This window comes from Halictus rubicundus, unplaced genomic scaffold (assembly GCF_050948215.1).
Source record: "Halictus rubicundus isolate RS-2024b unplaced genomic scaffold, iyHalRubi1_principal scaffold0110, whole genome shotgun sequence".
NCBI lineage: Eukaryota > Metazoa > Arthropoda > Insecta > Hymenoptera > Halictidae > Halictus > Halictus rubicundus.
Window position 1 is genome coordinate 324,692 of NW_027488651.1, and position 288,358 is coordinate 613,049.

Sequence of the window (288,358 nt, forward strand, 5' to 3'; positions counted from 1 at the left end):
AGGATAGGATAGGATAGAGGATAGGATAGGATAGAGGGTAGGATAGTATAGAGGATAGGATAGGACAGAGGATAGGGTAGGGGATTTGATAGGATAGAGGATAGGATAGGATAGAAGATAGGATAGGATAGAGGATAGGATAGGATAGAGGATAGGATAGGATAGAGGATTGGATAGAGGATAGGATAGGATAGAGGATAGGATAGGATAGAGGATAGGATAGGATAGAAGATAGGATAGGATAGAGGATAGGATAGGATAGAGGATAGATGATAGGATAGGATAGAGGATAGGATAGGGGATTTGATAGGATAGAGGATAGGATAGGATAGAAGATAGGATATGATAGAGGAAAGATGATAGGATAAGATAGAGGATCGGATAGGTGATAGGATAGGATAGAGGATAGGATAGGATAGAGGATAGGATAGGATAGAGGATAGGATAGGATAGAGGATAGGATAGGATAGAGGATAGGATAGGGCATTTGATAGGATAGAGGATAGGATAGGATAGAAGATAGGATATGATAGAGGAAAGATGATAGGATAAGATAGAGTATCGGATAGGGGATAGGATAGGATAGAGGATATGATAGGATAGAAGATAGGATAGGATAGAGGATAGGATAGGATAGAGGATAGGATAGGATAGAGGATTGGATAGAGGATAGGATAGGATAGAGGATAGGATAGGATAGAGGATAGGATAGGATAGAAGATAGGATAGGATAGAGGAAAGGATAGGATAGAGGATTGGATAGAATAGAGGATAGATGATAGGATAGGATACAGGATAGGATAGGGGATTTGATAGGATAGAGGATAGGATAGGATAGAAGATAGGATATGATAGAGGAAAGATGATAGGATAAGATAGAGGATCGGATAGGGGATAGGATAGGATAGAGGATATGATAGGATAGAAGATAGGATAGGATAGAGGATAGGATAGGATAGAGGATAGGATAGGATAGAGGATAGGATAGGATAGAGGATTGGATAGAATAGAGGATAGATGATAGGATAGGATAGAGGATAGGATAGGGGATTTGATATAATAGAGGATAGGATAGGATAGAAGATAGGATATGATAGAGGAAATATGATAGGATAAGGTAGAGGATCGGATAGGGGATAGGATAGGATAGAGGATAGGATAGGATAGAGGATAGGATAGGATAGAGGATAGGATAGGAAAGAGGATAGGATAGGATAGAGGATAGGAAAGGATAGAGGATAGGATAGGACAGAGGATAGGATAGGGGATTTGATAGGATAGGATAGAGGATAGGATAGGATAGAGGATAGGATAGGATAGAGGATAGGATAGGATAGAGGATAGGATAGGATAGAGGATAGGATAGGATAGAGGATAGGATAGGATAGAGGATAGGATAGGATAGAGGATAGGATAGGATAGAGGATAGGATAGGATAGAGGATAGGATAGGATAGAGGATAGGATAGGGCATTTGATAGGATAGAGGATAGGATAGGATAGAAGATAGGATAGGATAGAGGATTGGATAGAGGATAGGATAGGATAGAGGATAGGATAGGATAGAGGATAGGATAGGATAGGATAGAGGATAGGATAGGATAGAGGATAGAGGATAGGATAGGATAGAGGATAGGATAGGATAGAGGATAGGATAGGATAGAGGATAGGATAGGACAGAGGATAGGATAGGGGATTTGATAGGGTAGAGGATAGGATAGGATAGAGGATAGGATAGGATAGAGGATAGCATAGGACAGAGGATAGGATAGGGGATTGATAGGATAGAGGATAGGATAGGATAGAGGATTGGATAGGATAGAGGATAGATGATAGGATAGGATAGAGGATAGGGTAGGATAGAAGATAGGATAGGATAGAGGACAGGATAGGATACAGGATTGGATAGGATACAGGGAAGGATAGGATTGAGGATAGGATAGGATGGAGGATAGGATAGGATAGAGGATAGGATAGGATAGAGGTTAGGATAGAGGATAGGATAGGATAGAGGATAGGATAGGAAAGAGGATAGGGTAGGATAGAGGATAGGGAAGGATAGAGGATAGGATAGGACAGAGGATAGGATAGGGGATTTGATAGGATAGGATAGAGGATAGGATAGACGATAGGATAGGATAGAGCATAGGATAGGATAGAGGATAGGATAGGATAGAGGACAGGATAGGATAGAGGGTAGGATAGAGTAGAGGACAGGATAGGATACAGGATTGGATAGGATACAGGAAAGGATAGGATTGAGGATAGGATAGGATGGAGGATAGGATAGGATAGAGTATAGGATAGGATAGAGGATAGGATAGACGATAGGATAGTATAGAGGGTAGATAGGATAGAGGATAGGATAGGATAGAGGATAGAGGATAGAGGATAGAGGATAGGATAGGATAGAGGATAGGATAGGATAGAGGATTGGATAGAGGATAGGATAGGATAGAGGATATTATAGGATAGAGGATATGATAGGATAGAGGATAGGATAGGATAGAGGATTGGATAGGATAGAGGACAGGATAGACGATAGGATAGGATAGAGGATACGATAGGATAGAGGATAGGATAGGATAGAGGATAGGATAGGATAGAGGATAGGATAGGATAGAGGATAGGATAGGATAGAGGATAGGATAGGGAATTTGATAGGATACAGGATAGGATAGGATAGAAGATAGGATACGATAGGATAGAGGATAGGATAGGATAGAGGATTGGATAGAGGATAGGATAGGATAGAGGATATTATAGGATAGAGGATATGATAGGATAGAGGATAGGATAGGATAGAGGATAGGATAGGAAAGAGGATAGGATAGGATAGAGGATAGGAAAGGATAGAGGATAGGATAGGATAGAGGATAGGATAGGATAGAGGACAGGATAGGATACAGGATTGGATAGGATACAGGAAAGGATAGGATTGAGGATAGGATAGGATGGAGGATAGGATAGGATAGAGGATAGGATAGGATAGAGGATAGGATAGACGATAGGATAGGATAGAGGATAGGATAGGATAGAGGATAGGATAGGATAGAGGGTAGGATAGTATAGAGGATAGGATAGGACAGAGGATAGGGTAGGGGATTTGATAGGATAGAGGATAGGATAGGATAGAAGATAGGATAGGATAGAGGATAGGATAGGATAGAGGATAGGATAGGATAGAGGATTGGATAGAGGATAGGATAGGATAGAGGATAGGATAGGATAGAGGATAGGATAGGATAGAAGATAGGATAGGATAGAGGATAGGATAGGATAGAGGATAGATGATAGGATAGGATAGAGGATAGGATAGGGGATTTGATAGGATAGAGGATAGGATAGGATAGAAGATAGGATATGATAGAGGAAAGATGATAGGATAAGATAGAGGATCGGATAGGGGATAGGATAGGATAGAGGATAGGATAGGATAGAGGATAGGATAGGATAGAGGATAGGATAGGAAAGAGGATAGGGTAGGATAGAGGATAGATGATAGGATACGATAGAGGATAGGATAGGGGATTTGATAGGATAGAGGATAGGATAGGATAGAAGATAGGATATGATAGAGGAAAGATGATAGGATAAGATAGAGGATCGGATAGGGGATAGGATAGGATAGAGGATATGATAGGATAGAAGATAGGATAGGATAGAGGATAGGATAGGATAGAGGATAGGATAGGATAGAGGATAGGATAGGATAGAGGATTGGATAGAGGATAGGATAGGATAGAGGATAGGATAGGATAGAGGATTGGATAGAGGATAGGATAGGATAGAGGATAGGATAGGATAGAGGATAGGATAGGATAGAAGATAGGATAGGATAGAGGATAGGATAGGATAGAGGATTGGATAGAATAGAGGATAGATGATAGGATAGGATAGAGGATAGGATAGGGGATTTGATATAATAGAGGATAGGATAGGATAGAAGATAGGATATGATAGAGGAAATATGATAGGATAAGGTAGAGGATCGGATAGGGGATAGGATAGGATAGAGGATAGGATAGGATAGAGGATAGGATAGGATAGAGGATAGGATAGGAAAGAGGATAGGATAGGATAGAGGATAGGAAAGGATAGAGGATAGGATAGGACAGAGGATAGGATAGGGGATTTGATAGGATAGGATAGAGGATAGGATAGGATAGAGGATAGGATAGGATAGAGGATAGGATAGGATAGAGGATAGGATAGGATAGAGGATAGGATAGGATAGAGGATAGGATAGGATAGAGGATAGGATAGGATAGAGGATAGGATAGGATAGAGGATAGGATAGGATAGAGGATAGGATAGGATAGAGGATAGGATAGGATAGAGGATAGGATAGGATAGAGGATAGGATAGGGCATTTGATAGGATAGAGGATAGGATAGGATAGAAGATAGGATATGATAGAGGAAAGATGATAGGATAAGATAGAGTATCGGATAGGGGATAGGATAGGATAGAGGATATGATAGGATAGAAGATAGGATATGATAGAGGAAAGATGATAGGATAAGATAGAGGATCGGATAGGGGATAGGATAGGATAGAGGATAGGATAGGATAGAGGATAGGATAGGATAGAGGATAGGATAGGAAAGAGGATAGGGTAGGATAGAGGATAGATGATAGGATAGGATAGAGGATAGGATAGGGGATTTGATAGGATAGAGGATAGGATAGGATAGAAGATAGGATATGATAGAGGAAAGATGATAGGATAAGATAGAGGATCGGATAGGGGATAGGATAGGATAGAGGATATGATAGGATAGAAGATAGGATAGGATAGAGGATAGGATAGGATAGAGGATAGGATAGGATAGAGGATAGGATAGGATAGAGGATTGGATAGAATAGAGGATAGATGATAGGATAGGATAGAGGATAGGATAGGGGATTTGATATAATAGAGGATAGGATAGGATAGAAGATAGGATATGATAGAGGAAATATGATAGGATAAGGTAGAGGATCGGATAGGGGATAGGATAGGATAGAGGATAGGATAGGATAGAGGATAGGATAGGATAGAGGATAGGATAGGAAAGAGGATAGGATAGGATAGAGGATAGGAAAGGATAGAGGATAGGATAGGACAGAGGATAGGATAGGGGATTTGATAGGATAGGATAGAGGATAGGATAGGATAGAGGATAGGATAGGATAGAGGATAGGATAGGATAGAGGATAGGATAGGATAGAGGATAGGATAGGATAGAGGATAGGATAGGATAGAGGATAGGATAGGATAGAGGATAGGATAGGATAGAGGATAGGATAGGGCATTTGATAGGATAGAGGATAGGATAGGATAGAAGATAGGATATGATAGAGGAAAGATGATAGGATAAGATAGAGTATCGGATAGGGGATAGGATAGGATAGAGGATATGATAGGATAGAAGATAGGATAGGATAGAGGATAGGATAGGATAGAGGATAGGATAGGATAGAGGATTGGATAGAGGATAGGATAGGATAGAGGATAGGATAGGATAGAGGATAGGATGGGATAGGATAGAGGATAGGATAGGATAGAGGATAGAGGATAGGATAGGATAGAGGATAGGATAGGATAGAGGATAGGATAGGATAGAGGATAGGATAGGACAGAGGATAGGATAGGGGATTTGATAGGGTAGAGGATAGGATAGGATAGAGGATAGGATAGGATAGAGGATAGCATAGGACAGAGGATAGGATAGGGGATTGATAGGATAGAGGATAGGATAGGATAGAGGATTGGATAGGATAGAGGATAGATGATAGGATAGGATAGAGGATAGGATAGTGGATTTGATAGGATAGAGGATAGGGTAGGATAGAAGATAGGATAGGATAGAGGACAGGATAGGATACAGGATTGGATAGGATACAGGGAAGGATAGGATTGAGGATAGGATAGGATGGAGGATAGGATAGGATAGAGGATAGGATAGGATAGAGGTTTAGGGTCTCCTACCGTGTGACGCAGGTGATGAGCGGGCACGGGTGCTTCGGCGACTACCTGTGTCGCATCGGGAGGGAGACCGAGGAGGCGTGTCACCACTGCGGCGAGCCGCGGGACACGGCGCAACACACTCTGGAGGAGTGTCCGGCATGGGGGGGAGAGCGCCGTGCCCTGCGGCGCGCGGTGGGCCACGACCTCTCGCTCCCGGCTGTCGTCGCTGCGGCAGCCGGTGGCGAGGAGGCGTGGAGGGGGTTCGCTTCCTTCTGCGAGAGGGTTATGCTGCGGAAGGAGGCTGCGGAACGGGATCGGGAGCGTAATCACGATCCCGGCCGAAGGGGGGGGAGGCGGCGCAGGGTACGCCCCGGGGGCGTACCCCCGTTGCGACGCCTCTGACGCGAGCGGGGACGCCCTTGATGATCTCGAGGCGGGGGATCGGATATCCCCTTACACTCGGTCACCAACGGCGTCCCCGGAGGCCGCCGGGCATCTCGAGCGGGGGCTCGGATGCTCATCGGGCGGCCTAACAGGGGGGAAGGCGCCACGTCGTCCGTTGCGTGGTGCCTTCGGATAGAGTAGGTACGGGAGGGGGCCGCGTCCCCCCCTGGGTGGTATGCTAAGGCGGGGGCACACCGGATTGACATGCGCGCGCAGAGCACGGGTGCCCCCAGGAGTCTAGGGACGGACGGGGAGGAGTTAGTGGGTATACTCGGCGTTGCACCAACCAGCCGAGGAGTCCCACATAACCCGGACCACCCCCCCCCCCGGGGGGGTTCGGGTATCCGTAACGAGATTACCTCCTCGGAAAAAAAAAAAAAAAAAAACTAGGATAGGATAGAGGTTAGGATAGAGGATAGGATAGGATAGAGGATAGGATAGGAAAGAGGATAGGGTAGGATAGAGGATAGGGAAGGATAGAGGATAGGATAGGACAGAGGATAGGATAGGGGATTTGATAGGATAGGATAGAGGATAGGATAGACGATAGGATAGGATAGAGCATAGGATAGGATAGAGGATAGGATAGGATAGAGGACAGGATAGGATAGAGGGTAGGATAGAGTAGAGGACAGGATAGGATACAGGATTGGATAGGATACAGGAAAGGATAGGATTGAGGATAGGATAGGATGGAGGATAGGATAGGATAGAGTATAGGATAGGATAGAGGATAGGATAGACGATAGGATAGTATAGAGGGTAGATAGGATAGAGGATAGGATAGGATAGAGGATAGAGGATAGAGGATAGAGGATAGGATAGGATAGAGGATAGGATAGGATAGAGGATTGGATAGAGGATAGGATAGGATAGAGGATATTATAGGATAGAGGATATGATAGGATAGAGGATAGGATAGGATAGAGGATTGGATAGGATAGAGGACAGGATAGACGATATTATATGATAGAGGAAAGATGATAGGATAAGATAGAGGATCGGATAGGGGATAGGATAGGATAGAGGATAGGATAGGATAGAGGATAGGATAGGATAGAGGATAGGATAGGAAAGAGGATAGGGTAGGATAGAGGATAGATGATAGGATAGGATAGAGGATAGGATAGGGGATTTGATAGGATAGAGGATAGGATAGGATAGAAGATAGGATATGATAGAGGAAAGATGATAGGATAAGATAGAGGATCGGATAGGGGATAGGATAGGATAGAGGATATGATAGGATAGAAGATAGGATAGGATAGAGGATAGGATAGGATAGAGGATAGGATAGGATAGAGGATAGGATAGGATAGAGGATTGGATAGAGGATAGGATAGGATAGAGGATAGATGATAGGATAGGATAGAGGATAGGATAGGGGATTTGATAGGATAGAGGATAGGATAGGATAGAAGATAGGATATGATAGAGGAAAGATGATAGGATAAGATAGAGGATCGGATAGGGGATAGGATAGGATAGAGGATATGATAGGATAGAAGATAGGATAGGATAGAGGATAGGATAGGATAGAGGATAGGATAGGATAGAGGATAGGATAGGATAGAGGATTGGATAGAATAGAGGATAGATGATAGGATAGGATAGAGGATAGGATAGGGGATTTGATATAATAGAGGATAGGATAGGATAGAAGATAGGATATGATAGAGGAAATATGATAGGATAAGGTAGAGGATCGGATAGGGGATAGGATAGGATAGAGGATAGGATAGGATAGAGGATAGGATAGGATAGAGGATAGGATAGGAAAGAGGATAGGATAGGATAGAGGATAGGAAAGGATGGAGGATAGGATAGGACAGAGGATAGGATAGGGGATTTGATAGGATAGGATAGAGGATAGGATAGGATAGAGGATAGGATAGGATAGAGGATAGGATAGGATAGAGGATAGGATAGGATAGAGGATAGGATAGGATAGAGGATAGGATAGGATAGAGGATAGGATAGGATAGAGGATAGGATAGGATAGAGGATAGGATAGGATAGAGGATAGGATAGGATAGAGGATAGGATAGGGCATTTGATAGGATAGAGGATAGGATAGGATAGAAGATAGGATATGATAGAGGAAAGATGATAGGATAAGATAGAGTATCGGATAGGGGATAGGATAGGATAGAGGATATGATAGGATAGAAGATAGGATAGGATAGAGGATAGGATAGGATAGAGGATAGGATAGGATAGAGGATTGGATAGAGGATAGGATAGGATAGAGGATAGGATAGGATAGAGGATAGGATGGGATAGGATAGAGGATAGGATAGGATAGAGGATAGAGGATAGGATAGGATAGAGGATAGGATAGGATAGAGGATAGGATAGGATAGAGGATAGGATAGGACAGAGGATAGGATAGGGGATTTGATAGGGTAGAGGATAGGATAGGATAGAGGATAGGATAGGATAGAGGATAGCATAGGACAGAGGATAGGATAGGGGATTGATAGGATAGAGGATAGGATAGGATAGAGGATTGGATAGGATAGAGGATAGATGATAGGATAGGATAGAGGATAGGATAGTGGATTTGATAGGATAGAGGATAGGGTAGGATAGAAGATAGGATAGGATAGAGGACAGGATAGGATACAGGATTGGATAGGATACAGGGAAGGATAGGATTGAGGATAGGATAGGATGGAGGATAGGATAGGATAGAGGATAGGATAGGATAGAGGTTTAGGGTCTCCTACCGTGTGACGCAGGTGATGAGCGGGCACGGGTGCTTCGGCGACTACCTGTGTCGCATCGGGAGGGAGACCGAGGAGGCGTGTCACCACTGCGGCGAGCCGCGGGACACGGCGCAACACACTCTGGAGGAGTGTCCGGCATGGGGGGGAGAGCGCCGTGCCCTGCGGCGCGCGGTGGGCCACGACCTCTCGCTCCCGGCTGTCGTCGCTGCGGCAGCCGGTGGCGAGGAGGCGTGGAGGGGGTTCGCTTCCTTCTGCGAGAGGGTTATGCTGCGGAAGGAGGCTGCGGAACGGGATCGGGAGCGTAATCACGATCCCGGCCGAAGTGGGGGGAGGCGGCGCAGGGTACGCCCCGGGGGCGTACCCCCGTTGCGACGCCTCTGACGCGAGCGGGGACGCCCTTGATGATCTCGAGGCGGGGGATCGGATATCCCCTTACACTCGGTCACCAACGGCGTCCCCGGAGGCCGCCGGGCATCTCGAGCGGGGGCTCGGATGCTCATCGGGCGGCCTAACAGGGGGGAAGGCGCCACGTCGTCCGTTGCGTGGTGCCTTCGGATAGAGTAGGTACGGGAGGGGGCCGCGTCCCCCCCTGGGTGGTATGCTAAGGCGGGGGCACACCGGATTGACATGCGCGCGCAGAGCACGGGTGCCCCCAGGAGTCTAGGGACGGACGGGGAGGAGTTAGTGGGTATACTCGGCGTTGCACCAACCAGCCGAGGAGTCCCACATAACCCGGACCACCCCCCCCCCCGGGGGGGTTCGGGTATCCGTAACGAGATTACCTCCTCGGAAAAAAAAAAAAAAAACTAGGATAGGATAGAGGTTAGGATAGAGGATAGGATAGGATAGAGGATAGGATAGGAAAGAGGATAGGGTAGGATAGAGGATAGGGAAGGATAGAGGATAGGATAGGACAGAGGATAGGATAGGGGATTTGATAGGATAGGATAGAGGATAGGATAGACGATAGGATAGGATAGAGCATAGGATAGGATAGAGGATAGGATAGGATAGAGGACAGGATAGGATAGAGGGTAGGATAGAGTAGAGGACAGGATAGGATACAGGATTGGATAGGATACAGGAAAGGATAGGATTGAGGATAGGATAGGATGGAGGATAGGATAGGATAGAGTATAGGATAGGATAGAGGATAGGATAGACGATAGGATAGTATAGAGGGTAGATAGGATAGAGGATAGGATAGGATAGAGGATAGAGGATAGAGGATAGAGGATAGGATAGGATAGAGGATAGGATAGGATAGAGGATTGGATAGAGGATAGGATAGGATAGAGGATATTATAGGATAGAGGATATGATAGGATAGAGGATAGGATAGGATAGAGGATTGGATAGGATAGAGGACAGGATAGACGATATTATATGATAGAGGAAAGATGATAGGATAAGATAGAGGATCGGATAGGGGATAGGATAGGATAGAGGATAGGATAGGATAGAGGATAGGATAGGATAGAGGATAGGATAGGAAAGAGGATAGGGTAGGATAGAGGATAGATGATAGGATAGGATAGAGGATAGGATAGGGGATTTGATAGGATAGAGGATAGGATAGGATAGAAGATAGGATATGATAGAGGAAAGATGATAGGATAAGATAGAGGATCGGATAGGGGATAGGATAGGATAGAGGATATGATAGGATAGAAGATAGGATAGGATAGAGGATAGGATAGGATAGAGGATAGGATAGGATAGAGGATAGGATAGGATAGAGGATTGGATAGAGGATAGGATAGGATAGAGGATAGGATAGGATAGAGGATAGGATAGGATAGAAGATAGGATAGGATAGAGGATAGGATAGGATAGAGGATTGGATAGAATAGAGGATAGATGATAGGATAGGATAGAGGATAGGATAGGGGATTTGATATAATAGAGGATAGGATAGGATAGAAGATAGGATATGATAGAGGAAATATGATAGGATAAGGTAGAGGATCGGATAGGGGATAGGATAGGATAGAGGATAGGATAGGATAGAGGATAGGATAGGATAGAGGATAGGATAGGAAAGAGGATAGGATAGGATAGAGGATAGGAAAGGATAGAGGATAGGATAGGACAGAGGATAGGATAGGGGATTTGATAGGATAGGATAGAGGATAGGATAGGATAGAGGATAGGATAGGATAGAGGATAGGATAGGATAGAGGATAGGATAGGATAGAGGATAGGATAGGATAGAGGATAGGATAGGATAGAGGATAGGATAGGATAGAGGATAGGATAGGATAGAGGATAGGATAGGATAGAGGATAGGATAGGATAGAGGATAGGATAGGATAGAGGATAGGATAGGGCATTTGATAGGATAGAGGATAGGATAGGATAGAAGATAGGATATGATAGAGGAAAGATGATAGGATAAGATAGAGTATCGGATAGGGGATAGGATAGGATAGAGGATATGATAGGATAGAAGATAGGATAGGATAGAGGATAGGATAGGATAGAGGATAGGATAGGATAGAGGATTGGATAGAGGATAGGATAGGATAGAGGATAGGATAGGATAGAGGATAGGATAGGATAGAAGATAGGATAGGATAGAGGAAAGGATAGGATAGAGGATTGGATAGAATAGAGGATAGATGATAGGATAGGATACAGGATAGGATAGGGGATTTGATAGGATAGAGGATAGGATAGGATAGAAGATAGGATATGATAGAGGAAAGATGATAGGATAAGGTAGAGGATCGGATAGGGGATAGGATAGGATAGAGGATAGGATAGGATAGAGGATAGGATAGGATAGAGGATAGGATAGGAAAGAGGATAGGATAGGATAGAGGATAGGATAGGATACAGGATTGGATAGGATACAGGAAAGGATAGGATTGAGGATAGGATAGGATGGAGGATAGGATAGGATAGAGGATAGGATAGGATAGAGGATAGGATAGAGGATAGGATAGAGGATAGGATAGAGGATAGGATAGGATAGAGGATAGGATAGGATAGAGGATAGGATAGGATAGAGGATAGGATAGGATAGAGGATAGGATAGGATAGAGGATAGAGGATAGGATAGGATAGAGGATAGGATAGGATAGAGGATAGGATAGGACAGAGGATAGGGTTGGGGTTTTGATAGGATAGAGGATAGGATAGGATAGAGGATAGGATAGGATAGAAGATAGGATAGGATAGAGGATAGGATAGGATAGAGGATAGGATAGAGGATAGGATAGAGGATAGGATAGAAAGATAGGATAGAGGATAGGATAGAGGATAGGATAGAGGATAGGATAGAGGATAGGATAGAGGATAGGATAGGATAGAGGATAGGATAGAGGATAGGATAGGATAGAGGATAGGATAGGATAGAGGATAGGATAGGATAGAGGATAGGATAGGATAGAGGATAGGATAGGATAGAGGATAGGATAGGATAGAGGATAGAGGATAGGATAGGATAGAGGATAGGATAGGATAGAGGATAGGATAGGATAGAGGATAGGATAGGACAGAGGATAGGATAGGGGATTTGATAGGGTAGAGGATAGGATAGGATAGAGGATAGGATAGGATAGAGGATAGGATAGGACAGAGGATAGGATAGGGGATTGATAGGATAGAGGATAGGATAGGATAGAGGATTGGATAGGATAGAGGATAGATGATAGGATAGGATAGAGGATAGGATAGTGGACTTGATAGGATAGAGGATAGGATAGGATAGAAGATAGGATAGGATATAGGATAGGATAGGATAGAGGATAGGATAGGATAGAGGACAGGATAGGATACAGGATTGGATAGGATACAGGGAAGGATAGGATTGAGGATAGGATAGGATGGAGGATAGGATAGGATAGAGGATAGGATAGGATAGAGGTTAGGATAGAGGATAGGATAGGATAGAGGATAGGATAGGATAGAGGATAGGATAGGATAGAGGATAGAGGATAGGATAGGATAGAGGATAGGATAGGACAGAGGATAGGATAGGGGATTTGATAGGGTAGAGGATAGGATAGGATAGAGGATAGGATAGGATAGAGGATAGGATAGGACAGAGGATAGGATAGGGGATTGATAGGATAGAGGATAGGATAGGATAGAGGATTGGATAGGATAGAGGATAGGATAGGATAGAGGATTGGATAGAGGATAGGATAGGATAGAGGATAGGATAGGATAAAGGATAGGATAGGATAGAGGATAGGATAGGATAGAAGATAGGATAGGATAGAGGATAGAGGATAGGATAGGATAGAAGATAGGATAGGATAGAGGATAGGATAGGATAGAGGATAGGATAGGATAGAGGATAGGATAGACGATAGGATAGGATAGAGCATAGGATAGGATAGAGGATAGGATAGGATAGAGGACAGGATAGGATACAGGATTGGATAGGATGCAGGAAAGGATAGGATTGAGGATAGGATAGGATGGAGGATAGGATAGGATAGAGGATAGGATAGAGGATAGGATAGAGGATAGGATAGGATAGGATAGAGGATAGAGGATAGGATAGGATAGAGGATAGGATAGGATAGAGGATAGGATAGGACAGAGGATAGGGTTGGGGTTTTGATAGGATAGAGGATAGGATAGGATAGAGGATAGGATAGGATAGAAGATAGGATAGGATAGAGGATAGGATAGGATAGAGGATAGGATAGAGGATAGGATAGGATAGAGGATAGGATAGAGGATAGGATAGAGGATAGGATAGAGGATAGGATAGAGGATAGGATAGAGGATAGGATAGAGGATAGGATAGAGGATAGGATAGAGGATAGGATAGAGGATAGGATAGATGATAGGATAGAGGATAGGATAGGATAGAGGATAGGATAGGATAGAGGATAGGATAGGATAGAGGATAGGATAGGATAGAGGATAGGATAGGATAGAGGATAGGATAGGATAGAGGATAGGATAGGATAGAGGATAGGATAGGATAGAGGATAGGATAGGATAGAGGATAGGATAGGATAGAGGATAGGATAGGATAGAGGATAGGATAGGATAGAGGATAGAGGATAGGATAGGATAGAGGATAGGATAGGATAGAGGATAGAATAGGATAGAGGATAGGATAGGACAGAGGATAGGATAGGGGATTTGATAGGGTAGAGGATAGGATAGGATAGAGGATAGGATAGGATAGAGGATAGGATAGGACAGAGGATAGGATAGGGGATTGATAGGATAGAGGATAGGATAGGATAGAGGATTGGATAGGATAGAGGATAGATGATAGGATAGGATAGAGGATAGGATAGTGGATTTGATAGGATAGAGGATAGGGTAGGATAGAAGATAGGATAGGATAGAGGACAGGATAGGATACAGGATTGGATAGGATACAGGGAAGGATAGGATTGAGGATAGGATAGGATGGAGGATAGGATAGGATAGAGGATAGGATAGGATAGAGGTTAGGATAGAGGATAGGATAGGATAGAGGATAGGATAGGATAGAGGATAGGATAGGATAGAGGATAGGATAGGATAGAGGATAGAGGATAGGATAGGATAGAGGATAGGATAGGATAGAGGATAGGATATGACAGAGGATAGGGTAGGGGTTTTGATAGGATAGAGGATAGGATAGGATAGAGGATAGGATAGGATAGAAGATAGGATAGGATAGAGGATAGAGGATAGGATAGGATAGAGGATAGGATAGGATAGAGGATAGGATAGGACAGAGGATAGGGTAGGGGTTTTGATAGGATAGAGGATAGGATAGACGATAGGATAGGATACAGGATTGGATAGGATACAGGAAAGGATAGGATAGAGGATAGGATAGGATAGAGGATAGGATAGGATAGAGGATAGGATAGGATAGGATAGAGGATAGGATAGGATAGAGGATAGGATAGGATAGAGGATAGGATAGGACAGAGGATAGGGTAGGATAGAAGATAGGTTAGGATAGAGGATAGGATAGGATAGAGGATTGGATAGAATAGAGGATAGGATAGACGATAGGATAGGATAGAGGATAGGATAGGATAGAGGATAGGATAGGAAAGAGGATAGGATAGGATAGAGGATAGGAAAGGATAGAGGATAGGATAGGACAGAGGATAGGATAGGGGATTTGATAGGATAGGATAGAGGATAGGATAGGATAGAGGATAGGATAGGATAGAGGATAGGATAGGATAGAGGATAGGATAGGATAGAGGATAGGATAGGATAGAGGATAGGATAGACGATAGGATAGGATAGATGATAGGATAGGATAGGACAGAGGATAGGATAGGATAGAGGATAGGATAGGATAGAGGATGGGATAGGATAGAGGATTGGATAGAGGATAGGATAGGATAGAGGATAGGATAGGATAGAGGATAGGATAGGATAGAAGATAGGATAGGATAGAGGATAGGATAGGATAGAGGATAGATGATAGGATAGGATAGAGGATAGGATAGGGGATTTGATAGGATAGAGGATAGGATAGGATAGAAGATAGGATATGATAGAGGAAAGATGATAGGATAAGATAGAGGATCGGATAGGGGGTAGGATAGGATAGAGGATAGGATAGGATAGACGATAGGATAGGATAGAGCATAGGATAGGATAGAGGATAGGATAGGATAGAGGACAGGATAGGATAGAGGGTAGGATAGAGTAGAGGACAGGATAGGATACAGGATTGGATAGGATACAGGAAAGGATAGGATTGAGGATAGGATAGGATGGAGGATAGGATAGGATAGAGTATAGGATAGGATAGAGGATAGGATAGACGATAGGATAGTATAGAGGGTAGATAGGATAGAGGATAGGATAGGATAGAGGATAGAGGATAGAGGATAGAGGATAGAGGATAGAGGATAGAGGATAGAGGATAGAGGATAGAGGATAGAGGATAGGATAGAGGATAGGATAGGATAGAGGATTGGATAGAGGATAGGATAGGATAGAGGATATTATAGGATAGAGGTTATGATAGGATAGAGGATAGGATAGGATAGAGGATTGGATAGGATAGAGGACAGGATAGACGATAGGATAGGATAGAGGATACGATAGGATAGAGGATAGGATAGGATAGAGGACAGGATAGGATACAGGATTGGATAGGATACAGGAAAGGATAGGATTGAGGATAGGATAGGATGGAGGTTAGGATAGGATAGAGGACAGGATAGGATAGAGGATAGGATAGGATAGAGGATGGGATAGGATAGAGGATTGGATAGAGGATAGGATAGGATAGAGGATATAATAGGATAGAGGATAGGATAGGATAGAAGATAGGATAGGATAGAGGATAGGATAGGATAGAGGATAGATGATAGGATAGGATAGAGGATAGGATAGGGGATTTGATAGGATAGAGGATAGGATAGGATAGAAGATAGGATATGATAGAGGAAAGATGATAGGATAAGATAGAGGATCGGATAGGGGGTAGGATAGGATAGAGGATAGGATAGGATAGAGGATAGGACGGGATAGAGGATAGGATAGGAAAGAGGATAGGGTAGGATAGAGGATAGGAAAGGATAGAGGATAGGATAGGACAGAGGATAGGATAGGGGATTTGATAGGATAGGATAGAGGATAGGATAGACTATAGGATAGGATAGAGCATAGGATAGGATAGAGGATAGGATAGGATAGAGGACAGGATAGGATAGAGGGTAGGATAGAGTAGAGGACAGGATAGGATAGAGGATAGGATAGACGATAGGATAGGATAGAGGATAGGATAGGATAGAGGATAGGATAGGACAGAGGATAGGATAGGATAGAGGATAGGATAGGATAGAGGATGGGATAGGATAGAGGATTGGATAGAGGATAGGATAGGATAGAGGATAGGATAGGATAGAGGATAGGATAGGATAGAAGATAGGATAGGATAGAGGATAGGATAGGATAGAGGATAGATGATAGGATAGGATAGAGGATAGGATAGGGGATTTGATAGGATAGAGGATAGGATAGGATAGAAGATAGGATATGATAGAGGAAAGATGATAGGATAAGATAGAGGATCGGATAGGGGGTAGGATAGGATAGAGGATAGGATAGGATAGAGGATAGGACAGGATAGAGGATAGGATAGGAAAGAGGATAGGGTAGGATAGAGGATAGGAAAGGATAGAGGATAGGATAGGACAGAGGATAGGATAGGGGATTTGATAGGATAGGATAGAGGATAGGATAGACGATAGGATAGGATAGAGCATAGGATAGGATAGAGGATAGGATAGGATAGAGGACAGGATAGGATAGAGGGTAGGATAGAGTAGAGGACAGGATAGGATACAGGATTGGATAGGATACAGGAAAGGATAGGATTGAGGATAGGATAGGATGGAGGATAGGATAGGATAGAGTATAGGATAGGATAGAGGATAGGATAGACGATAGGATAGTATAGAGGGTAGATAGGATAGAGGATAGGATAGGATAGAGGATAGAGGATAGAGGATAGAGGATAGAGGATAGAGGATAGAGGATAGGATAGAGGATAGGATAGGATAGAGGATTGGATAGAGGATAGGATAGGATAGAGGATATTATAGGATAGAGGATATGATAGGATAGAGGATAGGATAGGATAGAGGATTGGATAGGATAGAGGACAGGATAGACGATAGGATAGGATAGAGGATACGATAGGATAGAGGATAGGATAGGATAGAGGACAGGATAGGATACAGGATTGGATAGGATACAGGAAAGGATAGGATTGAGGATAGGATAGGATGGAGGTTAGGATAGGATAGAGGATAGGATAGGATAGAGGATAGGATAGGAAAGAGGATAGGATAGGATAGAGGATAGGAAAGGATAGAGGATAGGATAGGACAGAGGATAGGATTGGGGATTTGATAGGATAGGATAGAGGATAGGATAGGATAGAGGATAGGATAGGATAGAGGACAGGATAGGATAGAGGATAGGATAGGATAGAGGATAGGATAAACGATAGGATAGGATAGAGGATAGGATAGGATAGAGGATAGGATAGGACAGAGGATAGGATAGGATAGAGGATAGGATAGGACAGAGGATAGGATAAGATAGAGGATAGGATAGGATAGAGGATGGGATAGGATAGAGGATTGGATAGAGGATAGGATAGGATAGAGGATATAATAGGATAGAGGATAGGATAGGATAGAAGATAGGATAGGATAGATGATAGGATAGGATAGAGGATAGATGATAGGATAGGATAGAGGATAGGATAGGGGATTTGATAGGATAGAGGATAGGATAGGATAGAAGATAGGATATGATAGAGGAAAGATGATAGGATAAGATAGAGGATCGGATAGGGGGTAGGATAGGATAGAGGCTAGGATAGGATAGAGGATAGGACAGGATAGAGGATAGGATAGGAAAGAGGATAGGGTAGGATAGAGGATAGGAAAGGATAGAGGATAGGATAGGACAGAGGATAGGATAGGGGATTTGATAGGATAGGATAGAGGATAGGATAGGCGATAGGATAGGATAGAGCATAGGATAGGATAGAGGATAGGATGGGATAGAGGACAGGATAGGATAGAGGGTAGGATAGAGTAGAGGACAGGATAGGATACAGGATTGGATAGGATACAGGAAAGGATAGGATTGAGGATAGGATAGGATGGAGGATAGGATAGGATAGAGTATAGGATAGGATAGAGGATAGGATAGACGATAGGATAGTATAGAGGGTAGATAGGATAGAGGATAGGATAGGATAGAGGATAGAGGATAGAGGATAGAGGATAGAGGATAGAGGATAGAGGATAGAGGATAGGATAGAGGATAGGATAGGATAGAGGATTGGATAGAGGATAGGATAGGATAGAGGATATTATAGGATAGAGGATATGATAGGATAGAGGATAGGATAGGATAGAGGATTGGATAGGATAGAGGACAGGATAGACGATAGGATAGGATAGAGGATACGATAGGATAGAGGATAGGATATTATAGAGGACAGGATAGGATACAGGATTGGATAGGATACAGGAAAGGATAGGATAGGATGGAGGTTAGGATAGGATAGAGGATAGGATAGGATAGAGGATAGGATAGGATGGAGGTTAGGATAGGATAGAGGATAGGATAGGATAGAGGATAGGATAGAGGATAGGATAGGATAGAGGATAGGATAGGATAGAGGATAGGATAGGATACAGGATAGGATAGGGAATTTGATAGGATACAGGATAGGATAGGATAGAAGACAGGATAGGATAGAGGATAGGATAGGATAGAGGATAGGATAGGATAGAGGATTGGATAGATGATAGTATAGGATAGAGGATATTATAGGATAGAGGATATGATAGGATAGAGGATAGGATAGGATAGAGGATTGGATAGGATAGAGGACAGGATAGACGATAGGATAGGATAGAGGATACGATAGGATAGAGGATAGGATAGGATAGAGGACAGGATAGGATACAGGATTGGATAGGATACAGGAAAGGATAGGATTGAGGATAGGATAGGATGGAGGATAGGATAGGATAGAGGATAGGATAGACGATAGGATAGGATAGAGGATAGGATAGGATAGAGGATAGGATAGGATAGAGGGTAGGATAGTATAGAGGATAGGATAGGATAGAGGATAGGATAGGATAGAGGATAGGATAGGATAGAGGATAGGATAGACGATAGGATAGGATAGAGGATAGGATAGGATAGAGGATAGGATAGGAAAGAGGATAGGATAGGATAGAGGATAGGAAAGGATAGAGGATAGGATAGGATAGAGGATTGGATAGGATAGAGGATAGATGATAGGATAGGATAGAGGATAGGATAGGGGATTTGATAGGATAGAGGATAGGATAGGATAGAAGATAGGATAGGATAGAGGATAGGATAGGAAAGAGGATAGGATAGGATAGAGGATAGGAAAGGATAGAGGATAGGATAGGACAGAGGATAGGATAGGGGATTTGATAGGATAGGATAGAGGATAGGATAGGATAGAGGATAGGATAGGATAGAGGATAGGATAGGATAGAGGATAGGATAGGATAGAGGATAGGATAGGATAGAGGATAGGATAGGATAGAGGATAGGATAGGATAGAGGATAGGATAGACGATAGGATAGGATAGAGGATAGGATAGGATAGAGGATAGGATAGGAAAGAGGATAGGATAGGATAGAGTATAGGAAAGGATAGAGGATAGGATAGGATAGAGGATAGGATAGGATAGAGGACAGGATAGGATACAGGATTGGATAGGATACAGGGAAGGATAGGATTGAGGATAGGATAGGATGGAGGATAGGATAGGATAGAGGATAGGATAGGATAGAGGTTAGGATAGAGGATAGGATAGGATAGAGGATAGGATAGGATAAAGGATAGGATAGGATAGGATAGAGGATAGGATAGGATAGACCATAGGATAGGACAGAGGATAGGGTAGGGGTTTTGATAGGATAGAGGATAGGATAGGATAGAGGATAGGATAGACGATAGGATAGGATAGAGGAAAGGATAGGATAGAGGATAGGATAGGATAGAGGATAGGATAGGACAGGGGATAGGATAGGGGATTTGATAGGATAGAAGATAGGATAGGAAAGAGGATAGGATAGGATAGAGGATAGGAAAGGATAGAGGATAGGATAGGATAGAGGATTGGATAGGATAGAGGATAGATGATAGGATAGGATAGAGGATAGGATAGGGGATTTGATAGGATAGAGGATAGGATAGGATAGAAGATAGGATATGATAGAGGAAAGATGATAGGATAAGATAGAGGATCGGATAGGGGATATGATAGGACAGAAGATAGGATAGGATAGAGGATAGGATAGGATAGAGGATAGGATAGGATAGAGGATTGGATAGAGGATAGGATAGGATAGAGGATAGGATAGGATAGAGGATAAGATAGGATAGAAGATAGGATAGGATAGAGGATAGGATAGGATAGAGGATTGGATAGAATAGAGGATAGGATAGGATAGAGGATAGGATAGGGGATTTGATAGGATAGAGGATAGGATAGGAAAGAGGATAGGATAGGATAGAGGATAGGAAAGGATAGAGGATAGGATAGGACAGAGGATAGGATAGGGGATTTGATAGGATAGGATAGAGGATAGGATAGGATAGAGGATAGGATAGGATAGAGGATAGGATAGGATAGAGGATAGGATAGGATAGAGGATAGGATAGGATAGAGGATAGGATAGGATAGAGGATAGGATAGGATAGAGGATAGGATAGGATAGAGGATAGGATAGACGATAGGATAGGATAGAGGATAGGATAGGATAGAGGATAGGATAGGACAGAGGATAGGATAGTATAGAGGATGGGATAGGATAGAGGATAGGATAGGATAGAGGATAGGATAGGATAGAGGATAGGATAGACGATAGGATAGGATAGAGGATAGGATAGGATAGAGGATAGGATAGGAAAGAGGATAGGATAGGATACAGGATAGGAAAGGATAGAGGATAGGATAGGATAGAGGATAGGATAGGATAGAGGACAGGATAGGATACAGGATTGGATAGGATACAGGGAAGGATAGTATTGAGGATAGGATAGGATGGAGGATAGGATAGGATAGAGTATAGGATAGGATAGAGGATAGGATAGACGATAGGATAGTATAGAGGGTAGGATAGGATAGAGGATAGGATAGGATAGAGGATAGAGGATAGAGGATAGGATAGGATAGAGTATAGGATAGGATAGAGGATAGGATAGGACAGAGGATAGGATAGGGGATTTGATAGGATAGAGGATAGGATAGGATAGGATAGAGGATAGGATAGGATAGAGGATAGGATAGGATAGAGGTTACGATAGGATAGAGGATAGGATAGGACAGAGGATAGGATAGGGGATTTGATAGGATAGAGGATAGGATAGGATAGAGGATTGGATAGGATAGAGGATAGATGATAGGATAAGATAGAGGATCGGATAGGGGATAGGATAGGATAGAGGATAGGATAGGATAGAAGATAGGATAGGATAGAGGATAGGATAGGATAGAGGATAGGATAGGATAGAGGATAGAGGATAGGATAGGATAGAGGATAGGATAGGATAGAGGATAGGATAGGATAGAGGATAGGATAGGATAGAGGATAGGATAGGACAGAGGATAGGGTAGGGGATTTGATAGGATAGAGGATAGGATAGGATAGAAGATAGGATAGGATAGAGGATAGGATAGGATAGAGGATAGGATAGGATAGAGGATAGGATAGGATAGAGGATTGGATAGAGGATAGGATAGGATAGAGGATAGGATAGGATAGAGGATAGGATAGGATAGAAGATAGGATAGGATAGAGGATAGGATAGGATAGAGGATTGGATAGAATAGAGGATAGGATAGACGATAGGATAGGATAGAGGATAGGATAGGATAGAGGATAGGATAGGAAAGAGGATAGGATAGGATAGAGGATAGGAAAGGATAGAGGATAGGATAGGATAGAGGATAGGATAGGATAGAGGACAGGATAGGATACAGGATTGGATAGGATACAGGGAAGGATAGGATTGAGGATAGGATAGGATGGAGGATAGGATAGGATAGAGGATAGGATAGGATAGAGGTTAGGATAGAGGATAGGATAGGATAGAGGATAGGATAGGATAGAGGATAGAGGATAGGATAGGAAAGAGGATAGGATAGGATAGAGGATAGGAAAGGATAGAGGATAGGATAGGACAGAGGATAGGATAGGGGATTTGATAGCATAGGATAGAGGATAGGATAGACGATAGGATAGGATAGAGCATAGGATAGGATAGAGGATAGGATAGGATAGAGGACAGGATAGGATCGAGGATAGGATAGAATAGAGGACAGGATAGGATAGAGGGTAGGATAGAATAGAGGACAGGATAGGATACAGGATTGGATAGGATACAGGAAAGGATAGGATAGAGGATAGGATAGGATAGAGGATAGGATAGGATAGAGGATAGGATAGGATAGAGGATAGGATAGGATAGAAGATAGGTTAGGATAGAGGATAGGATAGGATAGAGGATTGGATAGAATAGAGGATAGGATAGACGATAGGATAGGATAGAGGATAGGATAGGATAGAGGATAGGATAGGATAGAGGATAGGATTGGACAGAGGATAGGATAGGGGATTTGATAGGATAGAGGATAGGATAGGATAGAAGATAGGATATGATAGAGGAAAGATGATAGGATAAGATAGAGGATCGGATAGGGGATAGGATAGGATAGAGGATAGGATAGGATAGAGGATAGGATAGGATAGAGGATAGGATAGGAAAGAGGATAGGATAGGATAGAGGATAGGAAAGGATAGAGGATAGGATAGGACAGAGGATAGGATAGGGGATTTGATAGGATAGGATAGAGGATAGGATAGGATAGAGGATAGGATAGGATAGAGGACAGGATAGGATAGAGGGTAGGATAGAATAGAGGACAGGATAGGATACAGGATTGGATAGGATACACGAAAGGATAGGATTGAGGATAGGATAGGATGGAGGATAGGATAGGAAAGAGGATAGGATAGGATAGAGGATAGGAAAGGATAGAGGATAGGATAGGACAGAGGATAGGCTAGGGGATTTGATAGCATAGGATAGAGGATAGGATAGACGATACGATAGGATAGAGCATAGGATAGGATAGAGGATAGGATAGGATAGAGGACAGGATATTATAGAGGGTAGGATAGAATAGAGGACAGGATAGGATAGAGGGTAGGATAGAATAGAGGTCAGGATAGGATACAGGATTGGATAGGATACAGGAAAGGATAGGATAGAGGATAGGATAGGATAGAGGATAGGATAGGATAGAGGATAGGATAGGATAGAGGATAGGATAGGATAGAGGATAGGATAGGATAGAGGATAGGATAGGATAGAAGATAGGTTTGGATAGAGGATAGGATAGGATAGAGGATTGGATAGAATAGAGGATAGATGATAGCATAGGATAGAGGATAGGATAGGGGATTTGATAGGATAGAGGATAGGATAGGATAGGGGATTTGATAGGATAGAGGATAGGATAGGATAGAAGATAGGATATGATAGAGGAAAGATGATAGGATAAGATAGAGGATCGGATAGGGGATAGGATGGGATAGAGGATAGGATAGGATAGAAGATAGGATAGGATAGAGGATAGGATAGGATAGAGGATAGGTTAGGATAGAGGATAGAGGATAGGATAGGACAGAGCATAGGATAGGATAGAGGATAGGATAGGATAGAGGATAGGATAGGAAAGAGGATAGGGTAGGACAGAGGATAGGATAGGGGATTTGATAGGATAGGATAGAGGATAGGATAGACGATAGGATAGGATAGAGCATAGGATAGGATAGAGGATAGGATAGGATAGAGGATAGGAAAGGATAGAGGATAGGATAGGATAGAGGATAGGATAGGATAGAGGACAGGATAGGATACAGGATTGGATAGGATACAGGGAAGGATAGGATTGAGGATAGGATAGGATGGAGGATAGGATAGGATAGAGGATAGGATAGGATAGAGGTTAGGATAGAGGATAGGATAGGATAGAGGATAGGATAGGATAGAGGATAGAGGATAGGATAGGAAAGAGGATAGGATAGGATAGAGGATAGGAAAGGATAGAGGATAGGATAGGACAGAGGATAGGATAGGGGATTTGATAGCATAGGATAGAGGATAGGATAGACGATAGGATAGGATAGAGCATAGGATAGGATAGAGGATAGGATAGGATAGAGGACAGGATAGGATCGAGGATAGGATAGAATAGAGGACAGGATAGGATAGAGGGTAGGATAGAATAGAGGACAGGATAGGATACAGGATTGGATAGGATACAGGAAAGGATAGGATAGAGGATAGGATAGGATAGAGGATAGGATAGGATAGAGGATAGGATAGGATAGAGGATAGGATAGGATAGAAGATAGGTTAGGATAGAGGATAGGATAGGATAGAGGATTGGATAGAATAGAGGATAGGATAGACGATAGGATAGGATAGAGGATAGGATAGGATAGAGGATTGGATAGAATAGAGGATAGGATAGACGATAGGATAGGATAGAGGATAGGATAGGATAGAGGATAGGATAGGATAGAGGATAGGATAGGACAGAGGATAGGATAGGGGATTTGATAGGATAGAGGATAGGATAGGATAGAAGATAGGATATGATAGAGGAAAGATGATAGGATAAGATAGAGGATCGGATAGGGGATAGGATAGGATAGAGGATAGGATAGGATAGAGGATAGGATAGGATAGAGGATAGGATAGGAAAGAGGATAGGATAGGATAGAGGATAGGAAAGGATAGAGGATAGGATAGGACAGAGGATAGGATAGGGGATTTGATAGGATAGGATAGAGGATAGGATAGACGATAGGATAGGATAGAGCATAGGATAGGATAGAGGATAGGATAGGATAGAGGACAGGATAGGATAGAGGGTAGGATAGAATAGAGGACAGGATAGGATACAGGATTGGATAGGATACACGAAAGGATAGGATTGAGGATAGGATAGGATGGAGGATAGGATAGGAAAGAGGATAGGATAGGATAGAGGATAGGAAAGGATAGAGGATAGGATAGGACAGAGGATAGGCTAGGGGATTTGATAGCATAGGATAGAGGATAGGATAGACGATACGATAGGATAGAGCATAGGATAGGATAGAGGATAGGTTAGGATAGAGGATAGAGGATAGGATAGGACAGAGCATAGGATAGGATAGAGGATAGGATAGGATAGAGGATAGGATAGGAAAGAGGATAGGGTAGGACAGAGGATAGGATAGGGGATTTGATAGGATAGGATAGAGGATAGGATAGACGATAGGATAGGATAGAGCATAGGATAGGATAGAGGATAGGATAGGATAGAGGACAGGATAGGATAGAGGTAGGATAGAATAGAGGACAGGATAGGATAGAGGGTAGGATAGAATAGAGGACAGGATAGGATACAGGATTGGATAGGATACAGGAAAGGATAGGATAGAGGATAGGATAGGATAGAGGATAGGATAGGATAGAGGATAGGATAGGATAGAGGATAGGATAGGATAGAGGATAGGATAGGATAGGATAGAGGATTGGATAGAGGATAGGATAGGATAGAGGATAGGATAGGATAGAGGATAGGATAGGATAGAAGATAGGATAGGATAGAGGATAGGATAGGATAGAGGATAGATGATAGGATAGGATAGAGGATAGGATAGGATAGAGGATACGATAGGATAGAGGATACGATAGGATAGAGGACAGGATAGGATACAGGATTGGATAGGATACAGGAAAGGATAGGATTGAGGATAGGATAGGATGGAGGATAGGATAGGATAGAGGATAGGATAGGATAGAGGATAGGATAGACGATAGGATAGGAAAGAGGATAGGGTAGGACAGAGGATAGGATAGGGGATTTGATAGGATAGGATAGAGGATAGGATAGGATGGAGGATAGGATAGGATAGAGGATAGGATAGGATAGAGGTTAGGATAGAGGATAGGATAGGATAGAGGATAGGATAGGATAGAGGATAGAGGATAGGATAGGAAAGAGGATAGGATAGGATAGAGGATAGGAAAGGATAGAGGATAGGATAGGACAGAGGATAGGATAGGGGATTTGATAGCATAGGATAGAGGATAGGATAGACGATAGGATAGGATAGAGCATAGGATAGGATAGAGGATAGGATAGGATAGAGGACAGGATAGGATCGAGGATAGGATAGAATAGAGGACAGGATAGGATAGAGGGTAGGATAGAATAGAGGACAGGATAGGATACAGGATTGGATAGGATACAGGAAAGGATAGGATAGAGGATAGGATAGGATAGAGGATAGGATAGGATAGAGGATAGGATAGGATAGAGGATAGGATAGGATAGAAGATAGGTTAGGATAGAGGATAGGATAGGATAGAGGATTGGATAGAATAGAGGATAGGATAGACGAAAGGATAGGATAGAGGATAGGATAGGATAGAGGATAGGATAGGATAGAGGATAGGATAGGACAGAGGATAGGATAGGGGATTTGATAGGATAGAGGATAGGATAGGATAGAAGATAGGATATGATAGAGGAAAGATGATAGGATAAGATAGAGGATCGGATAGGGGATAGGATGGGATAGAGGATAGGATAGGATAGAAGATAGGATAGGATAGAGGATAGGATAGGATAGAGGATAGGTTAGGATAGAGGATAGAGGATAGGATAGGATAGAGGATAGGATAGGATAGAGGATAGTATAGGATAGAGGATAGGATAGGATAGAGGATAGGATAGAGGATAGGATAGGATAGAGGATAGGATAGGATAGAAGATAGGTTAGGATAGAGGATAGGATAGGATAGAGGATTGGATAGAATAGAGGATAGATGATAGGATAGGATAGAGGATAGGATAGGATAGAGGATAGGATAGGATAGAGGATAGGATAGGATAGAGGATAGGATAGGACAGAGGATAGGGTAGGGGATTTGATAGGATAGAGGATAGGATAGGATAGAAGATAGGATAGGATAGAGGATAGGATAGGATAGGATAGAGGATTGGATAGAGGATAGGATAGGATAGAGGATAGGATAGGATAGAGGATAGGATAGGATAGAAGATAGGATAGGATAGAGGATAGGATAGGATAGAGGATAGATGATAGGATAGGATAGAGGATAGGATAGGATAGAGGATACGATAGGATAGAGGATAGGATAGGATAGAGGACAGGATAGGATACAGGATTGGATAGGATACAGGAAAGGATAGGATTGAGGATAGGATAGGATGGAGGATAGGATAGGATAGAGGATAGGATAGGATAGAGGATAGGATAGACGATAGGATAGGATAGAGGATAGGATAGGGTAGAGGATAGGATAGGATAGAGGGTAGGATAGGATACAGGACAGGATAGGACAGAGGATAGGATAGGGGATTTGATAGGATAGAGGATAGGATAGGATAGAGGATTGGATAGAATAGAGGATAGAGGATAGGATAGGATAGAGGATAGGATAGGATAGAGGATAGGATAGGATAGAGGATAGGATAGGACAGAGGATAGGATAGGGGATTTGATAGGATAGAGGATGGGATAGGATAGAAGATAGGATAGGATAGAGGATAGGATAGGATAGAGGATAGGATAGCATAGAGGATAGGATAGGATAGAGGATAGGATAGCATAGAGGATAGGATAGGACAGAGGATAGGATAGGGGATTTGATAGGATAGAGGATAGGATAGAAGATAGGATAGGATAGAGGATAGGATAGGATAGAGGATAGGATAGGACAGAGGATAGGATAGGATAGAGGATAGGATAGGATAGAGGATAGGATAGGATAGAGGATAGGATAGGATAGAGGATAGGATAGACGATAGGATAGGATAGAGGATAGGATAGGAAAGAGGATAGGATAGGATAGAGGATAGGAAAGGATTGACGATAGGATAGGATAGAGGATTGGATAGGATATAGGATAGATGATAGGATAGGAAAGAGGATAGGATAGGGGATTTGATAGGATAGAGGATAGGATAGGATAGAAGATAGGATATGATAGAGGAAAGATGATAGGATAAGATAGAGGATCGGATAGGGGATAGGATAGGATAGAGCATATGATAGGATAGAAGATAGGATAGGATAGAGGATAGGATAGGATAGAGGATAGGATAGGATAGAGGACAGGATAGGATAGAGGGTAGGATAGAATAGAGGACAGGATAGGATACAGGATTGGATAGGATACACGAAAGGATAGGATTGAGGATAGGATAGGATGGAGGATAGGATAGGAAAGAGGATAGGATAGGATAGAGGATAGGAAAGGATAGAGGATAGGATAGGACAGAGGATAGGCTAGGGGATTTGATAGCATAGGATAGAGGATAGGATAGACGATACGATAGGATAGAGCATAGGATAGGATAGAGGATAGGATAGGATAGAGGACAGGATATTATAGAGGGTAGGATAGAATAGAGGACAGGATAGGATAGAGGGTAGGATAGAATAGAGGTCAGGATAGGATACAGGATTGGATAGGATACAGGAAAGGATAGGATAGAGGATAGGATAGGATAGAGGATAGGATAGGATAGAGGATAGGATAGGATAGAGGATAGGATAGGATAGAGGATAGGATAGGATAGAGGATAGGATAGGATAGAAGATAGGTTTGGATAGAGGATAGGATAGGATAGAGGATTGGATAGAATAGAGGATAGATGATAGCATAGGATAGAGGATAGGATAGGGGATTTGATAGGATAGAGGATAGGATAGGATAGGGGATTTGATAGGATAGAGGATAGGATAGGATAGAAGATAGGATATGATAGAGGAAAGATGATAGGATAAGATAGAGGATCGGATAGGGGATAGGATGGGATAGAGGATAGGATAGGATAGAAGATAGGATAGGATAGAGGATAGGATAGGATAGAGGATAGGTTAGGATAGAGGATAGAGGATAGGATAGGACAGAGCATAGGATAGGATAGAGGATAGGATAGGATAGAGGATAGGATAGGAAAGAGGATAGGGTAGGACAGAGGATAGGATAGGGGATTTGATAGGATAGGATAGAGGATAGGATAGACGATAGGATAGGATAGAGCATAGGATAGGATAGAGGATAGGATAGGATAGAGGACAGGATAGGATAGAGGTAGGATAGAATAGAGGACAGGATAGGATAGAGGGTAGGATAGAATAGAGGACAGGATAGGATACAGGATTGGATAGGATACAGGAAAGGATAGGATAGAGGATAGGATAGGATAGAGGATAGGATAGGATAGAGGATAGGATAGGATAGAGGATAGGATAGGATAGAGGATAGGATAGGATAGGATAGAGGATTGGATAGAGGATAGGATAGGATAGAGGATAGGATAGGATAGAGGATAGGATAGGATAGAAGATAGGATAGGATAGAGGATAGGATAGGATAGAGGATAGATGATAGGATAGGATAGAGGATAGGATAGGATAGAGGATACGATAGGATAGAGGATACGATAGGATAGAGGACAGGATAGGATACAGGATTGGATAGGATACAGGAAAGGATAGGATTGAGGATAGGATAGGATGGAGGATAGGATAGGATAGAGGATAGGATAGGATAGAGGATAGGATAGACGATAGGATAGGAAAGAGGATAGGGTAGGACAGAGGATAGGATAGGGGATTTGATAGGATAGGATAGAGGATAGGATAGACGATAGGATAGGATAGAGCATAGGATAGGATAGAGGATAGGATAGGATAGAGGACAGGATAGGATAGAGGGTAGGATAGAATAGAGGACAGGATAGGATAGAGGGTAGGATAGAATAGAGGACAGGATAGGATACAGGATTGGATAGGATACAGGAAAGGATAGGATAGAGGATAGGATAGGATAGAGGATAGGATAGGATAGAGGATAGGATAGGATAGAGGATATTATAGGGGATTTGATAGGATAGAGGATAGGATAGGATAGAAGATAGGATAGGATAGAGGATAGGATAGGATAGAGGATAGGATAGGATAGAGGATACGATAGGATAGAGGATAGGATAGGATAGAGGACAGGATAGGATACAGGATTGGATAGGATACAGGGAAGGATAGTATTGAGGATAGGATAGGATGGAGGATAGGATAGGATAGAGTATAGGATAGGATAGAGGATAGGATAGACGATAGGATAGTATAGAGGGTAGGATAGGATAGAGGATAGGATAGGATAGAGGATAGAGGATAGAGGATAGGATAGGATAGAGTATAGGATAGGATAGAGGATAGGATAGGACAGAGGATAGGATAGGGGATTTGATAGGATAGAGGATAGGATAGGATAGGATAGAGGATAGGATAGGATAGAGGATAGGATAGGATAGAGGTTACGATAGGATAGAGGATAGGATAGGACAGAGGATAGGATAGGGGATTTGATAGGATAGAGGATAGGATAGGATAGAGGATTGGATAGGATAGAGGATAGAGGATAGGATAGGATAGAGGATAGGATAGGATAGAGGATAGGATAGGATAGAGGATAGGATAGGATAGAGGATAGGATAGGACAGAGGATAGGGTAGGGGATTTGATAGGATAGAGGATAGGATAGGATAGAAGATAGGATAGGATAGAGGATAGGATAGGATAGAGGATAGGATAGGATAGAGGATAGGATAGGATAGAGGATTGGATAGAGGATAGGATAGGATAGAGGATAGGATAGGATAGAGGATAGGATAGGATAGAAGATAGGATAGGATAGAGGATAGGATAGGATAGAGGATTGGATAGAATAGAGGATAGGATAGACGATAGGATAGGATAGAGAATAGGATAGAATAGAGGATAGGATAGGAAAGAGGATAGGATAGGATAGAGGATAGGAAAGGATAGAGGATAGGATAGGATAGAGGATAGGATAGGATAGAGGACAGGATAGGATACAGGATTGGATAGGATACAGGGAAGGATAGGATTGAGGATAGGATAGGATGGAGGATAGGATAGGATAGAGGATAGGATAGGATAGAGGTTAGGATAGAGGATAGGATAGGATAGAGGATAGGATAGGATAGAGGATAGAGGATAGGATAGGAAAGAGGATAGGATAGGATAGAGGATAGGAAAGGATAGAGGATAGGATAGGACAGAGGATAGGATAGGGGATTTGATAGCATAGGATAGAGGATAGGATAGACGATAGGATAGGATAGAGCATAGGATAGGATAGAGGATAGGATAGGATAGAGGACAGGATAGGATCGAGGATAGGATAGAATAGAGGACAGGATAGGATAGAGGGTAGGATAGAATAGAGGACAGGATAGGATACAGGATTGGATAGGATACAGGAAAGGATAGGATAGAGGATAGGATAGGATAGAGGATAGGATAGGATAGAGGATAGGATAGGATAGAGGATAGGATAGGATAGAAGATAGGTTAGGATAGAGGATAGGATAGGATAGAGGATTGGATAGAATAGAGGATAGGATAGACGAAAGGATAGGATAGAGGATAGGATAGGATAGAGGATAGGATAGGATAGAGGATAGGATAGGACAGAGGATAGGATAGGGGATTTGATAGGATAGAGGATAGGATAGGATAGAAGATAGGATATGATAGAGGAAAGATGATAGGATAAGATAGAGGATCGGATAGGGGATAGGATGGGATAGAGGATAGGATAGGATAGAAGATAGGATAGGATAGAGGATAGGATAGGATAGAGGATAGGTTAGGATAGAGGATAGAGGATAGGATAGGATAGAGGATAGGATAGGATAGAGGATAGTATAGGATAGAGGATAGGATAGGATAGAGGATAGGATAGAGGATAGGATAGGATAGAGGATAGGATAGGATAGAAGATAGGTTAGGATAGAGGATAGGATAGGATAGAGGATTGGATAGAATAGAGGATAGATGATAGGATAGGATAGAGGATAGGATAGGATAGAGGATAGGATAGGATAGAGGATAGGATAGGATAGAGGATAGGATAGGACAGAGGATAGGGTAGGGGATTTGATAGGATAGAGGATAGGATAGGATAGAAGATAGGATAGGATAGAGGATAGGATAGGATAGGATAGAGGATTGGATAGAGGATAGGATAGGATAGAGGATAGGATAGGATAGAGGATAGGATAGGATAGAAGATAGGATAGGATAGAGGATAGGATAGGATAGAGGATAGATGATAGGATAGGATAGAGGATAGGATAGGATAGAGGATACGATAGGATAGAGGATAGGATAGGATAGAGGACAGGATAGGATACAGGATTGGATAGGATACAGGAAAGGATAGGATTGAGGATAGGATAGGATGGAGGATAGGATAGGATAGAGGATAGGATAGGATAGAGGATAGGATAGACGATAGGATAGGATAGAGGATAGGATAGGGTAGAGGATAGGATAGGATAGAGGGTAGGATAGGATACAGGACAGGATAGGACAGAGGATAGGATAGGGGATTTGATAGGATAGAGGATAGGATAGGATAGAGGATTGGATAGAATAGAGGATAGAGGATAGGATAGGATAGAGGATAGGATAGGATAGAGGATAGGATAGGATAGAGGATAGGATAGGACAGAGGATAGGATAGGGGATTTGATAGGATAGAGGATGGGATAGGATAGAAGATAGGATAGGATAGAGGATAGGATAGGATAGAGGATAGGATAGCATAGAGGATAGGATAGGATAGAGGATAGGATAGCATAGAGGATAGGATAGGACAGAGGATAGGATAGGGGATTTGATAGGATAGAGGATAGGATAGAAGATAGGATAGGATAGAGGATAGGATAGGATAGAGGATAGGATAGGACAGAGGATAGGATAGGATAGAGGATAGGATAGGATAGAGGATAGGATAGGATAGAGGATAGGATAGGATAGAGGATAGGATAGACGATAGGATAGGATAGAGGATAGGATAGGAAAGAGGATAGGATAGGATAGAGGATAGGAAAGGATTGACGATAGGATAGGATAGAGGATTGGATAGGATATAGGATAGATGATAGGATAGGAAAGAGGATAGGATAGGGGATTTGATAGGATAGAGGATAGGATAGGATAGAAGATAGGATATGATAGAGGAAAGATGATAGGATAAGATAGAGGATCGGATAGGGGATAGGATAGGATAGAGCATATGATAGGATAGAAGATAGGATAGGATAGAGGATAGGATAGGATAGAGGATAGGATAGGATAGAGGATAGGATAGGATAGAGGATTGGATAGAGGATAGGATAGGATAGAGGATAGGATAGGATAGAAGATAGGATAGGATAGAGGATAGGATAGGATAGAGGATTGGATAGAATAGAGGATAGATGATAGGATAGGATAGAGGATAGGATAGGGGATTTGATATAATAGAGGATAGGATAGGATAGAGGATAGGTTAGGATAGAGGATAGAGGATAGGATAGGATAGAGGATAGGATAGGATAGAGGATAGGATAGGATAGAGGATAGGATAGGAAAGAGGATAGGGTAGGACAGAGGATAGGATAGGGGATTTGATAGGATAGGATAGAGGATAGGATAGACGATAGGATAGGATAGAGCATAGGATAGGATAGAGGATAGGATAGGATAGAGGACAGGATAGGATAGAGGGTAGGATAGAATAGAGGACAGGATAGGATAGAGGGTAGGATAGAATAGAGGACAGGATAGGATACAGGATTGGATAGGATACAGGAAAGGATAGGATAGAGGATAGGATAGGATAGAGGATAGGATAGGATAGAGGATAGGATAGGATAGAGGATATTATAGGGGATTTGATAGGATAGAGGATAGGATAGGATAGAAGATAGGATAGGATAGAGGATAGGATAGGATAGAGGATAGGATAGGATAGAGGATACGATAGGATAGAGGATAGGATAGGATAGAGGACAGGATAGGATACAGGATTGGATAGGATACAGGAAAGGATAGGATTGAGGATAGGATAGGATGGAGGATAGGATAGGATAGAGGTTAGGATAGGATAGAGGATAGGATAGACGATAGGATAGGATAGAGGATAGGATAGGGTAGAGGATAGGATAGGATAGAGGGTAGGATAGGATACAGGACAGGATAGGACAGAGGATAGGATAGGGGATTTGATAGGATAGAGGATAGGATAGAAGATAGGATAGGATAGAGGATAGGATAGGATAGAGGATAGGATAGGACAGAGGATAGGATAGGATAGAGGATAGGATAGGATAGAGGATAGGATAGGATAGAGGATAGGGTAGGATAGAGGATAGGATAGACGATAGGATAGGATAGAGGATAGGATAGGATAGAGGATAGGATAGGATAGAAGATAGGATAGGATAGAGGATAGGATAGGATAGAGGATAGATGATAGGATAGGATAGAGGATAGGATAGGATAGAGGATACGATAGGATAGAGGATAGGATAGGATAGAGGACAGGATAGGATACAGGATTGGATAGGATACAGGAAAGGATAGGATTGAGGATAGGATAGGATGGAGGATAGGATAGGATAGAGGATAGGATAGGATAGAGGATAGGATAGACGATAGGATAGGATAGAGGATAGGATAGGGTAGAGGATAGGATAGGATAGAGGGTAGGATAGGATACAGGACAGGATAGGACAGAGGATAAGATAGGGGATTTGATAGGATAGAGGATAGGATAGGATAGAGGATAGGATAGGATAGAGGATAGGATAGGATAGAGGATAGGATAGGATAGAGGATAGGATAGGATAGAGGATAGGATAGGATAGAGGATAGGATAGGACAGAGGATAGGATAGGGGATTTGATAGGATAGAGGATGGGATAGGATAGAAGATAGGATAGGATAGAGGATAGGATAGGATAGAGGATAGGATAGCATAGAGGATAGGATAGGATAGAGGATAGGATAGCATAGAGGATAGGATAGGACAGAGGATAGGATAGGGGATTTGATAGGATAGAGGATAGGATAGGATAGAGGATAGGATAGGATAGGATAGAGGATAGGATAGGATAGAGGATAGGATAGGATAGAGGATAGGATAGGAAAGAGGATAGGGTAGGACAGAGGATAGGATAGGGGATTTGATAGGATAGGATAGAGGATAGGATAGACGATAGGATAGGATAGAGCATAGGATAGGATAGAGGATAGGATAGGATAGAGGACAGGATAGGATAGAGGGTAGGATAGAATAGAGGACAGGATAGGATAGAGGGTAGGATAGAATAGAGGACAGGATAGGATACAGGATGGGATAGGATACAGGAAAGGATAGGATAGAGGATAGGATAGGATATAGGATAGGATAGGATAGAGGATAGGATAGGATAGAGGATATTATAGGGGATTTGATAGGATAGAGGATAGGATAGGATAGAAGATAGGATAGGATAGAGGATAGGATAGGATAGAGGATAGGATAGGATAGAGGATACGATAGGATAGAGGATAGGATAGGATAGAGGACAGGATAGGATACAGGATTGGATAGGATACAGGAAAGGATAGGATTGAGGATAGGATAGGATGGAGGATAGGATAGGATAGAGGTTAGGATAGGATAGAGGATAGGATAGACGATAGGATAGGATAGAGGATAGGATAGGGTAGAGGATAGGATAGGATAGAGGGTAGGATAGGATACAGGACAGGATAGGACAGAGGATGGGATAGGGGATTTGATAGGATAGAGGATAGGATAGAAGATAGGATAGGATAGAGGATAGGATAGGATAGAGGATAGGATAGGACAGAGGATAGGATAGGGGGTTTGATAGGATAGGATAGAGGATAGGATAGACGATAGGATAGTATAGAGGGTAGATAGGATAGAGGATAGAGGATAGAGGATAGAGGATAGAGGATAGGATAGGATAGAGGATAGGATAGGATAGAGGATAGGATAGGACAGAGGATAGGAAAGGATAGAGGATAGGATAGGATAGAGGATTGGATAGGATAGAGGATAGATGATAGGATAGGATAGAGGATAGGATAGGGGATTTGATAGGATAGAGGATAGGATAGGATAGAAGATAGGATATGATAGAGGAAAGATGATAGGATAAGATAGAGGATCGGATAGGGGATAGGATAGGATAGAGGATATGATAGGATAGAAGATAGGATAGGATAGAGGATAGGATAGGATAGAGGATAGGATACGATAGAGGATAGGATAGGATAGAGGATTGGATAGAGGATAGGATAGGATAGAGGATAGGATAGGATAGAGGATAGGATAGGATAGAAGATAGGATAGGATAGAGGATAGGATAGGGGATTTGATATAATAGAGGATAGGATAGGATAGAAGATAGGATATGATAGAGGAAATATGATAGGATAAGGTAGAGGATCGGATAGGGGATAGGATAGGATAGAGGATAGGATAGGATAGAGGATAGGATAGGATAGAGGATAGGATAGGAAAGAGGATAGGATAGGATAGAGGATAGGAAAGGATAGAGGATAGGATAGGACAGAGGATAGGATAGGGGATTTGATAGGATAGGATAGAGGATAGGATAGGATAGAGGATAGGATAGGATAGAGGATAGGATAGGATAGAGGATAGGATAGGATAGAGGATAGGATAGGATAGAGGATAGGATAGGACAGAGGATAGGATAGGGGATTTGATAGGATAGAGGATAGGATAGAAGATAGGATAGGATAGAGGATAGGATAGGATAGAGGATAGGATAGGACAGAGGATAGGATAGGATAGAGGATAGGATAGGATAGAGGATAGGATAGGATAGAGGATAGGATAGGATAGAGGATAGGATAGACGATAGGATAGGATAGAGGATAGGATAGGACAGAGGATAGGATAGGATAGAGGATAGGATAGGATAGAGGATACCATAGGATAGAGGATAAGATAGGATAGAAGATAGGATAGGATAGAGGATTGGATAGGATAGAGGATAGATGATAGGATAAGATAGAGGAACGGATAGGGTATAGGATAGGATAGAGGATAGGATAGGATAGAAGATAGGATAGGATAGAGGATAGGATAGGATAGAGGATAGGATAGGATAGAGGATAGAGGATAGGATAGGATAGAGGATAGGATAGGATAGAGGATAGGATAGGATAGAGGATAGGATAGGACAGAGGATTGGATAGAATAGAGGATAGATGATAGCATAGGATAGAGGATAGGATAGGGGATTTGCTAGGATAGAGGATAGGATAGGATAGAAGATAGGATATGATAGAGGAAAGATGATAGGATAAGATAGAGGATCGGATAGGGGATAGGATGGGATAGAGGATAGGATAGGACAGAAGATAGGCTAGGATAGAGGATAGGATAGGATAGAGGATAGGTTAGGATAGAGGATAGAGGATAGGATAGGATAGAGGATAGGACAGGATAGACGATAGGATAGGATAGAGGATACGATAGGATAGAGGATAGGATAGGATAGAGGACAGGATAGGATACAGGATTGGATAGGATACAGGAAAGGATAGGATTGAGGATAGGATAGGATGGAGGATAGGATAGGATAGAGGATAGGATAGGATAGAGGATAGGATAGACGATAGGATAGGATAGAGGATAGGATAGGATAGAGTATAGGATAGGATAGAGGGTAGGATAGGATACAGGACAGGATAGGACAGAGGATAGGATAGGGGATTTGATAGGATAGAGGATAGGATAGGATAGAGGATTGGATAGAATAGAGGATAGAGGATAGGATAGGATAGAGGATAGGATAGGATAGAGGATAGGATAGGACAGAGGATAGGATAGGATGGAGGATAGGATAGGATAGAGGATAGGATAGGATAGAGGATAGGATAGACGATAGGATAGGATAGAGGATGGGATAGGATAGAAGATAGGATAGGATAGAGGATAGGATAGGATAGAGGACAGGATAGGATAGAGGATAGGATAGGACAGAGGATAGGATAGGGGATTTGATAGGATAGAGGATAGGATAGAAGATAGGATAGGATAGAGGATAGGATAGGATAGAGGATAGGATAGGACAGAGGATAGGATAGGATAGAGGATAGGATAGGATAGAGGATAGGATAGAATAGAGGACAGGATAGGATACAGGATTGGATAGGATACAGGAAAGGATAGGATTGAGGATAGGATAGGATGGAGGATAGGATAGGATAGAGTATAGGATAGGATAGAGGATAGGATAGACGATAGGATAGTATAGAGGGTAGGATAGGATAGAGGATAGGATAGGATAGAGGATAGAGGATAGAGGATAGAGGATAGGATAGGATAGAGTATAGGATAGGATAGAGGATAGGATAGGACAGAGGATAGGATAGGGGATTTGATAGGATACAGGATAGGATAGGATAGGATAGAGGATAGGATAGGATAGAGGATAGGATAGGATAGAGGTTACGATAGGATAGAGGATAGGATAGGACAGAGGATAGGATAGGGGATTTGATAGGATAGAGGATAGGATAGGATAGAGGATTGGATAGGATAGAGGATAGATGATAGGATAAGATAGAGGATCGGATAGGGTATAGTATAGGATAGAGGATAGGATAGGATAGAAGATAGGATAGGATAGGATAGAGGATAGGATAGGATATTGGATAGAGGATAGGATAGGATAGAGGATAGGATAGGATAGAGGATAGGATAGGATAGAGGATAGGATAGGATAGAGGATAGGATAGGACAGAGGATAGGATAGGATGGAGGATAGGATAGGATAGAGGATAGGATAGGATAGAGGATAGGATAGACGATAGGATAGGATAGAGGATGGGATAGGATAGAAGATAGGATAGGATAGAGGATAGGATAGGATAGAGGACAGGATAGGATAGAGGATAGGATAGGACAGAGGATAGGATAGGGGATTTGATAGGATAGAGGATAGGATAGAAGATAGGATAGGATAGAGGATAGGATAGGATAGAGGATAGGATAGGACAGAGGATAGGATAGGATAGAGGATAGGATAGGATAGAGGATAGGATAGAATAGAGGACAGGATAGGATACAGGATTGGATAGGATACAGGAAAGGATAGGATTGAGGATAGGATAGGATGGAGGATAGGATAGGATAGAGTATAGGATAGGATAGAGGATAGGATAGACGATAGGATAGTATAGAGGGTAGGATAGGATAGAGGATAGGATAGGATAGAGGATAGAGGATAGAGGATAGAGGATAGGATAGGATAGAGTATAGGATAGGATAGAGGATAGGATAGGACAGAGGATAGGATAGGGGATTTGATAGGATACAGGATAGGATAGGATAGGATAGAGGATAGGATAGGATAGAGGATAGGATAGGATAGAGGATAGGTTAGGATAGAGGATAGAGGATAGGATAGGATAGAGGATAGGACAGGATAGACGATAGGATAGGATAGAGGATACGATAGGATAGAGGATAGGTTAGGATAGAGGATAGGATAGGATAGAGGGTAGGATAGGATACAGGACAGGATAGGACAGAGGATAGGATAGGGGATTTGATAGGATAGAGGATAGGATAGGATAGAGGATTGGATAGAATAGAGGATAGAGGATAGGATAGGATAGAGGATAGGATAGGATAGAGGATAGGATAGGATAGAGGATAGGATAGGACAGAGGATAGGATAGGGGATTTGATAGGATAGAGGATGGGATAGGATAGAAGATAGGATAGGATAGAGGATAGGATAGGATAGAGGATAGGATAGGATAGAGGATAGGATAGGACAGAGGATAGGATAGGATAGAGGATAGGATAGGATAGAGGATAGGATAGGACAGAGGATAGGATAGGGGATTTGATAGGATAGAGGATAGGATAGAAGATAGGATAGGATAGAGGATAGGATAGGATAGAGGATAGGATAGGACAGAGGATAGGATAGGATAGAGGATAGGATAGGATAGAGGATAGGATAGGATAGAGGATAGGATAGGACAGAGGATAGGATAGGGGATTTGATAGGATAGGATAGAGGATAGGATAGACGATAGGATAGGATAGAGCATAGGATAGGATAGAGGATAGGATAGGATAGAGGACAGGATAGGATAGAGGATAGGATAGAATAGAGGACAGGATAGGATACAGGATTGGATAGGATACAGGAAAGGATAGGATTGAGGATAGGATAGGATGGAGGATAGGATAGGATAGAGTATAGGATAGGATAGAGGATAGGATAGACGATAGGATAGTATAGAGGGTAGGATAGGATAGAGGATAGGATAGGATAGAAGATAGAGGATAGAGGATAGGATAGGATAGAGTATAGGATAGGATAGAGGATAGGATAGGACAGAGGATAGGATAGGGGATTTGATAGGATAGAGGATAGGATAGGATAGGATAGAGGATAGGATAGGATAGAGGATAGGATAGGATAGGACAGAGGATAGGATAGGGGATTTGATAGGATAGGACAGAGGATAGGATAGGGGATTTGATAGGATAGAGGATAGGATAGGATAGAGGATTGGATAGGATAGAGGATAGATGATAGGATAAGATAGAGGATCGGATAGGGTATAGTATAGGATAGAGGATAGGATAGGATAGAAGATAGGATAGGATAGAGGATAGGATAGGATAGAGGATAGGATAGGATAGAGGATAGAGGATAGGATAGGATAGAGGATAGGATAGGATAGAGGATAGGATAGGATAGAGGATAGGATAGGATAGAGGATAGGATAGGATAGATTATAGGATAGGACAGAGGATAGGGTAGGGGATTTGATAGGATAGAGGATAGGATAGGATAGAAGATAGGATAGGATAGAGGATAGGATAGGATAGAGGATAGGACAGGATAGAGGATAGGATAGGATAGAGGATAGGATAGGATAGAGGATAGGATAGGATAGAAGATAGGATATGATAGAGGAAAGGTGATAGTATAAGATAGAGGATCGGATAGGGGATAGGATGGGATAGAGGATAGGATAGGATAGAAGATAGGATAGGATAGAGGATAGGATAGGATAGAGGATAGGTTAGGATAGAGGATAGAGGATAGGATAGGATAGAGGATAGGACAGGATAGACGATAGGATAGGATAGAGGATACGATAGGATAGAGGATAGGATAGGATAGAGGACAGGATAGGATACAGGATTGGATAGGATACAGGAAAGGATAGGATTGAGGATAGGATAGGATGGAGGATAGGATAGGATAGAGGATAGGATAGGATAGAGGATATGATAGACGATAGGATAGGATAGAGGATAGGATGGGATAGAGGATAGGATAGGATAGAGGGTAGGATAGGATACAGGACAGGATAGGACAGAGGATAGGATAGGGGATTTGATAGGATAGAGGATAGGATAGGATAGAGGATTGGATAGAATAGAGGATAGAGGATAGGATAGGATAGAGGATAGGATAGGATAGAGGATAGGATAGGATAGAGGATAGGATAGGACAGAGGATAGGATAGGGGATTTGATAGGATAGAGAATGGGATAGGATAGAAGATAGGATAGGATAGAGGATAGGATAGGATAGAGGATAGGATAGGATAGAGGATAGGATAGGACAGAGGATAGGATAGGGGATTTGATAGGATAGAGGATAGGATAGAAGATAGGATAGGATAGAGGATAGGATAGCATAGAGGATAGGATAGGACAGAGGATAGGATAGGATAGAGGATGGGATAGGATAGAGGATAGGATAGGATAGAGGACAGGATAGGATAGAGGATAGGATAAACGATAGGATAGGATAGAGGATAGGATAGGATAGAGGATAGGATAGGAAAGATGATAGGATAGGATGGAGAATAGGATGGGGGATTTGATAGGATAGAGGATAGGATAGGAGATAGGATAGGATAGAGGATAGGATAGGACAGAGGATAGGATAGGATAGAGGATAGGATAGGATAGAGGATAGGATAGGATAGAGGATAAGATAGGATAGAGGATAGGATAGACGATAGGATAGGATAGAGGATAGGATAGGATAGAGGATAGGATAGGAAAGAGGATAGGATAGGATAGAGGATAGGAAAGGATAGAGGATAGGATAGGATAGAGGATTGGATAGGATAGAGGATAGATGATAGGATAGGATAGAGGATAGGATAGCGGATTTGATAGGATAGAGGATAGGATAGGATAGAAGATAGGATATGATAGAGGAAAGATGATAGGATAAGATAGATTATCGGATAGGGGATAGGATAGGATAGAGGATATGATAGGATAGAAGATAGGATAGGATAGAGGATAGGATAGGATAGAGGATAGGATAGACGATAGGATAGGATAGAGGATAGGATAGGATAGAGGATAGGATAGGAAAGAGGATAGGATAGGATAGAGGATAGGATAGGATAGAGGATAGGATAGGATAGAGGATAGGATAGGATAGAGGATAAGATAGGATAGAGGATAGGATAGACGATAGGATAGGATAGAGGATAGGATAGGATAGAGGATAGGATAGGAAAGAGGATAGGATAGGATAGAGGATAGGAAAGGATAGAGGATAGGATAGGATAGAGGATTGGATAGGATAGAGGATAGATGATAGGATAGGATAGAGGATAGGACAGCGGATTTGATAGGATAGAGGATAGGATAGGATAGAAGATAGGATATGATAGAGGAAAGATGATAGGATAAGATAGAGGATCGGATAGGGGATAGGATAGGATAGAGGATATGATAGGATAGAAGATAGGATAGGATAGAGGATAGGATAGGATAGAGGATAGGATAGAGGATAGGATAGGATAGAGGATAGGATAGAATAGAGGACAGGATAGGATACAGGATTGGATAGGATACAGGAAAGGATAGGATTGAGGATAGGATAGGATGGAGGATAGGATAGGATAGAGTATAGGATAGGATAGAGGATAGGATAGACGATAGGATAGTATAGAGGGTAGGATAGGATAGAGGATAGGATAGGATAGAGGATAGAGGATAGAGGATAGAGGATAGGATAGGATAGAGTATAGGATAGGATAGAGGATAGGATAGGACAGAGGATAGGATAGGGGATTTGATAGGATACAGGATAGGATAGGATAGGATAGAGGATAGGATAGGATAGGGGATTTGATAGGATAGAGGATAGGATAGGATAGAGGATTGGATAGGATAGAGGATAGATGATAGGATAAGATAGAGGATCGGATAGGGTATAGTATAGGATAGAGGATAGGATAGGATAGAAGATAGGATAGGATAGGATAGAGGATAGGATAGGATATTGGATAGAGGATAGGATAGGATAGAGGATAGGATAGGATAGAGGATAGGATAGGATAGAGGATAGGATAGGACAGAGGATAGGGTAGGGGATTTGATAGGATAGAGGATAGGATAGGATAGAAGATAGGATAGGATAGAGGATAGGATAGGATAGAGGATAGGATAGGATAGAGGATAGGATAGGATAGAGGATAGGATAGGATAGAGGATAGGATAGGATAGAAGATAGGATATGATAGAGGAAAGATGATAGTATAAGATAGAGGATCGGATAGGGGATAGGATGGGATAGAGGATAGGATAGGATAGAAGATAGGATAGGATAGAGGATAGGATAGGATAGAGGATAGGTTAGGATAGAGGATAGAGGATAGGATAGGATAGAGGATAGGACAGGATAGACGATAGGATAGGATAGAGGATACGATAGGATAGAGGATAGGATAGGATAGAGGACAGGATAGGAAACAGGATTGGATAGGATACAGGAAAGGATAGGATTGAGGATAGGATAGGATGGAGGATAGGATAGGATAGAGGATAGGATAGGATAGAGGATATGATAGAGGATAGGATAGGATAGAGGATAGGATAGGATAGAGGATAGGATAGGATAGAGGATAGGATAGGACAGAGGATAGGATAGGGGATTTGATAGGATAGAGGATGGGATAGGATAGAAGATAGGATAGGATAGAGGATAGGATAGGATAGAGGATAGGATAGGATAGAGGATAGGATAGGACAGAGGATAGGATAGGATAGAGGATAGGATAGGATAGAGGATAGGATAGGACAGAGGATAGGATAGGGGATTTGATAGGATAGAGGATAGGATAGAAGATAGGATAGGATAGAGGATAGGATAGGATAGAGGATAGGATAGGACAGAGGATAGGATAGGATAGAGGATAGGATAGGATAGAGGATAGGATAGGATAGAGGATAGGATAGGACAGAGGATAGGATAGGGGATTTGATAGGATAGGATAGAGGATAGGATAGACGATAGGATAGGATAGAGCATAGGATAGGATAGAGGATAGGATAGGATAGAGGACAGGATAGGATAGAGGATAGGATAGAATAGAGGACAGGATAGGATACAGGATTGGATAGGATACAGGAAAGGATAGGATTGAGGATAGGATAGGATGGAGGATAGGATAGGATAGAGTATAGGATAGGATAGAGGATAGGATAGACGATAGGATAGTATAGAGGGTAGGATAGGATAGAGGATAGGATAGGATAGAAGATAGAGGATAGAGGATAGGATAGGATAGAGTATAGGATAGGATAGAGGATAGGATAGGACAGAGGATAGGATAGGGGATTTGATAGGATAGAGGATAGGATAGGATAGGATAGAGGATAGGATAGGATAGAGGATAGGATAGGATAGAGGTTACGATAGGATAGAGGATAGGATAGGACAGAGGATAGGATAGGGGATTTGATAGGATAGAGGATAGGATAGGATAGAGGATTGGATAGGATAGAGGATAGATGATAGGATAAGATAGAGGATCGGATAGGGTATAGTATAGGATAGAGGATAGGATAGGATAGAAGATAGGATAGGATAGAGGATAGGATAGGATAGAGGATAGGATAGGATAGAGGATAGAGGATAGGATAGGATAGAGGATAGGATAGGATAGAGGATAGGATAGGACAGAGGATAGGATAGGATAGAGGATAGGATAGGATAGAGCATAGGATAGGATAGAGGATAGGATAGGATAGAGGACAGGATAGGATAGAGGATAGGATAGAATAGAGGACAGGATAGGATACAGGATTGGATAGGATACAGGAAAGGATAGGATTGAGGATAGGATAGGATGGAGGATAGGATAGGATAGAGTATAGGATAGGATAGAGGATAGGATAGACGATAGGATAGTATAGAGGGTAGGATAGGATAGAGGATAGGATAGGATAGAAGATAGAGGATAGAGGATAGGATAGGATAGAGTATAGGATAGGATAGAGGATAGGATAGGACAGAGGATAGGATAGGGGATTTGATAGGATAGAGGATAGGATAGGATAGAGGATAGGATAGGATAGAGGATAGGATAGGATAGAGGTTACGATAGGATAGAGGATAGGATAGGACAGAGGATAGGATAGGGGATTTGATAGGATAGAGGATAGGATAGGATAGAGGATTGGATAGGATAGAGGATAGATGATAGGATAAGATAGAGGATCGGATAGGGTATAGTATAGGATAGAGGATAGGATAGGATAGAAGATAGGATAGGATAGAGGATAGGATAGGATAGAGGATAGGATAGGATAGAGGATAGAGGATAGGATAGGATAGAGGATAGGATAGGATAGAGGATAGGATAGGATAGAGGATAGGATAGGATAGAGGATAGGATAGGATAGATTATAGGATAGGACAGAGGATAGGGTAGGGGATTTGATAGGATAGAGGATAGGATAGGATAGAAGATAGGATAGGATAGAGGATAGGATAGGATAGAGGATAGGACAGGATAGAGGATAGGATAGGATAGAGGATAGGATAGGATAGAGGATAGGATAGGATAGAAGATAGGATATGATAGAGGAAAGGTGATAGTATAAGATAGAGGATCGGATAGGGGATAGGATGGGATAGAGGATAGGATAGGATAGAAGATAGGATAGGATAGAGGATAGGATAGGATAGAGGATAGGTTAGGATAGAGGATAGAGGATAGGATAGGATAGAGGATAGGACAGGATAGACGATAGGATAGGATAGAGGATACGATAGGATAGAGGATAGGATAGGATAGAGGACAGGATAGGATACAGGATTGGATAGGATACAGGAAAGGATAGGATTGAGGATAGGATAGGATGGAGGATAGGATAGGATAGAGGATAGGATAGGATAGAGGATATGATAGACGATAGGATAGGATAGAGGATAGGATGGGATAGAGGATAGGATAGGATAGAGGGTAGGATAGGATACAGGACAGGATAGGACAGAGGATAGGATAGGGGATTTGATAGGATAGAGGATAGGATAGGATAGAGGATTGGATAGAATAGAGGATAGAGGATAGGATAGGATAGAGGATAGGATAGGATAGAGGATAGGATAGGATAGAGGATAGGATAGGACAGAGGATAGGATAGGGGATTTGATAGGATAGAGAATGGGATAGGATAGAAGATAGGATAGGATAGAGGATAGGATAGGATAGAGGATAGGATAGGATAGAGGATAGGATAGGACAGAGGATAGGATAGGGGATTTGATAGGATAGAGGATAGGATAGAAGATAGGATAGGATAGAGGATAGGATAGCATAGAGGATAGGATAGGACAGAGGATAGGATAGGATAGAGGATGGGATAGGATAGAGGATAGGATAGGATAGAGGACAGGATAGGATAGAGGATAGGATAAACGATAGGATAGGATAGAGGATAGGATAGGATAGAGGATAGGATAGGAAAGATGATAGGATAGGATGGAGAATAGGATGGGGGATTTGATAGGATAGAGGATAGGATAGGAGATAGGATAGGATAGAGGATAGGATAGGACAGAGGATAGGATAGGATAGAGGATAGGATAGGATAGAGGATAGGATAGGATAGAGGATAAGATAGGATAGAGGATAGGATAGACGATAGGATAGGATAGAGGATAGGATAGGATAGAGGATAGGATAGGAAAGAGGATAGGATAGGATAGAGGATAGGAAAGGATAGAGGATAGGATAGGATAGAGGATTGGATAGGATAGAGGATAGATGATAGGATAGGATAGAGGATAGGATAGCGGATTTGATAGGATAGAGGATAGGATAGGATAGAAGATAGGATATGATAGAGGAAAGATGATAGGATAAGATAGAGGATCGGATAGGGGATAGGATAGGATAGAGGATAGGATAGGATAGAGGATAGGATAGGATAGAGGATAGGATAGGAAAGAGGATAGGATAGGATAGAGGATAGGAAATGATAGAGGATAGGATAGGAGAGAGGATAGGATAGGGGATTTGATAGGATAGGATAGAGCATAGGATAGGATAGAGGATAGGATAGGATAGAGGACAGGATAGGATAGAGGGTAGGATAGAATAGAGGACAGGATAGGATACAGGATTGGATAGGATACAGGAAAGGATAGGATTGAGGATAGGATAGGATGGAGGATAGGATAGGATAGAGTATAGGATAGGATAGAGGATAGGATAGACGATAGGATAGTATAGAGGGTAGATAGGATAGAGGATAGGATAGGATAGAGGATAGAGGATAGAGGATAGAGGATAGGATAGGATAGAGGATAGGATAGGATAGAGGATAGGATAGGACAGAGGATAGTATAGGGGATTTGATAGGATAGAGGATAGGATAGGATAGAAGATAGGATAGGATAGAGGATAGGATAGGATAGAGGATAGGATAGGATAGAGGATAGGATAGGATAGAGGATTGGATAGGATAGAGGATTGGATAGAGGATAGGATAGGATAGAGGATATTATAGGATAGAGGATATGATAGGATAGAGGATAGTATAGGATAGAGGATTGGATAGGATAGAGGACAGGATAGACGATAGGATAGGATAGAGGATACGATAGGATAGAGGATAGGATCGGATAGAGGACAGGATAGGATACAGGATTGGATAGGATACAGGAAAGGATAGGATTGAGGATAGGATAGGATGGAGGATAGGATAGGATAGAGGATAGGATAGGATAGAGGATAGGATAGACGATAGGATAGGATAGAGGATAGGATAGGATAGAGGATAGGATAGGATAGAGGGTAGGATAGGATACAGGACAGGATAGGACAGAGGATAGGATAGGGGATTTGATAGGATAGAGGATAGGATAGGATAGAGGATTGGATAGAATAGACGATAGATGATAGCATAGGATAGAGGATAGGATAGGGGATTTGATAGGATAGAGGATAGGATAGGATAGAAGATAGGATAGGATAGAGGAAAGATGATAGGATAAGATAGAGGATCGGATAGGGGATAGATAGGATAGAGGATAGGATAGGATAGAGGATAGGATAGGATAGAGGATAGGATACGATAGAGGATAGGATAGGAAAGAGGATAGGATAGGATAGAGGATAGGAAAGGATAGAGGATAGGATAGGACAGAGGATAGGATAGGGGATTTGATAGGATAGGATAGAGGATAGGATAGACGATAGGATAGGATAGAGCATAGGATAGGATAGAGGATAGGATAGGATAGAGGACAGGATAGGATAGAGGGTAGGATAGAATAGAGGACAGGATAGGATACAGGATTGGATAGGATACAGGAAAGGATAGGATTGAGGATAGGATAGGTTGGAGGATAGGATAGGAAAGAGGATAGGATAGGGGATTTGATAGGATAGGATAGAGGATAGGATAGACGATAGGATAGGATAGAGCATAGGATAGGATAGAGGATAGGATAGGATAGAGGATAGGATAGGATAGAGGATTGGATAGAATAGAGGATAGATGATAGCATAGGATAGAGGATTGGATAGGGGATTTGATAGGATAGAGGATAGGATAGGATAGAAGTTTCGATAGGATAGAGGATAGGATAGGATAGAGGATAGGATAGGGGATTTGATAGGATAGAGGATAGGATAGGATAGAGGATAGGATAGGATAGAGGATAGGATAGGATAGAGGATAGGATAGGATAGAGGATAGAGGATAGGATAGGATAGAGGATAGGATAGGATAGAGGATAGGATAGGATAGAGGATTGGATAGAGGATAGGATAGGATAGAGGATAGGATAGGATAGAAGATAGGATAGGATAGAGGATAGGATAGGATAGAGGATTGGATAGGATAGAGGACAGGATAGGATAGAGGGTAGGATAGAATAGAGGACAGGATAGGATACAGGATTGGATAGGATACAGGACAGGATAGGATACAGGATTGGATAGGATACAGGAAAGGATAGGATTGAGGATAGGATAGGATGGAGGATAGGATAGGATAGAGTATAGGATAGGATAGAGGATAGGATAGACGATAGGATAGTATAGAGGGTAGGATAGGATAGAGGAAAGGATAGGATAGAGGATAGAGGATAGAGGATAGAGGATAGGATAGGATAGAGGATAGGATAGGATAGGATAGAGGATAGGATAGGATAGAGGATAGGATAGGATAGAGGATAGGATAGGATAGAGGATAGGATAGGACAGAGGATAGGGTAGGGGATTTGATAGGATAGAGGATAGGATAGGATAGAAGATAGGATAGGATAGAGGATAGGATAGGATAGAGGATAGGATAGGATAGATGATTGGATAGAGGATAGGATAGGATAGAGGATAGGATAGGATAGAGGATAGGATAGGATAGAAGATAGGATAGGATAGAGGATAGGATAGGATAGAGGATAGGATAGGATATAGGACAGGATAGGATAGAGGGTAGGATAGAATAGAGGACAGGATAGGATACAGGATTGGATAGGATACAGGAAAGGATAGGATTGAGGATAGGATAGGATGGAGGATAGGATAGGATAGAGTATAGGATAAGATAGAGGATCGGATAGGGGATAGGATAGGATAGAGGATAGGATAGGATAGAGGATAGGATAGGATAGAGGATAGGATAGGAAAGAGGATAGGATAGGATAGAGGATAGGAAATGATAGAGGATAGGATAGGACAGAGGATAGGATAGGGGATTTGATAGGATAGGATAGAGGATAGGATAGACGATAGGATAGGATAGAGCATAGGATAGGATAGAGGATAGGATAGGATAGAGGGTAGGATAGAATAGAGGACAGGATAGGATACAGGATTGGATAGGATACAGGAAAGGATAGGATTGAGGATAGGATAGGATGGAGGATAGGATAGGATAGAGTATAGGATAGGATAGAGGATAGGATAGACGATAGGATAGTATAGAGGATAGGATAGGATAGAGGATAGGATAGGATAGAGGATAGAGGATAGGATAGGATAGAGGATAGAGGATAGGAAAGGATAGAGGATAGGATAGGACAGAGGATAGGATAGGGGAATTGATAGGATAGGATAGAGGATAGGATAGACGATAGGATTGGATAGAGCATAGGATAGGATAGAGGATAGGATAGGATAGAGGATCGGATAGGATAGAGGGTAGGATAGAATAGAGGACAGGATAGGATACAGGATTGGATAGGATACAGGAAAGGATAGGATTGAGGATAGGATAGGATGGAGGATAGGATAGGATAGAGTATAGGATAGGATAGAGGATAGGATAGACGATAGGATAGTATAGAGGATAGGATAGGATAGAGGATAGAGGATAGGATAGGATAGAGGATAGGATAGGACAGAGGATAGGGTAGGGGATTTGATAGAATAGAGGATAGGATAGGATAGAAGATAGGATAGGATAGAGGATAGGATAGGATAGAGGATTGGATAGAATAGAGGATAGATGATAGGATAGGATAGAGGATAGGATAGGGGATTTGATAGGATAGAGGATAGGATAGGATAGAGGATAGGATAGGATAGAGGATAGGATAGGACAGAGGATAGGGTAGGGGATTTGATAGGATAGAGGATAGGATAGGATAGAAGATAGGATAGGATAGAGGATAGGATAGGATAGAGGATAGGATAGGATAGAGGATAGGATAGACGATAGGATAGGATAGAGGATAGGATAGGATAGAGGGTAGGATGGGAAAGAGGATAGGATAGGATAGAGGATAGGAAAGGATAGAGGATAGGATAGGACAGAGGATAGGATAGGGGATTTGAGAGGATAGTATAGAGGATAGGATAGACGATAGGAAAGGATAGAGCATAGGATAGGATAGAGGATAGGATAGGATAGAGGATCGGATAGGATAGAGGGTAGGATAGAATAGAGGACAGGATAGGATACAGGATTGGATAGGATACAGGAAAGGATAGGATTGAGGATAGGATAGGATGGAGGATAGGATAGGATAGAGTATAGGATAGGATAGAGGATAGGATAGACGATAGGATAGTATAGAGGATAGGATAGGATAGAGGATAGGATAGGATAGAGGATAGAGGATAGGATAGGATAGAAGATTGGGTGAGATACAGGATATGATAGGATAGAGGATAGGATAGGATAGGATAGAGGATAGAGGATAGGATAGGATAGAGGATAGGATAGGATAGAGGATAGGATAGGATAGAGGATAGGATAGGGCAGAGGATAGGGTAGGGGATTTGATAGGATAGAGGATAGGATAGGATAGAGGATAGGATAGGGCAGAGGATAGGGTAGGGGATTTGATAGGATAGAGGATAGGATAGGATAGAAGATAGGATAGGATAGAGGATAGGATAAGATAGAGGATAGGATAGGATAGAGGATAGGATAGGATAGAGGATAGGATAGGATAGAGGATAGGATAGGATAGAGGACAGGGATAGGATACAGGATTGGATAGGATACAGGAAAGGATAGGATTGAGGATAGGATAGGATGGAGCATAGGATAGGATAGAGGATAGGATAGGATAGAGGATAGGATAGACGATAGGATAGGATAGAGGATTGGATAGGATAGAGGATAGATGATAGGATAGGATAGAGGATTGGGTGAGATACAGGATATGATAGGATAGAGGATAGGATAGGATAGAGGATAGAGGATAGGATAGGATAGAGGATAGGATAGGATAGAGGATAGGATAGGGCAGAGGATAGGGTAGGGGATTTGATAGGATAGAGGATAGGATAGGATAGAAGATAGGATAGGATAGAGGATAGGATAGGATAGAGGATAGGATAGGATAGAGGATAGGATAGGATAGAGGATAGGATAGGATAGAGGATAGGATAGGACAGAGGATAGGATGGGATAGAGGATTGGATAGAGGATAGGATAGGATAGAGGATATTATAGGATAGAGGATATGATAGGATAGAGGACAGGGATAGGATACAGGACTGGATAGGATACAGGAAAGGATAGGATTGAGGATAGGATAGGATGGAGGATAGGATAGGATAGAGGATAGGATAGGATAGAGGATAGGATAGGATAGAGGATAGGATAGGATAGAGGATAGGATAGGATAGAGGATAGGATAGGATATAGGATAGGATAGGATAGAGGATAGGATAGGATAGAGGAATAGGATAGGATAGAGGATAGGATAGACGATAGGATAGGATAGAGCATAGGATAGGATAGAGGATAGGATAGGATAGAAGATAGGATAGAATAGAGGATAGGATAGGATAGAGGATAGGATAGGATAGAGGATAGAGGATAGGATTGGATAGTGGATAGGATAGGATAGAGGATAGGATAGGATAGAGGATAGGATAGACGATAGGATAGGATAGAGGATTGGATAGGATAGAGGATAGATGATAGGATAGGATAGAGGATAGGATAGGGGATTTGATAGGATAGAGGATAGGATAGGATAGAGGATAGGATAGGATACAGGATAGGATAGGATACAGGAAAGGATAGGATTGAGGATAGGATAGGATGGAGGATAGGATAGGATAGAGGATAGGATAGGATAGAGGATAGAGGATAGGATAGGATAGAGGATAGGATAGGACAGAGGATAGGGTAGGGGATTTGATAGGGTAGAGGATAGGATAGGATAGAAGATAGGATAGGATAGAGGATAGGATAGGATAGAGGATAGGATAGGATAGAGGATAGGATAGGACAGAGGATAGGATAGGGGATTTGATAGGATAGAGGATAGGATAGGATAGAAGATAGGATAGGATAGAGGATAGGATAGGATAGAGGATAGGATAGGATAGAGGATAGGATAGGACACAGAATAGGATGGGATAGAGGATAGGATAGGGTAGAGGATAGGATAGAATAGAGGATAGGATAGGATATAGGATAGGATAGGATAGAGGATAGGATAGGATAGAGGAATAGGATAGGATAGAGGATAGGATAGACGATAGGGATAGGATAGAGCATAGGATAGGATAGAGGATAGGATAGGATAGAGGACAGGATAGGATACAGGATTGGATAGGATACAGGAAAGGGTAGGATTGAGGATAGGATAGGATGGAGGATAGGATAGGATAGAGGATAGGATAGGATAGAGGATAGGATAGGATATAGGATAGGATAGGATAGAGGATAGGATAGGATAGAGGATAGGATAGGATAGAGGATAGGATAGGATACAGGACAGGATAGGATAGAGGATAGGATAGGAAAGAGGATAGGGTAGGATAGAGGATAGGAAAGGATAGAGGATAGGATAGGACAGAGGATAGGATAGGGGATTTGATAGGATAGGATAGAGGATAGGATAGACGATAGGATAGGATAGAGCATAGGATAGGATAGAGGATAGGATAGGATAGAGGACAGGATGGGATAGAGGGTAGGATAGAGTAGAGGACAGGATAGGATACAGGATTGGATAGGATACAGGAAAGGATAGGATTGGGGATAGGATAGGATGGAGGATAGGATAGGGTAGAGGATAGGATAGGATAGAGGATAGGATAGAGGATTGGATAGGATACCGGGTAGGATAGAATAGAGGATAGGATAGGGGATTTGATAGGATAGAGGATAGGATAGGATAGAGGATAGGATAGGATAGAGGATAGGATAGGATAGAGGATAGGATAGGATAGAGGATAGGATAGGATAGAGGATAGGATAGGATAGGATAGAGGATAGGATAGGATAGAGGATAGGATAGGATAGAGGATAGGATAGGATAGAGGATAGGATAGGATAGAGGATAGGATAGGATAGAGGATAGGATAGGATAGAGGATAGGATAGAGGATTGGATAGGATACAGGATAGGATAGGATAGAGGATAGGATAGGGGATTTGATAGGATAGAGGATAGGATAGGATAGAGGATAGGATAGGATAGAGGATAGGATAGGATAGAGGATAGGATAGGATAGAGGACAGGATAGGATACAGGATTGGATAGGATGCAGGAAAGGATAGGATTGAGGATAGGATAGGATGGAGGATAGGATAGGATAGAGGATAGGATAGGATACAGGATAGGATAGGATAGAGGATAGGATAGGGTAGAGGATAGGATAGAATAGAGGATAGGATAGGATATAGGATAGGATAGGATAGAGGATAGGATAGGATAGAGGAATAGGATAGGATAGAGGATAGGATAGACGATAGGGATAGGATAGAGCATAGGATAGGATAGAGGATAGGATAGGATAGAGGACAGGATAGGATACAGGATTGGATAGGATACAGGAAAGGGTAGGATTGAGGATAGGATAGGATGGAGGATAGGATAGGATAGAGGATAGGATAGGATAGAGGATAGGATAGGATATAGGATAGGATAGGATAGAGGATAGGATAGGATAGAGGATAGGATAGGATAGAGGATAGGATAGGATAGAGGACAGGATAGGATACAGGATTGGATAGGATGCAGGAAAGGATAGGATTGAGGATAGGATAGGATGGAGGATAGGATAGAATAGAGGATAGGATAGGATACAGGATAGGATAGGATAGAGGATAGGATAGGGTAGAGGATAGGATAGAATAGAGGATAGGATAGGATAGAGGATAGGATAGGATAGAGGATAGAGGATAGGATAGGATACGATAGAGGATAGGATAGGATAGTAGATAGGATAGGATAGAGGATAGGATAGGATAGAGGATAGGATAGGATACAGGATAGGATAGGATGGAGGATAGGATAGGATAGAGGATAGGATAGGATAGAGGATAGGATAGAGGATTGGATAGGATACAGGATAGGATAGAATAGAGGATAGGATAGGGGATTTGATAGGATAGAGGATAGGATAGGATAGAGGATAGGATAGGATAGAGGATAGGATAGGATAGAGGATAGGATAGGATAGAGGATAGGATAGGATAGAGGATAGGATAGGATAGAGGATAGGATAGGATAGGATAGAGGATAGGATAGGATAGAGGATAGGATAGGATAGAGGATAGGATAGGATAGAGGATAGGATAGGATAGAGGATAGGATAGGATAGAGGATAGGATAGGATAGAGGATAGGATAGGATAGAGGATAGGATAGGATAGGATAGAGGATAGGATAGGATACAGGATAGGATAGGATAGAGGATAGGATAGGATAGAGGATACGATAGGACAGAGGATAGGATAGGGGATTTGATAGGATAGAGGATAGGATAGGATAGAAGATAGGATAGGATTGAGGATAGGATAGGATAGGATAAAAGGATAGGATCGAATAGAGGATACTATAGGATAGAGGACAGGAGAGGATACAGGATTGGATAGGATACAGGAAAGGATAGGATTGAGGATAGGATAGGATGGAGGATAGGATAGGATAGAGGATAGGATAGGTTAGAGGATAGGATAGGACAGAGGATAGGATAGGATAGAGGATAGGATAGGATAGGATAGAGGATAGGATAGGATACAGGATAGGATAGGATGGAGGATATAATAGGATAGAGGATAGGATAGGATAGAGGATAGGATAGAGGATTGGATAGGATACAGGATAGGATAGGATAGAGGATAGGATAGGGGATTTGATAGGATAGAGGATAGGATAGGATAGAGCATAGGATAGGATACAGGATAGGATAGGATAGAGGATAGGATAGGATAGAGGATAGGATAGGATAGAGGATAGGATAGGATACAGGATAGGATAGGATAGAGGATAGGATAGGATAGAGGATAGGATAGGATAGAGGATAGGATAGGATAGAGGATAGGATAGGATAGAGGATAGGATAGGATATAGGATAGGATAGGATAGAGGATAGGATAGGATAGAGGAATAGGATAGGATAGAGGATAGGATAGACGATAGGATAGGATAGAGCATAGGATAGGATAGAGGATAGGATAGGATAGAAGATAGGATAGAATAGAGGATATGATAGGATAGAGGATAGGATAGGATAGAGGATAGAGGATAGGATTGGATAGTGGATAGGATAGGATAGAGGATAGGATAGGATAGAGGATAGGATAGACGATAGGATAGGATAGAGGATTGGATAGGATAGAGGATAGATGATAGGATAGGATAGAGGATAGGATAGGGGATTTGATAGGATAGAGGATAGGATAGGATAGAGGATAGGATAGGATACAGGATAGGATAGGATACAGGAAAGGATAGGATTGAGGATAGGATAGGATGGAGGATAGGATAGGATAGAGGATAGGATAGGATAGAGGATAGAGGATAGGATAGGATAGAGGATAGGATAGGACAGAGGATATGGTAGGGGATTTGATAGGGTAGAGGATAGGATAGGATAGAAGATAGGATAGGATAGAGGATAGGATAGGATAGAGGATAGGATAGGATAGAGGATAGGATAGGACAGAGGATAGGATAGGGGATTTAATAGGATAGAGGATAGGATAGGATAGAAGATAGGATAGGATAGAGGATAGGATAGTATAGAGGATAGGATAGAGGATAGGATAGGATAGAGGATAGGATAGGATAGAGGATAGGATAGGATAGAGGATAGGATAGGATAGAGGATAGCATAGGATAGAGGATAGGTTAGGATAGAGGATAGGATAGGATAGAGGATAGAGGATAGAGGATAGGATAGGATAGGATAGAGGATAGAGGATGGGATAGGATAGAGGATAGGATAGGATAGAGGATAGCATAGGATAGAGGATAGGGTAGGGGATTTGATATGGTAGAGGATAGGATAGGATAGAAGATAGGATAGGATAGAGGATAGGATAGGATAGAGGATAGGATAGGATAGAGGATAGGATAGGACAGAGGATAGGATGGGATAGAGGATTGGATAGAGGATAGGATAGGATGGAGGATAGGATAGGATAGAGGATAGGATAGGATACAGGATAGGATGGGATAGAGGATAGGATAGGGTAGAGGATAGGATAGAATAGAGGATAGGATAGGATATAGGATAGGATAGGATAGAGGATAGGATAGGATAGAGGAATAGGATAGGATAGAGGATAGGATAGACGATAGGGATAGGATAGAGCATAGGATAGGATAGAGGATAGGATAGGATAGAGGACAGGATAGGATACAGGATTGGATAGGATACAGGAAAGGGTAGGATAGAGGATAGGATAGGATAGAGGATAGGATAGGATACAGGATAGGATAGGATGGAGGATAGGATAGGATAGAGGATAGGATAGGATAGAGGATAGGATAGAGGATTGGATAGGATACAGGATAGGATAGAATAGAGGATAGGATAGGGGATTTGATAGGATAGAGGATAGGATAGGATAGAGGATAGGATAGGATAGAGGATAGGATAGGATAGAGGATAGGATAGGATAGGATAGAGGATAGGATAGGATAGAGGATAGGATAGGATAGAGGATAGGATAGGATAGAGGATAGGATAGGATAGAGGATAGGATAGGATAGAGGATAGGATAGGATAGGATAGAGGATAGGATAGGGTAGAGGATAGGATAGGATAGAGGATAGGATAGGATAGAGGATAGGATAGGATAGAGGATAGGATAGGACAGAGGATAGGATAGGGGATTTGATAGGATAGAGGATAGGATAGGATAGAAGATAGGATAGGATAGAGGATAGGATAGGATAGGATAAAAGGATAGGATCGAATAGAGGATACTATAGGATAGAGGACAGGAGAGGATACAGGATTGGATAGGATACAGGAAAGGATAGGATTGAGGATAGGATAGGATGGAGGATAGGATAGGATAGAGGATAGGATAGGATAGAGGATAGGATAGACGATAGGATAGGATAGAGGATAGCATAGAGGATAGGATAGAGGATAGGATAGGTCAGAGGATAGGATAGGACAGAGGATAGGATAGGATAGAGGATAGGATAGGATAGGATAGAGGAGAGGATAGGATACAGGATAGGATAGGATGGAGGATAGGATAGGATAGAGGATAGGATAGGATAGAGGATAGGATACAGGATAGGATAGGATACAGGATAGGATAGGATAGAGGATAGGATAGGGGATTTGATAGGATAGAGGATAGGATAGGATAGAGGATAGGATAGGATACAGGATAGGATAGGATAGAGGATAGGATAGGATAGAGGATAGGATAGGATAGAGGATAGGATAGGATACAGGATAGGATAGGATAGAGGATAGGATAGGATAGAGGATAGGATAGGATAGAGGATAGGATAGGATAGAGGATAGGATAGGATATAGGATAGGATAGGATAGAGGATAGGATAGGATAGAGGAATAGGATAGGATAGAGGATAGGATAGACGATAGGATAGGATAGAGCATAGGATAGGATAGAGGATAGGATAGGATAGAAGATAGGATAGAATAGAGGATAGGATAGGATAGAGGATTGGATAGGATAGAGGATAGATGATAGGATAGGATAGAGGATAGGATAGGGGATTTGATAGGATAGAGGATAGGATAGGATAGAGGATAGGATAGGATACAGGATAGGATAGGATAGAGGATAGGATAGGATAGAGGATAGGATAGGATAGAGGATAGGATAGGATACAGGATAGGATAGGATAGAGGATAGGATAGGATAGAGGATAGGATAGGATAGAGGATAGGATAGGATAGAGGATAGGATAGGATAGAGGATAGGATAGGATATAGGATAGGATAGGATAGAGGATAGGATAGGATAGAGGAATAGGATAGGATAGAGGATAGGATAGACGATAGGATAGGATAGAGCATAGGATAGGATAGAGGATGGGATAGGATAGAGGACAGGATAGGATACAGGATTGGATAGGATACAGGAAAGGATAGGATTGAGGATAGGATAGGATGGAGGATAGGATAGGATAGAGGATAGGATAGGATAGAGGATAGGATAGACGATAGGATAGGATAGCGGATAGGATAGGATAGAGGATAGAGGATAGGATAGGATAGAGGATAGAGGATAGGATAGGATAGAGGATAGGATACGATAGAGGATAGGATAGGATGGAGGATAGGATAGGACAGAGGATAGGGTTGGGGATTTGATAGGATAGAGGATAGGATAGGATAGAAGATGGGATAGGATAGAGGATACGATAGGATAGAGGATAGGATAGGATAGAGGATAGGATAGGGGATTTGATAGGATAGAGGATAGGATAGGATAGAGTATAGGATAGGATAAGATAAAAGGATAGGATCGAATAGAGGATAGGATAGGATAGAGGACAGGAGAGGATACAGGATTGGATAGGATACAGGAAAGGATAGGATTGAGGATAGGATAGGATGGAGGATAGGATAGGATAGAGGATAGGATAGGATAGAGGATAGGATAGACGATAGGATAGGATAGAGCATAGGATAGGATAGAGGATAGGATAGGATAGAGGACAGGATAGGATACAGGATTGGATAGGATACAGGAAAGGATAGGATTGAGGATAGGATAGGATGGAGGATAGGATAGGATAGAGGATAGGATAGGATAGAGGATAGGATAGACGATAGGATAGGATAGAGGATAGGATAGGATAGAGGATAGAGGATAGGATAGGATAGAGGATAGAGGATAGGATAGGATAGAGGATAGGATAGGATAGAGGATAGGATAGGATAGAGGATAGGATAGGACAGAGGATAGGGTAGGATAGAGGATAGGATAGGGGATTTAATAGGATAGGATAGAGGATAGATGATAGGATAGGATAGAGGATAGGATAGACGATAGGATAGGATAGAGGATAGGATAGGATACAGGATAGGATAGGATAGGATAGAGGATAGGATAGGGGATTTGATAGGATAGAGGATAGGATAGGATAGAGGATAGGATAGGATACAGGATAGGATAGGATAGAGGATAGGATAGGATAGAGGATAGGATAGGATAGAGGATAGGATAGGATAGAGGATAGGATAGGATACAGGATAGGATAGGATAGAGGATAGGATAGGATAGAGGATAGGATAGGATAGAGGATAGGATAGGATAGAGGATAGGATAGGATAGAGGATAGGATAGGATATAGGATAGGATAGGATAGAGGATAGGATAGGATAGAGGAATAGGATAGGATAGAGGATAGGATAGGTTAGAGGATAGGATAGGACAGAGGATAGGATAGGATAGAGGATAGGATAGGATAGGATAGAGGATAGGATAGGATACAGGATAGGATAGGATGGAGGATATAATAGGATAGAGGATAGGATAGGATAGAGGATAGGATAGAGGATTGGATAGGATACAGGATAGGATAGGATAGAGGATAGGATAGGGGATTTGATAGGATAGAGGATAGGATAGGATAGAGCATAGGATAGGATACAGGATAGGATAGGATAGAGGATAGGATAGGATAGAGGATAGGATAGGATAGAGGATAGGATAGGATACAGGATAGGATAGGATAGAGGATAGGATAGGATAGAGGATAGGATAGGATAGAGGATAGGATAGGATAGAGGATAGGATAGGATAGAGGATAGGATAGGATATAGGATAGGATAGGATAGAGGATAGGATAGGATAGAGGAATAGGATAGGATAGAGGATAGGATAGACGATAGGATAGGATAGAGCATAGGATAGGATAGAGGATAGGATAGGATAGAAGATAGGATAGAATAGAGGATAGGATAGGATAGAGGATAGGATAGGATAGAGGATAGAGGATAGGATTGGATAGTGGATAGGATAGGATAGAGGATAGGATAGGATAGAGGATAGGATAGACGATAGGATAGGATAGAGGATTGGATAGGATAGAGGATAGATGATAGGATAGGATAGAGGATAGGATAGGGGATTTGATAGGATAGAGGATAGGATAGGATAGAGGATAGGATAGGATACAGGATAGGATAGGATACAGGAAAGGATAGGATTGAGGATAGGATAGGATGGAGGATAGGATAGGATAGAGGATAGGATAGGATAGAGGATAGAGGATAGGATAGGATAGAGGATAGGATAGGACAGAGGATAGGGTAGGGGATTTGATAGGGTAGAGGATAGGATAGGATAGAAGATAGGATAGGATAGAGGATAGGATAGGATAGAGGATAGGATAGGATAGAGGATAGGATAGGACAGAGGATAGGATAGGGGATTTGATAGGATAGAGGATAGGATAGGATAGAAGATAGGATAGGATAGAGGATAGGATAGTATAGAGGATAGGATAGAGGATAGGATAGGATAGAGGATAGGATAGGATAGAGGATAGGATAGGATAGAGGATAGGATAGGATAGAGGATAGCATAGGATAGAGGATAGGTTAGGATAGAGGATAGGATAGGATAGAGGATAGAGGATAGAGGATAGGATAGGATAGGATAGAGGATAGAGGATGGGATAGGATAGAGGATAGGATAGGATAGAGGATAGCATAGGATAGAGGATAGGGTAGGGGATTTGATATGGTAGAGGATAGGATAGGATAGAAGATAGGATAGGATAGAGGATAGGATAGGATAGAGGATAGGATAGGATAGAGGATAGGATAGGACAGAGGATAGGATGGGATAGAGGATTGGATAGAGGATAGGATAGGATTGAGGATATTATAGGATAGAGGATATGATAGGATAGAGGACAGGGATAGGATACAGGACTGGATAGGATACAGGAAAGGATAGGATTGAGGATAGGATAGGATGGAGGATAGGATAGGATAGAGGATAGGATAGGATACAGGATAGGATGGGATAGAGGATAGGATAGGGTAGAGGATAGGATAGAATAGAGGATAGGACAGGATATAGGATAGGATAGGATAGAGGATAGGATAGGATAGAGGAATAGGATAGGATAGAGGATAGGATAGACGATAGGGATAGGATAGAGCATAGGATAGGATAGAGGATAGGATAGGATAGAGGACAGGATAGGATACAGGATTGGATAGGATACAGGAAAGGGTAGGATAGAGGATAGGATAGGATAGAGGATAGGATAGGATACAGGATAGGATAGGATGGAGGATAGGATAGGATAGAGGATAGGATAGGATAGAGGATAGGATAGAGGATTGGATAGGATACAGGATAGGATAGAATAGAGGATAGGATAGGGGATTTGATAGGATAGAGGATAGGATAGGATAGAGGATAGGATAGGATAGAGGATAGGATAGGATAGAGGATAGGATAGGATAGGATAGAGGATAGGATAGGATAGAGGATAGGATAGGATAGAGGATAGGATAGGATAGAGGATAGGATAGGATAGAGGATAGGATAGGATAGAGGATAGGATAGGATAGAGGATAGGATAGGATAGGATAGAGGATAGGATAGGGTAGAGGATAGGATAGGATAGAGGATAGGATAGGATAGAGGATAGGATAGGATAGAGGATAGGATAGGACAGAGGATAGGATAGGGGATTTGATAGGATAGAGGATAGGATAGGATAGAAGATAGGATAGGATAGAGGATAGGATAGGATAGGATAAAAGGATAGGATCGAATAGAGGATACTATAGGATAGAGGACAGGAGAGGATACAGGATTGGATAGGATACAGGAAAGGATAGGATTGAGGATAGGATAGGATGGAGGATAGGATAGGATAGAGGATAGGATAGGATAGAGGATAGGATAGACGATAGGATAGGATAGAGGATAGCATAGAGGATAGGATAGAGGATAGGATAGGTCAGAGGATAGGATAGGACAGAGGATAGGATAGGATAGAGGATAGGATAGGATAGGATAGAGGAGAGGATAGGATACAGGATAGGATAGGATGGAGGATAGGATAGGATAGAGGATAGGATAGGATAGAGGATAGGATAGAGGATTGGATAGGATACAGGATAGGATAGGATAGAGGATAGGATAGGGGATTTGATAGGATAGAGGGTAGGATAGGATAGAGGATAGGATAGGATACAGGATAGGATAGGATAGAGGATAGGATAGGATAGAGGATAGGATAGGATAGAGGATAGGATAGGATACAGGATAGGATAGGATAGAGGATAGGATAGGATAGAGGATAGGATAGGATAGAGGATAGGATAGGATAGAGGATAGGATAGGATATAGGATAGGATAGGATAGAGGATAGGATAGGATAGAGGAATAGGATAGGATAGAGGATAGGATAGACGATAGGATAGGATAGAGCATAGGATAGGATAGAGGATAGGATAGGATAGAAGATAGGATAGAATAGAGGATAGGATAGGATAGAGGATTGGATAGGATAGAGGATAGATGATAGGATAGGATAGAGGATAGGATAGGGGATTTGATAGGATAGAGGATAGGATAGGATAGAGGATAGGATAGGATACAGGATAGGATAGGATAGAGGATAGGATAGGATAGAGGATAGGATAGGATAGAGGATAGGATAGGATACAGGATAGGATAGGATAGAGGATAGGATAGGATAGAGGATAGGATAGGATAGAGGATAGGATAGGATAGAGGATAGGATAGGATAGAGGATAGGATAGGATATAGGATAGGATAGGATAGAGGATAGGATAGGATAGAGGAATAGGATAGGATAGAGGATAGGATAGACGATAGGATAGGATAGAGCATAGGATAGGATAGAGGATGGGATAGGATAGAGGACAGGATAGGATACAGGATTGGATAGGATACAGGAAAGGATAGGATTGAGGATAGGATAGGATGGAGGATAGGATAGGATAGAGGATAGGATAGGATAGAGGATAGGATAGACGATAGGATAGGATAGCGGATAGGATAGGATAGAGGATAGAGGATAGGATAGGATAGAGGATAGAGGATAGGATAGGATAGAGGATAGGATACGATAGAGGATAGGATAGGATGGAGGATAGGATAGGACAGAGGATAGGGTTGGGGATTTGATAGGATAGAGGATAGGATAGGATAGAAGATGGGATAGGATAGAGGATACGATAGGATAGAGGATAGGATAGGATAGAGGATAGGATAGGGGATTTGATAGGATAGAGGATAGGATAGGATAGAGTATAGGATAGGATAAGATAAAAGGATAGGATCGAATAGAGGATAGGATAGGATAGAGGACAGGAGAGGATACAGGATTGGATAGGATACAGGAAAGGATAGGATTGAGGATAGGATAGGATGGAGGATAGGATAGGATAGAGGATAGGATAGGATAGAGGATAGGATAGACGATAGGATAGGATAGAGGATAGGATAGAGGATAGCATAGGATAGAGGATAGGATAGGACAGAGGATAGCATAGGATAGAGGATAGGATAGGATAGAGGATAGGATAGGATAGAGGACAGGGTAGGATACAGGATTGGATAGGATACAGGAAAGGATAGGATTGAGGATAGGATAGGATGGAGGATAGGATAGGATAGAGGATAGGATAGGATAGAGGATAGGATAGAGGATAGGATATGATAGAGGAATAGTATAGGATAGAGGATAGGATAGACTATAGGATAGGATAGAGCATAGGATAGGATAGAGGATAGGATAGGATAGAGGAAAAGGATAGGATAGAGGATAGGATAGACGATAGGATAGGATAGAGCATAGGATAGGATAGAGGATAGGATAGGATAGAGGACAGGATAGGATACAGGATTGGATAGGATACAGGAAAGGATAGGATTGAGGATAGGATAGGATGGAGGATAGGATAGGATAGAGGATAGGATAGGATAGAGGATAGGATAGACGATAGGATAGGATAGAGGATAGGATTGGATAGAGGATAGAGGATAGGATAGGATAGAGGATAGAGGATAGGATAGGATAGAGGATAGGATAGGATAGAGGATAGGATAGGATAGAGGATAGGATAGGACAGAGGATTGGGTAGGATAGAGGATAGGATAGGGGATTTAATAGGATAGGATAGAGGATAGATGATAGGATAGGATAGAGGATAGGATAGACGATAGGATAGGATAGAGGATAGGATAGGATACAGGATAGGATAGGATAGGATAGAGGATAGGATAGGGGATTTGATAGGATAGAGGATAGGATAGGATAGAGGATAGGATAGGATACAGGATAGGATAGGATAGAGGATAGGATAGGATAGAGGATAGGATAGGATAGAGGATAGGATAGGATAGAGGATAGGATAGGATACAGGATAGGATAGGATAGAGGATAGGATAGGATAGAGGATAGGATAGGATAGAGGATAGGATAGGATAGAGGATAGGATAGGATAGAGGATAGGATAGGATATAGGATAGGATAGGATAGAGGATAGGATAGGATAGAGGAATAGGATAGGATAGAGGATAGGATAGACGATAGGATAGGATAGAGCATAGGATAGGATAGAGGATAGGATAGGATAGAAGATAGGATAGAATAGAGGATAGGATAGGATAGAGTATAGGATAGGATAAGATAAAAGGATAGGATCGAATAGAGGATAGGATAGGATAGAGGACAGGAGAGGATACAGGATTGGATAGGATACAGGAAAGGATAGGATTGAGGATAGGATAGGATGGAGGATAGGATAGGATAGAGGATAGGATAGGATAGAGGATAGGATAGACGATAGGATAGGATAGAGGATAGGATAGAGGATAGCATAGGATAGAGGATAGGATAGGACAGAGGATAGCATAGGATAGAGGATAGGATAGGATAGAGGATAGGATAGGATAGAGGACAGGGTAGGATACAGGATTGGATAGGATACAGGAAAGGATAGGATTGAGGATAGGATAGGATGGAGGATAGGATAGGATAGAGGATAGGATAGGATAGAGGATAGGATAGAGGATAGGATATGATAGAGGAATAGTATAGGATAGAGGATAGGATAGACTATAGGATAGGATAGAGCATAGGATAGGATAGAGGATAGGATAGGATAGAGGAAAAGGATAGGATAGAGGATAGGATAGACGATAGGATAGGATAGAGCATAGGATAGGATAGAGGATAGGATAGGATAGAGGACAGGATAGGATACAGGATTGGATAGGATACAGGAAAGGATAGGATTGAGGATAGGATAGGATGGAGGATAGGATAGGATAGAGGATAGGATAGGATAGAGGATAGGATAGACGATAGGATAGGATAGAGGATAGGATAGGATAGAGGATAGAGGATAGGATAGGATAGAGGATAGAGGATAGGATAGGATAGAGGATAGGATAGGATAGAGGATAGGATAGGATAGAGGATAGGATAGGACAGAGGATAGGGTAGGATAGAGGATAGGATAGGGGATTTAATAGGATAGGATAGAGGATAGATGATAGGATAGGATAGAGGATAGGATAGACGATAGGATAGGATAGAGGATAGGATAGGATACAGGATAGGATAGGATAGGATAGAGGATAGGATAGGGGATTTGATAGGATAGAGGATAGGATAGGATAGAGGATAGGATAGGATACAGGATAGGATAGGATAGAGGATAGGATAGGATAGAGGATAGGATAGGATAGAGGATAGGATAGGATAGAGGATAGGATAGGATACAGGATAGGATAGGATAGAGGATAGGATAGGATAGAGGATAGGATAGGATAGAGGATAGGATAGGATAGAGGATAGGATAGGATATAGGATAGGATAGGATAGAGGATAGGATAGGATAGAGGAATAGGATAGGATAGAGGATAGGATAGACGATAGGATAGGATAGAGCATAGGATAGGATAGAGGATAGGATAGGATAGAAGATAGGATAGAATAGAGGATAGGATAGGATAGAGGATAGGATAGGATAGAGGATAGAGGATAGGATTGGATAGTGGATAGGATAGGATAGAGGATAGGATAGGATAGAGGATAGGATAGACGATAGGATAGGATAGAGGATTGGATAGGATAGAGGATAGATGATAGGATAGGATAGAGGATAGGATAGGGGATTTGATAGGATAGAGGATAGGGTAGGATAGACGATAGGATAGGATACAGGATAGGATAGGATAGAGGATAGGATAGGATAGAGGATAGGATAGGATAGAGGATAGGATGGGATACAGGATAGGATAGGATAGAGGATAGCATAGGATAGAGGATAGGATAGGATAGAGGATAGGATAGGATAGAGGATAGGATAGGATAGAGGATAGGATAGGATATAGGATAGGATAGGATAGAGGATAGGATAGGGTAGAGGAATAGGATAGGATAGAGGATAGGATAGACGATAGGATAGGATAGAGCATAGGATAGGATAGAGGATGGGATAGGATAGAGGACAGGATAGGATACAGGATTGGATAGGATACAGGAAAGGATAGGATTGAGGATAGGATAGGATGGAGGATAGGATAGGATAGAGGATAGGATAGGATAGAGGATAGGATAGACGATAGGATAGGATAGCGGATAGGATAGGATAGAGGATAGAGGATAGGATAGGATAGAGGATAGAGGATAGGATAGGATAGAGGATAGGATACGATAGAGGATAGGATAGGATAGAGGATAGGATACGATAGAGGATAGGATAGGATAGAGGATAGGATAGGACAGAGGATAGGGTTGGGGATTTGATAGGATAGAGGATAGGATAGGATAGAAGATGGGATAGGATAGAGGATACGATAGGATAGAGGATAGGATAGGATAGAGGATAGGATAGGGGATTTGATAGGATAGAGGATAGTATAGGATAGAGTATAGGATAGGATAAGATAAAAGGATAGGATCGAATAGAGGATAGGATAGGATAGAGGATAGGATAGGATACAGGATAGGATAGGATAGAGGATAGGATAGGATAGAGGATAGGATAGGATAGAGGATAGGATAGGATACAGGATAGGATAGGATAGAGGATAGGATAGGATAGAGGATAGGATAGGATAGAGGATAGGATAGGATAGAGGATAGGATAGGATAGAGGATAGGATAGGATAGAGGATAGGATAGGATAGAGGATAGGATAGGATAGAGGAATAGGATAGGATAGAGGATAGGATAGACGATAGGATAGGATAGAGCATAGGATAGGATAGAGGATGGGATAGGATAGAGGACAGGATAGGATACAGGATTGGATAGGATACAGGAAAGGATAGGATTGAGGATAGGATAGGATGGAGGATAGGATAGGATAGAGGATAGGATAGGATAGAGGATAGGATAGACCATAGGATAGGATAGCGGATAGGATAGGATACAGGATAGGATAGGATAGAGGATAGGATAGGATAGAGGATAGGATAGGATAGAGGATAGGATAGGATACAGGATAGGATAGGATAGAGGATAGGATAGGATAGAGGATAGGATAGGATAGAGGATAGGATAGGATAGAGGATAGGATAGGATAGAGGATAGGATAGGATATAGGATAGGATAGGATAGAGGATAGGATAGGATAGAGGAATAGGATAGGATAGAGGATAGGATAGACGATAGGATAGGATAGAGCATAGGATAGGATAGAGGATAGGATAGGATAGAAGATAGGATAGAATAGAGGATAGGATAGGATAGAGGATAGGATAGGATAGAGGATAGAGGATAGGATTGGATAGTGGATAGGATAGGATAGAGGATAGGATAGGATAGAGGATAGGATAGACGATAGGATAGGATAGAGGATTGGATAGGATAGAGGATAGATGATAGGATAGGATAGAGGATAGGATAGGGGATTTGATAGGATAGAGGATAGGGTAGGATAGACGATAGGATAGGATACAGGATAGGATAGGATAGAGGATAGGATAGGATAGAGGATAGGATAGGATAGAGGATAGGATGGGATACAGGATAGGATAGGATAGAGGATAGGATAGGATAGAGGATAGGATAGGATAGAGGATAGGATAGGATAGAGGATAGGATAGGATAGAGGATAGGATAGGATATAGGATAGGATAGGATAGAGGATAGGATAGGATAGAGGAATAGGATAGGATAGAGGATAGGATAGACGATAGGATAGGATAGAGCATAGGATAGGATAGAGGATGGGATAGGATAGAGGACAGGATAGGATACAGGATTGGATAGGATACAGGAAAGGATAGGATTGAGGATAGGATAGGATGGAGGATAGGATAGGATAGAGGATAGGATAGGATAGAGGATAGGATAGACGATAGGATAGGATAGCGGATAGGATAGGATAGAGGATAGAGGATAGGATACGATAGAGGATAGGATAGGATAGAGGATAGGATACGATAGAGGATAGGATAGGATAGAGGATAGGATACGATAGAGGATAGGATAGGATAGAGGATATTATAGGACAGAGGATAGGGTTGGGGATTTGATAGGATAGAGGATAGGATAGGATAGAAGATGGGATAGGATAGAGGATACGATAGGATAGAGGATAGGATAGGATAGAGGATAGGATAGGGGATTTGATAGGATAGAGGATAGTATAGGATAGAGTATAGGATAGGATAAGATAAAAGGATAGGATCGAATAGAGGATAGGATAGGATAGAGGACAGGAGAGGATACAGGATTGGATAGGATACAGGAAAGGATAGGATTGAGGATAGGATAGGATGGAGGATAGGATAGGATAGAGGATAGGATAGGATAGAGGATAGGATAGACGATAGGATAGGATAGAGGATAGGATAGAGGATAGCATAGGATAGAGGATAGGATAGGACAGAGGATAGCATAGGATAGAGGATAGGATAGGATAGAGGATAGGATAGGATAGAGGATAGGATAGGATAGAGGATAGGATAGGATACAGGATAGGATAGGATGGAGGATAGGATAGGATAGAGGATAGGATAGGATAGACGATAGGATAGAGGATTGGATAGGATACAGGATAGGATAGGATAGAGGATAGGATAGGGGATTTGATAGGATAGAGGATAGGATATGATAGAGGATAGGATAGGATAGAGGATAGGATAGAGGATAGCATAGGATAGAGGATAGGATAGGACAGAGGATAGCATATGATAGAGGATAGGATAGGATAGAGGATAGGATAGAGGATAGGATAGGATACAGGATAGGATAGGATAGAGGATAGGATAGGGTAGAGGATAGGATAGAATAGAGGATAGGATAGGATATAGGATAGGATAGGATAGAGGATAGGATAGGATAGAGGCATAGGATAGGATAGAGGATAGGATAGACGATAGGGATAGGATAGAGCATAGGATAGGATAGAGGATAGGATAGGATAGAGGACAGGATAGGATACAGGATTGGATAGGATACAGGAAAGGGTAGGATTGAGGATAGGATAGGATGGAGGATAGGATAGGATAGAGGATAGGATAGGATAGACGATAGGATAGACGATAGGATAGGATAGAGGATAGGATAGGATAGAGGATAGAGGATAGGATAGGATAGAGGATAGAGGATAGGATCGGATAGACGATAGGATACGATAGAGGATAGGATAGGATAGAGGATAGGATAGGACAGAGGATAGGGTTGGGGATTTGATAGGATAGAGGATAGGATAGGATAGAAGATAGGATAGGATAGAGGATAGGATAGGATAGAGGATAGGATAGGATACAGGATAGGATAGGATAGAGGATAGGATAGGATAGGATAGAGGATAGGATAGGATAGAGGATAGGATAGGATAGGATAGAGGATAGGATAGGATAGTGGATAGGATAGGATAGAGGATAGGATAGGATAGAGGATAGGATAGGACAGAGGATAGGATAGGGGATTTGATAGGATAGAGGATAGGATAGGATAGAAGATAGGATAGGATAGAGGATAGGATAGGATAGGATAAAAGGATAGGATCGAATAGAGGATACTATAGGATAGAGGACAGGAGAGGATACAGGATTGGATAGGATACAGGAAAGGATAGGATTGAGGATAGGATAGGATGGAGGATAGGATAGGATAGAGGATAGGATAGGATAGAGGATAGGATAGACGATAGGATAGGATAGAGGATAGCATAGAGGATAGGATAGAGGATAGGATAGGTTAGAGGATAGGATAGGACAGAGGATAGGATCGGATAGAGGATAGGATAGGATAGGATAGAGGATAGGATAGGATACAGGATAGGATAGGATGGAGGATAGGATAGGATAGAGGATAGGATAGGATAGAGGATAGGATAGAGGATTGGATAGGATACAGGATAGGATAGGATAGAGGATAGGATAGGGGATTTGATAGGATAGAGGATAGGATAGGATAGAGGATAGGATAGGATAGAGGATAGGATAGACGATAGGATAGGATAGAGGATTGGATAGGATAGAGGATAGATGATAGGATAGGATAGAGGATAGGATAGGGGATTTGATAGGATAGAGGATAGGATACAGGATAGGATAGGATAGAGGATAGGATAGGGGATTTGATAGGATAGAGGATAGGATATGATAGAGGATAGGATAGGATAGAGGATAGGATAGAGGATAGCATAGGATAGAGGATAGGATAGGACAGAGGATAGCATATGATAGAGGATAGGATAGGATAGAGGATAGGATAGAGGATAGGATAGGATACAGGATAGGATAGGATAGAGGATAGGATAGGGTAGAGGATAGGATAGAATAGAGGATAGGATAGGATATAGGATAGGATAGGGTAGAGGATAGGATAGGATAGAGGCATAGGATAGGATAGAGGATAGGATAGACGATAGGGATAGGATAGAGCATAGGATAGGATAGAGGATAGGATAGGATAGAGGACAGGATAGGATACAGGATTGGATAGGATACAGGAAAGGGTAGGATTGAGGATAGGATAGGATGGAGGATAGGATAGGATAAAGGATAGGATAGGATAGACGATAGGATAGACGATAGGATAGGATAGAGGATAGGATAGGATAGAGGATAGAGGATAGGATAGGATAGAGGATAGAGGATAGGATCGGATAGACGATAGGATACGATAGAGGATAGGATAGGATAGAGGATAGGATAGGACAGAGGATAGGGTTGGGGATTTGATAGGATAGAGGATAGGATAGGATAGAGGATAGGATAGAGGATTGGATAGGATACAGGATAGGATAGAATAGAGGATAGGATAGGGGATTTGATAGGATAGAGGATAGGATAGGATAGAGGATAGGATAGGATAGAGGATAGGATAGGATAGAGGATAGGATAGGATAGAGGATAGGATAGGATAGGATAGAGGATAGGATAGGATAGAGGATAGGATAGGATAGAGGATAGGATAGGATAGAGGATAGGATAGGATAGAGGATAGGATAGGATAGAGGATAGGATAGGATAGAGGATAGGATAGGATAGGATAGAGGATAGGATAGGATAGAGGATAGGATAGGATAGAGGATAGGATAGGATAGAGGATAGGATAGGACAGAGGATAGGATAGGGGATTTGATAGGATAGAGGATAGGATAGGATAGAAGATAGGATAGGATAGAGGATAGGATAGGATAGGATAAAAGGATAGGATCGAATAGAGGATACTATAGGATAGAGGACAGGAGAGGATACAGGATTGGATAGGATACAGGAAAGGATAGGATTGAGGATAGGATAGGATGGAGGATAGGATAGGATAGAGGATAGGATAGGATAGAGGATAGGATAGACGATAGGATAGGATAGAGGATAGCATAGAGGATAGGATAGAGGATAGGATAGGTTAGAGGATAGGATAGGACAGAGGATAGGATAGGATAGAGGATAGGATAGGATAGGATAGAGGATAGGATAGGATACAGGATAGGATAGGATGGAGGATAGGATAGGATAGAGGATAGGATAGGATAGAGGATAGGATAGAGGATTGGATAGGATACAGGATAGGATATGATAGAGGATAGGATAGGGGATTTGATAGGATAGAGGATAGGATAGGATAGAGGATAGGATAGCATAGAGGATAGGATAGGATAGAGGATAGGATAGGATAGAGGATAGGATAGGATAGAGGATAGGATAGGATAGAGGATAGGATAGGATAGAGGATAGGATAGGATAGAGGATAGGATAGGATAGAGGATAGGATAGGATAGAGGATAGGATAGGATAGAGGATAGGATAGGATAGAGGATAGGATAGGATAGAGGATAGGATAGGATAGAGGATAGGATAGGATAGAGGATAGGATAGGATAGAGGATAGGATAGGATAGAGGATAGGATAGGATAGAGGATAGGATAATATAGAGGATAGGATAGGACAGAGGATAGGATAGGATAGAGGATAGGATAGGATAGAGGATAGGATAGGATACAGGATAGGATAGGATGGAGGATAGGATAGTATAGAGGATAGGATAGGATAGAGGATAGGATAGAGGATTGGATAGGATACAGGATAGGATAGGATAGAGGATAGGATAGGGGATTTGATAGGATAGAGGATAGGATAGGATAGAGGATAGGATAGGATAGAGGATAGGATAGGATAGAGGATAGGATAGGATAGAGGATAGGATAGGATAGAGGATAGGATAGGATAGAGGATAGGATAGGATAGAGGATAGGATAGGATAGAGGATAGGGTAGGATAGAGGATAGGATAGGATAGAGGATAGGATAGGATAGAGGATAGGATAGGATAGAGGATAGGATAGGATAGAGGATAGGATAGGATAGAGGATAGGATAGGATAGAGGATAGGATAGGATAGAGGATAGGATAGGATAGAGGATAGGATAGGATAGAGGATAGGATAGGATAGAGGATAGGATAGGATAGAGGATAGGATAGGATAGAGGATAGGATAGGATAGAGGATAGGATAGGATAGAGGATAGGATAGGATAGAGGATAGGATAGGATAGAGGATAGGATAGGATAGAGGATAGGATAGGATAGAGGATAGGATAGGATAGAGGATAGGATAGGATAGAGGATAGGATAGGATAGAGGATAGGATAGGATAGAGGATAGGATAGGATAGAGGATAGGATAGGATAGAGGATAGGATAGGATAGAGGATAGGATTGGATAGAGTATAGGATAGGATAGAGGATAGGATAGGATAGAGGATAGGATAGGATAGAGGATAGGATAGGATAGAGGATAGGATAGGATAGAGGATAGGATAGGATAGAGGATAGGATAGGATAGAGGATAGGATAGGATATAGGATAGGATAGGATAGAGGATAGGATAGGATAGAGGAATAGGATAGGATAGAGGATAGGATAGACGATAGGATAGGATAGAGCATAGGATAGGATAGAGGATAGGATAGGATAGAGGACAGGATAGAATACAGGATTGGATAGGATACAGGAAACGATAGGATTGAGGATAGGATAGGATGGAGGATAGGATAGGATAGAGGATAGAGGATAGGATAGAGGATAGGATAGACGATAGGATAGGATAGGATAGAGGATAGGATAGACGATAGGATAGACGATAGGATAGGATAGGATAGAGGATAGAGGATAGAGGAAAGGATAGGATAGAGGATAGAGGATAGGATAGGATAGAGGATAGGATAGGATAGAGGATAGGATAGGATAGAGGATAGGATAGGATAGAGGATAGGATAGGACAGAGAATAGGGTAGGTGATTTGATAGGATAGAGGATAGGATAGGATAGAAGATAGGATAGGATAGAGGATAGGATAGGATAGAGGATAGGATAGGATAGAGGACAGGATAGGATATAGGATTGGATAGGATACAGGAAAGGATAGGATTGAGGATAGGATAGGATGGAGGATAGGATAGGATAGAGGATAGGATAGGATAGAGGATAGGATAGGGGATTTGATAGGATAGAGGATAGGATAGGATAGAGGATAGGATAGGATACAGGATAGGATAGGATAGAGGATAGATGATAGGATAGGATAGAGGATAGGATAGGATAGAGGATAGGATAGGATAGAGGATAGGATAGGATAGAGGATAGGATTGGATAGAGTATAGGATAGGATAGAGGATAGGATAGGATAGAGGATAGGATAGGATAGAGGATAGGATAGGATAGAGGATAGGATAGGATAGAGGATAGGATAGGATAGAGGATAGGATAGGATATAGGATAGGATAGGATAGAGGATAGGTTAGGATAGAGGAATAGGATAGGATAGAGGATAGGATAGACGATAGGATAGGATAGAGCATAGGATAGGATAGAGGATAGGATAGGATAGAGGACAGGATAGGATACAGGATTGGATAGGATACAGGAAACGATAGGATTGAGGATAGGATAGGATGGAGGATAGGATAGGATAGAGGATAGAGGATAGGATAGAGGATAGGATAGACGATAGGATAGGATAGGATAGAGGATAGGATAGACGATAGGATAGACGATAGGATAGGATAGGATAGAGGATAGAGGATAGAGGAAAGGATAGGATAGAGGATAGAGGATAGGATAGGATAGAGGATAGGATAGGATAGAGGATAGGATAGGATAGAGGATAGGATAGGATAGAGGATAGGATAGAATAGAGGATAGGATAGGATAGAGGATAGGATAGGATAGAGGATAGGATAGGATAGAGGATAGGATAGGATAGAGGATAGGATAGGACAGAGAATAGGGTAGGTGATTTGATAGGATAGAGGATAGGATAGGATAGAAGATAGGATAGGATAGAGGATAGGATAGGATAGAGGATAGGATAGGATAGAGGACAGGATAGGATATAGGATTGGATAGGATACAGGAAAGGATAGGATTGAGGATAGGATAGGATGGAGGATAGGATAGGATAGAGGATAGGATAGGATAGAGGATAGGATAGACGATAGGATAGGATAGAGGATAGGATAGGATACAGGATAGGATAGGATAGGATACAGGATAGGATAGGGGATTTGATAGGATAGAGGATAGGATAGGATAGAGGATAGGATAGGATACAGGATAGGATAGGATAGAGGATAGATGATAGGATAGGATAGAGGATAGGATAGGATAGAGGATAGGATAGGACAGAGGATAGGATAGGATGCAGGATAGGATAGGATAGAGGATAGGATAGGATAGGATAGAGGATAGGATAGGATAGAGGACAGGATAGGATACAGGATTGGATAGGATACAGGAAAGGATAGGATTGAGGATAGGATAGGATGGAGGATAGGATAGGATAGAGGATAGGATAGGATAGAGGATAGGATAGACGATAGGATAGGATAGAGGATAGGATAGGATACAGGATAGGATAGGATAGGATACAGGATAGGATAGGGGATTTGATAGGATAGAGGATAGGATAGGATAGAGGATAGGATAGGATACAGGATAGGATAGGATAGAGGATAGATGATAGGATAGGATAGAGGATAGGATAGGATAGAGGATAGGATAGGACAGAGGATAGGATAGGATGCAGGATAGGATAGGATAGAGGATAGGATAGGATAGAGGATAGGATAGGATAGAGGACAGGATAGGATACAGGATTGGATAGGATACAGGAAAGGATAGGATGGAGGATAGGATAGGATAGAGGATAGGATAGGATAGAGGATAGGATAGGATAGAGGATAGGATAGGATAGAGGATAGGATAGGATAGAGGATAGGATAGGATAGAGGATAGGATAGGATACAGGATAGGATAGGATAGAGGATAGGATAGGATAGAGGATAGGATAGGATAGAGGATAGGATAGGATAGAGGATAGGATAGGATATAGGATAGGATAGGATAGAGGATAGGATAGGATAGAGGAATAGGATAGGATAGAGGATAGGATATACGATAGGATAGGATAGAGCATAGGATAGGATAGAGGATAGGATAGGATAGAAGATAGGATAGAATAGAGGATAGGATAGGATAGAGGATAGGATAGGATAGAGGATAGAGGATAGGATTGGATAGTGGATAGGATAGGATAGAGGATAGGATAGGATAGAGGATAGAATAGACGATAGGATAGGATAGAGGATTGGATAGGATAGAGGATGGATGATAGGATAGGATAGAGGATAGGATAGGGGATTTGATAGGATAGAGGATAGGATAGGATAGAGAATAGGATAGGATACAGGATAGGATAGGATAGAGGATAGGATAGGATAGAGGATAGGATAGGATAGAGGATAGGATAGGATACAGGATAGGATAGGATAGAGGATAGGATAGGATAGAGGATAGGATAGGATAGAGGATAGGATAGGATAGAGGATAGGATAGGATAGAGGATAGGATAGGATATAGGATAGGATAGGATAGAGGATAGGATAGGATAGAGGAATAGGATAGGATAGAGGATAGGATAGACGATAGGATAGGATAGAGCATAGGATAGGATAGAGCATAGGATAGGATAGAGGATGGGATAGGATAGAGGACAGGATAGGATACAGGATTGGATAGGATACAGGAAAGGATAGGATTGAGGATAGGATAGGATGGAGGATAGTATAGGACAGAGGATAGGGTAGGATAGAGGATAGGATAGGGGATTTAATAGGATAGGATAGAGGATAGATGATAGGATAGGATAGAGGATAGGATAGGATAGAGGATAGGATAGGACAGAGGATAGGATAGGATGCAGGATAGGATAGGATAGAGGATAGGATAGGATAGAGGATAGGATAGGATAGAGGACAGGATAGGATACAGGATTGGATAGGATACAGGAAAGGATAGGATGGAGGATAGGATAGGATAGAGGATAGGATAGGATAGAGGATAGGATAGGATAGAGGATAGGATAGGATAGAGGATAGGATAGGGGATTTGATAGGATAGATGATAAGGTAGGATAAAAGATAGGATAGGATAGAGGATAGGATAGGATAGAGGATAGGATAGGATAGAGGATAGGATAGGATACAGGATAGGATAGGATAGAGGATAGGATAGGATAGAGGATAGGATAGGATTGAGGACAGGGTAGGATACAGGATTGGATAGGATACAGGAAAGGATAGGATTGAGGATAGGATAGGATAGAGGATAGGATAGGATAGAGGATAGGATAGAGGATAGGATAGAGGATAGGATATGATAGAGGAATAGTATAGGATAGAGGATAGGATAGGCTATAGGATAGGATAGAGCATAGGATAGGATAGAGGATAGGATAGGATAGAGGAATAGGATAGGATAGAGGATAGGATAGACGATAGGATAGGATAGAGCATAGGATAGGATAGAGGATAGGATAGGATAGAGGACAGGATAGGATACAGGATTGGATAGGATACAGGAAAGGATAGGATTGAGGATAGGATAGGATGGAGGATAGGATAGGATAGAGGATAGGATAGGATAGAGGATAGGATAGACGATAGGATAGGATAGAGGATAGGATAGGATAGAGGATAGAGGATAGGATAGGATAGGGGATAGAGGATAGAGGATAGGATAGGATAGAGGATAGGATAGGATAGAGGATAGGATACGATAGAGGATAGGATAGGACAGAGGATAGGATAGGATAGAGGATAGGATAGACGATAGGATAGGATAGAGGATAGGATAGGATACAGGATAGGATAGGATAGGATACAGGATAGGATAGGGGATTTGATAGGATAGAGGATAGGATAGGATAGAGGATAGGATAGGATACAGGATAGGATAGGATAGAGGATAGATGATAGGATAGGATAGAGGATAGGATAGGATAGAGGATAGGATAGGATAGAGGACAGGATAGGATACAGGATTGGATAGGATACAGGAAAGGATAGGATTGAGGATAGGATAGGATGGAGGATAGGATAGGATAGAGGATAGGATAGGATAGAGGATAGGATAGACGATAGGATAGGATAGAGGATTGGATAGGATAGAGGATAGGATAGGATAGAGGATAGGATAGGATAGAAGATAGGATAGAATAGAGGATAGGATAGGATAGAGGATAGGATAGGATAGAGGATAGAGGATAGGATTGGATAGTGGATAGGATAGGATAGAGGATAGGATAGGATAGAGGATAGGATAGACGATAGGATAGGATAGAGGATAGGATAGGATACAGGATAGGATAGGATAGGATACAGGATAGGATAGGGGATTTGATAGGATAGAGGATAGGATAGGATAGAGGATAGGATAGGATACAGGATAGGATAGGATAGAGGATAGGATAGAATAGAGGATAGGATAGGATAGAGGATAGGATAGGATACAGGATAGGATAGGATAGAGGATAGGATAGGATAGAGGATAGGATAGGATAGAGGATAGGATAGGATAGAGGATAGGATAGGATATAGGATAGGATAGGATAGAGGATAGGATAGGATAGAGGAATAGGATAGGATAGAGGATAGGATAGACGATAGGATAGGATAGAGCATAGGATAGGATAGAGGATAGGATAGGATAGAAGATAGGATAGAATAGAGGATAGGATAGGATAGAAGATAGGATAGAATAGAGGATAGGATAGGATAGAGGATAGGATAGGATAGAGGATAGAGCATAGGATAGGATAGAGGATAGGATAGGATAGAGGAATAGGATAGGATAGAGGATAGGATAGACGATAGGATAGGATAGAGCATAGGATAGGATAGAGGATAGGATAGGATAGAGGACAGGATAGGATACAGGATTGGATAGGATACAGGAAAGTATAGGATTGAGGATAGGATAGGATGGAGGATAGGATAGGATAGAGGATAGGATAGGATAGAGGATAGGATAGACGATAGGATAGGATAGAGGATAGGATAGGATAGAGGATAGAGGATAGGATAGGATAGGGGATAGAGGATAGGATAGGATAGAGGATAGGATAGGATAGAGGATAGGATACGATAGAGGATAGGATAGGACAGAGGATAGGATAGGATAGAGGATAGGATAGACGATAGGATAGGATAGAGGATAGGATAGGATACAGGATAGGATAGGATAGGATACAGGATAGGATAGGGGATTTGATAGGATAGAGGATAGGATAGGATAGAGGATAGGATAGGACAGAGGATAGGATAGGATGCAGGATAGGATAGGATAGAGGATAGGATAGGATAGAGGATAGGATAGGATAGAGGACAGGATAGGATACAGGATTGGATAGGATACAGGAAAGGATAGGATTGAGGATAGGATAGGATGGAGGATAGGATAGGATAGAGGATAGGATAGGATAGAGGATAGGATAGACGATAGGATAGGATAGAGGATTGGATAGGATAGAGGATAGGATAGGATAGAGGATAGGATAGGATAGAAGATAGGATAGAATAGAGGATAGGATAGGATAGAGGATAGGATAGGATAGAGGATAGAGGATAGGATTGGATAGTGGATAGGATAGGATAGAGGATAGGATAGGATAGAGGATAGGATAGACGATAGGATAGGATAGAGGATAGGATAGGATACAGGATAGGATAGGATAGGATACAGGATAGGATAGGGGATTTGATAGGATAGAGGATAGGATAGGATAGAGGATAGGATAGGATACAGGATAGGATAGGATAGAGGATAGGATAGAATAGAGGATAGGATAGGATAGAGGATAGGATAGGATACAGGATAGGATAGGATAGAGGATAGGATAGGATAGAGGATAGGATAGGATAGAGGATAGGATAGGATAGAGGATAGGATAGGATATAGGATAGGATAGGATAGAGGATAGGATAGGATAGAGGAATAGGATAGGATAGAGGATAGGATAGACGATAGGATAGGATAGAGCATAGGATAGGATAGAGGATAGGATAGGATAGAAGATAGGATAGAATAGAGGATAGGATAGGATAGAGGATAGGATAGGATAGAGGATAGAGGATAGGATTGGATAGTGGATAGGATAGGATAGAGGATAGGATAGGATAGAGGATAGGATAGACGATAGGATAGGATAGAGGATTGGATAGGATAGAGGATAGATGATAGGATAGGATAGAGGATAGGATAGGGGATTTGATAGGATAGAGGATAGGATAGGATAGAGGATAGGATAGGATACAGGATAGGATAGGATAGAGGATAGGATAGGATAGAGGATAGGATAGGATAGAGGATAGGATAGGATACAGGATAGGATAGGATACAGGATAGGATAGGATAGAGGATAGGATAGGATAGAGGATAGGATAGGATGGAGGATAGGATAGGATAGAGGATAGGATAGGATAGGATAGAGGATAGGATAGGATAGAGGATAGGATAGGATATAGGATAGGATAGGATAGAGGATAGGATAGGATAGAGGAATAGGATATAATAGAGGATAGGATAAACGATAGGATAGGATAGAGCATAGGATAGGATACAGGATTGGATAGGATACAGGAAAGGATAGGATTGAGGATAGGATAGGATGGAGGATAGGATAGGATAGAGGATAGGATAGGATAGAGGATAGGATAGACGATAGGATAGGATAGCGGATAGGATAGGATAGAGGATAGAGGATAGGATAGGATAGAGGATAGAGGATAGGATAGGATAGAGGATAGGATACGATAGAGGATAGGATAGGATGGAGGATAGGATAGGACAGAGGATAGGGTTGGGGATTTGATAGGATAGAGGATAGGATAGGATAGAAGATGGGATAGGATAGAGGATACGATAGGATAGAGGATAGGATAGGATAGAGGATAGGATAGGGGATTTGATAGGATAGAGGATAGGATAGGATAGAGTATAGGATAGGATAAGATAAAAGGATAGGATCGAATAGAGGATAGGATAGGATAGAGGACAGGAGAGGATACAGGATTGGATAGGATACAGGAAAGGATAGGATTGAGGATAGGATAGGATGGAGGATAGGATAGGATAGAGGATAGGATAGGATAGAGGATAGGATAGACGATAGGATAGGATAGAGGATAGGATAGAGGATAGCATAGGATAGAGGATAGGATAGAATAGAGGATAGGATAGGATAGAGGATAGGATAGGATAGAGGATAGAGGATAGGATTGGATAGTGGATAGGATAGGATAGAGGATAGGATAGGATAGAGGATAGGATAGACGATAGGATAGGATAGAGGATAGGATAGGATACAGGATAGGATAGGATAGGATAGAGGATAGGATAGGGGATTTGATAGGATAGAGGATAGGATAGGATAGAGGATAGGATAGGATACAGGATAGGATAGGATAGAGGATAGGATAGGATAGAGGATAGGATAGGATAGAGGATAGGATAGGATACAGGATAGGATAGGATAGAGGATAGGATAGGATAGAGGATAGGATAGGATAGAGGATAGGATAGGATAGAGGATAGGATAGGATAGAGGATAGGATAGGATATAGGATAGGATAGGATAGAGGATAGGATAGGATAGAGGAATAGGATAGGATAGAGGATAGGATAGACGATAGGATAGGATAGAGCATAGGATAGGATAGAGGATAGGATAGGATAGAAGATAGGATAGAATAGAGGATAGGATAGGATAGAGGATAGGATAGGATAGAGGATAGAGGATAGGATTGGATAGTGGATAGGATAGGATAGAGGATAGGATAGGATAGAGGATAGGATAGACGATAGGATAGGATAGAGGATTGGATAGGATAGAGGATAGATGATAGGATAGGATAGAGGATAGGATAGGATAGAGGATAGAGGATAGGATAGGATACAGGATAGGATAGGATAGAGGATAGGATAGGATAGAGGATAGGATAGGATAGAGGATAGGATAGGATAGAGGATAGGATAGGATAGAGGATAGGATAAGATATAGGATAGGATAGGATAGAGGATAGGATAGGATAGAGGATAGGATAGGATAGAGGATAGGATAGGATATAGGATAGGATAGGATAGAGGATAGGATAGGATAGAGGAATAGGATAGGATAGAGGATAGGATAGACGATAGGATAGGATAGAGCATAGGATAGGATAGAGGATAGGATAGGATAGAAGATAGGATAGAATAGAGGATAGGATAGGATAGAGGATAGGATAGGATAGAGGATAGAGGATAGGATTGGATAGTGGATAGGATAGGATAGAGGATAGGATAGGATAGAGGATAGAATAGACGATAGGATAGGATAGAGGATTGGATAGGATAGAGGATGGATGATAGGATAGGATAGAGGATAGGATAGGGGATTTGATAGGATAGAGGATAGGATAGGATAGAGGATAGGATAGGATACAGGATAGGATAGGCTAGAGGATAGGATAGGATAGAGGATAGGATAGGATAGAGGATAGGATAGGATACAGGATAGGATAGGATAGAGGATAGGATAGGATAGAGGATAGGATAGGATAGAGGATAGGATAGGATAGAGGATAGGATAGGATAGAGGATAGGATAGGATATAGGATAGGATAGGATAGAGGATAGGATAGGATAGAGGAATAGGATAGGATAGAGGATAGGATAGACGATAGGATAGGATAGAGCATAGGATAGGATAGAGCATAGGATAGGATAGAGGATGGGATAGGATAGAGGACAGGATAGGATAGAGGATAGGATAGGATAGAGGATAGAGGATAGGATTGGATAGTGGATAGGATAGGATAGAGGATAGGATAGGATAGAGGATAGGATAGACGATAGGATAGGATAGAGGATTGGATAGGATAGAGGATAGATGATAGGATAGGATAGAGGATAGGATAGGGGATTTGATAGGATAGAGGATAGGATAGGATAGAGGATAGGATAGGATACAGGATAGGATAGGATAGAGGATAGGATAGGATAGAGGATAGGATAGGATAGAGGATAGAGGATAGGATAGGATACAGGATAGGATAGGATAGAGGATAGGATAGGATAGAGGATAGGATAGGATAGAGGATAGGATAGGATAGAGGATAGGATAGGATAGAGGATAGGATAAGATATAGGATAGGATAGGATAGAGGATAGGATAGGATAGAGGATAGGATAGGATAGAGGATAGGATAGGATATAGGATAGGATAGGATAGAGGATAGGATAGGATAGAGGAATAGGATAGGATAGAGGATAGGATAGACGATAGGATAGGATAGAGCATAGGATAGGATAGAGGATAGGATAGGATAGAAGATAGGATAGAATAGAGGATAGGATAGGATAGAGGATAGGATAGGATAGAGGATAGAGGATAGGATTGGATAGTGGATAGGATAGGATAGAGGATAGGATAGGATAGAGGATAGAATAGACGATAGGATAGGATAGAGGATTGGATAGGATAGAGGATGGATGATAGGATAGGATAGAGGATAGGATAGGGGATTTGATAGGATAGAGGATAGGATAGGATAGAGGATAGGATAGGATACAGGATAGGATAGGATAGAGGATAGGATAGGATAGAGGATAGGATAGGATAGAGGATAGGATAGGATACAGGATAGGATAGGATAGAGGATAGGATAGGATAGAGGATAGGATAGGATAGAGGATAGGATAGGATAGAGGATAGGATAGGATAGAGGATAGGATAGGATATAGGATAGGATAGGATAGAGGATAGGATAGGATAGAGGAATAGGATAGGATAGAGGATAGGATAGACGATAGGATAGGATAGAGCATAGGATAGGATAGAGCATAGGATAGGATAGAGGATGGGATAGGATAGAGGACAGGATAGGATACAGGATTGGATAGGATACAGGAAAGGATAGGATTGAGGATAGGATAGGATGGAGGATAGTATCGGACAGAGGATAGGGTAGGATAGAGGATAGGATAGGGGATTTAATAGGATAGGATAGAGGATAGATGATAGGATAGGATAGAGGATAGGATAGGATAGAGGATAGGATAGACCAGAGGATAGGATAGGATGCAGGATAGGATAGGATAGAGGATAGGATAGGATAGAGGATAGGATAGGATAGAGGACAGGATAGGATACAGGATTGGATAGGATACAGGAAAGGATAGGATGGAGGATAGGATAGGATAGAGGATAGGATAGGATAGAGGATAGGATAGGATAGAGGATAGGATAGGATAGAGGATAGGATAGGGGATTTGATAGGATAGATGATAAGGTAGGATAAAAGATAGGATAGGATAGAGGATAGGATAGGATAGAGGATAGGATAGGATAGAGGATAGGATAGGATACAGGATAGGATAGGATAGAGGATAGGATAGGATAGAGGATAGGATAGGATAGAGGACAGGGTAGGATACAGGATTGGATAGGATACAGGAAAGGATAGGATTGAGGATAGGATAGGATGGAGGATAGGATAGGATAGAGGATAGGATAGGATAGAGGATAGGATAGAGGATAGGATAGAGGATAGGATATGATAGAGGAATAGTATAGGATAGAGGATAGGATAGACTATAGGATAGGATAGAGCATAGGATAGGATAGAGGATAGGATAGGATAGAGGAATAGGATAGGATAGAGGATAGGATAGACGATAGGATAGGATAGAGCATAGGATAGGATAGAGGATAGGATAGGATAGAGGACAGGATAGGATACAGGATTGGATAGGATACAGGAAAGGATAGGATTGAGGATAGGATAGGATGGAGGATAGGATAGGATAGAGGATAGGATAGGATAGAGGATAGGATAGACGATAGGATAGGATAGAGGATAGGATAGGATAGAGGATAGAGGATAGGATAGGATAGGGGATAGAGGATAGGATAGGATAGAGGATAGGATAGGATAGAGGATAGGATACGATAGAGGATAGGATAGGACAGAGGATAGGATAGGATAGAGGATAGGATAGACGATAGGATAGGATAGAGGATAGGATAGGATACAGGATAGGATAGGATAGGATACAGGATAGGATAGGGGATTTGATAGGATAGAGGATAGGATAGGATAGAGGATAGGATAGGATACAGGATAGGATAGGATAGAGGATAGATGATAGGATAGGATAGAGGATAGGATAGGATAGAGGATAGGATAGGACAGAGGATAGGATAGGATGCAGGATAGGATAGGATAGAGGATAGGATAGGATAGAGGATAGGATAGGATAGAGGACAGGATAGGATACAGGATTGGATAGGATACAGGAAAGGATAGGATTGAGGATAGGATAGGATGGAGGATAGGATAGGATAGAGGATAGGATAGGATAGAGGATAGGATAGACGATAGGATAGGATAGAGGATTGGATAGGATAGAGGATAGGATAGGATAGAGGATAGGATAGGATAGAAGATAGGATAGAATAGAGGATAGGATAGGATAGAGGATAGGATAGGATAGAGGATAGAGGATAGGATTGGATAGTGGATAGGATAGGATAGAGGATAGGATAGGATAGAGGATAGGATAGACGATAGGATAGGATAGAGGATAGGATAGGATACAGGATAGGATAGGATAGGATACAGGATAGGATAGGGGATTTGGTAGGATAGAGGATAGGATAGGATAGAGGATAGGATAGGATACAGGATAGGATAGGATAGAGGATAGGATAGAATAGAGGATAGGATAGGATAGAGGATAGGATAGGATACAGGATAGGATAGGATAGAGGATAGGATAGGATAGAGGATAGGATAGGATAGAGGATAGGATAGGATAGAGGATAGGATAGGGGATTTGATAGGATAGAGGATAGGATAGGATAGAGGATAGGATAGGATAGAGGATAGGATAGGATATAGGATAGGATAGGATAGAGGATAGGATAGGATAGAGGAATAGGATATAATAGAGGATAGGATAGGATAGAGGATAGGATAGGATACAGGATAGGATAGGATACAGGATAGGATAGGATAGAGGATAGGATAGGATAGAGGATAGGATAGGATAGAGGATAGGATAGGATAGAGGATAGGATAGGATAGAGGATAGGATAGGATATAGGATAGGATAGGATAGAGGATAGGATAGGATAGAGGAATAGGATATAATAGAGGATAGGATAAACGATAGGATAGGATAGAGCATAGGATAGGATACAGGATTGGATAGGATACAGGAAAGGATAGGATTGAGGATAGGATAGGATAGAGGATAGAGGATAGGATAGGATAGAGGATAGAGGATAGGATAGGATAGAGGATAGGATACGATAGAGGATAGGATAGGATGGAGGATAGGATAGGACAGAGGATAGGGTTGGGGATTTGATAGGATAGAGGATAGGATAGGATAGAAGATGGGATAGGATAGAGGATACGATAGGATAGAGGATAGGATAGGATAGAGGATAGGATAGGGGATTTGATAGGATAGAGGATAGGATAGGATAGAGTATAGGATAGGATAAGATAAAAGGATAGGATCGAATAGAGGATAGGATAGGATAGAGGACAGGAGAGGATACAGGATTGGATAGGATACAGGAAAGGATAGGATTGAGGATAGGATAGGATGGAGGATAGGATAGGATAGAGGATAGGATAGGATAGAGGATAGGATAGACGATAGGATAGGATAGAGGATAGGATAGAGGATAGCATAGGATAGAGGATAGGATAGAATAGAGGATAGGATAGGATAGAGGATAGGATAGGATAGAGGATAGAGGATAGGATTGGATAGTGGATAGGATAGGATAGAGGATAGGATAGGATAGAGGATAGGATAGACGATAGGATAGGATAGAGGATAGGATAGGATACAGGATAGGATAGGATAGGATAGAGGATAGGATAGGGGATTTGATACGATAGAGGATAGGATAGGATAGAGGATAGGATAGGATACAGGATAGGATAGGATAGAGGATAGGATAGGATAGAGGATAGGATAGGATAGAGGATAGGATAGGATACAGGATAGGATAGGATAGAGGATAGGATAGGATAGAGGATAGGATAGGACAGAGGATAGCATATGATAGAGGATAGGATAGGATAGAGGATAGGATAGGATAGAGGATAGGATAGGACAGAAGATAGGATAGGATAGACGATAGAATAGGATAGAGGATAGGATAGAGGATAGCATAGGATAGAGGATAGGATAGGACAGAGGATAGCATAGGATAGAGGATAGGATAGGACAGAGGATAGGATAGGATAGAGGATAGGATAGGATAGAGGATAGGATAGGATAGAGGATAGGATAGGATAGAGGATAGGATAGGATAGAGGATAGCATAGGATATAGGATAGGATAGGATAGAGGATAGGATAGGATAGAGGAATAGGATGGGATAGAGGATAGGATAGACGATAGGATAGGATAGAGCATAGGATAGGATGGAGGATAGGGTAGGATAGAGGATAGGATAGGATAGAGGATAGGATAGACGATAGGATAGGATAGAGGATAGGATAGGATAGAGGATAGAGGATAGGATAGGATAGAGGATAGGATAGGATAGAGGATAGGATAGGATAGAGGATAGGATAGGATAGAGGATAGGATAGGATAGAGGATAGGATAGGATAGAGGAATAGGATAGGATAGAGGATAGGATAGACGATAGGATAGGATAGAGCATAGGATAGGATAGAGGATGGGATAGGATAGAGGACAGGATAGGATACAGGATTGGATAGGATACAGGAAAGGATAGGATTGAGGATAGGATAGGATGGAGGATAGGATAGGATAGAGGATAGGATAGGATAGAGGATAGGATAGACGATAGGATAGGATAGCGGATAGGATAGGATAGAGGATAGAGGATAGGATAGGATAGAGGATAGAGGATAGGATAGGATAGAGGATAGGATACGATAGAGGATAGGATAGGATAGAGGATAGGATAGGACAGAGGATAGGGTTGGGGATTTGATAGGATAGAGGATAGGATAGGATAGAAGATGGGATAGGATAGGGGATACGATAGGATAGAGGATAGGATAGGATAGAGGATAGGATAGGGGATTTGATAGGATAGAGGATAGTATAGGATAGAGTATAGGATAGGATAAGATAAAAGGATAGGATCGAATAGAGGATAGGATAGGATAGGGGACAGGAGAGGATACAGGATTGGATAGGATACAGGAAAGGATAGGATTGAGGATAGGATAGGATGGAGGATAGGATAGGATAGAGGATAGGATAGGATAGAGGATAGGATAGACGATAGGATAGGATAGAGGATAGGATAGAGGATAGCATAGGATAGAGGATAGGATAGGACAGAGGATAGCATAGGATAGAGGATAGGATAGGACAGAGGATAGGATAGGATAGAGGATAGGATAGGATAGAGGATAGGATAGGATACAGGATAGGATAGGATGGAGGATAGGATAGGATAGAGGATAGGATAGGATAGAGGATAGGATAGAGGATTGGATAGGATACAGGATAGGATAGGATAGAGGATAGGATAGGGGATTTGATAGGATAGAGGATAGGATATGATAGAGGATAGGATAGGATAGAGGATAGGATAGGATAGAGGATAGGATAGACGATAGGATAGGATAGAGGATAGGATAGGATAGAGGATAGAGGATAGGATAGGATAGAGGATAGAGGATAGGATAGGATAGAGGATAGGATAGGATAGAGGATAGGATAGGATAGAGGATAGGATAGGATATAGGATAGGATAGGATAGAGGATAGGATAGGATAGAGGAATAGGATAGGATAGAGGATAGGATAGACGATAGGATAGGATAGAGCATAGGATAGGATAGAGGATGGGATAGGATAGAGGACAGGATAGGATACAGGATTGGATAGGATACAGGAAAGGATAGGATTGAGGATAGGATAGGATGGAGGATAGGATAGGATAGAGGATAGGATAGGATAGAGGATAGGATAGACGATATGATAGGATAGCGGATAGGATAGGATAGAGGATAGAGGATAGGATAGGATAGAGGATAGAGGATAGGATAGGATAGAGGATAGGATACGATAGAGGATAGGATAGGATAGAGGATAGGATAGGACAGAGGATAGGGTTGGGGATTTGATAGGATAGAGGATAGGATAGGATAGAAGATGGGATAGGATAGAGGATACGATAGGATAGAGGATAGGATAGGATAGAGGATAGGATAGGGGATTTGATAGGATAGAGGATAGTATAGGATAGAGTATAGGATAGGATAAGATAAAAGGATAGCATCGAATAGAGGATAGGATAGGATAGAGGACAGGAGAGGATACAGGATTGGATAGGATACAGGAAAGGATAGGATTGAGGATAGGATAGGATGGAGGATAGGATAGGATAGAGGATAGGATAGGATAGAGGATAGGATAGACGATAGGATAGGATAGAGGATAGGATAGAGGATAGCATAGGATAGAGGATAGGATAGGACAGAGGATAGCATAGGATAGAAGATAGGATAGGACAGAGGATAGGATAGGATAGAGGATAGGATAGGATAGAGGATAGGATAGGATACAGGATAGGATAGGATGGAGGATAGGATAGGATAGAGGATAGGATAGGATAGAGGATAGGATAGAGGATTGGATAGGATACAGGATAGGATAGGATAGAGGATAGGATAGGGGATTTGATAGGATAGAGGATAGGATATGATAGAGGATAGGATAGGATAGAGGATAGGATAGGATAGAGGATAGGATAGACGATAGGATAGGATAGAGGATAGGATAGGATAGAGGATAGAGGATAGGATAGGATAGAGGATAGAGGATAGGATAGGATAGAGGATAGGATAGGATAGAGGATAGGATAGGATAGAGGATAGGATAGGATATAGGATAGGATAGGATAGAGGATAGGATAGGATAGAGGAATAGGATAGGATAGAGGATAGGATAGACGATAGGATAGGATAGAGCATAGGATAGGATAGAGGATGGGATAGGATAGAGGACAGGATAGGATACAGGATTGGATAGGATACAGGAAAGGATAGGATTGAGGATAGGATAGGATGGAGGATAGGATAGGATAGAGGATAGGATAGGATAGAGGATAGGATAGACGATATGATAGGATAGCGGATAGGATAGGATAGAGGATAGAGGATAGGATAGGATAGAGGATAGAGGATAGGATAGGATAGAGGATAGGATACGATAGAGGATAGGATAGGATAGAGGATAGGATAGGACAGAGGATAGGGTTGGGGATTTGATAGGATAGAGGATAGGATAGGATAGAAGATGGGATAGGATAGAGGATACGATAGGATAGAGGATAGGATAGGATAGAGGATAGGATAGGGGATTTGATAGGATAGAGGATAGTATAGGATAGAGTATAGGATAGGATAAGATAAAAGGATAGCATCGAATAGAGGATAGGATAGGATAGAGGACAGGAGAGGATACAGGATTGGATAGGATACAGGAAAGGATAGGATTGAGGATAGGATAGGATGGAGGATAGGATAGGATAGAGGATAGGATAGGATAGAGGATAGGATAGACGATAGGATAGGATAGAGGATAGGATAGAGGATAGCATAGGATAGAGGATAGGATAGGACAGAGGATAGCATAGGATAGAAGATAGGATAGGACAGAGGATAGGATAGGATAGAGGATAGGATAGGATAGAGGATAGGATAGGATACAGGATAGGATAGGATGGAGGATAGGATAGGATAGAGGATAGGATAGGATAGAGGATAGGATAGAGGATTGGATAGGATACAGGATAGGATAGGATAGAGGATAGGATAGGGGATTTGATAGGATAGAGGATAGTATAGGATAGAGTATAGGATAGGATAAGATAAAAGGATAGCATCGAATAGAGGATAGGATAGGATAGAGGACAGGAGAGGATACAGGATTGGATAGGATACAGGAAAGGATAGGATTGAGGATAGGATAGGATGGAGGATAGGATAGGATAGAGGATAGGATAGGATAGAGGATAGGATAGACGATAGGATAGGATAGAGGATAGGATAGAGGATAGCATAGGATAGAGGATAGGATAGGACAGAGGATAGCATAGGATAGAGGATAGGATAGGACAGAGGATAGGATAGGATAGAGGATAGGATAGGATAGAGGATAGGATAGGATAGAGGATAGGATAGGATAGAGGATAGGATAGGATAGAGGATAGGATAGGATATAGGATAGGATAGGATAGAGGATAGGATAGGATAGAGGAATAGGATGGGATAGAGGATAGGATAGACGATAGGATAGGATAGAGCATAGGATAGGATGGAGGATAGGGTAGGATAGAGGATAGGATAGGATAGAGGATAGGATAGAGGATAGGATAGGATAGAGGATAGAGGATAGGATAGGATAGAGGATAGGATTGGACAGAGAATAGGGTAGTGGATTTGATAGGATAGAGGATAGGATAGGATAGAAGATAGGATAGGATAGAGGATAGAATAGGATATAGGATAGGATAGGATAGAGGACAGGATAGGATACAGGATTGGATAGGATACAGGAAAGGATAGGATTGAGGATAGGATAGGATGGAGGATAGGATAGGATAGAGGATAGGATAGGATACAGGATAGGATAGACGATAGGATAGGATAGAGGATTGGATAGGATAGAGGATAGATGATAGGATAGGATAGAGGATAGAGGATAGGATAGGGGATTTGATAGGATAGAGGATAGGATAGGATAGAAGATAGGATAGGATAGAGGATAGGATAGGATAGAGGATAGGATAGGATAGAGGATAGGATAGGATAGAGGACAGGATAGGATACAGGATTGGATAGGATAGAGGATAGGATAGGATAGAGGAATAGGATGGGATACAGGATAGGATAGACGATAGGATAGGATAGAGCATAGGATAGGATGGAGGATAGGATAGGATAGAGGATAGGATAGGATAGAGGAATAGGATAGGATAGAGGATAGGATAGGAGAGAGGATAGTATAGGACAGAGGATAGGGTAGGGGATTTGATAGGATAGAGGATAGGATAGGATAGAAGATAGGATAGGATAGAGGATAGGATAGGATAGAGGATAGGATAGGATAGAGGATTGGATAGAGGATAGGATAGGATAGAGGATAGGATAGGATAGAAGATAGGATAGGATAGAGGATAGGATAGGATAGAGGATTGGATAGGATAGAGGACAGGATAGGATAGAGGGTAGGATAGAATAGAGGACAGGATAGGATACAGGATTGGATAGGATACAGGAAAGGATAGGATTGAGGATAGGATAGGATGGAGGATAGGATAGGATAGAGTATAGGATAGGATAGAGGATAGGATAGACGATAGGATAGTATAGAGGGTAGGATAGGATAGAGGAAAGGATAGGATAGAGGATAGAGGATAGAGGATAGAGGATAGGATAGGATAGAGGATAGGATAGGATAGGATAGAGGATAGGATAGGATAGAGGATAGGATAGGATAGAGGATAGGATAGGATAGAGGATAGGATAGGACAGAGGATAGGGTAGGGGATTTGATAGGATAGAGGATAGGATAGGATAGAAGATAGGATAGGATAGAGGATAGGATAGGATAGAGGATAGGATAGGATAGATGATTGGATAGAGGATAGGATAGGATAGAGGATAGGATAGGATAGAGGACAGGATAGGATACAGGATTGGATAGGATACAGGAAAGGATAGGATTGAGGATAGGATAGGATGGAGGATAGGATAGGATAGAGTATAGGATAGGATAGAGGATAGGATAGACGATAGGATAGTATAGAGGATAGGATAGGATAGAGGATAGGATAGGATAGAGGATAGGATAGGATAGAGGGTAGGATCGGAAAGAGGATAGGATAGGATAGAGGATAGGAAAGGATAGAGGATAGGATAGAACAGAGGATAGGATAGGGGATTTGATAGGATAGTATAGAGGATAGGATAGACGATAGGATAGGATAGAGCATAGGATAGCATAGAGGATAGGATAGGATAGAGGATCGGATAGGATAGAGGGTAGGATAGAATAGAGGACAGGATAGGATACAGGATTGGATAGGATACAGGAAAGGATAGGATTGAGGATAGGATAGGATGGAGGATAGGATAGGATAGAGTATAGGATAGGATAGAGGATAGGATAGACGATAGGATAGTATAGAGGATAGGATAGGATAGAGGATAGGATAGGATAGAGGATAGAGGATAGGATAGGATAGAAGATTGGGTGAGATACAGGATATGATAGGATAGAGGATAGGATAGGATAGGATAGAGGATAGAGGATAGGATAGGATAGAGGATAGGATAGGATAGAGGATAGGATAGGATAGAGGATAGGATAGGGCAGAGGATAGGGTAGGGGATTTGATAGGATAGAGGATAGGATAGGATAGAAGATAGGATAGGATAGAGGATAGGATAAGATAGAGGATAGGATAGGATAGAGGATAGGATAGGATAGAGGATAGGATAGGATAGAGGATAGGATAGGATAGAGGACAGGGATAGGATACAGGATTGGATAGGATACAGGAAAGGATAGGATTGAGGATAGGATAGGATGGAGCATAGGATAGGATAGAGGATAGGATAGGATAGAGGATAGGATAGACGATAGGATAGGATAGAGGATTGGATAGGATAGAGGATAGATGATAGGATAGGATAGAGGATTGGGTGAGATACAGGATATGATAGGATAGAGGATAGGATAGGATAGAGGATAGAGGATAGGATAGGATAGAGGATAGGATAGGATAGAGGATAGGATAGGGCAGAGGATAGGGTAGGGGATTTGATAGGATAGAGGATAGGATAGGATAGAAGATAGGATAGGATAGAGGATAGGATAGGATAGAGGATAGGATAGGATAGAGGATAGGATAGACGATAGGATAGGATAGAGGATAGGATAGGATAGAGTATAGGATAGGATAGAGGATAGGATAGGACAGAGGATAGGATAGGGGATTTGATAGGGTAGAGGATAGGATAGGACAGAAGATAGGATAGGATAGAGGATAGGATAGTATAGAGGATAGGATAGAGGATAGGATAGGATAGAGGATAGGATAGGATAGAGGATAGGATAGGATAGAGGATAGGATAGTATAGAGGATAGCATAGGATAGAGGATAGGTTAGGATAGAGGATAGGATAGGATAGAGGATAGAGGATAGGATAGGATAGGATAGAGGATAGAGGATAGGATAGGATAGAGGATAAGATAGGATAGAGGATAGCATAGGATAGAGGATAGGGTAGGGGATTTGATATGGTAGAGGATAGGATAGGATAGAAGATAGGATAGGATAGAGGATAGGATAGGATAGAGGATAGGATAGGATAGAGGATAGGATAGGACAGAAGATAGGATGGGATAGAGGATTGGATAGAGGATAGGATAGGATAGAGGATATTATAGGATAGAGGATATGATAGGATAGAGGACAGGGATAGGATACAGGACTGGATAGGATACAGGAAAGGATAGGATTGAGGATAGGATAGGATGGAGGATAGGATAGGATAGAGGATAGGATAGGATAGAGGATAGGATAGGATAGAGGATAGGATAGGATAGAGGATAGGATAGGATAGAGGATAGGATAGGATATAGGATAGGATAGGATAGAGGATAGGATAGGATAGAGGAATAGGATAGGATAGAGGATAGGATAGACGATAGGATAGGATAGAGCATAGGATAGGATAGAGGATAGGATAGGATAGAAGATAGGATAGAATAGAGGATAGGATAGGATAGAGGATAGGATAGGATTGAGGATAGGATAGGATGGAGGATAGGATAGGATAGAGGATAGGATAGGATAGAGGATAGGATAGGATATAGGATAGGATAGGATAGAGGATAGGATAGGATAGAGGATAGGATAGGATAGAGGATAGGATAGGATACAGGACAGGATAGGATAGAGGATAGGATAGGAAAGAGGATAGGGTAGGATAGAGGATAGGAAAGGATAGAGGATAGGATAGGACAGAGGATAGGATAGGGGATTTGATAGGATAGGATAGAGGATAGGATAGACGATAGGATAGGATAGAGCATAGGATAGGATAGAGGATAGGATAGGATAGAGGACAGGATAGGATAGAGGGTAGGATAGAGTAGAGGACAGGATAGGATACAGGATTGGATAGGATACAGGAAAGGATAGGATTGGGGATAGGATAGGATGGAGGATAGGATAGGATAGAGGATAGGATAGGATAGAGGATATGATAGAGGATTGGATAGGATACCGGGTAGGATAGAATAGAGGATAGGATAGGGGATTTGATAGGATAGAGGATAGGATAGGATAGAGGATAGGATAGGATAGAGGATAGGATAGGATAGAGGATAGGATAGGATAGAGGATAGGATAGGATAGAGGATAGGATAGGATAGGATAGAGGATAGGATAGGATAGAGGATAGGATAGGATAGAGGATAGGATAGGATAGAGGATAGGATAGGATAGAGGATAGGATAGAGGATTGGATAGGATACAGGATAGGATAGGATAGAGGATAGGATAGGGGATTTGATAGGATAGAGGATAGGATAGGATAGAGGATAGGATAGGATAGAGGATAGGATAGGATAGAGGATAGGATAGGATAGAGGACAGGATAGGATACAGGATTGGATAGGATGCAGGAAAGGATAGGATTGAGGATAGGATAGGATGGAGGATAGGATAGGATAGAGGATAGGATAGGATACAGGATAGGATAGGATAGAGGATAGGATAGGGTAGAGGATAGGATAGAATAGAGGATAGGATAGGATATAGGATAGGATAGGATAGAGGATAGGATAGGATAGAGGAATAGGATAGGATAGAGGATAGGATAGACGATAGGGATAGGATAGAGCATAGGATAGGATAGAGGATAGGATAGGATAGAGGACAGGATAGGATACAGGATTGGATAGGATACAGGAAAGGGTAGGATTGAGGATAGGATAGGATGGAGGATAGGATAGGATAGAGGATAGGATAGGATAGAGGATAGGATAGGATATAGGATAGGATAGGATAGAGGATAGGATAGGATAGAGGATAGGATAGGATAGAGGATAGGATAGGATAGAGGACAGGATAGGATACAGGATTGGATAGGATGCAGGAAAGGATAGGATTGAGGATAGGATAGAATAGAGGATAGGATAGGATACAGGATAGGATAGGATAGAGGATAGGATAGGGTAGAGGATAGGATAGAATAGAGGATAGGATAGGATAGAGGATAGGATAGGATAGAGGATAGAGGATAGGATAGGATACGATAGAGGATAGGATAGGATAGAGGATAGGATAGGACAGAGGATAGGGTTGGGGATTTGATAAGATAGAGGATAGGATAGGATAGTAGATAGGATAGGATAGAGGATAGAATAGGATAGAGGATAGGATAGGATACAGGATAGGATAGGATGGAGGATAGGATAGGATAGAGGATAGGATAGGATAGAGGATAGGATAGAGGATTGGATAGGATACAGGATAGGATAGAATAGAGGATAGGATAGGGGATTTGATAGGATAGAGGATAGGATAGGATAGAGGATAGGATAGGATAGAGGATAGGATAGGATAGAGGATAGGATAGGATAGAGGATAGGATAGGATAGAGGATAGGATAGGATAGGATAGAGGATAGGATAGGATAGAGGATAGGATAGGATAGAGGATAGGATAGGATAGAGGATAGGATAGGATAGAGGATAGGATACGATAGAGGATAGGATAGGATAGGATAGAGGATAGGATAGGATACAGGATAGGATAGGATAGAGGATAGGATAGGATAGAGGATACGATAGGACAGAGGATAGGATAGGGGATTTGATAGGATAGAGGATAGGATAGGATAGAAGATAGGATAGGATTGAGGATAGGATAGGATAGGATAAAAGGATAGGATCGAATAGAGGATACTATAGGATAGAGGACAGGAGAGGATACAGGATTGGATAGGATACAGGAAAGGATAGGATTGAGGATAGGATAGGATGGAGGATAGGATAGGATAGAGGATAGGATAGGTTAGAGGATAGGATAGGACAGAGGATAGGATAGGATAGAGGATAGGATAGGATAGGATAGAGGATAGGATAGGATACAGGATAGGATAGGATGGAGGATATAATAGGATAGAGGATAGGATAGGATAGAGGATAGGATAGAGGATTGGATAGGATACAGGATAGGATAGGATAGAGGATAGGATAGGGGATTTGATAGGATAGAGGATAGGATAGGATAGAGCATAGGATAGGATACAGGATAGGATAGGATAGAGGATAGGATAGGATAGAGGATAGGATAGGATAGAGGATAGGATAGGATACAGGATAGGATAGGATAGAGGATAGGATAGGATAGAGGATAGGATAGGATAGAGGATAGGATAGGATAGAGGATAGGATAGGATAGAGGATAGGATAGGATATAGGATAGGATAGGATAGAGGATAGGATAGGATAGAGGAATAGGATAGGATAGAGGATAGGATAGACGATAGGATAGGATAGAGCATAGGATAGGATAGAGGATAGGATAGGATAGAAGATAGGATAGAATAGAGGATAGGATAGGATAGAGGATAGGATAGGATAGAGGATAGAGGATAGGATTGGATAGTGGATAGGATAGGATAGAGGATAGGATAGGATAGAGGATAGGATAGACGATAGGATAGGATAGAGGATTGGATAGGATAGAGGATAGATGATAGGATAGGATAGAGGATAGGATAGGGGATTTGATAGGATAGAGGATAGGATAGGATAGAGGATAGGATAGGATACAGGATAGGATAGGATACAGGAAAGGATAGGATTGAGGATAGGATAGGATGGAGGATAGGATAGGATAGAGGATAGGATAGGATAGAGGATAGAGGATAGGATAGGATAGAGGATAGGATAGGACAGAGGATAGGGTAGGGGATTTGATAGGGTAGAGGATAGGATAGGATAGAAGATAGGATAGGATAGAGGATAGGATAGGATAGAGGATAGGATAGGATAGAGGATAGGATAGGACAGAGGATAGGATAGGGGATTTGATAGGATAGAGGATAGGATAGGATAGAAGATAGGATAGGATAGAGGATAGCATAGGATAGAGGATAGGGTAGGGGATTTGATATGGTAGAGGATAGGATAGGATAGAAGATAGGATAGGATAGAGGATAGGATAGGATAGAGGATAGGATAGGATAGAGGATAGGATAGGACAGAGGATAGGATGGGATAGAGGATTGGATAGAGGATAGGATAGGATAGAGGATATTATAGGATAGAGGATATGATAGGATAGAGGACAGGGATAGGATACAGGACTGGATAGGATACAGGAAAGGATAGGATTGAGGATAGGATAGGATGGAGGATAGGATAGGATAGAGGATAGGATAGGATACAGGATAGGATGGGATAGAGGATAGGATAGGGTAGAGGATAGGATAGAATAGAGGATAGGATAGGATATAGGATAGGATAGGATAGAGGATAGGATAGGATAGACGAATAGGATAGGATAGAGGATAGGATAGACGATAGGGATAGGATAGAGCATAGGATAGGATAGAGGATAGGATAGGATAGAGGACAGGATAGGATAGAGGATAGGATAGGATAGAGGATAGGATAGGATAGAGGATAGGATAGGATAGAGGATAGGATAGGATAGAGGACAGGATAGGATACAGGATTGGATAGGATGCAGGAAAGGATAGGATTGAGGATAGGATAGAATAGAGGATAGGATAGGATACAGGATAGGATAGGATAGAGGATAGGATAGGGTAGAGGATAGGATAGAATAGAGGATAGGATAGGATAGAGGATAGGATAGGATAGAGGATAGAGGATAGGATAGGATACGATAGAGGATAGGATAGGATAGAGGATAGGATAGGACAGAGGATAGGGTTGGGGATTTGATAAGATAGAGGATAGGATAGGATAGTAGATAGGATAGGATAGAGGATAGAATAGGATAGAGGATAGGATAGGATACAGGATAGGATAGGATGGAGGATAGGATAGGATAGAGGATAGGATAGGATAGAGGATAGGATAGAGGATTGGATAGGATACAGGATAGGATAGAATAGAGGATAGGATAGGGGATTTGATAGGATAGAGGATAGGATAGGATAGAGGATAGGATAGGATAGAGGATAGGATAGGATAGAGGATAGGATAGGATAGAGGATAGGATAGGATAGAGGATAGGATAGGATAGGATAGAGGATAGGATAGGATAGAGGATAGGATAGGATAGAGGATAGGATAGGATAGAGGATAGGATAGGATAGAGGATAGGATACGATAGAGGATAGGATAGGATAGGATAGAGGATAGGATAGGATACAGGATAGGATAGGATAGAGGATAGGATAGGATAGAGGATACGATAGGACAGAGGATAGGATAGGGGATTTGATAGGATAGAGGATAGGATAGGATAGAAGATAGGATAGGATTGAGGATAGGATAGGATAGGATAAAAGGATAGGATCGAATAGAGGATACTATAGGATAGAGGACAGGAGAGGATACAGGATTGGATAGGATACAGGAAAGGATAGGATTGAGGATAGGATAGGATGGAGGATAGGATAGGATAGAGGATAGGATAGGTTAGAGGATAGGATAGGACAGAGGATAGGATAGGATAGAGGATAGGATAGGATAGGATAGAGGATAGGATAGGATACAGGATAGGATAGGATGGAGGATATAATAGGATAGAGGATAGGATAGGATAGAGGATAGGATAGAGGATTGGATAGGATACAGGATAGGATAGGATAGAGGATAGGATAGGGGATTTGATAGGATAGAGGATAGGATAGGATAGAGCATAGGATAGGATACAGGATAGGATAGGATAGAGGATAGGATAGGATAGAGGATAGGATAGGATAGAGGATAGGATAGGATACAGGATAGGATAGGATAGAGGATAGGATAGGATAGAGGATAGGATAGGATAGAGGATAGGATAGGATAGAGGATAGGATAGGATAGAGGATAGGATAGGATATAGGATAGGATAGGATAGAGGATAGGATAGGATAGAGGAATAGGATAGGATAGAGGATAGGATAGACGATAGGATAGGATAGAGCATAGGATAGGATAGAGGATAGGATAGGATAGAAGATAGGATAGAATAGAGGATAGGATAGGATAGAGGATAGGATAGGATAGAGGATAGAGGATAGGATTGGATAGTGGATAGGATAGGATAGAGGATAGGATAGGATAGAGGATAGGATAGACGATAGGATAGGATAGAGGATTGGATAGGATAGAGGATAGATGATAGGATAGGATAGAGGATAGGATAGGGGATTTGATAGGATAGAGGATAGGATAGGATAGAGGATAGGATAGGATACAGGATAGGATAGGATACAGGAAAGGATAGGATTGAGGATAGGATAGGATGGAGGATAGGATAGGATAGAGGATAGGATAGGATAGAGGATAGAGGATAGGATAGGATAGAGGATAGGATAGGACAGAGGATAGGGTAGGGGATTTGATAGGGTAGAGGATAGGATAGGATAGAAGATAGGATAGGATAGAGGATAGGATAGGATAGAGGATAGGATAGGATAGAGGATAGGATAGGACAGAGGATAGGATAGGGGATTTGATAGGATAGAGGATAGGATAGGATAGAAGATAGGATAGGATAGAGGATAGCATAGGATAGAGGATAGGGTAGGGGATTTGATATGGTAGAGGATAGGATAGGATAGAAGATAGGATAGGATAGAGGATAGGATAGGATAGAGGATAGGATAGGATAGAGGATAGGATAGGACAGAGGATAGGATGGGATAGAGGATTGGATAGAGGATAGGATAGGATAGAGGATATTATAGGATAGAGGATATGATAGGATAGAGGACAGGGATAGGATACAGGACTGGATAGGATACAGGAAAGGATAGGATTGAGGATAGGATAGGATGGAGGATAGGATAGGATAGAGGATAGGATAGGATACAGGATAGGATGGGATAGAGGATAGGATAGGGTAGAGGATAGGATAGAATAGAGGATAGGATAGGATATAGGATAGGATAGGATAGAGGATAGGATAGGATAGACGAATAGGATAGGATAGAGGATAGGATAGACGATAGGGATAGGATAGAGCATAGGATAGGATAGAGGATAGGATAGGATAGAGGACAGGATAGGATAGAGGATAGGATAGGATAGAGGATAGGATAGGATAGGATAGAGGATAGGATAGGATAGAGGATAGGATAGGATAGAGGATAGGATAGGATAGAGGATAGGATAGGATAGAGGATAGGATAGGATAGGATAGAGGATAGGATAGGATAGAGGATAGGATAGGATAGAGGATAGGATAGGATAGAGGATAGGATAGGGTAGAGGATAGGATAGAATAGAGGATAGGATAGGATAGAGGATAGGATAGGATAGAGGACAGGATAGGATACAGGATTGGATAGGATGCAGGAAAGGATAGGATTGAGGATAGGATAGGATGGAGGATAGGATAGAATAGAGGATAGGATAGGATACAGGATAGGATAGGATAGAGGATAGGATAGGGTAGAGGATAGGATAGAATAGAGGATAGGATGGGATAGGATAGAGGATAGGATAGGATAGAGGATAGGATAGGATAGAGGATAGGATAGGATAGAGGATAGGATAGGATAGAGGATAGGATAGGATAGAGGATAGGATAGGATAGGATAGAGGATAGGATAGGATAGAGGATAGGATAGGATAGAGGATAGGATAGGATAGAGGATAGGATAGGGTAGAGGATAGGATAGAATAGAGGATAGGATAGGATAGAGGATAGGATAGGATAGAGGATAGGATAGGATACAGGATAGGATAGGATGGAGGATAGGATAGGATAGAGGATAGGATAGGATAGAGGATAGGATAGAGGATTGGATAGGATACAGGATAGGATAGAATAGAGGATAGGATAGGGGATTTGATAGGATAGAGGATAGGATAGGATAGAGGATAGGATAGGATAGAGGATAGGATAGGATAGAGGATAGGATAGGATAGAGGATAGGATAGGATAGGATAGAAGATAGGATAGGATAGAGGATAGGATCGAATAGAGGATACTATAGGATAGAGGACAGGAGAGGATACAGGATTGGATAGGATACAGGAAAGGATAGGATTGAGGATAGGATAGGATGGAGGATAGGATAGGATAGAGGATAGGATAGGATAGAGGATAGGATAGACGATAGGATAGGATAGAGGATAGCATAGAGGATAGGATAGAGGATAGGATAGGTTAGAGGATAGGATAGGACAGAGGATAGGATAGGATAGAGGATAGGATAGGATAGGATAGAGGAGAGGATAGGATACAGGATAGGATAGGATGGAGGATAGGATAGGATAGAGGATAGGATAGGATAGAGGATAGGATAGAGGATTGGATAGGATACAGGATAGGATAGGATAGAGGATAGGATAGGGGATTTGATAGGATAGAGGATAGGATAGGATAGAGGATAGGATAGGATACAGGATAGGATAGGATAGAGGATAGGATAGGATAGAGGATAGGATAGGATAGAGGATAGGATAGGATACAGGATAGGATAGGATAGAGGATAGGATAGGATAGAGGATAGGATAGGATAGAGGATAGGATAGGATAGAGGATAGGATAGGATAGAGGATAGGATAGGATATAGGATAGGATAGGATAGAGGATAGGATAGGATAGAGGAATAGGATAGGATAGAGGATAGGATAGACGATAGGATAGGATAGAGCATAGGATAGGATAGAGGATAGGATAGGATAGAAGATAGGATAGAATAGAGGATAGGATAGGATAGAGGATTGGATAGGATAGAGGATAGATGATAGGATAGGATAGAGGATAGGATAGAGGATAGGATAGGATAGAGGATAGGATAGGATAGAGGATAGGATAGGATACAGGATAGGATAGGATAGAGGATAGGATAGGATAGAGGATAGGATAGGATAGAGGATAGGATAGGATAGAGGATAGGATAGGATAGAGGATAGGATAGGATAGAGGATAGGATAGGATATAGGATAGGATAGGATAGAGGATAGGATAGGATAGAGGAATAGGATAGGATAGAGGATAGGATAGACGATAGGATAGGATAGAGCATAGGATAGGATAGAGGATGGGATAGGATAGAGGACAGGATAGGATACAGGATTGGATAGGATACAGGAAAGGATAGGATTGAGGATAGGATAGGATGGAGGATAGGATAGGATAGAGGATAGGATAGGATAGAGGATAGGATAGACGATAGGATAGGATAGCGGATAGGATAGGATAGAGGATAGAGGATAGGATAGGATAGAGGATAGAGGATAGGATAGGATAGAGGATAGGATACGATAGAGGATAGGATAGGATGGAGGATAGGATAGGACAGAGGATAGGGTTGGGGATTTGATAGGATAGAGGATAGGATAGGATAGAAGATGGGATAGGATAGAGGATACGATAGGATAGAGGATAGGATAGGATAGAGGATAGGATAGGGGATTTGATAGGATAGAGGATAGGATAGGATAGAGTATAGGATAGGATAAGATAAAAGGATAGGATCGAATAGAGGATAGGATAGGATAGAGGACAGGAGAGGATACAGGATTGGATAGGATACAGGAAAGGATAGGATTGAGGATAGGATAGGATGGAGGATAGGATAGGATAGAGGATAGGATAGGATAGAGGATAGGATAGACGATAGGATAGGATAGAGGATAGGATAGAGGATAGCATAGGATAGAGGATAGGATAGGACAGAGGATAGCATAGGATAGAGGATAGGATAGGATAGAGGATAGGATAGGATAGAGGACAGGGTAGGATACAGGATTGGATAGGATACAGGAAAGGATAGGATTGAGGATAGGATAGGATGGAGGATAGGATAGGATAGAGGATAGGATAGGATAGAGGATAGGATAGAGGATAGGATATGATAGAGGAATAGTATAGGATAGAGGATAGGATAGACTATAGGATAGGATAGAGCATAGGATAGGATAGAGGATAGGATAGGATAGAGGAAAAGGATAGGATAGAGGATAGGATAGACGATAGGATAGGATAGAGCATAGGATAGGATAGAGGATAGGATAGGATAGAGGACAGGATAGGATACAGGATTGGATAGGATACAGGAAAGGATAGGATTGAGGATAGGATAGGATGGAGGATAGGATAGGATAGAGGATAGGATAGGATAGAGGATAGGATAGACGATAGGATAGGATAGAGGATAGGATAGGATAGAGGATAGAGGATAGGATAGGATAGAGGATAGAGGATAGGATAGGATAGAGGATAGAGGATAGGATAGGATAGAGGATAGGATAGGATAGAGGATAGGATAGGATAGAGGATAGGATAGGATAGAGGATAGGATAGGACAGAGGATAGGGTAGGATAGAGGATAGGATAGGGGATTTAATAGGATAGGATAGAGGATAGATGATAGGATAGGATAGAGGATAGGATAGACGATAGGATAGGATAGAGGATAGGATAGGATACAGGATAGGATAGGATAGGATAGATGATAGGATAGGGGATTTGATAGGATAGAGGATAGGATAGGATAGAGGATAGGATAGGATACAGGATAGGATAGGATAGAGGATAGGATAGGATAGAGGATAGGATAGGATAGAGGATAGGATAGGATAGAGGATAGGATAGGATACAGGATAGGATAGGATAGAGGATAGGATAGGATAGAGGATAGGATAGGATAGAGGATAGGATAGGATAGAGGATAGGATAGGATAGAGGATAGGATAGGATATAGGATAGGATAGGATAGAGGATAGGATAGGATAGAGGAATAGGATAGGATAGAGGATAGGATAGACGATAGGATAGGATAGAGCATAGGATAGGATAGAGGATAGGATAGGATAGAAGATAGGATAGAATAGAGGATAGGATAGGATAGAGGATAGGATAGGATAGAGGATAGAGGATAGGATTGGATAGTGGATAGGATAGGATAGAGGATAGGATAGGATAGAGGATAGGATAGACGATAGGATAGGATAGAGGATTGGATAGGATAGAGGATAGATGATAGGATAGGATAGAGGATAGGATAGGGGATTTGATAGGATAGAGGATAGGGTAGGATAGACGATAGGATAGGATACAGGATAGGATAGGATAGAGGATAGGATAGGATAGAGGATAGGATAGGATAGAGGATAGGATGGGATACAGGATAGGATAGGATAGAGGATAGCATAGGATAGAGGATAGGATAGGATAGAGGATAGGATAGGATAGAGGATAGGATAGGATAGAGGATAGGATAGGATATAGGATAGGATAGGATAGAGGATAGGATAGGATAGAGGAATAGGATAGGATAGAGGATAGGATAGACGATAGGATAGGATAGAGCATAGGATAGGATAGAGGATGGGATAGGATAGAGGACAGGATAGGATACAGGATTGGATAGGATACAGGAAAGGATAGGATTGAGGATAGGATAGGATGGAGGATAGGATAGGATAGAGGATAGGATAGACGATAGGATAGGATAGCGGATAGGATAGGATAGAGGATAGAGGATAGGATAGGATAGAGGATAGAGGATAGGATAGGATAGAGGATAGGATACGATAGAGGATAGGATAGGATAGAGGATAGGATACGATAGAGGATAGGATAGGATAGAGGATAGGATAGGACAGAGGATAGGGTTGGGGATTTGATAGGATAGAGGATAGGATAGGATAGAAGATGGGATAGGATAGAGGATACGATAGGATAGAGGATAGGATAGGATAGAGGATAGGATAGGGGATTTGATAGGATAGAGGATAGTATAGGATAGAGTATAGGATAGGATAAGATAAAAGGATAGGATCGAATAGAGGATAGGATAGGATAGAGGATAGGATAGGATACAGGATAGGATAGGATAGAGGATAGGATAGGATAGAGGATAGGATAGGATAGAGGATAGGATAGGATACAGGATAGGATAGGATAGAGGATAGGATAGGATAGAGGATAGGATAGGATAGAGGATAGGATAGGATAGAGGATAGGATAGGATAGACGATAGGATAGGATAGAGCATAGGATAGGATAGAGGATAGGATAGGATAGAAGATAGGATAGAATAGAGGATAGGATAGGATAGAGGATAGGATAGGATAGAGGATAGAGGATAGGATTGGATAGTGGATAGGATAGGATAGAGGATAGGATAGGATAGAGGATAGGATAGACGATAGGATAGGATAGAGGATTGGATAGGATAGAGGATAGATGATAGGATAGGATAGAGGATAGGATAGGGGATTTGATAGGATAGAGGATAGGGTAGGATAGACGATAGGATAGGATACAGGATAGGATAGGATAGAGGATAGGATAGGATAGAGGATAGGATAGGATAGAGGATAGGATAGACGATAGGATAGGATAGAGCATAGGATAGGATAGAGGATGGGATAGGATAGAGGACAGGATAGGATACAGGATAGGATAGGATAGCGGATAGGATAGGATAGAGGATAGAGGATAGGATAGGATAGAGGATAGAGGATAGGATAGGATAGAGGATAGGATACGATAGAGGATAGGATAGGATAGAGGATAGGATACGATAGAGGATAGGATAGGATAGAGGATAGGATAGGACAGAGGATAGGGTTGGGGATTTGATAGGATAGAGGATAGGATAGGATAGAAGATGGGATAGGATAGAGGATACGATAGGATAGAGGATAGGATAGGATAGAGGATAGGATAGGGGATTTGATAGGATAGAGGATAGTATAGGATAGAGTATAGGATAGGATAAGATAAAAGGATAGGATCGAATAGAGGATAGGATAGGATAGAGGATAGGATAGGATACAGGATAGGATAGGATAGAGGATAGGATAGGATAGAGGATAGGATAGGATAGAGGATAGGATAGGATACAGGATAGGATAGGATAGAGGATAGGATAGGATAGAGGATAGGATAGGATAGAGGATAGGATAGGATAGAGGATAGGATAGGATAGAGGATAGGATAGGATAGAGGATAGGATAGGATAGAGGATAGGATAGGATAGAGGATAGGATAGGATACAGGATAGGATAGGATAGAGGATAGGATAGGATAGAGGATAGGATAGGATAGAGGATAGGATAGGATAGAGGATAGGATAGGATAGAGGATAGGATAGGATATAGGATAGGATAGGATAGAGGATAGGATAGGATAGAGGAATAGGATAGGATAGAGGATAGGATAGACGATAGGATAGGATAGAGCATAGGATAGGATAGAGGATAGGATAGGATAGAAGATAGGATAGAATAGAGGATAGGATAGGATAGAGGATAGGATAGGATAGAGGATAGAGGATAGGATTGGATAGTGGATAGGATAGGATAGAGGATAGGATAGGATAGAGGATAGGATAGACGATAGGATAGGATAGAGGATTGGATAGGATAGAGGATAGATGATAGGATAGGATAGAGGATAGGATAGGGGATTTGATAGGATAGAGGATAGGGTAGGATAGACGATAGGATAGGATACAGGATAGGATAGGATAGAGGATAGGATAGGATAGAGGATAGGATAGGATAGAGGATAGGATAGACGATAGGATAGGATAGAGCATAGGATAGGATAGAGGATGGGATAGGATAGAGGACAGGATAGGATACAGGATTGGATAGGATACAGGAAAGGATAGGATTGAGGATAGGATAGGATGGAGGATAGGATAGGATAGAGGATAGGATAGGATAGAGGATAGGATAGACGATAGGATAGGATAGCGGATAGGATAGGATAGAGGATAGAGGATAGGATAGGATAGAGGATAGAGGATAGGATAGGATAGAGGATAGGATACGATAGAGGATAGGATAGGATAGAGGATAGGATACGATAGAGGATAGGATAGGATAGAGGATAGGATAGGACAGAGGATAGGGTTGGGGATTTGATAGGATAGAGGATAGGATAGGATAGAAGATGGGATAGGATAGAGGATACGATAGGATAGAGGATAGGATAGGATAGAGGATAGGATAGGGGATTTGATAGGATAGAGGATAGTATAGGATAGAGTATAGGATAGGATAAGATAAAAGGATAGGATCGAATAGAGGATAGGATAGGATAGAGGATAGGATAGGATACAGGATAGGATAGGATAGAGGATAGGATAGGATAGAGGATAGGATAGGATAGAGGATAGGATAGGATAGAGGATAGGATAGGATACAGGATAGGATAGGATAGAGGATACGATAGGATAGAGGATAGGATAGGATAGAGGATAGGATAGGATAGAGGATAGGATAGGATAGAGGATAGGATAGGATATAGGATAGGATAGGATAGAGGATAGGATAGGATAGAGGAATAGGATAGGATAGAGGATAGGATGGGATACAGGATAGGATAGGATAGAGGATAGGATAGGATAGAGGATAGGATAGGATAGAGGATAGGATAGGATAGAGGATAGGATAGGATAGAGGATAGGATAGGATATAGGATAGGATAGGATAGGATAGAGGAATAGGATAGGATAGAGGATAGGATAGACGATAGGATAGGATAGAGCATAGGATAGGATAGAGGATGGGATAGGATAGAGGACAGGATAGGATACAGGATTGGATAGGATACAGGAAAGGATAGGATTGAGGATAGGATAGGATGGAGGATAGGATAGGATAGAGGATAGGATAGGATAGAGGATAGGATAGACGATAGGATAGGATAGCGGATAGGATAGGATAGAGGATAGAGGATAGGATAGGATAGAGGATAGAGGATAGGATAGGATAGAGGATAGGATACGATAGAGGATAGGATAGGATAGAGGATAGGATACGATAGAGGATAGGATAGGATAGAGGATAGGATAGGACAGAGGATAGGGTTGGGGATTTGATAGGATAGAGGATAGGATAGGATAGAAGATGGGATAGGATAGAGGATACGATAGGATAGAGGATAGGATAGGATAGAGGATAGGATAGGGGATTTGATAGGATAGAGGATAGTATAGGATAGAGTATAGGATAGGATAAGATAAAAGGATAGGATCGAATAGAGGATAGGATAGGATAGAGGACAGGAGAGGATACAGGATTGGATAGGATACAGGAAAGGATAGGATTGAGGATAGGATAGGATGGAGGATAGGATAGGATAGAGGATAGGATAGGATAGAGGATAGGATAGACGATAGGATAGGATAGAGGATAGGATAGAGGATAGCATAGGATAGAGGATAGGATAGGACAGAGGATAGCATAGGATAGAGGATAGGATAGGACAGAGGATAGGATAGGATAGAGGATAGGATAGGATAGAGGATAGGATAGGATACAGGATAGGATAGGATGGAGGATAGGATAGGATAGAGGATAGGATAGGATAGACGATAGGATAGAGGATTGGATAGGATACAGGATAGGATAGGATAGAGGATAGGATAGGGGATTTGATAGGATAGAGGATAGGATATGATAGAGGATAGGATAGGATAGAGGATAGGATAGAGGATAGCATAGGATAGAGGATAGGATAGGACAGAGGATAGCATATGATAGAGGATAGGATAGGATAGAGGATAGGATAGAGGATAGGATAGGATACAGGATAGGATAGGATAGAGGATAGGATAGGGTAGAGGATAGGATAGAATAGAGGATAGGATAGGATATAGGATAGGATAGGATAGAGGATAGGATAGGATAGAGGCATAGGATAGGATAGAGGATAGGATAGACGATAGGGATAGGATAGAGCATAGGATAGGATAGAGGATAGGATAGGATAGAGGACAGGATAGGATACAGGATTGGATAGGATACAGGAAAGGGTAGGATTGAGGATAGGATATAATGGAGGATAGGATAGGATAGAGGATAGGATAGGATAGACGATAGGATAGACGATAGGATAGGATAGAGGATAGGATAGGATAGAGGATAGAGGATAGGATAGGATAGAGGATAGAGGATAGGATCGGATAGACGATAGGATACGATAGAGGATAGGATAGGATAGAGGATAGGATAGGACAGAGGATAGGGTTGGGGATTTGATAGGATAGAGGATAGGATAGGATAGAAGATAGGATAGGATAGAGGATAGGATAGGATAGAGGATAGGATAGGATACAGGATAGGATAGGATGGAGGATAGGATAGGATAGAGGATAGGATAGGATAGAGGATAGGATAGAGGATTGGATAGGATACAGGATAGGATAGAATAGAGGATAGGATAGGGGATTTGATAGGATAGAGGATAGGATAGGATAGAGGATAGGATAGGATAGAGGATAGGATAGGATAGAGGATAGGATAGGATAGAGGATAGGATAGGATAGGATAGAGGATAGGATAGGATAGAGGATAGGATAGGATAGAGGATAGGATAGGATAGAGGATAGGATAGGATAGAGGATAGGAGAGGATAGAGGATAGGATAGGATAGGATAGAGGATAGGATAGGATAGAGGATAGGATAGGATAGAGGATAGGATAGGATAGAGGATAGGATAGGATAGAGGATAGGATAGGACAGAGGATAGGATAGGGGATTTGATAGGATAGAGGATAGGATAGGATAGAAGATAGGATAGGATAGAGGATAGGATAGGATAGGATAAAAGGATAGGATCGAATAGAGGATACTATAGGATAGAGGACAGGAGAGGATACAGGATTGGATAGGATACAGGAAAGGATAGGATTGAGGATAGGATAGGATGGAGGATAGGATAGGATAGAGGATAGGATAGGATAGAGGATAGGATAGACGATAGGATAGGATAGAGGATAGCATAGAGGATAGGATACAGGAAAGGATAGGATTGAGGATAGGATAGGATGGAGGATAGGATAGGATAGAGGATAGGATAGGATAGAGGATAGGATAGACGATAGGATAGGATAGAGGATAGCATAGAGGATAGGATAGAGGATAGGATAGGTTAGAGGATAGGATAGGACAGAGGATAGGATCGGATAGAGGATAGGATAGGATAGGATAGAGGATAGGATAGGATACAGGATAGGATAGGATGGAGGATAGGATAGGATAGAGGATAGGATAGGATAGAGGATAGGATAGAGGATTGGATAGGATACAGGATAGGATAGGATAGAGGATAGGATAGGGGATTTGATAGGATAGAGGATAGGATAGGATAGAGGATAGGATAGCATAGAGGATAGGATAGGATAGAGGATAGGATAGGATAGAGGATAGGATAGGATAGAGGATAGGATAGGATAGAGGATAGGATAGGATAGAGGATAGGATAGGATAGAGGATAGGATAGGATAGAGGATAGGATAGGATAGAGGATAGGATTTGATAGAGGATAGGATAGGATAGAGGATAGGATAGGATAGAAGATAGGATAGAATAGAGGATAGGATAGGATAGAGGATAGGATAGGATAGAGGATAGAGGATAGGATTGGATAGTGGATAGGATAGGATAGAGGATAGGATAGGATAGAGGATAGGATAGACGATAGGATAGGATAGAGGATAGGATAGGATAGAGGATAGGATAGGATAGAGGATAGGATAGGATAGAGGATAGGATAGGATAGAGGATAGGATAGACGATAGGATAGGATAGAGGATTGGATAGGATAGAGGATAGATGATAGGATAGGATAGAGGATAGATGATAGGATAGGATAGAGGATAGGATAGGGGATTTGATAGGATAGAGGATAGGATACAGGATAGGATAGGATAGAGGATAGGATAGGGGATTTGATAGGATAGAGGATAGGATATGATAGAGGATAGGATAGGATAGAGGATAGGATAGAGGATAGCATAGGATAGAGGATAGGATAGGACAGAGGATAGCATATGATAGAGGATAGGATAGGATAGAGGTTAGGATAGAGGATAGGATAGGATACAGGATAGGATAGGATAGAGGATAGGATAGGGTAGAGGATAGGATAGAATAGAGGATAGGATAGGATATAGGATAGGATAGGGTAGAGGATAGGATAGGATAGAGGCATAGGATAGGATAGAGGATAGGATAGACGATAGGGATAGGATAGAGCATAGGATAGGATAGAGGATAGGATAGGATAGAGGACAGGATAGGATACAGGATTGGATAGGATACAGGAAAGGGTAGGATTGAGGATAGGATAGGATGGAGGATAGGATAGGATAAAGGATAGGATAGGATAGACGATAGGATAGACGATAGGATAGGATAGAGGATAGGATAGGATAGAGGATAGAGGATAGGATAGGATAGAGGATAGAGGATAGGATCGGATAGACGATAGGATACGATAGAGGATAGGATAGGATAGAGGATAGGATAGGACAGAGGATAGGGTTGGGGATTTGATAGGATAGAGGATAGGATAGGATAGAAGATAGGATAGGATAGAGGATAGGATAGGATAGAGGATAGGATAGGATACAGGATAGGATAGGATGGAGGATAGGATAGGATAGAGGATAGGATAGGATAGAGGATAGGATAGAGGATTGGATAGGATACAGGATAGGATAGAATAGAGGATAGGATAGGGGATTTGATAGGATAGAGGATAGGATAGGATAGAGGATAGGATAGGATAGAGGATAGGATAGGATAGAGGATAGGATAGGATAGAGGATAGGATAGGATAGAGGATAGGATAGGATAGGATAGAGGATAGGATAGGATAGAGGATAGGATAGGATAGAGGATAGGATAGGATAGAGGATAGGATAGGATAGAGGATAGGATAGGATAGAGGATAGGATAGGATAGAGGATAGGATAGGATAGAGGATAGGATAGGATAGGATAGAGGATAGGATAGGATAGAGGATAGGATAGGATAGAGGATAGGATAGGATAGAGGATAGGATAGGACAGAGGATAGGATAGGGGATTTGATAGGATTGAGGATAGGATAGGATAGAAGATAGGATAGGATAGAGGATAGGATAGGATAGGATAAAAGGATAGGATCGAATAGAGGATACTATAGGATAGAGGACAGGAGAGGATACAGGATTGGATAGGATACAGGAAAGGATAGGATTGAGGATAGGATAGGATGGAGGATAGGATAGGATAGAGGATAGGATAGGATAGAGGATAGGATAGACGATAGGATAGGATAGAGGATAGCATAGAGGATAGGATAGAGGATAGGATAGGTTAGAGGATAGGATAGGACAGAGGATAGGATAGGATAGAGGATAGGATAGGATAGGATAGAGGATAGGATAGGATACAGGATAGGATAGGATGGAGGATAGGATAGGATAGAGGATAGGATAGGATAGAGGATAGGATAGAGGATTGGATAGGATACAGGATAGGATATGATAGAGGATAGGATAGGGGATTTGATAGGATAGAGGATAGGATAGGATAGAGGATAGGATAGGATAGAGGATAGGATAGCATACAGGATAGGATAGGATAGAGGATAGGATAGGATAGAGGATAGGATAGGATAGAGGATAGGATAGGATAGAGGATAGGATAGGATAGAGGATAGGATAGGATAGAGGATAGGATAGGATAGAGGATAGGATAGGATAGAGGATAGGATAGGATAGAGGATAGGATAGGATAGAGGATAGGATAGGATAGAGGATAGGATAGGATAGAGGATAGGATAGGATAGAGGATAGGATAGGATAGAGGATAGGATAGGATAGAGGATAGGATAATATAGAGGATAGGATAGGACAGAGGATAGGATAGGATAGAGGATAGGATAGGATAGAGGATAGGATAGGATACAGGATAGGATAGGATGGAGGATAGGATAGTATAGAGGATAGGATAGGATAGAGGATAGGATAGAGGATTGGATAGGATACAGGATAGGATAGGATAGAGGATAGGATAGGGGATTTGATAGGATAGAGGATAGGATAGGATAGAGGATAGGATAGGATAGAGGATAGGATAGGATAGAGGATAGGATAGGATAGAGGATAGGATAGGATAGAGGATAGGATAGGATAGAGGATAGGATAGGATAGAGGATAGGATAGGATAGAGGATAGGATAGGATAGAGGATAGGATAGGATAGAGGATAGGATAGGATAGAGGATAGGATAGGATAGAGGATAGGATAGGATAGAGGATAGGATAGGATAGAGGATAGGATAGGATAGAGGATAGGATAGAGGATTGGATAGGATACAGGATAGGATATGATAGAGGATAGGATAGGGGATTTGATAGGATAGAGGATAGGATAGGATAGAGGATAGGATAGGATAGAGGATAGGATAGCATACAGGATAGGATAGGATAGAGGATAGGATAGGATAGAGGATAGGATAGGATAGAGGATAGGATAGGATAGAGGATAGGATAGGATAGAGGATAGGATAGGATAGAGGATAGGATAGGATAGAGGATAGGATAGGATAGAGGATAGGATAGGATAGAGGATAGGATAGGATAGAGGATAGGATAGGATAGAGGATAGGATAGGATAGAGGATAGGATAGGATAGAGGATAGGATAGGATAGAGGATAGGATAGGATAGAGGATAGGATAATATAGAGGATAGGATAGGACAGAGGATAGGATAGGATAGAGGATAGGATAGGATAGAGGATAGGATAGGATACAGGATAGGATAGGATGGAGGATAGGATAGTATAGAGGATAGGATAGGATAGAGGATAGGATAGAGGATTGGATAGGATACAGGATAGGATAGGATAGAGGATAGGATAGGGGATTTGATAGGATAGAGGATAGGATAGGATAGAGGATAGGATAGGATAGAGGATAGGATAGGATAGAGGATAGGATAGGATAGAGGATAGGATAGGATAGAGGATAGGATAGGATAGAGGATAGGATAGGATAGAGGATAGGATAGGATAGAGGATAGGATAGGATAGAGGATAGGATAGGATAGAGGATAGGATAGGATAGAGGATAGGATAGGATAGAGGATAGGATAGGATAGAGGATAGGATAGGATAGAGGATAGGATAGGATAGAGGATAGGATAGGATAGAGGATAGGATAGGATAGAGGATAGGATAGGATAGAGGATAGGATAGGATAGAGGATAGGATAGGATAGAGGATAGGATAGGATAGAGGATAGGATAGGATAGAGGATAGGATAGGATAGAGGATAGGATAGGATAGAGGATAGGATAGGATAGAGGATAGGATAGGATAGAGGATAGGATAGGATAGAGGATAGGATAGGATAGAGGATAGGATAGGATAGAGGATAGGATAGGATAGAGGATAGGATAGGATAGAGGATAGGATATGATAGAGGATAGGATAGGATAGAGGATAGGATAGGATAGAGGATATAATAGGATAGAGGATAGGATAGGATAGAGGATAGGATAGGATAGAGGATAGGATAGGATAGAAGATAGGATAGAATAGAGGATAGGATAGGATAGAGGATAGGATAGGATAGAGGATAGAGGATAGGATTGGATAGTGGATAGGATAGGATAGAGGATAGGATAGGATAGAGGATAGGATAGACGATAGGATAGGATAGAGGATAGGATAGGATAGAGGATAGGATAGGATAGAGGATAGGATAGGATAGAGGATAGGATAGGATAGAGGATAGGATAGGATAGAGGATAGGATAGACGATAGGATAGGATAGAGGATTGGATAGGATAGAGGATAGATGATAGGATAGGATAGAGGATAGGATAGGGGATTTGATAGGATAGAGGATAGGATACAGGATAGGATAGGATAGAGGATAGGATAGGGGATTTGATAGGATAGAGGATAGGATATGATAGAGGATAGGATAGGATAGAGGATAGGATAGAGGATAGCATAGGATAGAGGATAGGATAGGACAGAGGATAGCATATGATAGAGGATAGGATAGGATAGAGGTTAGGATAGAGGATAGGATAGGATACAGGATAGGATAGGATAGAGGATAGGATAGGGTAGAGGATAGGATAGAATAGAGGATAGGATAGGATATAGGATAGGATAGGGTAGAGGATAGGATAGGATAGAGGCATAGGATAGGATAGAGGATAGGATAGACGATAGGGATAGGATAGAGCATAGGATAGGATAGAGGATAGGATAGGATAGAGGACAGGATAGGATACAGGATTGGATAGGATACAGGAAAGGGTAGGATTGAGGATAGGATAGGATGGAGGATAGGATAGGATAAAGGATAGGATAGGATAGACGATAGGATAGACGATAGGATAGGATAGAGGATAGGATAGGATAGAGGATAGAGGATAGGATAGGATAGAGGATAGAGGATAGGATCGGATAGACGATAGGATACGATAGAGGATAGGATAGGATAGAGGATAGGATAGGACAGAGGATAGGGTTGGGGATTTGATAGGATAGAGGATAGGATAGGATAGAAGATAGGATAGGATAGAGGATAGGATAGGATAGAGGATAGGATAGGATACAGGATAGGATAGGATGGAGGATAGGATAGGATAGAGGATAGGATAGGATAGAGGATAGGATAGAGGATTGGATAGGATACAGGATAGGATAGAATAGAGGATAGGATAGGGGATTTGATAGGATAGAGGATAGGATAGGATAGAGGATAGGATAGGATAGAGGATAGGATAGGATAGAGGATAGGATAGGATAGAGGATAGGATAGGATAGGATAGAGGATAGGATAGGATAGAGGATAGGATAGGATAGAGGATAGGATAGGATAGAGGATAGGATAGGATAGAGGATAGGATAGGATAGAGGATAGGATAGGATAGAGGATAGGATAGGATAGAGGATAGGATAGGATAGGATAGAGGATAGGATAGGATAGAGGATAGGATAGGATAGAGGATAGGATAGGATAGAGGATAGGATAGGACAGAGGATAGGATAGGGGATTTGATAGGATTGAGGATAGGATAGGATAGAAGATAGGATAGGATAGAGGATAGGATAGGATAGGATAAAAGGATAGGATCGAATAGAGGATACTATAGGATAGAGGACAGGAGAGGATACAGGATTGGATAGGATACAGGAAAGGATAGGATTGAGGATAGGATAGGATGGAGGATAGGATAGGATAGAGGATAGGATAGGATAGAGGATAGGATAGACGATAGGATAGGATAGAGGATAGCATAGAGGATAGGATAGAGGATAGGATAGGTTAGAGGATAGGATAGGACAGAGGATAGGATAGGATAGAGGATAGGATAGGATAGGATAGAGGATAGGATAGGATACAGGATAGGATAGGATGGAGGATAGGATAGGATAGAGGATAGGATAGGATAGAGGATAGGATAGGATAGAGGATAGGATAGGATAGAGGATAGGATAGGATAGAGGATAGGATAGGATAGAGGATAGGATAGGATAGAGGATAGGATAGGATAGAGGATAGGATAGGATAGAGGATAGGATAGGATAGAGGATAGGATAGGATAGAGGATAGGATAGGATAGAGGATAGGATAGGATAGAGGATAGGATAGGATAGAGGATAGGATAGGATAGAGGATAGGATAGGATAGAGGATAGGATAGGATAGAGGATAGGATAGGATAGAGGATAGGATAGGATAGAGGATAGGATAGGATAGAGGATAGGATAGGATAGAGGATAGGATATGATAGAGGATAGGATAGGATAGAGGATAGGATAGGATAGAGGATATAATAGGATAGAGGATAGGATAGGATAGAGGATAGGATAGAGGATAGGATAGGATAGAAGATAGGATAGAATAGAGGATAGGATAGGATAGAGGATAGGATAGGATAGAGGATAGAGGATAGGATTGGATAGTGGATAGGATAGGATAGAGGATAGGATAGGATAGAGGATAGGATAGACGATAGGATAGGATAGAGGATAGGATAGGATAGAGGATAGGATAGGATAGAGGATAGGATAGGATAGAGGATAGGATAGGATAGAGGATAGGATAGACGATAGGATAGGATAGAGGATTGGATAGGATAGAGGATAGATGATAGGATAGGATAGAGGATAGGATAGGGGATTTGATAGGATAGAGGATAGGATACAGGATAGGATAGGATAGAGGATAGGATAGGGGATTTGATAGGATAGAGGATAGGATATGATAGAGGATAGGATAGGATAGAGGATAGGATAGAGGATAGCATAGGATAGAGGATAGGATAGGACAGAGGATAGCATATGATAGAGGATAGGATAGGATAGAGGTTAGGATAGAGGATAGGATAGGATACAGGATAGGATAGGATAGAGGATAGGATAGGGTAGAGGATAGGATAGAATAGAGGATAGGATAGGATATAGGATAGGATAGGGTAGAGGATAGGATAGGATAGAGGCATAGGATAGGATAGAGGATAGGATAGACGATAGGGATAGGATAGAGCATAGGATAGGATAGAGGATAGGATAGGATAGAGGACAGGATAGGATACAGGATTGGATAGGATACAGGAAAGGGTAGGATTGAGGATAGGATAGGATGGAGGATAGGATAGGATAAAGGATAGGATAGGATAGACGATAGGATAGACAATAGGATAGGATAGAGGATAGGATAGGATAGAGGATAGAGGATAGGATAGGATAGAGGATAGAGGATAGGATCGGATAGACGATAGGATACGATAGAGGATAGGATAGGATAGAGGATAGGATAGGACAGAGGATAGGGTTGGGGATTTGATAGGATAGAGGATAGGATAGGATAGAAGATAGGATAGGATAGAGGATAGGATAGGATAGAGGATAGGATAGGATACAGGATAGGATAGGATGGAGGATAGGATAGGATAGAGGATAGGATAGGATAGAGGATAGGATAGAGGATTGGATAGGATACAGGATAGGATAGAATAGAGGATAGGATAGGGGATTTGATAGGATAGAGGATAGGATAGGATAGAGGATAGGATAGGATAGAGGATAGGATAGGATAGAGGATAGGATAGGATAGAGGATAGGATAGGATAGGATAGAGGATAGGATAGGATAGAGGATAGGATAGGATAGAGGATAGGATAGGATAGAGGATAGGATAGGATAGAGGATAGGATAGGATAGAGGATAGGATAGGATAGAGGATAGGATAGGATAGGATAGAGGATAGGATAGGATAGAGGATAGGATAGGATAGAGGATAGGATAGGATAGAGGATAGGATAGGACAGAGGATAGGATAGGGGATTTGATAGGATTGAGGATAGGATAGGATAGAAGATAGGATAGGATAGAGGATAGGATAGGATAGGATAAAAGGATAGGATCGAATAGAGGATACTATAGGATAGAGGACAGGAGAGGATACAGGATTGGATAGGATACAGGAAAGGATAGGATTGAGGATAGGATAGGATGGAGGATAGGATAGGATAGAGGATAGGATAGGATAGAGGATAGGATAGACGATAGGATAGGATAGAGGATAGCATAGAGGATAGGATAGAGGATAGGATAGGTTAGAGGATAGAGGATAGGATAGGTTAGAGGATAGGATAGGACAGAGGATAGGATAGGATAGAGGATAGGATAGGATAGGATAGAGGATAGGATAGGATACAGGATAGGATAGGATGGAGGATAGGATAGGATAGAGGATAGGATAGGACAGAGGATAGGATAGGGGATTTGATAGGATTGAGGATAGGATAGGATAGAAGATAGGATAGGATAGAGGATAGGATAGGATAGGATAAAAGGATAGGATCGAATAGAGGATACTATAGGATAGAGGACAGGAGAGGATACAGGATTGGATAGGATACAGGAAAGGATAGGATTGAGGATAGGATAGGATGGAGGATAGGATAGGATAGAGGATAGGATAGGATAGAGGATAGGATAGACGATAGGATAGGATAGAGGATAGCATAGAGGATAGGATAGAGGATAGGATAGGTTAGAGGATAGGATAGGACAGAGGATAGGATAGGATAGAGGATAGGATAGGATAGGATAGAGGATAGGATAGGATACAGGATAGGATAGGATGGAGGATAGGATAGGATAGAGGATAGGATAGGATAGAGGATAGGATAGAGGATTGGATAGGATACAGGATAGGATATGATAGAGGATAGGATAGGGGATTTGATAGGATAGAGGATAGGATAGGATAGAGGATAGGATAGGATAGAGGATAGGATAGCATACAGGATAGGATAGGATAGAGGATAGGATAGGATAGAGGATAGGATAGGATAGAGGATAGGATAGGATAGAGGATAGGATAGGATAGAGGATAGGATAGGATAGAGGATAGGATAGGATAGAGGATAGGATAGGATAGAGGATAGGATAGGATAGAGGATAGGATAGGATAGAGGATAGGATAGGATAGAGGATAGGATAGGATAGAGGATAGGATAGGATAGAGGATAGGATAGGATAGAGGATAGGATAATATAGAGGATAGGATAGGACAGAGGATAGGATAGGATAGAGGATAGGATAGGATAGAGGATAGGATAGGATACAGGATAGGATAGGATGGAGGATAGGATAGTATAGAGGATAGGATAGGATAGAGGATAGGATAGAGGATTGGATAGGATACAGGATAGGATAGGATAGAGGATAGGATAGGGGATTTGATAGGATAGAGGATAGGATAGGATAGAGGATAGGATAGGATAGAGGATAGGATAGGATAGAGGATAGGATAGGATAGAGGATAGGATAGGATAGAGGATAGGATAGGATAGAGGATAGGATAGGATAGAGGATAGGATAGGATAGAGGATAGGATAGGATAGAGGATAGGATAGGATAGAGGATAGGATAGGATAGAGGATAGGATAGGATAGAGGATAGGATAGGATAGAGGATAGGATAGGATAGAGGATAGGATAGGATAGAGGATAGGATAGGATAGAGGATAGGATAGGATAGAGGATAGGATAGGATAGAGGATAGGATAGGATAGAGGATAGGATAGGATAGAGGATAGGATAGGATAGAGGATAGGATAGGATAGAGGATAGGATAGGATAGAGGATAGGATAGGATAGAGGATAGGATAGGATAGAGGATAGGATAGGATAGAGGATAGGATAGGATAGAGGATAGGATAGGATAGAGGATAGGATAGGATAGAGGATAGGATAGGATAGAGGATAGGATAGGATAGAGGATAGGATAGGATAGAGGATAGGATAGGATAGAGGATAGGATAGGATAGAGGATAGGATAGGATAGAGGATAGGATAGGATAGAGGATAGGATTGGATAGAGTATAGGATAGGATAGAGGATAGGATAGGATAGAGGATAGGATAGGATAGAGGATAGGATAGGATAGAGGATAGGATAGGATAGAGGATAGGATAGGATAGAGGATAGGATAGGATATAGGATAGGATAGGATAGAGGATAGGATAGGATAGAGGAATAGGATAGGATAGAGGATAGGATAGACGATAGGATAGGATAGAGCATAGGATAGGATAGAGGATAGGATAGGATAGAGGACAGGATAGAATACAGGATTGGATAGGATACAGGAAACGATAGGATTGAGGATAGGATAGGATGGAGGATAGGATAGGATAGAGGATAGAGGATAGGATAGAGGATAGGATAGACGATAGGATAGGATAGGATAGAGGATAGGATAGACGATAGGATAGACGATAGGATAGGATAGGATAGAGGATAGAGGATAGAGGAAAGGATAGGATAGAGGATAGAGGATAGGATAGGATAGAGGATAGGATAGGATAGAGGATAGGATAGGATAGAGGATAGGATAGGATAGAGGATAGGATAGAATAGAGGATAGGATAGGATAGAGGATAGGATAGGATAGAGGATAGGATAGGATAGAGGATAGGATAGGATAGAGGATAGGATAGGACAGAGAATAGGGTAGGTGATTTGATAGGATAGAGGATAGGATAGGATAGAAGATAGGATAGGATAGAGGATAGGATAGGATAGAGGATAGGATAGGATAGAGGACAGGATAGGATATAGGATTGGATAGGATACAGGAAAGGATAGGATTGAGGATAGGATAGGATGGAGGATAGGATAGGGTAGAGGATAGGATAGGATAGAGGATAGGATAGACTATAGGATAGGATAGAGGATAGGATAGGATACAGGATAGGATAGGATAGGATACAGGATAGGATAGGGGATTTGATAGGATAGAGGATAGGATAGGATAGAGGATAGGATAGGATACAGGATAGGATAGGATAGAGGATAGATGATAGGATAGGATAGAGGATAGGATAGGATAGAGGATAGGATAGGACAGAGGATAGGATAGGATGCAGGATAGGATAGGATAGAGGATAGGATAGGATAGAGGATAGGATAGGATAGAGGACAGGATAGGATACAGGATTGGATAGGATACAGGAAAGGATAGGATTGAGGATAGGATAGGATGGAGGATAGGATAGGATAGAGGATAGGATAGGATAGAGGATAGGATAGACGATAGGATAGGATAGAGGATTGGATACGATAGAGGATAGGATAGGATAGAGGATAGGATAGGATAGAAGATAGGATAGAATAGAGGATAGGATAGGATAGAGGATAGAGGATAGGATTGGATAGTGGATAGGATAGGATAGAGGATAGGATAGGATAGAGGATAGGATAGACGATAGGATAGGATAGAGGATAGGATAGGATAGAGGATAGGATAGGATAGAGGATAGGATAGGATAGAGGATAGGATAGGATAGAGGATAGGATAGGATACAGGATAGGATAGGATAGAGGATAGGATAGGATAGAGGATAGGATAGGATAGAGGATAGGATAGGATAGAGGATAGGATAGGATATAGGATAGGATAGGATAGAGGATAGGATAGGATAGAGGAATAGGATAGGATAGAGGATAGGATAGACGATAGGATAGGATAGAGCATAGGATAGGATAGAGGATAGGATAGGATAGAAGATAGGATAGAATAGAGGATAGGATAGGATAGAGGATAGGATAGGATAGAGGATAGAGGATAGGATTGGATAGTGGATAGGATAGGATAGAGGATAGGATAGGATAGAGGATAGAATAGACGATAGGATAGGATAGAGGATTGGATAGGATAGAGGATGGATGATAGGATAGGATAGAGGATAGGATAGGGGATTTGATAGGATAGAGGATAGGATAGGATAGAGGATAGGATAGGATACAGGATAGGATAGGATAGAGGATAGGATAGGATAGAGGATAGGATAGGATAGAGGATAGGATAGGATACAGGATAGGATAGGATAGAGGATAGGATAGGATAGAGGATAGGATAGGATAGAGGATAGGATAGGATAGAGGATAGGATAGGATAGAGGATAGGATAGGATATAGGATAGGATAGGATAGAGGATATTATAGGATACAGGATAGGATAGGATAGAGGATAGGATAGGGGATTTGATAGGATAGAGGATAGGATAGGATAGAGGATAGGATAGCATAGAGGATAGGATAGGATAGAGGATAGGATAGGATAGAGGATAGGATAGGATAGAGGATAGGATAGGATAGAGGATAGGATAGGATAGAGGATAGGATAGGATAGAGGATAGGATAGGATAGAGGATAGGATAGGATAGAGGATAGGATAGGATAGAGGATAGGATAGGATAGAGGATAGGATAGGATAGAGGATAGGATAGGATAGAGGATAGGATAGGATAGAGGATAGGATAGGATAGAGGATAGGATAGGATAGAGGATAGGATAGGATAGAGGATAGGATAGGATAGAGGATAGGATAGGATAGAGGATAGGATAGGATAGAGGATAGGATAGGATAGAGGATAGGATAGGATAGAGGATAGGATAGGATAGAGGATAGGATAGGATAGAGGATAGGATAGGATAGAGGATAGGATAGGATAGAGGATAGGATAGGATAGAGGATAGGATAGGATAGAGGATAGGATAGGATAGAGGATAGGATAGGATAGAGGATAGGATAGGATAGAGGATAGGATAGGATAGAGGATAGGATAGGATAGAGGATAGGATAGGATAGAGGATAGGATAGGATAGAGGATAGGATAGGATAGAGGATAGGATAGGATAGAGGATAGGATAGGATAGAGGATAGGATAGGATAGAGGATAGGATAGGATAGAGGATAGGATTGGATAGAGTATAGGATAGGATAGAGGATAGGATAGGATAGAGGATAGGATAGGATAGAGGATAGGATAGGATAGAGGATAGGATAGGATAGAGGATAGGATAGGATAGAGGATAGGATAGGATATAGGATAGGATAGGATAGAGGATAGGTTAGGATAGAGGAATAGGATAGGATAGAGGATAGGATAGACGATAGGATAGGATAGAGCATAGGATAGGATAGAGGATAGGATAGGATAGAGGACAGGATAGGATACAGGATTGGATAGGATACAGGAAACGATAGGATTGAGGATAGGATAGGATGGAGGATAGGATAGGATAGAGGATAGAGGATAGGATAGAGGATAGGATAGACGATAGGATAGGATAGGATAGAGGATAGGATAGACGATAGGATAGACGATAGGATAGGATAGGATAGAGGATAGAGGATAGAGGAAAGGATAGGATAGAGGATAGAGGATAGGATAGGATAGAGGATAGGATAGGATAGAGGATAGGATAGGATAGAGGACAGGATAGGATACAGGATTGGATAGGATACAGGAAAGGATAGGATTGAGGATAGGATAGGATGGAGGATAGGATAGGATAGGATAGAGGATAGGATAGGATAGAGGATAGGATAGACGATAGGATAGGATAGAGGATTGGATAGGATAGAGGATAGGATAGGATAGAGGATAGGATACGATAGAAGATAGGATAGAATAGAGGATAGGATAGGATAGAGGATAGGATAGGATAGAGGATAGAGGATAGGATTGGATAGTGGATAGGATAGGATAGAGGATAGGATAGGATAGAGGATAGGATAGACGATAGGATAGGATAGAGGATAGGATAGGATACAGGATAGGATAGGATAGGATACAGGATAGGATAGGGGATTTGATAGGATAGAGGATAGGATAGGATAGAGGATAGGATAGGATACAGGATAGGATAGGATAGAGGATAGGATAGAATAGAGGATAGGATAGGATAGAGGATAGGATAGGATACAGGATAGGATAGGATAGAGGATAGGATAGGATAGGGGATAGGATAGGATAGAGGATAGGATAGGATAGAGGATAGGATAGGATATAGGATAGGATAGGATAGAGGATAGGATAGGATAGAGGAATAGGATAGGATAGAGGATAGGATAGACGATAGGATAGGATAGAGCATAGGATAGGATAGAGGATAGGATAGGATAGAAGATAGGATAGAATAGAGGATAGGATAGGATAGAGGATAGGATAGGATAGAGGATAGAGGATAGGATTGGATAGTGGATATGATAGGATAGAGGATAGGATAGGATACAGGATAGGATAGGATAGAGGATAGGATAGGATAGAGGATAGGATAGGATAGAGGATAGGATAGGATAGAGGATAGGATAGGGGATTTGATAGGATACAGGATAGGATAGGATAGAGGATAGGATAGGGGATTTGATAGGATAGAGGATAGTATAGGATAGAGTATAGGATAGGATAAGATAAAAGGATAGCATCGAATAGAGGATAGGATAGGATAGAGGACAGGAGAGGATACAGGATTGGATAGGATACAGGAAAGGATAGGATTGAGGATAGGATAGGATGGAGGATAGGATAGGATAGAGGATAGGATAGGATAGAGGATAGGATAGACGATAGGATAGGATAGAGGATAGGATAGAGGATAGCATAGGATAGAGGATAGGATAGGACAGAGGATAGCATAGGATAGAGGATAGGATAGGACAGAGGATAGGATAGGATAGAGGATAGGATAGGATAGAGGATAGGATAGGATAGAGGATAGGATAGGATAGAGGATAGGATAGGATAGAGGATAGGATAGGATATAGGATAGGATAGGATAGAGGATAGGATAGGATAGAGGAATAGGATGGGATAGAGGATAGGATAGACGATAGGATAGGATAGAGCATAGGATAGGATGGAGGATAGGGTAGGATAGAGGATAGGATAGGATAGAGGATAGGATAGACGATAGGATAGGATAGAGGATAGGATAGGATAGAGGATAGAGGATAGGATAGGATAGAGGATAGAGGATAGGATAGGATAGAGGATAGGATTGGACAGAGAATAGGGTAGTGGATTTGATAGGATAGAGGATAGGATAGGATAGAAGATAGGATAGGATAGAGGATAGAATAGGATATAGGATAGGATAGGATAGAGGACAGGATAGGATACAGGATTGGATAGGATACAGGAAAGGATAGGATTGAGGATAGGATAGGATGGAGGATAGGATAGGATAGAGGATAGGATAGGATACAGGATAGGATAGACGATAGGATAGGATAGAGGATTGGATAGGATAGAGGATAGATGATAGGATAGGATAGAGGATAGAGGATAGGATAGGGGATTTGATAGGATAGAGGATAGGATAGGATAGAAGATAGGATAGGATAGAGGATAGGATAGGATAGAGGATAGGATAGGATAGAGGATAGGATAGGATAGAGGACAGGATAGGATACAGGATTGGATAGGATAGAGGATAGGATAGGATAGAGGAATAGGATGGGATACAGGATAGGATAGACGATAGGATAGGATAGAGCATAGGATAGGATGGAGGATAGGATAGGATAGAGGATAGGATAGGATAGAGGAATAGGATGGGATAGAGGATAGGATAGACGATAGGATAGGATAGAGCATAGGATAGGATGGAGGATAGGGTAGGATAGAGGATAGGATAGGATAGAGGATAGCATAGACGATAGGATAGGATAGAGGATAGGATAGGATAGAGGATAGAGGATAGGATAGGATAGAGGATAGAGGATAGGATAGGATAGAGGATAGGATAGGATAGAGGATAGGATAGGATAGAGGATAAGATAGGATAGAGGATAGGATAGGATAGAGGATAGGATAGGATAGAGGATAGGATAGGATAGAGGATAAGATAGGATAGAGGATAGGATAGGATAGAGGATAGGATTGGACAGAGAATAGGGTAGTGGATTTGATAGGATAGAGGATAGGATAGGATAGAAGATAGGATAGGATAGAGGATAGGATAGGATAGAGGATAGGATAGGATAGAGGATAGGATAGGATAGAGGACAGGATAGGATACAGGATTGGATAGGATAGAGGATAGGATTGGATAGAGGACAGGATAGGATACAGGATAGGATAGACGATAGGATAGGATAGATGATTGGATAGGATAGAGGATAGATGATAGGATAGGATAGAGGATAGAGGATAGGATAGGGGATTTGATAGGATAGAGGATAGGATAGGATAGAAGATAGGATAGGATAGAGGATAGGATAGGATAGAGGATAGGATAGGATAGAGGATAGGATAGGATAGAGGACAGGATAGGATACAGGATTGGATAGGATAGAGGATAGGATTGGACAGAGAATAGGGTAGGGGATTTGATAGGATAGAGGATAGGATAGGATAGAGGATAGGATAGGATAGAGGATAGGATAGGATATAGGATAGGATAGGATAGAGGATAGGATAGGATAGAGGAATAGGATGGGATACAGGATAGGATAGACGATAGGATAGGATAGAGCATAGGATAGGATGGAGGATAGGATAGGATAGAGGATAGGATAGGATAGAGGATAGGATAGACGATAGGATAGGATAGAGGATAGGATAGGATAGAGGATAGAGGATAGGATAGGATAGAGGATAGAGGATAGGATAGGGTAGTGGATAGGATAGGATAGAGGATAGGATAGGATAGAGGATAGGATAGGATAGAGGATAGGATTGGACAGAGAATAGGGTAGGGGATTTGATAGGATAGAGGATAGGATAGGATAGAAGATAGGATTGGATAGAGGATAGGATAGGATACAGGATTGGATAGGATACAGGAAAGGATAGGATTGGGGATAGGATAGGATGGACGATAGGATAGGATAGAGGATAGGATAGGATAGAGGATAGGATAGGATAGAGGATAGAGGATAGGATTGGATAGTGGATAGGATAGGATAGAGGATAGGATAGGATAGAGGATTGGATAGACGATAGGATAGGATAGAGGATTGGATAGGATAGATGATAGATGATAGGATAGGATAGAGGATAGGATAGGGGATTTGATAGGATAGAGGATAGGATAGGATAGAGGATAGGATAGGATACAGGATAGGATAGGATAGAGGATAGGATAGGATAGAGGATAGGATAGGATAGAGGATAGGATAGGATAGAAGATAGGATAGGATAGAGGATAGGATAGGATAGAGGATAGGATAGGATAGAGGATAGGATAGGATAGAGGATAGGATAGGATATAGGATAGGATAGGATAGAGGATAGGATAGGATAGAGGAATAGGATAGGATAGAGGATAGGATAGACGATAGGATAGGATAGAGCATAGGATAGGATAGAGGATGGGATAGGATAGAGGACAGGATAGGATACAGGATTGGATAGGATACAGGAAAGGATAGGATTGAGGATAGGATAGGATGGAGGATAGGATAGGATAGAGGATAGGATAGGCTAGAGGATAGGATAGACGATAGGATACGATAGACGATAGGATAGGATAGAGGATAGGATAGGATAGAAGATGGGATAGGATAGAGGATACGATAGGATAGAGGATAGGATAGGGGATTTGATAGGATAGAGGATAGGATAGGATAGAGTATAGGATAGGATAAGATAAAAGGATAGGATCGAATAGAGGATAGGATAGGATAGAGGACAGGAGAGGATACAGGATTGGATAGGATACAGGAAAGGATAGGATTGAGGATAGGATAGGATGGAGGATAGGATAGGATAGAGGATAGGATAGGATAGAGGATAGGATAGACGATAGGATAGGATAGAGGATAGGATAGAGGATAGCATAGGATAGAGGATAGGATAGGACAGAGGATAGCATAGGATAGAGGATAGGATAGGACAGAGGATAGGATAGGATAGAGGATAGGATAGGATAGAGGATAGGATAGGATAGAGGATAGGATAGGATAGAGGATAGGATAGGATAGAGGATAGGATAGGATATAGGATAGGATAGGATAGAGGATAGGATAGGATAGAGGAATAGGATGGGATAGAGGATAGGATAGACGATAGGATAGGATAGATCATAGGATAGGATGGAGGATAGGGTAGGATAGAGGATAGGATAGGATAGAGGATAGGATAGACGATAGGATAGGATAGAGGATAGGATAGGATAGAGGATAGAGGATAGGATAGGATAGAGGATAGAGGATAGGATAGGATAGAGGATAGGATAGGATAGAGGATAGGATAGGATAGAGGATAAGATAGGATAGAGGATAGGATAGGATAGAGGATAGGATAGGATACAGGATAGGATAGGATGGAGGATAGGATAGGATAGAGGATAGGATAGGATAGAGGATAGGATAGAGGATTGGATAGGATACAGGATAGGATAGGATAGAGGATAGGATAGGGGATTTGATAGGATAGAGGATAGGATATGATAGAGGATAGGATAGGATAGAGGATAGGATAGAGGATAGCATAGGATAGAGGATAGGATAGGACAGAGGATAGCATATGATAGAGGATAGGATAGGATAGAGGATAGGATAGGATAGAGGATAGGATAGGATAGAGGATAGGATAGGATAGAGGATAGGATAGGATAGAGGATAGGATAGGATAGAGGATAGGATAGGATATAGGATAGGATAGGATAGAGGATAGGATAGGATAGAGGAATAGGATGGGATAGAGGATAGGATAGGATAGAGGATAGGATAGGATATAGGATAGGATAGGATAGAGGATAGGATAGGATAGAGGATAGGATAGGATAGAGGATAGGATAGGATATAGAATAGGATAGGATAGAGGATAGGATAGGATAGAGGAATAGGATGGGATAGAGGATAGGATAGACGATAGGATAGGATAGATCATAGGATAGGATGGAGGATAGGGTAGGATAGAGGATAGGATAGGATAGAGGATAGGATAGACGATAGGATAGGATAGAGGATAGGATAGGATAGAGGATAGAGGATAGGATAGGATAGAGGATAGAGGATAGGATAGGATAGAGGATAGGATAGGATAGAGGATAGGATAGGATAGAGGATAAGATAGGATAGAGGATAGGATAGGATAGAGGATAGGATAGGATACAGGATAGGATAGGATGGAGGATAGGATAGGATAGAGGATAGGATAGGATAGAGGATAGGATAGAGGATTGGATAGGATACAGGATAGGATAGGATAGAGGATAGGATAGGGGATTTGATAGGATAGAGGATAGGACATGATAGAGGATAGGATAGGATAGAGGATAGGATAGAGGATAGCATAGGATAGAGGATAGGATAGGACAGAGGATAGCATATGATAGAGGATAGGATAGGATAGAGGATAGGATAGGATAGAGGATAGGATAGGATAGAGGATAGGATAGGATAGAGGATAGGATAGGATAGAGGATAGGATAGGATATAGGATAGGATAGGATAGAGGATAGGATAGGATAGAGGAATAGGATGGGATAGAGGATAGGATAGACGATAGGATAGGATAGAGCATAGGATAGGATGGAGGATAGGGTAGGATAGAGGATAGGATAGGATAGAGGATAGGATAGACGATAGGATAGGATAGAGGATAGGATAGGATAGAAGATAGAGGATAGGATAGGATAGAGGATAGAGGATAGGATAGGATAGAGGATAGGATAGGATAGAGGATAGGATAGGATAGAGGATAAGATAGGATAGAGGATAGGATAGGATAGAGGATAGGATTGGACAGAGAATAGGGTAGTGGATTTGATAGGATAGAGGATAGGATAGGATAGAAGATAGGATAGGATAGAGGATAGGATAGGATATAGGATAGGATAGGATAGAGGACAGGATAGGATACAGGATTGGATAGGATACAGGAAAGGATAGGATTGAGGATAGGATAGGATGGAGGATAGGATAGGATAGAGGATAGGATAGGATACAGGATAGGATAGACGATAGGATAGGATAGAGGATTGGATAGGATAGAGGATAGATGATAGGATAGGATAGAGGATAGAGGATAGGATAGGGGATTTGATAGGATAGAGGATAGGATAGGATAGAAGATAGGATAGGATAGAGGATAGGATAGGATAGGATAGAGGATAGGATAGGATAGAGGACAGGATAGGATACAGGATTGGATAGGATAGAGGATAGGATTGGACAGAGAATAGGGTAGGGGATTTGATAGGATAGAGGATAGGATAGGATAGAGGATAGGATAGGATAGAGGATAGGATAGGATATAGGATAGGATAGGATAGAGGATAGGATAGGATAGAGGAATAGGATGGGATACAGGATAGGATAGACGATAGGATAGGATAGAGCATAGGATAGGATGGAGGATAGGATAGGATAGAGGATAGGATAGGATAGAGGATAGGATAGACGATAGGATAGGATAGAGGATAGGATAGGATAGAGGATAGAGGATAGGATAGGATAGAGGATAGAGGATAGGATAGGGTAGAGGATAGGATAGGATAGAGGATAGGATAGGATAGAGGATAGGATAGGATAGAGGATAGGATTGGACAGAGAATAGGGTAGGGGATTTGATAGGATAGAGGATAGGATAGGATAGAAGATAGGATTGGATAGAGGATAGGATAGGATAGAGGATAGGATAGGATAGAGGACAGGATAGGATACAGGATTGGATAGGATACAGGAAAGGATAGGATTGGGGATAGGATAGGATGGACGATAGGATAGGATAGAGGATAGGATAGGATAGAGGATAGGATAGGATACAGGATAGGATAGGATAGGATAGAGGATAGTATAGGGGATTTGATAGGATAGAGGATAGGATAGGATAGAGGATAGGATAGGATACAGGATAGGATATGATAGAGGATAGGATAGGATAGAGGATAGGATAGGATATAGGATAGGATAGGATAGAGGATAGGATAGGATAGAGGAATAGGATAGGATAGAGGATAGGATAGACGATAGGATGGGATAGAGCATAGGATAGGATAGAGGATAGGATAGGATAGAAGATAGGATAGAATAGAGGATAGGATAGGATAGAGGATAGGATAGGATAGAGGATAGAGGATAGGATTGGATAGTGGATAGGATAGGATAGAGGATAGGATAGGATAGAGGATAGGATAGACGATAGGATAGGATAGAGGATTGGATAGGATAGAGGATAGATGATAGGATAGGATAGAGGATAGGATAGGGGATTTGATAGGATAGAGGATAGGATAGGATAGAGGATAGGATAGGATACAGGATAGGATAGGATAGAGGATAGGATAGGATAGAGGATAGGATAGGATAGAGGATAGGATAGGATACAGGATAGGATAGGATAGAGGATAGGATAGGATAGAGGATAGGATAGGATAGAGGATAGGATAGGATAGAGGATAGGATAGGATAGAGGATAGGATAGGATATAGGATAGGATAGGATAGAGGATAGGATAGGATAGAGGAATAGGATAGGATAGAGGATAGGATAGACGATAGGATAGGATAGAGCATAGGATAGGATAGAGGATGGGATAGGATAGAGGACAGGATAGGATACAGGATTGGATAGGATACAGGAAAGGATAGGATTGAGGATAGGATAGGATGGAGGATAGGATAGGATAGAGGATAGAATAGGATAGAGGATAGGATAGACGATAGGATAGGATAGCGGATAGGATAGGATAGAGGATAGAGGATAGGATAGGATAGAGGATAGGATACGATAGAGGATAGGATAGGATAGAGGATAGGATAGGACAGAGGATAGGGTTGGGGATTTGATAGGATAGAGGATAGGATAGGATAGAAGATGGGATAGGATAGAGGATACGATAGGATAGAGGATAGGATAGGATAGAGGATAGGATAGGGGATTTGATAGGATAGAGGATAGGATAGGATAGAGGATAGGATAGGATAGAGGATAGGATAGGATACAGGATAGGATAGGATGGAGGATAGGATAGGATAGAGGATAGGATAGAGGATAGCATAGGATAGAGGATAGGATAGGACAGAGGATAGCATATGATAGAGGATAGGATAGGATAGAGGATAGGATAGGATAGAGGATAGGATAGGATAGAGGATAGGATAGGATAGAGGATAGGATAGGATAGAGGATAGGATAGGATAGAGGATAGGATAGGATAGAGGATAGGATAGGATATAGGATAGGATAGGATAGAGGATAGGATAGGATAGAGGATAGGATAGGACAGAGGATAGGGTTGGGGATTTGATAGGATAGAGGATAGGATAGGATAGAAGATGGGATAGGATAGATAATACGATAGGATAGAGGATAGGATAGGACAGAGGATAGGGTTGGGGATTTGATAGGATAGAGGATAGGATAGGATAGAAGATGGGATAGGATAGAGGATACGATAGGATAGAGGATAGGATAGGATAGAGGATAGGATAGGATAGAGGATAGGATAGGATAGAGGATAGGATAGGATAGAGGATAGGATAGGATATAGGATAGGATAGGATAGAGGATAGGATAGGATAGAGGAATAGGATAGGATAGAGGATAGGATAGACGATAGGATAGGATAGAGCATAGGATAGGATAGAGGATGGGATAGGATAGAGGACAGGATAGGATACAGGATTGGATAGGATACAGGAAAGGATAGGATTGAGGATAGGATAGGATGGAGGATAGGATAGGATAGAGGATAGAATAGGATAGAGGATAGGATAGACGATAGGATAGGATAGCGGATAGGATAGGATAGAGGATAGAGGATAGGATAGGATAGAGGATAGAGGATAGGATAGGATAGAGGATAGGATACGATAGAGGATAGGATAGGATAGAGGATAGGATAGGACAGAGGATAGGGTTGGGGATTTGATAGGATAGAGGATAGGATAGGATAGAAGATGGGATAGGATAGAGGATACGATAGGATAGAGGATAGGATAGGATAGAGGATAGGATAGGGGATTTGATAGGATAGAGGATAGGATAGGATAGAGGATACGATAGGATAGAGGATAGCATAGGATAGAGGATATTATAGGACAGAGGATAGCATATGATAGAGGATAGGATAGGATAGAGGATAGGATAGGATAGAGGATAGGATAGGATAGAGGATAGGATAGGATAGAGGATAGGATAGGGGATTTGATAGGATAGAGGATAGGATAGGATAGAGTATAGGATAGGATAAGATAAAAGGATAGGATCGAATAGAGGATAGGATAGGATAGAGGACAGGAGAGGATACAGGATTGGATAGGATACAGGAAAGGATAGGATTGAGGATAGGATAGGATGGAGGATAGGATAGGATAGAGGATAGGATAGGATAGAGGATAGGATAGACGATAGGATATTATAGAGGATAGGATAGAGGATAGCATAGGATAGAGGATAGGATAGGACAGAGGATAGCATAGGATAGAGGATAGGATAGGACAGAGGATAGGATAGGATAGAGGATAGGATAGGATAGAGGATAGGATAGGATACAGGATAGGATAGGATGGAGGATAGGATAGGATAGAGGATAGGATAGAGGATAGCATAGGATAGAGGATAGGATAGGACAGAGGATAGCATATGATAGAGGATAGGATAGGATAGAGGATAGGATAGGATAGAGGATAGGATAGGATAGAGGATAGGATAGGATAGAGGATAGGATAGGATAGAGGATAGGATAGGATAGAGGATAGGATAGGATATAGGATAGGATAGGATAGAGGATAGGATAGGATAGAGGATACAGGATAGGATAGGATAGAGGATAGGATACGATAGAGGATAGGATAGGATAGAGGATAGGATAGGACAGAGGATAGGGTTGGGGATTTGATAGGATAGAGGATAGGATAGGATAGAAGATGGGATAGGATAGAGGATACGATAGGATGGAGGATAGGATAGGATAGAGGATAGGATAGGGGATTTGATAGGATAGAGGATAGGATAGGGGATTTGATAGGATAGAGGATAGGATAGGATAGAGTATAGGATAGGATAAGATAAAAGGATAGGATCGAATAGAGGATAGGATAGGATGGAGGACAGGAGAGGATACAGGATTGGATAGGATACAGGAAAGGATAGGATTGAGGATAGGATAGGATGGAGGATAGGATAGGATAGAGGATAGGATAGGATAGAGGATAGGATAGACGATAGGATAGGATAGAGGATAGGATAGAGGATAGCATAGGATAGAGGATAGGATAGGACAGAGGATAGCATAGGATAGAGGATAGGATAGGACAGAGGATAGGATAGGATAGAGGATAGGATAGGATAGAGGATAGGATAGGATACAGGATAGGATAGGATGGAGGATAGGATAGGATAGAGGATAGGATAGAGGATAGCATAGGATAGAGGATAGGATAGGACAGAGGATAGCATATGATAGAGGATAGGATAGGATAGAGGATAGGATAGGATAGAGGATAGGATAGGATAGAGGATAGGATAGGATAGGATAGAGGATAGGATAGGATAGAGGATAGGATAGGATAGAGGATAGGATAGGATAGAGGATAGGATAGGATATAGGATAGGATAGGATAGAGGATAGGATAGGATAGAGGAATAGGATGGGATAGAGGATAGGATAGACGATAGGATAGGATAGAGCATAGGATAGGATGGAGGATAGGGTAGGATAGAGGATAGGATAGGATAGAGGATAGGATAGACGATAGGATAGGATAGAGGATAGGATAGGATAGAGGATAGAGGATAGGATAGGATAGAGGATAGAGGATAGGATAGGATAGAGGATAGGATAGACGATAGGATAGGATAGAGGATAGGATAGGATAGAGGATAGAGGATAGGATAGGATAGGATAGAGGATAGGATAGGATAGAGGATAGAGGATAGGATAGGATAGAGGATAGAGGATAGGATAGGATAGAGGATAGGATAGGATAGAGGATAGGATAGGATAGAGGATAAGATAGGATAGAGGATAGGATAGGATAGAGGATAGGATAGGATACAGGATAGGATAGGATGGAGGATAGGGTAGGATAGAGGATAGGATAGGATAGAGGATAGGATAGACGATAGGATAGGATAGAGGATAGGATAGGATAGAGGATAGAGGATAGGATAGGATAGAGGATAGGATAGGATAGAGGATAGGATAGGATAGAGGATAAGATAGGATAGAGGATAGGATAGGATAGAGGATAGGATTGGACAGAGAATAGGGTAGTGGATTTGATAGGATAGAGGATAGGATAGGATAGAAGATAGGATAGGATAGAGGATAGGATAGGATATAGGATAGGATAGGATAGAGGACAGGATAGGATACAGGATTGGATAGGATACAGGAAAGGATAGGATTGAGGATAGGATAGGATGGAGGATAGGATAGGATAGAGGATAGGATAGGATACAGGATAGGATAGACGATAGGATAGGATAGAGGATTGGATAGGATAGAGGATAGATGATAGGATAGGATAGAGGATAGAGGATAGGATAGGGGATTTGATAGGATAGAGGATAGAATAGGATAGAAGATAGGATAGGATAGAGGATAGGATAGGATAGAGGATAGGATAGGATACAGGATAGGATAGGATAGAGGACAGGATAGGATACAGGATTGGATAGGATAGAGGATAGGATTGGACAGAGAATAGGGTAGGGGATTTGATAGGATAGAGGATAGGATAGGATAGAAGATAGGATAGGATAGAGGATAGGATAGGATAGAAGATAGGATAGGATAGAGGATAGGATAGGATAGAGGATAGGATAGGATATAGGATAGGATAGGATAGAGGATAGGATAGGATAGAGGAATAGGATGGGATACAGGATAGGATAGACGATAGGATAGGATAGAGCATAGGATAGGATGGAGGATAGGATAGGATAGAGGATAGGATAGGATAGAGGATAGGATAGACGATAGGATAGGATAGAGGATAGGATAGGATAGAGGATAGAGGATAGGATAGGATAGGGTAGAGGATAGGATAGGATAGAGGATAGGATAGGATAGAGGATAGGATAGGATAGAGGATAGGATTGGACAGAGAATAGGGTAGGGGATTTGATAGGATAGAGGATAGGATAGGATAGAAGATAGGATTGGATAGAGGATAGAATAGGATAGAGGATAGGATAGGATAGAGGACAGGATAGGATACAGGATTGGATAGGATACAGGAAAGGATAGGATTGGGGATAGGATAGGATGGACGATAGGATAGGATAGAGGATAGGATAGGATAGAGGATAGGATAGGATACAGGATAGGATAGGATAGGATAGAGGATAGGATAGGGGATTTGATAGGATAGAGGATAGGATAGGATAGAGGATAGGATAGGATACAGGATAGGATAGGATAGAGGATAGGATAGGATAGAGGATAGGATAGGATATAGGATAGGATAGGATAGAGGATAGGATAGGATAGAGGAATAGGATAGGATAGAGGATAGGATAGACGATAGGATGGGATAGAGCATATGATAGGATAGAGGATAGGATAGGATAGAAGATAGGATAGAATAGAGGATAGGATAGGATAGAGGATAGGATAGGATAGAGGATAGAGGGTAGGATTGGATAGTGGATAGGATAGGATAGAGGATAGGATAGGATAGAGGATAGGATAGGATATAGGATAGGATAGGATAGAGGATAGGATAGGATAGAGGAATAGGATAGGATAGAGGATAGGATAGACGATAGGATGGGATAGAGCATAGGATAGGATAGAGCATAGGATAGGATAGAGGATAGGATAGGATAGAAGATAGGATAGAATAGAGGATAGGATAGGATAGAGGATAGGATAGGATAGAGGATAGGATAGGATACAGGATAGGATAGGATAGAGGATAGGATAGGATAGAGGATAGGATAGGATAGAGGATAGGATAGGATACAGGATAGGATAGGATAGAGGATAGGATAGGATAGAGGATAGGATAGGATAGAGGATAGGATAGGATAGAGGATAGGATAGGATAGAGGATAGGATAGGATATAGGATAGGATATGATAGAGGATAGGATAGGATAGAGGAATAGGATAGGATAGAGGATAGGATAGACGATAGGATAGGATAGAGCATAGGATAGGATAGAGGATGGGATAGGATAGAGGACAGGATAGGATACAGGATTGGATAGGATACAGGAAAGGATAGGATTAAGGATAGGATAGGATGGAGGATAGGATAGGATAGAGGATAGAATAGGATAGAGGATAGGATAGACGATAGGATAGGATAGCGGATAGGATAGGATAGAGGATAGAGGATAGGATAGGATAGAGGATAGAGGATAGGATAGGATAGAGGATAGGATACGATAGAGGATAGGATAGGATAGAGGATAGGATAGGACAGAGGATAGGGTTGGGGATTTGATAGGATAGAGGATAGGATAGGATAGAAGATGGGATAGGATAGAGGATACGATAGGATAGAGGATAGGATAGGATAGAGGATAGGATAGGGGATTTGATAGGATAGAGGATAGGATAGGATAGAGTATAGGATAGGATAAGATAAAAGGATAGGATCGAATAGAGGATAGGATAGGATAGAGGACAGGAGAGGATACAGGATTGGATAGGATACAGGAAAGGATAGGATTGAGGATAGGATAGGATGGAGGATAGGATAGGATAGAGGATAGGATAGGATAGAGGATAGGATAGACGATAGGATAGGATAGAGGATAGGATAGAGGATAGCATAGGATAGAGGATAGGATAGGACAGAGGATAGCATAGGATAGAGGATAGGATAGGACAGAGGATAGGATAGGATAGAGGATAGCATAGGATAGAGGATAGGATAGGACAGAGGATAGGATAGGATAGAGGATCGGATAGGATAGAGGATAGGATAGGATACAGGATAGGATAGGATGGAGGATAGGATAGGATAGAGGATAGGATAGGATTGAGGATAGGATAGAGGATTGGATAGGATACAGGATAGGATAGGATAGAGGATAGGATAGGGGATTTGATAGGATAGAGGATAGGATATGATAGAGGATAGGATAGGATAGAGGATAGGATAGAGGATAGCATAGGATAGAGGATAGGATAGGACAGAGGATAGCATATGATATAGGATAGGATAGGATAGAGGATACGATAGGATAGAGGATAGGATAGGATAGAGGATAGGATAGGATAGAGGATAGGATAGGATAGAGGATAGGATAGGATATAGGATAGGATAGGATAGAGGATAGGATAGGATAGAGGAATAGGATGGGATAGAGGATAGGATAGACGATAGGATAGGATAGAGCATAGGATAGGATGGAGGATAGGGTAGGATAGAGGATAGGATAGGATAGAGGATAGGATAGACGATAGGATAGGATAGAGGATAGGATAGGATAGAGGATAGAGGATAGGATAGGATAGAGGATAGAGGATAGGATAGGATAGAGGATAGGATAGGATAGAGGATAGGATAGGATAGAGGATAAGATAGGATAGAGGATAGGATAGGATAGAGGATAGGATTGGACAGAGAATAGGGTAGTGGATTTGATAGGATAGAGGATAGGATAGGATAGAAGATAGGATAGGATAGAGGATAGGATAGGATATAGGATAGGATAGGATAGAGGACAGGATAGGATACAGGATTGGATAGGATACAGGAAAGGATAGGATTGAGGATAGGATAGGATGGAGGATAGGATAGGATAGAGGATAGGATAGGATACAGGATAGGATAGACGATAGGATAGGATAGAGGATTGGATAGGATAGAGGATAGATGATAGGATAGGATAGGGGATTTGATAGGATAGAGGATAGAATAGGATAGAAGATAGGATAGGATAGAGGATAGGATAGGATAGAGGATAGGATAGGATACAGGATAGGATAGGATAGAGGACAGGATAGGATACAGGATTGGATAGGATAGAGGATAGGATTGGACAGAGAATAGGGTAGGGGATTTGATAGGATAGAGGATAGGATAGGATAGAAGATGGGATAGGATAGAGGATACGATAGGATAGAGGATAGGATAGGACAGAGGATAGGGTTGGGGATTTGATAGGATAGAGGATAGGATAGGATAGAAGATGGGATAGGATAGAGGATACGATAGGATAGAGGATAGGATAGGATAGAGGATAGGATAGGGGATTTGATAGGATAGAGGATAGGATAGGATAGAGTATAGGATAGGATAAGATAAAAGGATAGGATCGAATAGAGGATAGGATAGGATAGAGGACAGGAGAGGATACAGGATTGGATAGGATACAGGAAAGGATAGGATTGAGGATAGGATAGGATGGAGGATAGGATAGGATAGAGGATAGGATAGGATAGAGGATAGGATAGACGATAGGATATTATAGAGGATAGGATAGAGGATAGCATAGGATAGAGGATAGGATAGGACAGAGGATAGCATAGGATAGAGGATAGGATAGGACAGAGGATAGGATAGGATAGAGGATAGGATAGGATAGAGGATAGGATAGGATACAGGATAGGATAGGATGGAGGATAGGATAGGATAGAGGATAGGATAGAGGATAGCATAGGATAGAGGATAGGATAGGACAGAGGATAGCATATGATAGAGGATAGGATAGGATAGAGGATAGGATAGGATAGAGGATAGGATAGGATAGAGGATAGGATAGGATAGAGGATAGGATAGGATAGAGGATAGGATAGGATAGAGGATAGGATAGGATATAGGATAGGATAGGATAGAGGATAGGATAGGATAGAGGATACAGGATAGGATAGGATAGAGGATAGGATACGATAGAGGATAGGATAGGATAGAGGATAGGATAGGACAGAGGATAGGGTTGGGGATTTGATAGGATAGAGGATAGGATAGGATAGAAGATGGGATAGGATAGAGGATACGATAGGATGGAGGATAGGATAGGATAGAGGATAGGATAGGGGATTTGATAGGATAGAGGATAGGATAGGATAGAGTATAGGATAGGATAAGATAAAAGGATAGGATCGAATAGAGGATAGGATAGGATAGAGGACAGGAGAGGATACAGGATTGGATAGGATACAGGAAAGGATAGGATTGAGGATAGGATAGGATGGAGGATAGGATAGGATAGAGGATAGGATAGGATAGAGGATAGGATAGACGATAGGATAGGATAGAGGATAGGATAGAGGATAGCATAGGATAGAGGATAGGATAGGACAGAGGATAGCATAGGATAGAGGATAGGATAGGATAGGATAGAGGATAGGATAGGATAGAGGATAGGATAGGATAGAGGATAGGATAGGATAGAGGATAGGATAATATATAGGATAGGATAGGATAGAGGATAGGATAGGATAGAGGAATAGGATGGGATAGAGGATAGGATAGACGATAGGATAGGATAGAGCATAGGATAGGATGGAGGATAGGGTAGGATAGAGGATAGGATAGGATAGAGGATAGGATAGACGATAGGATAGGATAGAGGATAGGATAGGATAGAGGATAGAGGATAGGATAGGATAGAGGATAGAGGATAGGATAGGATAGAGGATAGGATAGACGATAGGATAGGATAGAGGATAGGATAGGATAGAGGATAGAGGATAGGATAGGATAGAGGATAGAGGATAGGATAGGATAGAGGATAGGATAGGATAGAGGATAGGATAGGATAGAGGATAAGATAGGATAGAGGATAGGATAGGATAGAGGATAGGATAGGATACAGGATAGGATAGGATGGAGGATAGGGTAGGATAGAGGATAGGATAGGATAGAGGATAGGATAGACGATAGGATAGGATAGAGGATAGGATAGGATAGAGGATAGAGGATAGGATAGGATAGAGGATAGGATAGGATAGAGGATAGGATAGGATAGAGGATAAGATAGGATAGAGGATAGGATAGGATAGAGGATAGGATTGGACAGAGAATAGGGTAGTGGATTTGATAGGATAGAGGATAGGATAGGATAGAAGATAGGATAGGATAGAGGATAGGATAGGATATAGGATAGGATAGGATAGAGGACAGGATAGGATACAGGATTGGATAGGATACAGGAAAGGATAGGATTGAGGATAGGATAGGATGGAGGATAGGATAGGATAGAGGATAGGATAGGATACAGGATAGGATAGACGATAGGATAGGATAGAGGATTGGATAGGATAGAGGATAGATGATAGGATAGGATAGAGGATAGAGGATAGGATAGGGGATTTGATAGGATAGAGGATAGAATAGGATAGAAGATAGGATAGGATAGAGGATAGGATAGGATAGAGGATAGGATAGGATACAGGATAGGATAGGATAGAGGACAGGATAGGATACAGGATTGGATAGGATAGAGGATAGGATTGGACAGAGAATAGGGTAGGGGATTTGATAGGATAGAGGATAGGATAGGATAGAAGATAGGATAGGATAGAGGATAGGATAGGATAGAAGATAGGATAGGATAGAGGATAGGATAGGATAGAGGATAGGATAGGATATAGGATAGGATAGGATAGAGGATAGGATAGGATAGAGGAATAGGATGGGATACAGGATAGGATAGACGATAGGATAGGATAGAGCATAGGATAGGATGGAGGATAGGATAGGATAGAGGATAGGATAGGATAGAGGATAGGATAGACGATAGGATAGGATAGAGGATAGGATAGGATAGAGGATAGAGGATAGGATAGGATAGGGTAGAGGATAGGATAGGATAGAGGATAGGATAGGATAGAGGATAGGATAGGATAGAGGATAGGATTGGACAGAGAATAGGGTAGGGGATTTGATAGGATAGAGGATAGGATAGGATAGAAGATAGGATTGGATAGAGGATAGAATAGGATAGAGGATAGGATAGGATAGAGGACAGGATAGGATACAGGATTGGATAGGATACAGGAAAGGATAGGATTGGGGATAGGATAGGATGGACGATAGGATAGGATAGAGGATAGGATAGGATAGAGGATAGGATAGGATACAGGATAGGATAGGATAGGATAGAGGATAGGATAGGGGATTTGATAGGATAGAGGATAGAATAGGATAGAAGATAGGATAGGATAGAGGATAGGATAGGATAGAGGATAGGATAGGATAGAGGATAGAGGGTAGGATTGGATAGTGGATAGGATAGGATAGAGGATAGGATAGGATAGAGGATAGGATAGGATATAGGATAGGATAGGATAGAGCATAGGATAGGATAGAGGATAGGATAGGATAGAAGATAGGATAGAATAGAGGATAGGATAGGATAGAGGATAGGATAGGATAGAGGATAGGATAGGATACAGGATAGGATAGGATAGAGGATAGGATAGGATAGAGGATAGGATAGGATAGAGGATAGGATAGGATACAGGATAGGATAGGATAGAGGATAGGATAGGATAGAGGATAGGATAGGATAGAGGATAGGATAGGATAGAGGATAGGATAGGATAGAGGATAGGATAGGATATAGGATAGGATATGATAGAGGATAGGATAGGATAGAGGAATAGGATAGGATAGAGGATAGGATAGACGATAGGATAGGATAGAGCATAGGATAGGATAGAGGATGGGATAGGATAGAGGACAGGATAGGATACAGGATTGGATAGGATACAGGAAAGGATAGGATTAAGGATAGGATAGGATGGAGGATAGGATAGGATAGAGGATAGAATAGGATAGAGGATAGGATAGACGATAGGATAGGATAGCGGATAGGATAGGATAGAGGATAGAGGATAGGATAGGATAGAGGATAGAGGATAGGATAGGATAGAGGATAGGATACGATAGAGGATAGGATAGGATAGAGGATAGGATAGGACAGAGGATAGGGTTGGGGATTTGATAGGATAGAGGATAGGATAGGATAGAAGATGGGATAGGATAGAGGATACGATAGGATAGAGGATAGGATAGGATAGAGGATAGGATAGGGGATTTGATAGGATAGAGGATAGGATAGGATAGAGTATAGGATAGGATAAGATAAAAGGATAGGATCGAATAGAGGATAGGATAGGATAGAGGACAGGAGAGGATACAGGATTGGATAGGATACAGGAAAGGATAGGATTGAGGATAGGATAGGATGGAGGATAGGATAGGATAGAGGATAGGATAGGATAGAGGATAGGATAGACGATAGGATAGGATAGAGGATAGGATAGAGGATAGCATAGGATAGAGGATAGGATAGGACAGAGGATAGCATAGGATAGAGGATAGGATAGGACAGAGGATAGGATAGGATAGAGGATAGCATAGGATAGAGGATAGGATAGGACAGAGGATAGGATAGGATAGAGGATCGGATAGGATAGAGGATAGGATAGGATACAGGATAGGATAGGATGGAGGATAGGATAGGATAGAGGATAGGATAGGATAGAGGATAGGATAGAGGATTGGATAGGATACAGGATAGGATAGGATAGAGGATAGGATAGGGGATTTGATAGGATAGAGGATAGGATATGATAGAGGATAGGATAGGATAGAGGATAGGATAGAGGATAGCATAGGATAGAGGATAGGATAGGACAGAGGATAGCATATGATATAGGATAGGATAGGATAGAGGATACGATAGGATAGAGGATAGGATAGGATAGAGGATAGGATAGGATAGAGGATAGGATAGGATAGAGGATAGGATAGGATATAGGATAGGATAGGATAGACGATAGGATAGGATAGAGGAATAGGATGGGATAGAGGATAGGATAGACGATAGGATAGGATAGAGCATAGGATAGGATGGAGGATAGGGTAGGATAGAGGATAGGATAGGATAGAGGATAGGATAGACGATAGGATAGGATAGAGGATAGGATAGGATAGAGGATAGAGGATAGGATAGGATAGAGGATAGAGGATAGGATAGGATAGAGGATAGGATAGGATAGAGGATAGGATAGGATAGAGGATAAGATAGGATAGAGGATAGGATAGGATAGAGGATAGGATTGGACAGAGAATAGGGTAGTGGATTTGATAGGATAGAGGATAGGATAGGATAGAAGATAGGATAGGATAGAGGATAGGATAGGATATAGGATAGGATAGGATAGAGGACAGGATAGGATACAGGATTGGATAGGATACAGGAAAGGATAGGATTGAGGATAGGATAGGATGGAGGATAGGATAGGATAGAGGATAGGATAGGATACAGGATAGGATAGACGATAGGATAGGATAGAGGATTGGATAGGATAGAGGATAGATGATAGGATAGGATAGGGGATTTGATAGGATAGAGGATAGAATAGGATAGAAGATAGGATAGGATAGAGGATAGGATAGGATAGAGGATAGGATAGGATACAGGATAGGATAGGATAGAGGACAGGATACGATACAGGATTGGATAGGATAGAGGATAGGATTGGACAGAGAATAGGGTAGGGGATTTGATAGGATAGAGGATAGGATAGGATAGAAGATAGGATAGGATAGAGGATAGGATAGGATAGAAGATAGGATAGGATAGAGGATAGGATAGGATAGAGGATAGGATAGGATATAGGATAGGATAGGATAGAGGATAGGATAGGATAGAGGAATAGGATGGGATACAGGATAGGATAGACGATAGGATAGGATAGAGCATAGGATAGGATGGAGGATAGGATAGGATAGAGGATAGGATAGGATAGAGGATAGGATAGACGATAGGATAGGATAGAGGATAGGATAGGATAGAGGATAGAGGATAGGATAGGATAGGGTAGAGGATAGGATAGGATAGAGGATAGGATAGGATAGAGGATAGGATAGGATAGAGGATAGGATTGGACAGAGAATAGGGTAGGGGATTTGATAGGATAGAGGATAGGATAGGATAGAAGATAGGATTGGATAGAGGATAGGATAGGATAGAGGATAGGATAGGATAGAGGACAGGATAGGATACAGGATTGGATAGGATACAGGAAAGGATAGGATTGGGGATAGGATAGGATGGACGATAGGATAGGATAGAGGATAGGATAGGATAGAGGATAGGATAGGATACAGGATAGGATAGGATAGGATAGAGGATAGGATAGGGGATTTGATAGGATAGAGGATAGGATAGGATAGAGGATAGGATAGGATACAGGATAGGATAGGATAGAGGATAGGATAGGATAGAGGATAGGATAGGATATAGGATAGGATAGGATAGAGGATAGGATAGGATAGAGGAATAGGATAGGATAGAGGATAGGATAGGATAGAGGATAGGATAGGATAGAGGATAGGATAGGATACAGGATAGGATAGGATAGAGGATAGGATAGGATAGAGGATAGGATAGGATAGAGGATAGGATAGGATACAGGATAGGATAGGATAGAGGATAGGATAGGATAGAGGATAGGATAGGATAGAGGATAGGATAGGATAGAGGATAGGATAGGATAGATGATAGGATAGGATATAGGATAGGATAGGATAGAGGATAGGATAGGATAGAGGAATAGGATAGGATAGAGGATAGGATAGACGATAGGATAGGATAGAGCATAGGATAGGATAGAGGATGGGATAGGATAGAGGACAGGATAGGATACAGGATTGGATAGGATACAGGGAAGGATAGGATTGAGGATAGGATAGGATGGAGGATAGGATTGGATAGAGGATAGAATAGGATAGAGGATAGGATAGACGATAGGATAGGATAGCGGATAGGATAGGATAGAGGATAGAGGATAGAGGATAGGATAGAGGATAGAGGATAGGATAGGATAGAGGATAGGATACGATAGAGGATAGGATAGGATAGAGGATAGGATAGGACAGAGGATAGGGTTGGGGATTTGATAGGATAGAGGATAGGATAGGATAGAAGATGGGATAGGATAGAGGATACGATAGGATAGAGGATAGGATAGGATAGAGGATAGGATAGGGGATTTGATAGGATAGAGGATAGGATAGGATAGAGTATAGGATAGGATAAGATAAAAGGATAGGATCGAATAGAGGATAGGATAGGATAGAGGACAGGAGAGGATACAGGATTGGATAGGATACAGGAAAGGATAGGATACAGGAAAGGATAGGATTGAGGATAGGATAGGATGGAGGATAGGATAGGATAGAGGATAGGATAGGATAGACGATAGGATAGGATAGAGGATAGGATAGAGGATAGCATAGGATAGAGGATAGGATAGGACAGAGGATAGCATAGGATAGAGGATAGGATAGGACAGAGGATAGGATAGGATAGAGGATCGGATAGGATAGAGGATAGGATAGGATACAGGATAGGATAGGATGGAGGATAGGATAGGATAGAGGATAGGATAGGATAGAGGATAGGATAGAGGATTGGATAGGATACAGGATAGGATAGGATAGAGGATAGGATAGGGGATTTGATAGGATAGAGGATAGGATATGATAGAGGATAGGATAGGATAGAGGATAGGATAGAGGATAGCATAGGATAGAGGATAGGATAGGACAGAGGATAGCATATGATATAGGATAGGATAGGATAGAGGATACGATAGGATAGAGGATAGGATAGGATAGAGGATAGGATAGGATAGAGGATAGGATAGGATAGAGGATAGGATAGGATATAGGATAGGATAGGATAGAGGATAGGATAGGATAGAGGAATAGGATGGGATAGAGGATAGGATAGACGATAGGATAGGATAGAGCATAGGATAGGATGGAGGATAGGGTAGGATAGAGGATAGGATAGGATAGAGGATAGGATAGACGATAGGATAGGATAGAGGATAGGATAGGGTAGAGGATAGAGGATAGGATAGGATAGAGGATAGAGGATAGGATAGGATAGAGGATAGGATAGGATAGAGGATAGGATAGGATAGAGGACAGGATAGGATACAGGATTGGATAGGATACAGGAAAGGATAGGATTGAGGATAGGATAGGATGGAGGATAGGATAGGATAGAGGATAGGATAGGATACAGGATATAGACGATAGGATAGGATAGAGGATTGGATAGGATAGAGGATAGATGATAGGATAGGATAGAGGATAGAGGATAGGATAGGGGTTTTGATAGGATAGAGGATAAGATAGGATAGAAGATAGGATAGGATAGAGGATAGGATAGGATAGAGGATAGGATAGGATAGAGGATAGGATAGGATAGAGGATAGGATAGGATAGAGGACAGGATAGGATACAGGATTGGATAGGATAGAGGATAGGATTGGACAGAGAATAGGGTAGGGGATTTGATAGGATAGAGGATAGGATAGGATAGAGGATAGGATAGGATAGAGGATAGGATAGGATATAGGATAGGATAGGATAGAGGATAGGATAGGATAGAGGAATAGGATGAGATACAGGATAGGATAGACGATAGGATAGGATAGAGCATAGGATAGGATGGAGGATAGGATAGGATAGAGGATAGGATAGGATAGAGGATAGGATAGACGATAGGATAGGATAGAGGATTGGATAGGATACAGGAAAGGATAGGATTGAGGATAGGATAGGATGGAGGATAGGATAGGATAGAGGATAGGATAGGATACAGGATAGGATAGACGATAGGATAGGATAGAGGATTGGATAGGATAGAGGATAGATGATAGGATAGGATAGAGGATAGAGGATAGGATAGGGGATTTGATAGGATAGAGGATAGGATAGGATAGAAGATAGGATAGGAGAGAGGATAGGATAGGATAGAGGATAGGATAGGATAGAGGATAGGATAGGATAGAGGATAGGATAGGATAGAGGACAGGATAGGATACAGGATTGGATAGGATAGAGGATAGGATTGGACAGAGAATAGGGTAGGGGATTTGATAGGATAGAGGATAGGATAGGATAGAGGATAGGATAGGATAGAGGATAGGATAGGATATAGGATAGGATAGGATAGAGGATAGGATAGGATAGAGGAATAGGATGAGATACAGGATAGGATAGACGATAGGATAGGATAGAGCATAGGATAGGATGGAGGATAGAGGATAGGATAGGGTAGAGGATAGGATAGGATAGAGGATAGGATAGGATAGAGGATAGGATTGGACAGAGAATAGGGTAGGGGATTTGATAGGATAGAGGATAGGATAGGATAGAAGATAGGATTGGATAGAGGATAGGATAGGATAGAGGATAGGATAGGATAGAGGACAGGATAGGATACAGGATTGGATAGGATACAGGAAAGGATAGGATTGGGGATAGGATAGGATGGACGATAGGATAGGATAGAGGATAGGATAGGATAGAGGATAGGATAGGATACAGGATAGGATAGGATAGGATAGAGGATAGGATAGGGGATTTGATAGGATAGAGGATAGGATAGGATAGAGGATAGGATAGGGGATTTGATAGGATAGAGGATAGGATAGGATAGAGGATAGGATAGGATACAGGATAGGATAGGATAGAGGATAGGATAGGATAGAGGATAGGATAGGATATAGGATAGGATAGGATAGAGGATAGGATTGGACAGAGAATAGGGTAGGGGATTTGATAGGATAGAGGATAGGATAGGATAGAAGATAGGATTGGATAGAGGATAGGATAGGATAGAGGATAGGATAGGATAGAGGACAGGATAGGATACAGGATTGGATAGGATACAGGAAAGGATAGGATTGGGGATAGGATAGGATGGACGATAGGATAGGATAGAGGATAGGATAGGATAGAGGATAGGATAGGATACAGGATAGGATAGGATAGGATAGAGGATAGGATAGGGGATTTGATAGGATAGAGGATAGGATAGGATAGAGGATAGGATAGGATACAGGATAGGATAGGATAGAGGATAGGATAGGATAGAGGATAGGATAGGATATAGGATAGGATAGGATAGAGGATAGGATAGGATAGAGGAATAGGATAGGATAGAGGATAGGATAGACGATAGGATGGGATAGAGCATATGATAGGATAGAGGATAGGATAGGATAGAAGATAGGATAGAATAGAGGATAGGATAGGATAGAGGATAGGATAGGATAGAGGATAGAGGATAGGATTGGATAGTGGATAGGATAGGATAGAGGATAGGATAGGATAGAGGATAGGATAGGATATAGGATAGGATAGGATAGAGGATAGGATAGTATAGAGGAATAGGATAGGATAGAGGATAGGATAGACGATAGGATGGGATAGAGCATAGGATAGGATAGAGCATAGGATAGGATAGAGGATAGGATAGGATAGAAGATAGGATAGAATAGAGGATAGGATAGGATAGAGGATAGGATAGGATAGAGGATAGGATAGGATACAGGATAGGATAGGATAGAGGATAGGATAGGATAGAGGATAGGATAGGATAGAGGATAGGATAGGATACAGGATAGGATAGGATAGAGGATAGGATAGGATAGAGGATAGGATAGGATAGAGGATAGGATAGGATAGAGGATAGGATAGGATAGAGGATAGGATAGGATATAGGATAGGATATTATAGAGGATAGGATAGGATAGAGGAATAGGATAGGATAGAGGATAGGATAGACGATAGGATAGGATAGAGCATAGGATAGGATAGAGGATGGGATAGGATAGAGGACAGGATAGGATACAGGATTGGATAGGATACAGGAAAGGATAGGATTGAGGATAGGATAGGATGGAGGATAGGATTGGATAGAGGATAGAATAGGATAGAGGATAGGATAGACGATAGGATAGGATAGCGGATAGGATAGGATAGAGGATAGAGGATAGAGGATAGGATAGAGGATAGAGGATAGGATAGGATAGAGGATAGGATACGATAGAGGATAGGATAGGATAGAGGATAGGATAGGACAGAGGATAGGGTTGGGGATTTGATAGGATAGAGGATAGGATAGGATAGAAGATGGGATAGGATAGAGGATACGATAGGATAGAGGATAGGATAGGATAGAGGATAGGATAGGGGATTTGATAGGATAGAGGATAGGATAGGATAGAGTATAGGATAGGATAAGATAAAAGGATAGGATCGAATAGAGGATAGGATAGGATAGAGGACAGGAGAGGATACAGGATTGGATAGGATACAGGAAAGGATAGGATTGAGGATAGGATAGGATGGAGGATAGGATAGGATAGAGGATAGGATAGGATAGACGATAGGATAGCATAGAGGATAGGATAGAGGATAGCATAGGATAGAGGATAGGATAGGACAGAGGATAGCATAGGATAGAGGATAGGATAGGACAGAGGATAGGATAGGATAGAGGATCGGATAGGATAGAGGATAGGATAGGATACAGGATAGGATAGGATGGAGGTTAGGATAGGATAGAGGATAGGATAGGATAGAGGATAGGATAGAGGATTGGATAGGATACAGGATAGGATAGGATAGAGGATAGGATAGGGGATTTGATAGGATAGAGGATAGGATATGATAGAGGATAGGATAGGATAGAGGATAGGATAGAGGATAGCATAGGATAGAGGATAGGATAGGACAGAGGATAGCATATGATATAGGATAGGATAGGATAGAGGATACGATAGGATAGAGGATAGGATAGGATAGAGGATAGGATAGGATAGAGGATAGGATAGGATAGAGGATAGGATAGGATATAGGATAGGATAGGATAGAGGATAGGATAGGATAGAGGAATAGGATGGGATAGAGGATAGGATAGACGATAGGATAGGATAGAGCATAGGATAGGATGGAGGATAGGGTAGGATAGAGGATAGGATAGGATAGAGGATAGGATAGACGATAGGATAGGATAGAGGATAGGATAGGATAGAGGATAGAGGATAGGATAGGATAGAGGATAGAGGATAGGATAGGATAGAGGATAGGATAGGATAGAGGATAGGATAGGATAGAGGACAGGATAGGATACAGGATTGGATAGGATACAGGAAAGGATAGGATTGAGGATAGGATAGGATGGAGGATAGGATAGGATAGAGGATAGGATAGGATACAGGATAGGATAGACGATAGGATAGGATAGAGGATTGGATAGGATAGAGGATAGATGATAGGATAGGATAGAGGATAGAGGATAGGATAGGGGTTTTGATAGGATAGAGGATAAGATAGGATAGAAGATAGGATAGGATAGAGGATAGGATAGGATAGAGGATAGGATAGGATAGAGGATAGGATAGGATAGAGGATAGGATAGGATAGAGGACAGGATAGGATACAGGATTGGATAGGATAGAGGATAGGATTGGACAGAGAATAGGGTAGGGGATTTGATAGGATAGAGGATAGGATAGGATAGAGGATAGGATAGGATAGAGGATAGGATAGGATATAGGATAGGATAGGATAGAGGATAGGATAGGATAGAGGAATAGGATGAGATACAGGATAGGATAGACGATAGGATAGGATAGAGCATAGGATAGGATGGAGGATAGAGGATAGGATAGGGTAGAGGATAGGATAGGATAGAGGATAGGATAGGATAGAGGATAGGATTGGACAGAGAATAGGGTAGGGGATTTGATAGGATAGAGGATAGGATAGGATAGAAGATAGGATTGGATAGAGGATAGGATAGGATAGAGGATAGGATAGGATAGAGGACAGGATAGGATACAGGATTGGATAGGATACAGGAAAGGATAGGATTGGGGATAGGATAGGATGGACGATAGGATAGGATAGAGGATAGGATAGGATAGAGGATAGGATAGGATACAGGATAGGATAGGATAGGATAGAGGATAGGATAGGGGATTTGATAGGATAGAGGATAGGATAGGATAGAGGATAGGATAGGATACAGGATAGGATAGGATAGAGGATAGGATAGGATATAGGATAGGATAGGATAGGATAGAGGATAGGATAGGATAGAGGAATAGGATAGGATAGAGGATAGGATAGACGATAGGATAGGATAGAGCATAGGATAGGATAGAGGATAGGATAGGATAGAAGATAGGATAGAATAGAGGATAGGATAGGATAGAGGATAGGATAGGATAGAGGATAGAGGATAGGATTGGATAGTGGATAGGATAGGATCGAGGATAGGATAGGATAGAGGATAGGATAGACGATAGGATATGATAGAGGATTGGATAGGATAGAGGATAGATGATAGGATAGGATAGAGGATAGGATAGGGGATTTGATAGGATAGAGGATAGGATAGGATAGAGGATAGGATAGGATACAGGATAGGATAGGGTAGAGGATAGGATAGGATAGAGGATAGGATAGGATAGTGGATAGGATAGGATACAGGATAGGATAGGATAGAGGATAGGATAGGATAGAGGATAGGATAGGATAGAGGATAGGATAGGATAGAGGATAGGATAGAGGATTGGATAGGATACAGGATAGGATAGGATAGAGGATAGGATAGGGGATTTGATAGGATAGAGGATAGGATAGGATAGAGGAATAGGATAGGATAGAGGATATGATAGGATAGAGGATAGGATAGACGATAGGATAGGACAGAGGATAGGATAGGATAGAGGATAGAGGATAGAGGATAGAGGATAGGATAGGATAGAGGATAGAGGATAGGATAGGATAGAGGATAGGATAGGATAGAGGATAGGATAGGATAGAGGATAGGATAGGACAGAGGATAGGGTAGGATAGAGGATAGGATAGGGGATTTGATAGGATAGAGGATAGGATAGGATAGAGTATAGGATAGGATAAGATAAAAGGATAGGATCGAATAGAGGATAGGATAGGATAGAGGACAGGAGAGGATACAGGATTGGATAGGATACAGGAAAGGATAGGATTGAGGATAGGATAGGATGGAGGATAGGATAGGATAGAGGATAGGATAGGATAGAGGATAGGATAGACGATAGGATAGGATAGAGGATAGGATAGAGGATAGCATAGGATAGAGGATAGGATAGGACAGAGGATAGCATAGGATAGAGGATAGGATAGGACAGAGGATAGGATAGGATAGAGGATCGGATAGGATAGAGGATAGGATAGGATACAGGATAGGATAGGATGGAGGATAGGATAGGATAGAGGATAGGATAGGATAGAGGATAGGATAGAGGATTGGATAGGATACAGGATAGGATAGGATAGAGGATAGGATAGGGGATTTGATAGGATAGAGGATAGGATATGATAGAGGATAGGATAGGATAGAGGATAGGATAGAGTATAGCATAGGATAGAGGATAGGATAGGACAGAGGATAGCATATGATATAGGATAGGATAGGATAGAGGATACGATAGGATAGAGGATAGGATAGGATAGAGGATAGGATAGGATAGAGGATAGGATAGGATAGAGGATAGGATAGGATAGAGGATAGGATAGGATATAGGATAGGATAGGATAGAGGATAGGATAGGATAGAGGAATAGGATGGGATAGAGGATAGGATAGACGATAGGATAGGATAGAGCATAGGATAGGATGGAGGATAGGGTAGGATAGAGGATAGGATAGGATAGAGGATAGGATAGACGATAGGATAGGATAGAGGATAGGATAGGATAGAGGATAGAGGATAGGATAGGATAGAGGATAGAGGATAGGATAGGATAGAGGATAGGATAGGATAGAGGATAGGATAGGATAGAGGATAAGATAGGATAGAGGATAGGATAGGATAGAGGATAGGATTGGACAGAGAATAGGGTAGTGGATTTGATAGGATAGAGGATAGGATAGGATAGAAGATAGGATAGGATAGAGGATAGGATAGGATATAGGATAGGATAGGATAGAGGACAGGATAGGATACAGGATTGGATAGGATACAGGAAAGGATAGGATTGAGGATAGGATAGGATGGAGGATAGGATAGGATAGAGGATAGGATAGGATACAGGATAGGATAGACGATAGGATAGGATAGAGGATTGGATAGGATAGAGGATAGATGATAGGATAGGATAGAGGATAGAGGATAGGATAGGGGATTTGATAGGATAGAGGATAGGATAGGATAGAAGATAGGATAGGATAGAGGATAGGATAGGATAGAGGATAGGATAGGATAGAGGATAGGATAGGATAGAGGATAGGATAGGATAGAGGACAGGATAGGATACAGGATTGGATAGGATAGAGGATAGGATTGGACAGAGAATAGGGTAGGGGATTTGATAGGATAGAGGATAGGATAGGATAGAGGATAGGATAGGATAGAGGATAGGATAGGATATAGGATAGGATAGGATAGAGGATAGGATAGGATAGAGGAATAGGATGAGATACAGGATAGGATAGACGATAGGATAGGATAGAGCATAGGATAGGATGGAGGATAGGATAGGATAGAGGATAGGATAGGATAGAGGATAGGATAGGGGATTTGATAGGATAGAGGATAGGATAGGATAGAGGATAGGATAGGATACAGGATAGGATAGGATAGAGGATAGGATAGGATATAGGATAGGATAGGATAGAGGATAGGATAGGATAGAGGAATAGGATAGGATAGAGGATAGGATAGACGATAGGATAGGATAGAGCATAGGATAGGATAGAGGATAGGATAGGATAGAAGATAGGATAGAATAGAGGATAGGATAGGATAGAGGATAGGATAGGATAGAGGATAGAGGATAGGATTGGATAGTGGATAGGATAGGATAGAGGATAGGATAGGATAGAGGATAGGATAGACGATAGGATAGGATAGAGGATTGGATAGGATAGAGGATAGATGATAGGATAGGATAGAGGATAGGATAGGGGATTTGATAGGATAGAGGATAGGATAGGATAGGGGATAGTATAGGATACAGGATAGGATAGGGTAGAGGATAGGATAGGATAGAGGATAGGATAGGATAGAGGATAGGATAGGATACAGGATAGGATAGGATAGAGGATAGGATAGGATAGAGGATAGGATAGGATAGAGGATAGGATAGGATAGAGGATAGGATAGGATAGAGGATAGGATAGGATATAGGATAGGATAGGATAGAGGATAGGATAGGATAGAGGATAGGATAGGACAGAGGATAGGGTAGGATAGAGGATAGGATAGGGGATTTGATAGGATAGGATAGAGGATAGATGATAGGATAGGATAGAGGATAGGATAGGATAGAGGATAGGATAGGATAGAGGATAGGATAGGATAGAGGATAGGATAGGATACAGGATAGGATAGGATAGAGGATAGGATAGGATAGAGGATAGGATAGGATAGAGGATAGGATAGGATAGAGGATAGGATAGGATAGAGGATAGGATAGGATAGAGGATAGGATAGGATAGAGGATAGGATAGGATAGAGGATAGGATAGAGGAAAGGATAGGATAGAGGATAGGATAGGATAGAGGATAGAGGATAGAGGATAGAGGATAGGATAGGATAGGATAGAGGATAGAGGATAGGATAGGATGGAGGATAGGATAGGATAGAGGATAGGATAGGATATAGGATAGGATAGGATAGAGGAATAGGATAGGATAGAGGATAGGATAGACGATAAGATAGGATAGAGCATAGGATAGGATAGAGGATAGGATAGGCTAGAGGACAGGATAGGATACAGGATTGGATAGGATACAGGAAAGGATAGGATTGAGGATAGGATAGGATAGAGGATAGGATAGGATAGAGGATAGGATAGGATAGAGGATAGGTTAGGATAGACGATAGGATAGGATAGAGGATAGGATAGGATAGAGGATAGAGGATAGAGGATAGGATAGGATAGAGGATAGAGGATAGGATAGGATAGAGGATAGCATAGGATAGAGGATAGGATAGGATAGAGGATAGGATAGGACAGAGGATAGGATAGGATAGAGGATAGAGGATAGAGGATAGAGGATAGAGGATAGAGGATAGAGGATAGGATAGGATAGAGGATAGGATAGGATAGAGGATAGGATAGGACAGAGGATAGACTAGGGGATTTGATAGGATAGAGGATAGGATAGGATAGAAGATAGGATAGGATAGAGGATAGGATAGGATAGAGGATTGGATAGGATAGAGATTAGATGATAGGATAGGATAGAGGATAGTATAGGGGATTAGATAGGATAGAGGATAGGATAGGATAGAAGATATTATAGGATAGAGGATAGATGATAGGATAGGATAGAGGATAGGATAGGGGATAGGATAGAGGATAGGATAGGGGATAGGATAGGATAGAGGATAGGATAGGATAGGATAGAGGATAGGATAGGATAGAAGATAGGATAGGATAGAGGATAGCATAGGATAGAGGATAGGATAGGATAGAGGATAGGATAGGATAGAGGATAGGATAGGATAGAGGATAGGATAGGATAGAGGATAGGATAGACGATAGGATAGGATAGAGGATTGGATAGGATACAGGATAGGATAGGATAGAGGATAGGATAGGGGATTTGATAGGATAGAGGATAGGATATGATAGAGGATAGGATAGGATAGAGGATAGGATAGAGTATAGCATAGGATAGAGGATAGGATAGGACAGAGGATAGCATATGATATAGGATAGGATAGGATAGAGGATACGATAGGATAGAGGATAGGATAGGATAGAGGATAGGATAGGATAGAGGATAGGATAGGATAGAGGATAGGATAGGATAGAGGATAGGATAGGATATAGGATAGGATAGGATAGAGGATAGGATAGGATAGAGGAATAGGATGGGATAGAGGATAGGATAGACGATAGGATAGGATAGAGCATAGGATAGGATGGAGGATAGGGTAGGATAGAGGATAGGATAGGATAGAGGATAGGATAGACGATAGGATAGGATAGAGGATAGGATAGGATAGAGGATAGAGGATAGGATAGGATAGAGGATAGAGGATAGGATAGGATAGAGGATAGGATAGGATAGAGGATAGGATAGGATAGAGGATAAGATAGGATAGAGGATAGGATAGGATAGAGGATAGGATTGGACAGAGAATAGGGTAGTGGATTTGATAGGATAGAGGATAGGATAGGATAGAAGATAGGATAGGATAGAGGATAGGATAGGATATAGGATAGGATAGGATAGAGGACAGGATAGGATACAGGATTGGATAGGATACAGGAAAGGATAGGATTGAGGATAGGATAGGATGGAGGATAGGATAGGATAGAGGATAGGATAGGATACAGGATAGGATAGACGATAGGATAGGATAGAGGATTGGATAGGATAGAGGATAGATGATAGGATAGGATAGAGGATAGAGGATAGGATAGGGGATTTGATAGGATAGAGGATAGGATAGGATAGAAGATAGGATAGGATAGAGGATAGGATAGGATAGAGGATAGGATAGGATAGAGGATAGGATAGGATAGAGGATAGGATAGGATAGAGGACAGGATAGGATACAGGATTGGATAGGATAGAGGATAGGATTGGACAGAGAATAGGGTAGGGGATTTGATAGGATAGAGGATAGGATAGGATAGAGGATAGGATAGGATAGAGGATAGGATAGGATATAGGATAGGATAGGATAGAGGATAGGATAGGATAGAGGAATAGGATGAGATACAGGATAGGATAGACGATAGGATAGGATAGAGCATAGGATAGGATGGAGGATAGGATAGGATAGAGGATAGGATAGGATAGAGGATAGGATAGGGGATTTGATAGGATAGAGGATAGGATAGGATAGAGGATAGGATAGGATACAGGATAGGATAGGATAGAGGATAGGATAGGATATAGGATAGGATAGGATAGAGGATAGGATAGGATAGAGGAATAGGATAGGATAGAGGATAGGATAGACGATAGGATAGGATAGAGCATAGGATAGGATAGAGGATAGGATAGGATAGAAGATAGGATAGAATAGAGGATAGGATAGGATAGAGGATAGGATAGGATAGAGGATAGAGGATAGGATTGGATAGTGGATAGGATAGGATAGAGGATAGGATAGGATAGAGGATAGGATAGACGATAGGATAGGATAGAGGATTGGATAGGATAGAGGATAGATGATAGGATAGGATAGAGGATAGGATAGGGGATTTGATAGGATAGAGGATAGGATAGGATAGGGGATAGTATAGGATACAGGATAGGATAGGGTAGAGGATAGGATAGGATAGAGGATAGGATAGGATAGAGGATAGGATAGGATACAGGATAGGATAGGATAGAGGATAGGATAGGATAGAGGATAGGATAGGATAGAGGATAGGATAGGATAGAGGATAGGATAGGATAGAGGATAGGATAGGATATAGGATAGGATAGGATAGAGGATAGGATAGGATAGAGGATAGGATAGGACAGAGGATAGGGTAGGATAGAGGATAGGATAGGGGATTTGATAGGATAGGATAGAGGATAGATGATAGGATAGGATAGAGGATAGGATAGGATAGAGGATAGGATAGGATAGAGGATAGGATAGGATAGAGGATAGGATAGGATACAGGATAGGATAGGATAGAGGATAGGATAGGATAGAGGATAGGATAGGATAGAGGATAGGATAGGATAGAGGATAGGATAGGATAGAGGATAGGATAGGATAGAGGATAGGATAGGATAGAGGATAGGATAGGATAGAGGATAGGATAGAGGAAAGGATAGGATAGAGGATAGGATAGGATAGAGGATAGAGGATAGAGGATAGAGGATAGGATAGGATAGGATAGAGGATAGAGGATAGGATAGGATGGAGGATAGGATAGGATAGAGGATAGGATAGGATATAGGATAGGATAGGATAGAGGAATAGGATAGGATAGAGGATAGGATAGACGATAAGATAGGATAGAGCATAGGATAGGATAGAGGATAGGATAGGCTAGAGGACAGGATAGGATACAGGATTGGATAGGATACAGGAAAGGATAGGATTGAGGATAGGATAGGATAGAGGATAGGATAGGATAGAGGATAGGATAGGATAGAGGATAGGTTAGGATAGACGATAGGATAGGATAGAGGATAGGATAGGATAGAGGATAGAGGATAGAGGATAGGATAGGATAGAGGATAGAGGATAGGATAGGATAGAGGATAGCATAGGATAGAGGATAGGATAGGATAGAGGATAGGATAGGACAGAGGATAGGATAGGATAGAGGATAGAGGATAGAGGATAGAGGATAGAGGATAGAGGATAGAGGATAGGATAGGATAGAGGATAGGATAGGATAGAGGATAGGATAGGACAGAGGATAGACTAGGGGATTTGATAGGATAGAGGATAGGATAGGATAGAAGATAGGATAGGATAGAGGATAGGATAGGATAGAGGATTGGATAGGATAGAGATTAGATGATAGGATAGGATAGAGGATAGTATAGGGGATTAGATAGGATAGAGGATAGGATAGGATAGAAGATATTATAGGATAGAGGATAGATGATAGGATAGGATAGAGGATAGGATAGGGGATAGGATAGAGGATAGGATAGGGGATAGGATAGGATAGAGGATAGGATAGGATAGGATAGAGGATAGGATAGGATAGAAGATAGGATAGGATAGAGGATAGCATAGGATAGAGGATAGGATAGGATAGAGGATAGGATAGGATAGAGGATAGGATAGGATAGAGGATAGGATAGGATAGAGGATAGGATAGACGATAGGATAGGATAGAGGATTGGATAGGATAGAGGATAGGATAGGATAGAGGATAGGATGGGATAGAGGATAGGATAGGATAGAGGATAGGATAGGATAGAGGATAGTATAGGATAGAGCATAGGATAGGATAGAGGATAGGATAGGATAGAGGATAGGATAGGATAGAGGATAGGATAGGATAGAGGATAGGATAGGATAGAGGATAGGATAGGATAGAGGATAGGATAGGATAGAGGATAGGATAGGATAGAGGATAGGTTAGGATAGAGGATAGGATAGTATAGAGGACAGGATAGGATACAGGATTGGATAGGATACAGGAAAGGATAGGATTGAGGATAGGATAGGATGGAGGATAGGATAGGATAGAGGATAGGATAGGGTAGAGGATAGGATAGACGACAGGATAGGATAGAGGATAGGATAGGATAGGATACAGGATAGGATAGGATAGAGGATAGGATAAGATAGAAGATAGGTTAGGATAGAGGATAGGATAGTATAGAGGACAGGATAGGATAGAGGATAGGATAGGATAGAAGATATTATAGGATAGAGGATAGATGATAGGATAGGATAGAGGATAGGATAGGGGATAGGATAGAGGATAGGATAGGATAGAGGATAGGATAGGATAGAGGATAGGATAGGATAGAGGATAGGATAGACGATAGGATAGGATAGAGGATTGGATAGGATAGAGGATAGGATAGGATAGAGGATAGGATAGGATAGAGGATAGGATAGGGTAGAGGATAGGATAGACGACAGGATAGGATAGAGGATAGGATAGGATAGGATACAGGATAGGATAGGATAGAGGATAGGATAAGATAGAAGATAGGTTAGGATAGAGGATAGGATAGGATAGAGGATAGGATAGGATAGAGGATAGGATAGGATAGAGGATAGGATAGGATAGAGGATAGGATAGGATAGAGGATAGGATAGGATAGAGGATAGGATAGGATAGAGGATAGGTTAGGATAGAGGATAGGATAGTATAGAGGGCAGGATAGGATACAGGATTGGATAGGATACAGGAAAGGATAGGATTGAGGATAGGATAGGATGGAGGATAGGATAGGATAGAGGATAGGATAGGGTAGAGGATAGGATAGACGACAGGATAGGATAGAGGATAGGATAGGATAGGTTACAGGATAGGATAGGATAGAGGATAGGATAAGATAGAAGATAGGTTAGGATAGAGGATAGGATAGTATAGAGGACAGGATAGGATAGAGGATAGGATAGGATAGAGGATAGGATAGACGATAGGATAGGATTGAGGATAGGATAGGATGGAGGATAGGATAGGATAGAGGATAGGATAGGGTAGAGGATAGGATAGACGACAGGATAGGATAGAGGATAGGATAGGATAGGATACAGGATAGGATAGGATAGAGGATAGGATAAGATAGAAGATAGGTTAGGATAGAGGATAGGATAGTATAGAGGACAGGATAGGATAGAGGATAGGATAGGATAGAAGATATTATAGGATAGAGGATAGATGATAGGATAGGATAGAGGATAGGATAGGGGATAGGATAGAGGATAGGATAGGATAGAGGATAGGATAGGATAGAGGATAGGATAGGATAGAGGATAGGATAGACGATAGGATAGGATAGAGGATTGGATAGGATAGAGGATAGGATAGGATAGAGGATAGGATAGGATAGAGGATAGGATAGGATAGAGGATAGGATAGGATAGAGGATAGTATAGGATAGAGGATAGGATAGGATAGAGGATAGGATAGGATAGAGGATAGGATAGGATAGAGGATAGGATAGGATAGAGGATAGGATAGGATAGAGGATAGGATAGGATAGAGGATAGGATAGGATAGAGGATAGGATAGGATAGAGGATAGGTTAGGATAGAGGATAGGATAGTATAGAGGGCAGGATAGGATACAGGATTGGATAGGATACAGGAAAGGATAGGATTGAGGATAGGATAGGATGGAGGATAGGATAGGATAGAGGATAGGATAGGGTAGAGGATAGGATAGACGACAGGATAGGATAGAGGATAGGATAGGATAGGATACAGGATAGGATAGGATAGAGGATAGGATAAGATAGAAGATAGGTTAGGATAGAGGATAGGATAGTATAGAGGACAGGATAGGATAGAGGATAGGATAGGATAGAAGATATTATAGGATAGAGGATAGATGATAGGATAGGATAGAGGATAGGATAGGGGATAGGATAGAGGATAGGATAGGGGATAGGATAGGATAGAGGATAGGATAGGATAGGATAGAGGATAGGATAGGATAGAAGATAGGATAGGATAGAGGATAGCATAGGATAGAGGATAGGATAGGATAGAGGATAGGATAGGATAGAGGATAGGATAGGATAGAGGATAGGATAGGATAGAGGATAGGATAGGATAGAGGATAGGATAGGATAGAGGATAGGATAGAGGAAAGGATAGGATAGAGGATAGGATAGGATAGAGGATAGAGGATAGAGGATAGGATAGGATAGGATAGAGGATAGAGGATAGGATAGGATAGGATAGAGGATAGAGGATAGGATAGGATGGAGGATAGGATAGGATAGAGGATAGGATAGGATATAGGATAGGATAGGATAGAGGAATAGGATAGGATAGAGGATAGGATAGACGATAAGATAGGATAGAGCATAGGATAGGATAGAGGATAGGATAGGCTAGAGGACAGGATAGGATACAGGATTGGATAGGATACAGGAAAGGATAGGATTGAGGATAGGATAGGATAGAGGATAGGATAGGATAGAGGATAGGATAGGATAGAGGATATGTTAGGATAGACGATATGATAGGATAGAGGATAGGATAGGATAGAGGATAGAGGATAGAGGATAGGATAGGATAGAGGATAGAGGATAGGATAGGATAGAGGATAGCATAGGATAGAGGATAGGATAGGATAGACTATAGGATAGGACAGAGGATAGGGATAGGATAGAGGATAGAGGATAGAGGATAGAGGATAGAGGATAGAGGATAGGATAGGATAGAGGATAGGATAGGATAGAGGATAGGATAGGACAGAGGATAGACTAGGGGATTTGATAGGATAGAGGATAGGATAGGATAGAAGATAGGATAGGATAGAGGATAGGATAGGATAGAGGATTGGATAGGATAGAGATTAGATGATAGGATAGGATAGAGGATAGTATAGGGGATTAGATAGGATAGAGGATAGGATAGGATAGAAGATATTATAGGATAGAGGATAGATGATAGGATAGGATAGAGGATAGGATAGGGGATAGGATAGAGGATAGGATAGGGGATAGGATAGGATAGAGGATAGGATAGGATAGGATAGAGGATAGGATAGGATAGAAGATAGGATAGGATAGAGGATAGCATAGGATAGAGGATAGGATAGGATAGAGGATAGGATAGGATAGATGATAGGATAGGATAGAGGATAGGATAGGATAGAGGATAGGATAGGATAGAGGATAGGATAGAGGAAAGGATAGGATAGAGGATAGGATAGGATAGAGGATAGAGGATAGAGGATAGGATAGGATAGGATAGAGGATAGAGGATAGGATAGGATAGGATAGAGGATAGAGGATAGGATAGGATGGAGGATAGGATAGGATAGAGGATAGGATAGGATATAGGATAGGATAGGATAGAGGAATAGGATAGGATAGAGGATAGGATAGACGATAAGATAGGATAGAGCATAGGATAGGATAGAGGATAGGATAGGCTAGAGGACAGGATAGGATACAGGATTGGATAGGATACAGGAAAGGATAGGATTGAGGATAGGATAGGATAGAGGATAGGATAGGATAGAGGATAGGATAGGATAGAGGATATGTTAGGATAGACGATATGATAGGATAGAGGATAGGATAGGATAGAGGATAGAGGATAGAGGATAGGATAGGATAGAGGATAGAGGATAGGATAGGATAGAGGATAGCATAGGATAGAGGATAGGATAGGATAGACTATAGGATAGGACAGAGGATAGGATAGGATAGAGGATAGAGGATAGAGGATAGAGGATAGAGGATAGAGGATAGGATAGGATAGAGGATAGGATAGGATAGAGGATAGGATAGGACAGAGGATAGACTAGGGGATTTGATAGGATAGAGGATAGGATAGGATAGAAGATAGGATAGGATAGAGGATAGGATAGGATAGAGGATTGGATAGGATAGAGATTAGATGATAGGATAGGATAGAGGATAGTATAGGGGATTAGATAGGATAGAGGATAGGATAGGATAGAAGATATTATAGGATAGAGGATAGATGATAGGATAGGATAGAGGATAGGATAGGGGATAGGATAGAGGATAGGATAGGGGATAGGATAGGATAGAGGATAGGATAGGATAGGATAGAGGATAGGATAGGATAGAAGATAGGATAGGATAGAGGATAGCATAGGATAGAGGATAGGATAGGATAGAGGATAGGATAGGATAGATGATAGGATAGGATAGAGGATAGGATAGGATAGAGGATAGGATAGACGATAGGATAGGATAGAGGATAGGATAGGATAGAGGATAGGATAGGATAGAGGATAGGATAGGATAGAGGATAGGATAGGATAGGATAGAGGATAGGATAGGATAGAAGATAGGATAGGATAGAGGATAGCATAGGATAGAGGATAGGATAGGATAGAGGATAGGATAGGATAGAGGATAGGATAGGATAGAGGATAGGATAGGATAGAGGATAGGATAGACGATAGGATAGGATAGAGGATTGGATAGGATAGAGGATAGGATAGGATAGAGGATAGGATGGGATAGAGGATAGGATAGGATAGAGGATAGGATAGGATAGAGGATAGTATAGGATAGAGCATAGGATAGGATAGAGGATAGGATAGGATAGAGGATAGGATAGGATAGAGGATAGGATAGGATAGAGGATAGGATAGGATAGAGGATAGGATAGGATAGAGGATAGGATAGGATAGAGGATAGGATAGGATAGAGGATAGGTTAGGATAGAGGATAGGATAGTATAGAGGACAGGATAGGATACAGGATTGGATAGGATACAGGAAAGGATAGGATTGAGGATAGGATAGGATGGAGGATAGGATAGGATAGAGGATAGGATAGGGTAGAGGATAGGATAGACGACAGGATAGGATAGAGGATAGGATAGGATAGGATACAGGATAGGATAGGATAGAGGATAGGATAAGATAGAAGATAGGTTAGGATAGAGGATAGGATAGTATAGAGGACAGGATAGGATAGAGGATAGGATAGGATAGAAGATATTATAGGATAGAGGATAGATGATAGGATAGGATAGAGGATAGGATAGGGGATAGGATAGAGGATAGGATAGGATAGAGGATAGGATAGGATAGAGGATAGGATAGGATAGAGGATAGGATAGACGATAGGATAGGATAGAGGATTGGATAGGATAGAGGATAGGATAGGATAGAGGATAGGATAGGATAGAGGATAGGATAGGATAGAGGATAGGATAGGATAGAGGATAGTATAGGATAGAGGATAGGATAGGATAGAGGATAGGATAGGATAGAGGATAGGATAGGATAGAGGATAGGATAGGATAGAGGATAGGATAGGATAGAGGATAGGATAGGATAGAGGATAGGATAGGATAGAGGATAGGATAGGATAGAGGATAGGTTAGGATAGAGGATAGGATAGTATAGAGGGCAGGATAGGATACAGGATTGGATAGGATACAGGAAAGGATAGGATTGAGGATAGGATAGGATGGAGGATAGGATAGGATAGAGGATAGGATAGGGTAGAGGATAGGATAGACGACAGGATAGGATAGAGGATAGGATAGGATAGGATACAGGATAGGATAGGATAGAGGATAGGATAAGATAGAAGATAGGTTAGGATAGAGGATAGGATAGTATAGAGGACAGGATAGGATAGAGGATAGGATAGGATAGAGGATAGGATAGACGATAGGATAGGATTGAGGATAGGATAGGATGGAGGATAGGATAGGATAGAGGATAGGATAGGGTAGAGGATAGGATAGACGACAGGATAGGATAGAGGATAGGATAGGATAGGATACAGGATAGGATAGGATAGAGGATAGGATAAGATAGAAGATAGGTTAGGATAGAGGATAGGATAGTATAGAGGACAGGATAGGATAGAGGATAGGATGGGATAGAAGATATTATAGGATAGAGGATAGATGATAGGATAGGATAGAGGATAGGATAGGGGATAGGATAGAGGATAGGATAGGATAGAGGATAGGATAGGATAGAGGATAGGATAGGATAGAGGATAGGATAGACGATAGGATAGGATAGAGGATTGGATAGGATAGAGGATAGGATAGGATAGAGGATAGGATAGGATAGAGGATAGGATAGGATAGAGGATAGGATAGGATAGAGGATAGTATAGGATAGAGGATAGGATAGGATAGAGGATAGGATAGGATAGAGGATAGGATAGGATAGAGGATAGGATAGGATAGAGGATAGGATAGGATAGAGGATAGGATAGGATAGAGGATAGGATAGGATAGAGGATAGGATAGGATAGAGGATAGGTTAGGATAGAGGATAGGATAGTATAGAGGGCAGGATAGGATACAGGATTGGATAGGATACAGGAAAGGATAGGATTGAGGATAGGATAGGATGGAGGATAGGATAGGATAGAGGATAGGATAGGGTAGAGGATAGGATAGACGACAGGATAGGATAGAGGATAGGATAGGATAGGATACAGGATAGGATAGGATAGAGGATAGGATAAGATAGAAGATAGGTTAGGATAGAGGATAGGATAGTATAGAGGACAGGATAGGATAGAGGATAGGATAGGATAGAAGATATTATAGGATAGAGGATAGATGATAGGATAGGATAGAGGATAGGATAGGGGATAGGATAGAGGATAGGATAGGGGATAGGATAGGATAGAGGATAGGATAGGATAGGATAGAGGATAGGATAGGATAGAAGATAGGATAGGATAGAGGATAGCATAGGATAGAGGATAGGATAGGATAGAGGATAGGATAGGATAGAGGATAGGATAGGATAGAGGATAGGATAGGATAGAGGATAGGATAGGATAGAGGATAGGATAGGATAGAGGATATGTTAGGATAGACGATATGATAGGATAGAGGATAGGATAGGATAGAGGATAGAGGATAGAGGATAGGATAGGATAGAGGATAGAGGATAGGATAGGATAGAGGATAGCATAGGATAGAGGATAGGATAGGATAGACTATAGGATAGGATAGAGGATAGGATAGGACAGAGGATAGACTAGGGGATTTGATAGGATAGAGGATAGGATAGGATAGAAGATAGGATAGGATAGAGGATAGGATAGGATAGAGGATTGGATAGGATAGAGATTAGATGATAGGATAGGATAGAGGATAGTATAGGGGATTAGATAGGATAGAGGATAGGATAGGATAGAAGATATTATAGGATAGAGGATAGATGATAGGATAGGATAGAGGATAGGATAGGGGATAGGATAGAGGATAGGATAGGGGATAGGATAGGATAGAGGATAGGATAGGATAGGATAGAGGATAGGATAGGATAGAAGATAGGATAGGATAGAGGATAGCATAGGATAGAGGATAGGATAGGATAGAGGATAGGATAGGATAGATGATAGGATAGGATAGAGGATAGGATAGGATAGAGGATAGGATAGACGATAGGATAGGATAGAGGATAGGATAGGATAGAGGATAGGATAGGATAGAGGATAGGATAGGATAGAGGATAGGATAGGATAGGATAGAGGATAGGATAGGATAGAAGATAGGATAGGATAGAGGATAGCATAGGATAGAGGATAGGATAGGATAGAGGATAGGATAGGATAGAGGATAGGATAGGATAGAGGATAGGATAGGATAGAGGATAGGATAGACGATAGGATAGGATAGAGGATTGGATAGGATAGAGGATAGGATAGGATAGAGGATAGGATGGGATAGAGGATAGGATAGGATAGAGGATAGGATAGGATAGAGGATAGTATAGGATAGAGCATAGGATAGGATAGAGGATAGGATAGGATAGAGGATAGGATAGGATAGAGGATAGGATAGGATAGAGGATAGGATAGGATAGAGGATAGGATAGGATAGAGGATAGGATAGGATAGAGGATAGGATAGGATAGAGGATAGGTTAGGATAGAGGATAGGATAGTATAGAGGACAGGATAGGATACAGGATTGGATAGGATACAGGAAAGGATAGGATTGAGGATAGGATAGGATGGAGGATAGGATAGGATAGAGGATAGGATAGGGTAGAGGATAGGATAGACGACAGGATAGGATAGAGGATAGGATAGGATAGGATACAGGATAGGATAGGATAGAGGATAGGATAAGATAGAAGATAGGTTAGGATAGAGGATAGGATAGTATAGAGGACAGGATAGGATAGAGGATAGGATAGGATAGAAGATATTATAGGATAGAGGATAGATGATAGGATAGGATAGAGGATAGGATAGGGGATAGGATAGAGGATAGGATAGGATAGAGGATAGGATAGGATAGAGGATAGGATAGGATAGAGGATAGGATAGACGATAGGATAGGATAGAGGATTGGATAGGATAGAGGATAGGATAGGATAGAGGATAGGATAGGATAGAGGATAGGATAGGATAGAGGATAGGATAGGATAGAGGATAGTATAGGATAGAGGATAGGATAGGATAGAGGATAGGATAGGATAGAGGATAGGATAGGATAGAGGATAGGATAGGATAGAGGATAGGATAGGATAGAGGATAGGATAGGATAGAGGATAGGATAGGATAGAGGATAGGATAGGATAGAGGATAGGTTAGGATAGAGGATAGGATAGTATAGAGGGCAGGATAGGATACAGGATTGGATAGGATACAGGAAAGGATAGGATTGAGGATAGGATAGGATGGAGGATAGGATAGGATAGAGGATAGGATAGGGTAGAGGATAGGATAGACGACAGGATAGGATAGAGGATAGGATAGGATAGGATACAGGATAGGATAGGATAGAGGATAGGATAAGATAGAAGATAGGTTAGGATAGAGGATAGGATAGTATAGAGGACAGGATAGGATAGAGGATAGGATAGGATAGAGGATAGGATAGACGATAGGATAGGATTGAGGATAGGATAGGATGGAGGATAGGATAGGATAGAGGATAGGATAGGGTAGAGGATAGGATAGACGACAGGATAGGATAGAGGATAGGATAGGATAGGATACAGGATAGGATAGGATAGAGGATAGGATAAGATAGAAGATAGGTTAGGATAGAGGATAGGATAGTATAGAGGACAGGATAGGATAGAGGATAGGATGGGATAGAAGATATTATAGGATAGAGGATAGATGATAGGATAGGATAGAGGATAGGATAGGGGATAGGATAGAGGATAGGATAGGATAGAGGATAGGATAGGATAGAGGATAGGATAGGATAGAGGATAGGATAGACGATAGGATAGGATAGAGGATTGGATAGGATAGAGGATAGGATAGGATAGAGGATAGGATAGGATAGAGGATAGGATAGGATAGAGGATAGGATAGGATAGAGGATAGTATAGGATAGAGGATAGGATAGGATAGAGGATAGGATAGGATAGAGGATAGGATAGGATAGAGGATAGGATAGGATAGAGGATAGGATAGGATAGAGGATAGGATAGGATAGAGGATAGGATAGGATAGAGGATAGGATAGGATAGAGGATAGGTTAGGATAGAGGATAGGATAGTATAGAGGGCAGGATAGGATACAGGATTGGATAGGATACAGGAAAGGATAGGATTGAGGATAGGATAGGATGGAGGATAGGATAGGATAGAGGATAGGATAGGGTAGAGGATAGGATAGACGACAGGATAGGATAGAGGATAGGATAGGATAGGATACAGGATAGGATAGGATAGAGGATAGGATAAGATAGAAGATAGGTTAGGATAGAGGATAGGATAGTATAGAGGACAGGATAGGATAGAGGATAGGATAGGATAGAAGATATTATAGGATAGAGGATAGATGATAGGATAGGATAGAGGATAGGATAGGGGATAGGATAGAGGATAGGATAGGGGATAGGATAGGATAGAGGATTGGATAGGATAGAGGATAGGATAGGATAGAGGATAGGATGGGATAGAGGATAGGATAGGATAGAGGATAGGATAGGATAGAGGATAGTATAGGATAGAGCATAGGATAGGATAGAGGATAGGATAGGATAGAGGATAGGATAGGATAGAGGATAGGATAGGATAGAGGATAGGATAGGATAGAGGATAGGATAGGATAGAGGATAGGATAGGATAGAGGATAGGATAGGATAGAGGATAGGTTAGGATAGAGGATAGGATAGTATAGAGGACAGGATAGGATACAGGATTGGATAGGATACAGGAAAGGATAGGATTGAGGATAGGATAGGATGGAGGATAGGATAGGATAGAGGATAGGATAGGGTAGAGGATAGGATAGACGACAGGATAGGATAGAGGATATAATAGGATAGGATACAGGATAGGATAGGATAGAGGATAGGATAAGATAGAAGATAGGTTAGGATAGAGGATAGGATAGTATAGAGGACAGGATAGGATAGAGGATAGGATAGGATAGAAGATATTATAGGATAGAGGATAGATGATAGGATAGGATAGAGGATAGGATAGGGGATAGGATAGAGGATAGGATAGGATAGAGGATAGGATAGGATAGAGGATAGGATAGGATAGAGGATAGGATAGACGATAGGATAGGATAGAGGATTGGATAGGATAGAGGATAGGATAGGATAGAGGATAGGATAGGATAGAGGATAGGATAGGATAGAGGATAGGATAGGATAGAGGATAGTATAGGATAGAGGATAGGATAGGATAGAGGATAGGATAGGATAGAGGATAGGATAGGATAGAGGATAGGATAGGATAGAGGATAGGATAGGATAGAGGATAGGATAGGATAGAGGATAGGATAGGATAGAGGATAGGATAGGATAGAGGATAGGTTAGGATAGAGGATAGGATAGTATAGAGGGCAGGATAGGATACAGGATTGGATAGGATACAGGAAAGGATAGGATTGAGGATAGGATAGGATGGAGGATAGGATAGGATAGAGGATAGGATAGGGTAGAGGATAGGATAGACGACAGGATAGGATAGAGGATAGGATAGGATAGGATACAGGATAGGATAGGATAGAGGATAGGATAAGATAGAAGATAGGTTAGGATAGAGGATAGGATAGTATAGAGGACAGGATAGGATAGAGGATAGGATAGGATAGAGGATAGGATAGACGATAGGATAGGATTGAGGATAGGATAGGATGGAGGATAGGATAGGATAGAGGATAGGATAGGGTAGAGGATAGGATAGACGACAGGATAGGATAGAGGATAGGATAGGATAGGATACAGGATAGGATAGGATAGAGGATAGGATAAGATAGAAGATAGGTTAGGATAGAGGATAGGATAGTATAGAGGACAGGATAGGATAGAGGATAGGATAGGATAGAAGATATTATAGGATAGAGGATAGATGATAGGATAGGATAGAGGATAGGATAGGGGATAGGATAGAGGATAGGATAGGATAGAGGATAGGATAGGATAGAGGATAGGATAGGATAGAGGATAGGATAGACGATAGGATAGGATAGAGGATTGGATAGGATAGAGGATAGGATAGGATAGAGGATAGGATAGGATAGAGGATAGGATAGGATAGAGGATAGGATAGGATAGAGGATAGTATAGGATAGAGGATAGGATAGGATAGAGGATAGGATAGGATAGAGGATAGGATAGGATAGAGGATAGGATAGGATAGAGGATAGGATAGGATAGAGGATAGGATAGGATAGAGGATAGGATAGGATAGAGGATAGGATAGGATAGAGGATAGGTTAGGATAGAGGATAGGATAGTATAGAGGGCAGGATAGGATACAGGATTGGATAGGATACAGGAAAGGATAGGATTGAGGATAGGATAGGATGGAGGATAGGATAGGATAGAGGATAGGATAGGGTAGAGGATAGGATAGACGACAGGATAGGATAGAGGATAGGATAGGATAGGATACAGGATAGGATAGGATAGAGGATAGGATAAGATAGAAGATAGGTTAGGATAGAGGATAGGATAGTATAGAGGACAGGATAGGATAGAGGATAGGATAGGATAGAAGATATTATAGGATAGAGGATAGATGATAGGATAGGATAGAGGATAGGATAGGGGATAGGATAGAGGATAGGATAGGGGATAGGATAGGATAGAGGATAGGATAGGATAGGATAGAGGATAGCATAGGATAGAGGATAGGATAGGATAGAGGATAGGATAGGATAGAGGATAGGATAGGATAGAGGATAGGATAGGATAGAGGATAGGATAGGATAGAGGATAGGATAGGATAGAGGATAGGATAGAGGAAAGGATAGGATAGAGGATAGGATAGGATAGAGGATAGAGGATAGAGGATAGGATAGGATAGGATAGAGGATAGAGGATAGGATAGGATAGGATAGAGGATAGAGGATAGGATAGGATGGAGGATAGGATAGGATAGAGGATAGGATAGGATATAGGATAGGATAGGATAGAGGAATAGGATAGGATAGAGGATAGGATAGACGATAAGATAGGATAGAGCATAGGATAGGATAGAGGATAGGATAGGCTAGAGGACAGGATAGGATACAGGATTGGATAGGATACAGGAAAGGATAGGATTGAGGATAGGATAGGATAGAGGATAGGATAGGATAGAGGATAGGATAGGATAGAGGATATGTTAGGATAGACGATATGATAGGATAGAGGATAGGATAGGATAGAGGATAGAGGATAGAGGATAGGATAGGATAGAGGATAGAGGATAGGATAGGATAGAGGATAGCATAGGATAGAGGATAGGATAGGATAGAGGATAGGATAGGACAGAGGATAGGATAGGATAGAGGATAGAGGATAGAGGATAGAGGATAGAGGATAGAGGATAGGATAGGATAGAGGATAGGATAGGATAGAGGATAGGATAGGACAGAGGATAGACTAGGGGATTTGATAGGATAGAGGATAGGATAGGATAGAAGATAGGATAGGATAGAGGATAGGATAGGATAGAGGATTGGATAGGATAGAGATTAGATGATAGGATAGGATAGAGGATAGTATAGGGGATTAGATAGGATAGAGGATAGGATAGGATAGAAGATATTATAGGATAGAGGATAGATGATAGGATAGGATAGAGGATAGGATAGGGGATAGGATAGAGGATAGGATAGGGGATAGGATAGGATAGAGGATAGGATAGGATAGGATAGAGGATAGGATAGGATAGAAGATAGGATAGGATAGAGGATAGCATAGGATAGAGGATAGGATAGGATAGAGGATAGGATAGGATAGATGATAGGATAGGATAGAGGATAGGATAGGATAGAGGATAGGATAGACGATAGGATAGGATAGAGGATAGGATAGGATAGAGGATAGGATAGGATAGAGGATAGGATAGGATAGAGGATAGGATAGGATAGAGGATAGGTTAGGATAGAGGATAGGATAGTATAGAGGACAGGATAGGATACAGGATTGGATAGGATACAGGAAAGGATAGGATTGAGGATAGGATAGGATGGAGGATAGGATAGGATAGAGGATAGGATAGGATAGAGGATAGGATAGACGACAGGATAGGATAGAGGATAGGATAGGATAGGATACAGGATAGGATAGGATAGAGGATAGGATAAGATAGAAGATAGGTTAGGATAGAGGATAGGATAGTATAGAGGACAGGATAGGATAGAGGATAGGATAGGATATAAGATATTATAGGATAGAGGATAGATGATAGGATAGGATAGAGGATAGGATAGGGGATAGGATAGAGGATAGGATAGGGGATAGGATAGGATAGAGGATAGGATAGGATAGGATAGAGGATAGGATAGGATAGAAGATAGGATAGGATAGAGGATAGCATAGGATAGAGGATAGGATAGGATAGAGGATAGGATAGGATAGAGGATAGGATAGGATAGAGGATAGGATAGGATAGAGGATAGGATAGGATAGAGGATAGGATAGGATAGAGGATAGGATAGGATAGAGGATAGGATAGGATAGAGGATAGGTTAGGATAGAGGATAGGATAGTATAGAGGACAGGATAGGATACAGGATTGGATAGGATACAGGAAAGGATAGGATTGAGGATAGGATAGGATGGAGGATAGGATAGGATAGAGGATAGGATAGGATAGAGGATAGGATAGACGACAGGATAGGATAGAGGATAGGATAGGATAGGATACAGGATAGGATAGGATAGAGGATAGGATAGGGGATTTGATAGGATAGAGGATAGGATAGGATAGAGGATAGGATAGGATAGAGGATAGGATAGGATAGAGGATAGGATAGGATAGAGGATAGGTTAGGATAGAGGATAGAGGATAGGATAGGATAGAGGATAGGATAGGATAGAGGATAGGATAGGATAGAGGATAGGATAGGATAGAGGATAGGATAGGATAGAGGATAGGATAGGATAGAGGATAGGATAGGATAGAGGATAGGATAGGACAGACGATAGGATAGGATAGAGGATAGGATTGGATAGAGGATAGTATAGGATAGAGGATAGAGGATAGGATAGGATAGAGGATAAGATAGGATAGAGGATAGGATAGGGGATTTGATAGGATAGAGGATAGGATAGGATAGAGGATAGGATAGGATAGAGGATAGGATAGGATAGAGGATAGGATAGGATAGAGGATAGGATAGGATAGAGGATAGGTTAGGACAGAGGATAGGATAGTATAGAGGACAGGATAGGATACAGGATTGGATAGGATACAGGAAAGGATAGGATTGAGGATAGGATAGGATGGAGGATAGGATAGGATAGAGGATAGGATAGGATAGAGGATAGGTTAGACGACAGGATAGGATAGAGGATAGGATAGGATAGGATACAGGATAGGATAGGATAGAGGATAGGATAGGGGATTTGATAGGATAGAGGATAGGATAGGATAGAGGATAGGATAGGATAGAGGATAGGATAGGATAGGATAGGATAGAGGATAGGATAGGATAGAGGATAGGATAGGATAGAGGATAGGATAGGATAGAGGATAGGTTAGGATAGAGGATAGAGGATAGGATAGGATAGAGGATAGGATAGGATAGAGGATAGGTTAGGATAGAGGATAGGATAGTATAGAGGACAGGATAGGATACAGGATTGGATAGGATACAGGAAAGGATAGGATTGAGGATAGGATAGGATGGAGGATAGGATAGGATAGAGGATAGGATAGGATAGAGGATAGGATAGACGACAGGATAGGATAGAGGATAGGATAGGATAGGATACAGGATAGGATAGGATAGAGGATAGGATAAGATAGAAGATAGGTTAGGATAGAGGATAGGATAGTATAGAGGACAGGATAGGATAGAGGATAGGATAGGATAGAAGATATTATAGGATAGAGGATAGATGATAGGATAGGATAGAGGATAGGATAGGGGATAGGATAGAGGATAGGATAGGGGATAGGATAGGATAGAGGATAGGATAGGATAGGATAGAGGATAGGATAGGATAGAAGATAGGATAGGATAGAGGATAGCATAGGATAGAGGATAGGATAGGATAGAGGATAGGATAGGATAGAGGATAGGATAGGATAGAGGATAGGATAGGATAGAGGATAGGATAGGATAGAGGATAGGATAGGATAGAGGATAGGATAGGATAGAGGATAGGATAGGATAGAGGATAGGTTAGGATAGAGGATAGGATAGTATAGAGGACAGGATAGGATACAGGATTGGATAGGATACAGGAAAGGATAGGATTGAGGATAGGATAGGATGGAGGATAGGATAGGATAGAGGATAGGATAGGATAGAGGATAGGATAGACGACAGGATAGGATAGAGGATAGGATAGGATAGGATACAGGATAGGATAGGATAGAGGATAGGATAGGGGATTTGATAGGATAGAGGATAGGATAGGATAGAGGATAGGATAGGATAGAGGATAGGATAGGATAGAGGATAGGATAGGATAGAGGATAGGTTAGGATAGAGGATAGAGGATAGGATAGGATAGAGGATAGGATAGGATAGAGGATAGGATAGGATAGAGGATAGGATAGGATAGAGGATAGGATAGGATAGAGGATAGGATAGGATAGAGGATAGGATAGGATAGAGGATAGGATAGGACAGACGATAGGATAGGATAGAGGATAGGATTGGATAGAGGATAGTATAGGATAGAGGATAGAGGATAGGATAGGATAGAGGATAAGATAGGATAGAGGATAGGATAGGGGATTTGATAGGATAGAGGATAGGATAGGATAGAGGATAGGATAGGATAGAGGATAGGATAGGATAGAGGATAGGATAGGATAGAGGATAGGATAGGATAGAGGATAGGTTAGGACAGAGGATAGGATAGTATAGAGGACAGGATAGGATACAGGATTGGATAGGATACAGGAAAGGATAGGATTGAGGATAGGATAGGATGGAGGATAGGATAGGATAGAGGATAGGATAGGATAGAGGATAGGTTAGACGACAGGATAGGATAGAGGATAGGATAGGATAGGATACAGGATAGGATAGGATAGAGGATAGGATAGGGGATTTGATAGGATAGAGGATAGGACAGGATAGAGGATAGGATAGGATAGACGATAGGATAGGATAGAGGATAGGATGGGATAGAGGATAGTATAGGATAGAGGATAGAGGATAGGATAGGATAGAGGATAAGATAGGATAGAGGATAGGATAGGGGATTTGATAGGATAGAGGATAGGATAGGATAGAGGATAGGATAGGATAGAGGATAGGATAGGATAGAGGATAGTATAGGATAGAGGATAGAGGATAGGATAGGATAGAGGATAGGATAGGATAGAGGATAGGATAGGATAGAGGATAGTATAGGATAGAGGATAGAGGATAGGATAGGATAGAGGATAGGATAGGATAGAGGATAGGATAGGATAGAGGATAGGATAGGATAGAGGATAGGATAGGATAGAGGATAGGATAGGATAGAGGATAGGTTAGGATAGAGGATAGAGGATAGGATAGGATAGAGGATAGGATAGGATAGAGGATAGGATAGGATAGAGGATAGGATAGGATAGAGGATAGGATAGGATAGAGGATAGGATAGGATAGAGGATAGGATAGGATAGAGGATAGGATAGGATAGAGGATAGGATAGGATAGACGATAGGATAGGATAGAGGATAGGATGGGATAGAGGATAGTATAGGATAGAGGATAGAGGATAGGATAGGATAGAGGATAAGATAGGATAGAGGATAGGATAGGGGATTTGATAGGATAGAGGATAGGATAGGATAGAGGATAGGATAGGATAGAGGATAGGATAGGATAGAGGATAGGATAAGATAGAGGATAGGATAGGATAGAGGATAGGATAGGATAGAGGATAGGATAGGATAGAGGATAGAGGATAGGATAGGACAGAGGATAGGGTAGGGGATTTGATAGGATAGAGGATAGGATAGGATAGACGATAGGATAGGATAGATCATAGGATAGGATAGAGGATAAGATAGAATAGAGGATAGGATAGGATAGAGGATAGGATAGTATAGAGGACAGGATAGGATACAGGATTGGATAGGATACAGGAAAGGATAGGATTGAGGATAGGATAGGATAGGATAGAGGATAGGATAGGATAGAGGATAGGATAGACGATAGGATAGGATAGAGGATAGGATAGGATAGAGGATAGTATAGGATAGAGGATAGAGGATAGGATAGGATAGAGGATAAGATAGGATAGAGGATAGGATAGGGGATTTGATAGGATAGAGGATAGGATAGGATAGAGGATAGGATAGGATAGAGGATAGGATAAGATAGAGGATAGGATAGGATAGAGGATAGGATAGGATAGAGGGTAGGATAGGATAGAGGATAGAGGATAGGATAGGACAGAGGATAAGGTAGGGGATTTGATAGGATAGAGGATAGGATAGGATAGAGGATAGGATAGGATAGAGGATAGGATAGGATAGAGGATAGGATAGGATAGAGGATAGGATAGGATAGAGGATAGGATAGACGATAGGATAGGATAGATCATAGGATAGGATAGAGGATAAGATAGAATAGAGGATAGGATAGGATAGAGGATAGGATAGTATAGAGGACAGGATAGGATACAGGATTGGATAGGATACAGGAAAGGATAGGATTGAGGATAGGATAGGATAGGATAGAGGATAGGATAGGATAGAGGATAGGATAGACGATAGGATAGGATAGAGGATAGGATAGGATAGAGGATAGTATAGGATAGAGGATAGAGGATAGGATAGGATAGAGGATAGGATAGGATAGAGGATAGGATAGGATAGAGGATAGGATAGGATAGAGGATAGGATAGGATAGAGGATAGGATAGGATAGAGGATAGGTTAGGATAGAGGATAGAGGATAGGATAGGATAGAGGATAGGATAGGATAGAGGATAGGATAGGATAGAGGATAGGATAGGATAGAGGATAGGATAGGATAGAGGATAGGATAGGATAGAGGATAGGATAGGATAGACGATAGGATAGGATAGAGGATAGGATGGGATAGAGGATAGTATAGGATAGAGGATAGAGGATAGGATAGGATAGAGGATAAGATAGGATAGAGGATAGGATAGGGGATTTGATAGGATAGAGGATAGGATAGGATAGAGGATAGGATAGGATAGAGGATAGGATAAGATAGAAGATAGGATAGGATAGAGGATAGGATAGGATAGAGGATAGGATAGGATAGAGGATAGAGGATAGGATAGGACAGAGGATAGGGTAGGGGATTTGATAGGATAGAGGATAGGATAGGATAGAGGATAGGATAGGATAGAGGATAGGATAGGATAGAGGATAGGATAGACGATAGGATAGGATAGATCATAGGATAGGATAGAGGATAAGATAGAATAGAGGATAGGATAGGATAGAGGATAGGATAGTATAGAGGACAGGATAGGATACAGGATTGGATAGGATACAGGAAAGGATAGGATTGAGGATAGGATAGGATAGGATAGAGGATAGGATAGGATAGAGGATAGGATAGACGATAGGATAGGATAGAGGATAGGATAGGATAGAGGATAGTATAGGATAGAGGATAGAGGATAGGATAGGATAGAGGATAGGATAGGATAGAGGATAGGATAGGATAGAGGATAGGATAGGATAGAGGATAGGATAGGATAGAGGATAGGATAGGATAGAGGATAGGATAGGATAGAGGATAGGATAGGATAGAGGATAGGATAGGACAGAGGATAGGGTAGGGGATTTGATAGGATAGAGGATAGGATAGGATAGAAGATAGGATAGGATAGAGGATAGGATAGGATAGAGGATAGGATAGGAAAGAGGATAGGATTGGATAGAGGATAGGATAGGATAGAGGATAGGATAGGACAGAGGATAGGACAGGGGATTTGATAGGATAGAGGATAGGATAGGATAGAGGATTGGATAGGATAGAGGATAGATGATAGGATAGGATAGAGGATAGGATAGGGGATTTGATAGGATAGATGATAGGATAGGATAGAAGATAGGATAGGATAGAGGATAGATGATAGGATAGGATAGAGGATAGGATAGGGGATAGGATAGGATAGAGGATAGGATATTATAGAAGATAGGATAGGATAGAGGATAGGATAGGATGGAGGATAAGATAGGATAGAGGATAGGATAGGATAGAGGATAGATGATAGGATAGGATAGAGGATAGGATAGGACAGAGGATAGGGTAGGGGATTTGATAGGATAGAGGATAGGATAGGATAGAAGATAGGATAGGATAGAGGAAAGGATAGGATAGAGGATAGGATAGGATAGAGGATAGGATAGAGGATAGGAAAGGATAGAGGATAGGATAGGACAGAGGATAGGATAGGGGATTTGATAGGATAGGATAGAAGATAGGATAGACGATAGGATAGGATAGAGCATAGGATAGGATAGAGAATAGGATAGGATAGAGGATAGGATAGGATAGAACGTAGGATAGAATAGAGGACAGGATAGGATACAGGATTGGATAGGATACAGGAAAGGATAGGATTGAGGATAGGATAGGATAGAGGATAGGATAGACGATAGGATAGTATAGAGGATAGGATAGGATAGAGGATAGAGGATAGGATAGAGGATAGGATAGGACAGAGGATAGGGTAGGGGATTTGATAGGATAGAGGATAGGATAGGATAGAGGATTGGATAGGATTGAGGATAGATGATAGGATAGGATAGAGGATAGGATAGGGGATTTGATAGGATAGAGGATAGGATAGGATAGAGGATTGGATAGGATAGAGGATAGGATAGAATAGAGGATAGGATAGGATAGAGGATAGGATAGGATAGAGGAATAGGATTGGATAGAGGATAGCATAGACGATAGGATAGGATAGATCATAGGATAGGTTAGAGGATAAGATAGAATAGAGGATAGGATAGGATAGAGGATAGGATAGTATAGAGGACAGGATAGGATACAGGATTGGATAAGATACAGGAAAGGATAGGATTGAGGATAGGATAGGAATGAGGATAGGATAGGATAGAGGATAGGATAGGATAGAGGATAGGATAGAATAGAGGATAGGATAGGACAGAGGATAGGACAGGGGATTTGATAGGATAGAGGATAGGATAGGATAGAGGATTGGATAGGATAGAGGATAGATGATAGGATAGGATAGAGGATAGGATAGGGGATTTGATAGGATAGATGATAGGATAGGATAGAAGATAGGATAGGATAGAGGATAGATGATAGGATAGGATAGAGGATAGGATAGGGGATAGGATAGGATAGAGGATAGGATATTATAGAAGATAGGATAGGATAGAGGATAGGATAGGATAGAGGATAAGATAGGATAGAGGATAGGATAGGATAGAGGATAGATGATAGGATAGGATAGAGGATAGGATAGGACAGAGGATAGGGTAGGGGATTTGATAGGATAGAGGATAGGATAGGATAGAAGATAGGATAGGATAGAGGAAAGGATAGGATAGAGGATAGGATAGGATAGAGGATAGGATAGAGGATAGGAAAGGATAGAGGATAGGATAGGACAGAGGATAGGATAGGGGATTTGATAGGATAGGATAGAAGATAGGATAGACGATAGGATAGGATAGAGCATAGGATAGGATAGAGAATAGGATAGGATAGAGGATAGGATAGGATAGAACGTAGGATAGAATAGAGGACAGGATAGGATACAGGATTGGATAGGATACAGGAAAGGATAGGATTGAGGATAGGATAGGATAGAGGATAGGATAGACGATAGGATAGTATAGAGGATAGGATAGGATAGAGGATAGAGGATAGGATAGAGGATAGGATAGAGGATAGGATAGGACAGAGGATAGGGTAGGGGATTTGATAGGATAGAGGATAGGATAGGATAGAAGATAGGATAGGATAGAGGATAATATAGGATAGAGGATAGGATAGGATAGAGGATAGGATAGACGATAGGATAGGATAGAGGATACGATAGGATAGAGGATAGGATAGGATAGAGGATAGGATAGGACAGAGGATAGGATAGGGGATTTGATAGGATAGAGGATAGGATAGGATAGAGGATTGGATAGGATTGAGGATAGATGATAGGATAGGATAGAGGATTGGATAGGATTGAGGATAGATGATAGGATAGGATAGAGGATAGGATAGGGGATTTGATAGGATAGAGGATAGGATAGGATAGAGGATAGGATAGGATAGAGGATAGGATAGAATAGAGGATAGGATAGGATAGAGGATAGGATAGGATAGAGGAATAGGATAGGATAGAGGATAGCATAGACGATAGGATAGGATAGATCATAGGATAGGTTAGAGGATAAGATAGAATAGAGGATAGGATAGGATAGAGGATAGGATAGTATAGAGGACAGGATAGGATACAGGATTGGATAGGATACAGGAAAGGATAGGATTGAGGATAGGATAGGAATGAGGATAGGATAGGATAGAGGATAGGATAGGATAGAGGATTGGATAGGATAGAGGATAGGATAGGATAGAGGATAGGATGGGATAGAGGATAGGATAGGATAGAGGATAGGATAGGATAGAGGATAGTATAGGATAGAGCATAGGATAGGATAGAGGATAGGATAGGATAGAGGATAGGATAGGATAGAGGATAGGATAGGATAGAGGATAGGATAGGATAGAGGATAGGATAGGATAGAGGATAGGATAGGATAGAGGATAGGATAGGATAGAGGATAGGTTAGGATAGAGGATAGGATAGTATAGAGGACAGGATAGGATACAGGATTGGATAGGATACAGGAAAGGATAGGATTGAGGATAGGATAGGATGGAGGATAGGATAGGATAGAGGATAGGATAGGGTAGAGGATAGGATAGACGACAGGATAGGATAGAGGATAGGATAGGATAGGATACAGGATAGGATAGGATAGAGGATAGGATAAGATAGAAGATAGGTTAGGATAGAGGATAGGATAGTATAGAGGACAGGATAGGATAGAGGATAGGATAGGATAGAAGATATTATAGGATAGAGGATAGATGATAGGATAGGATAGAGGATAGGATAGGGGATAGGATAGAGGATAGGATAGGATAGAGGATAGGATAGGATAGAGGATAGGATAGGATAGAGGATAGGATAGACGATAGGATAGGATAGAGGATTGGATAGGATAGAGGATAGGATAGGATAGAGGATAGGATAGGATAGAGGATAGGATAGGATAGAGGATAGGATAGGATAGAGGATAGTATAGGATAGAGGATAGGATAGGATAGAGGATAGGATAGGATAGAGGATAGGATAGGATAGAGGATAGGATAGGATAGAGGATAGGATAGGATAGAGGATAGGATAGGATAGAGGATAGGATAGGATAGAGGATAGGATAGGATAGAGGATAGGTTAGGATAGAGGATAGGATAGTATAGAGGGCAGGATAGGATACAGGATTGGATAGGATACAGGAAAGGATAGGATTGAGGATAGGATAGGATGGAGGATAGGATAGGATAGAGGATAGGATAGGGTAGAGGATAGGATAGACGACAGGATAGGATAGAGGATAGGATAGGATAGGATACAGGATAGGATAGGATAGAGGATAGGATAAGATAGAAGATAGGTTAGGATAGAGGATAGGATAGTATAGAGGACAGGATAGGATAGAGGATAGGATAGGATAGAGGATAGGATAGACGATAGGATAGGATTGAGGATAGGATAGGATGGAGGATAGGATAGGATAGAGGATAGGATAGGGTAGAGGATAGGATAGACGACAGGATAGGATAGAGGATAGGATAGGATAGGATACAGGATAGGATAGGATAGAGGATAGGATAAGATAGAAGATAGGTTAGGATAGAGGATAGGATAGTATAGAGGACAGGATAGGATAGAGGATAGGATAGGATAGAAGATATTATAGGATAGAGGATAGATGATAGGATAGGATAGAGGATAGGATAGGGGATAGGATAGAGGATAGGATAGGATAGAGGATAGGATAGGATAGAGGATAGGATAGGATAGAGGATAGGATAGACGATAGGATAGGATAGAGGATTGGATAGGATAGAGGATAGGATAGGATAGAGGATAGGATAGGATAGAGGATAGGATAGGATAGAGATAGAGATAGGATAGGATAGGATAGTATAGGATAGAGGATAGGATAGGATAGAGGATAGGATAGGATAGAGGATAGGATAGGATAGAGGATAGGATAGGATAGAGGATAGGATAGGATAGAGGATAGGATAGGATAGAGGATAGGATAGGATAGAGGATAGGATAGGATAGAGGATAGGTTAGGATAGAGGATAGGATAGTATAGAGGGCAGGATAGGATACAGGATTGGATAGGATACAGGAAAGGATAGGATTGAGGATAGGATAGGATGGAGGATAGGATAGGATAGAGGATAGGATAGGGTAGAGGATAGGATAGACGACAGGATAGGATAGAGGATAGGATAGGATAGGATACAGGATAGGATAGGATAGAAGAGGATAGGATAAGATAGAAGATAGGTTAGGATAGAGGATAGGATAGTATAGAGGACAGGATAGGATAGAGGATAGGATAGGATAGAAGATATTATAGGATAGAGGATAGATGATAGGATAGGATAGAGGATAGGATAGGGGATAGGATAGAGGATAGGATAGGGGATAGGATAGGATAGAGGATAGGATAGGATAGGATAGAGGATAGGATAGGATAGAAGATAGGATAGGATAGAGGATAGCATAGGATAGAGGATAGGATAGGATAGAGGATAGGATAGGATAGAGGATAGGATAGGATAGAGGATAGGATAGGATAGAGGATAGGATAGGATAGAGGATAGGATAGGATAGAGGATAGGATAGAGGAAAGGATAGGATAGAGGATAGGATAGGATAGAGGATAGAGGATAGAGGATAGGATAGGATAGGATAGAGGATAGAGGATAGGATAGGATAGGATAGAGGATAGAGGATAGGATAGGATGGAGGATAGGATAGGATAGAGGATAGGATAGGATATAGGATAGGATAGGATAGAGGAATAGGATAGGATAGAGGATAGGATAGACGATAAGATAGGATAGAGCATAGGATAGGATAGAGGATAGGATAGGCTAGAGGACAGGATAGGATACAGGATTGGATAGGATACAGGAAAGGATAGGATTGAGGATAGGATAGGATAGAGGATAGGATAGGATAGAGGATAGGATAGGATAGAGGATATGTTAGGATAGACGATATGATAGGATAGAGGATAGGATAGGATAGAGGATAGAGGATAGAGGATAGGATAGGATAGAGGATAGAGGATAGGATAGGATAGAGGATAGCATAGGATAGAGGATAGGATAGGATAGAGGATAGGATAGGACAGAGGATAGGATAGGATAGAGGATAGAGGATAGAGGATAGAGGATAGAGGATAGAGGATAGGATAGGATAGAGGATAGGATAGGATAGAGGATAGGATAGGACAGAGGATAGACTAGGGGATTTGATAGGATAGAGGATAGGATAGGATAGAAGATAGGATAGGATAGAGGATAGGATAGGATAGAGGATTGGATAGGATAGAGATTAGATGATAGGATAGGATAGAGGATAGTATAGGGGATTAGATAGGATAGAGGATAGGATAGGATAGAAGATATTATAGGATAGAGGATAGATGATAGGATAGGATAGAGGATAGGATAGGGGATAGGATAGAGGATAGGATAGGGGATAGGATAGGATAGAGGATAGGATAGGATAGGATAGAGGATAGGATAGGATAGAAGATAGGATAGGATAGAGGATAGCATAGGATAGAGGATAGGATAGGATAGAGGATAGGATAGGATAGATGATAGGATAGGATAGAGGATAGGATAGGATAGAGGATAGGATAGACGATAGGATAGGATAGAGGATAGGATAGGATAGAGGATAGGATAGGATAGAGGATAGGATAGGATAGAGGATAGGATAGGATAGAGGATAGGTTAGGATAGAGGATAGGATAGTATAGAGGACAGGATAGGATACAGGATTGGATAGGATACAGGAAAGGATAGGATTGAGGATAGGATAGGATGGAGGATAGGATAGGATAGAGGATAGGATAGGATAGAGGATAGGATAGACGACAGGATAGGATAGAGGATAGGATAGGATAGGATACAGGATAGGATAGGATAGAGGATAGGATAAGATAGAAGATAGGTTAGGATAGAGGATAGGATAGTATAGAGGACAGGATAGGATAGAGGATAGGATAGGATATAAGATATTATAGGATAGAGGATAGATGATAGGATAGGATAGAGGATAGGATAGGGGATAGGATAGAGGATAGGATAGGGGATAGGATAGGATAGAGGATAGGATAGGATAGGATAGAGGATAGGATAGGATAGAAGATAGGATAGGATAGAGGATAGCATAGGATAGAGGATAGGATAGGATAGAGGATAGGATAGGATAGAGGATAGGATAGGATAGAGGATAGGATAGGATAGAGGATAGGATAGGATAGAGGATAGGATAGGATAGAGGATAGGATAGGATAGAGGATAGGATAGGATAGAGGATAGGTTAGGATAGAGGATAGGATAGTATAGAGGACAGGATAGGATACAGGATTGGATAGGATACAGGAAAGGATAGGATTGAGGATAGGATAGGATGGAGGATAGGATAGGATAGAGGATAGGATAGGATAGAGGATAGGATAGACGACAGGATAGGATAGAGGATAGGATAGGATAGGATACAGGATAGGATAGGATAGAGGATAGGATAGGGGATTTGATAGGATAGAGGATAGGATAGGATAGAGGATAGGATAGGATAGAGGATAGGATAGGATAGAGGATAGGATAGGATAGAGGATAGGTTAGGATAGAGGATAGAGGATAGGATAGGATAGAGGATAGGATAGGATAGAGGATAGGATAGGATAGAGGATAGGATAGGATAGAGGATAGGATAGGATAGAGGATAGGATAGGATAGAGGATAGGATAGGATAGAGGATAGGATAGGACAGACGATAGGATAGGATAGAGGATAGGATTGGATAGAGGATAGTATAGGATAGAGGATAGAGGATAGGATAGGATAGAGGATAAGATAGGATAGAGGATAGGATAGGGGATTTGATAGGATAGAGGATAGGATAGGATAGAGGATAGGATAGGATAGAGGATAGGATAGGATAGAGGATAGGATAGGATAGAGGATAGGATAGGATAGAGGATAGGTTAGGACAGAGGATAGGATAGTATAGAGGACAGGATAGGATACAGGATTGGATAGGATACAGGAAAGGATAGGATTGAGGATAGGATAGGATGGAGGATAGGATAGGATAGAGGATAGGATAGGATAGAGGATAGGTTAGACGACAGGATAGGATAGAGGATAGGATAGGATAGGATACAGGATAGGATAGGATAGAGGATAGGATAGGGGATTTGATAGGATAGAGGATAGGATAGGATAGAGGATAGGATAGGATAGAGGATAGGATAGGATAGGATAGGATAGAGGATAGGATAGGATAGAGGATAGGATAGGATAGAGGATAGGATAGGATAGAGGATAGGTTAGGATAGAGGATAGAGGATAGGATAGGATAGAGGATAGGATAGGATAGAGGATAGGTTAGGATAGAGGATAGGATAGTATAGAGGACAGGATAGGATACAGGATTGGATAGGATACAGGAAAGGATAGGATTGAGGATAGGATAGGATGGAGGATAGGATAGGATAGAGGATAGGATAGGATAGAGGATAGGATAGACGACAGGATAGGATAGAGGATAGGATAGGATAGGATACAGGATAGGATAGGATAGAGGATAGGATAAGATAGAAGATAGGTTAGGATAGAGGATAGGATAGTATAGAGGACAGGATAGGATAGAGGATAGGATAGGATAGAAGATATTATAGGATAGAGGATAGATGATAGGATAGGATAGAGGATAGGATAGGGGATAGGATAGAGGATAGGATAGGGGATAGGATAGGATAGAGGATAGGATAGGATAGGATAGAGGATAGGATAGGATAGAAGATAGGATAGGATAGAGGATAGCATAGGATAGAGGATAGGATAGGATAGAGGATAGGATAGGATAGAGGATAGGTTAGGATAGAGGATAGGATAGTATAGAGGACAGGATAGGATACAGGATTGGATAGGATACAGGAAAGGATAGGATTGAGGATAGGATAGGATGGAGGATAGGATAGGATAGAGGATAGGATAGGATAGAGGATAGGATAGACGACAGGATAGGATAGAGGATAGGATAGGATAGGATACAGGATAGGATAGGATAGAGGATAGGATAGGGGATTTGATAGGATAGAGGATAGGATAGGATAGAGGATAGGATAGGATAGAGGATAGGATAGGATAGAGGATAGGATAGGATAGAGGATAGGTTAGGATAGAGGATAGAGGATAGGATAGGATAGAGGATAGGATAGGATAGAGGATAGGATAGGATAGAGGATAGGATAGGATAGAGGATAGGATAGGATAGAAGATAGGATAGGATAGAGGATAGCATAGGATAGAGGATAGGATAGGATAGAGGATAGGATAGGATAGAGGATAGGTTAGGATAGAGGATAGGATAGTATAGAGGACAGGATAGGATACAGGAAAGGATAGGATTGAGGATAGGATAGGATGGAGGATAGGATAGGATAGAGGATAGGATAGGATAGAGGATAGGATAGACGACAGGATAGGATAGAGGATAGGATAGGATAGGATACAGGATAGGATAGGATAGAGGATAGGATAAGATAGAAGATAGGTTAGGATAGAGGATAGGATAGTATAGAGGACAGGATAGGATAGAGGATAGGATAGGATAGAAGATATTATAGGATAGAGGATAGATGATAGGATAGGATAGAGGATAGGATAGGGGATAGGATAGAGGATAGGATAGGGGATAGGATAGGATAGAGGATAGGATAGGATAGGATAGAGGATAGGATAGGATAGAAGATAGGATAGGATAGAGGATAGCATAGGATAGAGGATAGGATAGGATAGAGGATAGGATAGGATAGAGGATAGGTTAGGATAGAGGATAGGATAGTATAGAGGACAGGATAGGATACAGGATTGGATAGGATACAGGAAAGGATAGGATTGAGGATAGGATAGGATGGAGGATAGGATAGGATAGAGGATAGGATAGGATAGAGGATAGGATAGACGACAGGATAGGATAGAGGATAGGATAGGATAGGATACAGGATAGGATAGGATAGAGGATAGGATAGGGGATTTGATAGGATAGAGGATAGGATAGGATAGAGGATAGGATAGGATAGAGGATAGGATAGGATAGAGGATAGGATAGGATAGAGGATAGGTTAGGATAGAGGATAGAGGATAGGATAGGATAGAGGATAGGATAGGATAGAGGATAGGATAGGATAGAGGATAGGATAGGATAGAGGATAGGATAGGATAGAGGATAGGATAGGATAGAGGATAGGATAGGATAGAGGATAGGATAGGACAGACGATAGGATAGGATAGAGGATAGGATTGGATAGAGGATAGTATAGGATAGAGGATAGAGGATAGGATAGGATAGAGGATAAGATAGGATAGAGGATAGGATAGGGGATTTGATAGGATAGAGGATAGGATAGGATAGAGGATAGGATAGGATAGAGGATAGGATAGGATAGAGGATAGGATAGGATAGAGGATAGGATAGGATAGAGGATAGGTTAGGACAGAGGATAGGATAGTATAGAGGACAGGATAGGATACAGGATTGGATAGGATACAGGAAAGGATAGGATTGAGGATAGGATAGGATGGAGGATAGGATAGGATAGAGGATAGGATAGGATAGAGGATAGGTTAGACGACAGGATAGGATAGAGGATAGGATAGGATAGGATACAGGATAGGATAGGATAGAGGATAGGATAGGGGATTTGATAGGATAGAGGATAGGATAGGATAGAGGATAGGATAGGATAGAGGATAGGATAGGATAGGATAGGATAGAGGATAGGATAGGATAGAGGATAGGATAGGATAGAGGATAGGATAGGATAGAGGATAGGTTAGGATAGAGGATAGAGGATAGGATAGGATAGAGGATAGGATAGGATAGAGGATAGGATAGGATAGAGGATAGGATAGGATAGAGGATAGGATAGGATAGAGGATAGGATAGGATAGAGGATAGGATAGGATAGAGGATAGGATAGGATAGACGATAGGATAGGATAGAGGATAGGATGGGATAGAGGATAGTATAGGATAGAGGATAGAGGATAGGATAGGATAGAGGATAAGATAGGATAGAGGATAGGATAGGGGATTTGATAGGATAGAGGATAGGATAGGATAGAGGATAGGATAGGATAGAGGATAGGATAAGATAGAGGATAGGATAGGATAGAGGATAGGATAGGATAGAGGATAGGATAGGATAGAGGATAGAGGATAGGATAGGACAGAGGATAGGGTAGGGGATTTGATAGGATAGAGGATAGGATAGGATAGAGGATAGGATAGGATAGAGGATAGGATAGGATAGAGGATAGGATAGACGATAGGATAGGATAGATCATAGGATAGGATAGAGGATAAGATAGAATAGAGGATAGGATAGGATAGAGGATAGGATAGGATAGAGGATAGGATAGACGATAGGATAGGATAGAGGATAGGATAGGATAGAGGATAGTATAGGATAGAGGATAGAGGATAGGATAGGATAGAGGATAGGATAGGATAGAGGATAGGATAGGATAGAGGATAGTATAGGATAGAGGATAGAGGATAGGATAGGATAGAGGATAGGATAGGATAGAGGATAGGATAGGATAGAGGATAGGATAGGATAGAGGATAGGATAGGATAGAGGATAGGATAGGATAGAGGATAGGTTAGGATAGAGGATAGAGGATAGGATAGGATAGAGGATAGGATAGGATAGAGGATAGGATAGGATAGAGGATAGGATAGGATAGAGGATAGGATAGGATAGAGGATAGGATAGGATAGAGGATAGGATAGGATAGAGGATAGGATAGGATAGAGGATAGGATAGGATAGACGATAGGATAGGATAGAGGATAGGATGGGATAGAGGATAGTATAGGATAGAGGATAGAGGATAGGATAGGATAGAGGATAAGATAGGATAGAGGATAGGATAGGGGATTTGATAGGATAGAGGATAGGATAGGATAGAGGATAGGATAGGATAGAGGATAGGATAGGATAGAGGATAGGATAAGATAGAGGATAGGATAGGATAGAGGATAGGATAGGATAGAGGATAGGATAGGATAGAGGATAGAGGATAGGATAGGACAGAGGATAGGGTAGGGGATTTGATAGGATAGAGGATAGGATAGGATAGACGATAGGATAGGATAGATCATAGGATAGGATAGAGGATAAGATAGAATAGAGGATAGGATAGGATAGAGGATAGGATAGTATAGAGGACAGGATAGGATACAGGATTGGATAGGATACAGGAAAGGATAGGATTGAGGATAGGATAGGATAGGATAGAGGATAGGATAGGATAGAGGATAGGATAGACGATAGGATAGGATAGAGGATAGGATAGGATAGAGGATAGTATAGGATAGAGGATAGAGGATAGGATAGGATAGAGGATAAGATAGGATAGAGGATAGGATAGGGGATTTGATAGGATAGAGGATAGGATAGGATAGAGGATAGGATAGGATAGAGGATAGGATAAGATAGAGGATAGGATAGGATAGAGGATAGGATAGGATAGAGGGTAGGATAGGATAGAGGATAGAGGATAGGATAGGACAGAGGATAAGGTAGGGGATTTGATAGGATAGAGGATAGGATAGGATAGAGGATAGGATAGGATAGAGGATAGGATAGGATAGAGGATAGGATAGGATAGAGGATAGGATAGGATAGAGGATAGGATAGACGATAGGATAGGATAGATCATAGGATAGGATAGAGGATAAGATAGAATAGAGGATAGGATAGGATAGAGGATAGGATAGTATAGAGGACAGGATAGGATACAGGATTGGATAGGATACAGGAAAGGATAGGATTGAGGATAGGATAGGATAGGATAGAGGATAGGATAGGATAGAGGATAGGATAGACGATAGGATAGGATAGAGGATAGGATAGGATAGAGGATAGTATAGGATAGAGGATAGAGGATAGGATAGGATAGAGGATAGGATAGGATAGAGGATAGGATAGGATAGAGGATAGGATAGGATAGAGGATAGGATAGGATAGAGGATAGGATAGGATAGAGGATAGGTTAGGATAGAGGATAGAGGATAGGATAGGATAGAGGATAGGATAGGATAGAGGATAGGATAGGATAGAGGATAGGATAGGATAGAGGATAGGATAGGATAGAGGATAGGATAGGATAGAGGATAGGATAGGATAGACGATAGGATAGGATAGAGGATAGGATGGGATAGAGGATAGTATAGGATAGAGGATAGAGGATAGGATAGGATAGAGGATAAGATAGGATAGAGGATAGGATAGGGGATTTGATAGGATAGAGGATAGGATAGGATAGAGGATAGGATAGGATAGAGGATAGGATAAGATAGAAGATAGGATAGGATAGAGGATAGGATAGGATAGAGGATAGGATAGGATAGAGGATAGAGGATAGGATAGGACAGAGGATAGGGTAGGGGATTTGATAGGATAGAGGATAGGATAGGATAGAGGATAGGATAGGATAGAGGATAGGATAGGATAGAGGATAGGATAGACGATAGGATAGGATAGATCATAGGATAGGATAGAGGATAAGATAGAATAGAGGATAGGATAGGATAGAGGATAGGATAGTATAGAGGACAGGATAGGATACAGGATTGGATAGGATACAGGAAAGGATAGGATTGAGGATAGGATAGGATAGGATAGAGGATAGGATAGGATAGAGGATAGGATAGACGATAGGATAGGATAGAGGATAGGATAGGATAGAGGATAGTATAGGATAGAGGATAGAGGATAGGATAGGATAGAGGATAGGATAGGATAGAGGATAGGATAGGATAGAGGATAGGATAGGATAGAGGATAGGATAGGATAGAGGATAGGATAGGATAGAGGATAGGATAGGATAGAGGATAGGATAGGATAGAGGATAGGATAGGACAGAGGATAGGGTAGGGGATTTGATAGGATAGAGGATAGGATAGGATAGAAGATAGGATAGGATAGAGGATAGGATAGGATAGAGGATAGGATAGGAAAGAGGATAGGATTGGATAGAGGATAGGATAGGATAGAGGATAGGATAGGACAGAGGATAGGACAGGGGATTTGATAGGATAGAGGATAGGATAGGATAGAGGATTGGATAGGATAGAGGATAGATGATAGGATAGGATAGAGGATAGGATAGGGGATTTGATAGGATAGATGATAGGATAGGATAGAAGATAGGATAGGATAGAGGATAGATGATAGGATAGGATAGAGGATAGGATAGGGGATAGGATAGGATAGAGGATAGGATATTATAGAAGATAGGATAGGATAGAGGATAGGATAGGATGGAGGATAAGATAGGATAGAGGATAGGATAGGATAGAGGATAGATGATAGGATAGGATAGAGGATAGGATAGGACAGAGGATAGGGTAGGGGATTTGATAGGATAGAGGATAGGATAGGATAGAAGATAGGATAGGATAGAGGAAAGGATAGGATAGAGGATAGGATAGGATAGAGGATAGGATAGAGGATAGGAAAGGATAGAGGATAGGATAGGACAGAGGATAGGATAGGGGATTTGATAGGATAGGATAGAAGATAGGATAGACGATAGGATAGGATAGAGCATAGGATAGGATAGAGAATAGGATAGGATAGAGGATAGGATAGGATAGAACGTAGGATAGAATAGAGGACAGGATAGGATACAGGATTGGATAGGATACAGGAAAGGATAGGATTGAGGATAGGATAGGATAGAGGATAGGATAGACGATAGGATAGTATAGAGGATAGGATAGGATAGAGGATAGAGGATAGGATAGAGGATAGGATAGGACAGAGGATAGGGTAGGGGATTTGATAGGATAGAGGATAGGATAGGATAGAGGATTGGATAGGATTGAGGATAGATGATAGGATAGGATAGAGGATAGGATAGGGGATTTGATAGGATAGAGGATAGGATAGGATAGAGGATTGGATAGGATAGAGGATAGGATAGAATAGAGGATAGGATAGGATAGAGGATAGGATAGGATAGAGGAATAGGATTGGATAGAGGATAGCATAGACGATAGGATAGGATAGATCATAGGATAGGTTAGAGGATAAGATAGAATAGAGGATAGGATAGGATAGAGGATAGGATAGTATAGAGGACAGGATAGGATACAGGATTGGATAAGATACAGGAAAGGATAGGATTGAGGATAGGATAGGAATGAGGATAGGATAGGATAGAGGATAGGATAGGATAGAGGATAGGATAGAATAGAGGATAGGATAGGACAGAGGATAGGACAGGGGATTTGATAGGATAGAGGATAGGATAGGATAGAGGATTGGATAGGATAGAGGATAGATGATAGGATAGGATAGAGGATAGGATAGGGGATTTGATAGGATAGATGATAGGATAGGATAGAAGATAGGATAGGATAGAGGATAGATGATAGGATAGGATAGAGGATAGGATAGGGGATAGGATAGGATAGAGGATAGGATATTATAGAAGATAGGATAGGATAGAGGATAGGATAGGATAGAGGATAAGATAGGATAGAGGATAGGATAGGATAGAGGATAGATGATAGGATAGGATAGAGGATAGGATAGGACAGAGGATAGGGTAGGGGATTTGATAGGATAGAGGATAGGATAGGATAGAAGATAGGATAGGATAGAGGAAAGGATAGGATAGAGGATAGGATAGGATAGAGGATAGGATAGAGGATAGGAAAGGATAGAGGATAGGATAGGACAGAGGATAGGATAGGGGATTTGATAGGATAGGATAGAAGATAGGATAGACGATAGGATAGGATAGAGCATAGGATAGGATAGAGAATAGGATAGGATAGAGGATAGGATAGGATAGAACGTAGGATAGAATAGAGGACAGGATAGGATACAGGATTGGATAGGATACAGGAAAGGATAGGATTGAGGATAGGATAGGATAGAGGATAGGATAGACGATAGGATAGTATAGAGGATAGGATAGGATAGAGGATAGAGGATAGGATAGAGGATAGGATAGAGGATAGGATAGGACAGAGGATAGGGTAGGGGATTTGATAGGATAGAGGATAGGATAGGATAGAAGATAGGATAGGATAGAGGATAATATAGGATAGAGGATAGGATAGGATAGAGGATAGGATAGACGATAGGATAGGATAGAGGATACGATAGGATAGAGGATAGGATAGGATAGAGGATAGGATAGGACAGAGGATAGGATAGGGGATTTGATAGGATAGAGGATAGGATAGGATAGAGGATTGGATAGGATTGAGGATAGATGATAGGATAGGATAGAGGATTGGATAGGATTGAGGATAGATGATAGGATAGGATAGAGGATAGGATAGGGGATTTGATAGGATAGAGGATAGGATAGGATAGAGGATAGGATAGGATAGAGGATAGGATAGAATAGAGGATAGGATAGGATAGAGGATAGGATAGGATAGAGGAATAGGATAGGATAGAGGATAGCATAGACGATAGGATAGGATAGATCATAGGATAGGTTAGAGGATAAGATAGAATAGAGGATAGGATAGGATAGAGGATAGGATAGTATAGAGGACAGGATAGGATACAGGATTGGATAGGATACAGGAAAGGATAGGATTGAGGATAGGATAGGAATGAGGATAGGATAGGATAGAGGATAGGATAGGATAGAGGATAGGATAGACGATAGGATAGGATAGAGGATAGGTTAGGATAGAGGATAGGATAGTATAGAGGACAGGATAGGATACAGGATTGGATAGGATACAGGAAAGGATAGGATTGAGGATAGGATAGGATGGAGGATAGGATAGAATAGGATAGAGGACAGGATAGACGGCAGGATACGATAGAGGATAGGATAGGATAGAGGATAGGATAGGATAGAGGATAGAGGATAGAGGATAGGATAGGATACAGGATAGGATAGGATAGAGGATAGGATAGGGGATTTGATAGGATAGAGGATAGGATAGGATAGAGGATAGGATAGGATAGAGGATATAATAAGATAGAGGATAGGATAGGATAGAGGATAGGATAGGATAGAGGATAGGATAGGATAGAGGATAGAGGATAGGATAGGACAGAGGATAGGGTAGGGGATTTGATAGGATAGAGGATAGGATAGGATAGAGGATAGGATAGGATAGAGGATAGGATAGGATAGAGGATAGGATAGGATAGAGGAATAGGATAGGATAGGACAGAGGATAGGGTAGGGGATTTGATAGGATAGAGGATAGGATAGGATAGAGGATAGGATACGATAGAGGATAGGATAGGATAGAGGATAGGATAGGATAGAGGAATAGGATAGGATAGAGGATAGGATAGACGATAGGATAGGATAGATCATATGATAGGATAGAGGATAAGATAGAATAGAGGATAGGATAGGATAGAGGATAGGATAGTATAGAGGACAGGATAGGATACAGGATTGGATAGGATACAGGAAAGGATAGGATTGAGGATAGGATAGGATAGGATAGAGGATAGGATAGGATAGAGGATAGGATAGGGGATTTGATAGGATAGAGGATAGGATAGGATAGAGGATAGGATAGGATAGAGGATAGGATAGGATAGAGGATAGGATAGGATAGAGGATAGGATAGGATAGAGGATAGTATATGATAGAGGATAGGATAGGATAGAGGATAGGATAGGATATAGGATAGGATAGGATAGAGGATAGGATAGGATAGAGGAATAGGATAGGATAGAGGATAGGATAGACGATAGGATAGGATAGAGCATTGGATAGGATAGAGGATAGGATAGGATAGAGGACAGGATAGGATACAGGATTGGATAGGATACAGGAAAGGATAGGATTGAGGATAGGATAGGATGGAGGGTAGGATAGGATAGAGGATAGGATAGAGGATAGGATAGGATAGAGGATAGGATAGGATAGCATAGAGGATAGGATAGGATAGAGGATAGGATAGACGATAGGATAGGACAGAGGATAGGATAGGATAGAGGATAGGATAGGATAGAGGATAGGATAGGATAGAGGATAGGATAGGACAGAGGATAGGGTAGGATAGAGGATAGGATAGGGGATTTGATAGGATAGGATAGAGGATAGATGATAGGATAGGATAGAGGATAGGATAGGATAGAGGATAGGATAGGATAGAGGATAGGATAGACGATAGGATAGGATAGATCATAGGATAGGATAGAGGATAAGATAGAATAGAGGATAGGATAGGATAGAGGATAGGATAGTATAGGGGACAGGATAGGATACAGGATTGGATAGGATACAGGAAAGGATAGGATTGAGGATAGGATAGGATAGGATAGAGGATAGGATAGGATAGAGGATAGGATAGACGATAGGATAGGATAGAGGATAGGATAGGATAGAGGATAGTATAGGATAGAGGATAGAGGATAGGATAGGATAGAGGATAGGATAGGATAGAGGATAGGATAGGATAGAGGATAGGATAGGATAGAGGATAGGATAGGATAGAGGATAGGATAGGATAGAGGATAGGATAGGATAGAGGATAGGATAGGATAGAGGATAGGATAGGATAGAGGATAGGATAGGACAGAGGATAGGGTAGGGGATTTGATAGGATAGAGGATAGGATAGGATAGAAGATAGGATAGGATAGAGGATAGGATAGGATAGAGGATAGGATAGGAAAGAGGATAGGATTGGATAGAGGATAGGATAGGATAGAGGATAGGATAGGACAGAGGATAGGACAGGGGATTTGATAGGATAGAGGATAGGATAGGATAGAGGATTGGATAGGATAGAGGATAGATGATAGGATAGGATAGAGGATAGGATAGGGGATTTGATAGGATAGATGATAGGATAGGATAGAAGATAGGATAGGATAGAGGATAGATGATAGGATAGGATAGAGGATAGGATAGGGGATAGGATAGGATAGAGGATAGGATATTATAGAAGATAGGATAGGATAGAGGATAGGATAGGATAGAGGATAAGATAGGATAGAGGATAGGATAGGATAGAGGATAGATGATAGGATAGGATAGAGGATAGGATAGGACAGAGGATAGGGTAGGGGATTTGATAGGATAGAGGATAGGATAGGATAGAAGATAGGATAGGATAGAGGAAAGGATAGGATAGAGGATAGGATAGGATAGAGGATAGGATAGAGGATAGGAAAGGATAGAGGATAGGATAGGACAGAGGATAGGATAGGGGATTTGATAGGATAGGATAGAAGATAGGATAGACGATAGGATAGGATAGAGCATAGGATAGGGTAGAGAATAGGATAGGATAGAGGATAGGATAGGATAGAACGTAGGATAGAATAGAGGACAGGATAGGATACAGGATTGCATAGGATACAGGAAAGGATAGGATTGAGGATAGGATAGGATAGAGGATAGGATAGACGATAGGATAGTATAGAGGATAGGATAGGATAGAGGATAGAGGATAGGATAGAGGATAGGATAGAGGATAGGATAGAGGATAGGATAGGACAGAGGATAGGGTAGGGGATTTGATAGGATAGAGGATAGGATAGGATAGAAGATAGGATAGGATAGAGGATAGGATAGGATAGAGGATAGGATAGGATAGAGGATAGGATAGACGATAGGATAGGATAGAGGATACGATAGGATAGAGGATAGGATAGGATAGACTATAGGATAGGACAGAGGATAGGATATGGGATTTGATAGGATAGAGGATAGGATAGGATAGAGGATTGGATAGGATTGAGGATAGATGATAGGATAGGATAGAGGATAGGATAGGGGATTTGATAGGATAGAGGATAGGATAGGATAGAGGATAGGATAGGATAGAGGATAGGATAGAATAGAGGATAGGATAGGATAGAGGATAGGATAGGTTAGAGGAATAGGATAGGATAGAGGATAGCATAGACGATAGGATAGGATAGATCATAGGATAGGTTAGAGGATAAGATAGAATAGAGGATAGGATAGGATAGAGGATAGGATAGTATAGAGGACAGGATAGGATACAGGATTGGATAGGATACAGGAAAGGATAGGATTGAGGATAGGATAGGATGGAGGATAGGATAGGATAGAGGATAGGATAGGATAGAGGATAGGATAGACGACAGGATAGGATAGAGGATAGGATAGGATAGGATACAGGATAGGATAGGATAGAGGATAGGATAGGGGATTTGATAGGATAGAGGATAGGATAGGATAGAGGATAGGATAGGATAGAGGATAGGATAGGATAGAGGATAGGATAGGATAGAGGATAGGATAGGATAGAGGATAGGATAGGATAGAGGATAGGTTAGGATAGAGGATAGGATAGTATAGAGGACAGGATAGGATACAGGATTGGATAGGATACAGGAAAGGTTAGGATTGAGGATAGGATAGGATGGAGGATAGGATAGGATAGAGGATAGGATAGGATAGAGGATAGGATAGACGACAGGATAGGATAGAGGATAGGATAGGATAGGATACAGGATAGGATAGGATAGAGGATAGGATAGGGGATTTGATAGGATAGAGGATAGGATAGGATAGAGGATAGGATAGGATAGAGGATAGGATAGGTTAGGATAGAGGATAGGATAGGATAGAGGATAGGATAGGATAGAGGATAGGATAGGATAGAGGATAGGATAGGATAGAGGATAGGATAGGATAGAGGATCGGTTAGGATAGAGGATAGAGGATAGGATAGGATAGAGGATAGGATAGGATAGAGGATAGGATAGGATAGAGGATAGGATAGGATAGAGGATAGGATAGGATAGAGGATAGGATAGGATAGAGGATAGGATAGGATAGAGGATAGGATAGGATAGAGGATAGGATAGGATAGACGATAGGATAGGATAGAGGATAGGATGGGATAGAGGATAGTATAGGATAGAGGATAGAGGATAGGATAGGATAGAGGATAAGATAGGATAGAGGATAGGATAGGGGATTTGATAGGATAGAGGATAGGATAGGATAGAGGATAGGATAGGATAGAGGATAGGATAAGATAGAGGATAGGATAGGATAGAGGATAGGATAGGATAGAGGATAGGATAGGATAGAGGATAGAGGATAGGATAGGACAGAGGATAGGGTAGGGGATTTGATAGGATAGAGGATAGGATAGGATAGAGGATAGGATAGGATAGAGGATAGGATAGGATAGAGGATAGGATAGACGATAGGATAGGATAGATCATAGGATAGGATAGAGGATAAGATAGAATAGAGGATAGGATAGGATAGAGGATAGGATAGTATAGAGGACAGGATAGGATACAGGATTGGATAGGATACAGGAAAGGATAGGATTGAGGATAGGATAGGATAGGATAGAGGATAGGATAGGATAGAGGATAGGATAGACGATAGGATAGGATAGAGGATAGGATAGGATAGAGGATAGTATAGGATAGAGGATAGAGGATAGGATAGGATAGAGGATAGGATAGGATAGAGGATAGGATAGGATAGAGGATAGGATAGGATAGAGGATAGGATAGGATAGAGGATAGGATAGGATAGAGGATAGGATAGGATAGAGGATAGGATAGGATAGAGGATAGGATAGGACAGAGGATAGGGTAGGGGATTTGATAGGATAGAGGATAGGATAGGATAGAAGATAGGATAGGATAGAGGATAGGATAGGATAGAGGATAGGATAGGAAAGAGGATAGGATTGGATAGAGGATAGGATAGGATAGAGGATAGGATAGGACAGAGGATAGGACAGGGGATTTGATAGGATAGAGGATAGGATAGGATAGAGGATTGGATAGGATAGAGGATAGATGATAGGATAGGATAGAGGATAGGATAGGGGATTTGATAGGATAGATGATAGGATAGGATAGAAGATAGGATAGGATAGAGGATAGATGATAGGATAGGATAGAGGATAGGATAGGGGATAGGATAGGATAGAGGATAGGATATTATAGAAGATAGGATAGGATAGAGGATAGGATAGGATGGAGGATAAGATAGGATAGAGGATAGGATAGGATAGAGGATAGATGATAGGATAGGATAGAGGATAGGATAGGACAGAGGATAGGGTAGGGGATTTGATAGGATAGAGGATAGGATAGGAAAGAAGATAGGATAGGATAGAGGAAAGGATAGGATAGAGGATAGGATAGGATAGAGGATAGGATAGAGGATAGGAAAGGATAGAGGATAGGATAGGACAGAGGATAGGATAGGGGATTTGATAGGATAGGATAGAAGATAGGATAGACGATAGGATAGGATAGAGCATAGGATAGGATAGAGAATAGGATAGGATAGAGGATAGGATAGGATAGAACGTAGGATAGAATAGAGGACAGGATAGGATACAGGATTGGATAGGATACAGGAAAGGATAGGATTGAGGATAGGATAGGATAGAGGATAGGATAGACGATAGGATAGTATAGAGGATAGGATAGGATAGAGGATAGAGGATAGGATAGAGGATAGGATAGGACAGAGGATAGGGTAGGGGATTTGATAGGATAGAGGATAGGATAGGATAGAGGATTGGATAGGATTGAGGATAGATGATAGGATAGGATAGAGGATAGGATAGGGGATTTGATAGGATAGAGGATAGGATAGGATAGAGGATAGGATAGGATAGAGGATAGGATAGAATAGAGGATAGGATAGGATAGAGGATAGGATAGGATAGAGGAATAGGATTGGATAGAGGATAGCATAGACGATAGGATAGGATAGATCATAGGATAGGTTAGAGGATAAGATAGAATAGAGGATAGGATAGGATAGAGGATAGGATAGTATAGAGGACAGGATAGGATACAGGATTGGATAAGATACAGGAAAGGATAGGATTGAGGATAGGATAGGAATGAGGATAGGATAGGATAGAGGATAGGATAGGATAGAGGATAGGATAGAATAGAGGATAGGATAGGACAGAGGATAGGACAGGGGATTTGATAGGATAGAGGATAGGATAGGATAGAGGATTGGATAGGATAGAGGATAGATGATAGGATAGGATAGAGGATAGGATAGGGGATTTGATAGGATAGATGATAGGATAGGATAGAAGATAGGATAGGATAGAGGATAGATGATAGGATAGGATAGAGGATAGGATAGGGGATAGGATAGGATAGAGGATAGGATATTATAGAAGATAGGATAGGATAGAGGATAGGTTAGGATAGAGGATAAGATAGGATAGAGGATAGGATAGGATAGAGGATAGATGATAGGATAGGATAGAGGATAGGATAGGACAGAGGATAGGGTAGGGGATTTGATAGGATAGAGGGTAGGATAGGATAGAAGATAGGATAGGATAGAGGAAAGGATAGGATAGAGGATAGGATAGGATAGAGGATAGGATAGAGGATAGGAAAGGATAGAGGATAGGATAGGACAGAGGATAGGATAGGGGATTTGATAGGATAGGATAGAAGATAGGATAGACGATAGGATAGGATAGAGCATAGGATAGGATAGAGAATAGGATAGGATAGAGGATAGGATAGGATAGAACGTAGGATAGAATAGAGGACAGGATAGGATACAGGATTGGATAGGATACAGGAAAGGATAGGATTGAGGATAGGATAGGATAGAGGATAGGATAGACGATAGGATAGTATAGAGGATAGGATAGGATAGAGGATAGAGGATAGGATAGAGGATAGGATAGAGGATAGGATAGGACAGAGGATAGGGTAGGGGATTTGATAGGATAGAGGATAGGATAGGATAGAAGATAGGATAGGATAGAGGATAGGATAGGATAGAGGATAGGATAGGATAGAGGATAGGATAGACGATAGGATAGGATAGAGGATACGATAGGATAGAGGATAGGATAGGATAGAGGATAGGATAGGACAGAGGATAGGATAGGGGATTTGATAGGATAGAGGATAGGATAGGATAGAGGATTGGATAGGATTGAGGATAGATGATAGGATAGGATAGAGGATAGGATAGGGGATTTGATAGGATAGAGGATAGGATAGGATAGAGGATAGGATAGGATAGAGGATAGGATAGAATAGAGGATAGGATAGGATAGAGGATAGGATAGGATAGAGGAATAGGATAGGATAGAGGATAGCATAGACGATAGGATAGGATAGATCATAGGATAGGTTAGAGGATAAGATAGAATAGAGGATAGGATAGGATAGAGGATAGGATAGTATAGAGGACAGGATAGGATACAGGATTGGATAGGATACAGGAAAGGATAGGATTGAGGATAGGATAGGAATGAGGATAGGATAGGATAGAGGATAGGATAGGATAGAGGATAGGATAGACGATAGGATAGGATAGAGGATAGGTTAGGATAGAGGATAGGATAGTATAGAGGACAGGATAGGATACAGGATTGGATAGGATACAGGAAAGGATAGGATTGAGGATAGGATAGGATGGAGGATAGGATAGAATAGGATAGAGGACAGGATAGACGACAGGATACGATAGAGGATAGGATAGGATAGAGGATAGGATAGGATAGAGGATAGAGGATAGAGGATAGGATAGGATACAGGATAGGATAGGATAGAGGATAGGATAGGGGATTTGATAGGATAGAGGATAGGATAGGATAGAGGATAGGATAGGATAGAGGATAGGATAAGATAGAGGATAGGATAGGATAGAGGATAGGATAGGATAGAGGATAGGATAGGATAGAGGATAGAGGATAGGATAGGACAGAGGATAGGGTAGGGGATTTGATAGGATAGAGGATAGGATAGGATAGAGGATAGGATAGGATAGAGGATAGGATAGGATAGAGGAATAGGATAGGATAGGACAGAGGATAGGGTAGGGGATTTGATAGGATAGAGGATAGGATAGGATAGAGGATAGGATACGATAGAGGATAGGATAGGATAGAGGATAGGATAGGATAGAGGAATAGGATAGGATAGAGGATAGGATACACGATAGGATAGGATAGATCATATGATAGGATAGAGGATAAGATAGAATAGAGGATAGGATAGGATAGAGGATAGGATAGTATAGAGGACAGGATAGGATACAGGATTGGATAGGATACAGGAAAGGATAGGATTGAGGATAGGATAGGATAGGATAGAGGATAGGATAGGATAGAGGATAGGATAGGGGATTTGATAGGATAGAGGATAAGATAGGATAGAGGATAGGATAGGATAGAGGATAGGATAGGATAGAGGATAGGATAGGATAGAGGATAGTATATGATAGAGGATAGGATAGGATAGAGGATAGGATAGGATATAGGATAGGATAGGATAGAGGATAGGATAGGATAGAGGAATAGGAGAGGATAGAGGATAGGATAGACGATAGGATAGGATAGAGCATTGGATAGGATAGAGGATAGGATAGGATAGAGGACAGGATAGGATACAGGATTGGATAGGATACAGGAAAGGATAGGATTGAGGATAGGATAGGATGGAGGGTAGGATAGGATAGAGGATAGGATAGAGGATAGGATAGGATAGAGGATAGGATAGGATAGCATAGAGGATAGGATAGGATAGAAGATAGGATAGACGATAGGATAGGACAGAGGATAGGATAGGATAGAGGATAGGATAGGATAGAGGATAGGATAGGATAGAGGATAGGATAGGACAGAGGATAGGGTAGGATAGAGGATAGGATAGGATAGAGGATAGGATAGGATAGAGGATAGGATAGGATAGAGGATAGGATAGGATAGAGGATAGGATAGGATACAGGATAGGATAGGATAGAGGATAGGATAGGATAGAGGATAGGATACTATAGAGGATAGGATAGGATAGAGGATAGGATAGGATAGAGGATAGGATAGGATAGAGGATGGGATAGGATAGGGGATAGGATAGGATAGAGGATAGGATAGAGGAAAGGATAGGATAGAGGATAGGATAGGATAGAGGTTAGAGGATAGAGGATAGAGGATAGGATAGGATAGGATAGAGGATAGAGGATAGGATAGGATGGAGGATAGGATAGGATAGAGGATAGGATAGGATATAGGATAGGATAGGATAGAGGATAGGATAGGATAGAGGAATAGGATAGGATAGAGGATAGGATAGACGATAAGATAGGATAGAGCATAGGATAGGATAGAGGATAGGATAGGATAGAGGATAGAGGATAGAGGATAGGATAGGATACAGGATAGGATAGGATAGAGGATAGGATAGGGGATTTGATAGGATAGAGGATAGGATAGGATAGAGGATAGGATAGGATAGAGGATAGGATAAGATAGAGGATAGGATAGGATAGAGGATAGGATAGGATAGAGGATAGGATAGGATAGAGGATAGAGGATAGGATAGGACAGAGGATAGGGTAGGGGATTTGATAGGATAGAGGATAGGATAGGATAGAGGATAGGATAGGATAGAGGATAGGATAGGATAGAGGATAGGATAGGATAGAGGATAGGATAGGATAGAGGAATAGGATAGGATAGGACAGAGGATAGGGTAGGGGATTTGATAGGATAGAGGATAGGATAGGATAGAGGATAGAGGATAGGATAGGACAGAGGATAGGGTAGGGGATTTGATAGGATAGAGGATACGATAGGATAGAAGATAGGATAGGATAGAGGATAGGATAGGATAGAGGATAGGATAGGATAGAGGATAGGATTGGATAGAGGATAGGATAGGATAGAGGATAGGATAGGACAGAGGATAGGACAGGGGATTTGATAGGATAGAGGATAGGATAGGATACAGGATTGGATAGGATAGAGGATAGATGATAGGATAGGATAGAGGATAGGATAGGGGATTTGATAGGATAGATGATAGGATAGGATAGAAGATAGGATAGGATAGAGGATAGATGATAGGATAGGATAGAGGATAGGATAGGGGATAGGATAGGATAGAGGATAGGATATTATAGAAGATAGGATAGGATAGAGGATAGGATAGGATAGAGGATAAGATAGGATAGAGGATAGGATAGGATAGAGGATAGATGATAGGATAGGATAGAGGATAGGATAGGACAGAGGATAGGGTAGGGGATTTGATAGGATAGAGGATAGGATAGGATAGAAGATAAGATAGGATAGAGGAAAGGATAGGATAGAGGATAGGATAGGATAGAGGATAGGATAGAGGATAGGAAAGGATAGAGGATAGGATAGGACAGAGGATAGGATAGGGGATTTGATAGGATAGGATAGAAGATAGGATAGACGATAGGATAGGATAGAGCATAGGATAGGATAGAGAATAGGATAGGATAGAGGATAGGATAGGATAGAACGTAGGATAGAATAGAGGACTGGATAGGATACAGGATTGGATAGGATACAGGAAAGGATAGGATTGAGGATAGGATAGGATAGAGGATAGGATAGACGATAGGATAGTATAGAGGATATTATAGGATAGAGGATAGAGGATAGGATAGAGGATAGGATAGAGGATAGGATAGGACAGAGGATAGGGTAGGGGATTTGATAGGATAGAGGATAGGATAGGATAGAAGATAGGATAGGATAGAGGATAGGATAGGATAGAGGATAGGATAGGATAGAGGATAGGGTAGACGATAGGATAGGATAGAGGATACGATAGGATAGAGGATAGGATAGGATACAGGATAGGATAGGACAGAGGATAGGATAGGGGATTTGATAGGATAGAGGATAGGATAGGATAGAGGATAGGATAGGATAGAGGATAGGATACGATAGAGGAATAGGATAGGATAGGACAGAGGATAGGGTAGGGGATTTGATAGGATAGAGGATAGGATAGGATAGAGGATAGGATACGATAGAGGATAGGATAGGATAGAGGATAGGATAGGATAGAGGAATAGGATAGGATAGAGGATAGGATAGACGATAGGATAGGATAGATCATATGATAGGATAGAGGATAAGATAGAATAGAGGATAGGATAGGATAGAGGATAGGATAGTATAGTGGACAGGATAGGATACAGGATTGGATAGGATACAGGAAAGGATAGGATTGAGGATAGGATAGGATAGGATAGAGGATAGGATAGGATAGAGGATAGGATAGACGATAGGATAGGATAGCGGATAGGATAGAATAGAGGATAGAGGATAGGATAGGATAGAGGATAGAGGATAGGATAGGATAGAGGATAGGATACGATAGAGGATAGGATAGGATGGAGGATAGGATAGGACAGAGGATAGGGTTGGGGATTTGATAGGATAGAGGATAGGATAGGATAGAAGATGGGATAGGATAGAGGATACGATAGGATAGAGGATAGGATTGGATAGAGGATAGGATAGGGGATTTGATAGGATAGAGGATAGGATAGGATAGAGTATAGGATAGGATAACATAAAAGGATAGGATCGAATAGAGGATAGGATAGGATAGAGGACAGGAGAGGATACAGGATTGGATAGGATACAGGAAAGGATAGGATTGAGGATAGGATAGGATGGAGGATAGGATAGGATAGAGGATAGGATAGGATAGAGGATAGGATAGACGATAGGATAGGATAGAAGATAGGATAGAGGATAGCATAGGATAGAGGATAGGATAGAATAGAGGATAGGATAGGATAGAGGATAGGATAGGATACAGGATAGGATAGGATAGAGGATAGGATAGGATAGAGGATAGGATAGGATACAGGATAGGATAGGATAGAGGATAGGATAGGATAGAGGATAGGATAGGATACAGGATAGGATAGGATAGGATAGAGGATAGGATAGGGGATTTGATAGGATAGAGGATAGGATAGGGGATTTGATAGGATAGAGGATAGGATAGGATAGAGGATAGGATAGGATACAGGATAGGATAGGATAGAGGATAGGATAGGATAGAGGATAGGATAGGATAGAGGATAGGATAGGATATAGGATAGGATAGGATAGAGGATAGGATAGGATAGAGGAATAGGATAGGATAGAGGATAGGATAGACGATAGGATAGGATAGAGCATAGGATAGGATAGAGGATAGGATAGGATAGAAGATAGGATAGAATAGAGGATAGGATAGGATAGAGGATAGGATAGGATAGAGGATAGAGGATAGGATTGGATAGTGGATAGGATAGGATAGAGGATAGGATAGGATAGAGGATAGGATAGACGATAGGATAGGATAGAGGATTGGATACAATAGAGGATAGATGATAGGATAGGATAGAGGATAGGATAGGGGATTTGATAGGATAGAGGATAGGATAGGATAGAGGATAGGATAGGATACAGGATAGGATAGGATAGAGGATAGGATAGGATAGAGGATAGGATAGGATAGAGGATAGGATAGGATACAGGATAGGATAGGATAGAGGATAGGATAGGATAGAGGATAGGATAGGATAGAGGATAGGATAGGATAGAGGATAGGATAGGATAGAGGATAGGATAGGATATAGGATAGGATAGGATAGAGGATAGGATAGGATAGAGGAATAGGATAGGATAGAGGATAGGATAGACGATAGGATAGGATAGAGCATAGGATAGGATAGAGGATGGGATAGGATAGAGGACAGGATAGGATACAGGATTGGATAGGATACAGGAAAGGATAGGATTGAGGATAGGATAGGATGGAGGATAGGATAGGATAGAGGATAGGATAGGATAGAGGATAGGATAGACGATAGGATAGGATAGCGGATAGGATAGGATAGAGGATAGAGGATAGGATAGGATAGAGGATAGAGGATAGGATAGGATAGAGGATAGGATACGATAGAGGATAGGATAGGATAGAGGATAGGATAGGACAGAGGATAGGGTTGGGGATTTGATAGGATAGAGGATAGGATAGGATAGAAGATGGGATAGGATAGAGGATACGATAGGATAGAGGATAGGATAGGATAGAGGATAGGATAGGGGATTTGATAGGATAGAGGATAGTATAGGATAGAGTATAGGATAGGATAAGATAAAAGGATAGGATCGAATAGAGGATATAATAGGATAGAGGACAGGAGAGGATACAGGATTGGATAGGATACAGGAAAGGATAGGATTGAGGATAGGATAGGATGGAGGATAGGATAGGATAGAGGATAGGATAGGATAGAGGATAGGATAGACGATAGGATAGGATAGAGGATAGGATAGAGGATAGCATAGGATACAGGATAGGATAGGACAGAGGATAGCATAGGATAGAGGATAGGATAGGACAGAGGATAGGATAGGATAGAGGATAGGATAGGATAGAGGATAGGATAGGATACAGGATAGGATAGGATGGAGGATAGGATAGGATAGAGGATAGGATAGGATAGAGGATAGGATAGAGGATTGGATAGGATACAGGATAGGATAGGATAGAGGATAGGATAGGGGATTTGATAGGATATAGGATAGGATAGGATAGAGGAATAGGATAGGATAGAGGATAGGATAGACGATAAGATAGGATAGAGCATAGGATAGGATAGAGGATAGGATAGGCTAGAGGACAGGATAGGATACAGGATTGGATAGGATACAGGAAAGGATAGGATTGAGGATAGGATAGGATAGAGGATAGGATAGGATAGAGGATAGGATAGGATAGAGGATAGGTTAGGATAGACGATAGGATAGGATAGAGGATAGGATAGGATAGAGGATAGAGGATAGAGGATAGGATAGGATAGAGGATAGAGGATAGGATAGGATAGAGGATAGCATAGGATAGAGGATAGGATAGGATAGAGGATAGGATAGGACAGAGGATAGGATAGGATAGAGGATAGAGGATAGAGGATAGAGGATAAAGGATAGAGGATAGGATAGGATAGAGGATAGGATAGGATAGAGGATAGGATAGGACAGAGGATAGACTAGGGGATTTGATAGGATAGAGGATAGGATAGGATAGAAGATAGGATAGGATAGAGGATAGGATAGGATAGAGGATTGGATAGGATAGAGGATAGATGATAGGATAGGATAGAGGATAGTATAGGGGATTAGATAGGATAGAGGATAGGATAGGATAGAAGATATTATAGGATAGAGGATAGATGATAGGAGAGGATAGAGGATAGGATAGGGGATAGGATAGAGGATAGGATAGGGGATAGGATAGGATAGAGGATAGGATAGGATAGGATAGAGGATAGGATAGGATAGAAGATAGGATAGGATAGAGGATAGCATAGGATAGAGGATATAATAGGATAGAGGATAGGATAGGATAGAGGATAGGATAGGATAGAGGATAGGATAGGATAGAGGATAGGATAGACGATAGGATAGGATAGAGGATTGGATAGGATAGAGGATAGGATAGGATAGAGGATAGGATAGGATAGAGGATAGGATAGGATAGAGGATAGGATAGGATAGAGGATAGTATAGGATAGAGGATAGGATAGGATAGAGGATAGGATAGGATAGAGGATAGGATAGGATAGAGGATAGGATAGGGGATTTGATAGGATATAGGATAGGATAGGATAGAGGAATAGGATAGGATAGAGGATAGGATAGACGATAAGATAGGATAGAGCATAGGATAGGATAGAGGATAGGATAGGCTAGAGGACAGGATAGGATACAGGATTGGATAGGATACAGGAAAGGATAGGATTGAGGATAGGATAGGATAGAGGATAGGATAGGATAGAGGATAGGATAGGATAGAGGATAGGATAGGATAGAGGATAGGTTAGGATAGACGATAGGATAGGATAGAGGATAGGATAGGATAGAGGATAGAGGATAGAGGATAGGATAGGATAGAGGATAGAGGATAGGATAGGATAGAGGATAGCATAGGATAGAGGATAGGATAGGATAGAGGATAGGATAGGACAGAGGATAGGATAGGATAGAGGATAGAGGATAGAGGATAGAGGATAAAGGATAGAGGATAGGATAGGATAGAGGATAGGATAGGATAGAGGATATAATAGGACAGAGGATAGACTAGGGGATTTGATAGGATAGAGGATAGGATAGGATAGAAGATAGGATAGGATAGAGGATAGGATAGGATAGAGGATTGGATAGGATAGAGGATAGATGATAGGATAGGATAGAGGATAGTATAGGGGATTAGATAGGATAGAGGATAGGATAGGATAGAAGATATTATAGGATAGAGGATAGATGATAGGAGAGGATAGAGGATAGGATAGGGGATAGGATAGAGGATAGGATAGGGGATAGGATAGGATAGAGGATAGGATAGGATAGGATAGAGGATAGGATAGGATAGAAGATAGGATAGGATAGAGGATAGCATAGGATAGAGGATATAATAGGATAGAGGATAGGATAGGATAGAGGATAGGATAGGATAGAGGATAGGATAGGATAGAGGATAGGATAGACGATAGGATAGGATAGAGGATTGGATAGGATAGAGGATAGGATAGGATAGAGGATAGGATAGGATAGAGGATAGGATAGGATAGAGGATAGGATAGGATAGAGGATAGTATAGGATAGAGGATAGGATAGGATAGAGGATAGGATAGGATAGAGGATAGGATAGGATAGAGGATAGGATAGGATAGAGGATAGGATAGGATAGAGGATAGGATAGGATAGAGGATAGGATAGGATAGAGGATAGGATAGGATAGAGGATAGGTTAGGATAGAGGATAGGATAGTATAGAGGACAGGATAGGATACAGGATTGGATAGGATACAGGAAAGGATAGGATTGAGGATACGATAGGATGGAGGATAGGATAGGATAGAGGATAGGATAGGATAGAGGATAGGATAGACGACAGGATAGGATAGAGGATAGGATAGGATAGGATACAGGATAGGATAGGATAGAGGATAGGATAAGATAGAAGATAGGTTAGGATAGAGGATAGGATAGTATAGAGGACAGGATAGGATAGAGGATAGGATAGGATAGAAGATAGGATAGGATAGAGGATAGCATAGGATAGAGGATAGGATAGGATAGAGGATAGGATAGGATAGAGGATAGGATAGGATAGAGGATAGGATAGGATAGAGGATAGGATAGGATAGAGGATAGGATAGGATAGAGGATAGGATAGGATAGAGGATAGGTTAGGATAGAGGATAGGATAGTATAGAGGACAGGATAGGATACAGGATTGGATAGGATACAGAAAAGGATAGGATTGAGGATAGGATAGGATGGAGGATAGGATAGGATAGAGGATAGGATAGGATAGAGGATAGGATAGACGACAGGATAGGATAGAGGATAGGATAGGATAGGATACAGGATAGGATAGGATAGAGGATAGGATAGGGGATTTGATAGGATAGAGGATAGGATAGGATAGAGGATAGGATAGGATAGAGGATAGAGGATAGGATAGGACAGAGGATAGGGTAGGGGATTTGATAGGATAGAGGATAGGATAGGATAGAGGATAGGATAGGATAGAGGATAGGATAGGATAGAGGATAGGATAGGGGATAGGATAGGATAGAGTATAGGATATTATAGAAGATAGGATAGGATAGAGGATAGGATAGGATAGAGGATAAGATAGGATAGAGGATAGGATAGGATAGAAGATAGGATAGGATAGAGGATAGGATAGGATAGAGGATAGGATAGGATAGAGGATAGGGTAGGCGATAGGATAGGATAGAGGATACGATAGGATAGAGGATAGGATAGGATAGAGGATAGGATAGGACAGAGGATAGGATAGGGGATTTGATAGGATAGAGGATAGGATAGGATAGAGGATAGGATAGGATAGAGGATAGGATACGATAGAGGAATAGGATAGGATAGGACAGAGGATAGGGTAGGGGATTTGATAGGATAGAGGATAGGATAGGATAGAGGATAGGATACGATAGAGGATAGGATAGGATAGAGGATAGGATAGGATAGAGGAATAGGATAGGATAGAGGATAGGATAGACGATAGGATAGGATAGATCATATGATAGGATAGAGGATAAGATAGAATAGAGGATAGGATAGGATAGAGGATAGGATAGTATAGTGGACAGGATAGGATACAGGATTGGATAGGATACAGGAAAGGATAGGATTGAGGATAGGATAGGATAGGATAGAGGATAGGATAGGATAGAGGATACGATAGACGATAGGATAGGATAGCGGATAGGATAGAATAGAGGATAGAGGATAGGATAGGATAGAGGATAGAGGATAGGATAGGATAGAGGATAGGATACGATAGAGGATAGGATAGGATGGAGGATAGGATAGGACAGAGGATAGGGTTGGGGATTTGATAGGATAGAGGATAGGATAGGATAGAAGATGGGATAGGATAGAGGATACGATAGGATAGAGGATAGGATAGGATAGAGGATAGGATAGGGGATTTGATAGGATAGAGGATAGGATAGGATAGAGTATAGGATAGGATAACATAAAAGGATAGGATCGAATAGAGGATAGGATAGGATAGAGGACAGGAGAGGATACAGGATTGGATAGGATACAGGAAAGGATAGGATTGAGGATAGGATAGGATGGAGGATAGGATAGGATAGAGGATAGGATAGGATAGAGGATAGGATAGACGATAGGATAGGATAGAAGATAGGATAGAGGATAGCATAGGATAGAGGATAGGATAGAATAGAGGATAGGATAGGATAGAGGATAGGATAGGATACAGGATAGGATAGGATAGAGGATAGGATAGGATAGAGGATAGGATAGGATACAGGATAGGATAGGATAGAGGATAGGATAGGATAGAGGATAGGATAGGATACAGGATAGGATAGGATAGGATAGAGGATAGGATAGGGGATTTGATAGGATAGAGGATAGGATAGGGGATTTGATAGGATAGAGGATAGGATAGGATAGAGGATAGGATAGGATACAGGATAGGATAGGATAGAGGATAGGATAGGATAGAGGATAGGATAGGATAGAGGATAGGATAGGATACAGGATAGGATAGGATAGAGGATAGGATAGGATAGAGGATAGGATAGGATAGAGGATAGGATAGGATAGAGGATAGGATAGGATAGAGGATAGGATAGGATATAGGATAGGATAGGATAGAGGATAGGATAGGATAGAGGAATAGGATAGGATAGAGGATAGGATAGACGATAGGATAGGATAGAGCATAGGATAGGATAGAGGATAGGATAGGATAGAAGATAGGATAGAATAGAGGATAGGATAGGATAGAGGATAGGATAGGATACAGGATAGGATAGGATAGAGGATAGGATAGGATAGAGGATAGGATAGGATAGAGGATAGGATAGCATACAGGATAGGATAGGATAGAGGATAGGATAGGATAGAGGATAGGATAGGATACAGGATAGGATAGGATAGGATAGAGGATAGGATAGGGGATTTGATAGGATAGAGGATAGGATAGGGGATTTGATAGGATAGAGGATAGGATAGGATAGAGGATAGGATAGGATAGAGGATAGGATAGGATATAGGATAGGATAGGATAGAGGATAGGATAGGATAGAGGAATAGGATAGGATAGAGGATAGGATAGACGATAGGATAGGATAGAGCATAGGATAGGATAGAGGATAGGATAGGATAGAAGATAGGATAGAATAGAGGATAGGATAGGATAGAGGATAGGATAGGATAGAGGATAGAGGATAGGATTGGATAGTGGATAGGATAGGATAGAGGATAGGATAGGATAGAGGATAGGATAGACGATAGGATAGGATAGAGGATTGGATACAATAGAGGATAGATGATAGGATAGGATAGAGGATAGGATAGGGGATTTGATAGGATAGAGGATAGGATAGGATAGAGGATAGGATAGGATACAGGATAGGATAGGATAGAGGATAGGATAGGATAGAGGATAGGATAGGATAGAGGATAGGATATAATACAGGATAGGATAGGATAGAGGATAGGATAGGATAGAGGATAGGATAGGATAGAGGATAGGATAGGATAGAGGATAGGATAGGATATAGGATAGGATAGGATAGAGGATAGGATAGGATAGAGGAATAGGATAGGATAGAGGATAGGATAGACGATAGGATAGGATAGAGCATAGGATAGGATAGAGGATGGGATAGGATAGAGGACAGGATAGGATACAGGATTGGATAGGATACAGGAAAGGATAGGATTGAGGATAGGATAGGATGGAGGATAGGATAGGATAGAGGATAGGATAGGATAGAGGATAGGATAGACGATAGGATAGGATAGCGGATAGGATAGGATAGAGGATAGAGGATAGGATAGGATAGAGGATAGAGGATAGGATAGGATAGAGGATAGGATACGATAGAGGATAGGATAGGATAGAGGATAGGATAGGACAGAGGATAGGGTTGGGGATTTGATAGGATAGAGGATAGGATAGGATAGAAGATGGGATAGGATAGAGGATACGATAGGATAGAGGATAGGATAGGATAGAGGATAGGATAGGGGATTTGATAGGATAGAGGATAGTATAGGATAGAGTATAGGATAGGATAAGATAAAAGGATAGGATCGAATAGAGGATAGGATAGGATAGAGGACAGGAGAGGATACAGGATTGGATAGGATACAGGAAAGGATAGGATTGAGGATAGGATAGGATGGAGGATAGGATAGGATAGAGGATAGGATAGGATAGAGGATAGGATAGACGATAGGATAGGATAGAGGATAGGATAGAGAATAGCATAGGATAGAGGATAGGATAGGACAGAGGATAGCATAGGATAGAGGATAGGATAGGACAGAGGATAGGATAGGATAGAGGATAGGATAGGATAGAGGATAGGATAGGATACAGGATAGGATAGGATGGAGGATAGGATAGGATAGAGGATAGGATAGGATAGAGGATAGGATAGAGGATTGGATAGGATACAGGATAGGATAGGATAGAGGATAGGATAGGGGATTTGATAGGATATAGGATAGGATAGGATAGAGGAATAGGATAGGATAGAGGATAGGATAGACGATAAGATAGGATAGAGCATAGGATAGGCTAGAGGACAGGATAGGATACAGGATTGGATAGGATACAGGAAAGGATAGGATTGAGGATAGGATAGGATAGAGGATAGGATAGGATAGAGGATAGGATAGGATAGAGGATAGGTTAGGATAGACGATAGGATAGGATAGAGGATAGGATAGGATAGAGGATAGAGGATAGAGGATAGAGGATAGGATAGGATAGAGGATAGAGGATAGGATAGGATAGAGGATAGCATAGGATAGAGGATAGGATAGGATAGAGGATAGGATAGGACAGAGGATAGGATAGGATAGAGGATAGAGGATAGAGGATAGAGGATAAAGGATAGAGGATAGGATAGGATAGAGGATAGGATAGGATAGAGGATAGGATAGGACAGAGGATAGACTAGGGGATTTGATAGGATAGAGGATAGGATAGGATAGAAGATAGGATAGGATAGAGGATAGGATAGGATAGAGGATTGGATAGGATAGAGGATAGATGATAGGATAGGATAGAGGATAGTATAGGGGATTAGATAGGATAGAGGATAGGATAGGATAGAAGATATTATAGGATAGAGGATAGATGATAGGAGAGGATAGAGGATAGGATAGGGGATAGGATAGAGGATAGGATAGGGGATAGGATAGGATAGAGGATAGGATAGGATAGGATAGGATAGAGGATAGGATAGGATAGAAGATAGGATAGGATAGAGGATAGCATAGGATAGAGGATATAATAGGATAGAGGATAGGATAGACGATAGAGGATAGGATAGGATAGAGGATAGGATAGGATAGAGGATAGGATAGACGATAGGATAGGATAGAGGATTGGATAGGATAGAGGATAGGATAGGATAGAGGATAGGATAGGATAGAGGATAGGATAGGATAGAGGATAGGATAGGATAGAGGATAGTATAGGATAGAGGATAGGATAGGATAGAGGATAGGATAGGATAGAGGATAGGATAGGATATAGAGTAGGATAGGATAGAGGATAGGATAGGATAGAGGATAGGATAGGATAGAGGATAGGATAGGATAGAGGATAGGTTAGGATAGAGGATAGGATAGTATAGAGGACAGGATAGGATACAGGATTGGATAGGATACAGGAAAGGATAGGATTGAGGATAGGATAGGATGGAGGATAGGATAGGATAGAGGATAGGATAGGATAGAGGATAGGATAGACGACAGGATAGGATAGAGGATAGGATAGGATAGGATACAGGATAGGATAGGATAGAGGATAGGATAAGATAGAAGATAGGTTAGGATAGAGGATAGGATAGTATAGAGGACAGGATAGGATAGAGGATAGGATAGGATAGAAGATATTATAGGATAGAGGATAGATGATAGGATAGGATAGAGGATAGGATAGGGGATAGGATAGAGGATAGGATAGGGGATAGGATAGGATAGAGGATAGGATAGGATAGGATAGAGGATAGGATAGGATAGAAGATAGGATAGGATAGAGGATAGCATAGGATAGAGGATAGGATAGGATAGAGGATAGGATAGGATAGAGGATAGGATAGGATAGAGGATAGGATAGGATAGAGGATAGGATAGGATAGAGGATAGGATAGGATAGAGGATAGGATAGGATAGAGGATAGGTTAGGATAGAGGATAGGATAGTATAGAGGACAGGATAGGATACAGGATTGGATAGGATACAGGAAAGGATAGGATTGAGGATAGGATAGGATGGAGGATAGGATAGGATAGAGGATAGGATAGGATAGAGGATAGGATAGACGACAGGATAGGATAGAGGATAGGATAGGATAGGATACAGGATAGGATAGGATAGAGGATAGGATAGGGGATTTGATAGGATAGAGGATAGGATAGGATAGAGGATAGGATAGGATAGAGGATAGGATAGGATAGAGGATAGGATAGGATAGAGGATAGGATAGGATAGAGGATAGGTTAGGATAGAGGATAGAGGATAGGATAGGATAGAGGATAGGATAGGATAGAGGATAGGATAGGATAGAGGATAGGATAGGATAGAGGATAGGATAGGATAGAGGATAGGATAGGATAGAGGATAGGATAGGATAGACGATAGGATAGGATAGAGGATAGGATGGGATAGAGGATAGTATAGGATAGAGGATAGAGGATAGGATAGGATAGAGGATAAGATAGGATAGAGGATAGGATAGGGGATTTGATAGGATAGAGGATAGGATAGGATAGAGGATAGGATAGGATAGAGGATAGGATAAGATAGAGGATAGGATAGGATAGAGGATAGGATAGGATAGAGGATAGGATAGGATAGAGGATAGAGGATAGGATAGGACAGAGGATAGGGTAGGGGATTTGATAGGATAGAGGATAGGATAGGATAGAGGATAGGATAGGATAGAGGATAGGATAGGATAGAGGATAGGATAGGATAGAGGATAGGATAGGATAGAGGATAGGATAGGATAGAGGATAGGATAGACGATAGGATAGGATAGATCATAGGATAGGATAGAGGATAAGATAGAATAGAGGATAGGATAGGATAGAGGATAGGATAGTATAGAGGACAGGATAGGATGCAGGATTGGATAGGATACAGGAAAGGATAGGATTGAGGATAGGATAGGATAGGATAGAGGATAGGATAGGATAGAGGATAGGATAGACGATAGGATAGGATAGAGGATAGGATAGGATAGAGGATAGTATAGGATAGAGGATAGAGGATAGGATAGGATAGAGGATAGGATAGGATAGAGGATAGGATAGGATAGAGGATAGGATAGGATAGAGGATAGGATAGGATAGAGGATAGGATAGGATAGAGGATAGGATAGGATAGAGGATAGGATAGGATAGAGGATAGGATAGGACAGAGGATAGGGTAGGGGATTTGATAGGATAGAGGATAGGATAGGATAGAAGATAGGATAGGATAGAGGATAGGATAGGATAGAGGATAGGATAGGAAAGAGGATAGGATTGGATAGAGGATAGGATAGGATAGAGGATAGGATAGGACAGAGGATAGGACAGGGGATTTGATAGGATAGAGGATAGGATAGGATAGAGGATTGGATAGGATAGAGGATAGATGATAGGATAGGATAGAGGATAGGATAGGGGATTTGATAGGATAGATGATAGGATAGGATAGAAGATAGGATAGGATAGAGGATAGATGATAGGATAGGATAGAGGATAGGATAGGGGATAGGATAGGATAGAGGATAGGATATTATAGAAGATAGGATAGGATAGAGGATAGGATAGGATAGAGGATAAGATAGGATAGAGGATAGGATAGGATAGAGGATAGATGATAGGATAGGATAGAGGATAGGATAGGACAGAGGATAGGGTAGGGGATTTGATAGGATAGAGGATAGGATAGGATAGAAGATAGGATAGGATAGAGGAAAGGATAGGATAGAGGATAGGATAGGATAGAGGATAGGATAGAGGATAGGAAAGGATAGAGGATAGGATAGGACAGAGGATAGGATAGGGGATTTGATAGGATAGGATAGAAGATAGGATAGACGATAGGATAGGATAGAGCATAGGATAGGGTAGAGAATAGGATAGGATAGAGGATAGGATAGGATAGAACGTAGTATAGAATAGAGGACAGGATAGGATACAGGATTGGATAGGATACAGGAAAGGATAGGATTGAGGATAGGATAGGATAGAGGATAGGATAGACGATAGGATAGTATAGAGGATAGGATAGGATAGAGGATAGAGGATAGGATAGAGGATAGGATAGAGGATAGGATAGGACAGAGGATAGGGTAGGGGATTTGATAGGATAGAGGATAGGATAGGATAGAAGATAGGATAGGATAGAGGATAGGATAGGATAGAGGATAGGATAGGATAGAGGATAGGATAGACGATAGGATAGGATAGAGGATACGATAGGATAGAGGATAGGATAGGATAGAGGATAGGATAGGACAGAGGATAGGATAGGGGATTTGATAGGATAGAGGATAGGATAGGATAGAGGATTGGATAGGATTGAGGATAGATGATAGGATAGGATAGAGGATAGGATAGGGGATTTGATAGGATAGAGGATAGGATAGGATAGAGGATAGGATAGGATAGAGGATAGGATAGAATAGAGGATAGGATAGGATAGAGGATAGGATAGGATAGAGGAATAGGATAGGATAGAGGATAGCATGGACGATAGGATAGGATAGATCATAGGATAGGTTAGAGGATAAGATAGAATAGAGGATAGGATAGGATAGAGGATAGGATAGTATAGAGGACAGGATAGGATACAGGATTGGATAGGATACAGGAAAGGATAGGATTGAGGATAGGATAGGATGGAGGATAGGATAGGATAGAGGATAGGATAGGATAGAGGATAGGATAGACGACAGGATAGGATAGAGGATAGGATAGGATAGGATACAGGATAGGATAGGATAGAGGATAGGATAGGGGATTTGATAGGATAGAGGATAGGATAGGATAGAGGATAGGATAGGATAGAGGATAGGATAGGATAGAGGATAGGATAGGATAGAGGATAGGATAGGATAGAGGATAGGATAGGATAGAGGATAGGTTAGGATAGAGGATAGGATAGTATAGAGGACAGGATAGGATACAGGATTGGATAGGATACAGGAAAGGATAGGATTGAGGATAGGATAGGATGGAGGATAGGATAGGATAGAGGATAGGATAGGATAGAGGATAGGATAGACGACAGGATAGGATAGAGGATAGGATAGGATAGGATAGAGGATAGGATAGGATAGAGGATAGGATAGACGATAGGATAGGATAGATCATAGGATAGGATAGAGGATAAGATAGAATAGAGGATAGGATAGGATAGAGGATAGGATAGTATAGAGGACAGGATAGGATACAGGATTGGATAGGATACAGGAAAGGATAGGATTGAGGATAGGATAGGATAGGATAGAGGATAGGATAGGATAGAGGATAGGATAGACGATAGGATAGGATAGAGGATAGGATAGGATAGAGGATAGTATAGGATAGAGGATAGAGGATAGGATAGGATAGAGGATAGGATAGGATAGAGGATAGGATAGGATAGAGGATAGGATAGGATAGAGGATAGGATAGGATAGAGGATAGGATAGGATAGAGGATAGGATAGGATAGAGGATAGGATAGGATAGAGGATAGGATAGGATAGAGGATAGGATAGGATAGAGGATAGGATAGGACAGAGGATAGGGTAGGGGATTTGATAGGATAGAGGATAGGATAGGATAGAAGATAGGATAGGATAGAGGATAGGATAGGATAGAGGATAGGATAGGAAAGAGGATAGGATTGGATAGAGGATAGGATAGGATAGAGGATAGGATAGGACAGAGGATAGGACAGGGGATTTGATAGGATAGAGGATAGGATAGGATAGAGGATTGGATAGGATAGAGGATAGATGATAGGATAGGATAGAGGATAGGATAGGGGATTTGATAGGATAGATGATAGGATAGGATAGAAGATAGGATAGGATAGAGGATAGATGATAGGATAGGATAGAGGATAGGATAGGGGATAGGATAGGATAGAGGATAGGATATTATAGAAGATAGGATAGGATAGAGGATAGGATAGGATAGAGGATAAGATAGGATAGAGGATAGGATAGGATAGAGGATAGATGATAGGATAGGATAGAGGATAGGATAGGACAGAGGATAGGGTAGGGGATTTGATAGGATAGAGGATAGGATAGGATAGAAGATAGGATAGGATAGAGGAAAGGATAGGATAGAGGATAGGATAGGATAGAGGATAGGATAGAGGATAGGAAAGGATAGAGGATAGGATAGGACAGAGGATAGGATAGGGGATTTGATAGGATAGGATAGAAGATAGGATAGACGATAGGATAGGATAGAGCATAGGATAGGATAGAGAATAGGATAGGATAGAGGATAGGATAGGATAGAACGTAGGATAGAATAGAGGACAGGATAGGATACAGGATTGGATAGGATACAGGAAAGGATAGGATTGAGGATAGGATAGGATAGAGGATAGGATAGACGATAGGATAGTATAGAGGATAGGATAGGATAGAGGATAGAGGATAGGATAGAGGATAGGATAGAGGATAGGATAGGACAGAGGATAGGGTAGGGGATTTGATAGGATAGAGGATAGGATAGGATAGAAGATAGGATAGGATAGAGGATAGGATAGGATAGAGGATAGGATAGGATAGAGGATAGGATAGACGATAGGATAGGATAGAGGATACGATAGGATAGAGGATAGGATAGGATAGAGGATAGGATAGGACAGAGGATAGGATAGGGGATTTGATAGGATAGAGGATAGGATAGGATAGAGGATTGGATAGGATTGAGGATAGATGATAGGATAGGATAGAGTATAGGATAGGGGATTTGATAGGATAGAGGATAGGATAGGATAGAGGATAGGATAGGATAGAGGATAGGATAGAATAGAGGATAGGATAGGATAGAGGATAGGATAGGATAGAGGAATAGGATAGGATAGAGGATAGCATAGACGATAGGATAGGATAGATCATAGGATAGGTTAGAGGATAAGATAGAATAGAGGATAGGATAGGATAGAGGATAGGATAGTATAGAGGACAGGATAGGATACAGGATTGGATAGGATACAGGACAGGATAGGATTGAGGATAGGATAGGAATGAGGATAGGATAGGATAGAGGATAGGATAGGATAGAGGATAGGATAGACGATAGGATAGGATAGAGGATAGGTTAGGATAGAGGATAGGATAGTATAGAGGACAGGATAGGATACAGGATGGGATAGGATACAGGAAAGGATAGGATTGAGGATAGGATAGGATGGAGGATAGGATAGAATAGGATAGAGGACAGGATAGACGACAGGATACGATAGAGGATAGGATAGGATAGAGGATAGGATAGGATAGAGGATAGAGGATAGAGGATAGAGGATAGAGGATAGGATACAGGATAGGATAGGATAGAGGATAGGATAGGGGATTTGATAGGATAGAGGATAGGATAGGATAGAGGATAGGATAGGATAGAGGATAGGATAAGATAGAGGATAGGATAGGATAGAGGATAGGATAGGATAGAGGATAGGATAGGATAGAGGATAGAGGATAGGATAGGACAGAGGATAGGGTAGGGGATTTGATAGGGTAGAGGATAGGATAGGATAGAGGATAGGATAGGATAGAGGATAGGATAGGATAGAGGATAGGATAGGATAGAGGAATAGGATAGGATAGGACAGAGGATAGGGTAGGGGATTTGATAGGATAGAGGATAGGATAGGATAGAGGATAGGATACGATAGAGGATAGGATAGGATAGAGGATAGGATAGGATAGAGGAATAGGATAGGATAGAGGATAGGATAGACGATAGGATAGGATAGATCATATGATAGGATAGAGGATAAGATAGAATAGAGGATAGGATAGGATAGAGGATAGGATAGTATAGAGGACAGGATAGGATACAGGATTGGATAGGATACAGGAAAGGATAGGATTGAGGATAGGATAGGATGGAGGATAGGATAGGATAGAGGATAGGATAGGATAGAGGATAGGATAGACGACAGGATAGGATAGAGGATAGGATAGGATAGGATAGAGGATAGGATAGGATAGAGGATAGGATAGACGATAGGATAGGATAGATCATAGGATAGGATAGAGGATAAGATAGAATAGAGGATAGGATAGGATAGAGGATAGGATAGTATAGAGGACAGGATAGGATACAGGATTGGATAGGATACAGGAAAGGATAGGATTGAGGATAGGATAGGATAGGATAGAGGATAGGATAGGATAGAGGATAGGATAGACGATAGGATAGGATAGAGGATAGGATAGGATAGAGGATAGTATAGGATAGAGGATAGAGGATAGGATAGGATAGAGGATAGGATAGGATAGAGGATAGGATAGGATAGAGGATACGATAGGATAGAGGATAGGATAGGATAGAGGATAGGATAGGATAGAGGATAGGATAGGATAGAGGATAGGATAGGATAGAGGATAGGATAGGATAGAGGATAGGATAGGATAGAGGATAGGATAGGACAGAGGATAGGGTAGGGGATTTGATAGGATAGAGGATAGGATAGGATAGAAGATAGGATAGGATAGAGGATAGGATAGGATAGAGGATAGGATAGGAAAGAGGATAGGATTGGATAGAGGATAGGATAGGATAGAGGATAGGATAGGACAGAGGATAGGACAGGGGATTTGATAGGATAGAGGATAGGATAGGATAGAGGATTTTATAGGATAGAGGATAGATGATAGGATAGGATAGAGGATAGGATAGGGGATTTGATAGGATAGATGATAGGATAGGATAGAAGATAGGATAGGATAGAGGATAGATGATAGGATAGGATAGAGGATAGGATAGGGGATAGGATAGGATAGAGGATAGGATATTATAGAAGATAGGATAGGATAGAGGATAGGATAGGATAGAGGATAAGATAGGATAGAGGATAGGATAGGATAGAGGATAGATGATAGGATAGGATAGAGGATAGGATAGGACAGAGGATAGGGTAGGGGATTTGATAGGATAGAGGATAGGATAGGATAGAAGATAGGATAGGATAGAGGAAAGGATAGGATAGAGGATAGGATAGGATAGAGGATAGGATAGAGGATAGGAAAGGATAGAGGATAGGATAGGACAGAGGATAGGATAGGGGATTTGATAGGATAGGATAGAAGATAGGATAGACGATAGGATAGGATAGAGCATAGGATAGGATAGAGAATAGGATAGGATAGAGGATAGGATAGGATAGAACGTAGGATAGAATAGAGGACAGGATAGGATACAGGATTGGATAGGATACAGGAAAGGATAGGATTGAGGATAGGATAGGATAGAGGATAGGATAGACGATAGGATAGTATAGAGGATAGGATAGGATAGAGGATAGAGGATAGGATAGAGGATAGGATAGAGGATAGGATAGGACAGAGGATAGGGTAGGGGATTTGATAGGATAGAGGATAGGATAGGATAGAAGATAGGATAGGATAGAGGATAGGATAGGATAGAGGATAGGATAGGATAGAGGATAGGATAGACGATAGGATAGGATAGAGGATACGATAGGATAGAGGATAGGATAGGATAGAGGATAGGATAGGACAGAGGATAGGATAGGGGATTTGATAGGATAGAGGATAGGATAGGATAGAGGATTGGATAGGATTGAGGATAGATGATAGGATAGGATAGAGTATAGGATAGGGGATTTGATAGGATAGAGGATAGGATAGGATAGAGGATAGGATAGGATAGAGGATAGGATAGAATAGAGGATAGGATAGGATAGAGGATAGGATAGGATAGAGGAATAGGATAGGATAGAGGATAGCATAGACGATAGGATAGGATAGATCATAGGATAGGTTAGAGGATAAGATAGAATAGAGGATAGGATAGGATAGAGGATAGGATAGTATAGAGGACAGGATAGGATACAGGATTGGATAGGATACAGGAAAGGATAGGATTGAGGATAGGATAGGAATGAGGATAGGATAGGATAGAGGATAGGATAGGATAGAGGATAGGATAGACGATAGGATAGGATAGAGGATAGGTTAGGATAGAGGATAGGATAGTATAGAGGACAGGATAGGATACAGGATGGGATAGGATACAGGAAAGGATAGGATTGAGGATAGGATAGGATGGAGGATAGGATAGGATAGAGGATAGGATAGGATAGAGGATAGGATAGGATAGAGGATAGGATAGGATAGAGGATAGGATAGGACAGAGGATAGGGTAGGGGATTTGATAGGATAGAGGATAGGATAGGATAGAAGATAGGATAGGATAGAGGATAGGATAGGATAGAGGATAGGATAGGAAAGAGGATAGGATTGGATAGAGGATAGGATAGGATAGAGGATAGGATAGGACAGAGGATAGGACAGGGGATTTGATAGGATAGAGGATAGGATAGGATAGAGGATTGGATAGGATAGAGGATAGATGATAGGATAGGATAGAGGATAGGATAGGGGATTTGATAGGATAGATGATAGGATAGGATAGAAGATAGGATAGGATAGAGGATAGATGATAGGATAGGATAGAGGATAGGATAGGGGATAGGATAGGATAGAGGATAGGATATTATAGAAGATAGGATAGGTTAGAGGATAGGATAGGATAGAGGATAAGATAGGATAGAGGATAGGATAGGATAGAGGATAGATGATAGGATAGGATAGAGGATAGGATAGGACAGAGGATAGGGTAGGGGATTTGATAGGATAGAGGATAGGATAGGATAGAAGATAGGATAGGATAGAGGAAAGGATAGGATAGAGGATAGGATAGGATAGAGGATAGGATAGAGGATAGGAAAGGATAGAGGATAGGATAGGACAGAGGATAGGATAGGGGATTTGATAGGATAGGATAGAAGATAGGATAGACGATAGGATAGGATAGAGCATAGGATAGGATAGAGAATAGGATAGGATAGAGGATAGGATAGGATAGAACGTAGGATAGAATAGAGGACAGGATAGGATACAGGATTGGATAGGATACAGGAAAGGATAGGATTGAGGATAGGATAGGATAGAGGATAGGATAGACGATAGGATAGTATAGAGGATAGGATAGGATAGAGGATAGAGGATAGGATAGAGGATAGGATAGAGGATAGGATAGGACAGAGGATAGGGTAGGGGATTTGATAGGATAGAGGATAGGATAGGATAGAAGATAGGATAGGATAGAGGATAGGATAGGATAGAGGATAGGATAGGATAGAGGATAGGATAGACGATAGGATAGGATAGAGGATACGATAGGATAGAGGATAGGATAGGATAGAGGATAGGATAGGACAGAGGATAGGATAGGGGATTTGATAGGATAGAGGATAGGATAGGATAGAAGATAGGATAGGATAGAGGATAGGATAGGATAGAGGATAGGATAGGATAGAGGATAGGATAGACGATAGGATAGGATAGAGGATACGATAGGATAGAGGATTGGATAGGATTGAGGATAGATGATAGGATAGGATAGAGTATAGGATAGGGGATTTGATAGGATAGAGGATAGGATAGGATAGAGGATAGGATAGGATAGAGGATAGGATAGAATAGAGGATAGGATAGGATAGAGGATAGGATAGGATAGAGGAATAGGATAGGATAGAGGATAGCATAGACGATAGGATAGGATAGATCATAGGATAGGTTAGAGGATAAGATAGAATAGAGGATAGGATAGGATAGAGGATAGGATAGTATAGAGGACAGGATAGGATACAGGATTGGATAGGATACAGGAAAGGATAGGATTGAGGATAGGATAGGAATGAGGATAGGATAGGATAGAGGATAGGATAGGATAGAGGATAGGATAGACGATAGGATAGGATAGAGGATAGGTTAGGATAGAGGATAGGATAGTATAGAGGACAGGATAGGATACAGGATTGGATAGGATACAGGAAAGGATAGGATTGAGGATAGGATAGGATGGAGGATAGGATAGAATAGGATAGAGGACAGGATAGACGACAGGATACGATAGAGGATAGGATAGGATAGAGGATAGGATAGGATAGAGGATAGAGGATAGAGGATAGAGGATAGGATAGGATACAGGATAGGATAGGATAGAGGATAGGATAGGGGATTTGATAGGATAGAGGATAGGATAGGATAGAGGATAGGATAGGATAGAGGATAGGATAAGATAGAGGATAGGATAGGATAGAGGATAGGATAGGATAGAGGATAGGATAGGATAGAGGATAGAGGATAGGATAGGACAGAGGATAGGGTAGGGGATTTGATAGGATAGAGGATAGGATAGGATAGAGGATAGGATAGGATAGAGGATAGGATAGGATAGAGGATAGGATAGGATAGAGGATAGGATAGGATAGAGGAATAGGATAGGATAGGACAGAGGATAGGGTAGGGGATTTGATAGGATAGAGGATAGGATAGGATAGAGGATAGGATACGATAGAGGATAGGATAGGATAGAGGATAGGATAGGATAGAGGAATAGGATAGGATAGAGGATAGGATAGACGATAGGATAGGATAGATCATATGATAGGATAGAGGATAAGATAGAATAGAGGATAGGATAGGATAGAGGATAGGATAGTATAGAGGACAGGATAGGATACAGGATTGGATAGGATACAGGAAAGGATAGGATTGAGGATAGGATAGGATAGGATAGAGGATAGGATAGGATAGAGGATAGGATAGGATAGAGGATAGGATAAGACAGAGGATAGGATAGGATAGAGGATAGCATAGACGATAGGATAGGATAGATCATAGGATAGGTTAGAGGATAAGATAGAATAGAGGATAGGATAGGATAGAGGATAGGATAGTATAGAGGACAGGATAGGATACAGGATTGGATAGGATACAGGAAAGGATAGGATTGAGGATAGGATAGGAATGAGGATAGGATAGGATAGAGGATAGGATAGGATAGAGGATAGGATAGACGATAGGATAGGATAGAGGATAGGTTAGGATAGAGGATAGGATAGTATAGAGGACAGGATAGGATACAGGATGGGATAGGATACAGGAAAGGATAGGATTGAGGATAGGATAGGATGGAGGATAGGATAGAATAGGATAGAGGACAGGATAGACGACAGGATACGATAGAGGATAGGATAGGATAGAGGATAGGATAGGATAGAGGATAGAGGATAGAGGATAGAGGATAGGATAGGATACAGGATAGGATAGGATAGAGGATAGGATAGGGGATTTGATAGGATAGAGGATAGGATAGGATAGAGGATAGGATAGGATAGAGGATAGGATAAGATAGAGGATAGGATAGGATAGAGGATAGGATAGGATAGAGGATAGGATAGGATAGAAGATAGAGGATAGGATAGGACAGAGGATAGGGTAGGGGATTTGATAGGATAGAGGACAGGATAGGATAGAGGATAGGATAGGATAGAGGATAGGATAGGATAGAGGATAGGATAGGATAGAGGAATAGGATAGGATAGGACAGAGGATAGGGTAGGGGATTTGATAGGATAGAGGATAGGATAGGATAGAGGATAGGATACGATAGAGGATAGGATAGGATAGAGGATAGGATAGGATAGAGGAATAGGATAGGATAGAGGATAGGATAGACGATAGGATAGGATAGATCATATGATAGGATAGAGGATAAGATAGAATAGAGGATAGGATAGGATAGAGGATAGGATAGTATAGAGGACAGGATAGGATACAGGATTGGATAGGATACAGGAAAGGATAGGATTGAGGATAGGATAGGATGGAGGATAGGATAGGATAGAGGATAGGATAGGATAGAGGATAGGATAGACGACAGGATAGGATAGAGGATAGGATAGGATAGGATAGAGGATAGGATAGGATAGAGGATAGGATAGACGATAGGATAGGATAGATCATAGGATAGGATAGAGGATAAGATAGAATAGAGGATAGGATAGGATAGAGGATAGGATAGTATAGAGGACAGGATAGGATACAGGATTGGATAGGATACAGGAAAGGATAGGATTGAGGATAGGATAGGATAGGATAGAGGATAGGATAGGATAGAGGATAGGATAGACGATAGGATAGGATAGAGGATAGGATAGGATAGAGGATAGTATAGGATAGAGGATAGAGGATAGGATAGGATAGAGGATAGGATAGGATAGAGGATAGGATAGGATAGAGGATAGGATAGGATAGAGGATAGGATAGGATAGAGGATAGGATAGGATAGAGGATAGGATAGGATAGAGGATAGGATAGGATAGAGGATAGGATAGGATAGAGGATAGGATAGGATAGAGGATAGGATAGGATAGAGGATAGGATAGGATAGAGGATAGGATAGGACAGAGGATAGGGTAGGGGATTTGATAGGATAGAGGATAGGATAGGATAGAAGATAGGATAGGATAGAGGATAGGATAGGATAGAGGATAGGATAGGAAAGAGGATAGGATTGGATAGAGGATAGGATAGGATAGAGGATAGGATAGGACAGAGGATAGGACAGGGGATTTGATAGGATAGAGGATAGGATAGGATAGAGGATTGGATAGGATAGAGGATAGATGATAGGATAGGATAGAGGATAGGATAGGGGATTTGATAGGATAGATGATAGGATAGGATAGAAGATAGGATAGGATAGAGGATAGATGATAGGATAGGATAGAGGATAGGATAGGGGATAGGATAGGATAGAGGATAGGATATTATAGAAGATAGGATAGGTTAGAGGATAGGATAGGATAGAGGATAAGATAGGATAGAGGATAGGATAGGATAGAGGATAGATGATAGGATAGGATAGAGGATAGGATAGGACAGAGGATAGGGTAGGGGATTTGATAGGATAGAGGATAGGATAGGATAGAAGATAGGATAGGATAGAGGAAAGGATAGGATAGAGGATAGGATAGGATAGAGGATAGGATAGAGGATAGGAAAGGATAGAGGATAGGATAGGACAGAGGATAGGATAGGGGATTTGATAGGATAGGATAGAAGATAGGATAGACGATAGGATAGGATAGAGCATAGGATAGGATAGAGAATAGGATAGGATAGAGGATAGGATAGGATAGAACGTAGGATAGAATAGAGGACAGGATAGGATACAGGATTGGATAGGATACAGGAAAGGATAGGATTGAGGATAGGATAGGATAGAGGATAGGATAGACGATAGGATAGTATAGAGGATAGGATAGGATAGAGGATAGAGGATAGGATAGAGGATAGGATAGAGGATAGGATAGGACAGAGGATAGGGTAGGGGATTTGATAGGATAGAGGATAGGATAGGATAGAAGATAGGATAGGATAGAGGATAGGATAGGATACAGGATAGGATAGGATAGAGGATAGGATAGACGATAGGATAGGATAGAGGATACGATAGGATAGAGGATAGGATAGGATAGAGGATAGGATAGGACAGAGGATAGGATAGGGGATTTGATAGGATAGAGGATAGGATAGGATAGAGGATTGGATAGGATTGAGGATAGATGATAGGATAGGATAGAGTATAGGATAGGGGATTTGATAGGATAGAGGATAGGATAGGATAGAGGATAGGATAGGATAGAGGATAGGATAGAATAGAGGATAGGATAGGATAGAGGATAGGATAGGATAGAGGAATAGGATAGGATAGAGGATAGCATAGACGATAGGATAGGATAGATCATAGGATAGGTTAGAGGATAAGATTGAATAGAGGATAGGATAGGATAGAGGATAGGATAGTATAGAGGACAGGATAGGATACAGGATTGGATAGGATACAGGAAAGGATAGGATTGAGGATAGGATAGGAATGAGGATAGGATAGGATAGAGGATAGGATAGGATAGAGGATAGGATAGACGATAGGATAGGATAGAGGATAGGTTAGGATAGATGATAGGATAGTATAGAGGACAGGATAGGATACAGGATTGGATAGGATACAGGAAAGGATAGGATTGAGGATAGGATAGGATGGAGGATAGGATAGAATAGGATAGAGGACAGGATAGACGACAGGATACGATAGAGGATAGGATAGGATAGAGGATAGGATAGGATAGAGGATAGAGGATAGAGGATAGAGGATAGGATAGGATACAGGATAGGATAGGATAGAGGATAGGATAGGGGATTTGATAGGATAGAGGATAGGATAGGATAGAGGATAGGATAGGATAGAGGATAGGATAAGATAGAGGATAGGATAGGATAGAGGATAGGATAGGATAGAGGATAGGATAGGATAGAGGATAGAGGATAGGATAGGACAGAGGATAGGGTAGGGGATTTGATAGGATAGAGGATAGGATAGGATAGAGGATAGGATAGGATAGAGGATAGGATAGGATAGAGGATAGGATAGGATAGAGGATAGGATAGGATAGAGGATAGGATAGGATAGAGGATAGGATAGGATAGAGGAATAGGATAGGATAGGACAGAGGATAGGGTAGGGGATTTGATAGGATAGAGGATAGGATAGGATAGAGGATAGGATACGATAGAGGATAGGATAGGATAGAGGATAGGATAGGATAGAGGAATAGGATAGGATAGAGGATAGGATAGACGATAGGATAGGATAGATCATATGATAGGATAGAGGATAAGATAGAATAGAGGATAGGATAGGATAGAGGATAGGATAGTATAGAGGACAGGATAGGATACAGGATTGGATAGGATACAGGAAAGGATAGGATTGAGGATAGGATAGGATAGGATAGAGGATAGGATAGGATAGAGGATAGGATAGGATAGAGGATAGGATAAGACAGAGGATAGGATAGGATAGAGGATAGGATAGGATAGAGGATAGGATAGGATACAGGATAGGATAGGATGGAGGATAGGATAGGATAGAGGATAGGATAGGATAGAGGATAGGATAGAGGATTTGATAGGATACAGGATAGGATAGGATAGAGCATAGGATAGGGGATTTGATAGGATAGAGGATAGGATAGGATAGAGGATAGGATAGGATAGAGGATAGGATAGGATAGAGGATAGGATAGACGATAGGATAGGATAGAGCATTGGATAGGATAGAGGATAGGATAGGATAGAGGACAGGATAGGATACAGGATTGGATAGGATATAGGATAGGATAGGATAGAGGATAGGATAGGATAGAGGAATAGGATAGGATAGAGGATAGGATAGACGATAGGATAGGATAGAGCATTGGATAGGATAGAGGATAGGATAGGATAGAGGACAGGATAGGATACAGGATTGGATAGGATACAGGAAAGGATAGGATTGAGGATAGGATAGGATGGAGGGTAGGATAGGATAGAGGATAGGATAGAGGATAGGATAGGATAGAGGATAGGATAGGATAGGATAGAGGATAGGATAGGATAGAGGATAGGATAGACGATAGGATAGGACAGAGGATAGGATAGGATAGAGGATAGGATAGGATAGAGGATAGGATAGGATAGAGGATAGGATAGGACAGAGGATAGGGTAGGATAGAGGATAGGATAGGGGATTTGATAGGATAGGATAGAGGATAGATGATAGGATAGGATAGAGGATAGGATAGGATAGAGGATAGGATAGGATAGAGGATAGGATAGGATAGAGGATAGGATAGGATAGAGGATAGGATAGGATAGAGGATAGGATAGGATAGAGGATAGGATAGGATAGAGGATAGGATAGGATAGAGGATAGGATAGGATAGAGGATGGGATAGGATAGGGGATAGGATAGGATAGAGGATAGGATAGAGGAAAGGATAGGATAGAGGATAGGATAGGATAGAGGTTAGAGGATAGAGGATAGAGGATAGGATAGGATAGGATAGAGGATAGAGGATAGGATAGGATGGAGGATAGGATAGGATAGAGGATAGGATAGGATATAGGATAGGATAGGATAGAGGATAGGATAGGATAGAGGAATAGGATAGGATAGAGGATAGGATAGACGATAAGATAGGATAGAGCATAGGATAGGATAGAGGATAGGATAGGCTAGAGGACAGGATAGGATACAGGATTGGATAGGATACAGGAAAGGATAGGATTGAGGATAGGATAGGATAGAGGATAGGATAGGATAGAGGATAGGATAGGATAGAGGATAGGTTAGGATAGACGATAGGATAGGATAGAGGATAGGATAGGATAGAGGATAGAGGATAGAGGATAGAGGATAGGATAGGATAGAGGATAGAGGATAGAGGATAGAGGATAGGATAGGATAGAGGATAGAGGATAGGATAGGATAGAGGATAGCATAGGATAGAGGATAGGATAGGATAGAGGATAGGATAGGACAGAGGATAGGATAGGATAGAGGATAGAGGATAGAGGATAGAGGATAGAGGATAGAGGATAGAGGATAGAGGATAGGATAGGATAGAGGATGGGATAGGATAGAGGATAGGATAGGACAGAGGATAGACTAGGGGATTTGATAGGATAGAGGATAGGATAGGATAGAGGATAGGATAGGATAGAGGATAGGATAGGATAGAGGATAGGATAGGATAGAGGATAGGATAGGATAGAGGATAGGATAGGATAGAGGATAGGATAGGATAGAGGATAGGATAGGATAGAGGATAGGATAGGATAGAGGATAGGATAGGATAGAGGATAGGATAGGATAGAGGATAGGATAGGATAGAGGATAGGATAGGATAGAGGATAGGATAGGATAGAGGATAGGATAGGATAGAGGATAGGTTAGGATAGAGGATAGGATAGTATAGAGGACAGGATAGGATACAAGATTGGATAGGATACAGGAAAGGATAGGATTGAGGATAAGATAGGATGGAGGATAGGATAGGATAGAGGATAGGATATGATAGAGGATAGGATAGACGACAGTATAGGATAGAGGATAGGATAGGATAGGATACTGGATAGGATAGGATAGAGGATAGGATAAGATAGAAGATAGGTTAGGATAGAGGATAGGATAGTATAGAGGACAGGATAGGATAGAGGATAGGATAGGATAGAAGATATTATAGGATAGAGGATAGATGATAGGATAGGATAGAGGATAGGATAGGGGATAGGATAGAGGATAGGATAGGGGATAGGATAGGATAGAGGATAGGATAGGATAGAAGATAGGATAGGATAGAGGATAGGATAGTATAGAGGACAGGATAGGATACAAGATTGGATAGGATACAGGAAAGGATAGGATTGAGGATAGGATAGGATGGAGGATAGGATAGGATAGAGGATAGGATATGATAGAGGATAGGATAGACGACAGTATAGGATAGAGGATAGGATAGGATAGGATACTGGATAGGATAGGATAGAGGATAGGATAAGATAGAAGATAGGTTAGGATAGAGGATAGGATAGTATAGAGGACAGGATAGGATAGAGGATAGGATAGGATAGAAGATATTATAGGATAGAGGATAGATGATAGGATAGGATAGAGGATAGGATAGGGGATAGGATAGAGGATAGGATAGGGGATAGGATAGGATAGAGGATAGGATAGGATAGAAGATAGGATAGGATAGAGGATAGCATAGGATAGAGGATAGGATAGGATAGAGGATAGGATAGGATAGGATAGAGGATAGGATAGGATAGAGGATAGGATAGGATAGAGGATAGGATAGGATAGAGGATAGGTTAGGATAGAGGATAGGATAGTATAGAGGACAGGATAGGATACAGGATTGGATAGGATACAGGAAAGGATAGGATTGAGGATAGGATAGGATGGAGGATAGGATAGGATAGAGGATAGGATAGGATAGAGGATAGGATAGACGACAGGATAGGATAGAGGATAGGATAGGATAGGATACAGGATAGGATAGGATAGAGGATAGGATAGAGGATTTGATAGGATAGAGGATAGGATAGGATAGAGGATAGGATAGGGGATTTGATAGGATAGAGGATAGGATAGGATAGAGGATAGGATAGGATAGAGGATAGGATAGGATAGAGGATAGGATAGGATAGAGCATAGGTTAGGATAGAGGATAGAGGATAGGATAGGATAGAGGATAGGATAGGATAGAGGATAGGATAGGATAGAGGATAGGATAGGATAGAGGATAGGATAGGATAGAGGATAGGATAGGATAGAGGATAGGATAGGATAGAGGATAGGATAGGATAGAGGATAGGATAGGATAGAGGATAGGATAGGATAGAGGATAGGATAGGATAGAGGATAGGATAGGATAGAGGATAGGATAGGATAGAGGATAGGATAGGATAGACGATAGGATAGGATAGAGGATAGGATAGGATAGAGGATAGGATAGGATAGAGGATAGGATAGGATAGAGGATAGGATAGGATAGAGGATAGGATAGGATAGAGGATAGGATAGGATAGAGGATAGGATAGGATAGAGGATAGGATAGGATAGAGGATAGGATAGGATAGAGGATAGGATAGGACAGAGGATAGGGTAGGGGATTTGATAGGATAGAGGATAGGATAGGATAGAAGATAGGATAGGATAGAGGATAGGATAGGATAGAGGATAGGATAGGATAGAGGATAGGATAGGATAGAGGATAGGATTGGATAGAGGATAGGATAGGATAGAGGATAGGATAGGACAGAGGATAGGACAGGGGATTTGATAGGATAGAGGATAGGATAGGATAGAGGATTGGATAGGATAGAGGATAGATGATAGGATAGGATAGAGGATAGGATAGGGGATTTGATAGGATAGATGATAGGATAGGATAGAAGATAGGATAGGATAGAGGATAGATGATAGGATAGGATAGAGGATAGGATAGGGGATAGGATAGGATAGAGGATAGGATATTATAGAAGATAGGATAGGATAGAGGATAGGATAGGATAGAGGATAAGATAGGATAGAGGATAGGATAGGATAGAGGATAGATGATAGGATAGGATAGAGGATAGGATAGGACAGAGGATAGGGTAGGGGATTTAATAGGATAGAGGATAGGATAGGATAGAAGATAGGATAGGATAGAGGAAAGGATAGGATAGAGGATAGGATAGGATAGAGGATAGGATAGAGGATAGGGAAGGATAGAGGATAGGATAGGACAGAGGATAGGATAGGGGATTTGATAGGATAGGATAGAAGATAGGATAGACGATAGGATAGGATAGAGCATAGGATAGGATAGAGAATAGGATAGGATAGAGGATAGGATAGGATAGAACGTAGGATAGAATAGAGGACTGGATAGGATACAGGATTGGATAGGATACAGGAAAGGATAGGATTGAGGATAGGATAGGATAGAGGATAGGATAGACGATAGGATAGTATAGAGGATAGGATAGGATAGAGGATAGAGGATAGGATAGAGGATAGGATAGAGGATAGGATAGAGGATAGGATAGGACAGAGGATAGGGTAGGGGATTTGATAGGATAGAGGATAGGATAGGATAGAGGATAGGATAGGATAGAGGATAGAGGATAGAGGATAGGATAGGATACAGGATAGGATAGGATAGAGGATAGGATAGGGGATTTGATAGGATAGAGGATAGGATAGGATAGAGGATAGGATAGGATAGAGGATAGGATAAGATAGAGGATAGGATAGGATAGAGGATAGGATAGGATAGAGGATAGAGGATAGGATAAGACAGAGGATAGGGTAGGGGATTTGATAGGATAGAGGATAGGATAGGATAGAGGATAGGATAGGATAGAGGATAGGATAGGATAGAGGATAGGATAGGATAGAGGATAGGATAGGATAGAGGATAGGATAGGATAGAGGAATAGGATAGGATAGAGGATAGGATAGACGATAGGATAGGATAGATCATAGGATAGGATAGAGGATAAGATAGAATAGAGGATAGGATAGGATAGAGGATAGGATAGGATAGAGGATAGGATAGGATAGAGGATAGGATAGGATAGAGGATAGGATAGGATAGAGGATAGGATAGGATAGAGGATAGGATAGGATAGAGGATAGGATAGGATAGAGGATAGGATAGGATAGAGGATAGGATAGGATAGAGGATAGGATAGGATAGAGGATAGGTTAGGATAGAGGATAGGATAGTATAGAGGACAGGATAGGATACAGGATTGGATAGGATACAGGAAAGGATAGGATTGAGGATAGGATAGGATGGAGGATAGGATAGGATAGAGGATAGGATAGGATAGAGGATAGGATAGACGACAGGATAGGATAGAGGATAGGATAGGATAGGATACAGGATAGGATAGGATAGAGGATAGGATAGGGGATTTGATAGGATAGAGGATAGGATAGGATAGAGGATAGGATAGGGGATTTGATAGGATAGAGGATAGGATAGGATAGAGGATAGGATAGGATAGAGGATAGGATAGGATAGAGGATAGGTTAGGATAGAGGATAGAGGATAGGATAGGATAGAGGATAGGATAGGATAGAGGATAGGATAGGATAGAGGATAGGATAGGATAGAGGATAGGATAGGATAGAGGATAGGATAGGATAGAGGATAGGATAGGATAGAGGATAGGATAGGATAGAGGATAGGATAGGATAGAGGATAGGATAGGATAGAGGATAGGATAGGATAGACGATAGGATAGGATAGAGGATAGGATAGGATAGAGGATAGTATAGGATAGAGGATAGAGGATAGGATAGGATAGAGGATAAGATAGGATAGAGGATAGGATAGGATAGATGATAGGATAGGATAGAGGATAGGATAGGATAGAGGATAGAGGATAGAGGATAGGATAGGGGATTTGATAGGATAGAGGATAGGATAGGATAGAAGATAGGATAGGATAGAGGATAGGATAGGATAGAGGATAGGATAGGATAGAGGATAGGATAGGATAGAGGATAGGATTGGATAGAGGATAGGATAGGATAGAGGATAGGATAGGACAGAGGATAGGACAGGGGATTTGATAGGATAGAGGATAGGATAGGATAGAGGATTGGATAGGATAGAGGATAGATGATAGGATAGGATAGAGGATAGGATAGGGGATTTGATAGGATAGATGATAGGATAGGATAGAAGATAGGATAGGATAGAGGATAGATGATAGGATAGGATAGAGGATAGGATAGGGGATAGGATAGGATAGAGGATAGGATATTATAGAAGATAGGATAGGATAGAGGATAGGATAGGATAGAGGATAAGATAGGATAGAGGATAGGATAGGATAGAGGATAGATGATAGGATAGGATAGAGGATAGGATAGGACAGAGGATAGGGTAGGGGATTTGATAGGATAGAGGATAGGATAGGATAGAAGATAGGATAGGATAGAGGAAAGGATAGGATAGAGGATAGGATAGGATAGAGGATAGGATAGAGGATAGGGAAGGATAGAGGATAGGATAGGACAGAGGATAGGATAGGGGATTTGATAGGATAGGATAGAAGATAGGATAGACGATAGGATAGGATAGAGCATAGGATAGGATAGAGAATAGGATAGGATAGAGGATAGGATAGGATAGAACGTAGGATAGAATAGAGGACTGGATAGGATACAGGATTGGATAGGATACAGGAAAGGATAGGATTGAGGATAGGATAGGATAGAGGATAGGATAGACGATAGGATAGTATAGAGGATAGGATAGGATAGAGGATAGAGGATAGGATAGAGGATAGGATAGAGGATAGGATAGAGGATAGGATAGGACAGAGGATAGGGTAGGGGATTTGATAGGATAGAGGATAGGATAGGATAGAGGATAGGATAGGATAGAGGATAGAGGATAGAGGATAGGATAGGATACAGGATAGGATAGGATAGAGGATAGGATAGGGGATTTGATAGGATAGAGGATAGGATAGGATAGAGGATAGGATAGGATAGAGGATAGGATAAGATAGAGGATAGGATAGGATAGAGGATAGGATAGGATAGAGGATAGAGGATAGGATAAGACAGAGGATAGGGTAGGGGATTTGATAGGATAGAGGATAGGATAGGATAGAGGATAGGATAGGATAGAGGATAGGATAGGATAGAGGATAGGATAGGATAGAGGATAGGATAGGATAGAGGATAGGATAGGATAGAGGAATAGGATAGGATAGAGGATAGGATAGACGATAGGATAGGATAGATCATAGGATAGGATAGAGGATAAGATAGAATAGAGGATAGGATAGGATAGAGGATAGGATAGTATAGAGGACAGGATAGGATACAGGATTGGATAGGATACAGGAAAGGATAGGATTGAGGATAGGATAGGATAGGATAGAGGATAGGATAGGATAGAGGATAGGATAGACGATAGGATAGGATAGAGGATAGGATAGGATAGAGGATAGGATAGGATAGAGGATAGGATAGGATAGAGGATAGGATAGGATAGAGGATAGGATAGGATAGAGGATAGGATAGGATAGAGGATAGGATAGGATAGAGGATAGGATAGGATAGAGGATAGGATAGGACAGAGGATAGGGTAGGGGATTTGATAGGATAGAGGATAGGATAGGATAGAAGATAGGATAGGATAGAGGATAGGATAGGATAGAGGATAGGATAGGATAGAGGATAGGATTGGATAGAGGATAGGATAGGATAGAGGATAGGATAGGACAGAGGATAGGACAGGGGATTTGATAGGATAGAGGATAGGATAGGATAGAGGATTGGATAGGATAGAGGATAGATGATAGGATAGGATAGAGGATAGGATAGGGGATTTGATAGGATAGATGATAGGATAGGATAGAAGATAGGATAGGATAGAGGATAGATGATAGGATAGGATAGAGGATAGGATAGGGGATAGGATAGGATAGAGGATAGGATATTATAGAAGATAGGATAGGATAGAGGATAGGATAGGATAGAGGATAAGATAGGATAGAGGATAGGATAGGATAGAGGATAGATGATAGGATAGGATAGAGGATAGGATAGGACAGAGGATAGGGTAGGGGATTTGATAGGATAGAGGATAGGATAGGATAGAAGATAGGATAGGATAGAGGAAAGGATAGGATAGAGGATAGGATAGGATAGAGGATAGGATAGATGATAGGAAAGGATAGAGGATAGGATAGGACAGAGGATAGGATAGGGGATTTGATAGGATAGGATAGAAGATAGGATAGACGATAGGATAGGATAGAGCATAGGATAGGATAGAGAATAGGATAGGATAGAGGATAGGATAGGATAGAACGTAGGATAGAATAGAGGACTGGATAGGATACAGGATTGGATAGGATACAGGAAAGGATAGGATTGAGGATAGGATAGGATAGAGGATAGGATAGACGATAGGATAGTATAGAGGATAGGATAGGATAGAGGATAGAGGATAGGATAGAGGATAGGATAGAGGATAGGATAGGACAGAGGATAGGGTAGGGGATTTGATAGGATAGAGGATAGGATAGGATAGAGGATAGGATAGGATAGAGGATAGGATAGGATAGAGGATAGGATTGGATAGAGGATAGGATAGGATAGAGGATAGGATAGGACAGAGGATAGGACAGGGGATTTGATAGGATAGAGGATAGGATAGGATAGAGGATTGGATAGGATAGAGGATAGATGATAGGATAGGATAGAGGATAGGATAGGGGATTTGATAGGATAGATGATAGGATAGGATAGAAGATAGGATAGGATAGAGGATAGATGATAGGATAGGATAGAGGATAGGATAGGGGATAGGATAGGATAGAGGATAGGATATTATAGAAGATAGGATAGGATAGAGGATAGGATAGGATAGAGGATAAGATAGGATAGAGGATAGGATAGGATAGAGGATAGATGATAGGATAGGATAGAGGATAGGATAGGACAGAGGATAGGGTAGGGGATTTGATAGGATAGAGGATAGGATAGGATAGAAGATAGGATAGGATAGAGGAAAGGATAGGATAGAGGATAGGATAGGATAGAGGATAGGATAGAGGATAGGGAAGGATAGAGGATAGGATAGGACAGAGGATAGGATAGGGGATTTGATAGGATAGGATAGAAGATAGGATAGACGATAGGATAGGATAGAGCATAGGATAGGATAGAGAATAGGATAGGATAGAGGATAGGATAGGATAGAACGTAGGATAGAATAGAGGACTGGATAGGATACAGGATTGGATAGGATACAGGAAAGGATAGGATTGAGGATAGGATAGGATAGAGGATAGGATAGACGATAGGATAGTATAGAGGATAGGATAGGATAGAGGATAGAGGATAGGATAGAGGATAGGATAGAGGATAGGATAGAGGATAGGATAGGACAGAGGATAGGGTAGGGGATTTGATAGGATAGAGGATAGGATAGGATAGAGGATAGGATAGGATAGAGGATAGAGGATAGAGGATAGGATAGGATACAGGATAGGATAGGATAGAGGATAGGATAGGGGATTTGATAGGATAGAGGATAGGATAGGATAGAGGATAGGATAGGATAGAGGATAGGATAAGATAGAGGATAGGATAGGATAGAGGATAGGATAGGATAGAGGATAGAGGATAGGATAAGACAGAGGATAGGGTAGGGGATTTGATAGGATAGAGGATAGGATAGGATAGAGGATAGGATAGGATAGAGGATAGGATAGGATAGAGGATAGGATAGGATAGAGGATAGGATAGGATAGAGGATAGGATAGGATAGAGGATAGGATAGGACAGAGGATAGGGTAGGATAGAGGATAGGATAGGATAGAGGATAGGATAGGACAGAGGATAGGGTAGGGGATTTGATAGGATAGAGGATAGGATAGGATAGAGGATAGTATAGGATAGAGGATAGAGGATAGGATAGGATAGAGGATAGGATAGGATAGAGGATAGGATAAGATAGAGGATAGGATAGGATAGAGGATAGGATAGGATAGAGGATAGAGGATAGGATAAGACAGAGGATAGGGTAGGGGATTTGATAGGATAGAGGATAGGATAGGATAGAGGATAGGATAGGATAGAGGATAGGATAGGATAGAGGATAGGATAGGATAGAGGATAGGATAGGATAGAGGATAGGATAGGATAGAGGATAGGATAGGACAGAGGATAGGGTAGGGGATTTGATAGGATAGAGGATAGGATAGGATAGAGGATAGTATAGGATAGAGGATAGAGGATACGATAGGATAGAGGATAGGATAGGATAGAGGATAGGATAGGATAGAGGATAGGATAGGATAGAGGATAGGATTGGATAGAGGATAGGATAGGATAGAGGATAGGATAGGACAGAGGATAGGACAGGGGATTTGATAGGATAGAGGATAGGATAGGATAGAGGATTGGATAGGATAGAGGATAGATGATAGGATAGGATAGAGGATAGGATAGGGGATTTGATAGGATAGATGATAGGATAGGATAGAAGATAGGATAGGATAGAGGATAGATGATAGGATAGGATAGAGGATAGGATAGGGGATAGGATAGGATAGAGGATAGGATATTATAGAAGATAGGATAGGATAGAGGATAGGATAGGATAGAGGATAAGATAGGATAGAGGATAGGATAGGATAGAGGATAGATGATAGGATAGGATAGAGGATAGGATAGGACAGAGGATAGGATAGGGTTTTTGATAGGATAGCATAGAAGATAGGATAGACGATAGGATAGGATAGAGCATAGGATAGGATAGAGAATAGGATAGGATAGAGGATAGGATAGGATAGAACGTAGGATAGAATAGAGGACTGGATAGGATACAGGATTGGATAGGATACAGGAAAGGATAGGATTGAGGATAGGATAGGATAGAGGATAGGATAGACGATAGGATAGTATAGAGGATAGGATAGGATAGAGGATAGAGGATAGGATAGAGGATAGGATAGAGGATAGGATAGGACAGAGGATAGGGTAGGGGATTTGATAGGATAGGGGATAGGATAGGATAGAAGATAGGATAGGATAGAGGATAGGATAGGATAGAGGATAGGATAGGATAGAGGATACGGTAGACGATAGGATAGGATAGAGGATACGATAGGATAGAGGATAGGATAGGATAGAGGATAGGATAGGACAGAGGATAGGATAGGGGATTTGATAGGATAGAGGATAGGATAGGATAGAGGATAGGATAGGATAGAGGATAGGATAGGATAGAGGAATAGGATAGGATAGGACAGAGGATAGGGTAGGGGATTTGATAGGATAGAGGATAGGATAGGATAGAGGATAGGATAGACGATAGGATAGGATAGCGGATAGGATAGGATAGAGGATAGAGGATAGGATAGGATAGAGGATAGAGGATAGGATAGGATAGAGGATAGGATACGATAGAGGATAGGATAGGATGGAGGATAGGATAGGACAGAGGATAGGGTTGGGGATTTGATAGGATAGAGGATAGGATAGGATAGAAGATGGGATAGGATAGAGGATACGATAGGATAGAGGATAGGATAGGATAGAGGATAGGATAGGGGATTTGATAGGATAGAGGATAGGATAGGATAGAGTATAGGATAGGATAACATAAAAGGATAGGATCGAATAGAGGATAGGATAGGATAGAGGACAGGAGAGGATACAGGATTGGATAGGATACAGGAAAGGATAGGATTGAGGATAGGATAGGATGGAGGATAGGATAGGATAGAGGATAGGATAGGATAGAGGATAGGATAGACGATAGGATAGGATAGAAGATAGGATAGAGGATAGCATAGGATAGAGGATAGGATAGAATAGAGGATAGGATAGGATAGAGGATAGGATAGGATACAGGATAGGATAGGATAGAGGATAGGATAGGATAGAGGATAGGATAGGATAGAGGATAGGATAGGATACAGGATAGGATAGGATAGAGGATAGGATAGGATAGGTGATAGGATAGGATACAGGATAGGATAGGATAGGATAGAGGATAGGATAGGGGATTTGATAGGATAGAGGATAGGATAGGGGATTTGATAGGATAGAGGATAGGATAGGATAGAGGATAGGATAGGATACAGGATAGGATAGGATAGAGGATAGGATAGGATAGAGGATAGGATAGGATAGAGGATAGGATAGGATAGAGGATAGGATAGGATACAGGATAGGATAGGATAGAGGATAGGATAGGATAGAGGATAGGATAGGATAGAGGATAGGATAGGATAGAGGATAGGATAGGATAGAGGATAGGATAGGATATAGGATAGGATAGGATAGAGGATAGGATAGGATAGAGGAATAGGATAGGATACAGGATAGGATAGGATACAGGATAGGATAGGATAGAGGATAGGATAGGATAGAGGATAGGATAGGATAGAGGATAGGATAGGATAGAGGATAGGATAGGATAGAGGATAGGATAGGATAGAGGATAGGATAGGATATAGGATAGGATAGGATAGAGGATAGGATAGGATAGAGGATAGGATAGGATAGAGGATAGAGGATAGGATTGGATAGTGGATAGGATAGGATAGAGGATAGGATAGGATAGAGGATAGGATAGAATAGAGGATAGATGATAGGATAGGATAGAGGATAGGATAGGGGATTTGATAGGATAGAGGATAGGATAGGATAGAGGATAGGATAGGATACAGGATAGGATAGGATAGAGGATAGGATAGGATAGAGGATAGGATAGGATAGAGGATAGGATAGGATACAGGATAGGATAGGATAGAGGATAGGATAGGATAGAGGATAGGATAGGATAGAGGATAGGATAGGATAGAGGATAGGATAGGATAGAGGATAGGATAGGATATAGGATAGGATAGGATAGAGGATAGGATAGGATAGAGGAATAGGATAGGATAGAGGATAGGATAGACGATAGGATAGGATAGAGCATAGGATAGGATAGAGGATGGGATAGGATAGAGGACAGGATAGGATACAGGATTGGATAGGATACAGGAAAGGATAGGATTGAGGATAGGATAGGATGGAGGATAGGATAGGATAGAGGATAGGATAGGATAGAGGATAGGATAGACGATAGGATAGGATAGCGGATAGGATAGGATAGAGGATAGAGGATAGGATAGGATAGAGGATAGAGGATAGGATAGGATAGAGGATAGAGGATAGGATAGGATAGAGGATAGGATACGATAGAGGATAGGATAGGATAGAGGATAGGATAGGACAGAGGATAGGGTTGGGGATTTGATAGGATAGAGGATAGGATAGGATAGAAGATGGGATAGGATAGAGGATACGATAGGATAGAGGATAGGATAGGATAGAGGATAGGATAGGGGATTTGATAGGATAGAGGATAGTATAGGATAGAGTATAGGATAGGATAAGATAAAAGGATAGGATCGAATAGAGGATAGGATAGGATAGAGGACAGGAGAGGATACAGGATTGGATAGGATACAGGAAAGGATAGGATTGAGGATAGGATAGGATGGAGGATAGGATAGGATAGAGGATAGGATAGGATAGAGGATAGGATAGACGATAGGATAGGATAGAGGATAGGATAGAGGATAGCATAGGATAGAGGATAGGATAGGACAGAGGATAGCATAGGATAGAGGATAGGATAGGACAGAGGATAGGATAGGATAGAGGATAGGATAGGATAGAGGATAGGATAGGATACAGGATAGGATAGGATGGAGGATAGGATAGGATAGAGGATAGGATAGGATAGAGGATAGGATAGGATAGACGATAGGATAGGATAGAGGATAGGATAGGATAGAGGATAGTATAGGATAGAGGATAGAGGATAGGATAGGATAGAGGATAAGATAGGATAGAGGATAGGATAGGATAGATGATAGGATAGGATAGAGGATAGGATAGGATAGAGGATAGAGGATAGAGGATAGGATAGGATAAAGGATAGGATAGGATAGAGGATAGGATAGGGGATTTGATAGGATAGAGGATAGGATAGGATAGAGGATAGGATAGGATAGAGGATAGGATAAGATAGAGGATAGGATAGGATAGAGGATAGGATAGGATAGAGGATAGAGGATAGGATAAGACAGAGGATAGGGTAGGGGATTTGATAGGATAGAGGATAGGATAGGATAGAGGATAGGATAGGATAGAGGATAGGATAGGATAGAGGATAGGATAGGATAGAGGATAGGATAGGATAGAGGATAGGATAGGATAGAGGAATAGGATAGGATAGAGGATAGGATAGACGATAGGATAGGAGAGATCATAGGATAGGATAGAGGATAAGATAGAATAGAGGATAGGATAGGATTGAGGATAGGATAGTATAGAGGACAGGATAGGATACAGGATTGGATAGGATACAGGAAAGGATAGGATTGAGGATAGGATAGGATAGGATAGAGGATAGGATAGGATAGAGGATAGGATAGACGATAGGATAGGATAGAGGATAGGATAGGATAGAGGATAGTATAGGATAGAGGATAGAGGATAGGATAGGATAGAGGATAGGATAGGATAGAGGATAGGGTAGGGGATTTGATAGGATAGAGGATAGGATAGGATAGAAGATAGGATAGGATAGAGGAAAGGATAGGATAGAGGATAGGATAGGATAGAGGATAGGATAGAGGATAGGGAAGGATAGAGGATAGGATAGGACAGAGGATAGGATAGGGGATTTGATAGGATAGGATAGAAGATAGGATAGACGATAGGATAGGATAGAGCATAGGATAGGATAGAGAATAGGATAGGATAGAGGATAGGATAGGATAGAACGTAGGATAGAATAGAGGACTGGATAGGATACAGGATTGGATAGGATACAGGAAAGGATAGGATTGAGGATAGGATAGGATAGAGGATAGGATAGACGATAGGATAGTATAGAGGATAGGATAGGATAGAGGATAGAGGATAGGATAGAGGATAGGATAGAGGATAGGATAGAGGATAGGATAGGACAGAGGATAGGGTAGGGGATTTGATAGGATAGAGGATAGGATAGGATAGAGGATAGGATAGGATAGAGGATAGAGGATAGAGGATAGGATAGGATACAGGATAGGATAGGATAGAGGATAGGATAGGGGATTTGATAGGATAGAGGATAGGATAGGATAGAGGATAGGATAGGATAGAGGATAGGATAAGATAGAGGATAGGATAGGATAGAGGATAGGATAGGATAGAGGATAGAGGATAGGATAAGACAGAGGATAGGGTAGGGGATTTGATAGGATAGAGGATAGGATAGGATAGAGGATAGGATAGGATAGAGGATAGGATAGGATAGAGGATAGGATAGGATAGAGGATAGGATAGGATAGAGGATAGGATAGGATAGAGGAATAGGATAGGATAGAGGATAGGATAGACGATAGGATAGGATAGATCATAGGATAGGATAGAGGATAAGATAGAATAGAGGATAGGATAGGATAGAGGATAGGATAGGATAGAGGATAGGATAGGATAGAGGATAGGATAGGATAGAGGATAGGATAGGATAGAGGATAGGATAGGATAGAGGATAGGATAGGATAGAGGACAGGAGAGGATACAGGATTGGATAGGATACAGGAAAGGATAGGATTGAGGATAGGATAGGATGGAGGATAGGATAGGATAGAGGATAGGATAGGATAGAGGATAGGATAGACGATAGGATAGGATAGAAGATAGGATAGAGGATAGCATAGGATAGAGGATAGGATAGAATAGAGGATAGGATAGGATAGAGGATAGGATAGGATACAGGATAGGATAGGATAGAGGATAGGATAGGATAGAGGATAGGATAGGATAGAGGATAGGATAGGATACAGGATAGGATAGGATAGAGGATAGGATAGGATAGGTGATAGGATAGGATACAGGATAGGATAGGATAGGATAGAGGATAGGATAGGGGATTTGATAGGATAGAGGATAGGATAGGGGATTTGATAGGATAGAGGATAGGATAGGATAGAGGATAGGATAGGATACAGGATAGGATAGGATAGAGGATAGGATAGGATAGAGGATAGGATAGGATAGAGGATAGGATAGGATAGAGGATAGGATAGGATACAGGATAGGATAGGATAGAGGATAGGATAGGATAGAGGATAGGATAGGATAGAGGATAGGATAGGATAGAGGATAGGATAGGATAGAGGATAGGATAGGATATAGGATAGGATAGGATAGAGGATAGGATAGGATAGAGGAATAGGATAGGATACAGGATAGGATAGGATACAGGATAGGATAGGATACAGGATAGGATAGGATAGAGGATAGGATAGGATAGAGGATAGGATAGGATAGAGGATAGGATAGGATAGAGGATAGGATAGGATAGAGGATAGGATAGGATAGAGGATAGGATAGGATATAGGATAGGATAGGATAGAGGATAGGATAGGATAGAGGATAGGATAGGATAGAGGATAGAGGATAGGATTGGATAGTGGATAGGATAGGATAGAGGATAGGATAGGATAGAGGATAGGATAGAATAGAGGATAGATGATAGGATAGGATAGAGGATAGGATAGGGGATTTGATAGGATAGAGGATAGGATAGGATAGAGGATAGGATAGGATACAGGATAGGATAGGATAGAGGATAGGATAGGATAGAGGATAGGATAGGATAGAGGATAGGATAGGATACAGGATAGGATAGGATAGAGGATAGGATAGGATAGAGGATAGGATAGGATAGAGGATAGGATAGGATAGAGGATAGGATAGGATAGAGGATAGGATAGGATATAGGATAGGATAGGATAGAGGATAGGATAGGATAGAGGAATAGGATAGGATAGAGGATAGGATAGACGATAGGATAGGATAGAGCATAGGATAGGATAGAGGATGGGATAGGATAGAGGACAGGATAGGATACAGGATTGGATAGGATACAGGAAAGGATAGGATTGAGGATAGGATAGGATGGAGGATAGGATAGGATAGAGGATAGGATAGGATAGAGGATAGGATAGACGATAGGATAGGATAGCGGATAGGATAGGATAGAGGATAGAGGATAGGATAGGATAGAGGATAGAGGATAGGATAGGATAGAGGATAGAGGATAGGATAGGATAGAGGATAGGATACGATAGAGGATAGGATAGGATAGAGGATAGGATAGGACAGAGGATAGGGTTGGGGATTTGATAGGATAGAGGATAGGATAGGATAGAAGATGGGATAGGATAGAGGATACGATAGGATAGAGGATAGGATAGGATAGAGGATAGGATAGGGGATTTGATAGGATAGAGGATAGTATAGGATAGAGTATAGGATAGGATAAGATAAAAGGATAGGATCGAATAGAGAATAGGATAGGATAGAGGACAGGAGAGGATACAGGATTGGATAGGATACAGGAAAGGATAGGATTGAGGATAGGATAGGATGGAGGATAGGATAGGATAGAGGATAGGATAGGATAGAGGATAGGATAGACGATAGGATAGGATAGAGGATAGGATAGAGGATAGCATAGGATAGAGGATAGGATAGGACAGAGGATAGCATAGGATAGAGGATAGGATAGGACAGAGGATAGGATAGGATAGAGGATAGGATAGGATAGAGGATAGGATAGGATACAGGATAGGATAGGATGGAGGATAGGATAGGATAGAGGATAGGATAGGATAGAGGATAGGATAGGATAGACGATAGGATAGGATAGAGGATAGGATAGGATAGAGGATAGTATAGGATAGAGGATAGAGGATAGGATAGGATAGAGGATAAGATAGGATAGAGGATAGGATAGGATAGATGATAGGATAGGATAGAGGATAGGATAGGATAGAGGATAGAGGATAGAGGATAGGATAGGATAAAGGATAGGATAGGATAGAGGATAGGATAGGGGATTTGATAGGATAGAGGATAGGATAGGATAGAGGATAGGATAGGATAGAGGATAGGATAAGATAGAGGATAGGATAGGATAGAGGATAGGATAGGATAGAGGATAGAGGATAGGATAAGACAGAGGATAGGGTAGGGGATTTGATAGGATAGAGGATAGGATAGGATAGAGGATAGGATAGGATAGAGGATAGGATAGGATAGAGGATAGGATAGGATAGAGGATAGGATAGGATAGAGGATAGGATAGGATAGAGGAATAGGATAGGATAGAGGATAGGATAGACGATAGGATAGGAGAGATCATAGGATAGGATAGAGGATAAGATAGAATAGAGGATAGGATAGGATTGAGGATAGGATAGTATAGAGGACAGGATAGGATACAGGATTGGATAGGATACAGGAAAGGATAGGATTGAGGATAGGATAGGATAGGATAGAGGATAGGATAGGATAGAGGATAGGATAGACGATAGGATAGGATAGAGGATAGGATAGGATAGAGGATAGTATAGGATAGAGGATAGAGGATAGGATAGGATAGAGGATAGGATAGGATAGAGGATAGGGTAGGGGATTTGATAGGATAGAGGATAGGATAGGATAGAAGATAGGATAGGATAGAGGAAAGGATAGGATAGAGGATAGGATAGGATAGAGGATAGGATAGAGGATAGGGAAGGATAGAGGATAGGATAGGACAGAGGATAGGATAGGGGATTTGATAGGATAGGATAGAAGATAGGATAGACGATAGGATAGGATAGAGCATAGGATAGGATAGAGAATAGGATAGGATAGAGGATAGGATAGGATAGAACGTAGGATAGAATAGAGGACTGGATAGGATACAGGATTGGATAGGATACAGGAAAGGATAGGATTGAGGATAGGATAGGATAGAGGATAGGATAGACGATAGGATAGTATAGAGGATAGGATAGGATAGAGGATAGAGGATAGGATAGAGGATAGGATAGAGGATAGGATAGAGGATAGGATAGGACAGAGGATAGGGTAGGGGATTTGATAGGATAGAGGATAGGATAGGATAGAGGATAGGATAGGATAGAGGATAGAGGATAGAGGATAGGATAGGATACAGGATAGGATAGGATAGAGGATAGGATAGGGGATTTGATAGGATAGAGGATAGGATAGGATAGAGGATAGGATAGGATAGAGGATAGGATAAGATAGAGGATAGGATAGGATAGAGGATAGGATAGGATAGAGGATAGAGGATAGGATAAGACAGAGGATAGGGTAGGGGATTTGATAGGATAGAGGATAGGATAGGATAGAGGATAGGATAGGATAGAGGATAGGATAGGATAGAGGATAGGATAGGATAGAGGATAGGATAGGATAGAGGAATAGGATAGGATAGAGGATAGGATAGACGATAGGATAGGATAGATCATAGGATAGGATAGAGGATAAGATAGAATAGAGGATAGGATAGGATAGAGGATAGGATAGGATAGAGGATAGGATAGGATAGAGGATAGGATAGGATAGAGGATAGGATAGGATAGAGGATAGGATAGGATAGAGGATAGGATAGGATAGAGGATAGAGGATAGGATTGGATAGTGGATAGGATAGGATAGAGGATAGGATAGGATAGAGGATAGGATAGAATAGAGGATAGATGATAGGATAGGATAGAGGATAGGATAGGGGATTTGATAGGATAGAGGATAGGATAGGATAGAGGATAGGATAGGATACAGGATAGGATAGGATAGAGGATAGGATAGGATAGAGGATAGGATAGGATAGAGGATAGGATAGGATACAGGATAGGATAGGATAGAGGATAGGATAGGATAGAGGATAGGATAGGATAGAGGATAGGATAGGATAGAGGATAGGATAGGATAGAGGATAGGATAGGATATAGGATAGGATAGGATAGAGGATAGGATAGGATAGAGGAATAGGATAGGATAGAGGATAGGATAGACGATAGGATAGGATAGAGCATAGGATAGGATAGAGGATGGGATAGGATAGAGGACAGGATAGGATACAGGATTGGATAGGATACAGGAAAGGATAGGATTGAGGATAGGATAGGATGGAGGATAGGATAGGATAGAGGATAGGATAGGATAGAGGATAGGATAGACGATAGGATAGGATAGCGGATAGGATAGGATAGAGGATAGAGGATAGGATAGGATAGAGGATAGAGGATAGGATAGGATAGAGGATAGAGGATAGGATAGGATAGAGGATAGGATACGATAGAGGATAGGATAGGATAGAGGATAGGATAGGACAGAGGATAGGGTTGGGGATTTGATAGGATAGAGGATAGGATAGGATAGAAGATGGGATAGGATAGAGGATACGATAGGATAGAGGATAGGATAGGATAGAGGATAGGATAGGGGATTTGATAGGATAGAGGATAGTATAGGATAGAGTATAGGATAGGATAAGATAAAAGGATAGGATCGAATAGAGGATAGGATAGGATAGAGGACAGGAGAGGATACAGGATTGGATAGGATACAGGAAAGGATAGGATTGAGGATAGGATAGGATGGAGGATAGGATAGGATAGAGGATAGGATAGGATAGAGGATAGGATAGACGATAGGATAGGATAGAGGATAGGATAGAGGATAGCATAGGATAGAGGATAGGATAGGACAGAGGATAGCATAGGATAGAGGATAGGATAGGACAGAGGATAGGATAGGATAGAGGATAGGATAGGATAGAGGATAGGATAGGATACAGGATAGGATAGGATGGAGGATAGGATAGGATAGAGGATAGGATAGGATAGAGGATAGGATAGGATAGACGATAGGATAGGATAGAGGATAGGATAGGATAGAGGATAGTATAGGATAGAGGATAGAGGATAGGATAGGATAGAGGATAAGATAGGATAGAGGATAGGATAGGATAGATGATAGGATAGGATAGAGGATAGGATAGGATAGAGGATAGAGGATAGAGGATAGGATAGGATAAAGGATAGGATAGGATAGAGGATAGGATAGGGGATTTGATAGGATAGAGGATAGGATAGGATAGAGGATAGGATAGGATAGAGGATAGGATAAGATAGAGGATAGGATAGGATAGAGGATAGGATAGGATAGAGGATAGAGGATAGGATAAGACAGAGGATAGGGTAGGGGATTTGATAGGATAGAGGATAGGATAGGATAGAGGATAGGATAGGATAGAGGATAGGATAGGATACAGGATAGGATAGGATAGAGGATAGGATAGGATAGAGGATAGGATAGGATAGAGGAATAGGATAGGATAGAGGATAGGATAGACGATAGGATAGGAGAGATCATAGGATAGGATAGAGGATAAGATAGAATAGAGGATAGGATAGGATTGAGGATAGGATAGTATAGAGGACAGGATAGGATACAGGATTGGATAGGATACAGGAAAGGATAGGATAGAGGATAGGGAAGGATAGAGGATAGGATAGGACAGAGGATAGGATAGGGGATTTGATAGGATAGGATAGAAGATAGGATAGACGATAGGATAGGATAGAGCATAGGATAGGATAGAGAATAGGATAGGATAGAGGATAGGATAGGATAGAACGTAGGATAGAATAGAGGACTGGATAGGATACAGGATTGGATAGGATACAGGAAAGGATAGGATTGAGGATAGGATAGGATAGAGGATAGGATAGACGATAGGATAGTATAGAGGATAGGATAGGATAGAGGATAGAGGATAGGATAGAGGATAGGATAGAGGATAGGATAGAGGATAGGATAGGACAGAGGATAGGGTAGGGGATTTGATAGGATAGAGGATAGGATAGGATAGAGGATAGGATAGGATAGAGGATAGAGGATAGAGGATAGGATAGGATACAGGATAGGATAGGATAGAGGATAGGATAGGGGATTTGATAGGATAGAGGATAGGATAGGATAGAGGATAGGATAGGATAGAGGATAGGATAAGATAGAGGATAGGATAGGATAGAGGATAGGATAGGATAGAGGATAGAGGATAGGATAAGACAGAGGATAGGGTAGGGGATTTGATAGGATAGAGGATAGGATAGGATAGAGGATAGGATAGGATAGAGGATAGGATAGGATAGAGGATAGGATAGGATAGAGGATAGGATAGGATAGAGGATAGGATAGGATAGAGGAATAGGATAGGATAGAGGATAGGATAGACGATAGGATAGGATAGATCATAGGATAGGATAGAGGATAAGATAGAATAGAGGATAGGATAGGATAGAGGATAGGATAGGATAGAGGATAGGATAGGATAGAGGATAGGATAGGATAGAGGATAGGATAGGATAGAGGATAGGATAGGATAGAGGATAGGATAGAATAGAGGATAGGATAGGATAGAGGATAGGATAGGATAGAGGATAGGATAGGATAGAGGATAGGTTAGGATAGAGGATAGGATAGTATAGAGGACAGGATAGGATACAGGATTGGATAGGATACAGGAAAGGATAGGATTGAGGATAGGATAGGATGGAGGATAGGATAGGATAGAGGATAGGATATGATAGAGGATAGGATAGACGACAGTATAGGATAGAGGATAGGATAGGATAGGATACTGGATAGGATAGGATAGAGGATAGGATAAGATAGAAGATAGGTTAGGATAGAGGATAGGATAGTATAGAGGACAGGATAGGATAGAGGATAGGATAGGATAGAAGATATTATAGGATAGAGGATAGATGATAGGATAGGATAGAGGATAGGATAGGGGATAGGATAGAGGATAGGATAGGGGATAGGATAGGATAGAGGATAGGATAGGATAGAAGATAGGATAGGATAGAGGATAGCATAGGATAGAGGATAGGATAGGATAGAGGATAGGATAGGATAGAGGATAGGATAGGATAGAGGATAGGATAGGATAGAGGATAGGATAGGATAGAGGATAGGATAGGATAGAGGATAGGATAGGATAGAGGATAGGATAGGATAGAGGATAGGATAGGATAGAGGATAGGATAGGATAGAGGATAGGATAGGATAGAGGATAGGATAGGATAGAGGATAGGATAGGATAGAGGATAGGTTAGGATAGAGGATAGGATAGAGGATAGAGGATAGGATAAGACAGAGGATAGGGTAGGGGATTTGATAGGATAGAGGATAGGATAGGATAGAGGATAGGATAGGATAGAGGATAGGATAGGATAGAGGATAGGATAGGATAGAGGATAGGATAGGATAGAGGATAGGATAGGATAGAGGAATAGGATAGGATAGAGGATAGGATAGACGATAGGATAGGATAGATCATAGGATAGGATAGAGGATAAGATAGAATAGAGGATAGGATAGGATAGAGGATAGGATAGGATAGAGGATAGGATAGGATAGAGGATAGGATAGGATAGAGGATAGGATAGGATAGAGGATAGGATAGGATAGAGGATAGGATAGGATAGAGGATAGGATAGGATAGAGGATAGGATAGGATAGAGGATAGGATAGGATAGAGGATAGGATAGAGGATATGGAAGGATAGAGGATAGGATAGGACAGAGGATAGGATAGGGGATTTGATAGGATAGGATAGAAGATAGGATAGACGATAGGATAGGATAGAGCATAGGATAGGATAGAGAATAGGATAGGATAGAGGATAGGATAGGATAGAACGTAGGATAGAATAGAGGACTGGATAGGATACAGGATTGGATAGGATACAGGAAAGGATAGGATTGAGGATAGGATAGGATAGAGGATAGGATAGACGATAGGATAGTATAGAGGATAGGATAGGATAGAGGATAGAGGATAGGATAGAGGATAGGATAGAGGATAGGATAGAGGATAGGATAGAGGATAGGATAGGACAGAGGATAGGGTAGGGGATTTGATAGGATAGAGGATAGGATAGGATAGAGGATAGGATAGGATAGAGGATAGAGGATAGAGGATAGGATAGGATACAGGATAGGATAGGATAGAGGATAGGATAGGGGATTTGATAGGATAGAGGATAGGATAGGATAGAGGATAGGATAGGATAGAGGATAGGATAAGATAGAGGATAGGATAGGATAGAGGATAGGATAGGATAGAGGATAGAGGATAGGATAAGACAGAGGATAGGGTAGGGGATTTGATAGGATAGAGGATAGGATAGGATAGAGGATAGGATAGGATAGAGGATAGGATAGGATAGAGGATAGGATAGGATAGAGGATAGGATAGGATAGAGGAATAGGATAGGATAGAGGATAGGATAGACGATAGGATAGGATAGATCATAGGATAGGATAGAGGATAAGATAGAATAGAGGATAGGATAGGATAGAGGATAGGATAGGATAGAGGATAGGATAGGATAGAGGATAGGATAGGATAGAGGATAGGATAGGATAGAGGATAGGATAGGATAGAGGATAGGATAGGATAGAGGATAGGATAGGATAGAGGATAGGATAGGATAGAGGATAGGTTAGGATAGAGGATAGGATAGTATAGAGGACAGGATAGGATACAGGATTGGATAGGATACAGGAAAGGATAGGATTGAGGATAGGATAGGATGGAGGATAGGATAGGATAGAGGATAGGATATGATAGAGGATAGGATAGACGACAGTATAGGATAGAGGATAGGATAGGATAGGATACTGGATAGGATAGGATAGAGGATAGGATAAGATAGAAGATAGGTTAGGATAGAGGATAGGATAGTATAGAGGACAGGATAGGATAGAGGATAGGATAGGATAGAAGATATTATAGGATAGAGGATAGATGATAGGATAGGATAGAGGATAGGATAGGGGATAGGATAGAGGATAGGATAGGGGATAGGATAGGATAGAGGATAGGATAGGATAGAAGATAGGATAGGATAGAGGATAGCATAGGATAGAGGATAGGATAGGATAGAGGATAGGATAGGATAGAGGATAGGATAGGATAGAGGATAGGATAGGATAGAGGATAGGATAGGATAGAGGATAGGATAGGATAGAGGATAGGATAGGATAGAGGATAGGATAGGATAGAGGATAGGATAGGATAGAGGATAGGATAGGATAGAGGATAGGATAGGATAGAGGATAGGATAGGATAGAGGATAGGATAGGATAGAGGATAGGATAGGATAGAGGATAGGTTAGGATAGAGGATAGGATAGAGGATAGAGGATAGGATAAGACAGAGGATAGGGTAGGGGATTTGATAGGATAGAGGATAGGATAGGATAGAGGATAGGATAGGATAGAGGATAGGATAGGATAGAGGATAGGATAGGATAGAGGATAGGATAGGATAGAGGATAGGATAGGATAGAGGAATAGGATAGGATAGAGGATAGGATAGACGATAGGATAGGATAGATCATAGGATAGGATAGAGGATAAGATAGAATAGAGGATAGGATAGGATAGAGGATAGGATAGGATAGAGGATAGGATAGGATAGAGGATAGGATAGGATAGAGGATAGGATAGGATAGAGGATAGGATAGGATAGAGGATAGGATAGGATAGAGGATAGGATAGGATAGAGGATAGGATAGGATAGAGGATAGGATAGGATAGAGGATAGGATAGGATAGAGGATAGGTTAGGATAGAGGATAGGATAGTATAGAGGACAGGATAGGATACAGGATTGGATAGGATACAGGAAAGGATAGGATAGAGGATAGGATAGGATAGAAGATATTATAGGATAGAGGATAGATGATAGGATAGGATAGAGGATAGGATAGGGGATAGGATAGAGGATAGGATAGGGGATAGGATAGGATAGAGGATAGGATAGGATAGAAGATAGGATAGGATAGAGGATAGCATAGGATAGAGGATAGGATAGGATAGAGGATAGGATAGGATAGAGGATAGGATAGGATAGAGGATAGGATAGGATAGAGGATAGGATAGGATAGAGGATAGGATAGGATAGAGGATAGGTTAGGATAGAGGATAGGATAGTATAGAGGACAGGATAGGATACAGGATTGGATAGGATACAGGAAAGGATAGGATTGAGGATAGGATAGGATGGAGGATAGGATAGGATAGAGGATAGGATAGGATAGAGGATAGGATAGACGACAGGATAGGATAGAGGATAAGATAGGATAGGATACAGGATAGGATAGGATAGAGGATAGGATAGGGGATTTGATAGGATAGAGGATAGGATAGGATAGAGGATAGGATAGGGGATTTGATAGGATAGAGGATAGGATAGGATAGAGGATAGGATAGGATAGAGGATAGGATAGGATAGAGGATAGGTTAGGATAGAGGATAGAGGATAGGATAGGATAGAGGATAGGATAGGATAGAGGATAGGATAGGATAGAGGATAGGATAGGATAGAGGATAGGATAGGATAGAGGATAGGATAGGATAGAGGATAGGATAGGATAGACGATAGGATAGGATAGAGGATAGGATAGGATAGAGGATAGTATAGGATAGAGGATAGAGGATAGGATAGGATAGAGGATAAGATAGGATAGAGGATAGGATAGGATAGATGATAGGATAGGATAGAGGATAGGATAGGATAGAGGATAGAGGATAGAGGATAGGATAGGATAAAGGATAGGATAGGATAGAGGATAGGATAGGGGATTTGATAGGATAGAGGATAGGATAGGATAGAGGATAGGATAGGATAGAGGATAGGATAAGATAGAGGATAGGATAGGATAGAGGATAGGATAGGATAGAGGATAGAGGGTAGGATAAGACAGAGGATAGGGTAGGGGATTTGATAGGATAGAGGATAGGATAGGATAGAGGATAGGATAGGATAGAGGATAGGATAGGATAGAGGATAGGATAGGATAGAGGATAGGATAGGATAGAGGATAGGATAGGATAGAGGAATAGGATAGGATAGAGGATAGGATAGACGATAGGATAGGATAGATCATAGGATAGGATAGAGGATAAGATAGAATAGAGGATAGGATAGGATAGAGGATAGGATAGTATAGAGGACAGGATAGGATACAGGATTGGATAGGATACAGGAAAGGATAGGATTGAGGATAGGATAGGATAGGATAGAGGATAGGATAGGATAGAGGATAGGATAGACGATAGGATAGGATAGAGGATATTATAGGATAGAGGATAGTATAGGATAGAGGATAGAGGATAGGATAGGATAGAGGATAGGATAGGATAGAGGATAGGATAGGATAGAGGATAGGATAGGATAGAGGATAGGATAGGATAGAGGATAGGATAGGATAGAGGATAGGATAGGATAGAGGATAGGATAGGATAGAGGATAGGATAGGATAGAGGATAGGATAGGATAGAGGATAGGATAGGATAGAGGATAGGATAGGATAGAGGATAGGATAGGATAGAGGATAGGATAGGATAGAGGATAGGATAGGATAGAGGATAGGATAGGACGGAGGATAGGGTAGGTTATTTGATAGGATAGAGGATAGGATAGGATAGAAGATAGGATAGGATAGAGGATAGGATAGGATAGAGGATAGGATAGGATAGAGGATAGGATAGGATAGAGGATAGGATTGGATAGAGGATAGGATAGGATAGAGGATAGGATAGGACAGAGGATAGGACAGGGGATTTGATAGGATAGAGGATAGGATAGGATAGAGGATTGGATAGGATAGAGGATAGATGATAGGATAGGATAGAGGATAGGATAGGGGATTTGATAGGATAGATGATAGGATAGGATAGAAGATAGGATAGGATAGAGGATAGATGATAGGATAGGATAGAGGATAGGATAGGGGATAGGATAGGATAGAGGATAGGATATTATAGAAGATAGGATAGGATAGAGGATAGGATAGGATAGAGGATAAGATAGGATAGAGGATAGGATAGGATAGAGGATAGATGATAGGATAGGATAGAGGATAGGATAGGACAGAGGATAGGGTAGGGGATTTGATAGGATAGAGGATAGGATAGGATAGAAGATAGGATAGGATAGAGGAAAGGATAGGATAGAGGATAGGATAGGATAGAGGATAGGATAGAGGATAGGGAAGGATAGAGGATAGGATAGGACAGAGGATAGGATAGGGGATTTGATAGGATAGGATAGAAGATAGGATAGACGATAGGATAGGATAGAGCATAGGATAGGATAGAGAATAGGATAGGATAGAGGATAGGATAGGATAGAACGTAGGATAGAATAGAGGACTGGATAGGATACAGGATTGGATAGGATACAGGAAAGGATAGGATTGAGGATAGGATAGGATAGAGGATAGGATAGACGATAGGATAGTATAGAGGATAGGATAGGATAGAGGATAGAGGATAGGATAGAGGATAGGATAGAGGATAGGATAGAGGATAGGATAGGACAGAGGATAGGGTAGGGGATTTGATAGGATAGAGGATAGGATAGGATAGAGGATAGGATAGGATAGAGGATAGAGGATAGAGGATAGGATAGGATACAGGATAGGATAGGATAGAGGATAGGATAGGGGATTTGATAGGATAGAGGATAGGATAGGATAGAGGATAGGATAGGATAGAGGATAGGATAAGATAGAGGATAGGATAGGATAGAGGATAGGATAGGATAGAGGATAGAGGATAGGATAAGACAGAGGATAGGGTAGGGGATTTGATAGGATAGAGGATAGGATAGGATAGAGGATAGGATAGGATAGAGGATAGGATAGGATAGAGGATAGGATAGGATAGAGGATAGGATAGGATAGAGGATAGGATAGGATAGAGGAATAGGATAGGATAGAGGATAGGATAGACGATAGGATAGGATAGATCATAGGATAGGATAGAGGATAAGATAGAATAGAGGATAGGATAGGATAGAGGATAGGATAGTATAGAGGACAGGATAGGATACAGGATTGGATAGGATACAGGAAAGGATAGGATTGAGGATAGGATAGGATAGGATAGAGGATAGGATAGGATAGAGGATAGGATAGACGATAGGATAGGATAGAGGATAGGATAGGATAGAGGATAGGATAGGATAGAGGATAGGATAGGATAGAGGATAGGATAGGATAGAGGATAGGATAGGATAGAGGATAGGATAGGATAGAGGATAGGATAGGATAGAGGATAGGATAGGATAGAGGATAGGATAGGACAGAGGATAGGGTAGGGGATTTGATAGGATAGAGGATAGGATAGGATAGAAGATAGGATAGGATAGAGGATAGGATAGGATAGAGGATAGGATAGGATAGAGGATAGGATTGGATAGAGGATAGGATAGGATAGAGGATAGGATAGGACAGAGGATAGGACAGGGGATTTGATAGGATAGAGGATAGGATAGGATAGAGGATTGGATAGGATAGAGGATAGATGATAGGATAGGATAGAGGATAGGATAGGGGATTTGATAGGATAGATGATAGGATAGGATAGAAGATAGGATAGGATAGAGGATAGATGATAGGATAGGATAGAGGATAGGATAGGGGATAGGATAGGATAGAGGATAGGATATTATAGAAGATAGGATAGGATAGAGGATAGGATAGGATAGAGGATAAGATAGGATAGAGGATAGGATAGGATAGAGGATAGATGATAGGATAGGATAGAGGATAGGATAGGACAGAGGATAGGGTAGGGGATTTGATAGGATAGAGGATAGGATAGGACAGAGGATAGGATAGGGGATTTGATAGGATAGGATAGAAGATAGGATAGACGATAGGATAGGATAGAGCATAGGATAGGATAGAGAATAGGATAGGATAGAGGATAGGATAGGATAGAACGTAGGATAGAATAGAGGACTGGATAGGATACAGGATTGGATAGGATACAGGAAAGGATAGGATTGAGGATAGGATAGGATAGAGGATAGGATAGACGATAGGATAGTATAGAGGATAGGATAGGATAGAGGATAGAGGATAGGATAGAGGATAGGATAGAGGATAGGATAGGACAGAGGATAGGGTAGGGGATTTGATAGGATAGAGGATAGGATAGGATAGAGGATAGGATAGGATAGAGGATAGGATAGGATAGAGGATAGGATTGGATAGAGGATAGGATAGGATAGAGGATAGGATAGGACAGAGGATAGGATAGGATAGATGATAGGATAGGATAGAGGATAGGATAGGATAGAGGATAGAGGATAGAGGATAGGATAGGATAAAGGATAGGATAGGATAGAGGATAGGATAGGGGATTTGATAGGATAGAGGATAGGATAGGATAGAGGATAGGATAGGATAGAGGATAGGATAAGATAGAGGATAGGATAGGATAGAGGATAGGATAGGATAGAGGATAGAGGGTAGGATAAGACAGAGGATAGGGTAGGGGATTTGATAGGATAGAGGATAGGATAGGATAGAGGATAGGATAGGATAGAGGATAGGATAGGATAGAGGATAGGATAGGATAGAGGATAGGATAGGATAGAGGATAGGATAGGATAGAGGAATAGGATAGGATAGAGGATAGGATAGACGATAGGATAGGATAGATCATAGGATAGGATAGAGGATAAGATAGAATAGAGGATAGGATAGGATAGAGGATAGGATAGTATAGAGGACAGGATAGGATACAGGATTGGATAGGATACAGGAAAGGATAGGATTGAGGATAGGATAGGATAGGATAGAGGATAGGATAGGATAGAGGATAGGATAGACGATAGGATAGGATAGAGGATATTATAGGATAGAGGATAGTATAGGATAGAGGATAGAGGATAGGATAGGATAGAGGATAGGATAGGATAGAGGATAGGATAGGATAGAGGATAGGATAGGATAGAGGATAGGATAGGATAGAGGATAGGATAGGATAGAGGATAGGATAGGATAGAGGATAGGATAGGATAGAGGATAGGATAGGATAGAGGATAGGATAGGATAGAGGATAGGATAGGATAGAGGATAGGATAGGATAGAGGATAGGATAGGATAGAGGATAGGATAGGATAGAGGATAGGATAGGACGGAGGATAGGGTAGGTTATTTGATAGGATAGAGGATAGGATAGGATAGAAGATAGGATAGGATAGAGGATAGGATAGGATAGAGGATAGGATAGGATAGAGGATAGGATAGGATAGAGGATAGGATTGGATAGAGGATAGGATAGGATAGAGGATAGGATAGGACAGAGGATAGGACAGGGGATTTGATAGGATAGAGGATAGGATAGGATAGAGGATTGGATAGGATAGAGGATAGATGATAGGATAGGATAGAGGATAGGATAGGGGATTTGATAGGATAGATGATAGGATAGGATAGAAGATAGGATAGGATAGAGGATAGATGATAGGATAGGATAGAGGATAGGATAGGGGATAGGATAGGATAGAGGATAGGATATTATAGAAGATAGGATAGGATAGAGGATAGGATAGGATAGAGGATAAGATAGGATAGAGGATAGGATAGGATAGAGGATAGATGATAGGATAGGATAGAGGATAGGATAGGACAGAGGATAGGGTAGGGGATTTGATAGGATAGAGGATAGGATAGGATAGAAGATAGGATAGGATAGAGGAAAGGATAGGATAGAGGATAGGATAGGATAGAGGATAGGATAGAGGATAGGGAAGGATAGAGGATAGGATAGGACAGAGGATAGGATAGGGGATTTGATAGGATAGGATAGAAGATAGGATAGACGATAGGATAGGATAGAGCATAGGATAGGATAGAGAATAGGATAGGATAGAGGATAGGATAGGATAGAACGTAGGATAGAATAGAGGACTGGATAGGATACAGGATTGGATAGGATACAGGAAAGGATAGGATTGAGGATAGGATAGGATAGAGGATAGGATAGACGATAGGATAGTATAGAGGATAGGATAGGATAGAGGATAGAGGATAGGATAGAGGATAGGATAGAGGATAGGATAGAGGATAGGATAGGACAGAGGATAGGGTAGGGGATTTGATAGGATAGAGGATAGGATAGGATAGAGGATAGGATAGGATAGAGGATAGAGGATAGAGGATAGGATAGGATACAGGATAGGATAGGATAGAGGATAGGATAGGGGATTTGATAGGATAGAGGATAGGATAGGATAGAGGATAGGATAGGATAGAGGATAGGATAAGATAGAGGATAGGATAGGATAGAGGATAGGATAGGATAGAGGATAGAGGATAGGATAAGACAGAGGATAGGGTAGGGGATTTGATAGGATAGAGGATAGGATAGGATAGAGGATAGGATAGGATAGAGGATAGGATAGGATAGAGGATAGGATAGGATAGAGGATAGGATAGGATAGAGGATAGGATAGGATAGAGGAATAGGATAGGATAGAGGATAGGATAGACGATAGGATAGGATAGATCATAGGATAGGATAGAGGATAAGATAGAATAGAGGATAGGATAGGATAGAGGATAGGATAGTATAGAGGACAGGATAGGATACAGGATTGGATAGGATACAGGAAAGGATAGGATTGAGGATAGGATAGGATAGGATAGAGGATAGGATAGGATAGAGGATAGGATAGACGATAGGATAGGATAGAGGATAGGATAGGATAGAGGATAGGATAGGATAGAGGATAGGATAGGATAGAGGATAGGATAGGATAGAGGATAGGATAGGATAGAGGATAGGATAGGATAGAGGATAGGATAGGATAGAGGATAGGATAGGATAGAGGATAGGATAGGACAGAGGATAGGGTAGGGGATTTGATAGGATAGAGGATAGGATAGGATAGAAGATAGGATAGGATAGAGGATAGGATAGGATAGAGGATAGGATAGGATAGAGGATAGGATTGGATAGAGGATAGGATAGGATAGAGGATAGGATAGGACAGAGGATAGGACAGGGGATTTGATAGGATAGAGGATAGGATAGGATAGAGGATTGGATAGGATAGAGGATAGATGATAGGATAGGATAGAGGATAGGATAGGGGATTTGATAGGATAGATGATAGGATAGGATAGAAGATAGGATAGGATAGAGGATAGATGATAGGATAGGATAGAGGATAGGATAGGGGATAGGATAGGATAGAGGATAGGATATTATAGAAGATAGGATAGGATAGAGGATAGGATAGGATAGAGGATAAGATAGGATAGAGGATAGGATAGGATAGAGGATAGATGATAGGATAGGATAGAGGATAGGATAGGACAGAGGATAGGGTAGGGGATTTGATAGGATAGAGGATAGGATAGGACAGAGGATAGGATAGGGGATTTGATAGGATAGGATAGAAGATAGGATAGACGATAGGATAGGATAGAGCATAGGATAGGATAGAGAATAGGATAGGATAGAGGATAGGATAGGATAGAACGTAGGATAGAATAGAGGACTGGATAGGATACAGGATTGGATAGGATACAGGAAAGGATAGGATTGAGGATAGGATAGGATAGAGGATAGGATAGACGATAGGATAGTATAGAGGATAGGATAGGATAGAGGATAGAGGATAGGATAGAGGATAGGATAGAGGATAGGATAGGACAGAGGATAGGGTAGGGGATTTGATAGGATAGAGGATAGGATAGGATAGAGGATAGGATAGGATAGAGGATAGGATAGGATAGAGGATAGGATTGGATAGAGGATAGGATAGGATAGAGGATAGGATAGGACAGAGGATAGGACAGGGGATTTGATAGGATAGAGGATAGGATAGGATAGAGGATTGGATAGGATAGAGGATAGATGATAGGATAGGATAGAGGATAGGATAGGGGATTTGATAGGATAGATGATAGGATAGGATAGAAGATAGGATAGGATAGAGGATAGATGATAGGATAGGATAGAGGATAGGATAGGGGATAGGATAGGATAGAGGATAGGATATTATAGAAGATAGGATAGGATAGAGGATAGGATAGGATAGAGGATAAGATAGGATAGAGGATAGGATAGGATAGAGGATAGATGATAGGATAGGATAGAGGATAGGATAGGACAGAGGATAGGGTAGGGGATTTGATAGGATAGAGGATAGGATAGGATAGAAGATAGGATAGGATAGAGGAAAGGATAGGATAGAGGATAGGATAGGATAGAGGATAGGATAGAGGATAGGGAAGGATAGAGGATAGGATAGGACAGAGGATAGGATAGGGGATTTGATAGGATAGGATAGAAGATAGGATAGACGATAGGATAGGATAGAGCATAGGATAGGATAGAGAATAGGATAGGATAGAGGATAGGATAGGATAGAACGTAGGATAGAATAGAGGACTGGATAGGATACAGGATTGGATAGGATACAGGAAAGGATAGGATTGAGGATAGGATAGGATAGAGGATAGGATAGACGATAGGATAGTATAGAGGATAGGATAGGATAGAGGATAGAGGATAGGATAGAGGATAGGATAGAGGATAGGATAGAGGATAGGATAGGACAGAGGATAGGGTAGGGGATTTGATAGGATAGAGGATAGGATAGGATAGAGGATAGGATAGGATAGAGGATAGAGGATAGAGGATAGGATAGGATACAGGATAGGATAGGATAGAGGATAGGATAGGGGATTTGATAGGATAGAGGATAGGATAGGATAGAGGATAGGATAGGATAGAGGATAGGATAAGATAGAGGATAGGATAGGATAGAGGATAGGATTTGATAGAGGATAGGATAGGATAGGATAGAGGATAGGATAGGATAGAGGATAGGATAGACGATAGGATAGGATAGAGGATAGGATAGGATAGAGGATAGTATAGGATAGAGGATAGGATAGGATAGAGGATAGGATAGGATAGAGGATAGTATAGGATAGAGGATAGGATAGGATAGAGGATAGGATAGGATAGAGGATAGGATAGGATAGAGGATAGGATAGGATAGAGGATAGGATAGGATAGAGGATAGGATAGGACAGAGGATAGGGTAGGGGATTTGATAGGATAGAGGATAGGATAGGATAGAGGATAGTATAGGATAGAGGATAGAGGATAGGATAGGATAGAGGATAGGATAGGATAGAGGATAGGATAGGATAGAGGATAGGATAGGATAGAGGATAGGATTGGATAGAGGATAGGATAGGATAGAGGATAGGATAGGACAGAGGATAGGACAGGGGATTTGATAGGATAGAGGATAGGATAGGATAGAGGATTGGATAGGATAGAGGATAGATGATAGGATAGGATAGAGGATAGGATAGGGGATTTGATAGGATAGATGATAGGATAGGATAGAAGATAGGATAGGATAGAGGATAGGATAGGATAGAACGTAGGATAGAATAGAGGACTGGATAGGATACAGGATTGGATAGGATACAGGAAAGGATAGGATTGAGGATAGGATAGGATAGAGGATAGGATAGACGATAGGATAGTATAGAGGATAGGATAGGATAGAGGATAGAGGATAGGATAGAGGATAGGATAGAGGATAGGATAGGACAGAGGATAGGGTAGGGGATTTGATAGGATAGAGGATAGGATAGGATAGAGGATAGGATAGGATAGAGGATAGGATAGGATAGAGGATAGGATTGGATAGAGGATAGGATAGGATAGAGGATAGGATAGGACAGAGGATAGGACAGGGGATTTGATAGGATAGAGGATAGGATAGGATAGAGGATTGGATAGGATAGAGGATAGATGATAGGATAGGATAGAGGATAGGATAGGGGATTTGATAGGATAGATGATAGGATAGGATAGAAGATAGGATAGGATAGAGGATAGATGATAGGATAGGATAGAGGATAGGATAGGGGATAGGATAGGATAGAGGATAGGATATTATAGAAGATAGGATAGGATAGAGGATAGGATAGGATAGAGGATAAGATAGGATAGAGGATAGGATAGGATAGAGGATAGATGATAGGATAGGATAGAGGATAGGATAGGACAGAGGATAGGGTAGGGGATTTGATAGGATAGAGGATAGGATAGGATAGAAGATAGGATAGGATAGAGGAAAGGATAGGATAGAGGATAGGATAGGATAGAGGATAGGATAGAGGATAGGGAAGGATAGAGGATAGGATAGGACAGAGGATAGGATAGGGGATTTGATAGGATAGGATAGAAGATAGGATAGACGATAGGATAGGATAGAGCATAGGATAGGATAGAGAATAGGATAGGATAGAGGATAGGATAGGATAGAACGTAGGATAGAATAGAGGACTGGATAGGATACAGGATTGGATAGGATACAGGAAAGGATAGGATTGAGGATAGGATAGGATAGAGGATAGGATAGACGATAGGATAGTATAGAGGATAGGATAGGATAGAGGATAGAGGATAGGATAGAGGATAGGATAGAGGATAGGATAGAGGATAGGATAGGACAGAGGATAGGGTAGGGGATTTGATAGGATAGAGGATAGGATAGGATAGAGGATAGGATAGGATAGAGGATAGAGGATAGAGGATAGGATAGGATACAGGATAGGATAGGATAGAGGATAGGATAGGGGATTTGATAGGATAGAGGATAGGATAGGATAGAGGATAGGATAGGATAGAGGATAGGATAAGATAGAGGATAGGATAGGATAGAGGATAGGATTTGATAGAGGATAGGATAGGATAGGATAGAGGATAGGATAGGATAGAGGATAGGATAGACGATAGGATAGGATAGAGGATAGGATAGGATAGAGGATAGTATAGGATAGAGGATAGGATAGGATAGAGGATAGGATAGGATAGAGGATAGTATAGGATAGAGGATAGGATAGGATAGAGGATAGGATAGGATAGAGGATAGGATAGGATAGAGGATAGGATAGGATAGAGGATAGGATAGGATAGAGGATAGGATAGGACAGAGGATAGGGTAGGGGATTTGATAGGATAGAGGATAGGATAGGATAGAGGATAGTATAGGATAGAGGATAGAGGATAGGATAGGATAGAGGATAGGATAGGATAGAGGATAGGATAGGATAGAGGATAGGATAGGATAGAGGATAGGATTGGATAGAGGATAGGATAGGATAGAGGATAGGATAGGACAGAGGATAGGACAGGGGATTTGATAGGATAGAGGATAGGATAGGATAGAGGATTGGATAGGATAGAGGATAGATGATAGGATAGGATAGAGGATAGGATAGGGGATTTGATAGGATAGATGATAGGATAGGATAGAAGATAGGATAGGATAGAGGATAGGATAGGATAGAGGATAGGATAGGATAGAGGATAGGATAGGATAGAGGATAGGATAGGATAGAGGATAGGATAGGATAGAGGAATAGGATAGGATAGAGGATAGGATAGACGATAGGATAGGATAGATCATAGGATAGGATAGAGGATAAGATAGAATAGAGGATAGGATAGGATAGAGGATAGGATAGTATAGAGGACAGGATAGGATACAGGATTGGATAGGATACAGGAAAGGATAGGATTGAGGATAGGATAGGATAGGATAGAGGATAGGATAGGATAGAGGATAGGATAGACGATAGGATAGGATAGAGGATAGGATAGGATAGAGGATAGTATAGGATAGAGGATAGGATAGGATAGAGGATAGGATAGGATAGAGGATAGGATAGGATAGAGGATAGGATAGGATAGAGGATAGGATAGGATAGAGGATAGGATAGGATAGAGGATAGGATAGGATAGAGGATAGGATAGGATAGAGGATAGGATAGGACAGAGGATAGGGTAGGGGATTTGATAGGATAGAGGATAGGATAGGATAGAGGATAGTATAGGATAGAGGATAGAGGATAGGATAGGATAGAGGATAGGATAGGATAGAGGATAGGATAGGATAGAGGATAGGATAGGATAGAGGATAGGATTGGATAGAGGATAGGATAGGATAGAGGATAGGATAGGACAGAGGATAGGACAGGGGATTTGATAGGATAGAGGATAGGATAGGATAGAGGATTGGATAGGATAGAGGATAGATGATAGGATAGGATAGAGGATAGGATAGGGGATTTGATAGGATAGATGATAGGATAGGATAGAAGATAGGATAGGATAGAGGATAGATGATAGGATAGGATAGAGGATAGGATAGGGGATAGGATAGGATAGAGGATAGGATATTATAGAAGATAGGATAGGATAGAGGATAGGATAGGATAGAGGATAAGATAGGATAGAGGATAGGATAGGATAGAGGATAGATGATAGGATAGGATAGAGGATAGGATAGGACAGAGGATAGGATAGGGTTTTTGATAGGATAGCATAGAAGATAGGATAGACGATAGGATAGGATAGAGCATAGGATAGGATAGAGAATAGGATAGGATAGAGGATAGGATAGGATAGAACGTAGGATAGAATAGAGGACTGGATAGGATACAGGATTGGATAGGATACAGGAAAGGATAGGATTGAGGATAGGATAGGATAGAGGATAGGATAGACGATAGGATAGTATAGAGGATAGGATAGGATAGAGGATAGAGGATAGGATAGGACAGAGGATAGGATAGGGGATTTGATAGGATAGAGGATAGGATAGGATAGAGGATAGGATAGGATAGAGGATAGGATAGGATAGAGGAATAGGATAGGATAGGACAGAGGATAGGGTAGGGGATTTGATAGGATAGAGGATAGGATAGGATAGAGGATAGGATAGACGATAGGATAGGATAGCGGATAGGATAGGATAGAGGATAGAGGATAGGATAGGATAGAGGATAGAGGATAGGATAGGATAGAGGATAGGATACGATAGAGGATAGGATAGGATGGAGGATAGGATAGGACAGAGGATAGGGTTGGGGATTTGATAGGATAGAGGATAGGATAGGATAGAAGATGGGATAGGATAGAGGATACGATAGGATAGAGGATAGGATAGGATAGAGGATAGGATAGGGGATTTGATAGGATAGAGGATAGGATAGGATAGAGTATAGGATAGGATAACATAAAAGGATAGGATCGAATAGAGGATAGGATAGGATAGAGGACAGGAGAGGATACAGGATTGGATAGGATACAGGAAAGGATAGGATTGAGGATAGGATAGGATGGAGGATAGGATAGGATAGAGGATAGGATAGGATAGAGGATAGGATAGACGATAGGATAGGATAGAAGATAGGATAGAGGATAGCATAGGATAGAGGATAGGATAGAATAGAGGATAGGATAGGATAGAGGATAGGATAGGATACAGGATAGGATAGGATAGAGGATAGGATAGGATAGAGGATAGGATAGGATAGAGGATAGGATAGGATACAGGATAGGATAGGATAGAGGATAGGATAGGATAGGTGATAGGATAGGATACAGGATAGGATAGGATAGGATAGAGGATAGGATAGGGGATTTGATAGGATAGAGGATAGGATAGGGGATTTGATAGGATAGAGGATAGGATAGGATAGAGGATAGGATAGGATACAGGATAGGATAGGATAGAGGATAGGATAGGATAGAGGATAGGATAGGATAGAGGATAGGATAGGATAGAGGATAGGATAGGATACAGGATAGGATAGGATAGAGGATAGGATAGGATAGAGGATAGGATAGGATAGAGGATAGGATAGGATAGAGGATAGGATAGGATAGAGGATAGGATAGGATATAGGATAGGATAGGATAGAGGATAGGATAGGATAGAGGAATAGGATAGGATAGAGGATAGGATAGACGATAGGATAGGATAGAGCATAGGATAGGATAGAGGATGGGATAGGATAGAGGACAGGATAGGATACAGGATTGGATAGGATACAGGAAAGGATAGGATTGAGGATAGGATAGGATGGAGGATAGGATAGGATAGAGGATAGGATAGGATAGAGGATAGGATAGACGATAGGATAGGATAGCGGATAGGATAGGATAGAGGATAGAGGATAGGATAGGATAGAGGATAGAGGATAGGATAGGATAGAGGATAGAGGATAGGATAGGATAGAGGATAGGATACGATAGAGGATAGGATAGGATAGAGGATAGGATAGGACAGAGGATAGGGTTGGGGATTTGATAGGATAGAGGATAGGATAGGATAGAAGATGGGATAGGATAGAGGATACGATAGGATAGAGGATAGGATAGGATAGAGGATAGGATAGGGGATTTGATAGGATAGAGGATAGTATAGGATAGAGTATAGGATAGGATAAGATAAAAGGATAGGATCGAATAGAGGATAGGATAGGATAGAGGACAGGAGAGGATACAGGATTGGATAGGATACAGGAAAGGATAGGATAGAGGATAGGATAGGATAGAGGAATAGGATGGGATAGAGGATAGGATAGACGATAGGATAGGATAGAGCATAGGATAGGATGGAGGATAGGGTAGGATAGAGGATAGGATAGGATAGAGGATAGGATAGGATGGAGGATAGGATAGGATAGAGGATAGGATAGGATAGAGGATAGGATAGACGATAGGATAGGATAGAGGATAGGATAGAGGATAGCATAGGATAGAGGATAGGATAGGACAGAGGATAGCATAGGATAGAGGATAGGATAGGACAGAGGATAGGATAGGATAGAGGATAGGATAGGATAGAGGATAGGATAGGATACAGGATAGGATAGGATGGAGGATAGGATAGGATAGAGGATAGGATAGGATAGAGGATAGGATATAGGATTGGATAGGATACAGGATAGGATAGGATAGAGGATAGGATAGGATAGAGGATAGGATAGGATATAGGATAGGATAGGATAGAGGATAGGATAGGATAGAGGAATAGGATGGGATAGAGGATAGGATAGACGATAGGATAGGATAGAGCATAGGATAGGATGGAGGATAGGGTAGGATAGAGGATAGGATAGGATAGAGGATAGGATAGACGATAGGATAGGATAGAGGATAGGATAGGATAGAGGATAGAGGATAGGATAGGATAGAGGATAGAGGATAGGATAGGATAGAGGATAGGATAGGATAGAGGATAGGATAGGATAGAGGATAGGATAGGATATAGGATAGGATAGGATAGAGGATAGGATAGGATAGAGGAATAGGATAGGATAGAGGAATAGGATAGGATAGAGGATAGGATAGACGATAGGATAGGATAGAGCATAGGATAGGATAGAGGATGGGATAGGATAGAGGACAGGATAGGATACAGGATTGGATAGGATACAGGAAAGGATAGGATTGAGGATAGGATAGGATGGAGGATAGGATAGGATAGAGGATAGGATAGGATAGAGGATAGGATAGACGATAGGATAGGATAGCGGATAGGATAGGATAGAGGATAGAGGATAGGATAGGATAGAGGATAGGATAGGATAGAGGATAGGATAGGATAGAGGATAGGATAGGATGGAGGATAGGATAGGATAGAGGATAGGATAGGATAGAGGATAGGATAGGATACAGGATAGGATAGGATAGAGGATAGGATAGGAACAGAGGATAGGATAGGATATAGGATAGGATAGGATAGCGGATAGGATAGGATAGAGGAATAGGATGGGATAGAGGATAGGATAGACGATAGGATAGGATAGAGCATAGGATAGGATGGAGGATAGGGTAGGATAGAGGATAGGATAGACGATAGGATAGGATAGAGGATAGGATAGGATAGAGGATAGGATAGGATAGAGGATAGGATAGGATAGAGGATAGGATAGGATAGAGGATAGGATAGGATGGAGGATAGGATAGGATAGAGGATAGGATAGGATAGAGGATAGGATAGGATAGAGGATAGGATAGGATACAGGATAGGATAGGATGGAGGATAGGATAGGATAGAGGATAGGATAGAGGATAGCATAGGATAGAGGATAGGATAGGACAGAGGATAGCATATGATAGAGGATAGGATAGGATAGAGGATAGGATAGGATAGAGGATAGGATAGGATAGAGGATAGGATAGGATAGAGGATAGGATAGGATAGAGGATAGGATAGGATAGAGTATAGGATAGGATAAGATAAAAGGATAGGATCGAATAGAGGATAGGATAGGATAGAGGACAGGAGAGGATACAGGATTGGATAGGATACAGGAAAGGATAGGATTGAGGATAGGATAGGATGGAGGATAGGATAGGATAGAGGATAGGATAGGATAGAGGATAGGATAGACGATAGGATAGGATAGAGGATAGGATAGAGGATAGCATAGGATAGAGGATAGGATAGGACAGAGGATAGCATAGGATAGAGGATAGGATAGGACAGAGGATAGGATAGGATAGAGGATAGGATAGGATAGAGGATAGGATAGGATACAGGATAGGATAGGATGGAGGATAGGATAGGATAGAGGATAGGATAGAGGATAGCATAGGATAGAGGATAGGAAAGGACAGAGGATAGCATATGATAGAGGATAGGATAGGATAGAGGATAGGATAGGATAGAGGATAGGATAGGATAGAGGATAGGATAGGATAGAGGATAGGATAGGATAGAGGATAGGATAGGATAGAGGATAGGATAGGATATAGGATAGGATAGGATAGAGGATAGGATAGGATAGAGGAATAGGATGGGATAGAGGATAGGATAGACGATAGGATAGGATAGAGCATAGGATAGGATGGAGGATAGGGTAGGATAGAGGATAGGATAGGATAGAGGATAGGATAGACGATAGGATAGGATAGAGGATAGGATAGGATAGAGGATAGAGGATAGGATAGGATAGAGGATAGAGGATAGGATAGGATAGAGGATAGGATAGGATAGAGGATAGGATAGGATAGAGGATAAGATAGGATAGAGGATAGGATAGGATAGAGGATAGGATAGGATACAGGATAGGATAGGATGGAGGATAGGATAGGATAGAGGATAGGATAGGATAGAGGATAGGATAGAGGATTGGATAGGATACAGGATAGGATAGGATAGAGGATAGGATAGGGGATTTGATAGGATAGAGGATAGGATATGATAGAGGATAGGATAGGATAGAGGATAGGATAGAGGATAGCATAGGATAGAGGATAGCATAGGATAGAGGATAGGATAGGACAGAGGATAGCATATGATAGAGGATAGGATAGGATAGAGGATAGGATAGGATAGAGGATAGGATAGGATAGATGATAGGTTAGGATACAGGATAGGATAGGATGGAGGATAGGATAGGATAGAGGATAAGATAGGATAGAGGATAGGATAGGATAGAGGATAGGATAGGATACAGGATAGGATAGGATGGAGGATAGGATAGGGTAGAGGATAGGATAGGATAGAGGATAGGATAGAGGATTGGATAGGATACAGGATAGGATAGGATAGAGGATAGGATAGGATAGAGGATAGGATAGGATAGAGGATAGGATAGGATAGAGGATAGGATAGGATAGAGGATAGGATAGGATAGAGGATAGGATAGGATAGAGGATAGGATAGGATATAGGATAGGATAGGATAGAGGATAGGATAGGATAGAGGAATAGGATGGGATAGAGGATAGGATAGACGATAGGATAGGATAGAGCATAGGATAGGATGGAGGATAGGGTAGGATAGAGGATAGGATAGGATAGAGGATAGGATAGACGATAGGATAGGATAGAGGATAGGATAGGATAGAGGATAGAGGATAGGATAGGATAGAGGATAGAGGATAGGATAGGATAGAGGATAGGATAGGATAGAGGATAGGATAGGATAGAGGATAAGATAGGATAGAGGATAGGATAGGATAGAGGATAGGATAGGATACAGGATAGGATAGGATGGAGGATAGGATAGGATAGAGGATAGGATAGGATAGAGGATAGGATAGAGGATTGGATAGGATACAGGATAGGATAGGATAGAGGATAGGATATGGGATTTGATAGGATAGAGGATAGGATATGATAGAGGATAGGATAGGATAGAGGATAGGATAGAGGATAGCATAGGATAGAGGATAGGATAGGACAGAGGATAGCATATGATAGAGGATAGGATAGGATAGAGGATAGGATAGGATAGAGGATAGGATAGGACAGAGGATAGGATAGGATAGAGGATAGGATAGGATGGAGGATAGGATAGGATAGAGGATAGGATAGGATAGAGGATAGGATAGGATAGAGGATAGGATAGGATAGAGGATAGGATAGGATAGAGGATAGGATAGGATATAGGATAGGATAGGATAGAGGATAGGATAGGATAGAGGAATAGGATGGGATAGAGGATAGGATAGACGATAGGATAGGATAGAGCATAGGATAGGATGGAGGATAGGGTAGGATAGAGGATAGGATAGGATAGAGGATAGGATAGACGATAGGATAGGATAGAGGATGGGATAGGATAGAGGATAGAGGATAGGATAGGATAGAGGATAGGATAGGATAGAGGATAGGATAGGATAGAGGATAGGATAGGATAGAGGATAGGATAGGATAGACGATAGGATAGGATAGAGGATAGGATAGGATATAGGATAGGATAGGATAGAGGATAGGATAGGATAGAGGATAAGATAGGATAGAGGATAGGATAGGATAGAGGATAGGTTAGGATACAGGATAGGATAGGATGGAGGATAGGATAGGATAGAGGATAAGATAGGATAGAGGATAGGATAGGATAGAGGATAGGATAGGATACAGGATAGGATAGGATGGAGGATAGGATAGGGTAGAGGATAGGATAGGATAGAGGATAGGATAGAGGATTGGATAGGATACAGGATAGGATAGGATAGAGGATAGGATAGGGGATTTGATAGGATAGAGGATAGGATATGATACAAGATAGGATAGGATGGAGGATAGGATAGGATAGAGGATAGGATAGGATAGAGGATAGGATAGAGGATTGGATAGGATACAGGATAGGATAGGATAGAGGATAGGATAGGGGATTTGATAGGATAGAGGATAGGATATGATAGAGGATAGGATAGGATAGAGGATAGGATAGAGGATAGCATAGGATAGAGGATAGGATAGGACAGAGGATAGCATATGATAGAGGATAGGATAGGATAGAGAATAGGATAGGATAGAGGATAGGATAGGATAGAGGATAGGATAGGATAGGATAGAGGATAGGATAGGATAGAGGATAGGATAGGATAGAGGATAGGATAGGATATAGGATAGGATAGGATAGAGGATAGGATAGGATAGAGGAATAGGATGGGATAGAGGATAGGATAGACGATAGGATAGGATAGAGCATAGGATAGGATGGAGGATAGGGTAGGATAGAGGATAGGATAGGATAGAGGATAGGATAGGATAGAGGATACGATAGGATAGAGGATAGGATAGGATAGAGGATAGGGTTGGACAGAGAATAGGGTAGTGGATTTGATAGGATAGAGGATAGGATAGGATAGAAGATAGGATAGGATAGAGGATAGGATAGGATATAGGATAGGATAGGATAGAGGACAGGATAGGATACAGGATTGGATAGGATACAGGAAAGGATAGGATTGAGGATAGGATAGGATGGAGGATAGGATAGGATAGAGGATAGGATAGGATACAGGATAGGATAGACGATAGGATAGGATAGAGGATTGGATAGGATAGAGGATAGGATAGGATAGACGATAGGATAGGATAGAGGATAGGATAGGATATAGGATAGGATAGGATAGAGGATAGGATAGGATAGAGGATAAGATAGGATAGAGGATAGGATAGGATAGAGGATAGGTTAGGATACAGGATAGGATAGGATGGAGGATAGGATAGGATAGAGGATAAGATAGGATAGAGGATAGGATAGGATAGAGGATAGGATAGGATACAGGATAGGATAGGATGGAGGATAGGATAGGGTAGAGGATAGGATAGGATAGAGGATAGGATAGAGGATTGGATAGGATACAGGATAGGATAGGATAGAGGATAGGATAGGGGATTTGATAGGATAGAGGATAGGATATGATACAGGATAGGATAGGATGGAGGATAGGATAGGATAGAGGATAGGATAGGATAGAGGATAGGATAGAGGATTGGATAGGATACAGGATAGGATAGGATAGAGGATAGGATAGGGGATTTGATAGGATAGAGGATAGGATATGATAGAGGATAGGATAGGATAGAGGATAGGATAGAGGATAGCATAGGATAGAGGATAGGATAGGACAGAGGATAGCATATGATAGAGGATAGGATAGGATAGAGAATAGGATAGGATAGAGGATAGGATAGGATAGAGGATAGGATAGGATAGAGGATAGGATAGGATAGAGGATAGGATAGGATAGAGGATAGGATAGGATATAGGATAGGATAGGATAGAGGATAGGATAGGATAGAGGAATAGGATGGGATAGAGGATAGGATAGACGATAGGATAGGATAGAGCATAGGATAGGATGGAGGATAGGGTAGGATAGAGGATAGGATAGGATAGAGGATAGGATAGGATAGAGGATACGATAGGATAGAGGATAGGATAGGATAGAGGATAGGGTTGGACAGAGAATAGGGTAGTGGATTTGATAGGATAGAGGATAGGATAGGATAGAAGATAGGATAGGATAGAGGATAGGATAGGATATAGGATAGGATAGGATAGAGGACAGGATAGGATACAGGATTGGATAGGATACAGGAAAGGATAGGATTGAGGATAGGATAGGATGGAGGATAGGATAGGATAGAGGATAGGATAGGATACAGGATAGGATAGACGATAGGATAGGATAGAGGATTGGATAGGATAGAGGATAGATGATAGGATAGGATAGAGGATAGAGGATAGGATAGGATAGAGGATAGGATAGAGGATAGCATAGGATAGAGGATAGGATAGGACAGAGGATAGCATATGATAGAGGATAGGATAGGATAGAGGATAGGATAGGATAGAGGATAGGATAGGATAGAGGATAGGATAGGATAGAGGATAGGATAGGATAGAGGATAGGATAGGATAGAGGATAGGATAGGATATAGGATAGGATAGGATAGAGGATAGGATAGGATAGAGGAATAGGATGGGATAGAGGATAGGATAGACGATAGGATAGGATAGAGCATAGGATAGGATACAGGATAGGATAGGATAGAGGATAGGATAGGATAGAGGATAGGATAGGATATAGGATAGGATAGGATAGCGGATAGGATAGGATAGAGGAATAGGATGGGATAGAGGATAGGATAGACGATAGGATAGGATAGAGCATAGGATAGGATGGAGGATAGGGTAGGATAGAGGATAGGATAGACGATAGGATAGGATAGAGGATAGGATAGGATAGAGGATAGGATAGGATAGAGGATAGGATAGGATAGAGGATAGGATAGGATAGAGGATAGGATAGGATGGAGGATAGGATAGGATAGAGGATAGGATAGGATAGAGGATAGGATAGGATAGAGGATAGGATAGGATACAGGATAGGATAGGATGGAGGATAGGATAGGATAGAGGATAGGATAGAGGATAGCATAGGATAGAGGATAGGATAGGACAGAGGATAGCATATGATAGAGGATAGGATAGGATAGAGGATAGGATAGGATAGAGGATAGGATAGGATAGAGGATAGGATAGGATAGAGGATAGGATAGGATAGAGGATAGGATAGGATAGAGTATAGGATAGGATAAGATAAAAGGATAGGATCGAATAGAGGATAGGATAGGATAGAGGACAGGAGAGGATACAGGATTGGATAGGATACAGGAAAGGATAGGATTGAGGATAGGATAGGATGGAGGATAGGATAGGATAGAGGATAGGATAGGATAGAGGATAGGATAGACGATAGGATAGGATAGAGGATAGGATAGAGGATAGCATAGGATAGAGGATAGGATAGGACAGAGGATAGCATAGGATAGAGGATAGGATAGGACAGAGGATAGGATAGGATAGAGGATAGGATAGGATAGAGGATAGGATAGGATACAGGATAGGATAGGATGGAGGATAGGATAGGATAGAGGATAGGATAGAGGATAGCATAGGATAGAGGATAGGAAAGGACAGAGGATAGCATATGATAGAGGATAGGATAGGATAGAGGATAGGATAGGATAGAGGATAGGATAGGATAGAGGATAGGATAGGATAGAGGATAGGATAGGATAGAGGATAGGATAGGATAGAGGATAGGATTGGATATAGGATAGGATAGGATAGAGGATAGGATAGGATAGAGGAATAGGATGGGATAGAGGATAGGATAGACGATAGGATAGGATAGAGCATAGGATAGGATGGAGGATAGGGTAGGATAGAGGATAGGATAGGATAGAGGATAGGATAGACGATAGGATAGGATAGAGGATAGGATAGGATAGAGGATAGAGGATAGGATAGGATAGAGGATAGAGGATAGGATAGGATAGAGGATAGGATAGGATAGAGGATAGGATAGGATAGAGGATAAGATAGGATAGAGGATAGGATAGGATAGAGGATAGGATAGGATACAGGATAGGATAGGATGGAGGATAGGATAGGATAGAGGATAGGATAGGATAGAGGATAGGATAGAGGATTGGATAGGATACAGGATAGGATAGGATAGAGGATAGGATAGGGGATTTGATAGGATAGAGGATAGGATATGATAGAGGATAGGATAGGATAGAGGATAGGATAGAGGATAGCATAGGATAGAGGATAGCATAGGATAGAGGATAGGATAGGACAGAGGATAGCATATGATAGAGGATAGGATAGGATAGAGGATAGGATAGGATAGAGGATAGGATAGGATAGATGATAGGTTAGGATACAGGATAGGATAGGATGGAGGATAGGATAGGATAGAGGATAAGATAGGATAGAGGATAGGATAGGATAGAGGATAGGATAGGATACAGGATAGGATAGGATGGAGGATAGGATAGGGTAGAGGATAGGATAGGATAGAGGATAGGATAGAGGATTGGATAGGATACAGGATAGGATAGGATAGAGGATAGGATAGGATAGAGGATAGGATAGGATAGAGGATAGGATAGGATAGAGGATAGGATAGGATAGAGGATAGGATAGGATAGAGGATAGGATAGGATAGAGGATAGGATAGGATATAGGATAGGATAGGATAGAGGATAGGATAGGATAGAGGAATAGGATGGGATAGAGGATAGGATAGACGATAGGATAGGATAGAGCATAGGATAGGATGGAGGATAGGGTAGGATAGAGGATAGGATAGGATAGAGGATAGGATAGACGATAGGATAGGATAGAGGATAGGATAGGATAGAGGATAGAGGATAGGATAGGATAGAGGATAGAGGATAGGATAGGATAGAGGATAGGATAGGATAGAGGATAGGATAGGATAGAGGATAAGATAGGATAGAGGATAGGATAGGATAGAGGATAGGATAGGATACAGGATAGGATAGGATGGAGGATAGGATAGGATAGAGGATAGGATAGGATAGAGGATAGGATAGAGGATTGGATAGGATACAGGATAGGATAGGATAGAGGATAGGATATGGGATTTGATAGGATAGAGGATAGGATATGATAGAGGATAGGATAGGATAGAGGATAGGATAGAGGATAGCATAGGATAGAGGATAGGATAGGACAGAGGATAGCATATGATAGAGGATAGGATAGGATAGAGGATAGGATAGGATAGAGGATAGGATAGGATAGAGGATAGGATAGGATAGAGGATAGGATAGGATGGAGGATAGGATAGGATAGAGGATAGGATAGGATAGAGGATAGGATAGGATAGAGGATAGGATAGGATAGAGGATAGGATAGGATAGAGGATAGGATAGGATATAGGATAGGATAGGATAGAGGATAGGATAGGATAGAGGAATAGGATGGGATAGAGGATAGGATAGACGATAGGATAGGATAGAGCATAGGATAGGATGGAGGATAGGGTAGGATAGAGGATAGGATAGGATAGAGGATAGGATAGACGATAGGATAGGATAGAGGATAGGATAGGATAGAGGATAGAGGATAGGATAGGATAGAGGATAGGATAGGATAGAGGATAGGATAGGATAGAGGATAGGATAGGATAGAGGATAGGATAGGATAGACGATAGGATAGGATAGAGGATAGGATAGGATATAGGATAGGATAGGATAGAGGATAGGATAGGATAGAGGATAAGATAGGATAGAGGATAGGATAGGATAGAGGATAGGTTAGGATACAGGATAGGATAGGATGGAGGATAGGATAGGATAGAGGATAAGATAGGATAGAGGATAGGATAGGATAGAGGATAGGATAGGATACAGGATAGGATAGGATGGAGGATAGGATAGGGTAGAGGATAGGATAGGATAGAGGATAGGATAGAGGATTGGATAGGATACAGGATAGGATAGGATAGAGGATAGGATAGGGGATTTGATAGGATAGAGGATAGGATATGATACAGGATAGGATAGGATGGAGGATAGGATAGGATAGAGGATAGGATAGGATAGAGGATAGGATAGAGGATTGGATAGGATACAGGATAGGATAGGATAGAGGATAGGATAGGGGATTTGATAGGATAGAGGATAGGATATGATAGAGGATAGGATAGGATAGAGGATAGGATAGAGGATAGCATAGGATAGAGGATAGGATAGGACAGAGGATAGCATATGATAGAGGATAGGATAGGATAGAGAATAGGATAGGATAGAGGATAGGATAGGATAGAGGATAGGATAGGATAGAGGATAGGATAGGATAGAGGATAGGATAGGATAGAGGATAGGATAGGATATAGGATAGGATAGGATAGAGGATAGGATAGGATAGAGGAATAGGATGGGATAGAGGATAGGATAGACGATAGGATAGGATAGAGCATAGGATAGGATGGAGGATAGGGTAGGATAGAGGATAGGATAGGATAGAGGATAGGATAGGATAGAGGATACGATAGGATAGAGGATAGGATAGGATAGAGGATAGGGTTGGACAGAGAATAGGGTAGTGGATTTGATAGGATAGAGGATAGGATAGGATAGAAGATAGGATAGGATAGAGGATAGGATAGGATATAGGATAGGATAGGATAGAGGACAGGATAGGATACAGGATTGGATAGGATACAGGAAAGGATAGGATTGAGGATAGGATAGGATGGAGGATAGGATAGGATAGAGGATAGGATAGGATACAGGATAGGATAGACGATAGGATAGGATAGAGGATTGGATAGGATAGAGGATAGATGATAGGATAGGATAGAGGATAGAGGATAGGATAGGATAGAGGATAGGATAGAGGATAGCATAGGATAGAGGATAGGATAGGACAGAGGATAGCATATGATAGAGGATAGGATAGGATAGAGGATAGGATAGGATAGAGGATAGGATAGGATAGAGGATAGGATAGGATAGAGGATAGGATAGGATAGAGGATAGGATAGGATAGAGGATAGGATAGGATATAGGATAGGATAGGATAGAGGATAGGATAGGATAGAGGAATAGGATGGGATAGAGGATAGGATAGACGATAGGATAGGATAGAGCATAGGATAGGATGGAGGATAGGGTAGGATAGAGGATAGGATAGGATAGAGGATAGGATAGGATAGAGGATACGATAGGATAGAGGATAGGATAGGATAGAGGATAGGATTGGACAGAGAATAGGGTAGTGGATTTGATAGGATAGAGGATAGGATAGGATAGAGGAATAGGATGGGATAGAGGATAGGATAGACGATAGGATAGGATAGAGCATAGGATAGGATGGAGGATAGGGTAGGATAGAGGATAGGATAGGATAGAGGATAGGATAGACGATAGGATAGGATAGAGGATAGGATAGGATAGAGGATAGAGGATAGGATAGGATAGAGGATAGGATAGGATAGAGGATAGGATAGGATAGAGGATAGGATAGGATAGAGGATAGGATAGGATAGACGATAGGATAGGATAGAGGATAGGATAGGATATAGGATAGGATAGGATAGAGGATAGGATAGGATAGAGGATAAGATAGGATAGAGGATAGGATAGGATAGAGGATAGGTTAGGATACAGGATAGGATAGGATGGAGGATAGGATAGGATAGAGGATAAGATAGGATAGAGGATAGGATAGGATAGAGGATAGGATAGGATACAGGATAGGATAGGATGGAGGATAGGATAGGGTAGAGGATAGGATAGGATAGAGGATAGGATAGAGGATTGGATAGGATACAGGATAGGATAGGATAGAGGATAGGATAGGGGATTTGATAGGATAGAGGATAGGATATGATACAGGATAGGATAGGATGGAGGATAGGATAGGATAGAGGATAGGATAGGATAGAGGATAGGATAGAGGATTGGATAGGATACAGGATAGGATAGGATAGAGGATAGGATAGGGGATTTGATAGGATAGAGGATAGGATATGATAGAGGATAGGATAGGATAGAGGATAGGATAGAGGATAGCATAGGATAGAGGATAGGATAGGACAGAGGATAGCATATGATAGAGGATAGGATAGGATAGAGAATAGGATAGGATAGAGGATAGGATAGGATAGAGGATAGGATAGGATAGAGGATAGGATAGGATAGAGGATAGGATAGGATAGAGGATAGGATAGGATATAGGATAGGATAGGATAGAGGATAGGATAGGATAGAGGAATAGGATGGGATAGAGGATAGGATAGACGATAGGATAGGATAGAGCATAGGATAGGATGGAGGATAGGGTAGGATAGAGGATAGGATAGGATAGAGGATAGGATAGGATAGAGGATACGATAGGATAGAGGATAGGATAGGATAGAGGATAGGGTTGGACAGAGAATAGGGTAGTGGATTTGATAGGATAGAGGATAGGATAGGATAGAAGATAGGATAGGATAGAGGATAGGATAGGATATAGGATAGGATAGGATAGAGGACAGGATAGGATACAGGATTGGATAGGATACAGGAAAGGATAGGATTGAGGATAGGATAGGATGGAGGATAGGATAGGATAGAGGATAGGATAGGATACAGGATAGGATAGACGATAGGATAGGATAGAGGATTGGATAGGATAGAGGATAGATGATAGGATAGGATAGAGGATAGAGGATAGGATAGGATAGAGGATAGGATAGAGGATAGCATAGGATAGAGGATAGGATCGAATAGAGGATAGGATAGGATAGAGGACAGGAGAGGATACAGGATTGGATAGGATACAGGAAAGGATAGGATTGAGGATAGGATAGGATGGAGGATAGGATAGGATAGAGGATAGGATAGGATAGAGGATAGGATAGACGATAGGATAGGATAGAGGATAGGATAGAGGATAGCATAGGATAGAGGATAGGATAGGACAGAGGATAGCATAGGATAGAGGATAGGATAGGATAGAGGATACGATAGGATAGAGGATAGGATAGGATAGAGGATAGGATAGGATAGAGGATAGGATAGGATAGAGGATAGGATAGGATATAGGATAGGATAGGATAGAGGATAGGATAGGATAGAGGAATAGGATGGGATAGAGGATAGGATAGGATAGAGGATAGGATAGGATAGAGGATACGATAGGATAGAGGATAGGATAGGATAGAGGATAGGATAGGATAGAGGATAGGATAGGATAGAGGAATAGGATGGGATAGAGGATAGGATAGACGATAGGATAGGATAGAGCATAGGATAGGATGGAGGATAGGGTAGGATAGAGGATAGGATAGGATAGAGGATAGGATAGACGATAGGATAGGATAGAGGATATGATAGGATAGAGGATAGAGGATAGGATAGGATAGAGGATAGAGGATAGAGGATAGGATAGGATAGAGGATAGGATAGGATAGAGGATAGGATAGGATAGAGGATAAGATAGGATAGAGGATAGGA